This window comes from Pipistrellus hanaki, assembly GCF_964339955.1.
Source record: "Pipistrellus hanaki genome assembly, chromosome: 2".
NCBI lineage: Eukaryota > Metazoa > Chordata > Mammalia > Chiroptera > Vespertilionidae > Pipistrellus > Pipistrellus hanaki.
In genome coordinates this window covers 199,455,801-199,660,416 of record NC_140504.1, presented here as the reverse complement: position 1 = coordinate 199,660,416, position 204,616 = coordinate 199,455,801, and the positions used below count along the sequence as shown (strand labels likewise).

The following is a 204,616-nucleotide window of genomic DNA, read 5'->3' as shown; positions in this document are numbered from 1 at the left end:
GCCCGGGCGCCCGAAGGACGGGTGCATGAGGTTCTCGGTGATGTAGGCCACCAGCAGGCAGATGACCACCAGCATGACGCAGATGGAGCCGCCCACGGCGGTCATGGCCACCACGATGTCGCGCATGCCGCCCGGCTCCGCCACGAACTCCACGCACTCGGGGGGCGGGATGTCATCGATGCCGCGCTGGCTGTGCACGGGCAGCGGCTGCAGGCACAGGCGGTAGCGCACGCCCTCGTGCACCTCGGGCAGCAGGTAGTCGCGGCAGGAGGTGCCGAGCAGCACGCGCTCGCAGGGGAAGCGCGTGTAGGCGCCGCGCCACGAGCACTCGAGCAGCAGGGAGCGCAGGCGGCGCGCGCGGCCGGGCGGCAGGCGCCACTGCACCAGCACGCTGCGGTTGCGCAGGACGCTGGCGCGCAGCATGCCGCCGGCCGAGGTGTGCGCCTTGCAGCCGGGCTCCTCGCAGCGGAAGCCGCGCATCGCGGTGCGGAAGCACAGGCGCGCCGCGCCGCTCGCCTCGGGGTCCTCGGGCAGCAGCTTGTAGGGGCACCAGGGCGCGTCGGCCGGCGGCTCCCAGCTCGCGGGCGTCGGGGTGTCCGCGGCGCAGGGCGGCGGCCCGCGGGCGGCCAGCAGCAGCAGCAGCAGCGGCAGCATCGGCGGCGGCAGCGACCCGGAGCGCATCCTGCCTGCGGCGGGGCTGGCGCGGCGGCGGGGCTGGCGCAGCTGCGGACTCCGGCTCCTCGCGGGGACGCGGGCTCGCGGGCGCGGGCGGAGGGTCACGCGGGCTGCGCCGCCGCCGCCGCCGCTCCCCGCGCTCGCCCCCCGCGCGGCGTGCCCCCCGCCGCCGCCGCCGCCGCCCCCGCCCGCTCCCTGCGCCCCGTGCGCGCTCGGACCCGGCGCGGCGGCGGCGGCGGCGGCGGCGGGGGGGCCGCCCCACGCTCCGCCCCCTTAACCCTCGCGAGGCCGTGGACCTGGAGGGGAGGCGCGCGGGGGAGGCGGGCGCGCGCCCCGGGGTCTCCCGGCCCCGGCCGCGCGGGTGTGGCCGGCTCCGCGCGCGTCCGCCGGTCCCTCCGCCTCCGGCCGTGTGAGCGCCCCTGGGCCCGCGCCCCCCAGGCCCTGGCCGCTCCATCTCATCTCTGCCTCCACCTCCTGGTGCTCCAGACCCACCGCCCTCCAGGGCTGAGGGCACGGGGCGGACCGGAGTGGACAGAGGGGCCCTCGGAGGCTGTAGTGCTGTCACTGGTTCCCAGCTCTGCACAGCCACGGGGCATCCACTCACCCATGGAGCACCCCACCCCACCCAGCCTCACTGGTTCCTGGTCATTTTCTTTCTTTTAAAAAAATATGTTTTATTGATTTTTTTTTTTTTTTTTTTTTTTTTTTTTTTTTTTTTTTTTTTTTTTTACAGAGAGGAAGCGAGAGGGATAGAGTCAGAAACATCCATCAGCTGCCTCCTGTACGCCCCCCACTGGGGATGTGCCTGCAACCGAGGTCCATACCCCTGATGAGAATTGAACCTGGGACCTTCCAGTCCACAGCCAAACCAGCCAGGGCGTTCCTGGTTATTTTCAAAAAGTCCAGGTCAGCAGATCTCAAGGCCTCAGAGCCTGAAGCCAAGGGTCAGACCCACCACTCCTCCCTGCTCCGCCCAGCACCCAGCATGCCTCCTTACCCGGCCTGGAGGGCCCTGACCCCAAAACCAGGCCTCTGCGGCTTGTGGGGACCTTCAGCACCTGGCTGGGGGGGTGAAGGCTGGGAGAGAGGCCCTCCCCGGCCCAGGCCCGGCTCCTCCTTCCTCAAGCAGAGAGGGCCCAGGGCTTGGACCCCTGCCCCAGCTTTTTAAAAAATATATCTTATTGATTTTTTTACAGAGAGGAAGAGAGAGGGATAGAAACATCTGTGAGAGAGAATCATCCATCACCTGCCCGCAACCAAGGTACATGCCCTTGACCGGAATCCGTCCTGGGACCCTTCAGTCCACAGGCCGATGCTCTATCCACTGAGTCAAACCGGTTTTGGCTGCCCCAGCTTTGTCGGGAGCCAGGGCGCTCCCCACAGGGAAGCAGACAGTGATGGTGATCTATGGGGGGCCCCATAAGCCCACCTGGAACCCCGCGAAACGCGGGTCAGCTTGCTCACACCGGCTGCAGTGGGAGCCCGGGACAAGGGCAGGGGCTCTGCCTGCGGGGAGGGGCGCCGTGGGCAGGGGGGCAGGTGGCAGTGCAGTGCGGGGAGGGGGTGCGGGACCGGGTGAGGAGAGGGGCCCCCATGCTCTCCGTGCCTTAGAGATGCGCGTGGAAGTCTGCGGCAGCTCCTGGAGGGCGGACGCGCTTTCTCCCCGCGTTTTGCGATCACAAGCCGCGCCCAGCCCTGGAACACAGGCTTCCTGCAGACACCCAAAGGCGCCGGGCCAGGGTCGCCCCATCAGCATCCCTGGGTTCAGGGAGCCTCCGGCCAGGGACCCGCGGCGCGCAGTTGCGGCGGGCGGTGACCCGCCACCTCCTGGCCGCGGGGAGTAAGTTCCCTTCGGGCCCTCTTCCCTTTCAGCCATGCCCTGGGGTTTTGGACAAGAACTTTCCATTTTAAATCGCTTTAGGCCCTTTTCCTGCCCTTGGATCGTCTTCTCTCTCTTTTTTTAAATATATATTTTATTGATTAGAGAGGAAAGGAGAGGGAGAGAGTCAGAAACATCGATGAGAGAGAAACATCCATCATCCGCCTCCTGCACACACCTCACTGGGGATGTGCCCGCAACCAGGGTACATGCCCTTGACCGGAATCGAACCTGGGACCCTTCAGTCCGCAGGCCGACGCTCTATCCCACATGTGTCAAACACAAGGCCCGTGGGCCAAATCCGGCCGGCCAGGCCTTGCAATGTGGCCCGCACCGCGCTGTCATCACTGCACTCCGCTGTCAGTTTATGACATTGTCAGTTTATGACTGTTCAGTAAACCATTCGGCCCGCGATTTAGGCTGGATTTTAGATTTTGGCCCCTTCTCTGATTGAGTTCGACACCCCTACTCCACTGAGCCAAACCAGTTAGTGCTCTTCTCTTTCTTTTTTTTTCCCACAGAGAAGAAAGGAGAGGGACAGAGAGTTAGAAACATAGATGAGAGAGAAACATCAATCAGCTGCCTCCTGCACACCCCCCACTGGGGATGTGCCTGCAATGAATATATATGTTTTTGACCAGAATTGAACCTGGGACCCTTCAGTCCGCAGCCCGAAACTCTATCCACTGAGCCACACCGGTTAGTGTTCTTCTCTTTCTTATCCAGGCGTTGCCTCAGCCTTTTGTAAGTTGCAGAGTTCGTTTCTGGCCTCCGGCTTTGCCTGTAACTGGTCCAGCGGGACAAACACGCTTCACCTGGGGCTTTGTCCTTCCTGGACGTGGGGTTCAGATGTTTAGGAAGTCTCCCGGTCCTGAGGCCAAAGAGCAAATATCCTTCGGGCCCCCAGGACTTAAGTGGTTTGTTTTATTTATTTATCTACAATATTTACTCTGGACCTCAGTTTTGGTCAACTCAGGTCTCAGAGATATGTATGTCTGCACAGAGAGGTCTGGCTGGCAGTCTGAACTCCCCGCTCCAGGGCCTGGCCTTGGACCTTGGGGAGTGTGTGTGTGTGTGTGTGTGTGTGTGTGTGTGTGTGAGTGGGGGGGGGGTTTCCCACACCGTGCCCAGCCGCATGGCCCTGGGTGGGCACACGTCTCAGCCCGCCTTCTCAGGGTCCTTATCTGTGAGTCGCGATCGACACCACCACCTGGCTGGCCTGGCTGAGTAAGGAGAGCCTGGGAAAACACACGTGCCCAGGACTCAGTAAGCGCTGCACAGTGATGATGTTTATTTGAGAGAATTACAGGCAGAATAGACTGAAAAGAGGGGGTTCGCTGGAAATCTGTGCTCTGTGGTTGGGGCAAACAGGCTCCCTCCCCACTCTGCTTTCAGAAGGGAGCCTGGCAGACCGGCACCCTAGGAGGGACAAGGGGGGCTCAGAATAAACATTCAGCAGAGGAGGATCCAGCCCTGGACCACCTCTGCCTCAGAGAAGACCCCTCCTCCGTCTTGTTTAAGACACTTTCATTGGAAGCTTTTCTGACACTGTCAGTGGGCTTGATCCTCCCAACACAGTGTCTCGCTCTCGGATTTCCGCGGGGAAAGAAGGCTCACCAGACGTTTGAGGAAAGCTGTCACTGGAAGTGGACAGTCCAGAGCAAAGGGAGAGAAGGAACCGGGTTGGAAGAGTCAACGCCGAGAGCAGGAGGAAGGCTTAGAAGAATCTATAATTAAACTAAAACGAGGGAAATGCCCGCAGGAAGAACATTGTGTGTGTGAGGAAAGGAGTCAGGGAAAGTGGACATGAGCTCAGAAAGGGAAGAAATGGGAGCCCGAGGTGTTTTCGTACCATCCAGCAACTCTCCAGCGCTCAGCAGACCCTGGCCAGTGTCCTACAACTTAAAACATCTGTAGGCCCTGGTGGGGTAGCTCAGTGGGTTAGAGCGTCATCCCAATACTCCAAGGTTGTGGGGTTCACCTCTGGTCAGGTCACATACTAGAATCAACCAACGAAGCATAACTAAACGTAACATCCTCTCCCTCTCCCTTCCTCTTTGAAATCAATAAAATATATATATATATATATATATTTAAAAAAACACTCCTAAGTAGATGGACATGAGCCTCTGGGATGAAAAAGACAACTGTGTGTATAGATCCATGGGAGTAGAAAGGTCCACATCGAAGTGTATCATTGTGACACTTGACAACACAGGATAAAGATCTTACACGCTTTCTCAGAGAACAAACATATCCCATACAAATCGCCAGGAATCAGAATGGCTTTGGAGTTTTCAACTGCCCACCTGGGAACTGAAAAAAAACAAACAAACAAAAAACCTATGACTTCAAAATATCTTGAAGGAAAAGTATTTCCCACCTGGAATTCTATACCCTGCCAAATGATCAATCAGAGTGAGAGTAGAATAAACACACTTCAGATATGGACTCTTCCCAGGAAGCTATTAGAGGGCTAACCAAGTAGGGGGTCAGCACAGGTTCCAGGTAACGGACTCCTGCACCGGGGAGAGGCAGAGCCAGCAGGATGAGTAGAGAAAGATGACAGTATCGATGGCTAGGAAGCCATCAGTCTGGACTGGAACAGGAGGCCCGGGGCTCTGGCAGAGAGGTCTCCAGGAATTAAATAGAATGTGTCTGAGCCTTTGGAAAATGTTGTCAATAGGCATGTGGCAAAGATGTTAGAGCCTTGGGGGGAAATTAGGTATGAGTTAGTAAAATTCTAGGCATAAGAAGAAGACTAGGGCCGAAGCCGGTTTGGCTCAGTGGTAGAGCGTCGGTCTGCGAACTGAGGGGTCCTGGGTTCAATTCCGGGCAAGGGCACATCCCCGTGTGTGTGTGTGTGTGTGTGTGTGGAAGCTGGTCGATGTTTCTCTCTCATCGACGTTTCTAGCTCTCCCTTCCTCTCTGTAAAAAAATCAATAAAATAAAAAAAAGGAAAAGAAAAATTACTAGGTATTAACTCAAAAGAAAAAAAAATACTGTGAAAGAACAGAGGCAGAGTTTTATGCAATAACAGGTGGCACAGCAGCAAGCACCAGACCGGTGATGTAATCCTAATGGGAGGGAGGTCACGTGGCCATAGGGAGGGGGAGGTGGCAGGGTTGTTTGGAGATAAAGTTCTCACTGACATCTGGAAGTCCACAGAAATGTCTAAACACATAAAAGACCAGCAGCCCCTGGTTTAGAAACATGTAGGTTCTGGCCTAACCAGTTTGGCTCAATAGATAGAGCGTCGACCTGCGGACTCAAGGGTCGCGGGTTCAATTCCGGTCAAGGGCATGTACCTTGGTTGCGGGTGCATACCCAGTAGGGAGTTTGCAAGAGGCAGCTGATCGATGATTCTCTCTCATTGATGTTTTTAACTCTCTATCCCTCTCCCTTCCTCTCTGTAAAAAATCAATAAAATATATATTTTAAAAATGCTGCAGACAGACGCCCAGGCATCCGCAGCCTCCGTCTCCCTGTAACGGAACGCGTCTCCTTACCGTGGAGCGCCACGTAGGGTTGGGCAAAGACGGCCCGCCCATCCGTGACGCACTTCCGGCTCAACCCCCGCCCCCGGGGCGGAAGAGCTTGACCCCTGTTTCGCGCGCCCCCCTGGTGCCCAGTTCGTCCCCGCGCGTGCTCGGCCCTCGGTGACCCCGGCCCCTTCCCGTTCGGGCGCACGCCCCCTGTCCCCGGCGAGGCGACAGCTCCCTGAGGCCACCGCAGTCCTCTGACGTGCGTCCCACGCTGTCCAACGCAAACGCGCCCACGTCCGCGGCGGTGCAGAGCCAAGCTCGAGCCCCAGCTCTTCCCCGGGGAAGCAGGCCTCCTCCCATCGTTGCGGGACCTGGGGCCCGTCTCTCACCCCGCCCGCCGGCTCGCCCGCTCACCCGCAGAGCCCCCTGCAGCCGCTGTCGTCAGCGCCGCCGCGGGGCCTCCTGGGAGTTGTGGTTCGGGCCCGCCCCCTCTCCCGGCGCCCGCGGGCTGTGGACTACAACTCCCGGCAGGCCCTGCGGCGGCCCCAGGAGCCCGAGCGCCGGGGGCTTCGGCAGCCTCGGCCGGTGGGCGCGGGCGCAGCGTCGCGGCGGCCCGGCTGGCCGGTGCTGAGGCGCCGAGGGGCCGCGGGCCGGCCGGCGCTGACACACTCTGGCTCCTCAGGTCCCCGAGCTCCCGCCGCGGGACGCAAACTTGCGGGCAAGTGGAGGGGTCGGCAGCGGCGGCACTGCGGCCGGGCCGGGGTCAGTCACCGCGGGGCCCGGCGACTTCCCGGGGAAGGAGATGGAATGACAGGGGGCGCGGCGGCCGGGCGGCGGCGAGGCGGTCAGCCTCGGGGTGGCGCCGGCCCTGCCCTGACCGCCGCCGGCCCGGCGCCCCGCTGCCCCCGCTGCCCCCGCGGGCGGACGCCGGCGGCCGGGGCGCAGCGCGGGGCCGGGGCGTCTGCAGGGCCGGGGGCCGCCCTCTGGCTCCGCTCCCCGCGGCCGCGACCAGCGACCCCGCGGGGCGGGCGGCAGGCTCGGGGCGCTGACCCGGGCAGGGCTGTAGACGGCGGCTCCGGAGCAGCCAGGCCGCCCCGCCTCTGGTGCCCTCCGCCGCCGCCGGGCGGGCGCCGAGCGCGGGGCGGGCGCCGGGTCCCCGCGCAGCCCGGCTGCAGCCCGCAGGCTCGCGGGGGGCGCGGCGGGCAGCGGGGGCCCGGCCCGGTGAGCTCCTGCCGGGCTTGCTGCTGGCCCTTTAGTCGTTCGGTCCGGGGCCATGTCCGAAGGTGATGCTCTGAGTGCGTGTGTGTTAGGTAGGGGCCAGGGGAGAAGGCGCTGATCGATCCTCCTGCCTCCCCCCTGAGTCCAGAGCCAATTGGAGAAACCAGCCAAGGTGTCAGGCGCCCGGCGGGCACCAGCGGGCGGGGGTCAGGCCACCTAAGCGGGTGGAAGCCCTGGCGAACCCGGGCCTTCCTGGCGTCCCCCTCCTGCCATTCCTCTGTGGCCTGAGTATCAGCACCCCAACCGCCACCAGCTGCAGGCTCCCCCCCGGGGGGTGACCACCTGCCCTTCCTTTGGGCTAAGCCCCGCAGGGTCAGGTCTGGGGTCCCCAGCTCTGTCCCAGGGCCCCCTCTCACTCCCCCCCTCCCCAGCGTGTCCCCGCGGAGGCGGCCAGGGCGGCCACATGACAGGTGCCTGTTGATCCTCCACCCGGGGCGGGGTTGATTCCAGCAGCAGCAGCAGGCTCTGGGGGTGCAGGGAGGGGAGTGCTGCCTCTGTCTGCCCAGCTCCTGGGCAAATGGGACAACTTTTTTTTTTTTTAAATGTGATTTAATCTCAATAGCTTTTAAGTTCTTTCCCAATAAAAGGTTCACAAATAGAGGAACACCTCCCTTGACGTGGTCCCCGCACCCCATTTGTAAAGAGCTCTGCCCCCCACAGGCGGGCAGCTGACAGCAGACCCAGGCCACCTTGTTTGGTTGCGGTAAATGCTGCAAATGTGAAACCACCTTTTAAATACACACACACACACACACACACACACACATTTCAGAGAGGAAGGGAGAGGGAGACACAGATAGAAACATCATTGATGAGAGAGAATCATGGATCAGATGCCTCCTGCACGTCCCCCACTGGGGATGGAGATCACAACCCCAGCCTGTGTCCTGACCGGGATGTAACCATGATCTCCTGGTTCGTAGGTCAGTGCTCCCCACTGAGCCAGGCCGGTAGGTCTGAAACCACCTTTTAATCCGTTTTTCTCCAGACGTGCCGGCTGGCCGCCTGTTTGCTTGGCTGTGGTCTGTGTCGGTGATCGCTCCCGGTTTCCAACAGGACATCTTGGCGGCTGCGTTTCTGGTAAAGAAAGAAAAGGAAGTGGCTTCTGGGTGGGTTCCCTTCCTGGCCCCTACCTGCTCCTGACCCTGGTCCGTTCCCCACTCGCCACCCCCTGCGCACACACACCCTGGTGGGACCTCCTGAGGTGGGGGGTGAACTTTGACCCCACGACCTGGTGTCATGCACTGGGCTCCAGGGAGGATGGCGATGGAGACGAGGCAGGGAAGGGGGTGGAGAAAGGTGGTGGAGAGGCCTGGGAAGCCACTGCTCCCCTCACAAGGGGCCGGAGGCCAGGGGGCCCATCACGGTGGCAAATGTGGAGGAGCGGGCAGCGGGCAGGCGTTGCGGATGCCTTGCTCAGGCTCCGGGTGATGCCACGCTGAAGCGAGGGCAGACCCCAAGCCCCCGGGATGGGGCGTGGAGGGTGGTGACAGGAAGGGGCTCAGACCGGGGGTGCCCCAGAACAGGACGTGCTCGGTCCTCCACCGTCCTCCCCAAGGCGTGTTGGTCTGGGCAAGAGAGGTGAAGGTGGGGGCCCGTGCCCCGGCCTGGGAGTGGGCTGGTGGGCTCCCGAGAGGGTCAGCCCTGGGAGGCGGTGGTTTTCTGGCCGGGGCTGGAGAACGGACTGTCCGGCTGAGCTAAAAATACCAGGTGTGAAGTCAGGTCCTGGCCGGAGGCGCCGTAACCCTACCCTGCGGCCCCCATGCCGCCATTCAGCAGCCGAGGGAGGCTCGGCCCTGACTTCACAGATCCCGCCAGGCACCCCGCCCCACTCGCCATCCTGTGCCCACCCTGGAGGGCAGGGCCCTGCTCAGGGGCCCCTGCCCCACGGCTTGTTGGAGATGCTCCTGCAGCACTGCCAGGGCCCGGAGGCCAGAGGCCAGGCCGGTGTGGTGGCCGGCTCCCAGGCTCAGGCTGGACCCACAGGGCATGGGTGTTGGCTCTTGGGTCCTTTCTTGCCTGAGTTCTTTTTTATTAATGTTGTTATTATTTAAAATAAACTTTTATTGATTTTAGAGAGGAAGGGAGAAGGAGAGAGATAGAAACATCAGTGATGAGAGAGAATCGTGGGTCAGCTGCCTCCTGCATTGGGGATCGGTCCCCCAACATGGGCCTGTGCCCTGACCAGAATCAACCCTGGGACCCTTCAGTCCCCAGGTGGATGCTCTCAGGAGCAGCCATGGCAATTGTGTGAGTGCTTTACCTCGGTGTGGGGCCAGTTTCTGGGCCTGCAGTTGGGGGGCCCCTGCACGCAGGGGTCGTCAGTTGGGCCCACGTGTCCACACTTGTCTGTAGCGGTGAAAGAGGCCGCTCTGGCCAGCTGCAGCTCAGCAGGTGCGTCAGGGCGGGGCGGGTGTGTGAGCGCTGCAGCCTGGGGCGGGGGGATGGGGGGGGAAGGGATGGGGCCTGTGCCCTCAGGGACAGCGACATCACTGCCCACAGCCCACCCCAGGCTGGTGCTGCTCCGCCTGAGTCAGACCCACGTGGCAGCTCTGACGGGAGGCCCCTGGGGCCACACGTGGGTGGCCTGCCATGCCTGACTGCTGAGGTGGCAGCCCCAGGACCCTCCCCCTCCCTGGGGCTTGCTGGCACCATTCAGAGCATTCTCAGGGATCATTCTTGATGTGGGCTCTTTCTCACGGCAGGCCTGGGGGCTGAGCTGGTGGCTGGAGCCCGTGGTGGCCACTGGCCTGGGGCTGAGCTCCTGGCTGGAGCCCGCAGTGGCCTCAGGCCTGGGGCTCATCTTGTGGAGACAGCAGAGGGGAGGGCAGGACAGGCAGCAGAAGGGGGCGTGGCCCAGGGGGGTGAGCCGCTGGCCAATCAGCAGAGAGTGGGGTTTCTGGGGAAAGGCTTCTGATTAGCCATTGGTCCTCGTTTTCAAAACATCCGCCTGTCTGGGGAAGCCCCAGAGGTCCGGCAGGGGCCGACGGACCCTCAGGCTGGGCTGGGATCAAGGGCCTGCCCACCTGTGCTGGGTGCCCTCTCAGAGTGGGCGGGGTAGAGGGTGGGCTCGGGTGCCCTTGGGGTGTGGGCCCTGCTGCTGGCTGGAGTAGGAGTCAGCAGGAAGCCTGGCCACTGCCTCTCCTCGCTGCCCGTCTTCGGTCTCAGCCGGACAGGCGTTCCCTGCGCTGGCCAGGCCTGGGGTGCCGAGTGTCGGGCTGGGGGTGACGCAGGGCCAGGACTGGGAGCGGGGCCTGGGTGGAGGGGGATTGGCCTTTCTCCCTGGGCTGGCCTCAGTGCCCAGTGACTGCACCTTGGCTGCCCCCAGCCCTGCCCCGGGGTGCCCCACCACGCCTTCTCCCTGCAGAGTCCTGACCCTCCGTGAGGTCCCGGAAACGGAGGGGGACTGCCTTGCCTCCCAGCAGTCCTTCCGCCTCTCCCGGAGCTTTCTCTCTCCACTCTTCCAGGCCTTCCTGTTGCGCAGGAGACTCTATGCAGAGCATTTGGTGGGGCACAGGCACAGTGAGCCCAGCTTCCAGGTGAGCAGGCATGTGTTTCCAGGTCAGGAAGTAGCACCTGGCTGGACCCGGGGCCCCAGGGCCGCTTCTGCTGCTGCCCCCGCCCCTTCCCCCAAAGCCTGGGCCTGCTTTCCGGTCGGCATTTCTGTAGATGGGCTGTGGGGTTTGGCGGGTGGTGGCCCGGCCAGTGTGTTGCCTGTTCTGTGGGGTGTCTGCTCTGTTCGGCGCCCTCTCCACGGGGCAGGGAGAAGCCCTTTGTGGGACGCGCTGACGCACTCAGGTTCGGCCCTGGTGTCTCAGGAGCAGCCGTTCTGAGCGGTAGCCGTCCCCCCATCAATCACTGCACGTCTGTTTTCTGCCGTCAGCATCGCTGTCAGACCTTTCACTGCTGCCGGGAGCCACGTCCACTCACCCGTAAGCACCCAGCACTGGACCTTCTCGTGGGCACTTGCTGAGGGCCTTCCCTGCCAGGTGTGTCCCTGGTCGCAGGGATCCACGTCCTGATCGCAGGGTCACCACAGCTGGAGGGACCTTCAGAGAGGTGCCCGTGCCCCCCGGGATGTGCCACCCCCACCTAAGGCTGCTCTCCCCAGCGGCCCCACCCCTCCGTGGGCTCCAGGCGCCTGTAGTTCCCAGCCCCCTCCCTCCCGGCTGGGTGCCTCTCCTACCTTCCCTGCAGCTCACTGTGGCCTGAGGGTGCCCTCTGCCTGCAGGTCCCAGAGCAGCGCCCCCACCATGGACCCAGACCCCCAGGCTGGCGTGCAGGTGGGCATGCGCGTGGTGCGGGGCGTGGACTGGAAGTGGGGCCAGCAGGACGGCGGCGAGGGTGGCGTGGGCACGGTGGTGGAGCTCGGCCGCCACGGCAGCCCCTCAACCCCCGACCGCACCGTGGTGGTGCAGTGGGACCACGGCACCCGTACCAACTACCGCGCCGGCTACCAGGGCGCGCACGACCTGCTGCTCTACGACAACGCCCAGATCGGTGCGTGCGCGGGGCGGGCGGGGGGCGGGGCGCGCCCACCCCCCCTGACCCTGCCCCGCCCCCAGGCGTGAGGCACCCCAACATCATCTGTGACTGCTGCAAGAAGCACGGGCTGCGCGGCATGCGCTGGAAGTGCCGCGTCTGCGCGGACTACGACCTGTGCACGCAGTGCTACCTCAACAACAAGCACGACCTGGCCCACGCCTTCGAGCGCTACGAGACCGCCCACGCCCGCCCGTGAGTCCGCGCCCCGCCCCCTGCCTCCTACAGGACGGCCCTCACCCGCAGGACCGGGCGCTCTGCGGCTCCCCCAGAGGCAGGGCTTCCCCGCCATTTCCCTGAAGCGGGGCAGAGTAATGGTCACTCCCTCCTGCTGGGGAAGGCGACCGTGTCCACTGAGCAGGTGGTGCCATGGTCCTGGTGCCACCCCAGAGCCAGGTGTGGCTCCCGTGTCGCCATGGCGGCACTGAGGTGGCCTGTGCTGGCCCTGTAGCCAGCATCCTTCGTGGAAGTCCTGGGCGTGGCAGTGGGCAGCGTACGCTGGGCCAGCCCCTGGGCACAGGGGCAGGAGCTGGGTCTGGCCAGGAGCCTCCTTGGCTGTGGTGGTGGGCGGGAGGGGGGAGGATTAGGCTGGGGACAAGGCTGCTGGGGTTCCTGAGCCAGAGGCAGAGCAGGCTCAGCTGTCTGGGTGCCTGTGTTCTCTTCCTCCATTGTCTGTGCTGGCCGTCCCTGGACAGGGCCTGCGCCAAGCTCGGGGGCAGGCCATGCTGTGAGGGGGCCTGGGTGCATCGGGCAGGGCCCCCTGGAGGAACACGGTCAGCAGCTCCAGGCCGAGTGTGGAGGCCCAGAACTAACTGCTGGGCCAGCCGTCCGGGCCCTGGGCGCCGGGAGCGAGCTGGGCTGGACAGAGGCCGGTGCCTTCACACCGCCATCCGCATGGCCCAGGACACGCTCTCTTGCAGGGTCACCCTGAGTCCCCGCCAGGGCCTCCCACGGATCCCATTGAGGGGCATCTTCCAGGGGGCAAAGGTGGTGCGGGGCCCCGACTGGGAGTGGGGCTCACAGGACGGTGAGTGGGGGCCCCGGGGGAGGTGGGGCTGGGCTGGTCCTGGCTATGGCTGTGCCTCATGGCACGCGCTTAGCTGCTGGTGGGGCATGTCTCTCCAGGAGGGGAAGGGAAGCCAGGCCGAGTGGTGGACATCCGTGGCTGGGACGTGGAGACAGGCCGGAGCGTGGCCAGCGTGACGTGGGCCGATGGCACCACCAATGTGTACCGCGTGGGGCACAAGGGCAAGGTGGACCTCAAGTGTGTGGGCGAGGCGGCCGGCGGCTTCTACTACAAGGAGCACCTCCCGCGGCTGGGTAAGGCTGCCGGCCGCATCCCGCCTGGCTGCACCTGCTGGGCTGGCGGGGGCCTCTGGGGGAGGGCCCCGGGGTGGGGGTGCTGCCTGAGCTGGGCCTGCGCCTGCCTCCAGGCAAGCCCGCAGAGCTGCAGCGCCGGGTGAGTGCTGACGGCCAGCCCTTCCAGCCCGGGGACAAGGTCACGTGTCTGCTGGACACCGACGTCCTGAGGGAGATGCAGGAAGGCCATGGCGGCTGGAACCCCAGGATGGCAGAGGTGAGCTGCCCCGCCCATCGGCCCTGTGCCCTCCCCTCCCCACCTCCCCCGGACCCCCAGCCACAGCCTCCACGACCCGCCACAGTTTATCGGACAGACGGGCACCGTGCACCGCATCACGGACCGTGGGGACGTGCGTGTGCAGTTCAGCCACGAGACCCGCTGGACCTTCCACCCGGGGGCTCTCACCAAGGTGCATGGGGGGCGGGGCGAGCCCTGTCCGTTCTCTGTGCCCTCCGAGGACCTGCTCGTCCCTGAGGAGGAGGAGAGGGCCTGGGGGTCCAGGTGTGAAGGGACGTAGGAGGGCAGGGCAGAGCCAGGAAGCCACTACAGCGCTATGGGCAGGAGGCCACGTGGTTGCTTTACTTTCTCAGGTGCTCCCGTGGGTGCTGTGGGGGAGCACGTGGGATGGTGATGGGTGCGGGAAGGCCCTTAGGACAGATGCTTGGCCCCCGGTGGGGGCTGGGAAGGGGCGTCTGGGAAGCAGGATTCCCAGCTGGGATCGAGGCTGAGGGAGGTCGATGGGCAGCTGGGAGGGGTCCCTCCACGGATGGGGTCCTGGGAAGGAGTGGGTGCCGAGGAGGGTGTGTGTGGTGTCATGAGACAGTTTGTAGAGCGAGTCCCGTGCAGGTGAGGGCACAATTGGGGGGAACTGGGGGTGGGGAGTGGGCCCTGATCTGTCTCCCTGCTGTTCTGGCCCTGCCCCTGGTTATGGCCAGCTGCCTGCTCCCCATCTGAGCTGGTCTCAGTCTGGTCTCTTCAGCTGCCACCCCCGGGCACAGGGGCTGAGCTGTCCAGGGCCACCCTGGTCACCAGGGGTCTTGTCCAGCCAGACCCTTTGGTTGTGTTTCTGGTCAGTTTAGGGTTGAGTTCAGGCCGATCTGTCCTGTGGAGCTTGATGGGGTACCTCCTGCTCCACGACCCTGGGCAGCCACAGGGCCGGGCCCCTCATCGGCCTCTCTCTCACTCAGCACAACTCCTTCTGGGTGGGCGACGTGGTGCGGGTCATGGACGACCTGGACACGGTGAAGCGGCTGCAGGCCGGGCACGGCGAGTGGACCGATGACATGGCGCCTGTGAGACCCCCATCCCTCCCCGCCTTCGCTGCTCCTCCCTCAGCCCTGGGGCCCAGCCTGTGATCTCCCTCTTCTCAGGCCCTGGGCCAAGTTGGGAAGGTGGTGAAGGTGTTCGGAGACGGGAGCCTGCGAGTGGCGGTCGGTGGTCAGCTGTGGACCTTCAGCCCCTCTTGCCTGCTGGCCTATCGGCCTGAGGAGGACGCCAACCTGGACGTGGCTGAGCGCGCCCGGGAGAACAAAAGTGCGGGACCCAGCAGCGGCCGCCGGGGGGGGGGGGCTCCCAGGGCCCCTGCCTGACCTCCCCCGCCCCCCCCCAGGCTCCTTGAGTGTGGTCCTGGATAAACTTCGAGCCCAGAAGAGCGACCTGGAGCACCCAGGGCGGCTGGTGGTGGAGGCGGCCCTGGGCAACGTGGCCCGGGCTCTGGACCTGCTGCGGAGGCACCCTGAGCAGGCACGCTCCTGAGGCCCACCCTCGTCCCAGGCTTGGCCCGCCCCGGGGGGTGGGGGCCGGGAACTGACCAGCAGTGCTCCCAGCAGGTGGACACCAAGAACCAGGGCAGGACGGCCCTGCAGGTGGCTGCCTACCTGGGCCAGGTGGAGCTGCTGCGTCTGCTGCTGCAGGCCCGGGCGGGCGTGGACCTGGCCGACGAGGAGGGCAACACGGCTCTGCACTACGCGGCCCTGGGGTGAGCCTGGCGGCTCGGTGGGGGCTGGGCCTGCAGTGCTGCCAGTGGGCACAGCACCCTGCCGCCTCCTCTCCCACCAGGAACCAGCCCGAGGCCGCCCGCCTGCTCCTGGCTGCGGGGTGCCAGGCCAATGCCCTGAACAGCACCCGGAGCACCGCGCTGCATGTGGCTGTGCAGAGGGGCTTCCTGGAGGTGGTGAGGGCCCTGTGCGAGCTGGGCTGCGACGTCAACCTGCCAGTGAGTGCGGGCCTGTCCTTCCCCGGGCTCACGGAGCCCTGCTGCCGCTGACCACTGCCCCCCGACAGGACGCCCAGGCCAACACGCCCCTGCACTACGCCATCTCCGCGGGCGCCGGCGCCAGCGGCATCGTGGAGGTGCTCACCGAGGTGCCGGGCATCGACGTCACCGCCACCAACAGCCAGGGCTTCACCTTGCTGCACCACGCGGCCCTCAAGGGCCACGCGCTGTGAGTTGGGGCGGGCACAGCCCGAGCAGCTCCTGCCACGCTGCTGGGCACCGGGAGCCCCCTCCACCAGACCCCTCCCTGCCCCACAGAGCTGTCAGGAGGATCCTGGCCTGGGCACGGCAGCTGGTGGACGCCAAGAAGGAGGATGGCTTCACGGCGGTGCACCTGGCCGCCCTCAACAACCACCGGGAGGTGGCCCAGATCCTCATCCAAGAGGTGAGGACAGCCCGCTGCCCCAGGGGGGAGTCGGGGCCCTCGGGCCCCAGGCTGAGCCCGTGCCCCCCTTCCCAGGGCCGCTGTGATGTGAACGTCCGAAACCGGAAGCTCCAGTCCCCGCTGCACCTGGCCGTGCAGCAGGCCCACGTGGGGCTGGTGCCGCTGCTGGTGGACGCGGGCTGCAGCGTCAACGCTGAGGACGAGGAGGGGGACACGGCTCTGCACCTGGCCCTGCGGCGGCACCAGCTGCAGCCCCTGGTGGCCGACGGGCCCCGGGGGGCCCCGGGGACTCTGCAGCTGCTGTCCAGGGTGAGCAGGTGGGGCTGGGGCTGGAGAGGTGGCCGAGCACCCGGCTGCAGGTCCCAGGCAGGCCCCGAGTGACCGCCCACTCCCTCGGAGGGTGCTTCCTGGGAGCCAGGCCCTTGAGGGTTGGGTAGCCCCCAGGTCAGCCGTTGGCAGGTGTCTCTGTCCCTGTCACCTAGTGTGGCCAGCATCCCTGCATTCTTTGCCCCTGAGCAGCCTGGGAAAGGGGGTGGGTGTCTCAGCATTCATCCCTTCCCTCAGGGGCTTTTCCCGCCACCTCCCCTCTGCCCTGCATGGGGCAGCTGGTGCTCCCCCTGAGGTCTGCCAGCCTTATGGCCTCTGCCCCCAGCTGCAGGCCTCGGGTCTCCCTGCCAGCGCAGAACTGACGGTGGGCGCCGCCATCGCTTGCTTCCTGGCGCTGGAGGGCGCGGACGTGAACTACACCAACCACCGCGGCCGCTCCCCGCTGGACTTGGCTGTGGAGGGCCGAGTCCTCAAGGCCGTCCAGGGCTGTGCCCAGCGCTTCCGGTGAGCCGGTGGGGCGTGGCGGGCGTGGCAGGGGCGGCACCCCAGCGGCCCTGTCAAGCCCCCCTCCTCCACCTGCAGGGAGCGGCAGGCGGGCGGGGGCGCGGCCCCAGACCCCAGGCTGGTGCTCAGCACCCCCAGCACCACGTCCAACCTGCACGCGGCCCTGCCTGCGGGGCCGGAGGCGGCCGAATGCCTGGTGTGCTCTGAGCTGGCGCTGCTGGTGCTGTTCTCGCCGTGCCAGCACCGCACGGTTTGCGAGGGTGAGTGCGGGGCGCGGGGGTGGGAGCAGGAGGAGGAGGAGGAGCAGGAGTGCGGCCCCACCCAACAGCGCCCCTCCCCCGCAGAATGCGCGCGCAGGATGAAGAAGTGCATCAGGTGCCAGGTGCCCATCAGCAAGAAGCTGCTGCCAGGTGGGTCGGCTCGGGCGGAGGAGCTGACTGGATTGCCCTCCTCTCCCCCTCCCTCCCCCGCAACCGGCTCTAACCCCATGGCCGCGCCTAATCCCGCCCTAGACGGCACGGAGGTGGCCGGCACGGCCCCCGCGCCCGGTCCACCGCGGCAGCTGGTGGAGGAGCTGCAGAGCCGCTACCGGCAGATGGAGGAGCGCATCACCTGCCCCATCTGCATCGACAGCCACATCCGCCTCGTGTTCCAGTGCGGCCACGGCGCCTGCGCGCCCTGCGGCGCTGCGCTCAGCGCCTGCCCCATCTGCCGCCAGCCCATCCGCGACCGCATCCAGATCTTCGTATAGCCGCGCCCTGCCGTCCACCGTCCACCATCCACCGCCGCCGCGAGCCCCCGCCCGCCCGTGTTTTATAAAAAGATTCACGAACTTCGCCGCCTGGTGCCTGTCTGGGGGGGCGCGGGCGGTCCCGGTTCTTCCCGGACAGAAACCAGCGGTCCCGCCCGCGCCGCCTGGCCCCTCCGCCCGCGCCCAGCTGTGGCCGCGCTTCTGCCAGAGTCCCGCCCCGTGTCCGCCGTCCCGGCTCCGGGCCCAGAAGCCAGCCCCGGGCAGAGGTCTTCCAGGCCCGGCTGCCTCCTGCGACCCCCGGCCCCTCCCTCCCTCCCTCCCTATCTCCCGGGCGGGCCCTGGGGACGGGCGTGGGCCTCGCGGAAGCTTCTGGCTGAGTTCCGGCGGGATTAGGGCAGGGAGGGGGAGGGGGGAGAGGGGCCATAAGGTCCGGGAAGAGGAGCGGGCGCGGGACGGGAGGGCACTTTGTCGGGCGAACATTTAGCCACGCGGAGGGGGCGCAGCTCCAGCCGGGCCGGCGGCAGCGCTTTCCAAGAACCACCCGCCGCTCCCCCGGAGCCTGGCGGCTGCTGCCAGGCCCTTGGCGCTGACCCCGCTGGCCCGCGCGCCTGTCACTCTGGGCTCCAGGCCAGGCCCGGACCCTCGGCCTCGTCTGGCCCAATCCTCCCCCCATTCTGCCACCGACAGCCCCTCCGTCTCCCAGCCTCTCCTCCTTGTCTACGTCCCCCGGCCCATCCCCCCGCCCCCGGCCCATGGCACCCTTGCCAGCACCCTGCCTGGCCGGCCTCACCCGGCTCACCCTGAAGGCCCCGTCGAGTTTTCCGGTCTCAAGACCGCGTCTCCCACCCCCCACCCAGGACCCTCCGAACGGGGCCCTGCGCCTGGCTCCGCTGGATGAGAGCCCAATGGGGGGTTCCTGGTTCCCCAGCCCCTGACCCCGGGCGCCGAACCCCGTCTCCATGGGGTACCCCGGCAGGCTGCTTCCAGCTCCCGGGGGCTCTGCACCCCCCCTCCTGGCGCCACCCCCAGGCACCACCCGCCTCTCCCCCCTCGGCGCCGGACTCACTGCCACGTCCCTCCCGCCTGTCCCCGCCCCTCGCGCGGGGACCCTGCCTGGCCCCCGCCGGCGGCCGTGTCCTGGGCCGGCCCGGCGGAGGTTCCCCTCCAGGTCTCATCCGGTGTCCAGGGGGGCGGGGGGTCCCATTGGGGAAAAAGCCTCCGGTCACTCAGCCCCGACCCTTTGGGTCCCAACTGCCCGTCCCTGTCCCTGCCTTCTGCCGAGCCCCCGGCGCCGGTCCCTTCCTGACCGCCGGCACCTCCCCGCGTCCCCCCCACAGCTCCCCCGCCCCGGCGGCCCTGCCGACCCCGGCCACCGGCCGGCAGGCTGGCGGGGTCCGGCGCCAGCGGCGGGACGGCCAGCTGGTTCCCTTCAGGGCGGCCGCCCCCGCCTCCGCCCCCGCCCCGGGCTGTAACCCGAGCCGCCTGGGCGCCTCCCCCGGCTCCTCGCGCGCCTGCGGCCCCGCAGCCCCCGCGCCCGCAGCCCCCGCAGCAAGTCCGCCGGCGCCATGGCCCGCGGGGCCCGCGTCCCCTGGGCGGCGTCGGGGCCGCGCGCTCTGGCCGGCTGGCGGGGGGCCGCGCTGGGCGCGCTGTGCCTGCTGCCCGCGCTCCTGCTGCTGGCCCGGCCCGGGGCCCCGCCGGCCGCCCGGCCCGCCGCGCAGGTGAGTCCCCCCGGCGCCCGCGGGTGGGGGGCAGCACCCTCCAGCCCTGCCCACGCCGGCCGGCCGGTCCTCTCACCCTCTCCCTTCGGCTGCAGGGGCGCGTGGGGTGGGAACAGGCAGCGCTCCCACCGCCTCCGCCCCGTCTCTTCCCCGAGTTTGGGATCGGGCGCCGCGGCCGCCTCCTCAGGGCACTCGCTTTCCTTGAAGGAAGACGCCGCGACCCTCCCCGCCGGTGCCCGCGGCTCCCCGGGGCCCGGCCCGCCGCCCGCCCCGGCGCCCCGCAGACGCCGCTACACGCTGACGCCCGCCCGGCTGCGCTGGGACCACTTCAACCTCACGTACAGGTGCGGCCCGGGCCTGGAGGGGGGCCTGGCGGCAGCCCCGTCCACCCCTGACCCTGACCCCGCCCCCGCCCCAGGATCCTCTCCTTTCCGCGGAACCTGCTGAGCCCCAGCGAGACCCGGCGCGGCCTGGCCGCCGCCTTCCGCATGTGGAGCGACGTGTCCCCCTTCAGCTTCCGCGAGGTGGGCCCCGAGCAGCCCAGCGACCTGCGGATCGGTGAGCGCCGCGCCCCCGCCCCGGCCCCCCAGCCTCTGCCCCGCGCTCCCCCGCCCCGTGCTCCCCCACGCCGCCCCTCAGCCCGCGCTCCGCAGGCTTCTACCCCGCCAACCACACGGACTGCCTGGTGTCCGCGCTGCACCACTGCTTCGACGGCCCCACGGGCGAGCTGGCCCACGCCTTCTTCCCCCCGCACGGCGGCATCCACTTCGACGACAGCGAGTACTGGATCCTGGGCCCCACGCGCTACAGCTGGAAGAAAGGTGACGGCCCGGGGGACCCTCCGCGCCCCGGGTCCCGGCGGAGGGCTGGGGGCGGGGCTGGGACTTGGGGTGAGGCAGGCAGGGAGGGGGCGGCTGAGGCCACAGGCCTGAGTCCCAGGAGCCCCTCATCCCGCGCCGAGTGGAGCTGCATTCCCGGTGAGCTCACCGCCCGTCGGGAACCTCTTATCGGCCCGAGGCCGCGGCCTGCAGAGGCGGCGCTGGAGGGGGCGGGCGGGCGGCCGGGCCCGCGCTGACCGCGGGGCCCACAGGCGTGTGGCTGACGGACCTGGTTCACGTGGCGGCGCACGAGATCGGCCACGCGCTGGGCCTGATGCACTCGCAGCACGGCCGCGCGCTCATGCACCTCAACGCCACGCTGCGCGGCTGGAAGGCGCTGTCGCAGGACGAGCTGTGGGGGCTGCACCGGCTCTACGGTGGGTGCCTGCGGGGCGGGGGGCGGGGGGCGGCGCCGGGGCAGGCGCTGAGGCCGGGCCGCCCCCCTCCAGGCTGCCTGGACCGGCTGTTCGTGTGCGCGTCCTGGGCGCGGAGGGGCTTCTGCGACGCCCGCCGGAGGCTCATGAAGAGGCTGTGCCCCAGCAGCTGCGACTTCTGTTACGGTGGGTGTGGCGGTCCCGGCGGCGGGGCGGGGCGGGGCGGGGCGCTGGCCGGCCCCTCCCTCCTGACCTCCCTCCCTCCCTCTCTCCCGCACAGAGTTCCCCTTCCCCACGGTGGCCGCCACCCTGCCGCCCCCCAGGACCAAAACCCGCCTGGTGTCGGAGGGCAGGAACGTGACCTTCCGTTGCGGCCAGAAGATCCTGCACAAGAAAGGCAAAGTGCAGTGAGTGACCGCCCGGGGCGAGGGCGCCGGGGTGAGCGGGGGCGGCCGGGGTTCCCCACTCAGCGCCCCGCCCCCGCCCCCCGCAGCTGGTACAAGGACCAGGAGCCGCTGGAGTCCTCCTACCCCGGGTACCTGGCGCTGGGCGAGGCGCACCTGAGCATCATCGCCAACGCCATCAACGAGGGCACCTACACCTGCGTGGTGCGCCGGCGGCAGCGCGTGCTCAGCACCTACTCCTGGCGCGTGCGCGTGCGGCCCTGAGCCCTGATAAAGGCTTTCTCCCCGAGTCTCCGCGCCCTTTCTTGGGGGGCGGGGCCGTGCGGACCGAACCCCGCGGGATTTGGGGAGCACCGACACCCCGGCCCAGACACCCCGGCCCAGTCGTTAGAGCAGGAGCTGGAGGCAGGGAGAGGCAGGTGGGGCGGGGCTTGGGGCCAGCGCAGGAAGGACAGACAGCGCTTCCATTTCACCGCATCTTTAAGGTGTGACCACCTCCTACGTACGAAAGGCTGTGTGCCCAGCTGTGGGCACTGAGCTAAGGGTGCCCTGCACGAGGGCAGGAGGCGCCCACACAGGAGCCTCAAGACTGAAATCACAGCCAGGATCTGACAGCACGTGTGTGAGACTGTGTGTGTGTGCCCTCTGCACTGGCTCCCCCTCCTGTGGCAAGGGTGACAAATCTGAAAAAAGAGCCTTTTCTTCCACAAGGAAATAAGATTTAATTCTACAAATTTACAAGCCAAGACGAAACGCGGAAAACGGGGCCAGCAGTCGCCTTGAGGCTACTTCCCCACTGCGTCCTCTGGGCAGGACCCGGCCTGGCCCACAGGCTGCCTCACAGCCGCCCCGCTCCTGCCCCTGGTCCCGCTGTCGGTCGGGGTCCACTCTGAACCTCAGAACTTGAGGCTGAAGCCAGGGCCTGCGGCCGAGGCCCCCTGGTTGGTGGTGGTGAGATGGAAGCCCGTCTCCTTCAGATCGTCGTCACCCTGGGGAGCAAGCAGCACCGTGGGGCGGGGCTGGCGAACCCCGGGACCCCCTCCCCCCGCCCCGTTCCCTGCCACACAGCCCTCACCAGCTGGCCAGGCCGGCGAACCCCGGGACCCCCTCCCCCCGCCCCGTTCCCTGCTGGGTGGGCGAACCCCGGGACACCCCGCCCTGCCCCCCGCCCACACGGCCCTCACCAGCTGGCTGTAGCCGAGGCCGCCCTCGGGGGGTCTCGGGCTGGTGCCACGCTTCACCCTCTGCTGCTCGCTCTTGGCGGGCCACGTGGGGAACATGGAGGGGTCGATGGGGAGGGGCGTCTCTCGGAAGTACTCGTGCTTGAGGCCGTCCTCTGCGCTGACCCTCCGCCCGGGAAAGTAGGTCAGGAACCTGGAGAACAGGCACGTGAGCCCGGGAGGGGCTGGGGAAGGCGCCCCGCCCCCCGCCCCCGGCCCCACAGGGCTCACTTGTTCATGAGGTCAAAGCCCTGGTCGGAGAGCAGCGCCCCGAAGCGCTTGCGCAGGTTGTTGTAGGGGTACTCGGTGAAGGTCATCTTCTTCACGGCCGGCAGCTCGTTGTAGCCGGGCCAGATCTTCTCACTGGGCGTCCCCAGGTCCTAGAGAGGGCGTCTCAGAACGGCCGTGCCGGCAGCACCCCCCGCCCCCGCCCCGCATGCGCCCTGACACCCCACCCACACACACACACACAGCGCCCTGACCCCCTGGGCGTCCCCAGGTCCTAGAGAGGGCGTCTCAGAACGGCTGTGCCGGCAGCACCCACCCCACCCCACCCCGCCCCGCACACGCCCCGACACCCTGCCCACACACACACAGCGCCCTGACCCCCTGGGCGTCCCCAGGTCCGAGAAAGGGCGTCTCAGAACGGCCGTGCCGGCAGCACCCCGCCCCCCCTCCCCCGCCCGGCGCCCTGACCCCCTGACCCACCTTGAACACTTTGTTGATCTGGTCGATCTCGGACTTCCCGGGGAACAGGGGCTTCTGTGTCAGCAGCTCCCCGAAGATGCAGCCCACGGACCACATGTCCACGGCCGTGGAGTACTCCTGGGGACGGGACACGCTCAGGGGCCAGCGGGACCCGGGGCGGGGGGGGGGGGGGACGGCACCAGCCCAGCACGTACCTTGGCCCCCAGCAGCAGCTCCGGGGCGCGGTACCACAGGGTGACGACCACGGGGGTGTAGGCCTTCAGCGGGGACCCGTACTCGCGGGCCAGCCCGAAGTCCCCCACCTGCAAGGACAGCGGGGCGGCCGTGGGCGCCGGGGGCTGCGGGTGCCAGGAGCTGCGGCTCACAGGGAGCTGAGCTCGCCGGGGGCCGCGGGCGCTGGGGACTGTGGGCGCCGGGGGCTGTGGGTTAGGTGCCGGGGGCCGCGGGCGCCGGGCGCTGTGGGTGCTGGGGGCTGTGGGCGCCGGGGGCTGTGGGTTGGGGGCCGGGGGCTGTGGGTTGGGCGCCGGGGGCTGTGGGTTGGGCGTCAGGGGCTGTGGGTGCCGGGGGCTGTGGGTTGGGTGCCAGGGTTTGCGGGCGCCGGGCGCTGTGGGTTGGGTGCCGGGGGCCGCGGGCGCCAGGGTTGCAGGTGCCGGGCGCTGTGGGCGCCGGGGGCTGTGGGTTGGGTGCCGGGGGCCGCGGGCGCCGGGGTTGCGGGTGCTGGGCGCTGTGGGCTGGGTGCCGGGGGCTGTGGGTTGGGCGCCGGGGGCCGCGGCTCACAGGGAGCTGAGCTCGCCGGGGGCCGCGGGCGCCGGGGGCTGTGGGCTGTGGGCGCCGGGCGCTGTGGGTTGGGTGCCGGGAGCGGCGCTCACCTTGAGGATGCCGGCGTGACTCAGCAGCAGGTTGGAGGTCTTGAGGTCGCGGTGCAGGATCCAGTTGTCGTGCAGGTGCTTCACGCCGCACAACAGCTGGATCATGAGAGTCTTCACCTCGCCCGGCAGGAACGGCTGCTTCATGGTCTCCATCAGGCTCTTGAGGTCGTGCTCCACGTAGTTCATCACGATGTAGATCTTGTCCATGTTGCTGCCCACGACGATCTCCTAGGGCCGAGGTCGCAGACTCATCAGTCCACGGAGCCCCACATCCACAGCACAACGGCTGAGATCCCTTGTGCGCAGAAAACCGACGTCTGCGTGTGGGCCATGGAGCTCCAATCGCACTGAACGTGCACGCCCCCACGTGGTACTTTTTGGGAGAGCCACACTCAGGGCCAAAGAGCCGCACGTGGCTCTCGAGCCTCAGTTTGCTGACCACGGCCTAGGAAACGAGACCAGGCTGGTGGCCCCTGCGCCCCTGACCTGACCGCCAGCTGCCCCGAAAGCTGAACCCCAGGGCTGGCCCTAGGTGAGGGCTGGAGCTGCTGGGAGGGCGGGCGGGGAGCGCCCACAGGCACGGCGGCCGCCTACCCGGACAGTGACGATGTTGGGGTGCTGCGCCTTGAGGATGGTGTTGATCTCCCTCAGCGACGTGATGGGGAAGCCCTCCTTCTCCTTCTCCATCTTCAGCCGCTTCAGAGCCACAATCTCATCTGAAAACAGCGCAGATGGCGCTGACGCCTGCCCAGGCTCAGGTGGTGCTTTAACAGCAGCTCACACGTGTGGGCGCCAGGAAGGCCCCGCTGTGCCCACGGAACACGCGCACATGCCAGACCAGTCTCCTCGGCACCTGCCGGGACCCTGGCACAGAGCTGACCCCGACACCCCACCTCAAGCATTCACCAGAGACTCGGCTCAGACACTCTCTGCCCTTCCGAGACCCGGCCAATACTGGGCCCGGCAACGCCCACACCGTCACTCAAGGCTGGTGCACCCTCCCCTGTGGAGCCGTCACCTGCTGTCACCACCAAACAGGACAGTCTCCCGGCCAGGCCACCCTAGGGTTCAGCTGCTCCGAGTGTCACCTGGGAGTCATGCCCAGTGCAGGCCGGGCAAGGGGCACTCCCGGGATCGCAGGGACTGTGTATCCATGACCCTGAAGCTGAAGGCCAGGGGCCCAGGCGCACCTCCCAGCTCCTGCCCGTGGCCCCACCTCCCTCAGAGCAGCATGGAGGCCGCCTGGGCTGTGCAGGGCAACCCCCTCCCTGCCCGTCTCCCCTGCCCCTTGGGGCCACGAGAGCCTCCCCACCTGTCTTCTTGTCCTTGGCTCTGTACACCACCCCGTAGGTGCCCTCCTCAATCCTGTTCAGGCACTGGAACTCCTCCACACTGCGACAGCCCTGCAGGAGGCACCGGCGTGAGGAGTGGCAGCCGTGGGGCAGACACCCGACACGGGGGGAAGGGAGTCGGGGGTTGGGGGAAGGGGACAGGAGCACGGGCCCCCACCAGCCCCATCTCCCCTGCACGGGCTCCGCTGGGTCGGAGAAGCCCCCTTGGGTGCAGGCTGGCGCTGTCCTGTCACGTGTGGCCAGGCCACGGCTCAGAAGCCCCTCAGCAGAGCTGCCAAGGAAGCTGGGCTGGCCGACGGCCCAGAGAACCCCGCCACCCCCAGGCCCCAAGCGGCGAGGCCTCAGTGGTGTTGCCTCTCGTCCCCCTGGGGACCGGCTCCTCCCGTGGAGCCCCCATTACTGGTATTTCCCCACAGAAGTGCACGCTGCCTCCTGCCATGGCCCCACCATCCCTGCACACACTGGGCAAGGCCCTGGCAGGTGACCGTGGAGCCAGCCTCACCCACTGCCTGCCTCCACACGGCCCTGGCTCTGGGCGGAGCCTGGCAACGGTGCTGTGGACAAGCCAGACCACGACCAGAGCACAAAGGAGGCACTCAGGACCACCCCCACCCGGCCCTGGCTCTGCTCCCCGCCCCCCTGGCCCTCATGACCAGCAAAGGGGCCGGCGTGGGCGCCTGACCTGCAGGGCGGGCAGGTACTTGGGCAGCTCCTGCTTGAGCTCGATGGGCGACAGGGCTGGGGAGTTGGGCACAAACTCGCCTTCCGTCAGCGCAGTGCTGTGGGGGGTGCCCTCGCCCACCTCTTCTTCCCCTTCTTCACTGTCCCCAGAATCTCGGTCAAATCGTGACTCTGGAACTGCCAAGTATAACGATCATGGAACCAGGAATAAGCCCGTCACGGCCCCTTCCTGGTCTGGACACACACACACACACACACACACACACACCAAGAAGCCACATGGCAGCTGCCTGGGTGCCTGCCACACGAGAGCTGATTCCCTGGACTGAGGGCACCTGGGCCTTGGGGCCTGCCAGCTGGGCCACGGCCACTGTGAGCCACTGACTAGATGCTGTGCTCTGAGGAGGCACCCTTGGAACTTACCAGGCCCACGGGCTCAGCTTAGCTGCCTGCAGGCCAAGCTGGCCCCTGTGGCCTTGCTGTCAGCCCTGAGCTGTTCCCCTTGCTCCCCCACGCTGAGGCCGGGCCGGGCTGGCAGTGCCCGCGTCCTGCTGTCCAGCCCAGCGGCACTCTGCTAGCACTGTCCCTACAGGCAGTGTGGGCTGCGTGTGGGCCCAGGTCTCAGCAGGCAGCCCCGCCCTGGGACAAGGCCAGGACAGGAGTGCCCGTGGCTGCTGGGGCCCGCCTGCCTCGGAGAAGGGTTACTGAACAGAGCGCCATGCTCAGGCTCACAGCTTTGAGACGTCTTCCCTGCGAGTAGGGACGGAGGAGGAGGAGGAACGGCAGCGGGGAGGCCTCTTACCCACGAGGATGTGGTTCTCGGCCTCTCGCTCTTCGTCGTCGCTCATCTCGTCCTCACTCACCTCCTCTGCAAGAGAGCAGCGTGCACCGTGTCCCCGGGAGTGCCACCGCAGGCTCGGGCTGCTCCTCCGGGGGCCTCAGTACGTCCCACACAACAACATGTTTTCAATTTGCAAGTTTAAGAAAAAATCAGACTTCGCCCTGGCCGGTGGATGGAGCATCAGCCGCGGACTGAAGAGTCCTGGGTTCGATTCTGGTCAAGGGCACATAAGTTGGTTTCAGGCTGCTCCCTGGCCCAGGGCGGCATGCAGGAGGCAACCAACTAATGTGTTTCTCTCACATCAATGTTTCTCTCTTCTGCTCTCCCTAGAAATCAATGGAAAAATATCCTTGGGGGAGGATTAACAAAAAAATGGGAGTTTAAAAAACTAATTAGCCAAGGCCGGTTTGGCTTGGTGGATAGAGCGGTTTGACTCGGTGGACAGAGCATCGGCCTGCGGACTAAAAGGTTGCAGGTTCAATTCCGGTCAGGGACATGTACCTTGGTTGTGGGCACATCCCCAGTGGGGGGTGTGCAAGAGACAGCTGATCGATGTTTCTCTCTCATCGATGTTTCTAACTCTCTATCCCTCTCTCTTCCTCTCTGTAAAAAAAATCAATAAAATATATTAAAAAAACAAAACAAAAAACTAATTAGACTTCTAATTATTTTTCTTCATTCCCAGAACTCTATCCAAATACACGATTGTGTGCCCTGGCCGAGTGGTCAGTGGTTAGAGCACTGTCCCCATACACCAAGGTTACAGGCTCGAACCCGTCATGACACATGAAAGAATAAGCATAAATAAGAGGAACATCAACTTGAAGTTCTTCTCTCAAATGAATAATAAGTAAGTTCTATATAATAAAAGCCCAATATGTAAATTGACTGAATAGCAGAACAACTGGTAGAACAACTGGTAGCTATGACCCACCCTAACCACCAGGGGGCAAACGCTCAACACAGGAGCTGTGGCTAGCCCGCAGGCCCAGGCCAGCCAAAGCAGGTGCCAGAGGCCCCCCCTCCCTTGCCCCACAGATCAGCCCTGATCGCTGGCTGGCCTAGGGACCCTGCCTGTGCATGAATTTCGTGGACCGGGCCTCTGGCAATGGGTTACAAAGCCACACCTCCGTGCCCTGCGCTCACCTGCTGACTGTCCAGACACGTCCTCAGAGTTGCTCCCAGTCTCCTCTTCCTCTTCCTCCTCCTCTTCCTCCTCCTCCTCCTCCGATTCTTCACTGCTGCTCCCTTCCTCCTCCTCCTCCTCCTCCTCCTCTTCCTCCTCCTCGGAACCCGAGCCTGACTCCGCTGTGGGCAGACGGCAGCGTGAGCGGGGCCTCCTGGGCAGCGGCCCCGGCTCGGCAGGAGCGCGGCTACCTGAGGAGGACTCGGCGGAGCTGGTCTTCCGCTCGTTGTCGCTGATGTCTTGTAGGTCCAGCAGCAGGTCTCCTCGCTCTTCCATCTTCTCTTCTTTCACTTTCGAAGCAAACCACCAAGGTGAGTTCAGGAAATGTTTTAAATTCCCAGCAAAGCCCTCCTCCAGAGGCACAGCAGGCACCGCCGCCTCACCTGGCTTCCGGCCGTCTCCCAGCTCGAACCGCTCCCGCGGCGGCCGCGGCGGGCTGCGGCTCCAGTGGCTGGCCTTCCCCTTGTCGCCGTAGTCCTCTCGCATCGCCCGGTGATGTGCAGACACTGCACCAGCACGGACAGGGACCGCGTGGGCAGCTCCTCCCCACCAGGCCCTCCCTGCCCGCTTCATCCCGCTCCCCTGCCGAGGGGACGGCCCACGAGTGCCCAGGGCAGACACCACCACAGCACACACCCAGGGCAGAGGCCAGGAAGCCAAGGAAAGAAAGGTCTGACCTGGAGGCCAGGAGCCGCCCCCGAGATCCAGGTCCCCCCCCATCAGAAAGGGCTCAGGCCTGTGCTCGGCCGCCTGTGGGCAGCAGGGGCCCAGGACACGGACACACTGTCACGCGCCAGGCGTGTGGGGCCCTGGGGTCAGCTCCCCGCACGTGGGACACGGCCTCTGCCCCCCGCGGGCACACCTTCCCGCCGGGCCTCCCGCTCCTTGCGCCGCTCCTCCGCCCGCCGCTCCCGCTCCTTCTGCTCCCGCTGCTCCTTCTGCTGCTCCCGCAGCTTGCGCTCGCGCTCCCGCTTCCTCTCCAGCTGCTCCAGGCGGTCCCTGCAACAGGCACAGGCCGGTTCTTCCCCGAAAGGTGGTGCTTCACCCGCACCCCGCGTCTGCCCGATGTGTAAGCTGCCTTTGAAGCTGTTCAATCCGTGGAGAGCGTCTGAAAAGCAGAGCCTGAGCAAGCACATCCTGAAGAGGCTCCCGAAGCACAGCCCAGCGAAGAGCTGGGACAAGGAGGCGGGCCCACTAGGAACAAACCCTCTGGGTTCTGGAAGGTTCCACGTTCCCCGTCACCCGGTCTAAGACGCCCCAAGACTCTGCCAAGCATGTACCACAGCCCTGGCTACATCCCCCCGCACACGAGGTGTGTCCCCGAGGTGACAGGGTGACGGGGGGAGCAGGGAAGCTGCTTCCAGGCGAGGGGCCACTGGAGTACGGAAACACAGTGACCAAAACCGTGTGGGGCTGAGCCGTGAGGGCCAAACAGTGCGCCCTCATCACATGGATTCCTACAGCTCTAGGAAATCCCAACACACGGAACGCCGACTCATCTTTATAAACACGAACCATCCGACACCCACAAATACGAGCCCAAAGCAAAACACGGCGAGGACAGCTGAGGCCCGTGGCCGCCAGCCCTGGACCACGCTGCCCCGGCCCCCGCGCTGGACCAGGGACCGGGCTCCTGGTGTCTGGGCCCCGCCCAGTTCGAGGTAAAGCTGAGGTAGGATTTACATGTAACTCAACCACTGAACCCACACTTTCACAAATTTATGAAATTGTGCAGCCATCACGTCACCACCACCCCAGGCCCCCCACACCGTCTGCTCGGCTCCCCCGGGCCTCTCCCTGCTGCTGCTCTGCCCTCGTTTCCGAGGCGGACGCTCTGGGACTGAGTGGACACCGTCCTGTCCCGACATCAGAGCCTAAAGCTAGAGCTGCCCCCGCGGCAGCTCCAGCCTCGCCCGTGGTTCTGACACGGCTTTGTTTCCGCTGAGAACAGGTTCTATTTTTCAATAATTTCTTTGGGCCACAGGTTATTCAGAAATGGCTGTTGGATTTCCAAACATTTGGGGACTTCCCTTCATTGCTGACTTCCACCTTAATTTCTGCGTGGTGCGAGGGCACTCTGTATGATTTCACTTCTCCCAAGTCCCCAGTCTGTTGTGCAGCCTCGCAGACAACCTGCCAGAAAACGTCCCGTGAGCTCTGGGAGTGATGTCTTCAGCAGCTGTGGGTGGGATGCTGAGCACGTTAGATTGGGCTGGTTGGCAGTATTTTCCAAAACTCCATGACCTCGATTTTCTCTCCTTGTCCTATGATGAGCAGACATTTCCAATGGTGCCCAGCTGCTGTCGGCTTTATGCCTCTGGGCTCACAGGTGCGTGAGATTCACCGGTCCCACCTCTGCCCTGATGGACGTGGGCAGCGTGCTGTCTGAAGCCCTCTGCGCAGCCCTGTTCTTGGCCTCTGTCCCGTCATCAGAAAGCCACTCCAGCTCTCCGAGGTGCTGTCTGCCTTTCGCCAGCCTTTACCTTCAACCAGTGTTTGCCTCTGACCCTAAGGCGTTTCTCACAGACAGCATGTAGTTGGGCCTCACTTTTCTGACAATCTCTCCGTTGTCCAGGGAAAGAGACCTTCTCCCCGTGAACAGAATCACGGACCTGGCTAGACTGGTTTTCCACTCCTCATTTCCTCTACGTCTTCTTTTGGTTCCTCTGCTCCCCTGCCTTGCACTTAAGGGCCTCCAGCCCCACTGTGATTCTGCTCTTCCTCCTCGCGCCTGTGAGGGCTCTCAGTGCAGCTCTGAGGTCATCGCTAAGTCCATTCCCGGGAAACAGGCCCCTCCTCTGCTCCTCGGGCAGCCTGTGCTGTCACATGCTGCACTGACAAGCGTCTGGGTTCACTTGTTCTACAATTGCATCTTCTGCAGGAGAGCAGGCGAGAATTAACGGCTCACCGGTTCCTTTCCGTTAACCCACTCTCACCGCCCCCAGAGCTTGTCTTTTCTCCCGTGGACTCGATGCCGAACAGGGTCACTTCCATTCGGCCGAAGGTCTCCGAGTCTCTCTTGTACGGCAGGTCCTGCTGAAGTGGGGTCCACGTCTACGGGCACCTGTAGGACAGCGTTCTGTGGGACACAGTCCCTGCTGAGTTCTGTGAGAGCACGCAGGCCGCGCCTCTGGCCTCCAGCCACCCGGGACCGCAGCTCTGCTGTGGAGACCGCGTCTCTCCTGCTGCCTCAAGACCTCCCACCGGCTCTCGCCAGATGGACTCGTCTTTCTGTGCTTGGGGGTTCGCTGTCTTTTTGGAAATCTAGATGATTCTCACCAAATCTGGAAGTGTTCAGGGTTGTGTGCAAACCATCTCGCCCTCCACTCCCCGCGGCGTCACCTGGACCGTTCTGCGGCTCCCGAGGCTCCGCCCCTCGGAGCTCGCTGCTCGCCATTCCGCCGTCCCCTCCTGCTTCCTCTCTCTGAAGCCAACCTGGCTACATCTGGACAGTTTCTACTGGCGCGTTCTTCCTTAACAGGAGTCGTGCTTTCTGACCTCCGTGTCATCTCAAACATTCTGTTGAGAGTAGACATTTCAGATGATGTTGTAGCAACTCTGGCCCCTAACTTGTCCTCTCAGTTGTCGCTTTCGTTTAAACCTGTGGCCTCGGTCTCCCTTGCAATGTAGCCGCCGCTGCTGTTGTCCATGTTCCTTCTATTTTTAAGCCTGGCGCCCGGGGTCTGCACACACTGGACAACCAGCACGGCGCAGCCAACACGATGCTTCACATGCTGCCCGCGCACCGACCCTGAGGGCCGCGCCGCCTCGCAGTGGCCTCCCCCAGACCTTCACCTCCGGCCTCAGCTTCCCCTCAGCCAAGCTCTTCGCACACACCTCAGCCGGGCTGCGAGCCCACCCCCACTTCCTTCCTCACGCAGGCGCCTCCCAGCGCTCTGGAAAGGACCTCCATGCAGGGGCCAGTCCACACCCCCATCTCCTGGGCCCTGGCCTGTCACGCCCCATGTGGCACAAGCCTGTTCTAGGTGCTGCTTCCCTGCTTGGATGGCACGCTGACAGCCCTCACAGCCCATTCATTACCTCTCTCTCCGGGAATGCTCTCGTGCCATCTCCCGCCGCTTCTGCCTCTCCCACTCCCGGCGAGCTTTGTCCTGCTCTTCTCGGTGCCGCTTCCGGCGCTCATGCTCTCTCTCCTTCTCCTTCACTCTGGCATGCTTGCCTAACGAGAGAGAGAGAGAGAGAGAGAGAGAGGGGGGGGGGGAAGGAAGGGGGGAGGGAGAGAGAAAGGGGGGTGCAGGAAGAGAGAGGAGGGAGAGGGGAAGACAGAGGAGAGGGAGGAGGGAGGGAGAAACGGGGAGAAAGGGGGGGAGGGAGGGAGAGAGTAGAGGGGGAAAGAGAGGGAAAAGGGAAGAGGAAGGAAGATGGGGAGAGACAAAGAGGGGGAGAGACAGAGAGAGGAGAAAAAGAACGGTTACATGAAGAAACATAACTTGCTAATACTTATGTGGAAATATAAAGCAAGGAAAAAATAACTAATGATTGGGATTAATTAATACAGTGGAACCTGGTTTCTTGAACTTATTCATTCAATCATTCATTCTGGAAGGCTGCTTGAAAACCCAATCATTTTTTCCCATTAGAAATCATGTAAATTTAATTAATTCGTTCCAGGCCCCCAAATGATTCCGTTTTAACCTTTCTTATATGCAATACATGTCTATTGTACTGTTTATCTATAAAAAATCTAAAAACAAGGATGTAAAATGTAAATAAAAATTTAACAAAAAGGAAAGAAAATGTACAGTAAAAAAAAAGCATAACAACTGCCAAAACCGGTTTGGCTCAGTGGATAGAGCGTCCGCCTGCAGACTGAAGGGTCCCAGGTTCGATTCCGGTCAAGGGCCTGTACCTTGGTTGCAGGCACATCCCCAGTAGGGGGTGTGCAGGAGGCAAGTGATCGATGACTCTCTCATCGATGTTTCTAACTATCTCTCTCCCTTCCTCTCTGTAAAAAAATCAATAAAATATATATTTGAAAAAAAAATTAACAACTATAAGCAGCAGCATAAGCAAAAAGCCACACAAATGTTCACAGCACAATATCCTAGATGATAACAGTGGTAAACTAACCCATGTTCACAGACTCTCTCCTCTGTCACCTGGGAGACCACACAGGCTCACATGAAAGGGCTGTCAGGTTGAGAAGCGAATAATTTGAGATGAGAGACATTGGAGAAACAAGGTTCCACTGTATTGTTAACATTTTCTGTATTGAATAAACTACGATTAGACTGTATTACTTCCACAGTTTAAGAAGTCGCCATTCACAAAGCACAGAGTTACAAAACCCTCCTCAGCTGCACGTGAAGAGTGAGCCCCAAGCCCTGCCCGGCCGCCCTCCTCGGCCCTCGGCAGCTCCCGGTGTTGGTGACAGCAAAGCCCTTGTCTGGGCTTTTTAAGCCCGGAGCCTCAGCTTCAGCCATTCAGCACTGGACAGCGTGGTTTCCCCTACACTGCAAATTAAGACGGTTTTATATGTAGACTACCACGAAGCAATGTCCTGCCAGGAAAAAGAACGGCCACGGGGAAGAGAAATAGCCACTCAGAACGATTCACAGCAAACTTGTGATTTAGCCAGAATTTCACTTTCTCTTCTTCTCTTCCCACTGTCCTGAGCAGGAGGCAGACTCCCGCGAACAGACACCAGAGAAAACGAGTGCTCTTACCGCCTTCTGCCGAGTGACTGCGATGCCTGCGCTTCTCTTTCCTCTTCTCGTCCTTCCTGTGGTGGGCCTTCTCCTTCCGGGACATCTGCTGCGGCGGCTTGATGGCCAAGGAGTCATCCTCCTCGCCTCTGCAACGAGCGGACACAGCGCGTCACGCGGGCCTCGCAGAGCCTCCCACAGAAGGCAGAGACCAGACGGTCGATAAAGTGGAATAGGAACCGTCATTTAAAGATTACGTTAACGAAGACTCTTATGTCAAGACTTCAACTGAACGGACTCCTCCGAGAAGTGAGAACTCCCTGTGGCACAGGACAAAAGCCTGAGGAAACGCTGGCGGGTGATGGACAAGTTCCTTCTCTGACTGTGGAAGCAGACTCCACGCGAGTAAAACTGCCACATTGCGTGTTTTAAATATGTGCAGTTCATTTTGTCATTTATACCCCAACAAAGCTGCTTTTTAAAAAGACCCCAGTTTTAATCAAACCAAAAGTCATGGAACAGTATCTTCAACCACCTAATGACCACAGTCTGGGGAGAAGTCACAGCCTTTGCCTTTCTACCTTCTTTCCTGGCGTGTTGCCTCCAATCACCAGAGGGATCAGAGAAGGACCCGGCGAGGAGTGGCCCAGGAGCGGGAGCAGCAGCGGGAGAACACGCCGGGGACGTTCTCCCCACCCGCCGCTGCTCCTGCCCTGCACGCCTCAGGCAGCGCCTGCCGGTGTGAACGCAGAGAAGCACCCAGCCTCCCGCAGGAAAGGGGTGCGGCAGCGGACACCACCTAGAGCCCGTTTCCACGGCGAACTCAGGTCCCTGAGAAGGCCCCAGCCCAGCGGGCGGCTGTGCACCGCGCCTGAGCTCACCTGTCCTCCATGGAGTCCTCCCTCCGGTAGGGCGAGTTCCTGATGGTGATCTCCATGCGGTGGTCCCTCAGCTCCCCCTCCTCAAGGGAATCCCGCTTGGAGTCCCGGTCATCAGACTGCGGAGCGAGGAGAGCGCCGTGTCCCTCACAGGCAAGGGCGGCCGGTGCGTGACAGTCCGCCTGCCGCCAGCCCCAGCCCACCTCCCACAACACACTCGGACCTGAACTTCACTTACAAGTACCACTCAGGTTTTATACTCAAAACACAGAGACTCCCGCTCAAGCCCCAAGACATGAAAACCACGACTCTCTGTAGCCCAGAGCCCGCGGGGAGCGTTTAAAACGGGCGCATGAGACGGGGCATCGCCTCTGTGTCAGGGACCCGGCTGCTCAGGGCCCATCGGGCCGCAGGGCGCAGGAAGCACTGGGTCCGCGCAGAGCCCGATGCCCCTCCGCACCCCGGGGTTTGAGGATGTTACTGTGCAAACCCGGGAAGCCGCCAAGCACGGGGAGTGAGGGCCAGGCAACCCGCCCTGCTGCCCGGGGAGGGGTCAGCGGTGCGGATTAAGGGGGAGAAAAGCCAGTCCCATCGCGCGGGCGATCTCGGGGGGACTCTCCTGCGCGTGGCCCCTCCACACACAGCCTAGCGGGTTACGCTCTGCCCTCCACGCAGCGGGTCTGAGCTTGTTAATTCCAGGGAGAGGCGGCTCACCTGCGACATTTGGAAGGACAAAGCGTCACCGCGGGAGCGCTGTTCTAGTGGAGAAACGAGGGCACAGGCATTAAACCTCCTCGGAGGAAACCCCGGACTTAAAAAACATGGCTTACGTTTTTTAAGCGCTTGATCTCTGCCTTCTCCTCCTGCTCCTTCCGTCGCTTCTTCTCCTGGAGAATCTCATCTAAGGTCTTCACTTTCCAAGAGTCCTTTTCATCACCCATTGGAGTGAAGCCACTGCCGGCGGAGGGGAGCCGTCAGGCCCGGCGCGGGGCCCGCGGAACGCCCGCCGGCGGCGCCTTCCCGCCAACCCGGCTCCCGGGTCCGGGTGCGGGTCCGGGTCCGGCGGAGCGGCCCGCGGGCCTCCCGGTGCAGGACGGGCCCTGGGCGAGCGCGGCTCCCGCCCCCGGACGGCGGCCTGCGGCTCCGCGGACCCCCGCGCTGCCCGGGGAGGGTCCGCGGGGTCGGACCCGGGAGCGTGATGCCCTCGCTGCCGCGATCGCGAGGCCACGCGGGCGGGCCGAGTGAGCGGGGACGTCGCCCGCCCGGCTCGAGAGCTCGGCAGCGGCCGCTACTCACCCCTGCGCCGCCGCCGCTGCCGGTCCGGAGCCTGAGAAACTGCGCCCGGCGCGCGCCCCGAGCGTCGCTACTTCCGGCGTCGGCGCGGGGTGATGACGTCGGGGGAAAAACAGAACAGCCGGTTCCGGCCGGAAAGAGGGCTCTTGTGCGTCACTTCCGGCGTCGGCGCGGGATGATGACACGGGCGGCGGAGTGGCGCCCCCTGGCGGGCTCTTGCCCTGCCCGCGGCTGGGCTGGGCGTGGACCGGGCCCCCGCTGGGCGGTCAGTGGTTGGAGGGAAGAGCTCTGCAGGCGGGGGTTGGTGGGAGGGTGGTCACGGGTTGGATTCGGGGCAGGTGCAGTGTTTCCCTCTCTCCCTCTCTTCAAAAAGCATTTTAAAAAAGGACGGCGGGGGGTTGGGGGGGCGCGGACAGCCCTGGTCGGTTTGACTCCGTGGGTAGAGCATCGGCCTATGGATCAGAGTCCCAGGTTCAATTTCGGTGAAGGGCACATATGGAGTTGCTGGCTCAATCTCCAGTGTGGGGTGTGCGGGAGGAAGCCCATCATTAATGTTTCTCTCTCTCCTCCCTTCCTCTAGGAAATATGTGTGTGTGTGTGTGTGTGTGTTTGTGTGTGTGTATAAAAGCCTAAGAGACCATGAAGACCAGCCGCTGATGCACACTGACCACCAGGGAGGTGCTCAATGCAGGAGTGCCCCCTGGTGGTCAGTATGCTCCCACAGCCAACTTCCCATGGCTGGCCAACCTCTTGTGGTCCCTCCCCCTCCATTAGCCAGCACTTATCAGCCCCAATAGGGAGTGGGTAAGACCGGCCCTATGGGAGCCAATTGCTGACCAGGCCAAGGGTCCTCACCCGTGCACGAATTCATGCACCAGGCCTCTAGTTCACCTATATACAAAGGGGGCAGGACGGCCTGTGTAGCTCAGTGGCTGAACATCAAGCTAAGAAGGAGGTCACGGTTCCGTTCCTCATCAGGGGGCGTGCAGGAGGCAGCTTATCATGGATGTTTTTCTCTCTCCTCCCTTCCCCTCTGAAAATAAAAAAATACTTTTGGGGGGGGGGCAGGAAATGGGGGACATCTAGAACACTCAACAATTTTAAAAAAAAGAAAGCAAAGCCAGCAGAGTGCTGTGCCCAGGCCATGGCCCCAAGCCCCACCGCTGCTTCGAGTCGCCTGCGGGGGCTTTGCAAGTCCCGAATTGGGGTTATTTTCTCTCTCAGAAGGAAATGTTTAGCTTCTGTACCTGGCAGCTATTTCGCTTCCTGAGTTCTTGGTGACAGGAAGCCATTTTTTCACTCTGCTCGCACTGCAAACTGGCGCCTGCAGCAAGATGCCACCCTTGGCCATGGGCAGCCTGGACTCGCAGTAACCACGCAGACGGCAAGGACGGAGCCTTTATTTCACTCTGCAGAACGAGTGTGGCTGCGGGGGCGGCTCCATGAAGACAAAGGACAGGGGGCACCACAGAGTGAACATGTTACCACAGGTGGATGGACAGCGATTCGACTACAACCATTTCCGTTTGGGACCATGAACACTGAAACAGGCGACGTACAGAGCACTGTGGGCTCCTGGGCCGGACTCCACAGCTCATTTGGCAGAAAACAGAGGACTGGCCCTGACGTGGGTGTTATTTTAGTTAATGCTCGTTCCCAGTGTGGGAAAACTTGACCAGCCCTCCCAGCGTGGAGCCCACACACCCTGGATGGGTCCAGACTCAACTCAGACAGCAGTGAACGGTCTCCAAACAGCAGAGCTGCGAATGGCAGCTTTCCTCAGATGAAGACGGTGGGGGGTGGGGGAGACAAAACCCAGACAAACATAAGACTTTGCCAGTTAGAACAGTCTGTAACCCAATTTGGACATCTGGGCTTGGGTCCTGGGGCCATCACTCAGAATCGGAGCCAGCCGCATGAAGGTTTTCTGTGCTGGCTGCCAGGGGAGCAGCTGACCCGTCTGCTCTTGGCTCCTCACCCGTTCTGGAAACAGACGCCTCAGACTAAGAGAGCGGAGGGGTCCCCACGCACGGACATGCTCTGGGAGAGAACGTTGGTCAAAGGCAAAAGCAGAGAAGAGGATTCCATCTGGGAGGGTACTTCCAAGCCTGAGGAAGCACATCAGCTGGACAGACGTAAAGAGCCGGCTCTGGGCCCACCACCGCGGGCCGGGCTGCGTGACCGTCTGCAGGAAGCAGACGCCGCTGGCTTTGGGAGAAGCGCCGCGTGCGTGGCCCGGCACAGCTCCTCGGGGGAGCGTTCTTGGGGCAGCACATTTTTTCCTGTTTACTGTTCATCGTGTTTATTTCTTTCTCAAATTAGAGACACATTTCGGGTTGTGCAAGGATGTTCTCAGCTCCCCAAGGCAGACAACGCTCACGCTGCTGTGCAGGAATGATGACTGTTGGACGTTAAAAACACGAGGCTTTCTATGCAGTTCAGTGGTGGACGCTTTGAAAGCCAGAGATCTGGACGCGTCTCGGTGTGGCTGGGCGTGAGCCAGCGACGGGCGGGCCCGGTCCCAGGGTTTACAAAGGCACAGACAACCGGACACGGGCGAGGCCGATGGGCCACGACTCCCAGGTCACCGCTGGTGCGCACACATGAGACCGTGCAGCGAGGACACTAAAAAGGAGACCCAGTCCGTGAAAAGCATCGCGTCTGCAGTCACTCCAAAGGCCGAGCGCGGCTGCGGCTGACCCCCGGCAGCGCCCGGAACGGAGGCTGAGGCCCGGAGGCCCGGAGGCCGGGAGGCCCGGAGGCCCGAGGCCCGAGGCCCGGAGGCCCGAGGCCCGGAGGCCCGGAGGCCCGAGGCCCGGAGGCCCGAGGCCCGGAGGCCCGAGGCCCGAGGCCCGGAGGCCCGGAGGCCTGGAGGCCCGAGGCCCGAGGCCGGGAGGCCCGAGGCCGGGAGGCCCGAGGCCCGGAGGCCCGAGGCCCGGAGGCCCGGAGGCCCAGAGGCCCGGAGGCCTGGAGGCCCGAGGCCCGGAGGCCCGGGGGCCCGGAGGCCCGGGGGCCCGGAGGGATGCCAGCCCGAGGGAGGGCACGCTGGCCACGGCCCCGACCAGAGGAGTCTCCAAAGCAGCTTTGCAGGAAGTTGCCTCATTTACCAGTAATTTAAGAAAATCTTCATTTTGTTTGTGGTCCAAAACCCAGAAATTAAAAACGGGCGGAAAGCCACCGGAGAGTGGAGGGCGGGGCCCGTCAGTCCCTGCCGATCCTGGGGCGGGAGGCCACGTCTGCTGATGGCAGGGTCTGCGGGGAGCCCTCCTCTGTGCCCGTCCCGCCTGGCTGGGCTCTGAGGGGGCAGGGGCCGGGAAGCAGTGCTTTCACGCTGGTCCTCACAGACCCTCGGCCGCCGGCGGGGAGGCCTCCTTGGCTGGTTTTCCGGGAGCAGAGGAGGAGGGGGGACAGAGCCCTGGGAGGTCGCAGAGGCGTCCGGTGAGGCAGAGCTGTCCTCGGACGCTGTCAGCCCGCAGAACGGCCGAGCGGTGTAAAGGCCGCGGTGGCTTCACCTTAGGGCAGGCGTCTTCAAGTCGGCAGGACTTCACGCGACGTGATTATTGCTCTGTTTCCTAGAGGCCGGGCCTCCCGGAGGCTCTGTTCCATTTCCCATTAGAAACGCCGCGAACCAGGGGCCTGAACAGCAGGAGCGAGACGGGGCGGGGAGCAAGGGCCTCCCGTTCCTTTTCTAGGGAATTCAGTCCTAGAATTCAGGGCCAGACCTCTCACCAGGAGGGCTCTTCTGCCCAGCCCAGGCTCAGCACGCTGGTCGAAGGCGCGGAGGAGCCAAAGACTGCCTGCAGCGGAGCGTCCCCATCAGAAACCCACAGGTTGGGAGTCGCAGCCCAACTCAGACACAAACACGCGTGGTCCGTGGTCACCTCTGGGCACACAGAGCGTTGGTGCCCGTGTTTCCTTTTCACAAAACTATCATCTGCTCCACACACAGAACCGCACTGCCAACACCGCAACCTTTCCCGCCTCCCCGCCCGCCCGCCCGCCCGGAGGGATGCCCCACAGGCCCGGCTCCCGGCCGAGCAGCAGGGACCCCTCTCTGTGCCGTGTCCCCTCCCCACTCCCTGCCAGGCCCCATGGCATGGACTTCCCTGGCCTCTGTGCCCAGGCCCCGGGCATGGTGGCCTCTGCTGGCTGGTGTGGGCTGAGATCTCTCCTTCAGCACCAGCAGGGGGCGCTCACAGTGGTCCCCTCTGTGGGGGTGTCGCCCACAGAGGAATTGCCGGGCCTGCTGCAGGGAGAGCTGGGTGCCCAGTGAGGGCCAGGCAGAGGCCGGCGGGTCCCAGCCCTCCGCGTCTGGCCTGGGGCTGCTGGGGCAGTTTTCACATTCCATGGCGATGGCTCAGCGGCAGCTGGCTCTGGTCAGCCCCGGGGAGCCCACGTCGGGGGTCCCCATATTCCGCTGGTTTAGACTGCAGCCCTGAAAGGGCAGGAACGGCCGCACACGCACCTCCCTGCCCAGCTGACGGGGGTCGTGCACCTCGGCCCCGGCGCTCAGTGGTGCGGCCGGGGGTCCTTGGGTACCAGTGGCTCGGTGCCGTCCTCCGGCGTCCAGCTGGCAGAGGCCAGGCTCTGCATGGCCTCCCGCTGGTGCTGCCGGGCCTTGTTGTAGAGCAGCACGCCCGCCATCACCAGGACGGTGCCCACGGCCGACAAGCTGGTGATTTTGTTGCCAAAAACGATAATGCTGAGCCAGACGGACAGGGCGTGCTTCACGGTGCTGGCGACGCTGCAAGACAGAGGAGTGGTGTGTGTGTGTGTGTGTGTGTGTGTGTGCACGTGGCTCCAGCCCGGTGACTGCTGAGCACGGACTGTCCTCGCTGAGCCAGATTACAACCAGCGGAGAGGACAGCTGCCCCGCGTGGCAGCATACACGCCCAGGGACACCGAGGCCATGACAGGGGCGGTGCCATCAGCCCGCCGTTGCCTTCACGCTGGGACAGTCCCGAGGTGACAGCTCGGCCGCTACAGGAGAGCAGCCGATGCACGCCATGTGACGTGACCAAGCTGCCCACCACGGCTGGAGTTTCTGGCTCATTCTTTTCTATTTGTCACTGAGATTGTGCTTTCATGAAACTCATTCTATGTAATAAAAGGCTAATATGCAAATCACCCCCTTGGGAGTTTGCTCGCTATGATGTGCGCTAACCACCAGGGGGCGTACGGAACATGGCGGGGGACCAGCAGCCGTGGGAAAGAGGAGCGGGGAACCTGATGGGCCTGATTGCCGGACAGGCCTAGGGACCCTACCCGTGCACGAATTTTGTGCCTCAGGCCTCTAGTCCAGTTGTAACAGTGAAAACCAGCTAGCCAGACTTTAACCCTCCAGGTTCCCAGAGCCCGTGTCACGCGTGGTATTCGCATGCAGTGGGTGGAAGTAGGTCAAAGCAGGAATTCAGGTTTTCATTGAGCTCATGCATTTCCGGTTCACAGCCACCAGGGCCCACAGCACCCGCCGGGGACAGGGTCCTGCGGGCAGGTGAGCCGCTGACCAGCTGCTCCAGGCACCACAGGCTCACCCTGGCAACCTCCCTAAAAACCCTCCAGCCCAGCTGGGCGGGGCCAGTGGTTAGCACTGACCCAGGAACCAAGAGGACATGGTTTGATTCCGGGTCAGGGCACATGCCCAGGTTGCAGGCTGGATCCCCAATGGGGGACGTGCAGGAGGCAGATGATCCATGATTGTCTCTCATCATTGATGTTCTCTCTCCCCCCCTCCCTTCCTCTCTGACATCAATAAAATATATTTTTAAAACAAAAGCTCTTCACATACTTCACGCATGTGCTTCAAATGGCACCAGAGGCAGCGGCCCGGCCTCCGTGCCCCGGGACTCGGCCGGCACCCCAGCCCTGGCCCTTGCAGAGCTTCTGTGAAAACGCAAGCCCCGGCTGCTGCACACACCTCCCGCCGTCCTACCTGAAGGTCACGGGGGAGATCCTGCCCATGAGGGCGTAGGCCGTGACGCTCTGCAGGTGGAACAGCACGCCGTCCAGCAGCAGCAGCAGCAGCACGTCCTGCGTGTAGCTGAAGCTCCTCCCGCTCCGCCCGAGCACCGGCAGGTCCTGTGCGGAGCAGAGCGGCGCCACGCCCGTCAGGCCGTGCCCGTCACCAAAGGACCTCGCCCCCGATGCCCAGCCACGGGGCGGGCGAGCCGAGGCTGAGGGGCTGTGACCCCTGCCTTCTGGGCGGCGACCACAGAGCCCTCGGTCGCGGGGGACCGCAGCCCGGCCACAGGGAGGCCCCTCCCCACCGGGATGGCGACGAGAGCCAGAGCACACGCTGGCGAGGCGGGCAGAGGGGGGCTGCCGGGCATGCTGGTGGGAACGCAGCCAAAGGGTGCAGCTGCCGAGTCTGGCTGCTCCTCGAACGTGTAAACGCAGAGCCCCCTGCGGGAGGCTCGGCTGCCAGGGCACCGGCCTGGGCTCCGAGGGCTTCCACCCACTACATGTGAATACCACGCCCAGGTTTCGGCCGTCCCCAGTGTGGAGCAGGCAGGAGGCCGCCGATCCATGTTCCTTTCACATCGCTGCTTCTCTCTCCCCCTCTCCCTCTCTCTCTCAAACCAATTTTTAAAACATTAAAAAAAAAAAAAGAAATGAAACTAAATCAATCTAAAAACCGTCACAGGAGAAGCTCAGGAAACCCCCACCGCTGCAGCTGGGCCTCGGAGACCAGCGCCAGGCCTGGCCCCACCTCTGTCCACCTCCTGGGGCCACGGCGGGCACTGCGCCCTCAGCAGAGCGGGCCCCCCCCCTGCTCCCAACGCGCTGAGACCAGGGCCAGCGCCCAGGGTGCACACTCACCATGAAGAAGACCCAGGCGGGCACCAGCATGGCCACGGCGGCGGCGCTCGTGTAGAACTGCAGCTCGGCCGCCCTGCGGGCACAGCACGCCTGAGCCCGGGCCCACGGGAGCCGAGGAAGCACCGAGCTGAGCAGGCGACAGGCTCCAGGGGGACAGGAGGGTCCCGGGAGAACAGGAGGGGCCGGGGGGACAGGAGGCCCCGGGGGACAGGAGGGTCCGGGGGGGCAGGAGGGCCTAGGGGGGGCAGGGGGGTCCGGGGGACAGGAGGGTCCGGGGGACAGGAGGATCCGGGGGGGCAGGAGGGTCCGGGGGGGCAGGGGGGTCCGGGGGACAGGAGGGTCCGGGGGACAGGAGGGTCCGGGGGGGCAGGGGGGTCCGGGGGGCAGGAGGGTCCGGGGGACAGGAGGGTCCGGGGGGGCAGGGGGGTCCGGGGGGGCAGGAGGGTCCGGGGGGGCAGGGGGGTCTGGGGGACAGGAGGGTCCGGGGGACAGGAGGGTCCGGGGGACAGGAGGATCCGGGGGACAGGAGGGTCCGGGGGGACAGGAGGGTCCCGGGAGACAGGAGGGTCCGGGGGACAGGAGGGTCCGGGGGGGCAGGGGGGTCCGGGGGGGCAGGAGGGTCCGGGGGACAGGAGGGTCCGGGGGGACAGGAGGGTCCCGGGAGAACAGGAGGGTCCGGGGGACAGGAGGCTCCAGGGGGACAGTAGGGTCTCGGGAGAACAGGAGGGTCCGGGGGGGCAGGGGGGTCCGGGGGGGCAGGAGGGTCCGGGGGACAGGAGGGTCCGGGGGGACAGGAGGGTCCGGGGGGGCAGGAGGGTCCGGGGGACAGGAGGCTCCAGGGGGACAGGAGGGTCCCGGGAGAACAGGAGGGTCCGGAGGGACAGGAGGCCCTGGGGGACAGGAGGGTCCGGGGGGGCAGGAGGGTCCGGGGGGACAGGAGGGTCCGGGGGGACAGGAGGGTCCCGGGAGAACAGGAGGGTCCGGGGGACAGGAGGCTCCAGGGGGACAGGAGGGTCCCGGGAGAACAGGAGGGTCCGGGGGACAGGAGGGTCCGGGGGACAGGAGGGTCCCGGGAGACAGGAGGGTCCGGGGGACAGGAGGGTCCGGGGGACAGGAGGGTCCGGGGGGGCAGGAGGATCCGGGGGACAGGAGGGTCCGGGGGGCAGGAGGGTCCGGGGGGGCAGGAGGGTCCGGGGGACAGGAGGGTCTGGGGGGCCAGGAGGGGCCTGGGGGCCAGGAGGGGCCGGGGGGCCAGGAGGGGCCGGGGGGACAGGAGGACTGTGCCCTGAGTCACCGCCAGGCCGTGGGAGGACAGGTGGCCAGTTCGGCCTCCAGGGGCAGCAGGCTCTCCTCCCGGCCCTCGCGGCCACTTTAGAGCCCCCCGCACCTGGGGAGCGGCAGATCTGGCACCGGCCGGCCTGGACGCGGTGACACTTACGAGAACCGGTACTTGTCCCCGCTGAGCAGCTTCTTTGAGAAAACGTTCTGCAAACTGGAGCAAAGGGGGGAAGCGGTTACCGTCCACGGGATGTGGGGAACAAAATGGACGAGCGCCTGCAGCCTTCCCCAGGCGAGTGGAGCTATGGGCCTGCGGCCACCCAGCTCAGCTCCCCAATAAGAGCCCCCCTAAACCAGCACCGCCGCGGGCCGGCACCCAGGAACGGAACAGGAGCTCAGGCTCACGAACTCCGGAGGGGACAGTCACATGGGAAACCACACACACACACCGCACGCACGCACGCACGTGCACACGCACACACACGCACACTCGGCCAAAGAGAAAGCCAGGCGTGTCCATCCGGGAAGGAAGTGCGTGTTCTGATTCAGGGAAAACCTGGCGAGGACAGGCGCTCTCAGTGCGGACAGGAACGCTCACGGCCAGGCCTGGAACCAGAACAATGGCTCTGGAGACACTGACAACCCAGACCGGAGTCAGGCACAGCCGTGGGCTCTGCTCCCTTCAGGAAATGGGGGGAGGTGAGGAGGACGGCCAGCAGGGCTCAGTGGCTGAGCGTCGACCTGGGAACCAGGAGGTCACGGTTCCATGGTTCCATTCCCCGTCAGGGCACATGTGGGGCATGCAGGAGGCAGCCGGTCAGTGATTCTCATCAGTGATGTTCATTTCTCTCCCTCTCTCTTCCTCTCTGACATCAATAAAAACATATCATTAAAGAAAAAAAAAGTAATTGGAGGGAGGTTCCTGGAAAAAGACACCTCCTGTGACTTAAAAGGCTGGGGGTGGAGGCCGCAGAACGGAGGCTGCGGGGTGTGTGATGAAAGAGGTGGTCGGTCGGTCGGTCGGTCAGTCAGTAGTGCTTCTGGGAGCCACAGAGGCAGGGCCCCGCCTCCGAGGGTTGGAGGTGGAATTAACGGTGTTCACTTTCTTAGCAGGATTCTTCAAAACCTCAAACCGCACTTTGGTGGTGACAGCAACCCTGACCCCTACCCCCGACCCCTGTGGTGGTGTTTCCTCCTCTCTCAGCAAAAGGACAAGCTGGACAAGAGCTGGTGCTGAGCTGCTGGGCTGACTGCGGGGCGGCCTCACCAGCACTCACGCGGTGAGACTCCAGACGCGGCCACACGGCAGCCGGACGCGGCGCGGCCTCGGGGACCGGGCTCCCTGCACCCGGCACGTGGCAGCCCGCCGTGGCATGAACGTTCTGAAGCACCAGGCCCTGAACCACCACGCTCCAGCTCGTTCTCGGAGGAAAAGGGACCTCACTGAGGAAGAGGCGGCACCAGACGCACCGGCCAGGCTTTGGGCCGTGGGAGGAACTGAGCTGCTCTGACTGATGCTCCGTCACCAGTGAGGAGTGAGCAGCCCCCGGCACCCGGGGTCCCCAGCTCCGTCCCACGCTCCCCGGACTCACCAGTCCATGATGTTGGTGGACAGTGCGGCAGAGAAGCCCAGGATGTTGAAGCTCATCTCAGTGGCTGTGCACAGGGCCAGGCCTCCCATGACAGGGACCAGGGAGAGGTTGACCAGCAGGCCTGAGAGGAGGACCGGCTGTGACCCTGGCTATGGCCCCGAAGCCCGGCTGGACCCCAGCTGTGACCCCGGAGCCTGGATGTGACCATGACTGTGACCCTGGCTGTGACCCTGGCTGTGACCCCGGAGCCCGGCTGTGACCCCGGCTGTGACCTGGGGGCCCGGCTGTGACCATGTGTGGCCCCGACGCTCCTCTGGAAGCCATGCTGCTTCCTGCTTTCCCAGGAGAGCCGGCCCCGCCTTCATCCAGAGCCGGCGCCTGGTCTCTGTGCTGGAGGGAGGCCGAGGCGCAAGAGCCCGCCCCCTCAATGCCAGGCCCTGGGTGACCCCCAGGCTCCACAATCCTCACCGGCAAACAGGAGAGGAAGGGAGACGGGCTCCAGGGATTCTATTAAAAGGAGAAACGGGGGGGGAGGGCCTCAATGTCTGACTCCCAGAGGTTTATTCCTTTTCTTTCTGCGCCTGAACCCCGGCGTGAAGGAGAGATAGTCCTCAGTATGGGAGGACCACGCCCACGAGCAGGGACCTCAGGCTCCGCTGCTGCCGTCAGGGCAGCGTGGGCGAGGGCCGGGCCCTTCCTGCTCAGCAGAGGCGGCGGCGCAGCCTCAGATCACGGCCACGGCCTCGGCCCCGGGCCCCGCTGCCCGGAGCACAGCTCAGATACCCCAGGCAGTGCTGCCGGCCAGCAAGCCCACGGCCTGAGAACCCCCGGCCGCGGCCTCATCCCCGGGCCCTGTGCCCTCTGCCCGGGACTCTGCTGAGGACGGCGCGTGAAGCCGAGGGCCGGGACCCGGGACGCTGTGCGCTGCCCTCCTTCAGGACGCCGCGTGCCTTCTGCTAATTCCACCCAGACCTCCTCTCCGTCCTCGGAGCCGCTGCAGCAGGCGGGCGGGGCGCTCACCCGTGTACTCCCCCAGGATCATGCGGGACATGATCACGGTGAAGACGGGGGCGGAGCTCTTCACTGTCTCGGCGAACGACACCGCCACGTTCTTGAGGCTGACCAGGCCCAGCACCACCGTGGCGAACCTGGGGAGAAGCGGAGGGCGGTCGGACGGGCGAGTCCCGGTGGCTCTCGGCCACACCGCCCCGCACGCTCCGCTGGGTCCGGCTCAGGAGGCGCCGCGCCTGCAGGGACCGCGGTGGCTGGAGCGCGGGCCCCGCAGGAGGCCCCTCACCCTGACCCACGACTGACCCAGTGCGGCCGCTCCAGGCAGGACCGCTGGGCACCGAGGCCCACGGCCAGGGCCAGTGCTGCCCCGAAACGCAGGCCTGAGAGTCTGCACGGAACTCACCTGACCACAAGGTGCCGTCACTCGGCTGGCCGCTCGCTCTCAGTGACGGGAAAGGCATTTTATTTTATTTTGTTTGTTCTGTTAAACCTGTCGTTATTAATTTTTTTGAGAGAGAGAGAGAGGAAGGGAGAGGGATAGGAAGATAGAACCATCCATGAGAGAGTAACACCACTGATCGGCTGCCTCCTGCACACTCCCCACAGGGGCTGGAGCCCGCAACCTGGGCCTGTGCCCTGACCAGATCGGAGAGGAGGCCTCTTGGTTCCTGGGTTGATCTCAACCGCTGAGCTACACCAGCCAGATGGTAAAGGCTTTTATTTTAGTTATTTTATTTTTTAAATATCTTTACGTTTAATCCTCACCTGAGGATATTTCCCATTGATTTTCAGGGAGACTAGAAAAGAGAAGGGAAAACAGAGAGAAGCACATCGATTGGTTGCCTCCTGCCCACGCCCTGACCAGGTGCCCTTGACAGGAATCCAAACCGGACCCTTTGGTTCACAGGCTGAAGCTCTACCCACTGAGCCACACTGGGAGGGAGGGAAGGCATTTCACATAACACCCCGCACCGGACGCCGGCCTCACCTCATGAGGCCCACAAACAGCATGGTCATGAGGAAGTTGGGCGGGTAGGTGAGCCGGACCTTGTGCTGGTGCAGGCAGCAGGGCACGAAGATCTTCAGGCAGCCGATGCACGTGGTGGACAGCATCTGCACGGCGCCTGGGGAGGGGTGATGAGTTGCAGCCGGGGCCCCGCCCATCCACCTGTGCCCTCACCCAGTCCTGTGCCCACCCTCACCCGGCCGTGCCGCCCTCACCCAGCCCCGTGCCCGCCCTCACCCGGCCCCGTGCCCACCCTCACCCGGCCCCGTGCCCGCCCTCACCCGGCCGTGCCCGCCCTCACCCGGCTCCATGCCCGCCCTCACCCGGCCGTGCCCGCCCTCACCCGGCCGTGCCCGCCCTCACCCGGCTCCATGCCCGCCCTCACCCGGCCGTGCCCGCCCTCACCCGGCCGTGCCCGCCCTCACCCAACATGCTGGGCTCGCCCTCCAGCAGCGAGAGGATGTACTTGTTGAGGAAGAGGGTGCAGAAGCTGAGGAAGAACCAGAGCGTGAGGTAGAGCAGCGCCCGCGAGCTCCACACGCCCAGGTCGGCCTCGATGACCGTGGTCTCGGTGATGGTGACGGTGAGCACGCCCTCCTCGGTGGTGCTGGCGCTCTTGGCCAAGAGAATCCTCTCACTCCGGGGGCCGAGCAGGGAGCCCCAGCCGAGGGCCGGCTTCCCCCGCGGCGGCTCCTGGGGGCAGGGGGCCGGCTCCGCGGGCTTGGCCGGCGCCGCCATGGTGTCCCCGCGGCGTCCTTAGGTGGAAGGACCCACGCCGTGCCCTGGGGTCCGCGGCCGCCTCGTCTGGACAGCGGGCTCGGGGCTCCTGCGGCCGTGTCCGCCCCCACAAGCTTTCATCTCAGGCGAACCTGCAAGCAGGGGTGCGCTCATGTCCAGATCCCGTGTCCCCCAAACCCAACCTCCAACAGCCCGCCCGCCTCAAGGCCCAAGCCCTGGCCCAGCTCCAAGCCCAGCTGTCCAGGCCCAGACCCAGCCCGGCTCTGCACCCAGCTGCTCAGGCCCAGGCCCAGCCCGGTTCTGAGATCATCTACTCAGGCTCAGACCCAGGCCCAGGCCCAGACCCGGCTCCGAGCCCGGCTGCTCAGGCCCAGGCCCAGCCCGGCTCCGAGCCCAGCTGCTCAGGCCCAGGCCCAGCCCGGCTCCGAGCCCGGCTGCTCAGGCCCAGGCCCAGCCCGGCTCCGAGCCCGGCTGCTCAGGCCCAGGCCCAGCCCGGCTCCGAGCCCGGCCGCTCAGGCCCAGGCCCAGCCCGGCTCCAAGCCCGGCTGCTCAGGCAGGATCCGGAGTCTCCCTGCCCATGGCTCCGGGACCCCTGGCCCTGGAGACCCGCCGGCTACTGCTCTGCGGCCGCCCAGCTGGGCCCAGGCCTGGCCGGCAAGTCCTGACTTGGAGGCCCGGACAGCACTGGGGGGGGGGGGGAGAGGGGGTACACAGAGGGGGGGAGGGGGGGCACAGGCCCTTCCTCCCTCCCTCACACAACAAGCTGCAGTTACACTCCGTGTCCGGAACTCGGGCAGGGAGGCGGGCAGAGGGCGGTGGCCGCACGTCTCGGTACGTCTGACCAGCCCGCGCCTCACAACCCGCACCCGCCCTGCTCCCCAAACTGTGGGCGCCTCCCCCAACCCGGTGCCTCGCTGACCAGGGCCCACAGCCTCGGGCTGCATGCCCCTCCTCCACGTACGGCAGCCGTCGGTTCCCGAGGGGCCCAGCACATGACGGGCCCAGTCACACCGGACCACACCGGACCGGACCGGACCGGACCCGCCTTTCCATGCCCGCGAGCAGAGCCAGGCCCAGCGAGCCCAGACGGCCTCACCCCGACACTCTCCGTGACACTGGAGCCCCACAAACAGCCCGCCCCCTCTGGCCCCCGGGACCGGTCTTCCCGGCAGCGAGGGGACAGCACCGAGTCTGCACGGCTCCCGCCCTCGTCCAGGCGCCTGGAGGACCGCGAGGCTCCGACGTCTCTCAGCCGAGCGTGGACGCCACTCGGGTCCTCGCTCCTCAGCGGCCCAGAGAGCCTCCCGCCGCCGCGTTTTCCTCGGGTAAACCGCCGGCGGGCCGAGGCGAGGAGCCCGCGGAGGGGGGACCCTCCAGGGCCCAAACCAGGAGGAACTTAGCGCAGAGCCGCCCGCTGAGATGGCGAGATCAGAGAGGTGGCCCCGCCGTGACCCGCCCCCCGACAAGAGACCAGAACCTTCTGTGGGCGACTGAACAGCCTCGGGCTCCTGGCCACCCTCCACCCCACGCAGCGGAGGGCAGGAGCAGACGGGGGGAGGAGGGAGGGCCGTCTGTGGGTGCAGCCCCTGGAGACACCGGAGTAAGCTCAGCAGAAAGGCCCTGGCACTCCCCACAGGAGGCGCAGACCCGGCTCCCAGGGATCTGGGCAGGGGGGGCGGGGAGCGCGCGGCTTCGGGCCACACCCCACAACGGCTGCCAAGCCCCAGCAGAGGCCCCCCAGCCCCCCACCCCGACCCCACCTGCCAAGGGCTGGCACAGGTGAGGCCTGAGGGCCTCTGCCGATGAAGATCAAAGATCCCAGCTCACCCACGGAGGGCCCAGTGGGGAGGAACCGCTGGAGCTCAGGGAGGGACAGAGCCAAGGACGCAGGCCCCTCCGCTCCGAGGGGGCCAGGCCACGGTGGGGGGGGAGGGGGGGAGGGGGGGGGAGGGCAGAGGCCACAGAAACGCCCGGGACGGAGGCGGGGCGTCTGGAGGTGAAACAGCCGCTGAGACGAACCTGGGTGCTCTGGGCGGACCATCTCCAGGACGTCCCCAGTTATGGGGGGGGGGGGGGGCACTCTGCCCTCAGAGCATGGCCGCGGTCACCGGCGGTCCCAGCAGAGACACCAGCAGGAGACAGGCCTCCCACTGACTGATCTGATGCCGTCGCCAGAAAAACCTGGGTCTGCTGTGGCCGAGCCGAGCCGGAGGGGACCGGGGACACGGTCCCGCAGCCCCTGTGGGGTCCCCACAGGGCCAGAGGCCGGAGAGGGACCGGAGTCCAGAGCCGGAGGGGACCCGGGACGCGGTCCCGCAGCCGCTGTGGGGTCCCCGCAGGGCCAGAGGCCGGAGAGGGACCGGAGTCCAGAGCCGGAGGGGACCCGGGACGCGGTCCTGCAGCCCCTGTGGGGTCCCCGCAGGGCCAGAGGCCGGAGAGGGACCGGAGTCCAGAGCTGGAGGGGACCGGGGACGCGGTCCTGCAGCCCCTGTGGGGTCCCCACAGGGCCAGAGGCCGGAGTGGGCGCCACGGCAACGCAACGAGCACCGCAGGGAAAGAGCCTCAGAATCACTCGTCCTGAGTGAATACGGCAGAAACCCGCGGAGACACAGGAGGAAACGGCGGGACATGGGGGGGCGGTCCCGATGCCCCGCCAGAACGCCCAGGTCTGAGCTTCAGGGTCCCGGGTTCGATTCCGGTCAAGGGCACGTACCTCAGCTGCAGGCTCCTCCCCTGGTCAGGGCACGTGCAGGAGGCAACCAATCGATGTGTCTCTCTGACCTCAATGTTTCTCTCTGTCTCTCCTTCTCTCTCCCACTCTCCCTAAAAATCAATGGAGACATGTCCTCGGGTGAGGATTAACAAAAGTATCACCACAGATGCTGAAACTGCCAGATGGAAACCCTATATAACAACAGGCCAACATGCACACTGTCTGAACAGACTCCGGACTAGACTGGGAGTTCAGCCAGGGGGCGGGGCTGGCCAGCCCACCGCCCTGACCCGATCAGCCCCCCGATCAGCCCCTCATTCTGATCAGGAGACCAGACCACACGGATTCGTGCACCGGGCCTCCAGTTGAGAAATAACAAGAATGTTTAGTCTCAAAGTACAGCCCTGCCAGGTGGACACAGAGTACACAGGAGAGAGAGATAAGGACGCTTCCCTCCGGGGGAGCTGGGAGGAGGGCTGCCCAGGAGAACTGGGACTGGACTTCCTGGTCACAGGACACGCTGTGCAGAGGCAGACAGAGACCACAGGGGCCCTGGCTGGGCGGCCCAACCGGCTGGAGCTCGTCCTGCACCCAGAGGTGCCGGCTCCTTCTCAGTGCGAGCGTGTACCCGGCCTGCGGGTCCCACAATCTCCGGTGCTCGGAGAGCGGTCACCCGGCCCAGAAAATAAATAAGTTGGATCCTGACACCCAGGGAGACACAGGAGGCCCCCGTGGAACGCCCCGTGTGGACCCGCAGGGCAGGCCAGGGGCACCTCCATGCCAGCCCCAGGGGCATCGCCCAGGCAGGGAGGCCTGAAGGAATGGCCACCAGCCCCGTGAAGACTCCGTTCCTCAGAACACAGCACAGCCCCAGCGTGACAGGACTCACCCACAGACAGCGCCACGGGAAACGCGGCGAACACGGTGCCACAGGAGGATCTCTAAGTGGCCAATAAGCACAAGAAATGATGTTTAGCTGGGCCAGGTGGTTCAGTGGTTGAGCATCAACCCAGGAACCAAGAGGTCATGGTTCGATTCCCGGGTTACGGGCTCGACCCCCAATATGAGGTGTGCAGGAGGCAGCCGGTCCGTGATTCTCTCTCATCATTGATGTTTCTCCCTCCCTCTCCCTTCCTCTCTGACATCAATAAAAACATTAAAAAGAAAGAAAGGGTGTGTAGCGCTGGCCAGGTAGCTCAGTTGGTTAGAGCGCCAAACCTTTAAGCCTTGGCTGCAGGTTCAATCCCTGGTCAGGGCACATACAAGCAGCAGCCAATGACTGTTTAAATAAATGGGACAACAAATCGATGCTTCTCTCCCCCTTCTCTAACCAATAAATGTTTAAAAATCATACATTCAAGGTTGACATGAGGTAAACGTCTGCAGACCTTACAAACCAGCAGCTCCAGTGAGAGACACAGGTCCTCCTCCCTCACCGCCAAACCCAGCTGTGTGCGGGGAGCGCGAGCGTGTGCACGGCGGGGCTTTCACACAACCCAACACTGGACAGCAAGAAGGAGGAATAACTAAGGAACACACGGGAACACACACACACACACACACACACGCGCGCGCACACACACACGCGGAGCTGAGTGGACGGTGGGTGATCAGTGACATCAGGGTTATCATGGGCAATCAGCCTGGAGCATTTAAATCTCGAACAGAATGAGACAGGCCTCGGGGACACAGCGACGCCCTCCGGTGGGCGCTGTGCTGGGTGACACGCGGAAGGCAGGGAGGAGCGGGGTCAGGGCCCTACTTACCGGTGCTGCCGCCCTCCCGGCTGCCTCCCGGCTGCCTCCCGGCTCCTGCCGCCAGCTCTTCCTCAGCCCACGTGACTGGCGTCTCTCAGGAAGGAACGGTCCCCGCCCTGCAAGGCAGAAGCAACCTTAGCTGACAGGGAAAAGGGACTTTAAGATTCGACAGCCGCCCTGGCCAGGGCGGCTCAGCGAACAGAGCAGCGGCCTGCGGACTGAAGGGTCCTGGGTTCGATTCCCGGTCAAGGACACTTGCTGGGGTGGCGGGCTCGATCCCCAGTAGGGGGTGTGCAGGAGGCAGCCAATCCATGATTCCCTCTCATCATGGATATTTCTAGCTGAAATCAATAAAATATACTAAAACACAAACAAAAAGCCAGCCTGACTCACTGAGCCTGCCTGGGAACCTGGTGGAGTGTGCTGGACCTGGGGCACCTGAGCGCTGGCCACCCCACCCAGGTCCCAGTGACAAAGGTCAGAATTCCCTCCCTCCCGGGCGACAGCACAAATGACAGGGACTGAACACAGGCCGTTGCCCAGCGAGGAGCGGTGGTGAGGAGGCGGTGCTAGGCCAGGGTGGGCGGCTCTTCGCCTTCCTCCTCCTGGACCCACCCTCGGAGGCGCCCAGGCAGGACGGGGAGGGAAGAGGGCCACTGGAACGGGACACTGCCCGGAACCCTTCGGTGCCGTCTGCATGACATTCAGGGGCTGCACCCAATGAGGTGGCCTCGGGGCCCAGCCTCCACTGAGCCTGCAGGGAGGGGGGCTCGAACCCGGACGGCTGCCCGCAAACTCTGCCCGCTGCGGTGCAGGAAGTGGGCCTCTGGGAACGCGTCCTAAACAGACTGCCCCATGCAGGCCCACGCCGGCCCACTGAGCATCCCAAACAGCTCCGCTTCCCAGCCGGAACCCTGGGCGCCACCCAGGAAGGCACTTGAGGAAACCCTGGCAGGCTGGCACAGGCCGCCCACGGTTCTGGCTGAGGACACCGGCCACAGGGGAGGGAGGCAGGCCATGGCGCTCTGTCCCCGCGGCTCCGATTGAAAAGGCACAGCCGGTTCCCAACCGGCACACGTCACCAACTCTGTGGGGAGGTGGGAGCGAGATATGCTGATTTTCCCCCACTTCCCTCCCTTTTCCAAGGTCTAGATTGAAAACGGGTTTCTTTAACGTAAGAACCCCTGACCGGTGTGGCTCAGTGGAGAGCGTGGGCCTTCAGACTGAAGGGTCCCGGGTTCGATTCCGGTCAAGGGTATGTACCTTGGTTGTGACACATCCCCAGTAGAAGCTGTGCTGGAGGCAGCTGATGGATGTTTCTCACTCTGTATCCCTGTCCTTTCCTCTCTGTAAAAAATCAATAAAAAAAAAAAAAATTTTAAGTAAAAACCTTTCCATTCCCTCTGATTGGCCCGCGTGGTGCCGTCTGATACCGTTGGGCCCTGCTCTCTGCTGTTCCCGCAGGTTTAAGTATTTTGGGTAAAGTAAGATGCTTCCATTTAAAAAACCGCAAACCTTAGCAAACTCCGCCCCCAAACAGGGTTTTATTTCCTGGCGCAGCGGCCAGGGGGCCAGAGCCTCCTGCGCCGGCAGAGGACTGGGGTCACCTGGGAACCCCAAAGCCCAACCCAGCAGAAGGTCGCCCGGCAGGATGTCAACCATTATTTTTCATTTTCTAAAATTTTGGGGGAAAACAAACAAACAAAAAAAAACCCACCGCCACGGGTTCGTGGGCGATCGTGCCCTCCGGGGCCCGGAGCGGAGGCGGCGCCTGCCCCTGCCCCCGGGCCGTGCCCGCCTCCGGGCCCCGGGTTAAAGCGCGATTCCGTGCTCGCTTCGGCAGCACATATACTAAAATTGGAACGATACAGAGAAGATTAGCATGGCCCCTGCGCAAGGATGACACGCAAATTCGTGAAGCGTTCCATATTTAAAAAAAAATAAAAATAAAATAAAAAAATAAAAAAATAAAATAAAATAAAGCGCGATTCCCCCCGCCCGGCCCCGCCCGTGTCCGCCGCCGGCCTGGGCTCCCCCCGACCCCGCGGGGCGCCCTCCGCCTCCGGAGCCCGGCACCCCGGAGCCGGCCGTGGTTTCGGGTGGTGCCGGCTCCTCCGCGAGGTGAGGGCACACGGAGCGGAGCGGGGCGGGATGGAGGGTCCGGGCGGGCGGGGAGGGGTCACCCGGGGCGGGAAGGGGTCACCCGGGCGGGAGGGGTCACCCCGGGAGGGGTCCCCGGGGCGGGAGGAGCGCGGAGGCCGGCGGGGCGCGGGGGGAGGACGGGGCCCGAGGGCGCGCACCGGAGCCGCGTGGCCGGCCGTGCCACGCGGCGCCCGCGTCCCTCACACGCACCGGAGACACGCCCCGCAGGACGGGGTTCGGACCGGCTCCCAGCGCGGCCCGGAGCTCCTGGGCCGGGGCGCCGTCCAGGGCGCGGGCGGCGCCATCACCGGAAAGCAGCCGAGCCCGCCCCGGGAAGGCCGCCCCGCCCCGGCGCCGGAGGAGGAGGCTCCGCCCGCCGCGGGTCCGGGCCGCCGCCCACCGGCCGGAGCGGCGCGATGACTGGCGCCGGGCCTCGGCCGCGGGGGCCGCAGTCGCGCACCGGGAGCCCCGGGCCCGTACCCTCCACCCGCCGCGGGGCCGGAGGCCGGAGGCGGGGCCCGGGCTCCCGGAGGCGGCGGGGCGGGGCCCGCGAGGCCTGTCACGCGGCTGCGCGGCGTCTCCCGTCAGGGCTCCGGGCCTTGGGGGCGCGGACCCGGGGCCTTGGGGGCTCGGACCCGGGGCCTTGGGGGCTCGGACCCGGGGCGGGCGGGCGGAGCCTCTGCGGGCGCCGAGGAGGCCCGGAGCCGGCCGGCGGAACGGGCCCGGGCGCGGCCTTCCGGGAAGGCAGGCGGCGGCGGACCCGTGGCGGCCCGGGCTCTCTTCCGGACCGGAAGTGACGCGCCGGAAGTGACACCAGGGAGGTCACGGCCCGGCCCGGCCCGCACCCCCGGCCCCCGCGGGGTCCGCCCGGGAGAGCGAGGCGCCGTCCGCGCGGCCCGGGCCCCACGGAGAGCGCAGGAGCGAAGCGCGGTCCCAACGGCGGGAACGTTCCCCCGCGTTTCCCGCGATCACGGCCCCGGAGTGAGAGGGGCGGCTGGCGGCTGGGACTCGCCAGGGGGACGCCAGGCGGGCGGGCGCGACTCGTCCCCCACCTGCCTGGGTGCACAGGGGGCTCCCCCGAAGGGCAACCTCGCCGGTGATTTAACGGGCAGAGCGGACACCGGGCGGGGGGCGGACACCGGAGGGACACGTGGTGGGTCCTGGTGAAATATAGCGGCAATGTTTGAATTTTAACCCTTCTAAACATGGAGGGGGAAGCTATTTACCTCAGCTTTCAGGTGGAGACCTGGAGGCTAAGGCAATTTTTCCCTTGCCTGGGACCAGGACCACAGGAGATTAATTCCCACTGACTCAGTGACCTTCAGAGATAGAAACTGTAGATAACCTCTGAGCTCTGCTTCTATGTTATAGGCTATTGCAGGATAGGGCCACATTCCAATGTCCAGCAGGATGTGACTAGCTATGACTCTTCCGGCTGACCCCAGTCTTCAGAATGTTGTCTTTAGGATTGAGAATTTAGAACAAAGGAAAATTCCTGTGGTTTGAACCTTTAAAAGGAACTGCCTACTCTCGCAGCTGTCCTGGCCAGATATTTCAATAAATCCTTGCCTGCTTTTTTTAATTAATCATCAGCCTCCTATGGTCTTATTTTGAACCCAGGATTCGACCCCACAACACTGGCTCCGCCCAGTGCTCTGTGCCATGTCTGTGGTGCCTACTGATCCTGGCAAAGCCTTGCCGCCCACCCACCGAGGGCTCAGGGAAAGGAGCAGGGGAGCAAGGCAGATGCTCCGAGTTCCAGCCACCCACGGGAGCTGGTGGGGATCGAGGGGCCCCTGAGGGGGGGTGCAGAGCAGGTCCTGTCAGCAGGCTCCGTACCACTACTGCTGCTCCTCCCCGTGGGACAGGCGGCCACGCCCACAGCCCCTGCCCCAGGGCAAGGCTGACGAGAGCTCTCGGGGAGAGGACCCAGCCCACCTCCCTCGGGGACTTGGATCCAAATAAAGTTGTCACTGAACCCAACTCTTTAAAGAAGTCTGTTTATTGAAAGGATCTGAAAATAGTAATAAGGCTTTCAACAACATTTAATAAATTTTCAGGATATTAACAATATGAAACATTAAGAATTTACTTCAAAAACCCATAGCTTTCTAGACCATCCCATCATGCTGCCTCAGGGCGGGGGCAGCGCTGGCGCTCCATCTACACAGTGACCGCAGACCAGCCCCGTGGGTGGGCAGGTGGCAGTGAGAGCCCTCCTCTGTGTGCAACACCAGGCCGAGTGCCAGCACCACTGAGACCAGATGCTGAGGAGCCGCAGCAGGGACAAGAGTAGGCACAGCACTCAGTCAACACACGTCCACACAGGCACGGAGGGCAGTGACGGTGCCCAGGCTGCCGACCGGCCAGAGACCCGGCTGAGGTGGCCACACGTGTGGCTCTGGACGCCTCATTAGCACAAGACTGGGGTGTGCGTCCCTGCAGTGGGAGGTCACTGCCCACCGTGGCCCTGGCGAGAGGCCCAGGGTGCTGAGCCCTTCCGTTCTCCGAGGGGAGCAGATGGAAACCCCTCAGAGAGCCACGTTCCTCACCACGGACTCCCTGAGGGCGTGTGCTGAGGGAGGGGCCAAGGCCACAGGCAAACCCAGCCTCGGGTACAGCCACGGACTCCACAGGTCTGGGTCCCGCACGGCCAACACGCCCAGCCAGCGGGCCGAGGCGGGCGGTGCTGGAATGATGGGGTGTCCTTGTACCCCAGGACCCGCATGAAGCATCAGCACTCCCCTCCACTCACTCGCTTGTCCCAATCTTCTAAAGAGTCCCCTGCGTGGCGACCACGACAGAGGTCCCACATACATCACAGAGAACACAGGGCGAGCCTCCCGCCGGGGCCTTGTGGACCAGCCTGAGTCAGACTGCCCGCGGGGTGGGGCCGAGCGCCCCTGGCCGCCACCAGGCTCCCGGGTGACACTCTCTGTGGCCCCGTCACACCGAAGCCGGGGAGGAGAGGGACCCCCCACCCCAGCCTGTGCCCACCTCCCAAGTGCTCTTCACACGGCCCGGGGCCGGGGAGGTGCAGGGTGAGGCAGGGCGAGGGGAATGTGGGGAAGGAAGACGGGCTGTGAGACGTGTATTTCCACACCAAAGGGAGGCCTGCGATCTGACCCCTCACTGGGACAGGCTGACCCACGCTCCCTGACGGGACGAGAGCCCGTGCAGCTTGTGGGATGGCCTGCTGTCGCTCGCTTGGCTTCTATAGAAATGCAAAAAGGTGAGACTTGCAATGTGAGAAACGGCTGGTCTGCTGACAGAGGCAGGTGCTGGGCGCCTGCTCGGCCACAGACAGGATGACATGGCACCTGACGCCGGCAGGGACCATGCAGCGGGAGGCTAGCCCTCCTCCTCGCCCTCCTCCTCGCCCTCCTCGTCCGTGAAGTGGGCCTGCCGCTTGCGCACGTTCCAGTGCAGACACTGGGCCAGGCTCTCGAACCAGTCGCTCACGGGGTCCCGCACGCAGATGGAGGGCAGCGGGTAGCACGAGGTAGTGATGCTGATGCTGGAGACAAGGTCGCGTGCGTGAGCCCAGGGCCAGCAGCACCTGCCGCCCGCCCAGAGGACCCCCTCCGGAGGGCGGGGCCCGTTCTGTCGGCGAGGAGCCATTTCAGACCTGGCTCTCCCGCCTGCAGGGTCCCCGGGTACTGCTGTCTGTCCTGGGACAGAGCCATGGGCCCCCTCAGCACCCCCCTCAGGAGGGGAGGACAGAGACAGAGGGGACGGGTGCAGCCACGTATGAGCAGCTCCACCCTCCCGGCAGGGACGGCAGCACCCAGGGCCACACAGCTACCGAGTGTGACAGGCTGCGACAGGCATGGTCCCATGTGACACGTGAGCCCAGGACCCCCAGGGCCCCCACGCCATCCTGGCAGGAGGAGGGCAGAAGGCACGCCCTCACTCCGCACCCACCTGTCTCCATGACGGATCTCCTGCCTCTTCCGTCCGTCAAAGGACACCCACACGGTGTTCCTCGCTTCCGGGGACAACATGATCTGCAGGGCCAAGCAGACAGGCGTGAGCTTGTGTGTGCCAGCTGACGCCTCAGACCCCTGCTTTGGAGGCGGCACCAACCGGGCCCTGGAGGCCCACAGCACTCTTAGAGGCCAAGGCCAGCCCCGGCGAAGGTGCTGTCCCGCCGACACCAGCCCTGGGACAGGACAGACGTCCACCCAGGCCCAGGTCACCGCCCTCCACCCTAGGCTGGAACCCAGGGCCAGGCCTCTGCTCAGCTCACTGACCCACCCTGTCGCCCTCACCTGGGCCACTCCCCGTGTCCACCAAGGCGGGCAGGCCCCCTCCATGGGGACAGCACCCACACCCGCCCCCGCCGCAGCGTGAGCCCAACGGGCAATGAGGACGGGAGAAGGCCCTTTCCGCACAGAAAAGGGGGACCCCAGCGGGGGAACCGGGTCACAGTGGGGTGCCGGGGCATGAGGCCGCTCAGAAGCCCCTGGCGACCACCTGGCCGGGAGAGGGTGTGAGGGCTCTGACCTTGAGCTCGACTCCTGCGGGGACCACGATGGGCCGGAATGACAGCGAGTGGGGACAGATGGGCGTGATCATGATGGCCGGCACGTTGGGGTGGATCATGGAGGCTCCGGCCGCCACCGCGTACGCCGTGCTGCCCGTCGGGGTGGAGACGATCACGCCTGAGGAACAGCCGCGGGTCACGCTCCCTGCCCACCCGCACGGCACCCGATGCCCACCACAGCCGCCACGTACCGTCGCCCTGCACCGTGGTGATGAGGTGCCCGTCCAGGTAGACGTCCACGTTGGACAGGTAGGAGGAGGGGCCTCGGTCAATCACCACTTCGTTCAGGACCTGGGGGCCGAGGCGGCTCACTGAGGCGGAGCAGCGCCCGGGGGTCTGTCCCGCAGGCCGGTGCCGCTCCTGGGCCGTCTGGAAGGCCCTGAGGGGGGACTCCCCTTGGGGTCCAACCAAAGCCCCCCACCCCTCCCCGAGGCCGGAAGACGCTGAGGACCAGCTGAGGGACGTGTCCACAGACCTGGTACTGCATGACCTGCTTCCCGGCCTCCGTGTCCCAGTCCGAGGCCAGCACCCCATTCTCAGTGACCCCGTTAGGGAGGGCCATCTTCTTCCCTCTGAGCTCCTTCACGACCTTGACCTTCAGCCGGCTCCGGAGAATAATAGCTGCGTTCCCTAGGGACCCGGGCGGGTCACACCCATAGGAAGCAGAAACCCCTCTCCACCAGGGACCCCCTTTTCTCCCCCCAAAGCGAGAGCAACACGTCTGTTTTTTGTGAAAATCCACCCACTGCCACTCAGCACGCCGTGTCCTCAACCCGCGACCTGCTCCCATTTTTCGATGTTAGGAAAAGCGTCTGAGCCAATCAGACGCAGAAATCGCTGAACCTTGGAGGGGGGGGGGGGGGGACGGGGGGAGGAGGGAGGAAGGGGAAGGGATCCTGGTGAGGGGAGGAGACGGGAGCACCAAGCACAGAGCACAGGTGAGTGTCCAGCTGAGGAGCTGGGCACGGAGCTGCCCCCTTTGTGGACAGCATCACCCCACAGACTCAGGGAGCGGGGAGGGGGTCTCTGACTTGAAATACCACGGTTCCCTGAACACCTTTAAAATCCCAAACCGGGAGAAGGCAAGGCCGGGCTCAGACTGCTTGCGGTTCCAGAACATTCCGACTCACCCTGTATCACCTGAGTCACTTGGGTCTGAAAGTTCTCGAAGTTGAAGGGCGTCAGGAAGCCCAGTGAGCCCAGGTGGAATGCCATGACGGGGGGCACGCTGCCCTGAAGGCGAAGAAGTGGTCACCCAGCTGACCCTCCACCCACGTCCCCGTGTCAGCGGGCCTCACGCACCCCAGGGCCAGGGCCTACGGGGCCGGCCTGGGTGAAGTGGCCCCTGAGGTGAGCAGGGCCAGGCCTGACCTTCTGACCCCTGGTGGGCCGTGCAGGGTGGACCTCCCCTCTGGGATCACCCCGGGATCCGAACCCCCGTCACCCCACCACGGCCCTCCCCCAGTTCAAGGCACCACAGAGCGGGCACTGGCCGCCCGGGCGGGAGGCGGAGCGGCGGCCGCGGCTCACCTGGAAGAGCGAGGAGGCGTAGAGCAGCGTGCCGTCGCCGCCCAGGCAGATGATGAAGTCGATCTGGTTGGAGATGTCGTCGTAGTCTGGAAGGCAGGAGAGCCGTCAGCGGGAGGCGGGAGGCCGGCTCCCGGGCTCTGCGCAGGCGGGCGCTCACCTTCCCGGAAGGTGCAGAACTTCCTCTTCACGGGCCCGAAGCTGTCGTCCCCCGCGATGGCAGGGTCTTCCAGAACCTTCTTCTCCACGTACACGATCATGTTGTTCTCCTGGGGACAGCGGGTGCGTCAGCCCAGAGGCCCGGCGGCCGGCGGAGACCAATTCCCCTGCGGCTGCGAATCCCCTCCCTGCCCACGGCCACGGTGAAGGAGCTCCTGCCTCCGCCCTGGACGCTGTGCCCGCCGCCGAGGGGGCCTGGGGTGGCGGGGGCCGCGGGCGGGGAGGGCTGTGGGCGGCGGGCAGCAGGGCCTGCGGGCGGCGGGGCCTACGGGCGGCGGGGGCTGCGGGCAGGGGAGGGCTGCGGGCGGGGGAGGGCTGCAGGCGGGCAGCAGGGCCTGCGGGCGGCGGGGGCTGCGGGCGGGGGAGGGCTGCGGGCGGGGGAGGGCTGCGGGCGGGGGAGGGCTGCGGGCGGGGGAGGGCTGCAGGCGGGCAGCAGGGCCTGCGGGCGGCGGGGCCTACGGGCGGCGGGGGCTGCGGGCAGGGGAGGGCTGCAGGCGGCAAGGGCTCGGGCCGCGGGCTCACCTCCATCAGGTATGCACAAAGCTCCTTGAAGGGATGCAGCAGGCTGGCGTCCCGGACCTTCTTGATGACAAGGACGCTCTTGGGGGACTTGTTCCACGTCAGCCGCTGCCGGGCGGGGTCCTGGATGTGCCTGCGGGAGGAGCTCTCGCTGGGGCCACGCCACAGGCGCCCGCAGCCCCGAGGGGCCGGCCTCCCTCGTCCAGCCCACCCCGAAGGCAGGCGCTGGCTGGGAAGCTGTCTCCCAGGCACCTGCTGCCTGAAGCGCCCGCGTGCACCTGGCTGGTCCTGACCTCCCCGCGGGGACCTGACCTCTCAGTCCCGCCGCCCTGGCAGCTCCTGGAGCCACCGCACCGGCAGCACTGCTCCAGGACAGACAGCGGCGCCCTTTGTGGGATGCCCTCACCGACCCCTCACCCTCGCCCCCCTCCATGGCCAGGCAGGACGCCAGGCCTCCCACAGACACCCACCCACCCAGAGGCCATGCAGAGCCGCCGGGCCCAGGCTTCCTGCCAACTGGTTCATGGGGTGCAGCCCACAGCACACCTCCGGTGAGCAACTCAGATTACCCTCAACCTTTACAGCAAAACCCGACTGAAAGCCGGTCACAGGACCTGGGGCCAGTGACACTCCGTGATAATCGCGGTACACACACGACTACACGCCTGTGCGACAGGACGCACAGCACCCAGGAACCCGCTGTCACTGGACCTGGTGGTGGTGAGTGTCAGGCCGGCTCTCTGCTGACCCCTGACCCCTGACCCCTGCGAGGGGTCGGTGGTGAGGGGATGTGCGTGGGGGGAAGGGGGACAGGTGGGAAATCTATGTACCTCTCCCTCCATTTTGCTGTAAACCTAAAGCTGCTCTAATAGTTTTTTTTAATGTTTTTATTGATTTCTGAGAAACAGCTGGCTGCCTCCTGCACGCCCTGCTGGGCCGAGTCTGGACTGGCACGTGCCTGACGGGACCCACAGGCCACTCCGAGCACAGGATGGCGCTCACCGGCTGCGCTCCGGCCGCCTCCTGGGCCACATGCCTCCTGGGCCAGCGGCCATGCAGGCGCCAGGCCCTCAGCTGCCCCAGAGCGAGGAACAGCACTGCGAGCGTGACCTCCTCAAACAGGTCAACTCACGTTTTCAAAAAAGCCAACGTCTTGCATTTTAGGAACCAATAAAGGAGAAACATTCGCCCCACCACATGTGTGCGTGTGAAATACGGCCTTTTCTTCCTGAACTTTAATTAAAGATAAAACCAAATCCAAGGGAAAGCTGGGCGTACATGCCCGTTCGCCTCACGTTCTCAAAGGTCCTGGAGCCCCCCACACAGCGACCCCCGGACCCAGCAGGCCCGCACTCACATGATGGTCTGGGGGTTCTGCAGCACACAGGCCTTTGGTCCGAAGGTGGTCACGGGGCAGGGCCCGTGCAGGGAGCGGGTCCTCCTGTGGAGAGAGCAGAGCGGTGCAGCCTCTCGGGAGCGTTCCGCCCAGTGACGGCTCTGTCCCTGGGCCCCGGGGGACCGCCCTGGCCGCGGCGCTCACCGGAGAGCACACGCTGTCCAGGCAGCACGGCCTCTGGAGACACCGGGGCACACCTGGCCCAGCCTCAGAACCAGGACACACCCGGAGCAGGCCTGACCTCGGGCCGCCTGGAACCTGAGCTGTGCAGGTGCCTGTGGGACCAGCCCTCCCCTGCGCCTGGGCCGAGGCTGCAGGAAACCATCCCTGGGAACCGAGAGCCACGTGCCAACGGGCACCCCCTCGGGCCATCCTGTCAACAAGGACGACGCTCCTGAGCGCCCCACTTCCCTGAGCTGAGAGGTGACTGAGGCACAGGCCCCTGGCCGAGCACGGGGCCAGCACGTCCGGGGTGCTCGGTGCCCTCCTCCCTCGGCCGGGGGGGCCAGTGCCCGCCCCACCAGACGCCTCGCGTGGCCGGGCAGGGGGGATCCCCCACACCAGCCGCCAAGGACCCCGCAGGCCCTTCCACAGGCAGCCACAGGGAGCCGGCCACGTGCTCTCGTCGCTGACTGCCGAGCTCAGGGCTCCACGGCCGCCTCCCCGCACAGAACAGGCTCCTCCTGGGCAGCCGCCCCTGCGGCCTCGGGGACAGAGCCTGGAAACGGGTCTGCAGTGGATTGTGAGCCGGTGTTTAGCTGGGACGGGCCTTCTCACTCCCTGGCTGACACCCACAGGCCGACACGCCCCGGCCGCTGCCAGGCTCCGTCCTCTGCACAGAAAGGGTGCCTGACGCACGCCCAGAGCCAAGCCCAGAGCCGGCTGCGGGAGCCACGTGGCCTGGGTGCGGAGGGTCAACAAAACCGGAGGAAGGCACCTGAAAGAAGCTGCCTGGCCGAGGCTCCGCTGCCTCCCAACGCGGCGAGAACTTTCTACCCAGAAAACCCTGGGGCACCTGTCGCCGTGCGCTCCTCCGCCTCACCTGGCGCTCCTCCCAGGATGCCCCTGGCCTGCAGGCGCCCCCTGCTCCAGAGGCACAGTCACTCTGGCAGCTTCTCCAGGGCCAGGGTGTTTACTGTCCCAGGTGTCCTCACCTCGCCCTGCCCGCTGGTCGCACCCGCTCTGCACGCGGTTACTCAAGGTCTTGTGCAAGAGCCGCGCGGCTGGCCTCGGGGAGGGGAGAGGGGACACGCGTCCAACAGACGTGTGGGCTGTGGCCCCGCCAGCCCAGCCAGGAGCGGGGCCTGGGCCACACACCTCCGTGGGCACAGGCGTGGGCGCTGTGTGCCGAGGGCCCCGTACCTGAACTCCTTGGTGCTCGCCAGGGCGGGCGCGGCGGACAGGCTGCGGGACTTGGCGCGGCCCCGGATGGGGATGGGGTGGCCCAGCGCCGGGTCCTCGTCCCCGTGGCAGGCGGCACAGCGGTAGGAGGCCGTGTCCGCGCTCAGCCCCCGGCGCGCGCTGACCTTCTCCGGCTCCATCTCCATGGTCGATGAACCAGGGCTTCGGTCAGAACGCGGATCCCTGATTTAACAAAACAAAGCGCGTGAGGACTCCGCAGCCCTTTCAGTGAGCCCGGGGTCCAAGGGCAGGAAGAGAGCCCACGCGCCCAGCGGGCACAGCGGCCGGAGAAGCCGGCGAGGTAAACGCCTCTCCGTCCAGAAAAGCTGAGCGAGCGCGACTCAGAGCGGCGGCGGCTGGACGCTCCGTCCCGGAACGGCCCGGACGGACGTGTGACCACAGACCTCTCCTCACCACCGGGCACAGCTCGGCGTGGACACGGTGCCCACGGCCCGCAAAGAAGGCTCCGAAGCTCCGTGTCCACAGGAAACACAGCCGTGCGCCCGGGCAGGGCCGGGGGCGGGGAGGCTGAGCTCACACCACTCACAGGGCGGGAGCCAAGGAAGCCTGATAAGGCGGAGAGTGATTTTCTAAGAAAATTCCCGACTGATGAGAGAGGGCAGGAGGGAAGGAGCAAACACTGACCTCCCCGGGGGGAGGGGGAGGCCGGGGCCGGGCGTGGCCCTGAAGGTGTCCTCCCGGACGTGGACGTCAGGAGGAGCAGAGGACAGGCCGGCGGAGGACGACCCAGGCCGGGTGGCCCGGCCTCCACAGGAGCGGGCGGCCAGGCCAGGCCACGCCATTCCTCTCCCAGGAGGCAGGGCTGGCACGGAGGGGCGGGGTGGGCGGGAGAAGTGGAGGGTTCTGGGCAAGCCTGGGCCTCCAGGGGAGGTCAAAGGTGACGGGGTCCCTGGAGGCACCTCACCCCGGGCACTGCAAGGGGACCTTGTGGGGACTTCTGCGACACGGACTGGCTGCCTGCGGTGTGGAGCGTCACAATGCTCCGTCACTCACCCCCCAGCAGAAAGGCTGCCAAGTCCATGCAGAAAAGACAGGCCAGAGGAAACAGAGAGGGAAGGACAGCCACGCTCAGGACTGGAGGGGACACTTACCTCCGTCCCCCCACACTCCCGGGCCCTCCCAAACCCACAGCAAACCAGCGCTTTCTGAGAAAGGACACTGAGCCTGAGCCATCGCTGCGGCAACGCTGCCCGAGCCGCGTGTGGTCCCGACACGAGACGGACAGACAGGCCAGGGACAGAGGGACGAAGGGACGAAGGGACCGTCCGCTCTGCACGCTGGCAGCCCCCGCACTCACCCGCACAGGAAGGCTCAGCTGCCGTGGCTTTGGCGAAGGTTTTTAAACAGAACACGCCAAGCACCAGCGCTACAAGAACCGACCTCATCACAATGGAAGCCACTACCCTTCCCAGGACGGTTAACAAAGTGAGCGTCACGTGGTGGCGACAGAAAACATCTGCTAAGCACACACGTGACAAGGACTGTACCCGAACACGGACAGACCAACTCTGTCAACAGGCCGACGAGAACGCGGCAGCCTGGCTGAAGTTTCTTAAAACGTCTCACCCCTGCCAGGCTACAGCCGCCCCGGGGAGCCCGAGCGACACAGACTGCGCACCCTGGCACCCACACCGCCTGCTCCGGCCTTCGCCCGGCACCGCCATGGGAGCCTGCGCCCCCTCCCCCACGTCCCGCTCCGCACAGCGCCGGGCGGTCCCGGCCGACAACCGAAGCTACTGACCTGGTTCTGCTCAGGCTCTCGGGCCCAAAGGTCCCCCTGAGCCCCACGTGCTGCTGCCAGGGGATGGCGCTCAGGGGACGGCCGGCTCAGCCTGCGGTGCGCACTCCACCAGCCTGGGTGCCGCCCAGGGTGCGGTGGGCAGACACAGGCCTGAACCCGGCAGCTCCCCTGAGGAGCCAAAAGGTCCCCGAGCCCCACGTGCTGCTGCCTCGGAGAGCAAGTCGACAGCCCGCAGCACGGAGAGGGCCCAGCAGCCATGCTCCAACAGGAAATGACCAGAACAGGGACAGTGATGTGGGAGCCCCAGGGAAGGTGACAGCCCAGGAGAAGCACCTGGGGCAGAAACGGGACACGGCAGGCATGCAAACGCCACGGCAGACCACTCACCTGCTGCCGTCCGTCCCCTCCCAGCGAAGCAGAACCAGGAGCAGGGACGCCCCGCCAGGTCGGCCAGGTCGCACAGCTGGCATCGGGGCCAACACCCCAGGCCCTGCTCGCCCACAGCAGACACAGAGGGAGGCCAACAGAGGCCCACGCCTGAGCCGGCCAAGGGCTCCGGGAGGCCACGACCCCGCAGACTCAGCTCGCGGCCCCTGGGAACAAGGCCTGCCTGTCCCCCACCCCCACCCCCACCAGACCCTGCGGCGCACAGGCAGGGCCCCCGCTGCTGGGAGCTGAGCCGGGAGGGCAGCCTCAGAGCCCGAGGAGAGGGAAGCTGGTAAATGACAACGGACACGCTGGGCCTGTGGTCACCGAGCCGCTGCCCCAGCCGGCAGAGGCCGTAACCCTAGAGCCAGGAAGGAACGGAAACACCGCGGGGAGGGAGAGACGGAGGAGGAAAGGCGAGGGGATGGCCACGCCGCTGAGATCTTCACCGTGATGGTGACCACCTGCAATCACGGGGTTCCTGGGCATGTGATTTGTGTCATGGGCAGCAGTCACAGGTAACTCACTCGAGGTAATTATCACTTAAATGGATGAGGGAGCTGGAGTCTGTAACCCGTGCTCAGAGCTGAAGTCACGCACACGCAGCAGTGCACAGAGTGAGAGGGCGGGCTCCTGCGGGCAAAGGACACTACCCACCGCCTGCCCAACAGGCAACGCAGGGTCTCCCAGCGGCACTCCCTGCCCCCCCCCAACCCACAGCCGCGGCCGGTCCCAGAGAGCCCGGACACAAGCCCTAGAGCTACGCCTGCAGGTGGCGCTGCCTCCGCTTCTGCTTGCGCTTCAGGAACTAGGACTCACACCAACTCTCAGGTCACACTCCGTGCTGCCCAGAGCAGCCTTACTCTACAGTAGGGGTGTCGAACTCAATCAGAGAAGGGGCCAAAATCTAAAATCCAGCCTAAATCGCGGGCCGAATGGTTTACTGAACAGTCATAAACTGACAATGTCATAAACTGACAGCAGAGTGCAGTGATGACAGCGCGGTGCGGGCCACATTGCAAGGCCTGGCGGGCTGGATTTGGCCCGCGGGCCTTGTGTTTGACACATGTGCTCTACAGCAATACATGTTTAAAAAGGATAACCCACCGCCAACAGGTTTGTTCTGGGAATGCAAGGTTGGCTCAATCCATGCAATGCAACACATTAGCAAGGCAAGAAGGAAAAATCACCTGATGACATCAACTGATGCACAAAACTCAGTACCCATTTATGACAAAAGTTCTGTGATGAGGAACGGGGAGGAGCTTGATGCACACCATCTACGGAGCCGACAGCTGACACCTAACTCAGCGGTGAGTAAGGGAATGTCTCCTGACGGCGTCTGCTCCCACCCCTCTGCCCGACAGAGTCCCACGCCGAAGTCCTGGCCGGCACAGCAGGCAAAGCAGACAGAGGAGGAAGTAAAAGGCGTCACTGACCATCACTTTAAAAATAGGGAGATGTGCCGGGACCGGTTTGGCTCAATGGATAGAGCGTCGGCTTGGGGACCGAAGGGCCCCGGGTTCGATTCCGGTCAAGGGCATGTACCTTCGTTGCGGGCATATCCCCAGTAGGGGGTGTGCAAGAGGCAGATGATCGATGACTCTCTCTCATCGATGTTTCTAACTCTCTATCTCTCTCCCTTCCTCTCTGTACAAAAATCAATAAAATATATTAAAAAAATAAAAAAATAGGGAGATGTGCCCAGCCGGCGTGGCTCAGAGGCTGAGCATCGACCTATGAACCAGGAGGTCATGGTTCAATTCCCAGCCAGGGCACCTGCCTAGGTTTCAGACACGAGCACCAGGGTGGGCGTGCAGGAGGCAGCCAATCGATTCTCTCTCATCACTGATGTTTCTTTCTCTCTGAAATCAATAATAAAAATATGTTTAAAAAACAATGAGGCGCAAACATAACCAACCCGTAGAGAGCCCTGGCCGGTCGCTCGGCGGGGTTCAGTGCCACCCGGCACACCAAGGCTGCGGGTTCAATCTCTGGTCAGGGCACACACAAGAGGCAACAAATGAAAGCAGAAATAAGTACGACGACAAATCGCTCTCCCTCCTTCCTGCCTCTCTCTAAAATAAATAATTAAAAATAAAACACCACGAGGAGGCTAGTATGCTGAGAACAAGAGAAACACGAACGAGAGAAACGGCAGATGCTCCTGGGCTGGGCGGTAAGGCGCCCCACCCCAGAGGGCCCGGTCCGCTCTATGAAGTCCAGAAGGGACTCCGTGGACACGAGGAGCTGCTTCCGGGAGAGCCAGGAGGACGGCGCTGAACGCCCGCACTGCCGGACAGAGCAGGAGGCTCGCTCTCCGGTCTCTCTGCGGGCCGGGCCGCGGCGGCGCAGTGGTCCGCACGCACACGCAGAGGCTGCGGTGTGAGTCCCGGTCGGGGCTTGTGCTGGGCTGCGGGCTGGGTCCCCGGCTCGATCCCAGCTCCCGGCGTGCAGGAGGGGCTGACAGATGTTTCGCTCTCACAGAGATGTTTCTCTCCCCCCAACTCTTCCCTCCCTCCTCTCTCTCAAACCCATCTGAAAACACACAGAAGACTTACTCTACGGGAACAGGCCAGGCCAGGCGTGTGGGAAGGCAGACGGTCGCGGAGAGCAGAGCCCAGCGGCAGGCCAGCGCCCCTCCGCCAACGGCCCCGGCACAAAAGGCCCTCCGCCCCGACTCCCAGAACCCACCTCTGCCCGGGGGTCCGTCAGTCCCGCCGCGTACCCGCAGCGGCAACTGGAAACTGCAAGAAAGCGGGACGTCTCTGACTCAGGGCGAGAGAACTGTTTACTCGTGATATAAAAAGCACAGCCCATAAAAGGCAAGAAAGCAGATAAACTGGATTTCACTCCAACAGAAACGTGTTCGGTGGAAGACCCGTTCAAGGACTGAAAACAGGCTCCAGATGGAGAGACAGCCAGCAGACAGCCGCGTGGACCGGGCTCCGGGCGTGGACCGGGCTCCGGGCACGAATAACTCGCAGACACAACGTGAGCTCCACGCGGAGGCGGCGGCAGGCAGGGAGGGGAGCACACCGAGGGGCTGTCCACGCCAGTGAGCCCACGAGAGGCCTCACTGCCACGAGGAGTCAAGACCACAGGAGGGGGCCACGCACCCACCAGAAGCGCCGAAGCAGGGGAAGCCAGAGAGGGCGCGAGCCGTCCCGAGCAGGGGAGGGGCCGGCGGGAGGGAGCGAGCAGGCCTCTGGAAGACTGTCTGGCAGTTTCTCATAAAAACTAACGGACAGCTAAAACCGGTGTGGCTCAATGGTTAGAGCATCGGCTTGGGGACTGAAGGGACCCGGGTTCGATTCCGGTCAAGGGCATGTACCTTGGTTGCGGGCATATCCCCAGTAGGGGGTGTGCAGGAGGCAGCTGATCGATGACTCTCTCTCATTGATGTTTCTAACTCTCTCTCTCTCTTCCTCTCTGTACAAAATCAATAAAATATATTAAAACAAACAAACAAACAAAAAACCCTAACAGACAGCTGAAACCGGTGTGGCGCAATGGTTAGAGCGTCGGCCTGCAGACTGAAGGGTCCCAGGTTCTATTCTGGTCAAGGGCATATACATTGGTTGTGGGCACATTCCCGATAGGGGGTGTGCAGGAGGCAGCTGATCGATGTCTCTCTCTCATCGATGTTCTCTATCCCTCTCCCTTCCTCTCTGTAAAAAATCAATAAAATATATTAAAAACAAACAAAACCCTAACTGACAGCCCAGCTCGGCAGCCACTGGGCATCCATCGCAGAGAGAACTGTCCAGACAAAGCCCACAGGCCCGGCACAGCCGGCCGGGGGACTGGCGGGCAGAGGTTTGGGTTTGACTCCCGGCAGGGTGGGCACACCGAGGTCTGCTGAGATGGACCTCAGAGGAAGCAGCACGCGAGGGCCAAGCCAGCCTCCAGGGCCACCGTCTGAAGGACCTGCTGCCCCGCGATCACTGAAGGGGGGTGGTGCGGAGCCAGGGAGGGGCCGGTGGGCTGGGAAGGGCGGACAGGGTGCGGTGAGCAGTCACACCCTGTACACACAGCCAACACGCAGCCACACGGGGTAAAACTGGTGGCCACTGCCAGGGCGGGGCCGTGTAGGCAGCCTTCCCATGTCCACTTCCTGGCGCTCCCATGACTGTGCAACCGTGTGGGAGGCAGCCCTGGGCGCGGGCTAGGAACACATACTTCTCTCCGTCCCATCTCCACCGCTTCCTGGGAATTGTATCTCGAAACAGCTGATAAAAAATGGTGAGCCAAGCCCACAACACGCAGATGTACTTACAAACTGTCTATTTTATCACGCACACGAGGCCCAGGCAAGGAACTGGTGCAAGGCTCGGCCCTCGCAGCCCCGGCTTTGTCCGGATGGTCGTTCCGCTGTCCAGCGGTTTGGTCAATTTGCATATTACCCTTTTATTATTATTATTATTTTATTATTATAGATTATCTAGAAGCTGTTAACAGTTACTTGCAAAGACTAATTTGATGGCCAGGCAATAAACTATTTTATAAAATGATCATACTGAATTTTTTTCTCAGGATGCACATTTAACTCCAGTCTGTTTGGAGTGTTAACTGTTCTAAAAAGGTGAAATCCTAACTGCCCAAGTTCAGAAAGCAGGAACCTAATTTTAACAAACAATCCGTGTGTGTGTGTGTGGGGGGGGGGGGGGGGGGGTGTTTGATTAGAAAGCTGTACTGGAGCACAGTAACAGAGAATTCAAAGGTAAAGTGGTGAGGAGACACCCTGAGGTGCAGTGAGTAAATGTGTAAAAATTCACACACACACACACACACACACACACACACACACGAACCTAAATCGTGATTCCAGGGTGAGTTTCCCACATGTGTCTGTTGCCTGGCTCAGTGGCTGAGCTTTGACCTACGAACCAGGAGGTCCCAGTTCGGTTCCCAGTCAGGGCACAGGCCCAGGCTGTGGGCTCGATCCCCAGTGTGGACATGATTCTCTCTCATCACTGATGTTTCTCTCTCCCCCGCTTCCTCTCCGAAATCAATTAAAACAACAAAAACATACTTGTTGAAACTGAATGAACAAGGAAACTTTATCTGGTCACAGAGACGGGAAGCTGTTCAGCCTCACTAGTTGGTACTGAGTGGGGGGGTCTTTTCTTCTCCCCCAGTAACTAACAACGAGTAATGCCCAATGCCAGCAGGCGTGGTGAGGCCGGCGCGCACCAAGACCCTTTAGGAAGTTCTACTGAGGCAAGAGCCGGCCTTCACCCACACCTCCCTGCATCAGGGACCTGAAGGAGGCACCCTCCGGGGCAGCCCCGCCCACGTGGTCCCTCTGCAGGGAGCGGGCACCCAGGCAACCTTCCCCGTTGTCTCCGATACTGCCATCACCCCTCCTGGTGCATGGAGCCCAGAGAATGGCAAGGAGGGGAGTCGGTACCCATGGGCAGCCACCACCAGCAGGGACCAGCTGCCTGCACTGGCCCAGCACCCAGGACCCAAGACCCTCAGGGTGCCGGCAGGGCAGGTGGCCGGCCTCCAGGTCCCTCTGGCTGCAGAGAAGCGGTGATTTCAGGTAATAAGGACACAGGCCACCGGGGGGTGTGGCTCAGTGGTTGAGTGATGACCTATGAACCCAAGGTCAGGGCCGGGTTGGATCCTCATGGGGGGCGTGCAGGAGGCAGCCAATCAATGATACCCTCCATCACTGACGTTTCTGTGCCTCTCTCCCTCCCCCCTCCTCTCCGAAATCAATAAAAATGTTTAACAAACAACACCACAAGCCATCAACACCCGCCCGCCTCTGCACTCTGCAGGTTACACCCCCTTTTCCCAGACGCTGGGCTCCGCAGAGCCGCCTCTTTCCTGCGTAACGAGGGCACCGCCCCCCCCACGCGTCCACCCCCAGGACCCCCGGGAATGCTGCGTGGCCGGCCGGGGCCCCTGTGGCCGGGGGGCCCTGGGCCGTCGCCTGCCAATCGCACGCGGTTTCGTGCTGGTAACACAAACCCAGGGGAAGTTCCAAGAACAAGAGCCAGCGCCGCCGCGAGGGCCCGCCTCCCAGCGCAGCCACCGGGAGCGCCGGCTCGGACTCCGGCCCCGGCGGCGGCGGCGGCGGCAAAGGTGACGGCGGGGCGGGGGGCGGGGGCAGAGGTCAGCCGCCCGGCGGGAGCCGATCCCGGGAAGCGGCCAGAAGGGCGGCGCGCTCCCCCAGCCCCTCCCCGAGGGCGCGGCGAGGAGGCGCGGCCGCCCGGCGCCGGGACCGGTTATTCCGGAGGAGCCCGGAGGCGCGGCCTCCCGCAGGGCCCGGGGCGGCGCCCGGGGCGAATGCCTCAGGGACTGCCCGCTGCCCCTCGGCGTCCCGCCCGGCAGTGCCCGTGGGCCGTGGGCCGAGGTCCGGGGCCGGGAGACCCCGCTTTGCGTTCCCGGACCCACCGGCGGCGGCGGCGCCTCCGGCGTCCACACCCCCGGCCCTGCGGCCCCAGGCGGCGCGGGCGGGGCCGGGGCGGCGCGCACTCACCGTTCGCGGCCGCGGGCGCCTGCGGGGCCGTCCCCTCGCCCGGCTCCGTCCGCGGACTCCGCTGCCCCGCAGCGGCTCGTCGTCGCTACCCGGTCCCCGGCGCCGCGGCCGCATCCCACCCCATGGCTCCGGGGACCGCGGCGCCGGCCCAACAAGCAGCACTGCCTCCGCGCAGCCAGTGCGCACGCGTGCCGGCCCCGCGCATGCGCCGCGCTTTACCCAGCGCGCCCACTGGCCCCGCCCCCACCGCGCCCACTGCCCCGCCCCTCCCGCTCATTAGCCCCGCCTCGCGCCCACTGGCCCCGCCCCACCACGGCCCCGCCCCGCCCCCCTCGCAGGTGGGGCGCTGTCCTTGGACACCAGCCCCGCAGGTGGCCGCTCGCTGACCCTCCGCAGAGTGACACTGGAGGGTAAAAAGCCGGGACAGCCCTGACGGGTTTGGCTCGGTGGATAGAGCGTCGGCCTGCGGACCGAAGGGTCCCAGGTTCGATTCCCCTCAACGGCATGCACCTGGGTTGCGAGCACATCCCCAGTAGGAGGTGTGCAGGAGACAGCTGGTCTATGTTTCTCTCTCATCGATGTTTCTAGCTCTCTATCCCTCTTCCTTCCTCTCTGTAAAAAAATCAACAAAATATATATATATATATATATATATATATATATATATATATATATATATATATAAAAAAAAAAAAAAAAAAAAAAAAAAAGCTGGGACAATCCCTTGGCAAGTAGAATGGGGAGACTGAGGCAGAGAGCTGGACAAACCCTGCAATTTACCGGCAGATGCAGGTCACCTCTCGGAAGGTAACATCTAGGTCTCGGCTGTATATCAGCTCTAGGCCCAGAAGAGCAGCAAAGCCAGGTGGGCACAGGACCCGCTGCCATGACTGATGGCCCTGCCCTGCCCTGTCACCAACCCGTTAGCAAAGACGTGACCCTGAACGGTGCCCCTGGAAACTGATGAATATCCTGCAGAGCCCCTCCCCTGAGACCTTCCCAAGACTCCCATCTGCAAGAGAAATAAACACCCTCAAGCATGCACTCTGCCTCCGGCGGGCACACCCACACCCCCACTCCTTCCTCCCGCAGGTACGCACCTTCTAAGGGTCCTCAGGAAACATGCACCCCGGGCAGTAATGGGCAGTGGCAGCTCTTCCTGGACTAACCCCCCTGAGCTGTTGCCACGGCCCTCTGTCCTCTGACTTCCCAGTGAGCTGAGCAGAAGCCTACGCCTCCTATTGCTGCTTCTTCGAAGTACTTCCTTGTTTCCCTGTCCCCAACTTTAATAAACACACTCACAATCCCTCCCCAACTTTAAAAACACTCACAGTCCCCTTGACTGCTGTGAAATCTTTCCTGCACAAAGTCAAGAACCCACACGCTACCAGCCAGCTCTTGGCACACCCACACCAAGCCAGGCCACCGTCTGGTGACAGGAGGATGATCCCTGGTCCCCACTCACACTTAAGGGTGCCGCCCACCCCTTGACCCCAGCCCACCTCACTTCTGTTCACCAAAACCCAGGCAGGCTGACTACAGGTCCCCGTGGGTGATGACACTTCTGACTGAGGATTCCATGATGACCAGCTGGGACTTTTCTTAGAAAGAACATGTTTGGGCAGCCAGAGCTCAGGGTAAAGACCTGTGACAGCACTGCGTCCTGAGGCTGCCAGCGCAGGCGAGGGAGCCAGGCCACAAGGCCCATCTCATAGGCTCTGGTGGAGCTGCTGCCCCCGGGCTCTTCCACGGCTTCCTGAATTGAAAGTTAGCACCTGGTGCATTCAGGGATCCTGTCCCCACAGTGTGCCAGGGACACGTCAGGGATACGCTGCTGCAGGTCCCCGCAGGAGGCGAACGGTACTCTGTGACCTGCCTGGCTCCCCAAGTGCCAGCCATCACTCCTCCTCTACGCGGACTCCCAACAGGGAGCACCCTGACCCCATGCAGCCACCTGGACCCAGGTTTCCCCAGCCCCCCTACCGGCTGCTGTCCGTCTTCTCCGGCTGGGACTCCTGGCCCCAAGTCCACGGAACACCGCTGGTCATGGGAAAGGACATGCTTCACGGCTGTCCTGGGGCCACTGGGCAGTGGGGTCACCGGGGTGAGTGGAAAGGGGGACAAGAATAGGGGAAACAGGAGGGTATTTCTCAAGTTGTGTAACTTCCCCATCAAGTTGTTTTGAGAACCAACCACTCTGCTTCCCCAAAGTCCCCACCCAACGCCCCCACTGGAGATCCCCGTGGTGTTGCGTTTTGGGATAGACTGAGACCAGGGCTGGACCTGGCTTTGGCCCTGCCAGGCGCCGGGCCTGGCCTCCCGGGAACCTTCCCGAGCAGGGCAGTTTGCAGAGAAGGCACCATCGCGTGAGTCCAGGCGGCGTCTCTCACCAAGGTGACAAGGCAGACGCCCTTCCTGTGTCCCCTTCTCTGAAAGGAACTTGTGCAGGTGCAAGCCTGTAACCACGGCAATTCCCCCACCCCCCACCCCCACCCCTAGCAGAAACGCTTCCTCATTTCAGATAACAGCTGCCTCTCCCCTGGGTGCCTGACTGGCAATCACGCCATCTCAGGGCCACGCTGGGAGGGGTGCAGGGAGGGGTGCCTCGGGGCGTCTGGAAGATCCTTCGAGGTCACGTCCCGTGGGCCGAATCCAGAGGCTGGTCAGGCTGTGGTGGGAGGGAGGGGCTGGCGGCAGCACGTGGTGCAGGTGGGGTGGCGTTGGAGCCCAGTTTTGCTGAGCTTTGTGTATTCGGGGTCTCCTCTGAGGGGCTCAGGGGTCCAGAAAAGCAGAGTCTTTCTACTCTCCCTGTTGCCAGAGCTGCAGACGACCTTAACAAAGAACAGTATTTGTTTCTTGGTGTTCTTTTTCTTAAACGTGGCTCTATATTGTTTAAGCTTCACCCCCCCAAAACCTGGACCCACGCTTTTTTAAAAAAATGTATTTTTATTGATTTCAGAGAGGGAGAGAAAGAGATAGCAACATCAATGATGAGAATCACTGATCGGCTGCCTCCTGCACACCCCGTACTGGGGTCTAGCTCGAAACCGCAACCAGAGCATGTGCCCTGCCCAGGAATGGAAACGTGGCCTCCTGGTTCATAGGTCGAGGCTCAACCACGGAGCCATGCTGGCGGGCCTGGACACACTTTTCTTTTCTTTTTTAATATATTTTATTGATTTTTTACAGAGAGGAAGGGAGAGAGAGAGCTAGAAACGTCAATGAGAAACATCGACCAGCTGCCTCCTGCACACCCCCCACCCCCCACCGGGGATGTGCCCGCAACGAATGTACATGCCCTTGAGGGGAATCGAACCTGGGACCTTTCAGTCTGCAGACCGACGCTATACCACTGAGCCAAACCTGTTTCAGCCTGGACCCACTTTTCTGAGTGTTGAATGACGAGGGACAGCAGGGCAGGTGGTGGTGGTGAGGCAGGAGCTTGCACCACGGGGGTGGGGGTGGGGTTGGAGCAGGATGGAGCTGCTGCCCAAAGCTGGACTCAGTGAGGGGGCACCCTGGGTTTTGGGTGCAGTCAGGGGTGCACCAGGCTCCCGGATGCAGGGAGTGGAAGGGGTGCTCCTCTTGGGGCCCTGCTCCCAGCTCTGGGACGTTGGCCTCGCTGTGCCTGGTGGGGTGAGTGCCAGGGTGAGCAGAGGCTGCCCGGCACCGAAGGGGAAGTGCAGGAGCCGGGGAGCCGGGGAGGGTGGGAGGCTCCCCGAGGAGGGGGCCCTGGCTCCTGGAGGTCCTCATTGATCCCTCTGGCCTCCAGCCAGCAGACAGAGGAAGGGCCGGCCTCCTGCCTGGCCGCGCCTCACCCCCCAGAGGCCTGGCCAGGGGAGTCCACTGGGCCCCTGAGGGCTCCTGAGGGCTGGCTGGCTCCAGGGCGTGTGGGAGGGCAGCACCTGTCCCCGCGGACCTCCCAGTGCCAGGCTCACCATTCAGCAGGAACAAGACTTCCCGGGGCAGCCCCCTCCCCAGGTGCTGGAGTGAGGAAGAGCAGCAGAGGATGGGGGCAGAGCGCACAGCAGGCACGGCACCCCTTTGTCCCCCAACTCCAGGTGGCAGCCTGGGTGGGAGTGGAAGCCCCGAAGGCCGAGTGCCTAGCCCGCCTGCTCACTCCCGCCCCGGGACTCTGACCTCTTCCAAGTCCTCTAAAGCAGGTGGTTTCCCAGGAATCTGAGGCGGCGAGTGCCTGCCCGGGTCCCACGGTGAGGACCCCAAGGGGCAGGGTTTGGCCTGGGCTCTGGGAAGACTGAGGACACAGGGAGGGGGAGGGGTGATGGTCAGGGGGACTGGAGACTTTAAGGGGGGACCTAGGCAGGGGGCGGAGCTTGGAGGAGGAGCTGTCTGTCCCCAGAGCACATGCCGGTGGGCCACAGGGCTGGTGGAGGTCAGCACGGGGCTGGTGGAGGTCAGCACGGGGCTGGTGGAGGTCAGCACGGAGGCGCGGGTCCAGGCAACTCTGGACAGGACACCATCGGCTCCTCCTCTGTGGTGAGCGCCAGGCCCTGCTCGGTGCTGGGGGGTGTGTGTGTGTGGTAGATGCGGACCCCAGCACCAACATGGTGGTTACTGTGGCGGCTGGGGTCCCTCCGGCCTCCGGGGGGTCAGGGAGCGCCTGGCGCAGCTGAAGGCAGTGCGGGTGTTAATTTGCACAGAACAGACTTTGGGAGCAGCTGGGAGTGCACCCGGCGGGCAGAGGAGGGTGCGTGGGTGACACCCACACCCCAGGTAACTCCAGGGCCTGCTCCCCCACATGGTGCCTCCTCAGACGGGCAGTCTCCCCTCTGGAGAACGTGCCGCCCTTTGAGCTCGAGAATGGCCGGTGACCTCTAACCTCACGCAGTGGCCCGTCCCTGTGCATGGGCAGGAGCAGGTGGGCCTGCACCCACTCACAGGCTCTGGGGGGCGTTTGATATTTGGTCTCCATCAGAGGTGGCGGCCCTGGGGCAGGTGCCCGAGGGCTCAGGGCGGAGCGCACGCCCAGCTGCAGTGCTGGAGCCGCCTGGGGATGGAATCTGGGTGGGGACAGGTGGCCGGAGTGGCCAGGGTGCGGTCGGAGGGCCGGGTGTGTGTGTGTGTGTGTGTGTGTGTGTGTGTGTGTGTGTTAGGGTTATGGGAAAGCACGGCAGAGGCCAGCATAGACCGCCCACAGGGAGAAGCAGCAGCCACACGGAGGTCCCTCACGCCAAACTGCTTTATTACAGCTTAAATAACAGTACAGTTGAGTACAAGGCCTACCTCGCGTCCAGCTTCCTTGCAGTACACGGACTGAAATTAAATACAAAAGGGAGGGCAGGTGCAGGCGGTGTACAGAGGTGTCGCTAGGAGGGCTCCGCTCCCGCTCCCCCCAGCCCCAGCCCACACGTCCCCGTGGCCATCTGTGCAGGAGCCGCAGCCAGCCGGCCGGGAAGCTCTGCTGCGGCCTCCGGAGAGCGGGGCGGGCCAGCACACCGCCCCGCACCTGCCGGTGCTGCTGCTGCTGCTGCTGCTGCGGGCACTCGGGCTCGGACGCCTGCCGGACCGGCTGGGGGACACCGGAAGTCTGTTAGAAAATGACCTGCCTCCGGTGCAGAGGCTGGTTCCGTGGGAAACGGGCCATGAGTTTACAGAGACGGCAGGGTCTCCGTTCCCTGCCCCACCCCACCCCAATCCAACAGCAATCATTTGGAACAGGACTTGGTGGTTTTTAAAGAAATAAAGAAAATAGTGCCTTATCCTGCTACTCAAGCGTGTCTTAGAGCTGCTTACTGTACTGCTTCCGGTGCGTGCAGAGTAGCAACGATAGTGGCGAGAGCCGTCAATGGTTACAACTTGAAAGAGGTTATTTCGTAAAGAAAGAGAACACCTACGGACTGAGCGGAACGCACACCGAGCATTCCTACAGCATGCGCGTCTAAGAGTTATCCCCGATGCGGCAAACGATCCAATTGTTTAACATTTAACTTAGAAAGTCTGAGATCATTATTTTCAAAACATTGATTTTTACATTGTTTCATACACAAAGAATTGACTGACTATCCAAGCACAGGACGGGCACCTCTCTTGAACACAGAGGTTATGACGGCGGGGCGGGGCACGGGGTAGTGTTAGGCTATTATTATAAACTCCCCCCAACTTCACAGGAACCCAGGGTGAGGGAGGAACCGGAGGGAGAGGCAGAGGACGCGGGAGAAAGGTGCCTGATTGGACTCTGCTGGTCACCACGCTCGGGTCTGCTCTTTCTGTGCCATGTCTGCGCAACAACCATGTGACACTAGACAAAAGAAATTTAAAACAGGGACTAAATTTACATAATTAACAACTTCAGAGAGACGCGCTAGACCCTCTCCCTCTGTTTAACTACTAAACACAAAGGTATTTTAAAAGGAAACATGAATGGTTTCAAATCCTGTTACAAACACGACCTGGAATTTGGAGCCGATGACAAGATCCAGTCCTCGACCTGCCCTGCAGGAGCGTCACAGACGGCGGGGCCACGGACCGGAGTCCGAACCCACGAGCGGCCAGGTGTGTCTGCCTCGCGATACACTGAGCTACTGTGTGTGAACATCCTGCCTAGCTTCCTTCTAACTTCATTCCAGACAAAGGCAAACAAAGACAATGGTCCCGGAGGAGGCACGACTCGTCGAGCTCACAGCAGTTCTTCTCTCGTGGATTGTGCTCTTGGTTCAGCAGGAAGTGAAGGAAAAGATCTTGCCCTTTGGAGTCCGGAGGGGAGGGCGCCGTTAGTAGGGAGGATTGGAAATGCTATCACTGCAACGCTTCGGGTGGAATGGTCTTCCAGTCACCGCGCCGCCCGCTGCTGGAAGCAGAGGTGAGAGGTGAGCGAGCGCGGAGCGTGCTGCCGAGTGAGCGAGTGAGAGGACGGCAAGCACCAGTGTGTGTGGAATCCCAAGAACAAAGCCAACTGACTGACAAAATAAAGAGCGTTTCCTGCCATCTTGGACCCTGCGGAGGCTGCTGGGAACAGGGCTTCTATAAAAAAGCTGTGTCCAAGGCCATTTTTGACGGCTATCAGCGGGGTCTCCAGAATCAGAGAGCACACAGCTCCCCTTTTTATTAAAAAATATATTTTTATTGGTTTCATTTTAAAAAAAATATATTTTTATTGACTTCAGAGAGGAAGGGAGAGGGGGAGAGAGAGAAGCATCCATCGGTTGCCTCTTCCATGCCCCACACTGGGGACTGAGCTCGCAACCTGGGCCCTGATTGGGAATTGAACTGTGACCTCTTGGTTCATAGGTCAATGCTCAACCACTGAGCAACACTGGCCAGGCTCTTCTTAAAGGTGAGGAATTCTCTCTGGCTTATGCGTACAAAGCAGAGAACAACACAGTGACTCCTGGGGGGCAAAGAGCAAACCAGAGCCGCCTGAGGAACGGGGACTCATGCCCGTGGAAGGGGGGCGGTTCTCGCTGAGGCCGCTGCACACAGAACCTGGGCAATGCTGGGCCCATCGAGGATTTAAACTTATTGGAAAGTAAACTAACAAAATGGAAAAAGGAATAAAAGAAACAGACTCCCCGAGACAGAGAACAGAACAGACAGCTGTCAGGGAGAGAGGCTGGGGGGTTGGTGAAAAGGGGGAAGGGAAAGTACAGGGAAATGACCTCAGAGACACAGACAGCAGTGTGGAGGCCATCAGAGGGAGGGGGCTGGGGGAGGAGGGGGGAGAGGGATGAGTGGTGATGGAAGGGGACTTGACCTTGGGTGGTGAACACACAGTGCAGTACACAGGGGATGGGTGCACCCTAGAGCTGTGCACCTGGAACCTATACAATGTTAGTACCTGTTGTCACCATAATAAATACATTTAAAAAAATATCAACAGAGCCCTGGCCAGTTTGGCTCAGTAGATAGGAAAGCCCGCGGGCTGAAGAGTCCCGGGTTCAATTCTGGTCAGGGGCATGGACCCCAGGTGCAGGCTCGATCCCCAGTCCTGGTCGGGGCCCCATATGGGGAGGCAATCCATCGATGTGTCTCTCATATGGATGCCCCCCCACCTCTCCTCCCTTCCACTCCAAAAAAAAAAGAAAAAATTATGGAAAAGTATCCTTAGGTAAGGATTAACAACACAGAAGACACTAAAAAAAAGAGAAGTAAAGAGAAGCAGGGCCTTTCAGTTCAGACCCGTCGCCACTCAGCTTGCAGTCAAGGCTGACCTCCCCACACCCATCCACCCCCCCAGAGCCCAGAAACCACGAGCCACCACCTCCCCGAGTTACCTGCCGGTGTTAGTTCCAGATCTTGAGGAAGCTGTCCCAGGACCCCGTGGCCACGGCCATGCCGTCGTCAGTCACGCCCAGGCAGCTGACGCGGTTGTCATGCCCGGCCAAGACACCTGAGAGCAAGCAGGGCACAGTCACTCCAGGCCCGCGTCCCCCCAGGCAGCCAAGCAATGCCGCTGCGCGGGGGAGCTGAGGGGCTCACCTGGGGCAGGAAGCAGGCCCTCCAGAAGCGGAAGCCGAGGCGAGACCCCAAACCACCAGGGGTCACGAGCCCTTCTCCCACCCTCCCAAGCCCTGACGAACACAGCCGGCAACTCTGAAATGAGTCCGCTGCCAGAGGCCGCACGGAGTCGGGGCGTTCTCATCACCCGTCCTGGGCGTGTGGATGCACCTGGGCCACGCACCAGCCTCTGCTGTGTGCATCCCACTCTTCGGGCACCCCGTTCCTGCCCACTGGGGATACCGGGCACTGCACAAGTGGGTGGGAAAGCAACTGGTGTGTGCGGGGGCTCCAGGCCTGCCAAGCCGGCTCCTGGCTGCCTGTGCCTGTCCCTGTCCCTCTGCCAGCCACGCCATGCGCCTGGCAGGTGCACTCAGGCCGGCCCAGCACACCGGGCTTATCTGAGGAGCCACGTCCATATTGAAAGATGGCCCGAGTGCCGGGCCCCACAGACGGCCCGCGTCACCCACCTGCCCGGTCGGCTTTGAGGGCGTCCCAGACGTTGCAGTTGAAGTCGTCGTACCCGGCGAGGAGGAGGCGCCCGCTCTTGGAGAAGGAGACGGAGGTGATCCCGCAGATGATGTTGTCGTGGGAGTAAGTCATGAGCTCCTGATCCGCACGGAGGTCAAACAGCCTGCAGGTGGCGTCATCCGAGCCAGTGGCAAACGCATTGCCGTTTGGAAAGAACTGGAAAGAGAAAGCAAATAGGAGTGTGCAAAGGCACAAACCATAAATACTGGAAGTGCCACTGCCCATGGGCAGGACAACGCAGTGCCCACGTCAGCAAGGGCTGCGTGCTGACAGAGCCGGGGCCACAGCACAGGGGTCCAGGGAGCACACGGCCGGGCCTGAGGGCTGTGCCCCTGAGCCACAGGAGTGTCCAGGAAGCTGCAGGGTGGGCATCACCGAGGCCGTGTTTCTCTCAGTCACCGGCAGTCAGGAGCCCCAGGCAGAAGGCAGGGAAAGGATCCACAACCACTACACGCCTGCACAGCTCCCCTCAAGGCCAGGCCCTCAGGTCGGGATGTGGAAAAGGGAAACCCCGCCCCCCAGAGGCTGCAGGCTGGGTGAATTACTGTACCCTGTGCACCCCCCTTCCCCCCAGGAAGCCCAGGGCTGGGGGCCAGCCAAGCACAGAATTAGCTGGCCCCAAGGATAGACCACACCACTTCTAGATTTTCCACAGGAGTTTTTGGTAAATTGGGTTGTATTGGCAGAGAAAACAGAGGATGTCTAGTCCTAGAAACATTTACAATTGAACGAGAATGCTGTGTGCACAGAACTAATCTAACCGTGACGCTGGCAAAGGACCCTGCCGCGGCCGCCACTCACACAGATGGCGTTGATGTCGGACTCGTGGCCGGTGAACGTTTGCCGGCACATCCCTTCTCGCACGTCCCACAGTTTGGCTGAAGCGTCGCACGCCCCAGACACAAACAGTCTGGTGTCGGGAGCGAGAGAAAGGCTCATGACGTCGCCGGTGTGTCCGGTGAAGGTGGTTGTCTGCTGGCCCGTCTCGATGTCCCACAGAGCACTGCAGCAGGAGACACCACAGAGCACCCACGTTCTCAGGCGGCCCATGACCAGTGTCCTTCCCACCCAGGACCAAGCACACCTGTGCGCTTTGATTAGGACAGATCAGATGGGGTCTCTCTCACATGCCTCTGGTCAAATGTACATGACGTGGCTGGGAGCCACGGTGAACACACTCCACCCGCCGCTCCCAGCCAGGCCGCGGGGAAAGGAGCAGGCACTTCCCTCATCCCGGAGGTGCCATGTCTATGGAGAGGCTGCAAATCGGCAAAGCATACTGAAAGTGGTCCTCTGTCACTGCCTCTGGGGCTGAAGCCTCATGGCCGTTTCACATGACAGACACCCTCACTCATGGCCAGTGTGGATCAGCAGTTAGAGCATTGGCCCGCACACAGAAGGGTCATGGGTTCCATTCCCAGCCAAGGGCACATATCTAAGTTGGAGGTTCAATCCCCAGCCCCCATCAGGCACTTGCAGAGGCAACCAATTAATGTGAGACACATTGATGTCTCTCTCTCTCTCTCTCTCTCTCTCTCTCAGCCCCCTCCCTCCCTCTATTCCACTCGCTCTAGAAATCAATGAAAAAAACATCAAGCGAGTATAAAACAAAACAAAAAAGGACCTCTGTCCTCCTACCCAGAGCTGGGGTGGCCGAGCCCTGTGAAAAGGGCAGGCGGGGCTCAGGCACTCACCAGGTGGTGTCTCCAGAGCTGGTCACGATCTGATTGTCATCCAGGAAGCGGCAGCAGGACAGGTAACCTGGAAAACAGACCCAGACAATGACCCAAATCTGCAGGAGCCGCTCTCTATGATTGCGTTAATAGAAAGGCAGAATGGGGAAGACCCTGCCTGCTGGCCCCACTGCCCGTGTGCACACTGCTGGGTGGGCCCGGGCAGGGCTAGGGTGGTCAGGAACCCTCGGACGAAGGAGGCTGAGGCACTGTGCCCACAGGGCACTGGAGCTACCACACATGGGCACACGCTCTCCTCTGGTGCCCATGCCTCCTTCCCCTCTTGTCATGACAGGAGTGAGGACAGATCCCCGCCTGCTCCTCACTGGCTCACTCATCCACTCAACGCACAGGAGACCTGGTGCCTGGAGTGTGCCCCTGCCCCGGGACACATCCATGAACAGAAGGTCACTTCTTGCCCCCTGGAGCCCTTCCAGCGTGGGGAGAGAGGTCGGACAGGTGTCAGGGCAGAGCAGGGAGCAGGTCCGTTTGCTACGGACGCAGCTGTAGCAGACGAGTCGGAGTAGAAATGGTTGTATGGCCTGAGGTGCAAGCTGGCCCTCGGCACAGAGGTTGGAACACAGGATACCTGCCGAGACACCCCACATTTTTAAAAATAGGTTTTAGCCCGGCCGGCATGGCTCAGTGGTTGAATGTTGACTTATGAACTAGGAGGTCACAGTTGGATTCCCAGTCAGAGCACAGGCCTGGGGTACGGGCTCGATCCCTGGTGGGGGACGTGCAGGAGGCAGCCGATTGATGATGTTTCTCTCCCATCATTGATGTTTCCATCTCTCTCTCTTTCCGAAATCAATTAAAACTTATACATATATATATATATATATACACGTCTGTGTGTGTGTGTGTGTGTGTGTGTGTGTGTGTATCCTTTTTTTTTAAACACATTTTTATTGATTTCAAAGAGGAAGGAAGGGAGAAACATCACTGAAGAAGCAGGATGCGGGAGAGAAGACAGAGCCCGGCCCGGAGGGCTCACTCAGCAGCCCTGCTCCTCGCTGAGGGGCGGAGAGCACGCCACCTTTAGGGAGGAGCAGCGAGCACCAAAGGTCAGCGTCGGAGAACACATGGAAGAGCAGGTGCTCTTGGCACGGTGAGCAATGTGCCATGTGTCCTGGGCTGTTACACATGCAGGTGCAACGCCGACAGGAACGTCACTGAGAGCAGGAAACGGCCTGTGCGGCTGCCAGGGCATGCATGTCCCGTGAGCTGACACAAGTCACCCCCGGCAGACCAGCAGAAATCACAGACATACTTTGTAACCCCTGGACGAGCCACTCAGAGTCACGGAGAGGTAACCAAACCGCCCACAGAGCAGGGCAGCCAGGGGGCAGGTAAGTGATGGAGCCGCATCCCCTCCACTAATGTCACGAGAAACCGGACTCAACAGCTTGGAAACGGCTGAGACCTTGAGAACGACACGACACACTGCCTACAGGGGGCGCTATCAACACACGGGCACAGTCAAGTGGGAAGGAGATGGGTGGGGAGCCTCCTGCAGATGTCAGCGCAGGAGCAGGAAGGCTGGGCTGCCACGGGGAAGCAGACGCCTGGACAAGGAGGAGCGCCGCATCCAGACAAGAGGGTCCGTTCATCAGAAAGAGACCAGACCCGTGCCTGTGCGCTCTGCTAACGGCTCAAAACGGGTGAGGCAACAAGTGCCCAAGCTGAAGGGAGACACAGCACATCCCTTGTCAGGTCCTCCCGCCCTCTCGGACTGGGCAGTGCGTCTGCTCTCACACACGGAGCAGCCGACTCTGCGGCGGGCGTGTGGCCTCGCAGTGAGTCTCCTTCCAGCCGGCAGAGAGCACTTTACCCCGAGAGGACAGCTGTTCTCGAACATCGGGCATTGGAAGGACGCAGGACAGGCTCTCTTCGGCTGGAAGGAAGGCAACGGGCCACCTGGCTGGCGTCAGAGCAGGACTAGCTGCTCCGTGCCTTACCACCCTCTCCTGGGTTGCGCCTGAGGCAGGTGAGCCTCATGAGAAGTCGTTTTCAGGATTGAGAAGCAGCTGCCTCCAGGTAAAACCCTAGGACGGGGCCCCTCCAAAAACACTCCCCTGTCGCAGCCACTGTCACCAGTGAACGAACACGGAGAGCTGCTCGGCTCCAACACCTCCCAGACTGCGGCTCCGCACTCGAGCCCACTGATGCCAGGGCCAGTGCACGCACACACGTGTGTGCTCACACACACAGGCACCTTCAGATCGCAAACCCTGGTGGAAGGTGCTCAGGATGGAAGACAGTGGCCTAAGTAACCCTGAAAAGCAGACGCCACAGGGACTGAGACCCACGTTTTCTTCCTGGTAAGGGCATCCAAGGCCTGTCTTTACTTTTATTTCCAGAGTATTCTACCATTAATGCAGTCCCGTGAGATCATTCCTGAGCAGGGCGAGAACGCTGGCCAGCTGTGAGGTCACGGGAGAGAACGCGTACCTGTGTGTCCGGCCAGCTCACGGCTCACACGGACATTCCCCTCGCGAGTTTTCAGGTTGTAAATGGAGCAGATGTTATCCAGGCCTCCGCAGGCCACGTAGTTGCCAGAAGGGGCGTACGCACAGGTCATGACCCACGAGGAACGCAGAGGGATGGCGTGGACCTGGACGACAGAACACAGACGCAAACATGCTCAAGTTCAAAATCTAGCTACTGAAATTACTTTGAAAATAATTTGCAGGTGTGACCAGTCAGATAAAGCAGTAACTTAATTAGAAACCTTGTATTATGTAACAACTCAACCTATCATTTTATTAAAGTTGCAAGGGATGACTAGATAGGCACTCAGTAACAATACAGCCTCCTAATTGAAATTAGGTATCGAAAGGAGAGACTGTTTCTTTACTATTGTATTTTAAGGCTTACTGGCTAGCAATAATTCACTTAAGTCTTAAAAAAAAAAAAAAAAAAAAAAAAGCCACTGGCTGGTCAAAATGGCTAATTCATGAATAAGCAAAGCTTTCTCCTGAAGTCCGGGACTGGCCCATTGTGGCTGCGCCAGCCCTGAGGGCAGCTGCGCCAGGCTGTGCTCACGTGCAGACAGCGCCCCCGAAGCTCAGCTAAGTGGGTCCCTTTCAGCACGCGGGACAGTGACAGCACTGCGTCATTCCATGTGACACCCCCGGGTTACTCTTTAAGAGCTTAATTTACACTTCGAGATATAAAGCCACTCAGATGATCTCTCATAAAAAGTAATAACTAAATGAAAAGCTAGATGTATGCATTTCTAAGTAAGACATGAAATCTCCGACTGAGCTAAAACCGGAATTCCGACTCCCACCTGCTGTGAGACAAGGACAACCACAGCAGAGCTGCGCTGGGCAGCGGGGGACTAGCAACACGTGGCAGCCACGGCCTCGGCTCCTAGCGGCCGGGAACTCCACACCAAGCCCAATCCCGCACCCCCGCCTGCCCGCCTCCCCGCCCCGCCCCGCCCCGGGGGAGGGCGTGCATTCCTACCTTGTTGGTGGTGTAGCTGTCCCAGATGATGAGCTTGCCGTCCTGGGAGGCACTGACGAGAAGCCTGCAGGGAAGACAAACGCAAGCACGTCAGCCACAGCCACAGCCACACACGGCTGTGGTGTCGCCTCTCGTGTGCATCAAAGCGGCTGTGCTGGAGACGAGCCCAAAGGAAAGTCCCATCGTCAGACCAACACAGAGCGTGATGAGAATGCCCCACAGACAGCAGCTGGGACAGCGCCTGGCTTCTCGGGGGACTAGACCCCAGCCACGTGCTGGGTCAACTAAGACTGTGGCCACTTAGCACTGCTTCCGTCTGTCCAATGTGAGACATACAGTCTTTCAAGAACCAAGGTGGTAGGAGACATGTAGTGTGCAACGTTCTATTCTATTCTAGTGCACGGGGAACAAGCTTTCAGAGACTCCCAATTTCTGAGGCATTTCCCAGACGGAGCGACACTGGGTCCAGCCTGGGAGGCCCTGAGGCTCGCTCACATCCCACCCGCTGTGCCAAGTGAAGGCAGGCCCCGGGGCCCAGCCTGGTCCCACAGCAGAAACTACCAACCGTCACGCACCTTTTCCTTTTGTCTCGCTCTGGGCAAGTGTGATCAGCTGGGGTCTGTGGCTGCAAGGTGCCATGCCTGTCTCTACAGAACGAGGACAGGACAGCGCAGGGCAGCGTGACCAAGGGGCGAGGGTCAGCGGAGAGGAAGCAGGGCCCGCGGCTACTCAGCAGACAGCTCAGGACCTGCCCTTCCAGGGATGGCCACGGCTCCACCCACAGCCCTACACGGACGGGTCAGTGCGACAAGTCATGACAGAAAGAGTTCCACCAGGTGCTCCGGTTAATGATGCGGATTTTTTTTAATTGATGGAGATACACTTCCTGAACCGATCATAACCTGGAGGTAAAACTTCGGTCTCTCTGGAAATCTGGACACTTTTCACCAAAACACACGATCTGAGGCGGCAGGTACAAGAAGTCGCCACGGAGTCCCAGGGACAACGCCGGCCTCGGCTGCGTGCTGCAGACTCCTCCAGGACGGAGCCGAGCGCCCTCCGCTCCCAAAGCACTTTCTTCAATCAAGTCCTTGCATCCCGGTGGCCACACACACCTCGGGCATGAAACCTGTGGGTTAACAGCGGCCGCTCTGCGCCCGGTGCCCGCCCTGCAGGCTCAGCCGTGGACGAGCCCTGAGGGAGGGGCCGGCGTAGCGCCTCCCCTCCAGAGGGTCACCTTCAGGAAGGTCTCGCTCAGAGCTTAGCATCTGCTGACTCGCCCCATTAGAGGAACATGAGCTAATGCCCACTGATCCTCCAGAAGGTGAGAGGAGACACCCCGTAATCCCAGTGGGGGAACCGCTGCAGACCGGGTGGTCACTCGCCTCCCGGCACAGCCTGGCGCCCAGCAGCAGCAGCCAGTCACCGGGAGGCACCAGCCACGCCAAAGCAGAGGAAGGAGGAGCGGGAAGAAGGCCCCGCCTCCCAGCCCAGGCCTCAGGCCCTTCAATTCTAACAAGGCTTCAGGTGACTGAGAGAGACTCTGAAATGTTATAAAAAATAGAACTTAAGCATAAACGTATTTTACTAATGATGTTGATAAGCACGGTACTAATGAAGATGTGACGCCCACCCACCGACGCACACATGCCCGCACAGCCCTCGCTGTGAGTCTCCCAGCAGTGAGTGTCTGACATCACACAGACTAACGCGTGTTCACAGCCTGCAGCCGAGCCAGGAGAACACCCTGCACGATGACCGCTTACAAAGGCAGAAGGTGCGAAGGGGACGTGAGCCAATGCAGTCCACTCTGAGAACACGGCTGGGTTTTCTCTGAGACGCGCTGCACAGCACAGCTCCTTCTAGTGTCACCTCTGTTCTTTGGTTTATCACTGTAAACTAGGGCCCCACATACTTAAGGTGTTAAGAGCTGTAACTGTCCAGTTTAAAAAGCAGCTACAGCCAAGCTGGCGTGGCTCAGAGCATCAACCTATGAACCAGGAGGTCAGGGTTCGATTCCTGGTCAGGGCACAGGCCCGGGTTGTGAGCTCCATCCCCAGTGTGGGGCGTGCAGGAGGCAGCCGGCCAATGATTCTCTCTCATTATTGATGTTCCTCTCTCTCTTCCTCTTTTATTGATTTTATTGAAATCAATAAATATATATACATATAAAAAATAAAGAGCAGCCAGGCCCTGCCAAGAAAGAGAACCAGAGTAACTCAACACCCCTACCCCTTGGGTCCCCGCTCTTTAGGGGTGGCCACACCCTGAACTCCATGTGCGTTGTCCCAGCCCTGCTGCTCTTCCTCAGACCCGACCCCCAGCTTTCACAGCACAACCCCAGTTGGAACCCCCAGGCCGAGCGTAAGGCCTCACACGTGGTGATCGGACCCTCGATGATCTGGCCCTACCTGCCTTCCTGCTTCACCTGAGCCCCTGCCTCCTGCCCACTGCTCTGGCCACAGAGGAAGGAACAGCTGCCTGCAGCCTGGTGCAGCTCCCACCCCCCTCAGGCACAGGGTGGGGCCCCAAGCAGGGCCCTAGGTGGGAGCGGCTGCAGGAGCACACCGTGGAGGGTGTGAGGCTGGAGCGCGGGATGTGTGTGTGTGTGTGTGTGTGTGTGTGTGTGTGTGTGGCCTGGCTACCAACGCCCCGTCTGAGCAGGACAGGACAGAGGCTCCCATGGATGAGGAGAGCCCCAGAGACCACGTTCTGTTTGGTCACCGGCTACTTTTAGTACAAGTCTAAGGTGGGTTGACTAGTAAGGGCATTTTCCTTTCTTCTTCCTTTTTCATTCTTTCTGATTAGCAGTATCACTGAAATGGCCTAAATTATCGTTCATTTACATTTGGAATTGCATGGGACACTGCACAAAGTAAAGATAGAATAGGTTGTTTTGAAGCTGTTTACACTCTAAAGCAGACAATTTCACAAAGAGAAAACCAAGCTGAAAGTTACTAATAAACATTAAAAGACAAAAACTACTCAAAGACAGGCACTGAGGTCCATGTTGGTGTCTGAAAGCGCGTGTCAGTCACAGAGCCCCGGCAGCTCCCTCCGCTGTCGGGGGGAAAGCAGCCTCTATCAGAGGAGGCTGAGCACACCGCGTCTCGATGCTGCAGGGACCCCGGGCGATGGAGGAGCGCAGCCGCCAGAGGACGAGGGGTCTGAATTCGGGGCCGGGTTTGAAGGGGAAACAATGAGTGACGGGGGGAGTTCCCTGGCTGGTGGGGCAGAAGGGCCAGGGGAGAGATGGGGCAGCAGCTGGGACTGCATTCTTGCTGTGGGGTGTGGCTCCGGGAGAAACCAGCAGCAAACGCGGACACAGCACTTGGGACCCACTGTTCTAAGGCTCCACACACTTTACCCTGTGCCAGGGCACTGAAACCCCGGGTGCCAGGGCACTGAAACCCCGGGTGCCAGGGCACTGAAACCCCGGGTGCCAGGGCACTGATACCCCAGGTGCCCGCGGAGAAACCATGAGGAACAGGCTGGAAAGATGAGCCACGGAAGAGAGGTTAGGCGACTTTCCCAGGTCACACACACACTGGGCCTGGATCCGGCAGAAACACAATGAGGGAGAGGAAGACCCAGCGGACAGGAACGGACGAGGGCGGGCAGAAACGGGCCTGGGCAGGAGGCCGTGCGGCCTGGGCGTGTGCACTGTGACCCACACCCGGCCTGCCCCGACCCTGATGCCACTTCCTGGCTTTCCTTTACAAACCACGACCAATCAACCCAGAACGTCCCTGTGCCTCAGGCCGACCCGCTCAGGCCACTCACCTGGAGTCGGTGCCCCAGTGCATGGCGTAGATTTTGGCCAGGTGCCCCCGCAATGTCCTCCTGGTGCGCATCTGGATCCTTCCCACAGGGTCAATGTTGTTTGTGATCTGAAAGCAAATGTCCCGTGAGATCCCTCTCCGCCACCCACCGCTGGGCCCAGCCCCCTCACCCAGCCCCTCCTGCTGGGATTTCTCCTGTGTGCAGGCGCCGAGTTCCCTTTCACGAGGCTGAGGCCCAGGCTCCACCTGAGGTGGAGAACACGTTTCTGCACTTCAAACCCACAGCGGGCACCATGCTCGGGGCTGGGCACACGGACACCTCCCTTTTCTCTCCCCGTCTCACCAACTGTGCACCGAGGCCAGGTCCTTCCACCTCCCACAGCCTGATGGGCCCACTCCCAACCCCACGGCCCAGCGCTCAGGCTGGGCACTGACCCACTCGGGATTACTGCTGCTCTGGCCCAGAACTGTACACGCAAACCTGCCGGTTCCCTCCGGCAGGAAAGCCTGGCGTTCACCATTTGGGTGGACAAATGGAGTAAGTGAATCACATTAATGGGTCTAAAACTGTACAGTCTACAGTGCATCTCAGAATTCAGAAGCAGGTAATTCAATGTAGTACAATTTTTCCTTAACTTATTGTTTAACCCCAATTAAAGTGCATCCCCTAAAGCAGTGTTTTCCAAAGTGTGGTCCGCGTACCCCCAGGGGGGCGGGAAGTCTGGTGGGGGTACGCGTTGCACCGGAGTTTGGTGGGGATATGCACTGCACCGTGCTTAGCTGCGCCTAATTCTAGGTTCTCATGAGTACGAGGGGTACTCAGCGTTACGAAAATTATAGAAGGGGTGCGCATATGTCAAAAGTTTGAAAAACACTGCCCTAAACCATTAAAACACTGTAAAATATTAATCATTCTCAAGAGAAATCGGATTTTTCTTCTACATTTTATTCTTTGGGCAAAAATATTAAATTTTCTAATGAGGTGAAATTCACCACTTTAAGTATTTCATCCAGTGGTCCTTAGCATGCTGACAGTGCTGTGTGACCCCTCTCCCTAGTTCCAGAACATTCCCACCGCCCACGTCCAGTAAGCACTCACTCGTGGGCCCCTCCAGCCCCTGGCGGCCCTGATCTCCTCCAGGCCATGACTGCCTATCCGGAATGGCCCTGTCAGTGGAGCCTGGCAGCGGCCTGGCCCGTCAGCCCCGCCCCCGGTCCCGGGCTCCTCCGGTGCGCCAGCGTCCACACTGCGCCCCTCCCTGCGCTGGGTCCCGCCCCGCTGTGTGCCCACCTTCGGGGGGCGCGGACACGGGTGGTTCCCCGCCCGCGCCGGGGGAGTGCTGGAGAGCTGGGCGGGCGCTGTCTCCGCACCAGCGCTCAGTGCCGGTGTCTGGAGAGCACGGATGAAGTTAAACTTGGAGAACCGGCCAAACTGAACCGGACGATGACTATTTCACAACGCTGACCTCTACCCCGTAAGGACCTATTTAAGGCTTAAGAGGGATTTATTTTTCATCCTAAAAACACCACGTCCCACACCGAGCACAAACACTGTGAGTGAACGCTCCCAGCAATGGGTCCCCCCCTCACTGCACCTGCCTCAGAGCAGAGCTCGGCCCCGAGGTCCCGGAGGGAGGCCTGGTTCTCACCTGAGAGAGAGTTGCGTCTGCACAAGCTTTCCTGGCATCCTAGAGAGAACAGTGGGGAGGAGGTTAGTCGAGGCCCAGACTCGTCCCCTCCCAGGCCCTCCGCCCAGTTCAGAGCCTCGTGCAGGGCCGGGAGGAGCGGAATGTGACGGGTGGAGGCGCCTCCACCGGCCTGTGCTGCAGCCCCACGTGCAGGGCAGGTGGACTGTCAGCAGAGCAGCCTGTGCCCAGACCACACTCCATACGGGGTAAGAACACGGTGCCTTCCAGGCCCAGACCATCACACACCTGTGACCCTGGTGATGCAGGCCACCCTGGGAGGACCCAGGGGAGGCTGGTGGCACTGGAGAACCGCAGGACCGGGGCCACCTCTGTCCTCCGGCCGAAGGCTTGCACCTCCACAGCCCTGCATCTCCACGGCCCCGCACCTCACAGCCCCACACACACTCCTACCTCTGCCTTTTAACAAACCGCCCGGAGCTGTGGGGCCCGAGGACTGTGGGAAGCACTGTACGCCCAGCCCGAGCCCTCTCTTCTGGGCTGTGCTAACGGGAACTGTCGCCAGACTGAGGCTATGGGACGCGCTGAGGGCCTGGCGGCTTCTGGCTGTGCCCCTGCCTAGGAAATGACCCGGGAAGCACTACACAGGGACACACTGAAGCTCATAAAAATGCGTCATTGTCCCTGAGTGGTCAAAGTTACTAGAAGATAAAATCTTGAAATCTCTAATTAGTGTATAAATTTTACAAAAAAATCATACATTAAGAAGGAAAACGAGACGATAGCTTTAAAAGGATCAAAACTTGAATGTAGGAATAATTTCCAAGAAAACTATGACAGCATGTCAGGGGCGGTCTCTGCAGCTGCTGGTAGTCAGAGGCCCTTGCGTCTTTGGGGTCACGCCCGCCGGCCTGGTCTGGTGGAGACGTGCCCGGGGAGGGGTGGGGAGAGTGCTCCTAGTGTGAAGGCCTCGTCTGCTTGGGATGAGACGTCACTGAGACGGCATCCACTTTTCTTGGCCCTTAAGTCAGAGGAGTCGTCCAAGCTGCTGACCGGTCAGTCCTCCTCTTCTTGGCCTCTGCCCAGCACCACGGGCCTGTCCCACCGCGAGGGCTGCTACCTACAGGGGCAGGGCCGCTCCCAAGTCTGCCCCTCACACAGCACCACGTGGGCAGTGTGGCAGGGCCGCATCCCTCTGAGGCTGCACTTCCTCCCAAGCGCCGTCAGAAAGCACGAGTGGTCCTCTGGGGCCTCTCACCCAAAGACCAGCGGAGAAAGCACCAGCCCTCCCCCTGCTGCCATTTCCTGCTCCCTCTGCCCCGCGTCCTTTGAAAACCTGTATTTCCTGGGCAATCAGGGGGAAAGTGTGCCTTTTCCATCTTAAAAGGAAGCCTTCCCTCCCACCCGAGGGGGAAGAGGTGCCCCACCTCTGTCGTCCCCGTGCTGAGCCCAGAAACGGGCAGAGCACCAGCGTGGGAGCCGGGAGCCTCAGGAGCCGTGGCACGTGCACACGGTGGTGCCCATTTGTGGGAGACACACTGAGTGCTCGAGACGTGGTGTGAAAAGAGGGGGTAGAGTACTGGAATACGAAGTGCATGTTGAAGTGGTATTTTAGGTATGTTGGTCATTCAGTTTCTTACACACGAATGCCACCTGTTCCTTTTTATGTGTGTAAACTCCGTGTGCGGCCAGCAGCCTGCGCCCACAATGCCACGGGGCCTGACCCACGGGAAGAGATGAGTGCTGACTTCCAGCCTTTGTTCTTCAAAGACGATGTCTGTCCTCACGCAGCACCACCGCGCTGCATCTGAACCGGTGTGAGCCCAGCACTGGTGAGCCATTCCCAGGGGCCGGGAAAACGACTGCTTCCTCCCGGAGCGGACAGACATCCCACGGGTCACGGGAGCAGAGCCGCGTCCGCGCTCCCCGAGCTGCAGCAGGGCTCTGGGCGGAGGCTGACCGGCACAGGACGCCCGTTTCCCTGCGGCTGCAGATCTCAGGGAACCCGCTGCCTGCTCGCAAGGTCATGAGGAGACGGCTAAGTAACGTCACCGCTGGGCTTCCCGGGCAGGATGGCCATTTGGAAGGACATGGTGAGTGAGGCGCCCCCGTTCCAGGGCTCGGGAAACTGTCAGGCACCTGTTGAGAAGTGACGCTCTGGCGGTGGCTAGAGTCTACAGGTGACCCCGAAACGTCCGAGATGCCCCTTCGTCAGTGGACAAGCATCTCGCTGCAGACGCTGAGGACAAGTCTTTTCTGTTAAGTCCACATCCTTTCTCTCTCTCTTCCGATCACCGGTCTGAGAACAGGAACGCTGACTTGCAGTCAATGCTTCTCTAGAAAGCATTCTTCAGAAGCACTGCCTCCGACCTGGAGGAGCAGCCACACCCGAGCCTCGCCCTGTTCCCTCGCTGGGCTCCGGGCGGCCTGCACGCGGGGCGGCCTGCGTGCTCAGAAGCCAGGCTGCACACGCTGCTCTGCCTCCAGGGGGAGGCCTCTGCTCCAACAGAAAAGCTGTCCATGCCAATGACCTTCCCAAGGGAACACTCTTTTCAAAACTGAAAACAAGCCAGGCACACCTGAAATACCTCGTATTGTTGTTAATACCCTTATTTTTAAAGAAGTTTCCCGCCCTCAACAGTCACAAGGGAGAGAGGCCAACATCACACTCTACAGTGACCAAAAGAATATCGGGGGGGGAGGGGGGGGGGATGGCACAAAGCTAATTCCAAGGTTAAAAACAAATGTGCAGAGAGATGTTTATAAATGCTGTGGAGACATTTTTACATACGAAATAATGATGCACTAGGAAACAAAACCCCCAAATAACGGACGAGGCCAAATAATGGGTGTCATTAATTAAGACTCAACCTCAGGCCTGACCTCTGGGGTCACCCTGTAACTCATCCCTCCGACACCAGGTAACATCTGGCCAGACCCGCCCTGGGCTGGGTGATGAGTAAACGAACACGTGTGCGACTACGTACTCGGATTTGGTTTTTCAGCTGCTCGGCCTCCTGCCGCAGCTGGTCGAGCTCGCTCATCTTCGGGCCGGAGTGCTCTGCGGTGCCGCCTCAGGGAATCAGATCTGAAAGGGAACACAGCACAGAACGTTCACCCACAGCCGGGCCAGCTGGCTCGGGTGGCTGGAGCTCACCTGGACCCCCAACGGTTTCAGATCCATCCCCGGGCAGGGTGCATGCGTGAGGCAGCTGATCTTTGTGTCTCTCTCACACTGATGTTTCTCTCTCTCTCAAAATCAATGAAAACATTATCTTTAGGTGAGGATTTTAAAAAATTGATTTAAAGTTAATAAACAATAAATAAGTAGTCCTAACCTGTGTGGCTCAGTGGATAGAGCATTGGCTTGTGGACTCAAGGGTCCCAGGTTCAATTCTGGTCAAGGGCATGTACCTTGGTTGTGGGCACATCCCCAGTAGGAAGCTGATTGATGTTTCTCTCTCATCGATGTTTCTAACTCTATCCCTCTCCCTTACTCTCTGTAAAAAAAAAACATCAATAATATATATATATTTTTAAAAAATGATTAAGTAGCCGAAACTGGTTTGGCTCAGTGGTAGAGCATCGGTCTGCAGACTGAAGGGTCCCAGGTTCGATTCTGGTTGGGGGCATGTACGTTGGTTGCGGGCACATCCCCGGAAGAGGGTGTGCAAGAGGCAGCTGGTCGATGTTTCTCTCTCATCGACATTTCTAGCTCTCTATCTCTCTCCCTTCCTCTCTGTAAAAAATCAATAAAATATATATTTTTTAAAAAATGACTAAGTAATGAAGCAGACAAGAAAAGGAAATTGAAATTTTGAGAGCAATTATAAATCAGAGACTAACATTCATCAGAACTTATAAAATGCCCCCCAAGGGCTGGGTTAGTAAAATACTGTCTCTTTCACTCACTGGCTCTGCACAATGACGATGTCTAACAAATCACTACTCAACAGATGGTGGTGGCGAACAAAGAAAAACCTGTCCCCATGCAGCCTCTTCCAGAAGGATCGGGGTCTCAGTAGAGACAAGAAGCTGAAACAGGCATGAGATTAGGATGGCTCTCCCATGAAACCAGGGCAGGAGGCAGGGCTCAGTGGCACCTGATCACCCGTTGCTGGGAGCCACATCAGTGATCCTGACCCTATGACTGCCCCCATGACTGCCCACACGGCCATTCTGAAGGACCTGTGTGGGTGTGGGGCCCAGCAGGCCTCTGGTTCGGGAACATGCTCTCCAAACCGGGCCCTGGATCCCCGCAGACCAAGGCCCAACCCCACAGCCCTGCAGCTCAGGCCAACCAGGCACAGTACCCACGGGCGGGTAGGCCCAGCAGAGGGCAGGGCCATGCCAACGGCGTCTTAGAAATATTTCTGATCAAACGGCTGCTTCAAAGGCGCCAGTGAAGGGCGTCGCAGGAGCCTGGTCAGCGCAGAGCACCTCTGGCCCTGCGGCCACGCTGCAGACACGTGTCCACCGACACGGGAGCTCCCTCGCCTTGCACGCTGCACTCTGAGGACGGCCATTTGTGAACGCTGACGTATGAAGCAGTGACAGTGCCAAGAGAACAGGACACAGTTTTACAACGAAAGGCCGTGATGTCCTCGCAGGACGCCTGTGCTCCCCGCCAGCCGGGCACCTCCCAGCTCTCCCCTGCGGGACAGGCCACGTCTGTGCAGAGAGCTCTGCAGAGCGGGCTTTCAATCCAACCGCCCCTCACCCGACCGCCCTCCCATCTGACAGCCACGCTCAGTCTGTACAGAAGCCCGAGGTTGACCTGGCGGGTAACTGCCACTGGCGCCTGAGGCACACAGAGAAAAGGTCAGCTTCAGTCAACAAACAACTTCTGACCCCAATTCAAACACTGAAACAGGAGGTAATTTTCAAACTGAGGACTAAAAACAAGCTCCTCAGGATCTAGGTAGAAGGAAGTACCTTCTTAGATGCTGAGGTCTTCAAGTAAAGACCCAACTTGTTAAAAAAAAGTTTTTACTGATTTCAGAGAGGAAGGGAGAGGGAGAGAGCAATAGAAACATCAATGATGAAAGAGCATCATGGACCAGCTGCCTCCTGCACGCCCCACACTGGGGACCAAGCCTGCAACCTGGGCAGCTGCAGCAAATCAAATCATGACCTCCTGAGTCACACCAGCCAGGCAAGACCCAACTCCTTTTTTTTTTTTTTTTTTTTTTTTTAAGGACCAAACTTCTAACAGGTGGGATAACTCCTGAGATCTTAAACTTAAATGCCTCCTGTAATTAGATGTTCTTTTGTACATGATAATCACCACTGCGCAACATGAAGGCAGAGAAATGACAGCTCCGTTTAGCTGTCACCTCGGCAAACCTCAGGAGCAAATGCTGACACCGCGGATTGGAACCTCAGCCACAGCACGGGGACAAGCAGACAGCCTCACCGAGCAGCCTGGGTCCGGCTACTGCCTTTGGACCACAGCCCGTTACAGTCAGCCCCCACAGCGGAGTCTCAGTTAAGGTAGGTGTTAAAACATTTAAAATCACTCTCTCTTCTCCATGTCACAGCTCTATTTCCTAAAACCGAACCTGGAAAAGAACGGACTTTCACAAAGGAAGCGCCCGGCACGCCCGCCCGGGGGCACTGCCCAGGCCACCGTGCTGGGCGCACTGACAGCCCCGGCCCCAGAGGGTGAGCGTGGAGAGGTGGACACCACGCCATCCCAGGCCTTGGGCAGGCGCTGCCGCCAGGCACCGCATCCCACAGAGGCTCCCCATTCCCACCACCTAGCCCCGCAGGAAAGAAACCACACAGCACAGGGCGTGAAGGTGAGGCCCTCTCTGTCCATGAACAGGACACATCTATGCTAAGGTACGCAACCTCATTCTTTTTTTAAAAATATTTTTTACTGATTTTTTTATAGAGAGGAGAAGAGAGCTAGAGAGCTAGAAACATCGATCAGCTGCCTGCTGCACACCCCCTACTGGGGATGTGCCCGCAACCAAGGTACATTCCCTTGACCAGAATCGAACCCTGGACCCTTCAGTCCACAGGCTGATGCTCTATCCACTGAGCCAAACCGGTTTTGGCTAAGCAACCTGTTCTACAGACACAAGGGAATGTTACTAGCGATCATTTTTGAAGAAAGACACAGGCATAGGGGCAGCCTTTATTCTCACGTTCTCTCTTACATATCTATTTCCTCTTCAAAAAAGTTACGCTAATCAGGGCCCAGGAACCAAGAAGACTCACAGGGCCCTAACCGGTGTTTCTCTCATCGATGTTTCTGGCTCTCTCCCTCTCCCTTCCTCTCTGTAAAAAATCAATAAAATACATTTTAAAAAGAAAAAAAAGACTCCCACGGTCTCCTACTTTCGGTGAAAGGGCCAGTGGAGCTCCTCACCAGGGAGCGCCAGCAGGCCGCCGAGAACAGCCCTGCAGACGGCAGGACCCAGGGTGATGCCACGTGACCACAGCTAGTTTAAAAGAACAAAACAGGCGTCGTTTTAAAAAATGTGAAGGGTGACTACCACGTTCATTAGCGTCAGTGGCTGTAGCTTCCCCTCCGTTTCCAATATTGGCTGTGCAGCTTATACTAAACCAACCACTGAGCCACGTTCACAAGTTCTACTTACGTTTGCTGGTTTTGCTTTTCTCTTCGCTGCCCTGAGTCCCCCAAAGCCTCTGGTCCCCGAGGCTGGGCGTCTTCTCCCCTCCTGGTCACAGTCCCCGCTAAGCCCCGGCCAAGCTGACTCAGCGCGCTGCCTCTAATCCACTAAGACAGACCTGCCGGAGGCCCTCTGCCCCTCGCCACCCACACCTGCCACTGGCCTTGATTTAGAACTTCTGTTTTGGAAGAAATTTAAGTGACTGAAAGCAAGCAGGTTGAAGTCTGCCCCTACATTAAGTTATATGCAACATCTTTGTAAATCAGTGTTAGTGTGATTTTTTATTCAAATATTTCCCATGTGGAATAATGTGACGGGTGTCGCTCAGTGGTTACAGCATCAGCCTGCTCACCAAAGGTCTCAGGTTCAATTCCTGGTCAAGAGCCCGACCTGGTTTGCAGGTTCAATCCCCCACCCCAGTGGGGACCCACCCAGAGGCATCCGTCTCTCACATCCAAGTTTCTCTTGCCTTCTTTCCCCCTCCCTCCTTTCCTTCCACTCTCTTAAAAAAATGAATGAAAATACCTATATTTGAACATCAAGTACATCTTAAAAATCGATCATCAGTGAGGATGAATGTAAAAACCGCAGCCCTGTGCTCCGGGTGCTCTCCCCCCGCTCCCCCCCATTCCTTCCCCAGGCTCCTCTCACAGGGCCTGCAGGTCTCGGGAGGACATGTCGGTGGCACGCGCATGTCACTCACTGCCAGGGACACTAAATGCAAGTCTGTTAACGTCAAAAATCAGAGTCCAGCTCCGGGACTTCCGCACACAGGGAAAGTGACCTCACCACATCCCGTGTTTTACTCTGTTTCCGGGGAAACCGTAAAGGCCTCTGCACCACAGCGGAGGGGAAATTAAGTGAGACAATGGGCACGTGTGAGTCAGCTGCCAGGAGCAGACGAAGCAGCGCCCTCTCAACAGGGCAGCACACACACGCGCGCACGCGCGGGGTTCACAGGAGGGCTGCGCCACATCCACAGCGTCGCCTCTGAAATGCTGACAGAGCCAAGGGTCACACACACGGGCAGGGGTTCGGGGACTTGCTCCCCCACACCTCACCTCAGAGGCAAAGCTACATTTTGATACAGGAGTTTGCAGGAGGAATTTCAACCAACTTCATTAACTTTTCTGTTTTTCTTTCATTTCCAAACTCAAGTTAGTCTCCAAAATGCAGAGAGCAAGTCCCCAAGGGCACCAGGCAGCCCAGCCCCTCCGCTCCATGGCCCTAGCGTCACTGAAAGTGACGGGGCAGCGGGCACAGAGGTTCCCGTCTGTCCGGAGAGAGTGGGGTGGCGTGCAGTGCAGACCTCCGTCCAACATGACTGAGCCACAGCCTCTCCTGGCCTTCAAGGTTACGACGACACGTTTAAAAACCGATGGGTCTGAAATCCGCTTGAAAACTACCAAGAGGAAAACGGGCGAGGGCTCATGCCAAACCAGACTGGCAGCCTGCCAGGTGGCTCAGCTGCTTGGAGCGTCTCCCGATGTGCCCAGGCTGCGGGCTCCATCCCTGGTCCAGGCACAGAGACGTGAACCAGGGAACGCATAAGTAAGTGGGACAACGAATCAATGTCTCTCCTCTCCCTCAAATCAATGGAAATAAACAGATTAAAAGGAAACAAAGGACCGCGCTGAGGTGACTGCTCCGCCTGGTAAGGGAGCGCCCGGCAGGACTGGTTAACTTTTGTGTTTCAACTTCCCAACACGACCGTCCTGAAGTGTTATGAGACTCCAGAGCCTGACTCCGGCCCAGACGTGCAGACTCTGCGAGAGCAGCACGTGGCGGGAGCTGAGGACGGAGGAGGTGCTGCGGTGCTCGGCGTCCCAGCGGGACCAAGGCCTCACTGTGGGATGTGCTGTCAGAAGCTCCAAGACTGAGAGGAAGGAGACTGAACAAAAACTGGCCAACTTCTGTAAATGCTGGGGCTGGGTGGTTACCTAAGGTTGTTTTTACCTGTATTTGAACATTCCAATACATTTTAAAAATCAATAATTCTTGTCATTACTCGGCTACATTATAAGCAAATATTAAATTTGCTGTAAGTCTACTGGTTTTAAAAGTGTGAGGCAGGCTGTGTCGTGTGTGACACTGTTCTGTGATGTAGCCAGCTCTGAGGATGCAATCCCAGTAATTCCCAATTGTCTGAACAAATGAACGGCTGAACTTGGAGGCTTAATGCCCATGTGTCAAAAGCGATAAAAACTGGTATTAAGTGTGGATGACACCGGACCACTAAGTCGCCTTCAGATCAGAAACACGCGATCGAACAGTCAATGAAATGGAAAGGAAACGGTCACTCGCTCTTCCTGGTAACTGGGCATGATGAGGACTAAGAGGGAGCCAGGCTCTCACGGGCCCTGGCTGAACACACCAGCAACCCTGCCGTGTGGCCTGTGTGTACATGGTCCGCCCTCGATATCTGAGGTTCTCACGAGATTTTCCTGTTTCTCAGCTTCCTGGTGCAAATTGCCAAGGAGAGCTCAGCGCTGCCTGTGCGGCCTGCTGGGGAGAGTGCACCCGGAGCCTTCCCTCACCTCTCACCCAGCTGCCAGCCAGGCCAGCGCTTCCCCAGCGCCCTCAGCTCTCCATCGGGACACACAGTGACACCTCTCGGCTCCGCGCTCGGACCTCTGTGGGCCCAGCTGACCTCCGTGTACACCTTTAAACAAAGCTGCTTGTGCTTTTCAAATCAGAACGAGAGAAGTTGGGAGAAATGAATGACCCCTTTATCTAGATCTCGAGCTTCCGTCTCTGCCCCCCCTCCCGCCCCCAAAGGCTTTTGAAGAAAACCCCCTCCTCACGATCAAACTGCCTGAAAACCAACTTCGGGCTCAAAAAGAGAGACGGGAAAAACTAGGCTGCTTTTTTAAAAACCTAAAGAACTTAATGTTGTGCTTTAGTGAATTAATTCCATCAAACTTACCGTAGCTCAGAAGTGCTTCTGGCCTGCTCTCCGGTTCATGTACAGCTGTCTGCAGAGAGAGAAAGCTGTTAGACAAGCACTGCCCGTGGGGCGGGGAGCGAGCTTCCCGTGGGAGGGCATGGGTACTGCCCTCCCTGCCCGCACTGCCCACCCAAGCCCCTTCCCCAGGCCGTTCACCGAGCTAACGTTTACTTCTCCAGCGCGGGGGGGGGGGGGGGGGGGGGGGGGGGGATCCCATCTCTGTTTCTCTGTCTTTGTTGTTCTTAATCCTCACCCCAGCATATTTTCCGTTGGTTTTTAGAGTGGAGGAGAGGGAAAGACAGAAACACTGATGTCACATCCGCTGGCTGCCTCCCAACCAAGGTATATGCCGCCCTCAACTAGAACTGAACCAAAGACCCTTCAGCCCAAGGGCCAATGCTCTACCCACTGAGCCAAACCAGCATGGGACCAATTTCTCTGTTTTAAACCCTTAGAAACGCCTCAGGGAAAATACCCTGAGTAAACAAAAAGCCGCTGGAGGGAAAGGGTGTTTTGAGTCTCACTGGGGTTCCAAAAGCTTCTCAGAGAAACCTCACCCATAGCTCCCCTGCCTCAGGTCCGTCTGATTCTAAAGCCACAGGCCAGGTATTGCCTCAGTGCGGCCAGGCCCCTGGGAGCCGGGACGTCCCGGTGCCCCGCTGCCTGGAGCCCCGCCTGGCCGGGGTCCGGGACGAGGTCTGGAGGACCAGCAGGCACGAGGCAGCCAGGGTGGAAGTATGTTAATTCTAGATTTCTGCTGAAATATCCGCTTGTTCTTTCAAAACGTTAAATGTTTCTGTGATCTCTCCCCATTACACTGTGGAACGAGCACTGTGCCTGCTTCACGGGTCACCCCCACCCGTGGGTTAATCAGGGAGACACCGGTGGTCTGCCAGGTCCGAAAAGCTGAGGCCACGGGATTCACTCACTGCCCTGAGCCCACAGCCCACAGCCCACGCGCACACTGCTGGTGTGGAGCCAGGAGCATCAGACAGTGAACTAGGCCCCAATTGAACTGCGAATTCTAAGGCATTTATTTATCTAGCAAAATCATTTTATTTTGGAATGAAGCTGCTTGTATTACACTTTTTTTTCCTGGCAGAGAAAGTGGGTATGGAAATAAAACAGGCTGGTGGTTCCTCAAGACGTTGGCCAGACTTTCCATGGCCCAGCCATCCACCCAACAGGCCTGCACACAGGCACTAGAGGGGGACCCCTGTGCTCAGGGCAGCCCACGGCGTCCACAGTGCGGAACCGGTAAGCACGCGGCACCCCACGGGGAAGGTTCCACAGCCACGAGGAGCCGAGCAGACACACCACCGCGCGGGCGGTCCCTGAAAACACGCGCTCCGTGGAGAAGCCAGCACATGCGTGACTGCATCTGCGGGAACTAGCCCGACAGCAGCTCCACCGACGGGGCCGTGGCCGCCAGAGGCTGCGGCAGGCGAGACCCGGAGCAGCTCGATGGTCAGAGCCTCTGGGTGACAGGATGTTCCGGAACCAGGGAGAGGTGGTGGCTGCACAGCCCTGGGGCTGTCACTGAACTGCTCACTTTAGAATGCTGAGTGCTATGGCGCATGAATGTTATGTCAAAAGAGGGGAGGAGCAGGGAAAGGGCCATTAAAGACAGTTCAAAACGATGAACACCATGGCGTGGAGGCAGAAGGTGGAGGCCACAGAAATTAGCGAGGCTCAGTGCCCGGACCCTCTGAGGGAGCTCTCTGCACGCACACCCCGTGGCACTGAAGGGTCACGGTCAAAGCAGGGACTCACTCAGCTCGGCAGTCAGCCGGACTGCGCCTGTGGGATGCTCAGCGGCACCCACTCGCCCGCTGGACCAGCCCACAGTGGCCCCAGCGCCGATGGATGTCCTCGGAGACCCGGGTGGGAGCTGCTCACTAGGGGATTGCGACAATGATCCCAACCTCCAAGCACACCCCTCCGTGTGCCGCATGGAGAGGCCGCAGGAATGAGAAAACGAGTCCTCGTTTGCTAATTCAAAGGCCAGAGTGCCTGGGCTCCAGACAGGACGCAGAGTCCGTGGCCTGGTCTTTGGAAGAAGGACCAGGGAGCCACCCCAGCCCGGAGCAGTCCTGCCCTCCAGCTGTGGGGCTGGTCAGGTGGGGGTACGCTGCTCCAAACCCCTCAGCCTCTCAGCCAGGCCTCACAGTCCCGATCTGGAAAGGGTGTGGAGACGTTTGGGGGAAACTGAATGGCTGTGACTGTGAACTTGGACCAGGCACGGCGGGGTCAGTGAAGTTCTGGGGAGGCGCCCGGCGGCGATGTGAAAGACGGCCTTGTTCTGGGGAGCTGGCTGGAGCCATAAAGAAAAGGAAAGACAGCTGCATCGATGAAATGCTTCGCCAGATGCACAGAGCAGTGGGCAACGACACAGATCGCCAGCTCCTGGGGCGGCACTGAGTGCCCTGACCTGCTGCTTCACCTTTCCACAGCTTCACAGTATTCAAAAGTAAGAGCTGGGGAAGGGAACAGCCAGGTCACTAAAGGGCAAGTGTAACCCTTTAAAACGTGCCTGTGAAGTTACCAAGCAAAGAAGGGTGAGCTACGGTCACGGGCAGAGGGCGAGCCGCACGGCCGAGGAGGCCTTGCCTTCCCCGGTGCTGGTGCAGGCGGAAAGGCTTCCAGTGGCAGGGACAGTGACCCCGCTGCACTCTCCCTGCGGGGCTCCTCTCCGGAAGGAATGGACACCATTCGTCCTTCACTGCCACATCCGCTTCGCTTCCGTCCCGTACGCGCTCCTGGTCCTTCCCGGAGGCCGGCGTGGCCTGCCTTCCCGGAGGGCCCCTCTCCGGCCGCTCTCCCAGGTCCCTGCTCGTGGCTCTGTGCCCTGCCTGCCTGCTGGAATGCAGGTGCTCTTCCTCCAGTTTCTAAAGGCGGGAGCTTAGGCTGGTGAGACCTTTTGTTTTCTGTAGTGAGCGCTTCATTCTATAAATTTCCCTCTAAGTATTGCTATGTCCCACAAATGTTTTGTTTTCACTTTCTTTCAAATGAAAATATTTTTGAATTTCCCTTCTGCTGTCATCTGTGACTTGTTTAATTTCCAAACACGTGGGGCTTTCCTATGATTGAGAGCGGAGGCCCATGGCAGCCCCGGGCGCTGTACAGCGCTGAGCTGCTCGTGCCTGGCGGCTCCGTCCAGCTCGGCGCCCCTGACAACCGAGCACGTTCTGTGCGTCTCATCACTTCCTGTGGAGACCAGCAAGGGGCAACAGAACCGGGGCAGCCTCGGCGCCCAGGCCTGCACCTCTCCACGGGCAGTCGCTGGCACGGAGGGCTCAGTCCATCTGGTCTTGTGCTGACCGGTGCCTGCGTGTTGAATCCTCAGAGCACTCCAGGCTCCAAACGCTCCAACAGGAAGCTGCCGCGACCTTCGAGATGCAGAACTTCCTCCATGCCTGGCCCAAGGGCGTGGACCCCTCACACCCGTCGCAAGCTGGAAGCCAGGCCAGAAAGGACATCGCTCTTCCGCTCCGAATCCATCCACAGGAAGACGGAAACCACGCCCCTTTATTTGGGCAGAAGGTGAGCCCGTCCAGGGGCGCGGACAGAGAAGGATCCACAGAAGCGGTGTCTGGGCCATGCTGTGCACACAGTCTGTGCCCTCTGCAGGCCGAGGGCAGGGGCCCCGTAGCCTCAGAAAGTTGCTGGGAAGCCTGTCTCCGGTGGGCTCCCACGGACTCCCATGGACCATCTTCGGGGGGGCACTCTGGGGGTCACAGGGGACCCACCTATAGGACACTGCCCGCAGGATCACACCTTCCCGAGACACGGAGAGCTGGTGTCTGCCCTCTCCCAGCAGGACGAGCCCAGCTCCTGGAGCAGGTGCACCGGCCCATGAGGGACCCTCACTGCTGAGGGGTTGTTTGTATAATATCCTGTACGTTGCTGTGTTTGTTAAAAAAATGTTAAGGTACTTCACTGTGGTTTTCATACAGGACACTGTGAATCTTTTATGTGACCTTTCAGGGAAAGGCCGTGTTAGGGATTTTTTAAAGTTTGCAGAAAACTAAGCAATATGCCCTGAAAAGACCCCAACTCTCCCCACAGGTTTGCCCAAGGGAAGAGCTCCAATTCTGCAGCAACAGTACCTTCGCCGTCAAGCACCCGAGTAACAACGGAGAGGAACCCCACCCGAACCCTTCCACGGGAGCACGGAGGACAGCAAGGCGCTCAGAGCTCTAACCCCACGGCAGCGCGGGCACCGCGGGGCCCCAGGACAGTCAGACCCCAAAGTTCCCGCTCAGAAGGAATGGAGATGCAGGAGGGTTAAGAATGGCGGGATCTAATTCCAAAAAGGAATTCTCTCCTCAGAGCTACAAGTGTATGCGTGTATGCCAGCACGAAGATACAGGAAGCCTGGGGAGCTGCTGGAGCAACGGTCGCCAACCGGTGTCCGCGGCACTGGCGGTCGGGAGGCCGACGGTGGCGACCGCGGTGCTGAGGCCTCCCCGAGCGCGGAGCGAGGAGGACACCACCGGGCCTCGGGAGACGGCTTCTCTCGGACCCTTCCCGGTCCTCCCCGGGCTGCTCGCTCCAGCTCCACGCCGGGCCCGTGCTCTCCTGCGGCACCATTTCCCGGCAGAGTCACACCGGAAGGTCCGGTCTCAGCCCTAAGCCAGCCATTTTCAACTGGCATCTCACAGTCACTTTAAAAACAAGCAGTCCTTGTTAGGACAGGGCCACTGGCCTCTCTCCCCTAGACTGACAAAAAAAAAAGACAACAGCTAACACAACAGCAGCCCCGGGCGGCTGACTCAGTGGTTAGAGCGCCAGCCCGGGGACTGAAGGGTCGCAGGTTCAATTCCCGGTCAGGGATGAGAGGGAAGCAGCCCCCTTCCTCCCTCCTCTTCTCTCCCCTCCCGACACCCACCTGGATGATGGCAACACCTCAGTCCACTGGACCCAGGTCAGCCACACCTCATCCCCCCGCTCCTCCCTCAGCTCCCACTGGTTTGGGGACCCTCTTCCTTCGTTCTCCCTTCTGTTAGTCCCTTCCCTGACCGCACTCCAACCCCTAGTGCTAACATGGCAGTGCTCCAAGGGCACACCCCATTGCATTCACAGGCCCTCCGGCCCAAACCCACTAATGGCTGCTTAAACACCCTCCTCAGAGCAGACTCACGGAGCCCCTTCCCAGCACACACCCTCAATCCTATCCCCACCCTTCATCCTGCAACCTCCGCCCCACTTCCTTCCAGCTCTCCCCCACCCTACCTAGCCTACCACTTACCTTCTTCCCCAGCCATCTCTCCCCCTCCCGCCCCGTCTCATACATCTCTACCCGATTTATCTTCCTGAACGACAGCTCTGACAGGTGACGCCTCCGCTCAGGACGGAAATACCCTTGCAGCACAGCCCCAACCTGGCCTCATTTAAAGCCCCTCCACCTTTCCCACCTCACTCCCAGGACTCTGATTCATGAAGTCGGGAGGGACACACACACACACACACAAACATTCACAAACACACTCTCACACACACACCTTAAACAAATACACACACTAATTCTCATTCATCTCCCGCCCCCCCCCCCCGCCCCCCTCCAGGTAACTTGGGTGCTCTCTGCCAGATCTGGTCCAAGATCCTGACCACTGTCTTGGAGAAATCCTAGAAACACGAATGTATTTTTGCCTTGAAGACTTTAAGACAACTTTAAAAAGGAAATATTCTCCCACAGTCGAGAAAAAGGACATACTTCCAAAACGTATAAACCAAAGGCACGAGTACCACATCCCCATAAAAACCAGAACAGAAGCCTCGCACTGAACGTGTTCCTACAGCGCCTATGTACACGCGCTGGGATTGCAACGGGCACCGAGAAGCAGCAAGTGTAACAGCCGGTGCCGAGGCCATCAGACCTGCAGGCTCCTCACGGCCAAGGTCGGCTGAGGTCCGCGCCGTCGCTCCGGAGCCAGCAGGAAGTGTCACTTCCAGGGAGGCCGTGCGGAGCCGCCAGAGCCCTGCACGCAAAGGACAAGGTCTAAGCTGTTGATAAAACACTTCACAATGAAATGGCCTTGGCGCCGTCACCCGGTCCCTCACAAGATACACAGCCGAGGACGTGCCAGGCACTGGCATGGGGACTCCGCAGTCAACAAGATGGACTCCTGCCGTCAGAGAACGCCACTTTCCAGCCAAGGAAGGCAAACGCACTTAGTCCTGACACCAGGTGCCACCCCGCGCTAAAGGAAAACAGAACCGGGTGAGGGTAGCAGGGGTGCGGGTCTTTTACAAAAGGTGTCAGAGGCGTGGTGACACCTAAGCAGAGTCCGAGGAGAGGGACAAGAGGTGCAAAGTCCGAGACACGATACTGAACTGCTGACCTACTTAACCTAAACACTGATAAATCCTGCCACTCCTTACCTCTGGGCGTGACAGGAAGTAGACAAATGAACTTTATTTTCTCCATTCCAGGATGTTTAGTCCTACTGCTATCTATACTGCTCGCTCTCTCTCTCTTAAAATATATTTTTATTGATTTCATAGAGAGTGAGAGAAACATCCATGATGAGAAAGAATCATGGTTTGGCTGCCTCCTGCACACCCCCTACCAGGGATAGAGCCCACAACCGGGGCATGAGCCCTGACCGGGAATCGAACCCTGACCTCCTAGTTCATAGGCCGACCTCAACCCCTGAGCAACACGGGCCAGGCTATACCTCTCTTAAATGAAACTCTGTTGGTACAAAAAGCTCAATAGTAAAAAACAAAAATGAAGGGGGCGGGTGCACAGGAAAGAAGGCAAAGCAGGAGAAACACCACAAATCTGTTTTAAGGAGGATCTATACATTTCCTTTTGGTCTCAGACTTTCCTTCCTAATTAATCTGTAAGTAAGAAATATTCAAGTAAGATAAAATTCCTTGATCAAAGAATCATTAGTCATGGGAAGTCACTGAGCTTATTGAATATTAGAAAACCAGGCTAAGTTTCATTTAAGTTATTGATTAGGGATGATTAAAAAGCAAATGAAACAAACACCCCCTCCATAGTAGGAATAATAAACACAAGGTCACTGTGTTAGGTACACCATGTCCAAGAAAACAGTGGCACAGTGAAGACATTCAAGATCAGTTTACATAGCTTATTCTAATTTTTAATTGTTTCACATATTTTCACTGAACAAGCTATCTAATTATCTTTTTGCCAATGAAAAACCTTAAAGAAAAAAAAGAAATTTGCTATCAGTAACTACATCTTTGGGGAAATGGTTAATTCTAGAAATAAAAGTTAACCGCCCCCCCAACACCTCTTCTCCCCAAAAACTGATCTAGTTAAGTCTCTTCTGTTTGCCAAGAAGACAAAGCCCCCCCCTGGGAAGTAGAGATCTGACAGGTCCAAGGGCAGGAAGTAGAGCTGATAGACCCAAGGACAGGAAGTAGAGAGAGATCCCACAGGTCCAAGGACAGGAAGTGGAGAGATCCGACAGGTCCAAGGGCAGGAAGTAGAGCTGATGATAGATCCAAGGACAGGAAGTAGAGAGAGATCTGACAAGTCCAGCGACAGGATGTAGAGAGAGATCCACAGGTCCAAGGACAGGAAGTAAAGAGAGCTGATAGATCCAAGGACAGGAAGTGGAGAGATCTGACAGGTCCAAGGGCAGGAAGTACATAGGTCCTAGGAGATATGCAACTGGAACTGAGAAAAAAGGAAACGGCCATCAGAAACCAGCCAGGATTGGCTCTGGTTTTCTGGGTGCGCTTTCTCTATCCTTCTACTACCCCCTCTCTTAATCAACCATTGTGTACATGGTCCAAAACCACTTATAATTCCACATCCTAGCTACCATCCAATGTCAGCGGTGACTCTGTTTCTAAAGAGTCCTCTGCACCAGCTCACTGGCTTGCTGTCCTGCCAGGTGGCCCATCAGCTGTGGCACAGAGGAGAGGAGACTGTGGGGAGGTCCTACCTACCACAGGGACCACAGGCAGACTCCCTAGAAGAGAAGGGTAGGCCAAGTGATGACTAGAATCTTTAGTATAGCAACAAACTTCTCCTTTTAAGTGACATAAGCATTTATGTCTTCACTGCAGTACCATTTAATTACGGAAAAGATAAACCATAAAGTATCATACATGAACCTAAACATATACAGTTGACCCTTTTAAAAAATATTTTTTTCTTATTGATTTTTTACAGAGTGGAAGGGAGAGGGATAGAGAGCTAGAAACATCGATGAAAGAGAAACATTGATGAGCTGCCTCCTGCACACCCCCTACCGGGGATGTGCCCGCAACCAATGTACATGCCCTTGACTGGAATCGAACCTTTCAGTCCACAGACCGATGCTCTAGCCACTGAGCCAAACCGGTTTCGGCTACAGTTGATCCTTGAATATCACAGATTTGAACTATGTGGGTGGGTCCACTTATATGCAGATTTTCCCTAACTGACCCATGCAGTTCAAACCTGTAGTGTTCAAGGGTCAATTCAGTGATTAGAAATCTGCATATGTGGAGAAGTAGTTATATATGTGAATTTTCTTCTTTTAAAAATAATACATATTTTGTTTATTTCAGAGAAGAAGGGAGAGGGAGAGAGAAACATCAATGAAAGAGAATCACTGATCACCTGTCTCCTACACACCCACCCTGGGGATGGAGCCTGTAACCAGGCATGTGCCCTGACCAGGAATGGAGAACCATGACCTCCTGGTTCACAGGTCGATGCTCAACCACTGAGCACACCAGCCAGGCTATATGAATGTTCAACTGCGCAGGAGGCTGGCACCTAAGTGACAAGTTGTTCAAGGGTTAACTGTAAATCAAGTAAAACTTATGCCCAGCAGATACGTGTGGCCCTAAAAAAAAAAAAAAACACACACCACAGAGAACTACAGCATCTCTTAATGTTTTTCCGTTGAAAGTATTCACGGTTGGGGGTGGGGCATATGTAGGGAGGGGTTTGGGATGGGAATGAGGGGATAAGGACAATTATGTGAGACCATAATCAATTAAAAAAAAAATCAGAAAAGAAAGAAAGTATTCAGGGTTATCTGCACTGTCTTATCCACTTATTGTGTCCAAAACAGGAGAAGAGGCCATGGCCAGAACCAGACCCAATGAAGGAGCCACTTGGTATGTGACAGGTCATCTGTCACAGCCGTCAGCAGACACTCAGGGGCTGCTCCCTGCAGGCCGCTCTGATTGAGGTGCTCGGATGATACGTTTCCTTTCCCCACAGAAGCCGCATTACAAATGTGGGGGGCCCTGTCGTCGGTTCCTCCGGTTTGCCCTCTAGTGACAGACTGAGCTTCCATTCCTGGAAAGGGAACGCTCCCTCCTTCCGCCCTCCCAGATGCTTCCAGGGAACATGCAGCCACCAGGCTGCCGTGACCAGCTCAGGACTGTGAGCACTAAAACTGCACCGCGACACTGCAGCAACTCACAAGACACAGATATTTTAAAATTGACACAAGCACAGCAAAGCCCAACAGATGACAGGCTCCAAGGGAGCAACTAGCTCCAGGTGGATCTCAGTTCTAACAGCAGATGGCGCTGCGCCCTTTCCCTTGACATCACATCCTCACAAAGCTGGGTTGACAGAAAATGAAGGCAGGGGCCCAGTCTGATTCTGTAGTCTGAGAAGCTGTACAGCCCATTAGTTAGCAACAGTGACTCATTTAAGAATAGAATTAAAAGTATCCTTCAATTTATGGGTATTATTTTTTTTTTTTCAAACGGCTAAGCTTTTAGGACATAAATACTCAAGTTGTTTGGACTTCAAGACTGAGGAAATGAAACTCTAGGTATTTGTTTTGGCCTGGAGCATCGTGAAAATGCCAGGGAGACCAGAGAGGCCAAAACTGAGAATCAGCATTGCGCCTGAGCTCTGGAAGGGGACAGAGGGAGCCCACCCGCAGAGCTGACCCCTCTCTGCCCCTCTTTAGGTTGGGGTAGAAACCTGGACAACACATTCTCCAAGAACAGGAACTGACTCCCTCACCTTCATGTTCTCGGAACAAACCAAATGCAAGAGGAGCTCAGGCACTTCCCAGGAAAGGCAGCTCTGCCCGCGGCCCGAGGACAGGCCCGAGGTCCCGGGGCCGTGGGGAAGGCAGCAAGGACAGGCTCCCGGAGTGCGGCTGAAGGGAGCGGTGCGCACAGGAAAAGGCGCAGAGCCTGAGGGACGTGGACTGGACCCCCGAAGGAGTGCGAGGACACACTTCTGTGGCGTCCCGCCCACATGCAAAGCCGACGCTAACCTGAGGAGCGCACAGACCCACGTGAGGGCGGTCTCCGCGATCAGGGCCCGCACATGCACACAGAGCAGCTCAAGAGCGGCCAATCCGATTGAAGAACAAACATGACCTCTAGCCCTGACAGGTGTGGCTCAGTGGATAGAGGGGTCGGCCTGAGGTTTGAAGGGTCCCAGGTTTGATTCCTGTCAAGGACCTGTACCTTGGTTGCAGGCACATCCCCAGTAGGAGGTGTGCAGGAGGCAGCTGATCCATGTTTCTCTCTCATTGATGTTTTTAACTCTCTATTCCTCTCCCTTCCTCTCTGTAAAAAATCAATAAAACACATATTTAAAAAACACACACAACATGACCTCTAAGTGCAACCATGGGTCTGGACAGAAGGAACCCCTGCAAAGGACTGTGGGGACAGCAATAACATGTGGAATAGAAAACAGCCGGCATCCGTGTTAAATGTGCTGATCTGATAACTGCACCGTGGTCACATGAAACATGCCCGAGCTCTCCAAAAGTACAAACCAAACCGAGGGGTCCAGTGGTGAAGGGGAAACAGATGTGCATTTTGCAATCCACCTCCTGACATTTGCGTTGTTTAAAGTAAAGGTGGCCTTGCCTTATGACGGCAGCCGGCAATCATGAAGGGCGACCGGGAAGGAGGGGCAGCTCCTTGGCCTCGTGCCTGCGGGCCCCAGGCCCTCGTTCCTGGACGCACCTCTGAGCTGCCCCTTCAGGCAGGAGCAGGACCTCAGCGAGGGGGGCTGGCCCTGGTGGTGGCCTGTCCCCTGCGAGCCTCCGCAGGTCTGGGGGACAGGGGCATGAGACTAGGACAGCAGTCTGAGCGGAGGTGGCCACGGGCAGTGCCACCCACTAGCTTCTCATTATATGAGCCACATGCCCAGCCTCCTGAGCTCCTCCTCTCTGGGGTCAAGCACCTCGTTTTTATGGAAGTTGAATCAACCGGCCAGCAGAAAGCTAAAGACAACGAGGAGAGCTCAGCAGAGTGAGCGGGAATCACCCCACGGAGAGCATGGAAATACCACGGTGAGGGGGTGGGGTGGGGAGAAATCCTGCTGCTGGGGACCAAGTCCATACAGACCTCCTCGGCACCACGGGGGAGCCTGCGGGAACATGGGAGGGGGCCAGGCCCACGGCATGGTCTCCCTGAGGCACTGCTCTCTGCGCGGTCCTGTGCACCGCGGGTGCTGGGCAGCACCCCTGGCCTCTACCCACAAGATGCCAGTAGCACCCCAAGTTTTAACCACCCCAAATGTCTTCAGACACTGCCCAACGTCCCCCTGAGAACTCAGTCGCTTCCCTGCAGCCCGTCGGCAGTCAGCACGGGCTATGCTCACAGGCAGGCGAGGAGCAGTGCCTTGGACGGGGAGGAAGTAGCGCCAGAGACACACAGACAGATGACAAACGCCCAGCCATGTATATTGTGCAACGACTGACGGCCAACTTCAGTAACAGTCCAGGTAATTTCGCTGTTGGAGCCTTACCCCCTCGGAGCACCCGGGGACAGTGCCCACCGCAGCAAACGCCCAGACACTGCCGAGATGCACTGAATCTGTACGGAAGCGCCTCGAAAGAGCCCCAAATGCCTTTCTATGGCTAAACCCCTGGTGATTGAGTCCCCGCACCTTTCACGCATCACTCTCCTGTAACAAAAGAGAATTTAAAATGAACCCGAAGTTCATCCTCCTTGTCCTCAGCAGCTGCTGTCGCTCAGTGTGTGTGAGCACGGAGTGAGGACACAGCACTTCCAGGAAAACAAGACACAGAGCCCGTTTTCTGCGAAGCCGTGTTGCAGTGAGGAGAAGGGCGGGTGTGGATCCCAGCCCCGAGGCCTGGGCCTGCTTGTCTGCTGGGGCGGGGTCAGAGCTCACAGCAGGGGGGGCCACTTTCCGTAGAGGCCAGACAGCAAAGGTTTCAGGGTTGCAGGCAACTACACATTCCACTGCTGACTGCCGCCCCAAGCAGCCAGATGAGCCATGAAGGAATGAGAGGCTGTGCTGACAAAACATCTGCGGACAAAGACTCAAAACCACACAACTCTCCCGTCACAAAAAGGGATTCTTCTTTTGGTTTGTTTTCCAACAATTTTTAAACGTAAAAACTACTCTTTGCTGTAGTCTGCCAACCCTGGCATCAGTCCAGTCCCTGGCACAGAGCCAGTGGGTGACCCGCAGCCGGTCACCACCTCAAAAGCCACAGGATGACAGCAAACCCGTCCTGGATACCTGGGCAGCTACTACGGGGCCAGCAGTGACCTCCCCAACTCTGACACCAGCTGTCTCCTCCTGCCGCCAATTCGGCCCCAAACCGCTCGGTTTGCAGTGGCTTCTGAGGATGACGAGTATGTTCACCAGACACTCAGCGCGTCTAACTGCGGAAACGAAGACCTTGTGCTTTAAATCCAACGAGGTGATCTTGGCGATCAATTCTGAAGACTCCATCACACAGGTGTCCCAATCCACTTACACTGAGGCACATCCTACCCTCCCAACCATGTTCACCAGAGGACACATTCCAGCTTCCCTCTGCTCTGCATCCAGAGGCCCAGGTGGGGCTGGAGTGTCTCCTGCACGGGACCCGTCTTCACAGGCGGCCCTGGCTCCACCGCCTCTGCCAGGTTGCAAGAGTGCTGCCAACTAACATTTCTGAGAAGTACTGTGATTTTAAAAAGCCAGGTTGTAGAGAATCCAAGATGGCTGCTCGGGTAGGCAACTAGCCGCAGCCGCACACAACAATTTTAATAAAATACAACTAAAATATAAAATGGACATTACCCAGAACTACAGGAAAGTCGACTGACTGGAAATCCTACAACAAGAAGCAAGGAGAAAACCAGAAGGAGGCGCGGAGGAGCTGTAAAAGCCCAAGGTACGGAGACACGCGGCGCGCGGAGAGGACGGAGCCGGAGAGGAGGGAGGCCGAGTGCCTGGCGGGCGTTCCCTAGCGGAAACTCCGACTGTGCTGGGCCCCTGACTGCTCTGAACCCCCGTTCTGGGCCAGACCCCGGGGACTCAGGCTCAGCCATAGGGAGCTGGGCTGTAAGTCGGAACCCCGGGGAAGCGGAGAAAGGAGGTCCCGGAGGCGCGCACACTGCCCCCAGAGAAGGGCCGGCCGGCTGTGCCGCGGGATTGCCCTGACGGGAAGGAGACTGGGGCTCCAGACTGCTGTGAACGCCACCTCCAACTCCACTTCCAACTGAACTGAACCCCAATACCGGGCTCATTGTGGGAGAGCATAGACTGTTTGGCAGCAGGCGAAAACCGAGGGCACCTTTCTCTCAGAGGCGCCGGCAGCGAGCACTGAAGGACCCGCATAGGGCGGGGCTGACGGAAGCCAAAGCTGCAGGCTCCACCCTGAAACCCCGTCCCATCTGTAACTGCGAAATGCGACAACAAAATAGATCACGAACGAAAGAAATGGAGGACAAAAAGCGTCTGGATATAGAGTTCAAATCTACGCTTATAAGGTTTTTCAAGAATTTCCTAGAAAAGATGGATAAGGCCTATGAGGATATGAAAAGAGATCAACTAGAATTAATAAGGAGTCAACAAGAAATGATACGGGATCAACAAGAAATAAAGAATACATTGTCTGAAATAAAAAATATTCTACAGAGTCCTAAAAACAGAAGGGAAGATCGCAAGAATCAAGTCAAAGATTTGGAACATAAAGAGCCAGAAGACACTCCTCCACAGAAGCTAGAAGGCAAGAGAATCCAGAAAATTGAAGATAATTTAAGAAACCTCTGGGACAACTTCAAGCGAACCAACATCAGAATTATGGGGGTTCCAGAAGATGAGAGAGAGCAAGATATTGAAAACATACTGAAAGAAATAGTGACAGAAAACTTCCCCCACCTGGTGAAAGAATTTGACTTACAAGTCCAGGAAGCGCACAGAACTCCAAACAAAAGGAATCCAAAGAGGACCACACCGAGACACATCATTATTAAAATTCCAAGAGCAAAAGATAAAGAGAGAATATTAAAAGAAGCAAGAGCAAAGAAGGTAGTAACTTATAAAGGAGCACCTATACGATTGTCAGCTGACTTCTCAACAGAAACCATGCAGGCCAGAAGGGAATGGCAAGAAATATACAAGGTGATGAATAGCAAGAACCTACAGCCAAAAATAAGCTACCCAGCAAAGCTATCACTCAGAATCGAAGGCCAGATAAAGAGCTTCACTAATAAAAAAAAGCTAAAGGAGTTCACCACCACCAAACCAGAATTATATGAATTGCTGAAGGGGGTTCTTTCAGAAGAGAAAGTAAACAAAGATAAAAATTATGAACAACAAATACGTAATTATCAACAAGTGAATCTAAAAACCAAGGAAATTAAAAAAATCTGATGAACAATATTAACTGTTGAATATAATAGAATCAGAGGTATGGAAGGGGAGTGAACTGACGATTCTTGGGGAAAAGGGGAGAGGGGGGCGTGGGAATAGACTGAACATAAACTGTGCACCTATGGATGAGGACAATGGGGAGAGGGGAAAGGGCAGAGGGTGGGGTGGGAACCTGGTGGAGGAGAGCAATGGTGGGGGGGGGCGGGGGAAGGAACATCTGTAATAATATGAAAAATAAAAACTTATTTAAAAAAAAAAAAATAAAATAAATAAATAAATAAATAAAAAGCCAGGTTGTAGTTGTTATGTCGGCAATAATAGCACCCATGGCATCCATTTTTTTTTTAATCTTTTTTTTTTTCTTGGCATCCATTCTTTTTCTTTAAAAAAATATTTTTTATTTGATTTTTTTACAGAGAGGAAGGGAGAGGAATAGAGAGTTAGAAACATTGATGAGAGAGAAACATCGATCAGCTGCCTGCTGCACACCTCCCACTGGGGATGTGCCTGCAACCAAGGTACATGCCCTTGACTGGAATCGAACCTGGGACCCTTCAGTCCCCAGGCTGATGTTCTATCCACTGAGCCAAACCAGCTAGGGCTTGGCATCCATTCTTATACAAAAAACTAGTGAAATGGCTCAAGTGAAAAAAAAAAAAAAATGCATAGAAGATGCTATGAAACACCATCAGAAAAAATCTTTTACCTCAAAGGCAAATTTAGTCAATTATACCTCAATAAAAAAAAATAAAGGCAAATAAATTACAACTATGAAATTTTTAGAACATGCTCATCTCAGTCATGTTAACTTTGAGAGAACATCTAATACTTTTAAGTATAAATAATTTGCTTTTATATTTCTTACAAAATGAAAATATGTTTTTCCTAATTATCATGATCTTGGCCAATTTCCTACCAAAAAGTATAAAGAAAAATTATATCTTACTACATATTCCTTCTCCCAGAATATCCGTGTCCCAGTGAGTAGGGGCATATATTTCTTCTATACTCTATTTGACACCTAGATGCATATCTTTTCACAAATTAAATTATACCTTCTTCCCCAAACTTACACATATTCCACCCCCTACCCCCCCCCCCCCATTACTGCGCTGAGGGCATCCCCTCAAGACAACAAAGAGCCCCTTATAAACGGGCACCAGCTGCACGGTACTCCATGAGCACCTTACTTAACCATATTTGGATGGGTCACAGTTCAGAGGAAATAAGAAAGACAAAGGTCTATGCCTCACGGAGCTTAAATTCTACTGACTACAGACAAGCTTTTGCTTTCATAACAAAATTTCTAATGAATACTGTTTTTGATACTTTGTTTGTATAACTAATTTTGTGGCTAAGTATTCTTATTTTCTTCCCTTTGGATAAATTCCTAAAAATAAAGTTGCTTAAATAATTCACCTTAGAAATGCTCTAATACTAAGGACTAATCCTTGATCACATACTATATAACTCTAATATTTTCTCCAATTTGCTAGCCTTTGACTTTAGTTCAAAGGTCCTCTACCAGGTGTCTTGGCTATAGATCTGCTGAGTCTAAAGCAGATAATCTTTATGGCCTAGAGCCTCAGTGTCTTGCTCAGTAACTTCCCCCCACACCCTCTTCAAAGGTTATAAACTATTCCCCCCACACACACCCTCCTCAAAGGTTATATAATACGCCAAAACTGGTTTGGCTCAGTGGATAGAGCGTCGGCCTGCGGACTGAAGGGTCCTGGGTTTGATTCTGGTCAAGGGCATGTACCTTGGTTGCGGGCACATCCCCAGAGGGGTTGTGCAAGAGGCAGCTGATCGATGATTCTCTCTCATCGATGTTTCTAACTCTCTGTCCCTTTCTCTTCCTCTCTGTAAAAAATCAATAAAAATATAAAAAAAGAAAGAGCAGAGCGTGCCTGCCCGCCTCCCAGACACGCAAACCCTGGCCACTGAGGGGCTCCAAAGACAACAGCAAGACCGACAAAACTAGCCAAAACCAAGATGCTTACGTCGTGAGAGACAGGGTCACAAGAACAGGGCCAAGGATAAACGAAGCTCTGGGGACTGCAGTGGGTTGAATAGTGTCCCCTGAAAATTCTTATCCACCTGGAACATGGAAATGTGACTTCCTTTGGAAAAAGGGTCTTTGCAGGTGTAACCAGTTAACTTAGAAGGAGGTCACGCTGGGTCAGGGTGGGTCCCAATCCAGTGACTCTGCTGTCCCTACCGAATGCAGAGGGGAAGGCCACGTGATGCGACAGGAGGCCCAGCCTCCGGCACTGAGAAGAGGTCCTGCTGGTTAGCCACTCGGCTTCTGGTCACTTGTTACGGCATCCACAGGAAACAGGGAACACCTCAGAGCCCAGCAGAAACAGCCCTGAGGGCCTCACACAGGACCACAAACACCGGAACCACAGGCTGGGTGGCCGGGTGGCTGGGAAGCGGAGGAGACGGGGAAGCAGGCTGCAGGGGTGCACAGTGGCACCAGAGCCAACCTGTCAGTTCTTTTTTTTTTTTTTTTTTTTTTTTTTTTTTCTGTGATGATTTTTTTTTTAATTTTTTTTTTTTAAATAAGTTTTTATTTTTCATATTATTACAAATGTTCCTTCCCCCGCCCCCCCCCACCATTGCTCTCCTCCACCAGGTTCCCACCCCACCCTCTGCCCTTTCCCCTCTCCCCATTGTCCTCATCCATAGGTGCACAGTTTATGTTCAGTCTCTTCTCATGCCCCCCTCTCCCCTTTTCCCCAAGAATCGTCAGTTCACTCCCCTTCCATACCTCTGATTCTATTATATTCAACAGTTAATATTGTTCATCAGATTTTTTTAATTTCCTTGGTTTTTAGATTCACTTGTTGATAATTACGTATTTGTTGTTCATAATTTTTATCTTTGTTTACTTTCTCTTCTGAAAGAACCCCCTTCAGCAATTCATATAATTCTGGTTTGGTGGTGATGAACTCCTTTAGCTTTTTTTTATTAGTGAAGCTCTTTATCTGGCCTTCGATTCTGAGTGATAGTTTTGCTGGGTAGCTTATTTTTGGCTGTAGGTTCTTGCTATTCATCACCTTGAATATTTCTTGCCATTCCCTTCTGGCCTGCATGGTTTCTGTTGAGAAGTCAGCTGACAATCGTATAGGTGCTCCTTTATAAGTTACTACCTTCTTTGCTCTTGCTTCTTTTAATATTCTCTCTTTATCTTTTGCTCTTGGAATTTTAATAATGATGTGTCTCGGTGTGGTCCTCTTTGGATTCCTTTTGTTTGGAGTTCTGTGCGCTTCCTGGACTTGTAAGTCAAATTCTTTCACCAGGTGGGGGAAGTTTTCTGTCACTATTTCTTTCAGTATGTTTTCGATATCTTGCTCTCTCTCATCTTCTGGAACCCCCATAATTCTGATGTTGGTTCGCTTGAAGTTGTCCCAGAGGTTTCTGACATTATCTTCAATTTTCTGGATTCTCTTGCCTTCTAGCTTCTGTGGAGGAGTGTCTTCTGGCTCTTTATGTTCCAAATCTTTGACTTGATTCTTGCGATCTTCCCTTCTGTTTTTAGGACTCTGTAGAATATTTTTTATTTCAGACAATGTATTCTTTATTTCTTGTTGATCCCTTATCATTTCTTGTTGACTCCTTATTAATTCTAGTTGATCTCTTTTCATATCCTCATAGGCCTTATCCATCTTTTCTAGGAAATTCTTGAAAAACCTTATAAGCGTAGACTTGAACTCTATATCCAGACGCTTTTTGTCCTCCATTTCTTTCGTTCGTGATCTATTTTGTTGTCGCATTTCGCAGTTACAGATGGGACGGGGTTTCAGGGTGGAGCCTGCAGCTTTGGCTTCCGTCAGCCCCGCCCTATGCGGGTCCTTCCGTGCTCGCTGCCGGCGCCTCTGAGAGAAAGGTGCCCTCGGTTTTCGCCTGCTGCCAAACAGTCTATGCTCTCCCACAATGAGCCCGGTATTGGGGTTCAGTTCAGTTGGAAGTGGAGTTGGAGGTGGCGTTCACAGCAGTCTGGAGCCCCAGTCTCCTTCCCGTCAGGGCAATCCCGCGGCACAGCCGGCTGGCCCTTCTCTGCGCGCAGTGTGCTCGCCTCTGGGACCTCCTTTCTCCGCTACCCCGGGGTTCCGACTTACAGCCCAGCTCCCTATGACTGAGCCTGAGTCCCCGAGGTCTGGCCCAAAACTGGGGTTCAGAGCAGTCAGGGGCCCAGCACAGTCGGAGTTTCCGCTAGGGAACGCCCGCCAGGCACTCGGCCTCCCTCCTCTCCGGCTCCGTCCTCTCCGCGCGCCGCGTCTCCGTACCTTGGGCTTTTCCAGCTCCTCCGCGCTTCCTTCTGGTTTTCTCCTTGCTTCTTGTTGTGGGATTTCCAGTCAGTCGACTTTCCTGTAGTTCTGGGTAATGTCCATTTTATATTTTAGTTGTATTTTATTAAAATTGTTGTGTGCGGCTGCGGCTAGGTGCCTACCCGAGCAGCCATCTTGGATTCTCCCAACCTGTCAGTTCTTGCACACACTCAGCCTGAGGTTAAGCATTTTACGGGCACCCTCTCTCGTAACCCTCACCACTACCGAGATGAGAAAACCAGGCTAGGGGCTTTACATCACGTGCTCCAGGCCTCAAAGCCGAGCGCTGGCAGAACAGGAAGGCCAGCCTGTGGGCATGGCCGACGACGGCAAGGGCAGCACTCTGTGCACAGTGTAGCCACTTAGCTTAGAAGGAGGTCATGATGGTCAGGGTGGGTCCCCATCCAGTGATCTGGTGTCCCTACCGAATGGAGATGGGTTATGTCTATACCACGGAACAAAGTAGGAAAACTAGAACGGAAAACCCTGTAAATACAGTGTGCTCCCCAACGTGGGGGATATTTTCTGCACACACGTACTCAAACGATACAAAAGACAAAAGGAAACTCAGAATCCTATGTGGTTACTTCCTGAAAAAGGAAATTACACATTTTCCCCTTACTTTTATATTCCTAATTTTCTAAAACACTTTTATTACTAAAATGCAAAAGCTGAAGATAAAAACAGAGACAACAGTTGTATTGAAAAGGACATCTTTCTAAAACCACGTTGGTGTCTCAGGAGGTACAGGAACAAGGGCCTCACAGAATGAGAACAAGACAGACGGAGGGACTGGGGCAGTGGAAGAGCGCCTGTCCAGGGAGTTCAATTGGGGGAGGGGGGTAAGTTATATAAGCCCGGGCCGGTGTGCGGGCGGAAGAGGCCCCTGAGGAGGAAGGACAGGTGGAACGTTGGTAGGTATGTTCTGCGCAGAAGACAACTCCTGTAACAGAGGGAGCAGGCAGGTGCAGACAGAGTGGAGACGGAAGGGGAGGGAGAGGCCAGCTGATGCTAGAAGGTCACCTGTGTGATAATTAAGAGCACAAGCTCTGGAGGCAAACAACTCAAGTTCAAACATGGGTTCCACGATTCCTGACTGTGACCTCGCTAATTACCTAATCTTCCTGCCAGTTAGCCTCTGTGAAAGGGGGCTAGCCAAGGTACCTGCCTCCGAGCTGATGTGTGCGCCCCACAGGAAACTCACAACGTTCTCCCCAAGGTGCCCGGCACAGCAAGCACCTCACCCACACCAGCTAACAGCACTGGGACAACGGGCCGAAGTGCAGGTTCATCTAACGCCACGGGAACGCAGGCTAGCGGGCCCCGGTGTGAACGGACCACTTCCCACAGGCAAACCTCGAAGTGCTCTCCCAACTCTACACACGGCCTCCCCGAGGGGAGCAGCATCAGCTCCAGGCACAGCCCTGCCTGGGCCTTCTCTCTGCCCGGAACTGCTCCCTGGCTCACTCTCCTCCCTCCTGCCCTCTGCTCCAGTGCTCCCAGCACCCTTTTCAAATGAAGCCCCACCGTCTCCACGGCCCACTGGCCTCCTTTCCGCACTGCCTGGCCCACCAGCTGAGCGCTGACACTCCTCCCAGCAGGGCAGGCGGGGGTCGTGGCGTCCCCAGCTGCGCCCTGGCACAGCCGAGCCTGGAAGAAGCGCTGTACTGAAGGTACCCCTGCCCCTTCATAGGATCCTTTCTCTGAGCAACTGACAAAGCTCAGGCTGTCCCACGCGAGAGCAGGCAGAACAGAGACTCTTTCGAAGGCACGTGCCCTGCCCTGCACCCCTTTCCTTCCCAGCCTTCCTGCGCCCCACTGTGGATTGGCCGCCCTGGGGAACCATGACCACCACACTCCTCAGCCTGCTCTGACTCTCAGCCACACTTGCTACCCTGACCATTCTCTCCCCAACACCCCGGAAGCCTCTCTGCCTGTGGGCTCTGGCCTACGCTCGGGTATCCGTCCAACCTCTGATTCCGCTTCATGAGCTTCTCTTCCTCTGCCCTTCCGCTGCTGCCTTCTCAGGCTACACCAATAGGTCTCCGACCTTTAGAGACTCGGGTTCCTCTCCCAGGAAAGGCACCGTCCTGCAGCTCTAAAGCTGCCCGGGGGAGGGGAGCCGCACTGCACAGAGCGCATCTCCAGCTGTGGGGCCGGTCCCTGCAGGCACCCTGGCGAGGCCTCGACGTGCCCTCACGTCAACTACCACGTTCTCCAATCAGAGCCACTCAGATGGCTTGGTCTCGGGCCTTTACCTTAACTGCTGAGGACCCTGGGCTTTTGTTCACAGGCTTTATCTCTGGATACCACTACATCAGGAATGGAGGGACATTCTAAAATTGCCTAATAAGCCTGTTACAAGTTACCATACAGGACAATTTTACAAAATAACGAGAAAAAGAATTGGGTGAGAAGAGCAGCAATACTACGTCAGCCCACTCTGCCGGCCTCCGGAGGAGAGCAGAACCCACTTCTGCTTCTGCGTGTGGCCTGTCACTCATGTTCTGGTTGAAGTACACGAGGAAAATGCAGCCTCACGGACAGGGAGTCGGAAAAGGCAGGCGCATTTCACAGTGGATGTTCTCCCTGGACACTACATCAAACTCCGCAGCGCTATGTCCCCAGCGGCAGTCCTGCCTGAACCTAACCATGTCACTTCTTCGCTCGGCTACTCGGCACGCTGTGGGCCCTCATTCTGGTGCTCTCGACGATCTTCACCTGCTTGTGAGTGAGCGGCATCACACACAGGCAACTTGGGAAATACCAGTTCCCTTGGCTAAGCGGATCTTCCAAATGTAGACACATTTCATTATGTAATGTTAAAGAAAGCCTTTCGTTGCCATTCCCACCTACCTCCTAAGAAAGCTCGTAAGCTCCCAGGAGCAGAATCATGCTTTCCAAAATCCTCATTTCCATTGGAAAGCTCCAATTTCAGCACGCGAACAACAGTTAGTCATTCTCTGTGAGGACCTGGTGGCTTTGTTCTTTTTCAAGAAAATACCTGCCAGTGCCTCTGCAAACAGCCATCACCTTGTCAGCTGTCCCTCCACTCTGAGCCGGGCACACGCGCGGCTCCAGACTCCGCTGCTTCAGTGCTTCCTTCGGGCCCACTTCCCACTCCATCTCCCAGGCAGGCAGGAGGACGGACTCGCTGCCGTTAATTCCAAGAATTCTGACTACTTCATCAGGACACGGAACATTTTTTTGCCACAAGTTCCTGGCGGTGAAGAATCCTACGACTACAGTAACTGCTGTGCCTGGTTTGACAGCAGCCTAAAGAACAGCCCTTTCACTCACAGCTGTGCTCCTCCCATCGACACAATCACCATCCTAATGTGACTCTGAGAGGACTGGGACCCCCTGCACCCCTGCGGCCCCCAGGCATGCACCCACCACACTCTGAGACTTCTTGCTCTAAGCAGTGATTCCTCCCAAGAGGTCAATCACCACCCGAATAGACAACTCCTCCACCACATGGCTCCTCCAGAGCACCACACTCCAGCGTCCAATCAGATTCCACAACTACCTGCTGTGCGTCCTGCCTCCGGGGCTGGGCCACTGCAGTGAAGCAAGGCCTGTCCTCATGGAGCTCAGAAGTGGCAGCGAGAGCAAGCTAAGGGCTGGGAAGCAGGGTAGATGGTGGAGATGAATGAGATGAGGCTGCCCCAGGAGGCTGTCTGTCCACAAGATCCTCGGGAGAACTCGGCAGGGGGAGGAGGAGCAAGTGTAAGGACGGATGCACCCGGATGCATGGGGTGGGACCGCCTCCTCAGTCATCTCCCCTCCAAATGCAAAACAGCCACCGATGCCCAGGACAGAACCCTGGGGTCATTACTCCTCCCTCACCTTCCATTCTGCCACCAGCTGTGCCCGGCAGAGACCCTTCCTCTCCACACCCGCACGGCATGGGCCACGCTCCGGTACCACGTGGTGGTCCTGATCAGGCCAATCTCCTCCTTCAAACCCTCGTCAGGCCTCAGAGCGAGCGAGAGAGCCCTCAGGAAGGCTCTGATCTGTCACACCACGCCCTCTCCCCCGAGAACTCCCCCTGAGCTCTCCTCCGCTCGATGAACGGCGCTCTGCCCATCACCCCCTGCACACTGCTCTGGGTGCCGGAGAGGGTCACCCTGCACGCTGCTCTGGGTGCCGGAGAGGGTCACCCCTCACACTGCTCTGGGTGCCGGACAGGATCACCCTGCACACTGCACACTGCACACTGCTCTGGGTGCCGGAGAGGGTCACCCCTCACACTGCTCTGGGTGCCGGAGAGGGTCACCCTGCAAGCTGCTCTGGGTGCCGGAGAGGGTCACCCTGCACACTGCTCTGGGTGCTGGAGAGGGTCACCCTGCACACTGCACACTGCTCTGGGTGCCGGAGAGAGTCACCCCTCACACTGCTCTGGGTGCTGGAGAGGGTCACCCTGCAAGCTGCTCTGGGTGCCGGAGAGAGTCACCCCTCACACTGCTCTGGGTGCTGGAGAGGGTCACCCTGCACACTACTCTGGGTGCCAGAGAGGGTCACTCTGCACACTGCTCTGGGTGCCAGAGAGGGTCACCCTGCACACTGCTCTGGTTGTCAGACAGGATCACCCCTCACACTGCTCTGGTTGTCAGACAGGATCACCCCTCACACTGCTCTGGCTGCCGGAGAGGATCACCCTGCACACTGCACACTGCTCTGGCTGCCGGAGAGGATCACCCCTCACACTGCTCTGGGTGCCGGACAGGATCACCCCTCACACTGCTCTGGGTGCCGGACAGGATCACCCTGCACACTGCACACTGCACACTGCTCTGGCTGCCGGAGGGAAGGGGGAAGGGAACCAACCGGCTGCTGCATGAAAACACTCAGACCATCTCCTCATCCTCAGCCTGAAACACTCCTTCCTCCTGCCTTCTTCCCCCCACCCCACCCCCCGCCTCCCCACCTGCCAGACAGGCTCCAGCGGAGTGGCCATCAGGCCTCAGCTCTTCTCCTAGGTCAGCGCTGAGCCAAGCCAGGTGAGCTGCCTGTGACCCACGGCCTTGCCCTTCCTCCTGCCGGCGTGTCCGGCTCCCATCGAACAAGCTCAGTAAGGCCTGGGCGCCGCCCCTTCTATGGCAGTTATAGCCTCAGCAGTGAGCAGAGAAAGTGCTGAGCAACCTTGTTTTTAAAGCTTCATTGTTGGAAGTTTTGCATATATCCTCTTTTCCCCTCCTTTACCCCTTCCAGCCCACCCTGCTGAATAAGCATTTCTTAAACAAACTTCCAGTCACGGTATTGAGAATACATGAACAATATTTTGTTATCTTGTCACTAGTTGTCAAGTGAAGAAATGCTAAGAAAATTACAATAGCCAAGATTGGAAGCAGCCCAAGTGCATTAGATGAGTGGATTAAAAGCTGTGGTACATTCACACAGTGGACTACTACTCGGTCATAAAAATGAAGGAAATCGTACCCTTTTCGACAGCTTGGATGAGCTTGGAAAGTATTATGCTAAGTAAGCCAGTCAGAGAAAGACAAGTACCATATGATTTCATGTATATGTGGAATCTAATGAACAAAATAAACTAACAAAACAGAAACAGACTCATAGAGACAGAGAACAGACTGACAGCCGTCAGAGGTTTGGGGGCTAGGTGACAAAAGTGAAGGAATTAAGCAAAAAACAACTCACAAAGACAAACATTGGCGACGACCAGAGGAAAAGCGGTAGCGGAGGAGAGGGTAAAGGGGGAATGAATGGTGATGGAGGAAGACTTAGGGCAGTAAAAAGAAAGATGCATAAAAGTTTGTAAAATCAAAAAAAATTCAGCATCATACAGGGGGAAGTGAAATCAGTAAAAATAAATAATTTTACTAATTTTCAAAATGAATTAGAGGATCAAGATTATCTTAAGAATGTAAAGAAAGCCTTTCAAGCACTAGTTGCTTTGGCTCAGAGGATAAAGCGTCAGCCTGCAAACTTAAAGGGTCCCAGGTTCAATTTCCTGTCAGGACACATGCCTGGGTTGTGTGCTCCATCCCCAGTAGGGGGCGTGCAGGAGGCAGCCGATCAATGATCCTCTCTCACCACTGATGTTTCTCCCTCTCCCTTCCACTCTGAAATCAATAAAAATACATGTTTAAAAAAACACATACAAAATGCAATGTGGCTGTGCAAGAAAGAAAGAGAGAAAGAGAGACAGAGACAGAGAGACAGGAAGGAAAGGAAAGAAGGGGAGGGAAGGAAGGAAGAGAGGGAGGGAACCTTTCAGACAAGATGTGAGCAAAGACGGGGAGAAAGGGAGGCCACGAAGAGAAGGTTTGCACAGCTGCCGTATATATCCACCCGTGAAATAACACTCCGCTGGAGCCCTCAGGAAGAAAGAACACAGTCTCCCAGGAAGCTGTCTTCTCACAGCAGCAGCTCCATTACCACAGTGAAAGCTGGACAGGGCACCGTGGACCGGGCACGGTCTGAGTGCTCACACATGACGCCCACCCAGGAAGGAGGTGCCAGTATGCCGACTGACAGAGGAGGAGACAAAGATGTCTTTTAAAAACACATCCAAACCAGCAAGTTACAGAACTGGGTACTAACGCAGGCTCTCTCAGGCCTTGCAGAAACGAGTGGATCTCTCCCTCCCTAGAATTCAGAATGATTTAGAAACCTAATGGAGAGGCTTTGTACTCTCTTGTCTAATTAGGAAGTGTAGTTTATTAACTACAGTGTCTATAATCCTCACTGGGAATACATTTTATAATTGCTACAGGACTGAGACAGGAGACACATAGATACACATAAACACACAATTACCCAGAAGTAAACAAGAATATGTTCAACCAATGCCCTTAGTATTCCAGTCCTGACAGGTTAAAGCACCATTAGGCTTGGAGCAGCTAATTATTAAACCATAATAACCTTTTATCAAAGGCAATATAGGTTTAGCTGGATAATATCTTTTTTTAATTTTATTGATTTTTTACAGAGAGGAAGGGAAAAGGATAGAAAGCTAGAAACATCGATGAGAGAGAAACATCAATCAGCTGCGCCTCCTGCACACCCCCCACTGGGGATGTGCCTGCAACCAAGGTACATGCCTTTGACAGGAATCGAACCTGGGACCCTTCAGTCTGCAGGCCGATGCTCTATCCACTGAGCCAAACCGGTTTTGGCTGGATAATATCTCTTTTTGTTAAGCCTCACCTGAGAATATGCTTCTTTTTTTTATTATTGATTTTAAAGAGCGAGGAAGGGAGAGAAACATCGATGTAAGAGAAACACAGATCAGTTACCTCCCCTGCCTAGGAATCGAACCTGCAACCTTTCTGGCACAAGAACAATGCTCCAACCAACCGAAGCACCCCACCAGGGGTGAATATCTTTTTAAAAATATATATATTTTATTGCGTTTTTACAGAGAGGGAGAGAGGGATAGAGTTAGAAACATTGATTAGCTGCCTCTTGCATACCCCCTACTAGGGATGTGCCCGCAACTAGAGTACATGCCCTTGACCGGAATCGAACCTGGGACCTTTCAGTCTGCAGGCCAATGCTCTATCCACTGAGCCACACCGGTTTCAACTGGATAATATCTTAAGAATTATCTTAGCCTGGCCGCGTATCTCAGTGGTTGAGTGTCACCCTCTGAACCAGAGGTCACTTCGATTCCTGGGTAGGGCATATACCCAGGTTGCAGGCTCAATCTCCCTCTTCCTTCCTCTCTGAAATCAATGAATAAAAACACTAAAAAACAGAAGAGAATTGCCTCAGCCCTGGCTGGGGAGTTCAGTGGTTTGGAGCGTCCTCCCAATGCACCAAACTTTCAGTTTCAACCCCCAGGTCAGGGCACAATCAGGAATCAACCAATGAATGCATAAATGGGTGGAACAACAAATCAAGGTTTCTCAAATAAACAAATTAATTAAATAAGAATTGCTTTAGCCGAAACCGGTTTGGCTCAGCGGTGGAGCGTCGGTCTGCGAACTGAAGGGTCCCAGGTTCGATTCTGGTCAGGGGCATGTACATTGGTTGTGAGCACATCCCCAGTAGGGGGTGTGCAAGAGGCAGCTGGTCGGTCTTTCTCTCTCATCGACGTTTCTAGCTCTCTAGCTCTCTCCCTTCCTCTCTGTAAAAAATCAATAAAAATATATTTTTTTAAAAAAAAAAAAAGTAAACCTGAACTCGGAATTTACACCAGGGCTAAAAAATTCTACAACCTTGGGCTCAATGCCTTACCAGACTTACACTAAATAGGGGTTTCAGAATAATAGGGCATGCCATATGGGCAAGCCCAGATAATAAAATTGAGACTATCTATTACCAATCCACTAATGCTAAAAGCCAGAGAGTGTACCCAGTAAGAATTTAATCCAATTCAGAGACCCACAGGAGCCAAACCCTTTGGCCAGAGAAAAACAATCCGATGAAGAAACTGTATAAATGCCGATGCTGCACACTAAGTAAAATCAGCGTCGGTCACTAAAGTATTAGCTGCAGAGCCAACTATAGTGGGTAAGTCCAAGATAGTCTGAAGACCTTCCCCAAGATACTGGAGAAAATACAACTTTTCCAATCAAATCAGTGAGTAAAAGATAAAGTGACTAGGCATGAAAAAGATTTCCTTGAAGAGGTTTTATTTCTTAAAAATTTCCATCCATATTCTACAGCCTTTGGCAATCTTTTGAATCTCTTCGGAGATTAATTAAATCTGAGGAAACTTACTTCCAACTCCCATCAAAATCAGAAATAATTCAAGATATGAAACCAAGAGAAATATTTATTAAGGAGTCGTTCAAGTTCATTCTGTTCAGTACTTGTCTGCTGTAAACTCAGATATCGTACAAGAGGGATGGTTTTGGTCTGGTGGCTGTGTTCATTGAAGAAAGTGTCAATTCTGAGGCAGAAGTGCAGACTGAACAATTTCCTCTGCAGGCACACTTTTTGTTTTTGCTTTTTTTGTTTTGTTAATCCTCACCCGAGGTTATTTTTTTTTAATGTTTTCATATATATATATATATATATATATATATATATATATTTTATTGACTTCAGAGAGGAAGGGAGAGGGAGAGAAACATCACTGGCAAGAATCATGCATCGTATGCCCCTGACTGGGGATCGAGCCCACGACCCAGGCATGTGCCTGACCTGGAACCAAACCGGGACCTTCTGGCTCACAGGTCACTGTCCAACTACTGAGCCACAGCCCGAGGATATATGTACCACTGGTTTTAAAAGGAAGTGGGAAGGAGGGGAAGAGAGACAGAGAGACATGCGAGAGACACAGAGATTGGTTGCCTCCCGCAGGTGCCCGTCAGGGCCAGGGATCAAAACCTGAAATTCAGCCCATGCCCCTGACCAGCAATTGAACCTGAGACCCTTCCGTGGGTGGGCCAATGCTCTAACCACTGAGCCCGAAGTCAGGGCTCTGGGCACACGTGTCTGCGTAAACCAGGTGTCACACAGAGGGATGACTGTCCATGGCTGTGCGGACCATCCCAGCGGATGACATGGCGCCTGAGCGCAGGGAGGACTGCGAGTGAGCCAGGCAGGTCACACCTTGCTTTCCTAACTCTCACCTTCTAAGAAAGAGGTGGCAGCAAAGGCGGTGAAACCAGCAGCACTAAGGGTGCGAGGCTCAAAGGACAGGGGCCTGGCTGCCGAGCGGGGTGGCCTCACCCGCCCAGCGACCCCCACTCGGGCAGCTCTATGTGTTCCCGTGAAATCCAGCCAGGCGGCCACCAGCTCCGGGGGAGGTCTCACACGATCTCCATGTCGGTGGCACCGGCTCCGTCCCCCGGCCACAAGTAAGGAAGCAAAAAGGGAAGTGCCTGTCCGCTTCGGCTTTAGCAGTAAGCACCATCCGGAAGGACCCGGAATAGACCCTATCGATCTTACTGAAATTCAAACAAAAACCTTCCTTTCCGATAAAGAACCCTCCGCCCCCATCCCCACCCCCCAAAAAGGCGACAGCTTCCAATTAGGAAACAGAGTCTTACAGAAATCGGATCGAGGAGAATGCTCTGAAGACCTTATCCAGGACCTGGAATGTCCCACAAAGCAATTAATCCTAAAAAATAACGGGCGTATCTTCTTAGTTAACAGTCATCTCAGAAGAGACTCCGGAGGACCAAATCTTTGGGATCAGGCTACCGGGTAGATAGCAAAGTGAGAAACACAAAAACCCCCAAACCACAGCCACAGGCGCCCCCCCGCCCCGCGCCCCGCGGTCCTCTGGGGGCGGCCGGTCCGGCCGGGGCTCGGCCTCCGCGGGGGGCCGGCCGGCAGCCCCTCCCCCACAGCGCCCGCGGCCGGCCAGGCCCGCCGGGCAGCGGGGCACCGGCCCCCGGGCTCCGCTCCCGCCCCGGCGCCCGGCCCGCGCGGCGGCCCCACACCCGGCGCGGAGGGTCCGGGCGCGCGCGGCGCGGACAAAGGCGGCGGCGGCCGCGCCATCTTGTCGCGGGGCCTGGACGCCCGGCCATTCATCAGGGCGCGGGGCCGCGGGGACCCCGGCCAGCCCCGCGCTCGGTCCCCTCCCGGCCCGCCTGCCGCCGCCGCCCCGCACGCAGGCCCCGCGCCGCGCGAGGCAGGAGGCGGCGAGGACGGGCTCGCCACGGGCTGCCCCCGCTTCCCGGTGGACGGGCCGACCGACAGCCCGGCCGCACAGCCCCCGCGGCCCCGCGGCCCCGCCTCACCCATCGCCCCGCACCGCGCCGTCACCGAACCCGGTCCGGCCCGGAGCCGCCGGAAGAGGCGTCCGGTGCCCACGTCCCCGCGGCCGGCGCCCACACCCACCGCAACCCGCCGCCGCCTTTGTTCTCCGGCCCCGCGGGAGCCCGGTGCCGCCCGGCCCGGCCCGGCCCGGCCCAGGCCCCGCCCAGAACCCCGACGGGACCCCGCACCCACCCCGGACCCCGACCGCCGGACGCCGGGACCCAGGGGCCCAGCACCCGGACCGCGAGCCCGGACCCCGCTCCCCCGACCCGAACCCCGGCCTGGAGCCCAGACCCCGGCCCCGCAGGCCACCTCCGGCCCCGGGACCCCGGATACGGGCCCCCGCCCCGACCCGGCCGCCGCCCGCAGGCCCCCGCCCCCGCCCCACGGACCCGCCCGGGCGCGGCAGGAAGAGCGGCCGCGGCGGGTGGGGGCGGGGGGCCTGCGGGCGGCGGCCGGGCGCCGCGGGGAGGCCCGGGTCCGGCCGCGGGGCAGGGGCAGCGGCAGCGGGGCCGGGGCCGGGGCCGGGGCCGGGGCCGGGGCCGGGGCCAGGCCGGGCGGGGGCCGCCGCGCTCACCTCGGCGCTCGTCCCGCCGGCTGCGCCCGCGCCGCGCCTCAGCCTCGGCCGCCGCTCCGGGAGGGTCACGCTCGAGCCGCCCCGCGGGCGCTGCGGCAGGTGCGCGGCGAGGTCCGGTCCGTCCCCGGGCGGCTGCTCCTCTCCGCGCCCGCGCCCGCCGCCGCCGCCTCCGTCCGCCCTCAGACGCCTCCAGCCATCGATGGGCGCGGCGGCCCCTGTCCGCAGCCCCGGGAAACCCCACGGCCGCGTCACCGCGCACGCCGCGCGCACGCACGGCCCGGCCTCTTCCCTGGCGCGCGCACGCACGCACGCGAGCTTCCTCCTGCCCGGCCGGCGCGCGAGGCAATTAAAGGGGCCGCGCCCGCCCCGACCGCCTGGGGTGCGGGCCGCAGGGCGGGGGTCTGGTCCCGCCTCGCCCCGCCCCGCCCCAACACCCGAACCCCCAACCGCACAGGCGCCCGCAGCACCCTGCCCCGCATGCGCCCAGCCCCGGCCGCCCTCAGCCCGTGGGTCCCAGGAGCTGGCCGAGGTCGGCCTCCCGGGCCCCGGGCCGGGGCCGGGGCGGGGGCCGGCGGGAGCGGCCACCTGGGGGCCAGGGCGGTCGGCCTGGACTGGCGCTGAGAGTCAGCGGGCGGCCGGGGTGGGCATGGCCCTGCGGCCCGGAGCCACCGCCGCCACCCCCGTCCTCGGCTGGTTCCTGGCTCCCGGTTCCAGCGATGCCCGCCACCCGCCTCTGCACCGCGAGGCCTGCAGCCCGGCCCCATCACCACCTCCAGGCCTCAGCCCCGCCACCCCTGCCCGCCGGGCTTCAGCCCCTGCGAGCGGCCCAGCGCCCAGCGGGGCCCTCACCCAGGCCACAGCCTCCGGCCGTCACCCCACTCCCCGCCTGTCTCCGGGCCTGTGTCTGGGTGGCCCTGCCGTCCAGCCTGGAGCCTGGACCTTCCCACCCAATAGGGGAGGCTCTCCAGGTGCCGGCCGCCCCCTGGGCCTTCCCTTCTGCTCGCCCACCAACCCCTCCATCTTGTAGCCCTTCCTGGGCTCCTGGCTCAGGACCTCCAGGCTTGTCCCAGGCCTTCCCTGCTCCAGCCCTAAAGTCAGCCATTTCCCCCAAGGAACCCTGATTCCTCCTGGTGCTTCAGGGCCGGATTGGGGCTCCGGGAGTGCTCGGTGCTCCTGGGGTGTCATTGCCTGTGGTCCCTGCCGGTGGACAGAACTGGGGAGCACATGTGTACACACACACACACACACACACACACACCCCACCCCCAGGTAGCCAACTTCCCATGGCCTCCGACACCCTGCTCCCACCCCCACAGGGGCTCCACAGAGCCTCCGGGGTCCCCACCCCTGCAGAGGGGCTCACCTCCTCAGCCTAGCAAGAACCGAACCAACTGATCACTCCTCTGGGTAAAGCTGGCAGTTCCTATGCCCCCCCAAACCTGCAGGTGCCTCTGCCCTCCCATCGCCACCCCCAAACCTGCAGGTCCCTGTGCCCTCTGAGCGGTGGGTCCTCTCGGCTCCCTGCACACGGAGGCCACCACGCTTAGCAGAAGGGATGGCAGAGGAGGAGGAGGGAGCAAGTGGGAATGTGGGTGGAGGCCACCAGGCCGGGGAGCCAGAGGGGTGCGGGGTCTGTGAGGACAGAAGGAGGCCTGGGGGGACCCTCAGAACCCTCACCCAAGGGCCGTGCTGGGTACCAGGCTGCAGCCTGCCTGCATCAGGGGCTCTTAGAGGCCCGCCGGCCCAGGCTCTCCTGCCCCCACCATTTTCCCCGTCAGCTCTTCCCAGTTGCACCAGGGCTGCAGGGCAGGGACCCTGGACCACTGCCCACCCCGGGGGTTCCAGGGTTTCGGGGGCGGCCCCAGCACCCCAGCTCATCTGTAGGTCGGCCAGGTGTGGCAGCACCTTCCCTGGACGTGCCCTGTGGCCTCGGACGGAAGTCCTCCTTCGTGCGTTTCTGGACGGGGGTGAGGGGCAAAGGTGAGGGACGGAGCAGGGGCCCAGGTCCCTGTTCCCAGATCCCTCCCTGTGCAGCCAGGCCCTCAGCCTTCCCTGCTGTGCCCTGAGGGCCCAGGCACCCCTTCCCGCACCAGTTCCCAGGCTCAAGGCCTCTGGCTCTGGGGCACGTGGCTGGGGTGTGGTCAGCTCTCAGGAACCCACAGGACCTCAGGGTCTGAAGGCCACGTGTGGGGGCCCGTGCTCTCCCTGCCCTTCCCCTCCCTCCCGCCCAGGCCTCCTGCAGTTTGGCCCCAGCTGCTGCCCGGCCCCGCCTCCACGGGGCGCCCCGCCTCCACGGGGCGTACACCCAGGCCCTGGTGGATGGGGGTGAGCCCCCGCCCGGCGGCAGGAACCCAGGCTCCTGATTGCCCGCCTCAGGCCCTTCCTCGGGAGACGTACGTGGCTGAGAGACCAGCCTGTGGCCCCGAGCCCACGGCTGCACTGGCCGGCAAGGTCCCACCCAGGGCCAGGCCGACCGGCAGCTGCAGGGCGGAGCAGGGCCCCGGGCGGGGCGGGGCGGGGGGGGGGGGGGGCCTGCTCGGGTGCCGGGCTGAGAGCCAGGCCTTCACAGAAAACCTGGGGGGCCCAAATGCATAATTCAGACGCCCCCCCACCCCCACCCCATCTGCTCCTCAGCGGGACTCGGCCTAACAGGGAACTGGGTCTCTTCAAACGTCAATTACTCCAGCAATCTGTGCACAGAAGCAGGACACCCGCCTCCCTGGGCGCTCGGCCCGGCTTTAAAGGGTCTGGGAGCCGAGGGGGCTCCTGCAGGGTCTGTGGGTCCCGCGGGGCCAGGTCTGGCTCCGCCACGTGGGGCCTGGCGCTGCTGCCAGTAAGTGAGGCAGGAGACTGACCTGCCTGGAGCCCCAGAGGACCAGGGAGGAGGGAGAGGGAGGAGGGAGAGGGAGCGAATGTAGGTGATCCAGACGCGATAATTAGTCCCTCGGCTTCCAGGCACAGGGTCTGGTGACAAACGGGGTCAGGATGGCGTAGCTGAGCCCCGGGTGCAGCAGGCAGCGAGGGAGCGAGGGGAGCCCTGTGGGCGCTGGTGGGGAGCTGATGGGGGCTGGTGGTCTCAGAGCCCACGGAGGGGTCCAGGCAGGGTCCAAGATGGGTGTGGCCAGCAAGGTTGGGCATCAAGGCCCAGGAGGCTGGTGTGCCGGGCGGACGGCCTGGCCAGCCCTGGGGACGATGCTGGCATTGCCTCTGCTGCCAGCGCCCCGAAGGACCCCTGTCCCTCCCCCCTGTTCCCCCTCCCCCGCCGCAGAAGCAGCCCCTCTCCCCGCTTCCTGTCCCAAGTCCCACCCATGCCTCTTGTGACCTGACCTCAGAGCCTGGCACCCTCCTGGTCACCCCCTTTGCTCAGGAGCCGGACATCCCTCATGATGGAGAGGCGAGGCCGGCCCCATCGATGGGTTTGGGAGCTGCAGACACACGTGCACGAGGGCGCCTTGGGCTGAGAGCACCAGCCTCTCTGACAGAGGAGGACACAGCCTCAAGCGGGAGGCGCGGTCAGGCCCTCGGGCTGCAAGCGGCAGGAGCTTAAAGCAGCTGACCCGGGAAGGAGTCCGTGCGCGGTTGTTGGGAATCAGGCGTGGCTGGATCCAGGCGTTCCCTGAGGCCATGTGGCTTCCCGCTTGGCTCTGCTCCCAGCCCCTCCCATGGTGCTTCCTCTTCTCTCTCTCTCTGCCTGGCGGGTGGTGGCTGCCTCCTGTCACCCCCTGCCTGGAAGCCACGGGCCCCAGAGGCTCCGGAGTGGCCCGTGTGGACCCAGGAGGCCGGACTCCGTGCGGTCCTGGCGGCGGGGGATGGAGGAGCCAGAGGAGGGCCCTCCCGGGACACCCCGGCTCCCACAGCTAAATGCGGTCCCCAGGCTGCAGGGCGGGGTAGCGAGGCCGACCCCTCTGCCTGTTGGCTAAAAGCAGGACCATGGCAGCACAGGCCCAGGCTCCTGGCTCCTCCGGGCCCGCCCTGCCTCTGGCCTCTGGGCCCTAAACCGGATGCTGGGTCAGAGCCTGGAGGGACAGGGCTGGGCAGGCTCCAGCCTGCGCCCTGCACTCTGCCCCAACCCTTACCACAGCCTGGGGGCATCCCGAGTGCCCAGAGACAGCCAGTGCTCCCACCACCCAGCCCCATTTCCTGTCCGCAGGCGGCTCCTTGGCAGGGAGGCCACAATGGTTCCTGTGCTTCCCGCAGCTGCCTGCAGGCCGGAGAGCCCCAGCCCAGCCTAGTGCGGCTCTGCCCGAGGCACATCCTGGGCCTGGGCTGGGCCTGGGCCTGGGCCTGGGCGGCTGGGCCCCTGGAAGTGCATGCAGACACTCAGAGGCCTGGGGGGGGGTGGGGGGGGGGGCGGGGGGCGGGCAGGAAAGGGCACACACAGACACTCTCACCAATGCACCAGAGAAATGAGGGGCCAGGCAAGCTGGAGGAGAGAGGCAGCCACTGTGCAGGCCAGGCCTTGGGCTCTGAGCCCTGGAGACCCCTCTGGTGCCCGGCCCTGCTGCTCCCAAGCCTCCTGTCCGCAGGTTCCCTGTTTCCCACGGCCAGTACCTGCCAGGAGCACAGCGTGCACCTGTGGCACCAGCGGGCAAGGGGCCTCGCAGGCCCCCTGAGCCCTCTCAGGCCCCCCAGGACAGTGACAGCTCAAGGACAGACTCGGGGCGGCCCTGGAACTGCCCTCCCACCCCAGGAAGCGGCCCGAGGTCTCCTGATGCGAAGACCCCACAGGGGCCGTGTCCAGCCCGCAGCCCCGGGCAGAGCAGCCTTCCCTGAGGGCAGGGGAGCAGCGTCCATAGGGCAGGGGCACGGGGGCGGGGCCATCTCACACCCCCAGGTCACATCTGTCTGGCCACACCCACCACTGGTGTTGTCACATGGCGCCCCGGCCCTGGGCGTCCCGAAGGAACGGCCCTTTCCTCTGAGCCTTCATCCCGGGTGCTCTCCCAACTGCCAGACCCGCAGGGACTGTCACCTCCAACAGGAAGACCCAGCTGCCCGGCCAGCGCGGCTCAGTGGTTGGGCGTTGACCTATGGACCAGGGGGTCACGCTTTGATTCCCGGTTAGGGCACACACCTGGGTTGTGAGCTCAGTCCCCAGTGTGGGGCGAGCAGGAGGCAGGCAATCAACGATCCTCTCCCATCATTGATGTTCCTCTCTCCCTCTCCCTTCCTCTCTGAAATCAATCTGTATATACGATATATAAACCTTCACTCCTGGTTTAAAAAGGAGTTTCTGTCCCTCACCTCCACCCCAGTGCTCCTCCCCCACGCGCCCCTAGCAAGGTGGTTTACCTGCCACCGGCTGACGAACACGTGAGCTGTTCTACCTTTCGGCCACTGTGATTAGAGCTGCTATGAACTGCCGAAACCGGTGTGGCTCAGTGGATAGAGCGTCGGTCTGCGGACTGAAAGGTCCCAGGTTCGATTCCTGTCAAGGGCATGTACGTTGGTTGCGGGCACATCCCCGGTAGGGGTGTGCAAGAGGCAGCTGGTCCATGTCTCTCTCTCATCGACATTTCTGGCTCTCTATCCCTCTTCCTTCCTCTCTGTAGAAAAATCAATAAAATATTATATATTAAAAAAAAAAAAAGAAAAAAAGAAAAAGAACTGCTATGAACTATGCTGTGCCAGCAAGGCCAGGGGTGACCCTGAAGGGCAGGGTGTGTGTGATAAGGATTAGAAAAGACAGACAAGAGAATAAAGCTGGGGCTAGGCGGGACGCTGCTCTCTCTCTCTCTCTCTCTCTCTCTTTTAATATATATATTTTATTGACTTTCTTCAGAGAGGAAGGGAGAGGGACAAAAAGTTAGAAACATCAATGAGAGAGAAACATCGATCAGCTGCCTCTTGCACCCCCCGCCCCCCACTGGGAATGTGCCCGCAACCAAGGTACATGCCCTTGACCGGAATCGAACCCGGGACCCTTCAGTCCACAGGCCGACGCTCTATCCACTGAGCCACATCGGTTTTGGCGGGACGCTGCTCTCTGATGAAGAGACAGCGCCAGCGAATGCAAGCTGCGTCTTTATTTTACAGCCAGATTCCAGGAGGCAAAAGAAGGGCGCGGTGAAGTTCTCCCGAGTTTTCAATCCGCTCCGTTACGTGCATCTGAACTCTATCGAGCCCACATCACTCAGCCTCCTGGGACCACAGGTTCGGACCTTAAGGGCAGCTTACAACCACAGCCTTTGACTGTAATTGTGCTGGGACTTGCACATGGCTTTGCCACGAGAGGATCGTGTTCTGTCATCAGTCCGGGGCTTGAACCTGTCTGAACGCTGTAGCCGCCCTCCACAATGAACGTCTGTTTTCCGTCCTTTTGAGCATGTGTTCAGGGGTGGGATGGTGGGGTCTTTGGACAGCTCTGACCTCAGGAACTGCCGCACCGTCTTCCACGGCAGTCCTGCTGGTTTACCCCCCAGCAGCCACACACGGGTCTGATGGCTCCCAGTTCTTACCAGCACTTATTACTGTCTGCCTTTTAAAACAATATTTTAGCCAAAACTGGTTTGGCTCAGTGGATAGAGCGTCGGCCTGCGGACTGAAAGGTCCCAGGTTCGATTCCGGTCAAGGGTATTTACCTTGGTTGTGGGCACATCCCCAGTAGGGGGTGTGCAAGAGGCAGCTGATCGATGATTCTCTATCATCGATGTTTCTAACTCTCTATCTCGCTCTCTTCCTCTCTGTAAAAAAACCAATAAAATATATTTTTAAAAATATATAAAAATAAAAAAATATATTTTATTTCAGAGAGGAAGGGAGAGATAGAAACATCAATGATGGGAGAGAATCATTGATCGGCTGCTTCTTCTACCTGCCCCCCACCCCCACCCCGGCCCACTGGGGCTCAAGCTCACACCCCAGGCACATGCCCTGACTGGGAATCGGGAATCGAACCTGGACCTCCTGGCTCAGCCACTGAGACACGCTGATGAGGCTGAGTTTGTTTTTGATTGTGGTGGTTGTGGGGCTGTGAGGGCTCTTGCGTATTCGGGGCACTAGACCGGTGTCAGATACGTGATTTGCAAACACTTTTCTCCTGTTCTGCCCGTTGTTTTTCCCTCTCCATTGATAGTGTCCTTGGGCACAGACCTTTAATTCGGAGGAAGTCCCATTTACCTCTTTTTCGTTTCTGTGTTGCGTATGGATTCGGTGTTACAGCTAAAGAGCCGTTGTCAGATCTAATTCTGTGGAGACATGCTCCTTTATTTTCTCCTGAGTTTTATAGCCTCCGGTCTTACCTCTGGGTCTCCGGTCCATTTTCAGTTACATCTGTGTGGGGTGCGCAGTGCGCGCCCCCCCCCCCCCCCCCGTTTAATCAGGAAGCGTCGGGCCTCCAGCCGCGTTCTCTTTCGAGGCCGTTTGGCTGTTCAGGGCCCCTCGAGATTCCCCGGGATGTAGAAAACCAGCCGGAGCACTCACACTCCAGAGCTTCTTCTCCATCCTCTGAGAATTCGCTTCCCCGGCAATCGCTGTCAGTTGGGTTCAAATAAACTCATAAAAACTCCCACCTGGCTGGTGTGGCTCCGTGAGGGGGCGGGTTTGAGGTACAAACAGGAGGGAACCTCTCTCTCTCAAATCAATAAACGTATCTTTGGGTGAGGACTAAAAGTAAAAATAAATAAAGATTATCTAGAGACTTGAACATTTTTCTTTTTTGGGGGGGAGATTTTTTATTGATGGATTGATTTTTAGAGAGAAAGGAAAGGGTGGGGGGAGGAGAGACGGAAACAGACAGACATGATGCTTGTCCCACTCACTGGGCCATCGCTGGCTGATTCCCGCAGGCAGCCTGCCAGGGGAGCCAGAGCTGCCCTGGCCTGCGGGGTGATGCTCTAACCAGCTGGCTACCCAGCCAGGGCCGAGGCACGGATGTTTTCTAGGTCCACATCACTGAGGCACGTCTTGGGGTGGCTGGTTCTGAACCCCCACAGGGTCACGGGGCCAGGGCTGCAGGGACCAGCACGAGGTCCAGGGCTGGACGGAGGGGCACGCGTAACGGGGCCAGGAGGCAGGACAGGGCTAGGCCTGGAGTGCTGGGCCTGGGGGTGCCTCGGAAGGAAGAAGGAGGGGCCCCTCCTGTCCCTCACCTCCGCCCCCGTGCTCCTCCCCCAGGCGCCCCTCGCCAAGCCCCTACTCACCCACAGGCTGCCACCTTCCACCCAGAGCCTTCCTAGCACCGGGCCGGGTTTTGTCTGCAGAGCAGAGACCGCCTCCCCCCGGCACAGCCTGGAGGGGCTCTGGGCACAGTGGCTGTGCTGGCTGCTGGTGGCACAGGTGTTGCAAGGGGTCGCACTCCTGGGGTCTCGCTCCTGGAGGCCCCGAGTCCCATCCCTCGGAGGTCCCTTACTTCCGCTGAACCCCAGGAACACTTCAGCCCGGGGTCTCCTCCTCCCCTCCCCCACCCCCGGGCAAGGCAGGTGACCGGGACCCTCTGCCTCCTGAGCCGCCTTCCTCTGCCCTTTGCCCCGTCCGGACTGCAGCCTGTCAGGACCTCGGGCAGCTCAGCACTTCCACCCACCTTCCACCTTCGGAAGTGGAGGAAGTGGAGGTGGGTGCCAGGGGGCTGAGGGGGCGCCTGGGTTCTGGTGTGGGCGGGGGTGGGGTGGGGAACAGCTATGGGAGGGTCCCTGGGTCCCTCCTGTGCTCCCTGCCCCTCTGCCCTAGGCCACCAGGGAGTCAGGTGGGGGCCACAGCAAGTGCTGGGGGTTGGAGAAGACAGCAAATCCCCAGGCCCCAGTGCACCCTGCAGCGTGCCCGTCCCCAGTCCCGGGGTTCGGTCCCGCAGGGCCTCCACAGGGACCTCCCTCTGGCCCTCAGCTCCCTGTGCTCCTCCACAGGGACCTCCCTCTGGCCCTCAGCTCCCTGTGCTCCGGTCGGAGGGCTGTTTGCCTGGGATCCTGCCCCTGAGGCCCAGCCCGCCCCGGGGAGATGATGCAAGGTGTGCTGGGAGGAGCAATCCCAAGCAGGCAGGAGGGGGCCGAGGGCCCCGAGAGGGTGCGGCTGGAAGGGGCGGTTTCGGAGCCAGAGGCTCTGCGGGCAGGAGGCCTGCAGGGGAAGGACGAGGTGGGCTGGAACCCCAGGCAGCCGGTGCTGGTGGAGCTCAAAGCACACTGGTCCCTCCAGGGTGGCTGGGCCTGCGGGCAGAGTGTTTTCAAAACCAGTGGTTGGGGCCCAAGGGTGCTGCCTGGAGCCAGGCCGGCAGCTCTCTGACGTCAGCCTGGGACTGTCTGTGTCTGCTATTCTCTGGGCTCACCTGCCCAGGGTCCCCCTGGGGCGGCTGAGCCTGCCAGGTCAGACTTCTGAGTGGCCCCATGGCCTCCGGCAGCCCCTGGGGCTGTGGCCTGGGTTGGGGTGGTGTCAGATCTGAGGCCTGGGCCATGGTGCCCGCCTCTGCCTCCTGGCCCTGCCCACCACGGGCCCGGGGTGCTGCCCGAGGCCAGGCCCTGCGCACAGGCAGGACAGCCCTCCAGGCTCCTGCCCCTGGGCCGCGGGGCAGGCAGGCCTGAGGCTCTGGATGCATTTGGGATCTCAGCTTCCGTACACAGGACCTGCTGTGCCACATTCACAGGAGATCCAGGAAGGCAAGGAAGAGCCACCGGGACATTAAGCCTTAAGCCGGAGCCCGCGGGGGAGCAAGGGGCCAGGGCCCGGGCCGGCGGCGGGGTCTCAGCGCGCCCGGCGGGGCCCCTGCAGCGCAGCCGCCGAAGGCAGCCGGCCGGGTCCTGCCCCCACCGGTCCGCACAGCGGGGTCGCCCCGGGGCTTCTCTGCGGGCCAGTGGCTCCCGCTCCGGGTCCTCGGGGCGGTGGGGCCGAGCGCGGCTCGGAGGGCGGGGCTCGGAGCCGAGGCCCGGGCGGTGGACTCCGGACGGAAGCCCCGCCCAGCTCCGTCCGCGGGCGGCCGAGCTCCCGCCGCAGACCGGAACTGCGGGCCCCGCCCCGCCCCGCCCCGCCCCGCCCCGCCCCGCCGGCCTCCCGCGGCCCGCGAGCGCCGCCTGGTGCCCACGCGCGGAGTGGCCGCCCGGCGCCGCTTCCGGGTTAGGGTTGATTGACGGGGCGGTGCCAACAGACGGAGGGGGGGGGCAGAGAGAGAGGGGGCGGAGTCTACGAGCGTGGGGCGGGGCCAATGGGAGGAGAGGGTGTGGCCGATAGGGAGAGGGGCGGGGTCTAGCGAGCGTGGGGGCGGGGCCGAGAGCCGTGCAAAACCTGAGACCTAATGACAGGGGATGACAGGGCAGGACCCTACGATGGGCCGGGGCAGGGGCAGGGGCAGGGGCAGGGGCAGGTCAGGGGCAGGGCCAAGGGGCAGGTCAGGGGCAGGGGCAGGTCAGGGGCAGGTCAGGGGAAGGATCAGGTCAGGGTCAGGTGTCGGTGAAGGTGGGCCCAGGGAGGAGGGCGGGTGTGGGTGAGGACACCCGCCTTTGCCTCTGCAGACGGATGGCGGAGCTTGGCCGGCTCTGGAGGCCCCCCCACCTCCAGCTGAGCCGGGAGCCCCTCTCCTGCCTTCGGACTGTGCGCTCTGGGCTCTCAGGCCTGCTCTCTGGGCCTCCTGCTCGCAGCCGCAGGTCCTGGAATCTCTTAGACGCCACAGCCACGTGAGCCAAGTCCCTATAATAATAAAAAAAAATCTGGTGGCCCTGGCCGGTGTGGCTCAGTGGATAGAGGGTGCTTCAAGTCCCTGGGCTGTGCACGCGGGAGTGGTCAGGAGGGTACACGTTAGAGGGCGTGTTCTTTGGTAGTTGTTAATCCTCACCCCGGGATAAATTTTTTACTGATTTTTATAGAGAGAGTGGGAGGGAAGGAGGAGAGGGTGAGAGAGAGAGAGACACCCATGTGAGATTGTGAGACACAGCGTTTGGTTGCCTTCCAAATGGGCCCCTAGAGCCTTCCAGGCCTGGGATCGAGCCTGCTCCCCAGGTGCATGCCCTTGACTGGAAATGGAACCTAAGACCCTTTGGTCCTCAGGCCGTCGCTCTAACCACTCAGCACACCAGCCAGGGCTACGTGGTTGTTTTTTTTTAATCAATAATAATAATAATAATAAAAAAGATTGTTGTCTTGGCTGGTATGGCTCAGTTGGTTGGGCCTTGTCTGGTGCACTAAATGTCACTGGTTCGATTCCTGGTCAGGGCACATGCCCAGGTTGCAGGTGTGACCCCCAGCAGGGGGTGTGCAGGAGGCAGCCAATCGACGTTATGCTCCTGCATGGACCTTTCTCTTTCTCCCTCTCCCTTCCTTGCTCTCTGAAAAGAAAATAAAAATATCGTGGCATGTAACTACGTTCAGTGTCCCTTCCCTTTGTGGGGTAATGTTTTATGGAAACGTCACCACGGAACCGATGAGCAGGTGAGAAAGTCCTGCACAGCGAGATCTAGACGCATGGAGCTGGACCAACGTCCGGGCCCAGGCCCCGCTGGAGTGAGGTGATGTGGCCCCACGTGTCTTCTCCTCGCCCACACCCCTGCCCCTGCGTCCCTGCCCTGGCGCCCACAGGCAGTGTGTGGACATGTGGATGTGGAGTTCTGATTCCTGTGGTTTGGGGTTCTCACAGGAGTGAGGGGGGCATCCTCTCAGCACGGGGACTGGCTCCCAGCCCTGCCCACCCGGGACCTGCGCCCGCCACGGCCGTCCTGTCCCGTCAGCACAAATCCTGTGGCCTCAGCAGCTGGCCTGGCCTCGGCGGGAAGCTGGAGGCTGGAGCCAGCGTGGGGAGCATGGGGGAAGGGAAGACGGGGCCTGGCTCACCTGCTCAGACTCATCAGGCGGCTCCAGGCTGGGGCAGGTGTGTGTGCGTGTGCGTGCGCGCACGTGTGTGCGTGTGTAGTGCGTGTGTGTGTGTGTGCATGGGTGTGCATGTGAGACTCTGGGGACCACACACCAGGTGGGAGGGGGACAGTGAGGGGAACTAAGGGGGCTGTCCGGGGCTCTCCCTGGGGGCAGGGGCTGGAGGGGGTGGAAGGACCCCCCTTCACAGGTCTCGTGCTCATTTGAGGGGGGACAGGGGCCGGGGGACAGGGCTGAGGCACTGGGAGGCGGGCGGGCGGGTGCCTGTGTCTCAGGCTGAGCCTGTGTGTGCAGGTGTGTGTGCAGCTGTGACAGCTCGTCACCGAGTAGCCTGGCTCCTGGCTCCCTCGGGAGCCGGCTCTGCAGCTCTGTGTGGAAAGGAGGTCAGGTTTCACGAAAAGCCCAGAATAGCCCCGTGAGCCCGGAGGAGACCTGGCCTGGCCTCCCGGTGGCCGGTCTGGCCCCGGTCCTGTGTCCTGGCCCTTCCCCCGGCCACAGGAGGCAGCCTCCGGGGCGGGGGCCTCAGCCCTGCTGCACACGCGCGGGAGGGAGGGAATGGGGGAGCGGGAGAGGCCTGCCTGCCCTCCCCATGTTTACAGCACCTGCCAGGCGCTGGCACTGCCCAGGTGTAGGCCCTCCAGGCACGAGGGGGATGCTGACCGGGGTGGACACCCAACAGGAACCCTCACAAATAGGTGACAACAGCCACTGTGAGGGTCCTGCCTCGGCGGGGGAGGCCTTGGCTGGGACCCAGGGCCTGAGGGGGGCTCCAGGCTGAGGGGATGCCCCGGGCCGAGGAGAGCCAGGACGGGGCCAGGCAGGGAAGGGCCAAGCCCGTCCCGAAATAGGCAGCAGGACCTCCTGGCCATAAAAGGATCTGGACCCTGGGCCCCAGGGACCCCAGGCAGCCAGGCCAGATAAACGGGCCACCTCGGCCTGTGCTCCGCCGCCGCCGCCGCCGCCCTGTGACCCGCACAGCGTCCTCCGGGCCGGCCGCAGACGTGGTGGGGCCGTCGGGCAGAGTCAGGGCTGCTGGGCGGGGAGCGGGCTGGGGCAGTGCTGGGGGCAGTGATGGACGGAGCCCCCGGGCGCAGGGACGGTGGGATCTGATGGAGGAAGAAGCCAGTGAGGCTGGGAGAGGGCAGTCGGGGGCCCAGACCGAGCCACCCTTTCGGAAAGCCGCCATGGGGGTGGCAGGCCGGCGGGGCCGGGACCGGCGCGGCCATCAACCACGTCTGTGTGCGGCCGGAATCCCCTTTCCTTCCTCCCCAGCCTCCGCCCTGGCCAGGCTCCTCCCCACGCCAGTCCAGGTGCCCTTCACCGGGTCTCACTGTGCCCCTGCTGTGGCCCCGCTGCAGCCCCTGCTCCCGCAGGTGCTGACCTGTGCGCTGGCCCCACCCAGGGCCTCCCCCAAGCTGCCTGGAGCCACGCCCATCTCTCCAGACCCACCACTTCCCCCCTTGTCCGGGAGCTGCTCTGGGCTGGGGCGTCCTTTTTATGTTAATGGTTTATTATTTTTTTAATCCTCACCTGAGGATATTTTCCACTGGTTCCTAGGGAGAGTGGAAGGGAGAGGGAAAGACAGAAACACATCAATTGGTTGCCTCCCGCACGAGCCCTGACCAGGGCCGGGGAGGAGCCTCCCATTACGGCACGTGCCCTTGACCGGAATTGAACCTGGGGACCCTTTGGTCAGCAGGCTGATGCTCTATCCACTGAGCCACACTGGCCAGGGCTGGGCCTCCTTTCTAAACCACACACTCTGAGGGGAGTCTGTGTCCTGGGGCCTCAAACCTCCCAGGACGGAGGGGCAGAGGCCCCGTGAAGCTGGCGGCGTGTCCCCCGTCCCCGCAGACGGAGCGCCTGACCCCCGAGCAGGTCAAGGAGTATAAGGGCATCTTCGAGATGTTCGACGAGGAAGGCAACAGGCAGGTGAGGACGGCCGAGCTGGAGCGGCTCATGAGCCTGCTGGGCATCAGCCCCACCAAGAGCAAAGCTGGCCTCCATGGCCAAGGACGTTGACCGCGACAGTGAGGCGGGCGGGGCCGGGGCAGGCCTGGGCGGCTGTGAGGGGGGCGGGTGGCCCCCCCGGGCCCTCACCCCGCTCCCCGCAGACAAAGGCTTCTTCAACTGCGACGGCTTCCTGGCCCTGATGGGCGTCTACTGGGAGAAGGCGCAGAACCAGGAGGGCGAGCTGAGGGCCGCCTTCCAGGTCTTCGACAAGGAGGGCAGGGGCTACATCGACTGGGACACGCTCAAGTAGGCCGGGCCGGGAGGGGCGCTGCCTGCGGCTGCCACTCAGCCAGGGTTCGGGGCGGGGGGGGGGGGGGGGGGGGGGCCCTCCCGCGGCTGCCACTCATCGCCGGGTTCGAGGGGCCCTGCCCCGCCACTCATCGCCGGGTTCGAGGGGCCCTGCCCCGCCACTCATCGCCGGGTTCGGGGCCCGCAGGTACACGCTCACGAACGCGGGCGAGCCCCTCAATGAGGCGGAGGCCGGGCAGATGATGAAGGAGGCCGACAAGGACGGGGACGGCACCATCGACTACGAGGGTGAGGGGGGCGGTGGGGCCTGGCAGCCCGCGGCCGGGCAGGCGGGTGCTGACCTGTCCCTCTGCCGCCAGGGTTCGTGGCCGTGATGACCGGAGAGTCCTTCGTGCTGGTGCAGTAGGAGCCGCCGCCGGGCCTGGGGAGGCTGACTGACCGGGAGCCCCAGCCCCAGCCCAGCCCACCCCCCTCACCTGCCCCGCCCACCCCAGCAAGTAGCCAATAAACGTGCCCCCAGGACTCCTGTGGCCCCGCCCCCGCCTGGCTTGGCTCAGATGTGGGTCAGGAAAGGGGAGGGGTTCTCCAGAGGCACCCAGGCTGTGACACCTGACCCCACCCACAGCCACAGCCACAGCAGAGGTGAGGCTGGGTGCAGGGCGGGCCCAAGCACTCAGCCTGTCCCCCTGGGGGGCGGTGGCGGCCGAGAGCCCCTCCCGAAGCGAGCCCTTTCCTGCAGGCAGAGGCCACTTAGATACAAAGTTTATTCTCTCCAAAAAGCCGCGGAGGCTCAGACCTGCGGGACTCCCTGTGGGCAGAGGGCCTGCTGGGCCTGGGCCAGGGGCTGGGGCCGGATGTAGCAACCTGTGTGTGTGTGTGTGTGTGTGTGTGTGTGTGTCTGTCTGTCTGTCTGTCTGCCTGGAGTTGCATAGCAACGGGGCCAGGGCTGCAGCAATGTGCTGGACGGCAGGCCTTCCCGGGGGAAGGATGGGGAGGGGGCTGGGGTCTCCCGGGAGCACAGGGTGGCTGGTGGCGTTGGGAGACCTTCCCCACCCCCTCAGAGACACCAGGGTGAAGGCTGGGGGTGCTGGGCTTGGAGGCTCCGCTCCCCCGCCCTCCGGGGGTCCCGGGGCCCGAGGCTGCGGGGAGGGGCAGAGGCTACGGAGGCGGCGGCTCCTCCTGTCCGGGTTTGGCCATCCTCACAGCCTCGTCGTAGGAGGGGGGCAGCTCCAGGGTGTAGACGGGGCTGTAGGCGGGCGGGGTCATGGCGTCCAGGTCCAGCTCCGGGAAGGGCAGGGGCAGCTGCATGCCCAGCGGGTGCTGCACGGAGCTGTAGGCTGCAGGGAGCAGAGGTCTGTGGGCTGGGCCGGCTCTCCAGAGGGCGGGGGCCGGGAGGGTGTGTGTGCGGCACTCACAGGTCACGGTGCTGTGCGCCGGGCTGTCGCCGTCCCCGGGGAAGAGGGCCAGGTCGCAGGCCGGAGGCGCCGAGGGCAGGGGCCGGGCGCGGGCCCGCTTGCGGAGGCAGCAGAAGCGCACGCAGCTGGCCGTGACCCCGCACAGCAGCAGCAGCAGGACGGCGAGCAGGACGAGCCTGGGCGGGGAGCGAGACCACCTACCGCTGGACGCGCCCGCCACCACCCGCTCCCCATGCCCAGCCAGGGAGGCGGGAATGTTGGGGGGGGGGAGAGGGAACCACAGCCTGGCCAGGGTGGCTCAGTGGTTGGGCATCAACCTATGAACCAGGAGGTCCAGATCCCCAGTATGGGGCAAGCAGGAGGCAGCTGATCTGTGATTCTCATCATTAACGTTTCTCTCGCTCTCCCTTCCTCTCGTCAATAAAAGTGTTTTAAAAAGCATTTAAGAAATCTATCATTAAACACACACACACAGAGACCGCCCTCCAGGCCAGCCCCTCCTTCCCGCGGGAGCAGGCCGGGGCGCTGGGCCTGTGTCCGGCTGCCTGGCCGCCTCCGGGCTGCGCGGCAGCCTTGGGCTCGCTCCCAGGACACGCTGTCCCTGCCGCGGCGCGATCCGGTGCCCGGGCCAGGGGCCTCCCCGGGAGGGCGGGGAGCGGGACGCGGGCGAGCGGGCAGGAAGGGGCAGTCCGCGCGGAGCCGGGGGTCCGGGGCGGGCGGGCCCGGGGGAGAGCGCCCCGGGGCGGGGGGGGGCGCTGGGCGGGGGGCTGTCAGCCTCGGGGCGGCGGGGCCGGGCGCTGGGCCCGGGACCGTGGGGCGATCGGGCCGGGCTCCGGCCTCACTCACCCCACGTGCCACAGGCTGCTCCAGCGGGCGGGCGGCGGGCACCTGCGGGCGGGCACGGGCAGGGCGGTTAGCGCGCCCAGCCTCCCCGCCGCCCCCGCCCCGCCCCCCGCCCGCACTTACTGGTCCGAGGGCTCACAGCCGCCGGCCGCGGAACCGGGCGTCACCTGCGGGGACAGGGGAGCTGGGCTCGGCGCGCCGCCCGCAGACACGCCCCGGAGCCCGTCGGGCGCCCGGACCCACCTGAGGCAGCGGCAGCAGCGGCAGCAGCAGCCGCAGGAGCCCGCGCGCGGCCGGCGCCCCGGAGAGCATGCTGGGCGGGCGCGGAGCTCAGGCCCGGCCGCCGCTATATGAGGCCCCGCCCCGCGCAGGCCCCGCCCCCAGCTCCACCAGGGTCCCGTAACCACGCCCCGGCTCCGGCCCTAAGGGACCGCCCTCGGCCGTTCTTGCCCTCCTGGACCGTCTGGCATCCTGTGGCCGCAGGGCTTGGGGTGGCCTCAGGGGCTGGGGGTGGCCTCAGGGGTTGGGGGAGGCCTTGCCTTCGGCCTGTCCTGCCACTGGGCTGGGAAGTTGAGGCCAGCGGGGTGGCACCCAGGACAGTGAAGCCGGGCTTGGCACAGCGCACAGCGCCGGCAGAGCATGATGCCGGCGTGGGGGAGGCCCTCGGGAGTCCGGCTGGGCTCTGGGCCTGCTGTGTCCTGCGGGCGACCGTCTTCTGGGGGCGCTCTGTCTGAAGGCCAGGCTCAGTCTGGGCCTGGAGGGCCGCCGTCCAGTCGGCTGGGGAAGGCCAGATCATTCCTTCCAGGAGGTCCCCCTACCTCTCACCCCCCCGCCAGGTGCCGCCCCTCAGCCTCACCGTGCCCCCTACTCCCCCATCCGGTGACCAAGCTCCGCCGGGCAGGGCCGTCCACGCCGCACTCAGCTCACGCTCCACGGGCGTCCCTCCCGCTGCAGTGCAGTGTGGCCCCCTTGGGCAGGTCTCGCCGGGCTCCCTCCGGCCAGGACCTGCCAGGCACCTGCCCCTTGATCTCTGACCTCTGCCGCTGTCCCAAAGCTGTCCTGCACCCCGGCTGCAATGCAGCCTCCAGGGCCCCCCCAGCCAGGCTGCCCCCCCTCCAGCCTCACTGCCTTCCAGGCCCCTTGGGGTCAGACAGGACCTTGGCACTGAGTCCCAGGCCCAGCAGGAGGCCCCACCAGGCTCAGGAGGGGGCCTGCCCCTCTCGCGGGCACCCTAGGAGGAGGCGGGAACGCCCCTGCAGGGAGAACCTTCTGGGGCTGGGCTGGGCCTGCAGGTCCCCGGCTTCCCCTGTGGCTGCCCCCAAGGAGGAGGCAGCTGGGGCTCCAGCTGGTTAGCCCGTGACGGGTAGGGAGAAGCCTGGCTGTGCCCACTGGACAGGAGTCCTGCATAGTCCGGCCACTGTCTCAGGCTTGAGTGAGGGGGCAGGGTTAGGGTGAGGGTGAGAGTGAGGGTGAGGGAGGGGGCCGGGTTAGGGTGAGGGTGAGGGTGAGGGAGGGGGCAGGGTTAGGGTGAGGGTGAGGGAGGGGGCAGGGTTACAGTGAGGGTCAGAGTGAGGGAGGTGCCTGGCGCCCTGAGCCTCTGACCGGGAAGGCTGCAGTGCCCTCCTGGTGCCTGGCACCATTGGGAGCTGCAGGCACATCCTGGGCCAGGGCTGGGGGCGGCTTCCATTCTGCAGGGCAGTGGTCCCGGAGGCTGCGTCTGAACCCAGTTCAGAAAAGGGAACCAAGTCATAAGTTTGGCTCCCGGCCTGGCTGGGGGGCTCACACATTAGCTCCGCCCTGCTTGGGGTTATCTGAGATCTGGATGTGGTGAGGAGCAGAGGGGGCTAAGCTACCCCCCATCCCACCCCAGCCCTGCCCTGCCACTTGTCCCCCAAGTGCTCCAGGCACCACCCTCCAGAGCTCAGGACTGCCCCCCTCACACTGTGCTCGTGTGAATCGCTGTCCCCTGCACACAGACCTGCACATGGGTCACACGGAGGGTTTATTGACAGACCTGCCTCCCACTGGGCAGGTGTGGGCCGGGCTGGGGGCTGGGAGCTGAGGGCTCAGGCAGGAGCAGGAGCTGGCCGTGGGCGGGACCAAGTGGGCTGCAGGGAGCAGCTGTGCTGTGGGGCTGGGGCCCCGACATGGGGTCACACAGGGCTGCCCAGCAGAAATGCCAGTCCCAGGCCCATGGGAGGTCTGGTCTGGACCACAGATGGGGGCTGCAAGGGTGGGCAGGAGGGTCCAGGGGCCCTGCAGAGGCCCTGCGGCCTCAGGGCCCGGCCAGCACCTGGGCCAAGAAGAAGACCTTGTAGGTCTCCTTCACGTCCCCCCGGAGCTGCAGCAGGGCGGACGTCATGAGCGGGTGGTCCGGCTGGAATGAGAGGGGGAGGGGGACAAACAGCCAGCTGAGGCCTGTCCACCAGCTCCCCCGTCTGCCTCCCTCGCCCAGGCTGCCCTGCAGCCCCCTGGCTCCCACGGCCAGAGCACCTACATCGAAGTCGGCGGGCGGCACCCAGGAGATGTTGAGGGTCCGGGTCTGGCCGCGCTCCACGGAGCCCTTGGAGGGCTCGATGGTAAAGCCCTTGTGCTGCAGGGCGGCCAGGCTGTCCAGGCTGAACTCCACTGTCTGCGGGAGCGGAACGGAGCTGCTGGGCCGGCGGGTGGGTGAGGGTGCGGGCAAGGGCGAGGGCACCCAGCTCCGCCCGCCCTCCCAGCCTGACCAGCAGGGCGGGGTCAGGGCTGGGCTGCCCAGCAGGGGGACTGGCGCAAGGCAGGTCACCTTCTTGGCAGACAGCTGAGTGGTCCTGATGCAGCCCACCTGCAGCTCGCGGGTGGCAGGGGGCGGCGGCGTGTCCGTGTCCAGCTGAAGGTAGTCCAGCGTCACCAGGATGGGCTTCAGCTCCTCTGGTTCTGGCGTTGGCGGGGGCGCTGGTTGGGGCCGGTGGGGGTGCAGGGGGGGCTGGGGCAGAGGGAGGCCCTCCCCAGTACAGGGCTCCCCGTGGGGTGGGGGGGACCTCAGAGGCTCACCCTCCCTGCGCTCTGGACTGGAGGAGGGGATGGTTGTCAGCGACTCCACGGGCACGTCCAGGGGGTCCCCGCCCTCCACGAACATCATGTGCTCGCGGGCCGCGCCCCGCAGCAGCATGTCCTGGGACACTTTCTAGGTGACAGAGCACAGCGCCGCTCGCCGGTGCGGCCGGGGGGCAGGCCACTAGTCCTCCCCCACCTCCCAGGCTGGGGGCCCGGCTCAGGCCCCCCTTCCACGGGCGGCAGCGCGGGCGGCGGCACCTTGTCGAAGAGCAGGACCTGCAGGCGGTCCGAGAAGTACAGACTCTCGTGGTCGGGGCTGAAGGTCACGGTGAAGTCCTGCGTGGCGCCCGGGTCCAGGATGCCCGCCACCGGGACCACGCTGAACACGCTCTGCCCGTTGTGGTTCTGCGTGCCTGCGGGGGCGTGACTGTCACAAGCCCCGCCCACAGTCCTCTCCCCTCCTCACCGGGCCCCTCCCCATCAGGCCCCGCCCCCGGCCCTGCAGACTCCGCCCATAGCCTCATCAGGCCCCGCCCCGCCCCAGGCCCCGCCCCCAGCTGCTCACCTACGATCTGGGTCCTATGGGCCCTGGAGGTGAGGAACCGTGGCAGCCGCTGCAGCTCTTCCTGGCGGGAGCTGGACAGGCTGGCCAGGCGCACGGAGAACTGGATGGGCAGCGAGGAGTTGTTCTGCAGCTGCAGGGACCGGGCCTGTGAGCGCCCCCAGACCGTGCCCCCCTGGGCAGTGCCCCCAGGCCGTGCCCCCAGGCAGGCCCCCAGCAGGGCCTTTGGGTGTCCTGGTTGGAGGCTGTGGAGGGAGGGCTGCCTGCCGGTGGGGGGCTCCCTGACCCTGGGGTGCCCCCCCCACAGCCTGGGCAGGGCAGGGCGGGCACCTTGAAGATGGAGGAGACGGACTCCCTGGCGATTACGTAGCCCATGTTTAGCACGTCCCCCGCGATGGAGCAGGTGATCATGGAGGCCACGCCGGTGCCCACGAGGGTCAGCGTGAGGGTGCCCCTCTTGGTGATGATGTCCAGCGTCTCCTGGGCCTGCGGACATGGGCCCCTCAGTGCGGACACGGGCCCTCAGAGCAGACACGGGCCCCTCAGGGCGACACGGGCCCCTCAGCGCGGACATGGGCCCCTCAGGGTGACACGGGCCCCTCAGCGCGGACATAGGCCCCTCAGGGCGACACGGGCCCCTTAGCGCGGACATGGGCCCCTCAGCGCGGACATGGGCCCCTCAGCGCGGACACCACGTCCCTCAGCACGGACACCACGTCTCTCAGCATGGACATCACATCCCTCAGCGCGGACAGGGGCCCCTTAGCGCGGGGCGGACACGGGCCCCTCGGGGTGGACACGGGCCCCTCAGGGTGGACACGGGCCCCTCAGCGCAGGGCGGACACTGGCCAGGACCCTGGCGGAGCTCCGTCTCAGAGCGGCAGGCGGCCTGTGCTGGAGCCGAGACTGCTCTGCCCGCCCGGTAAAGCAGGGGCCCACGGGCACAGGGGGCTGGGCGGGCAGGGGCATGGGGTGTGGAGGGCGGCGATGGCGGCCAGGACTCACCAGGGTGCTCTCGAGGGGAGCGAAGGACAGCACCAGGTCCTGGGTCTCCCCGGCAGGCAGCATGTCCATGGGGTTCAGCAGGTGGAAGGGGCCGTTGGGATTTAGGACAGAGAAGTCCAGCTGAGGGCCGGAGTCAAGGGTGGCCAGAGGTGGGCGCAGTCCCCCCCGGAGCCCCCCCTCCGCAGGCCCGCCCTGAGCTGGACAAGGATACGGACATGTCCTCGGAGGAGATGTTCTGGATGGACACCTTCTTGGATACCCGGTGACCTGAAACGGGGTCGTGGGGGCAGGTGGGTACGGGGCCGGGTTCCGGTGGAGGCGGGGGGGGGGGCTGGGCCCCACGAGGACTCACCTACAGCCACGTCGCCGAAGTTGGAGATGGTGTTGCCTTTGTCTGATGCCACGATGATGGACGGAGCCACCGCCGGGCACCACAGCTCCAGGAACAGGGTGTTGTGGGGGCTGCGGGTAGGTGGGCGGGTGCTGATGGCCCTGTGCCCGGCCCTGGCCCCACCCCCACTCCCACCCCTGGACCTCGCCCTGGCCCCACCCCCTCACCCTGGCCCTGGCCCCACCCTCTCACCCTGGCCCTCGCCCTGGCCCCACCCCCTCGCCCTGGCCCCACCCCCTCGCCCTGGCCCCACCCCCTCGCCCTGGCCCTGTGCCCTGGGTGTGGGCTGGGAGCAGAGGAGGAAGAGGGACCTCTAACCCGCCACCCGCCCAGGCCGAGCTGCACCTGAAGCTCAGGGGCTCCGTGCCCTTCTGGTCCTGGATGTCGCCACTGGCCACGACGCAGGGGACCACGATCCTGTCAAACCGGCCCCGGAACGTCCTGGCCAGCGTGGCCCGGGCCGCCTGGTACTCCTCGGGGCTGGAACGAGGCGGCCACCGTGCCTGCACCCGTGCCCCACGCCCCTGCCCCCCTCCCCGCACGGGGCACCTGCTCGTCAGGCTCGGGCCACGGGGGCACATGGGCTGTGCCAGTGCCGGCCGGCCAGCTGACTGCCCACCTCCCGGACCCCTCGTCCCGCTCAGGCGCCTGGCTAGGGAGCGGGTTCTGGCGCCCAGGCTGGCGGGTGAGCCCGGCCCTCCGAGCTCTCTGGGGCTCCCTCTATCCGGGCGGGCGGACACATGCCAGGAGGGGTGCCGGGGCCGAGGCAGGGCCTAGACGTCCAGCGTGGGAGTCCGTGGAGAGTCTGACGGGCAGCACGGGGCCTGGCAGGGGCCTGGGGGGAGGGGGGGCGCGGGCTCACGCCCACCTGAACTTGAGCTCCTGCTGCTTGGGTGGGTGGGAGGGCTGGGCCGAGTCCTGGGCCGGATGCTCCTGGCTCAGATGCTCCCGGCTGTGCATGCGCAGCAGGGACATGGACAGCTGCTGCCGGTCCCTCCGGGGGTTGGCCTTCTCCCTGTGCGACTGGGAGGCGAGAGGCGGCTGAGGGCAGCCCCAGCCTCCAGGCTGCCAGTGCTGGTACCCGGTGGGGTGGGGGATGGGTGTGTGGGGAGCGGCAGCCCTCACCCTAAGTGGCTCCCTCAGGAAGATGGGAGGGGCTGGAGTGAGCAGTGGGCAGAGCCCCGTCCTGAGCACCCCCGGCCAGCACCTGGGGCCGAGGCACCAGTGGGCACAGAGCCGCCGGGTGGGGTCTGAGTGGCGCTCAGAACACAAACAGCACCGGGAGCGCCGTCCAGGTCCAGCCAGAGCCCTCGGCAGGGTCCTCCTCGCCCTGCAGGTCGAGGAGGCCTGGCCCTGCGCTGGGCCCTGGGGCCACTCTCAGCAGCACCCCCTCCCGTGGACCCGGCTCCTCTGCTGTGTCCAGTCCTCCCTTTGCTCAGACCGGGCGGGAGGCCCCACCTGCTCCAGAGCCACCTCTGGGGTCCCCCCTCGGGGGGTGCTTTCTTGGGAGGATGGGGGGCCTCCCAGGGACAAGTCAGCCCTCCCGCCAGGGGTCTTGAGGGCGGGGAACGTTCTGGAGCCTTGTCCCCACCTCAGGGTGGCCGCGCCCCACTTTGACACCCCTGTCTTTGCCCTGGGCCTGGAAGGCTTGCTGGCGGATCACCTCGGTGGACAGCACGGGCCGGAAGGCCACCTGGACCAGGCGTCTCTGGGGAGAGGGTCGAGGGCAGAGCCGCCCTGATGGCACCCTGCCCGCCCCGGCGCCCGCCGCCCGCCCCAGCGCCCGCTGCCCCAGCTCCCTGCCCCCCCCCCCAGGTCCTGCGAGCTCCCTGGTGAGCCCCCATCTCCCTGGGGGCTCAGGGTGGCATGCCCCCTCCGGGAAGCCCTCCCTGACCACTCCTCCTGGGAGGCAGGGGGCTGCTGGGCGGTCCCAAGCCCACTCTGCCATGTGGGTCGGACCCACCCGCCCTGATGAGGACGAGGAAGGAAACTGTTCTCAGCCCTGAGATGTGGGGCGAGTTCCTGCCCCCGACCGCCCACGACCAGCACAGCGGCTCCCACAGCTCAGCGGCTCCCTGGGCCGTGATGCAAAGGCGGTCGACCACGTTGGGGGGGGATGAGAGAGAGAAAGGGAGAGACAGGAGAGAGGGGGAGACAGGGAGAGAAGGGGAGACAGGGAGAGAAGGGGAGACAGGGAGAGAGGGGGAGACAGGAGAGAGAGGGGGAGACAGGAGAGAGAGGGGGAGACAGTGAGAGAGGGGGAGACAGGGAAAGAAGGGGAGACAGGGAGAGAGGGGGAGACAGGGAGAGAAGGGGAGACAGGGAGAGAAGGGGAGAAAGGGAGAGAGGGGGAGACAGGGAGAGAAGGGGAGACAGGGAGAGAAGGGGAGACAGGGAGAGAAGGGGAGAAAGGGAGAGAGGGGGAGACAGGGAGAGAGGGGGAGACAGGGAGAGAGGGGGAGACGGGGAGAGAAGGGGAGACAGGGAGAGAGGGGGAGACAGGAGAGAGAGGGGGAGACACTGAGAGAAGGGGAGACGGGGAGAGAGGGGGAGACAGGGAGAGAAGGGGAGACAGGGAGAGAGGGGGAGACAGGAGAGAGAGGGGGAGACGGGGAGAGAGGGGGAGACAGTGAGAGAAGGGGAGACAGGGAGGGGAAAGAAAAAGAGGAGGAGAAGGGAAAGAGCGGGGAGAAGGGGGAGGAGAGGAGGGGGGAGGAGAGGAGGGAGGCGGAGCGGTGTCCTGTAATACCCCAGGCTTGCCATCCCTAAGCGTATTGTACCGTTAATGCCATGAGTTTACATAACCCTCCTTTCTGGAACCCGGGGGGCCCTGCACCCCCACCTCCATGTGCCCTTCACGCAGTCCTCTCAGCAGCCCCACCTTTCTGAGGTCAGAAAGTAACTCAGAGAGGCTGTGAGGACCTGGGGGGGGGGGCCTGGAGCAGCCCAGTAGACAGGCAGACACTTGTGCTCCTGGAGACCAGGCCTCTGACCCCCCCTGGCTGCCCGGCCCGAGCCCAGCCCAAGCCTGGGGGACAGCGTGGCGGAACGAAGCCACACGTCAGTCACGGGGACTGGACCCCCAGGCGGGGCCGGCGTCTTCCTGGCTGAGCTCACGGCCACGGCGGCCCCTGAGCTGCCCGGGCTGCAGGGCCGAGCTGACCCCACACCGGCCGTGTCAGGGGGCATAGCCGGGCCGTGGTGCCCCCCAGGCCCACACCCACCTTTCCCGGCAGCACAGTGCCCACCGAGGGCGAGATGGTGATGGGCGAGTCGGGGGGCAGCAGGAACTGGAAGGCCGTGGGCCCCACGGGGCAGGTGTCCTCGGAGCCGATGCGTGGCACCGAGTGCGTCAGCGAGTTCATGCTCAGGTGCGAGTTGATGACGTACAGCGAGGCCACCGACATGTCGTACAGGGCCGTGGCCGCGAACTTCACCTGGTAGTGGGACAGCTGCAGGGGCGGGTGCACGGCCACCGCCCGGCACGTCATCTTGAAGCACCTGGGGCGGCCAGGCGCTCGGGGTCAGCGAGCGCCGGCTCGGGGTCGGTCCCTCCACACCGGCCTGGATGGCTCTGAGCCGGCGGCTCGGCGCGGGGCACCCAGGAGGGACGCAGGGCCACCGGCTGGCACGGCCCCGACGTCCACTCCATGCATGTGGAGGCTGTGGGGCAGCTCTGCCCGTCCCCGCCCACCCCCGGCCTCCGCCTGTGCTCCCCTCAGCTCGGGCCTCGCGGGCGGGTTCCTGTCTGCCCGACCGGGGACTGAGCCCCTCCGTGGCATTTCTGGAAGAAGCTCTCACAGCGGAGCACGTGGCCAGGGCTCTGTGCACATGTTAACGGACAGTTAAAACGTCAGCCGCTGGTCACTAAGGAGCCGCTGCCGGCTTATCTGGTTCCATGTTTATTATCGTTAAGTAAGACAGAGAGAGCGCTCCGTGGTGTGAGCACAGGAGCCTGGCGGCAGGCCTGCACTCGGGGTTTTAGCCCGGAGCTCCGTCCGCACCTCCTCAGCCCAGAGCCACAGCCGGCCCGGCTTCCACCCAATGCCCGTGCCAGGGTGGTGCTGCCCGCCACCCCCATGGCCTCCACTCCCCCCGAGGCACTCATTCGGGCATGGGCAGCTGGGAGTGGGGTGAGGCGTCAGAGCCACGTGTGACATGCCCTCCTCTCAGGAAGGGACGGATGTGTGGTCTCATGCCTCCCGCGGGAACAGGTGCCCCCCCCTACCCCCGCGCCTCTTACCCCGTGAATGCCTTTCTTTAGCCACGAGCTCACATGCAGCACGTCTACCGGCAGGATTTGGGTCTCCGCCTCTGGCAACGCACTCAGGCCCTCCATCATGCCCACATGTGCACTCACACACAGCACACACACACATATTCACCAACATGTGATCACACTAACATGTTACACGGACCCACATATATGCACACACTCACACATGCCCACCACACACATGTACACGCACTCACATGAACTCACACACGTGTCTACTCTCCCCTGCACACAGGTACACCAAACACTCATACGCATGTCCACACACACACACACACACCTACCCTCAGGGGTCTGTGCCAGGTCTGAGGAGCCCCTGTCGGCCCCTCACCGCCCCTGCCCCGCCCCGACTCACCGGTTGATCTCCGACTTGCAGACGAGCTCGAAGTTGTACTCCTTGGCCTTCATGGGCTGGAAGATCAGGTCGAGCTCCACGGTCTCCAGGGGCAGGATCGTCCCGAAGCCGTCGTTGGGCTGGATGTCCACAAACTGCCCAGCATCACGGCAACAAGAGAACACACACACACGTCATGAGAGTGCGGGGCACGCGTGGGGGCTGGCGCAGCAGTGTGTGATGTGCACGTCGATGTATATGTTAGTGTGTGAGCACGTATGTGTGCCTGTGAGCACATGTGTGTGCTATCAGTGGACAATGAGGTCTACAGAGGGGCAGCTCCAGGAGGGGACGGGCAGCCAGGAGGGGCCTCGTCTTGGCTGCCCTGCGGACCAGGCAGGCCAGAGCTGGGCAGGAAAGGGGCAGCGGGTCTGGAGCCTGTGGGTGCAGTGGCCAGAGAAGGAGAGAGGCAAGGGTGAAGGAAGGCGGGCTGAGGCAGCGACAGGGCAGGAGGGATGGAGAGAGGGATGAAGAGAGAGACGGAGAGAGAGCCGGGCAGAGTGGGAGGGAGGCGGGAGCGGGAGGCGGCTTGGACTTCCATCAGCAGTCACCTGACCTGGGCCCCAAGCTTCCTGACTCAGCCCCGCCCCCACGCCTCCCTGCCCACATGACGCACCTTGGGGACCCCGACGAACCCAAACTCCTGGGGCAGGAGGGACAGGTTGCAGACGCTGATCTGGGTCCGGATGGCCTCGTAGATGGTGCAGTAGCCAAAGTCCACCTCCAGGGGGCAGATCTCCAGGTCAGAGGTGGTGACGGTGGCGTGGACGGTGAACTCCACGGGCTTGACCTGACAGGCAAAGCGCCAGCGCATCCCTCATGCTGAACCCCTTTAGGAACCCCTCTCTGCCATCCAACCTGCCAGGGCGTGGATGCAGCTGTAACCGAGGTGCCAATGGGAGACGTGGACTGAGCACACGTGGCACAAATGTGTGCGTGTCCTGAGTGTGAGGTCAGCGTGGGTGTGAGTGTGAGCAGGTGTGTGAGGTGTCAGCCTGGGGAGCCCCTTGCCCCGCTGACCACACACACCCGCTTCCTGCACCTCCCCTGCAGGATTGTCCCGAAGCCATCATTGGCCTGGTGACGGGGAACCCGCAGGAGGCCCAGCTCCCAGAGCACCCCGGCTCCCCAAACACCGGCTTTCCCGGGAGGCCCCCCAGACCTGGTCAGCCACGCGGATTGTCAGCGGGGCCTCCAGGATCCGGCTCTCCCTGTCGAAATACTTGCCGGCGTCCTCGGGGAGAGAGTGTCTGCAAGAGACCAAGCCACTGGCATCAGGTCTTCTCGCTTGTATTTCGGGGAACGACAGTGACACTGACCTGAGTGGTGCACACGCACGCACACACATGCACGCAGACACACATACACACACACTTGCACACACACACACACACACACACGTGTATAATTGATTCCAGAGAGGAAGGGGGAGGGAGAGGGAGAGAGAAACAACAATTAGCTGCCGCCTGCACGCCCCGACACCTGGGCCCGTGTCATGACTGAGAATAGAACTCGGGACCCTTCAGTGGGCAGGCTGATTTATTTTTTATGTAAATATTTCTATTTAAAAAAACCTGAGTGGTGCTTTTCAACCCTGCAATTAGCTCTGGCTGGGGAGCTCCGCTGGTTAGGGCAGTGGTCAGCAAACCTCGGCTTGAGAGCCACATGCGGCTCTTTGGCCCCTTGAGTGAGGCTTGGCATTAGAACCATTTCTTCAAAACAGACTCGCCCAGGCCGAAAACCGACGTCAGTGCACAGGCCACGGAGTTCCAATCGCACTGAATGTGCGTACACGCACGTGTTTTGTGGAAGAGCCACACTCAAGGGGCCAAAGAGCAGCATGTGGCTCGTGAGCCGAGGTTTGCTGACCACTGGGTTAGAGCATTGTCCCGAACACGGAGGTTGCAGGTTTGAGCCCGGTCAGGGCAGGGACAGGAAGCAGCCGGTGAGGGCAGCAGTAAGTGGACAGCAGCGCTCTCTGCCCTGCCCTCTCTGAGATAAACAGGCCACGGGAGAGCCACGGCTGCAGGAAGCACAGGGCATGGGGAGCTACAGGGCACCGCCCTGCTCTCCGCCAGGACCCCCCGCCCTGCCCCGCGCTCACCGGGGCAGGAACTTGAGCTGCACCGAGTAGGACGACAGGGCCTGGATGTAGCCTGTCTCGGGCAGGAGCTCCATGTGGCCCCGGAGCTCCTTGCACACCTCGAACTTCAGGCGCAGGGCTGCCTTCGACCTGCGGCCGGGGGGCGGGAGGGAGCCGGACCTGGGGTTCACTGCCTGCGGGGCCTGCCGGCTCTCACCACCCAGCCTGGCGCTCGGGCTCCCCCATGCCAAGCTGCGCCTTGACCTCACTGCCAGGGTCTGCCCACCCGAAGTCAGGTGAGAGGTCTCGTGAACGAGAACACCACGACCAGGGCACAGCCCTCGCAGGTTCTCAGGACCCTGAGGCTTCCCGGGAGGGCCCTGCAAGCAGGCGCTGGTGCCAGGCCTGGAGGCGTTGGGGTGACAGGGGACCCTGTCTGACCAGCCTCTGCCCCCTCCTGCCCAGGCACAGGCTCTGCGGGACGCTCCAGCTCCTGGGGGCCAGGCCATGGCCCGTGGCTGCAGCTCCGTGAAGTTCTGTCCCTGCTCCCAGCTCCCAGCTCAGGTCCAGCCAGAGGACCCAGCATGCCCACCCCACCCTGCGGCCTGCTCCCCGTCACGGCTGGTCCCTGCTCTCCAGGCTCCCTTCCTCGGCTCCCCCACAGGCCTCACAGCTGCAGGAGAAGGACTGACCCGGTGGCTGGGACCTGGGACTCTGGCCGGGGACCCCTGGGCCCTGGAAGAGCTCCCAGAAGCGCCTCAGGCTTCTCCCGACCCAGCCGGCCGAGCCCATGGCGCGCTCACCGCGTGTGGACCTGGATGGTGTCCTGATACAGCCGGTCGAACATGCAGATCTTCAGGTCCACGATGGACTTGGGCACCCAGACCGGCACGTCGACCGCCACCCCAGTGACGTGGAAGTACAGCTGGGGGGGAGGGGGACGGAGGTCAGCACTGGCCACGCAGGGACAGGGACTTCAAAACGTGTGACTCAGAGAAGTCTCTCTACTGTGAGAATTCCCAATCAGCCTGCCCAGCGGGGCTCAGGGGCTGAGTGTCGACCTCTGAACCAGGAGGTCAGGGTTCGATTCCCGGTCGGGGCACAGGCCTGGGTCTAGGGTTCGATCCCCACCATGGGGCGTGCAGGAGGCAGCGAGTCCATGATTCTCTCTTGTCATTGATGATTCTCTCTCCCTCCCTCCCTTCCTCTCTGACAGCACGGTGAGAGGGTGTGGGAGGGCCTGGGAGAGGCACAGCACACGGCAGTAAGCAGGGGCCTAACGGAGCCGGGAGCTGGGAGCCGGGAGCCGCCTGCAGAGAGGAGGGCCAACAGGAGAAGGGCAGGGAGGGGAGGGGGATGGGAATCATGGCCAGCAGATCTGCTCATCGTCTGCAGTCAACCTCACCTCTCACCACAAACAAAACTTCAACAAATTAAAAAAGAGAGCCAGTGCACGTGTATCATCTGAAAAGAATTCCAGATGCAAATGATAAAAAGGGAAAAAATTTCAACTACTTGGAAATTAAAAAAGACATTTATAGCGATTTAGAGCAAAGGCTGTGTGCACGAACACACGTGTGTGCACACGTTTATGCACTGTATGGACACTCATGCACACGTGGACACATACATGTGACCGTGTGCCCACAGACGTGTGTCCATATGTATATGGACACACATATATGCGGAACAAACCCATGTGGACACATGTGGACGTATGCTCGTGGGCATGTGTGTGGACACGTGTCATTGTTGGCTCTGGGTGCCTGAGCGCGGAGGCGTGCCATGTGGCGGGGGAAGGGCGCCAGGAGGTGTGCAGGTGAGGACACTCACCGTCGGGCACTGCTGGTTCTTGAAGGTGACCTGGAAGTGGCTCTGCACAGTGCCGGGCGTGACCGGGGAGAAGATGACGGGCACTTTGATGGAGCTGAAGGGGCCGATGTAGCCCTCTGTGACCTGACGAGATGGTGCGGCTCAGGTCCCTGCTCCATGGCGCCCCCAGGCCTCCTGCGGTGTGTCCCGAGGGCATGTCCCCGAGGGCGGTGGGGGCAGCGCCACAAAGCCTGCTAGGCCTGGTCCTGCCCCCCACCCTGACATGCTCCCCCAGCCCAGCACTGCTCTCCTCGATGACTGCAGGCCTTGCACGCACTCACACACGTGCACACGCGTGCGCACACACACGCACACACAATCGCACACAAGCACACACGCTGCCACAGCTCAGCAGGCTCAGCACCCACCACCCGGCCTCGCTGCCCTTGCTCTGCCGGACCCGCTTGGGACGGAGCCGGCGGACAGCAATGCCCAGAGGCTGCCCCCACGGCCGTGACGGCTGGGCCCGGGAGGCCGCTGCCGGGACAGCACGCAGCCCGGGAGGCCTCACTCACCTCCCCCAGCATGATCTCCATCTGGTCCTCGGTGGAGAACATGTTCAGAATGGTGACCACATCCTCTGACTCTGGAAGAGGAGGCGCTTCGAGGTGAGGACTGGCCACGCAGAGGGAAGCTGTGCCCACCCCGAGACACGGCCTCCGACCCTTCCCGCTGACCCAGGGGCCCAGGAGCTGGTGCTGGGGGGAGACCCTCCCTGCTCTGCATCCCCTGCTGCTCTGAGCATGGGGGCACCTTAGGACAGGAAGCGGGGCACCTGGGAGAGGAAGGGTGGCATCTGGGACAGGAAGCAGGGCACCTGGAACAGGAAGGGGGCGGGGAGCTCTGCCCAAAGCCCTGGTGAGGGAGAGGGGGCACAGCAGTCTGAGAGGAGAGAGCACCCAGCCAGCCTTTGGGGTTCACTCCAAGCAGAAGGGGGGACAAGGACTTGGGAGGTTTTGTGTTGAGATGAGCAAACAGCAGGGTGTGTGTTGAGGAGCATGGCCGGCGAGAGGGACCTAGTGAGGGGAGGGCGGGCTGCGGGCTACGGCCGGGGCAGGGGCAGGGGCTGGGGCCTGGGTGCTGCCCAGGGCCCAGACGGGGCAGTGGCTCCCTGTGCCGAAGGACCCCCCCATGCCTGCCGTTGCTGGGTGACTGGGTGACCGGGTGACCTGTGGGGGGGAGGGATGGCTGAGCCAGAAGAATTGGGAAGGGAGGCAGGAGCTGCTCTGCAGGGTCAGGGGTCTGCCTGCTGGGTCATCCCCCTCAGCGCAGGGCTGGGCCGGGCCAGCTGCCCTGTCCATGTGCTCTCTGCTCCGAGCCTGGGCCTGGGGCTGTGCCTCCAGCGACCCCACCAGGGCCCCAGGCCTCCCCTCTGTCTCCTCCCCCCTCTGTCTGGCTGCGCCCCAGGCCGGCACCTCATGTCCCGTTCGGACCTTCCCGAGGGGAGGAGGCGGCTAAGCCATGTCCGCCCTTCGCCGCCACTTCCTGTGCCAGAGGGAGCCCTTTCCGTCCCACTGGCCGCACCACAGGGCCTCCGGGCGGCTCCTCCGAGGGGGCCGCCGTGCTGCCCGCTCACCTGGCTGCTCTGTGGTCCTGCCCCCTCTTCGCCACCCCCCGTGCCCGCACACGGCCACCCCCCACACATGCCCACACCATGCACATTGCCGTGCCCTCACCTGGGCTGCGCATCTGGTCCTGCTCCGTCAGGTAGGGCTCGTGGCCGACCACCCGCTGGTCAGAGTCGGTGGGGAGGACCTTCTCCAACATGCTCCGCTCATCGTAGGTGAACACGCTGCTCTACGGAGAGAGCACACTGTGCTGGCGTGTGCACCGCCTCGCCCCACACAGGAGCTCGGCCCAGCCTGAGCTGGCGTGTGCACCGCCTCACCTCACAAGGGAGCCCCACCGGCCTGGGCGGGTGCTGCTGGCTCCTGCCATCTGATGGTTCGGCTAGTGCCAACTCCAGCCCCCAAGGCTGGTCCTGGCTCCTCCTCGGAGCCCACAGGTGCTGGTGCCCGCCCTGGAGCCACTGTGTGCTCCTCCCGCCCCCTGCCACCCCCTCCATACCCCCTTCCCTGCGTCCAGCTCAGGCTGTGAGGCTCCTCTCCTGGCCCGGCCCCACCCCTGCTTCCCGCCCCGAGCTCACTGCTCCGCCCGCTCCGCTGTGCATGCAGCGGGGAGACAGTGCCCGCAGCGGCTCCGGGGCCACAGGGCCACAGACAGAGGGCACCGCTTGGGGAGCTGCTGCCAGGTAGGCAGATGCCCCTCAGAGAGCGCAGAGCTGGCACCTGAGCACCCCGAGGGCCGGCACGTGCCCACCCAGCTAGCCTGGCCTGTGCCCTCCTCACCCACCATCCCAGGCCCTGCTGGGCGGGGATCACGCCCCAGGCCTCCCACCTCTGTCCCCAGCCGCCCCACCACTGCCTGGACCCCCCCACTCCCCCTGCTGGAGACTCCACGGAGACGTGGCCCCTGGAGGACAGAGCTGCATGGGCTCACGCTGCCACCGCCTTTTGTCTTTGTCACTCCTCACACGAGGGTGTTTCTCCCGCTGGTTTCTTACAAAGAGCGAAGGGACAGGGGAGAGAAGCATCAAGGTGAAACACCGATCGGCTGCCTCCCACACCCGCCCAACCGGGGCCGGGTCCAACTGCAACCCAGGCCCCTGCCCTGGGCCGGAGCCGGGCCGGGGCCTGTCCGTGCCCTCGGCCGGAGCCGGAGCCGGGCAGGGGCCTGTCTGCGGGGGCCGGCATGGTGCTTCTCAGAGGAAAGTGTCACAAACTCGGACGAGTGTCTTAAAAGGCCGTTTCCCTCCCCCATCTGCACCCACCACGCGACAGGGAGCTGGGTGCGGGGAGCTGTCTGTGGCACCCATGGGGGCCCATCTGCACAGCCCTGTGGGCGGGGAGGCCCCACCGGACTCGGAGGCGCATGTGGAGGCCGGGCTCTGAGGCTGGGGCCACTGCAGTGCTGCCACCTGCTGGAGCGGCACTGGCCCTGCGACCCTCATCCTTCACTGCTTCCAGGGGCATCTCCTGTTCAGAGCAGGACGCCTGCCCCCCGCTGCACTGGGCAGGGGCACTCACCACTTGCATAACCGATGGGCTCATCTCCAGCTCGCAGGGCTCGGACGCCAGCTGCACCCGGAACCCAGTGCCCAGGGCCCCGACATTGGACAGCGTGACCACCCGGGACGCCGTCTCGCCCACCACGTAGCTGCCGAAGTTGATGAGCTCCTTGTCCAGGGACAGCTGCCGAGAGACCAGGGGAGGGTGACTGGGCCAGGCAGCAGCCCGTGCAGAACCCACCTTTCGTCCACAGCCTGGGGGAGCAGCCCTGGGGGAGCAGCCCTGGGGGAGCAGCTCTGAGGGGAGCAGCCTGGGGGAGCAGCCCTGTGGGGGGAGCAGCCCTGGGGGAGCAGGCTGGCGGGGGAGGCGGGAGTGGCAAAACGGGTGAAACGGGTCCAAGGTGAGAGAAAGACCAGGCAAGCACAGGGGACACTAAATGGGGAGCCCCAGGGCTGGTGACTAAGTGGGAGGCCCCCAGGGCTGGTGACTAAGAGGGGGGGCAGGGCTGCAGAGCGGACGGCCAGAGGGCTCCCCAACCCTGGGGAGTGTGTCTTAGGGGAGGGGGGTGCGACGGAGACCCACGTGTCCCCTCTGTGCCCCCCCCCTCCAGGGCCCCCCGCCCAGCCGGACGCACCGAGCACTTCTTGATGGAGCACTTCAGCGGGACGGAGAACCGGCCTGTCTGCGCCAGGAACCAGATGTGTCCCTCCAGGTCCTTCTCCACCTGAGGACCGAGCGGCAGCGTGTGCCTCCGTGACGGCCGCGCACAGCCGGGCCCTGAGGGCGTTACGGCCAGGGGGCCCCCAGCAGACCCCGACCCAGAGGGCAGGGCTTGCCCGGAGGAACGAGATCGGCATGTTTGGGAACTAATGGGGCAGCGGGCCTGCGGGAGCCGACGGGGCCGAGCCCGGAGCTGAGGAGCCGAGGACCGGCAGCGCCCGCCTCACCCTCGCCCAGAACCGGACTCACCATGGGCTTGAAGGTGACCAGCACTTCACAGGACATGCCGGCCGACATGGGGCCGGGGGGGTCGAAGCTGCGGGCAGACACAGGCAGGTCCCGATTCATCTCCCCGCACGGGACCGCACGCAGCACCCACAGGACCGCACGCAGCACCCACGGGACCGCACGCAGCACCCACGGGAACGCACGCAGCACCCATAGGACGGCACGCAGCACCCACGGGGACGGCATGCAGAGCTTAGCTCCCTGAGGGCGGTCCCTGCGGGGACCGTGCCCTCCTGCCTGCCCAGGACTGGCACACAGGGTGCCCCAGCGTGAGCGGGTAGGTGGGTGGGTGGAGGAGGGAGAAAAGCCCCAGGGGACCACAGCCTCCGCTGGCCCCGGGTGAGGGCGATGCCAGACAGGGAGCCCCATGGCAGGGAAATTTCCAGAAACAGGGCTGCAGCTGCCCCGGGGATGTGCTGGCACCCTGGCCTGGGTCTCGGTGAGAAAGGTCTCCCTAGAGGCTGGATGCAGCCTGTCCTGGGTGGGGTCTGACCGAGGGGCCCTGGGCAGCGGGTCCAGCCCTCTCTCCCCCCGGGAGGACAGGCCCCGGGAGGCTGAGCAGAGGCTGGGGCAGCAGGACGTGGCAGACAGGAGCCGCGGCGTGGGGTCAGCGCCCACAGGGTCCGGCCCAGGAGGGAATGAGGCCGTTTGGAGGAGGACTCGGAGCTGAGCTTTGAGGAACGAGGAGCGTGAGTGGGGGCCTCAGGGAGAGCGTGGCAGCCGCTACGCAAGGCACAGAGGGGGGCTGAGCATGGGGCCCGGTGGCTCCGGGGGAGCAGCTGTCCCAGATCGGAGCCCGGAGCCCTGGGGGGTCTGAGACCATGCAGGGCGGGGGCTGGGGGGTGGGAGGGGTAGAGGTGGAGAGGGGGAGACAGGGGGGACGGGGAGGGAGGCGGGAGCCGGGGCCTGAGGGCAGGCCCTCCGCCCTCACAGGATGCTGACGAAGTCCCGCAGGTGCTCGTCCACGCCCTCCAGCTTGCAGTAGTTGATGGTGTAGGTGGCGTTGATGAGCGTCATCTTCTTCTTGTACACTTTGCCGATGTCGAAGTCCTAGGGGCACTGCGGTTACCCTCGCCGGGAGGCCGAGCTGGCCGGCGTGGGGAGGCCCCCCCCCCACGGCTGCCCCTCTGTGGCCCTGGAGCAGGGTGAGGTGCAGGGCTCGCATGAGCCAGCTTCCGGGGCCCTGGGGGATTCTGGGGGGGGCTGGACAGTGTGGGCCCAGGCTGGGTACGTCCTGGCACCCGCAGCCCCTCCCCCGCAGAGATGGACCAGGCCTGTCCTTTCCCTTCTCAACAGGACACTCAGAAGCCACGCCCCTCGAAGGCGGGCTGAGCCGGTTACGCCTGCTCCAGCCCCTGGCGCCTTCCTCTCCCCAGGTCACCCCTGCACCCGGCCCTGGGGCCCTCCCTTCAGTGGGTCACCCCTCCCTCGGCGGGTCACCCCTGCACGGGGCCCCGGGTGCCCCCCTTGGCCGGTCACCCCTGCACCCTCCCCCCAGCGGGTACCCCGCCCCCGACAGGTCACCTTGAAGTGGATGAGCTTGGGCTTGCTGTTGAAGGGGCAGCCCTTGAACTCGCGGCCGGAGACCACCTGCTTGTGAATGATGCCGCCCCGCAGCTGCTCCATGGTGCGGGCCAGGATGTCCTTCTCCATCTTGGTCCCCCGCACCGGCTTCCAGTCCACGTCCTCCTTGGGCCCCTGGGGGTCACAGGGACAGAGCCTGGGCCGGGGGTCACTGGGGAGCCCGGCGTGAGCCAGGCAGGCGCCCCACTTCAGAGGGAGAGAGGACGAAACCGCCAGGGTCCCGGCAGGTCTGGGGAGAGAGCGGCAAAGCGGCGGTTCCTTCACCAAACTCCCCTCCGGGCCTCCCGCCTCAGGAGCCAGGCCAGCCCCAGGATGGCCTTCTGGAAAGTTCTGTGTGTCCCAGCCGAGGAGCTAGCTGTCCTGCTGCCCTCGTTGCCCAGGCCGGCCACCACCTCCCTGGGCCTGGCTCCTGTCCGGGCCTATCAGCCCAGCATCCCCGGGACTGGAGAGGCTTTGCCTTCCCAGCCACGGCACGCATCTGCGTGTGGCCTGGCCGTGGCCACTGGAGCGGGGACAGAGCCACGGCGGTGGCCACAGTCCTGGGAGCGCACTGGGCGGCCCATCCAGTGGCGCCTGCTCCTCAGGGTCAGGAGGCTAGGGCTCGGCAAGAGCACATTCCTTGAAAATGGCGTTCAAGGGGCAGTCTAAGCTCATGCCTTTTCCGGAAATCCTCTCCCGAAGACGAAGCGGGACAAAGTGGGGATCGTCCCACAGCGAGCCCTGACCGCGTCCCCGTGGCCCCCAGAGGCCGGGGAGGTCCGGGTCCCGGCGTGACCTTCGCCCAGGAGGCCGGCCAGGGGGCCGGGGGGTAAGCAGGGGCACGGGGGCGGGAAGGGGATGAAGGATGCAGCCTGTGTCCGGCCGGGAGCACCTCACGCCGCAGAGCAGGTACCTGCTGGGACTCGTAGCCCTTGTTCCAGAGCCCGGCGATCTCGGGCTCCGCCAGCGTCTGGTGATCCCAGCTGGGGCTCCGCAGGGTCCGGGGGTCGCCCTGCATGGACTCACTGGAGGTGGACTTTATCAGTCGGGTGTGCTCCAGGGGGGAGCTGTCGTCCTCCTCCTGAGGGGGAGACGGGCCGGTGTAGGGACGGGACCAGTGGCAGCGAGGACACGGGGTCAGGGCCTGGCGCTTCCCGTTCCGGCAACCAGAGCCCCGTCCGCCCAGTGTTCCCACGTAAAGGGGCGTGTGCGTCCACACTGCTCTGTGCACCCCCCCCCCCGACACCCACGGAGCAGGCTCTCCCTGGTAGCTGTGCCCGACCGGCCCGACCATGAGCTGCCGGCATCTCTGGTTTTCCCGGAAGCGCCGGGTGGTAACGGGACGGAGCCGGGGCTCCGAGCCAGACAGGATGTCAGACAGAGGTCAGGGCGCAGACAGAGGGCCGGGCGGCTCGGGAGGGGAGGAGGGCAGGTGCTGGAGACCCAGTTGGGCCTGGGAAACAGGAAAAGACCGGAAATGCCTGAGGGTGCTGCTGGCAGCGGGTGGGGTCAGCCAGTGACCTGACCTTCAGGTGCTGGGGTCACAGCAGTCATAGCGCAGAATCGAAAGTGCCCGCCAGGCTCAGGCGGGCTCCTGCCTCCCGGCCCCACCGGAGGGGCAGAGACAGCCCCGGTCGGGGTACGGGGGGGAACGGAGAGGAAAGCGCCATCTCTGGCCCCGCTGATAACCTGCCTGTGGGGGAACAGGCACCGGCCGGCCCTGGCCCGGGACTGACCTTCCGTCTTGACCTGTAAACTGGGGAGGGGAGCGGCCTGACCCGAAGCTCCCGTGGCTGCTGAGTGCCGGTCCTGGGTCCCGCCCCTCACCCCTGAGCGTCGCCCAGACAGGCCGGCCCCCAGGTGGACACACGTGGCCGCCGCCCACCTGCCATGACCCAGAGCCGCTCCGAGGGGACCACGGGGGCCGAAGGGGCAGGAATCCTCGGCCTGGTTCACGCAGGGAGGCCACCCCGTGTCCCCAGGGCCCTGTGCCCGCGGGGCTCACCGCCAGGCCCACGGCTTGGGGCGTCCGCCCCTCGCTGAGGTCGGCCAGGTACTCCCAGGTCTTGGCCCGCAGGGAGGGCAGGGCGGGGGCCTCGGCGGGCGGGGATGGCGGCCACCGCCTCCTGCTCTCCTCGGCCTCCTCCTTCAGGAGCCGGCTCACGATCTCGTGCTTCCGGAGTGTCTGCTCCTCTTCGAAGGCGCTGGGGACGGCGGCGGCTCAGAGAGGGCCTGGGGCTGGCCTCCCGCCCTCCTGAGCACAGGCCCCGCCGGCGTCCAGGCCTGGCCCCGCTCCGGGGAGCCCAGGCCTCGAACCTCTGCCTGGTCCGGCCCCACAGCACACAGGGCCTCAGCCCTCGCGAGCTTCCTGCGGCAACCGGGGTGCCCCACGGAGTACCCACACAGGAGGCAGCCGCAGGCCTGAGCTCCTCGCTCTCGCTCTCTCTCTCTAGCTGCTCCTCCTGCCCCCTCCCCCCTCCTGCCAGACGAAGGGACTGGCGGGGGGTGGGGGTGGGGCAGAGCTGCTCCGGGCCCACCAGGAAGGGGTGATGCTCAGGCACCTGGGCAGATGCTAGCAGCTGTGGGGAGGGGGGAGGGGGACAGGCTGGAGGGGCGGGCAGAAGCCTGGGCCTGAGCGAGCACTCCCGCAGGGCGCTGGGTGGGCGGCTCCTGGGGCCACCTCTCGGGCCGGTGCCTGGGAGCTGTGGGGGGACCCGGCAGGGCGCAGGGGCTGTCTCGGGGTGAATGACAGCATGCCGAGCTCTGGTCTGGGGGGGCCGGAGAGGGATGCCCTGGAAGCTGAGAACTGAAGGGACAGGGGTGGGGGTGGGGGGGGCAGGGAGGGCAGGCTGGTGCCGGGAGCAGCACCTGGGAACCAGGCAGGAAGCTGAGGGCAGTGCCCGGCACAGGGCACAGGGTAGTGGGGGAGGGACCTGGGCAGGGGGTGGAGGGAGGGCTTGGCAGGACTGAGGCGGGCTGGGGCAGAAGCAGAGGCCCCTCTCACCACCACCCCCCCCCCCCCACCAGGCTGGCCCCTCCGGCCTCACCGTTTCTGGGCCTCCAGCTCCTGGCGCCGGCGATGGTGGTACAGCTGCTTGAAGGCATCGCCGCCGTGGGCCTGGATCACCTGCTTCTCCGCCTGGGCCCTCTGCGCGGCCTGCCTGGCCTTGGCCTGGCCCCACGCCTGGAACTTCCGCAGCGTTTCCTTGGGAGCAGAGCACACGGAGGGCACAGCGTTCGCAGGGCACGCACACCTGCACACACCCGTGCACATGCACACGGAGCCCCCTCCTGCAGACCGGGTCCATACGGTGTGTGCCTGCCCGCCCGCCCGCCTCCCCGCCTCCCCGGATGCTCGCTCCTGCCTCTGACTGTCACCGAGGCCGACCCCTCCCCCCACTTCCCCTGGCCTAACGGCACCTCCTGAGCCCGGGTCCCTTCCTCCAGGGAGCCCCGACACTGGAACCCGTCACGGCCCCCCGCAGGCCAGGCCGTGGGGGCGGCCACGCTGCTGTCCTCTGGCCGACCTGGGTCTGATCAGGAGGCTGGCCGGATGCCGGGTGTGTCCCCAGGGAGCACGGAGTCCTGAGCGGACGTGGGGGCATTCGGGGGGCCGGGCAGGAGGGGGGGCACTCTGGGGGGCCGGGGCAAGAGGGGGTGAGGCTGGAAGGCGGGAGCAGGAGGCCCTACCCGGTTGGCGGTGATGCTGTGCTTCAGGGCCAGCACGGCATCCATGCGCCTCTGCACGTGCTCCATGGCCGCCCGCTCCCGCTGCCGCTCCTGCTCCTGCACCCTGGGGGCGGGGCGGCCGGTGACCGCCAGCCGCGGAGGGCGGAGGGGAGCCCATGGGAGGGGGGCGGGGACGGGGCCTGCCCTGGACACTCGGGCAAGCAGCCCGCAGCAACGCGCACACGCGTTCCCGCTGGATGAGGATGACGAGACTCGGCGACAAAGGGAGGCCGGCCACCACACCCAGATTCCCCCCGCCCGCCCGCCTGCCTGCCCGACCCCCTGCCCGCCCGCCTGCCCGCCCGCCCCCTGCCTTCCGCCCGCGGAGGAGGCACCTGCCCAGCGATGCCTTCAGGAACATGACCGCCACCCGGTGGTTCTTCCGGGCGTCCTCCACCAGCTTCTGGTGCCGCAGCCCGTGCTCCTTCTGCAGGAGCGTGGACCGCCTGCGGGACACATGCACGGCTCGCCCGCACCCGCCCCGCCGGACGGGACGCAGGTCCGAGAGCCCGGGGAGCCCGGGTCCGGCTGAGGAAGCCCGACACCAGGACCAGGTGGGTGAGGACCTGGGACTTAGACCACATGTGGGCGGCAGAGAGGTGTGGCCTGGGGTTGGTTTTTAGAGAGTGTGGGCCCCTGATGGAGACAGAGCTGCTGAGTGAAGAGGGGGTTCACACACACACACACACACACTCACACACTCACACATTCACACACACACACACGCACTCACACATACGCACTCACACACACACATGCACACTCATACATACACACTCACACACACACACACGCACTCACACATACGCACTCACACACTCACACACTCACACATTCACACACACGCACTCACACATACGCACTCACACACACACATGCACACTCATACATACACACTCACACACACACACACGCACTCACACACTCACACATTCACACACACACACGCACTCACACATACGCACTCACACACACACACATGCACACTCATACATACACACTCACACACACACACGCACTCACACATACGCACTCACACACACACTCACTCACACACACACACACGCACTCACACACACACACACACACACACACTCACTCACACACTCACACATACGCACTCACACACACACTCACACATACGCACTCACACACACACTCACTCACACATATGCACTCACACATATGCACTCACACATACGCACTCACACATACGCACTCACACTCACACACACACATACTCTCACACACACTCACACACACACTCTCACAAACACACACATGCACTCACACAGCACTCTCTCACACACGCACACTCACACACACATGCATTCTCTCTCACACACACACGTGTGCATGCACAGGGGCCAAGGAGGTCACGCATCCTCCAGGTGGGGTGGGGGCCCCTGGCTGGGACACACCTGCTCTCCCTCCTCACAGCCAGGGCGGGGCCTCGGGAGGCGGGGAGCTGACGGGAGGGGTCTGGGGGGACATGGACGTGAGCTTGGTGGGAGGGACTCGGGCAGGGCCAGGCCCACCTGACCCGTAGCAGCCGGTTCCGCTCCGATTTGCCCCAGGCCTCCTTCTCCTTGGAGAGCTGCTGGGCCGCCTGCACCAGCAGGCTCCTCCTCCCGGCCTCCAGCAGGGAGGGGTGGTACAGGGCGCTCCTGCAGGAGGAGGGCTGTGTGGGGCGGCCGCCGGCCAGCAGGGGCGCCCACTCACTCGTCTCCCTCAGCCAGGCCGGGACTGTCCCTCCGGGTCTCCGGCTCCCAGAGGAGGCGCGGGCACGTGGCCGGAAGCGGCTCCCACTGCACCGCACGGCAAAGGGGAGGACAGAGCCGCCTCAGAGCCGGTCCCGGGCCCCCGTCCCACTGAGACCCCAGCCCCACTCCCCGTATCCCCCATCCCACTGAGACCCCAGCCCCGCTCCCCGTATCCCCCATCCCACTGAGACCCCAGCCCCGCTCCCCGTATCCCCCATCCCACTGAGACCCCAGCCCCGCTCCCCGTATCCCCCATCCCACTGAGACCCCAGCCCCGCTCCCCGTATCCCCCATCCCACTGAGACCCCAGCCCCGCTCCCCGTATCCCCCATCCCCACTGAGACCCCAGCCCCATTCCCCGTATCCCCCATCCCCACTGAGACCCCAGCCCCACTCCCCGTGGGCCCCATCCCCACTGAGACCCCAGCCCCACTCCCCGTGGGCCCCATCCCCACTGAGACCCCAGCCCCGCTCCCCGTATCCCCCATCCCCACTGAGACCCCAGCCCCGCTCCCCGTGGCCCTGCTCCTCGGGGGGGCCGTCCTGCCGCCAGCCCTCAGAGCGGCGCCCACAGGCTGGGCAGGACCTGGACACTCGGAATGTCAGCCGCTGAGCGTGGCAGGGCCGCTCTTCCCCGCGCTCCGGCCGACCCAGAGCACAGCCCTGGCCTCAGACCGGCCCCGCGGCGGGGTGGGGACAAGGGGGAGGGATGGGGCAGGGTGGGCGGCCGGGACCCCCGAGTGGCCTCTCCCCTGGGCAAGCCCAGCCCCGAGGGCTGCCCCTCTCCGCCCAGTGCTCCTTCCAGTCTCTGGGGTCCCAGCCGGGCGTCCCCTCCTCGGGGAGCCCTGCCGTGTCCCCCTGCTCCCGATGACCCCCGGCTGGGCCTCCTGGCCACCGGCTTCCTGCCCTGTGAGTCCATCGGTCGCCGCTTCTCTCCCGGCTTTGCTGTCCATCCCCATTCACCAGTGATTTAGAGAGAGTGGAAGGAGGGCGAAGAGGCAGAGAGACATCGACACAAGAGACACGTCGACACGTGCCTCCTGCACACGCCCTGACCAGGGCCAGGGCCCAAGCCTGCCCCCGAGGTCCGTGCCCTGTACCAGAATCGAGCTGGGACCCTTCCCTCTGAGGGCCGGCACTCTGTCCACTGAGCCACCCTAGCCAGGCCATGTCACTGACTGGCGGCTTGTCTGCCCCAGGGCCCCGGACGTACGTGTGGCCGGCCTCTCCCTCCGCCGTGGCCCTGGGCTTCCCCCTCTGCTGCCGGGTGAGGTGGTCTATCCGCAGGCGGGTGGCATGCAGCTCCCCTCTGCAATGGGGGGCGGAGCCTGTCACGGTCTGGGGCGCGGCCTGGCCTCCTCCCGGCACCGCCACTGCCTCCAGAGGGGCCAGGCCAGTGCGTGCCGCATGCCCAGGGTCTCGGTGCTGCATCCGCCCGGGCTGCTCCCGTTTCCGGAAAGCCCCGCCAGGAGCCCGTGTGACCTGCGCCCACAGGGGTGACCTGGAGTGGGAAGGGCCATGGGGCACAGGGCACAGGCCTCGGACCGCCGGACAGCACGCCGACGGGCTGCCGAGCCCGGCTCCAGCGCCGCTCTGTGGCGTGCAGGTCGCCTCCGCTAACACGCCAAACCCCGGGCACCAGCTCTCACACTGAGACATGGAGCCCGCCCCACAAGGGGCCAGGGGTCTCGGTTTTCTCAGGGGAAGCAGGGACTGAGGTCGCACAGAGGAACACCGTGTGGCCAAAGCCGGTGTGGCTCAGTGGCTAGAGCGCCAGCCCGCGGACCGGACGTCCCGGGTTCCATTCTGGTCCAGAGCACAGGCCCAGGCTGCAGGCTCCTCTCGGCCCAGGCCCGGGCTGGGATGTGTGCAGGGGGCAACCCGTCACGGGCCGCTCTCACATGGACGTTTCTCTCTCTCCCCCTCCCTCTCCCTCCCTCCACGCCTGCGGGAATGTCCGCAGAGGCTCACAGACAGGAGGCTGGAGCCTCGGCAGGAAGCACCAGACAGGACACCCGACCGGGACGAGCAGCCGGGGCCGAGGGCGGGGACGGCCGTGAGAGCGTCTCCAATGTTCATGCGGTTGAGACGTGTCCCCATGGGCGCTGGGGAACACACAGGGGGGACACAGGGTGGGGACATGGGGTGGGGACATGCGGGGGGAACATGGGGTGGGGACACCTGGTGGGGACACGCGGTGGAGACACGTGTGGGGGGGACATGTGAGAGGGACACAGGGTGGGGACACGTGTGAGGGGGACATGTGGGGAGGACACGGGGTGGGGACACGTGGTGGGGGACACGGGGTGGGGACACAAGGTGGGGGACACGCAGTGGGGACACAGGGGACATGCGGTGGGGGACACACGGGGGACACGCGGTGGGGGACACGCAGTGGGGACACACGGTGGGGACACGGGGGGGGCATGCGGGGGGGACACGTGGTGGGGACACGGGGTGGTGGCCCCGGCTCTGCTGCTAAGCTGGGGGCGGCCGGGGGCAGGGAGGCTGAGCCCGCAGGATGCAGGGCAGGATGGGGTGGCCGCGGCCCAGCCCGGCCCACAGGACCCCGCCTGCCCCCCTCCACCCCCCGCCCGCCGGGCTCACCGCGTCCTCTGCAGCTGCAGGTCCTTCTCTCTGTGCTGCTGGTCCCGGTGGCTCAGGTCCCCGCGCAGCTGCCATATCTGGGCCCGGACGGGGACGGGCCTCCGCTCCCCGGCCTCGGCCTTCGGCCCTGCCCCGGTGCTGACGCAGACGGCACCGCTCGGACGCAGCCCAGGCCTGACCCCCCCCTCCCCGCCTGAGGGCCGGGGTGCCCCCCCCAGCACCTACCGGCTCCCCAAGCAAACGCCACCCTCAGCCCCCGGAGGCAGGGGCTCCACCTCGAACTCGGGGCCCTCCAGGTCATCTCGCTCTGGAAATTGGGGTGAGAGTCAAGATGGAGAAAAGCAGATGCGGACGTTCGAGTCGGAAGTTCTGGGACAAATTTGGACAAAGCTCAACCCGGACACCGTGGTGATGGTTCTCAAAGAGTGTTCCCAGGAACCCAGGGGGCACCCTGAACCCCTGGGGGTGGGATCTGCAGAGTCAGGACCGTTTCCATAACAACACCACACACATCGGTCTTCCCCACGCTTTGTGTTGCTGTTGTTCGTCCATTGATTTTAGAGAGCGGAGGGAGGGGGGGGACAGAAACATCCATGTGGAGAGACACATGGATGGACTGCCTTCCACACGCTTCACACCAGGGCCGGAGGGGGGGGGGTGGACCCGGGACCGAGAGCCCCGGCCAGGCCCCTCCCCGCCGCCCGTTTGCAGCAGGTGTGGGGCCCAGCTGCCTCCGCTCACCACGCTCCCGTGGCTCGTCAGCGGTGTTATTCTGAGTGGATGACAAGCGCCGTGCTCTCAGCCCTAGTTTTTAGCAGGAGCTAAGGAGGTCCTAACCGGCCTCAGCAGAAGCCCTGGGCGGGGCTTGGCGGGCGGGGGCTCTGACAGGAGCAGCAGGGAGTGGTCGCAGGGTCCGGGCAGAGCGTGGAGAGGTCTCCGCTTCTTCCAGAAGCTCCACAGACTGACGGGGAGGGAACTGGCTGGGGGGGGGGGGGCGCGGCGGGGTCAGGGAGGGTCAGCCAGCTCAGCGCCCAGCGGGCCGGCGGGGGGTAGACCAAGAACCCATGTTCTTCCTGGGGCCCGGCAGTGCCCCCGACTTCAGCCCATCAGAAAAACAACGTAAAAGTCTCCAGAGAAAAACAAAACAAAACCAACAACCACAGAAACATCTTGGCCACACCCAGGCCTGGGGTAGAAGGGCCTGGGGTTTCTCCGTGAAGGCGTCGGAATCGGAAACTCGGACGCCTGCCCCTTTCAAAACTCGCAGACGCAGCTTCTCTCTGTTTCGACTGAAGACAGAATAACATGAGCTCCCTCTTGGAAAGAAAAAACCGCGTTCAGGAGACTCACATCTGGCCTGGCTGTGGGCTCGGCCCGGCCTGCACCCCGAGGGCCAAGGCTCGACCCCGCCCCAGGTGGGGGCACGCATGTGAGAGGCAAGCAATCCACGTGTCTCTCTCTGTCTCCTCTCCCTCCCTTCCAGTCTCTCTAAAAATCAATGGGAAAAATGTCCTCAGGTGAGGATTAACAGGAAGAAAGAGGACGCCCTCAGAAAAGAACCACAGGACGGAAGGGGCGGTGTCTGCGGCCGCTGGGGCCTCCTCACCGTCCTCCACGCGCGGGGCGTCCAGAGCCTCCACCTCGGGGGACAAGCTGGCAGCGCTCGCCATCGCGGGGCCGGCGTCGGCTGCAAAACACGTCCCAGAACACAGATGCGCACGAGGGCAGGTTTCTAAGCGTGACCTCGAGTTGAATTTCCTAAGAACTAACAACTTCTTTCCTGTAAGAAGACGTTAAGAAGGTGAAGAAGAAAAAAAATAAAATAAAATAACAGCAGGTTATTTAAAAAGAAGAAGAAGATGTAGAGGACCCCGGCTAGTGTTGCTCAGTGGCTAGAGCATAGGCCTGCAGACCGAAGGGTCCCGGATTCGATTCTGGTCAAGGGCATGTTGTGGGCACATCCCCGGTAGGAATGTGCAGGAGGCAGCTGATTGGTTTCTCATCGATGTTTCTAACTCTCTCCCTCTCCCTTCCTCTCTGTAAAAAATCAATAAAATATATATTTTTTACAAAGAGTTCCTAAACTTCAACAAGACAGTCCAAATACCCGCATGGCTCCGTGGCTGATCATTGACCTATGAACCAGGAGGTCAGGGTTCGATTCTGGTCAAGGGCACATGCCCGGGGTGCGGGCTACATCCCCAATGTGGGGCGTGCAGGAGGCAGCCGGTCCATGATTCTGTCACCACTGATGTTTCTCCCTCTCTCACCCTCTCTCTTCCTCTTTGAAATCATTAAAAATTAAAAAAAAATAAAAGTGTACTTTCCAAGAAAAGAACCCTGCTAGCAAAAATAACTAATAAAATATAATAAAACACGAAGAGAGTAAAAGCTGAAGACAAGCATCTCACCAAACTGGACTAAAAACCAGTCACACACAAAAAAATTTAAAAGTCACAAACAGGCTGCGCTGGGTGGGAAGTGTAACCAGGCCGCCGGGCGTGTTGCTTAGAAACGGACCCAACGCTTCAGGCAAAGGTCAGCCAGGGGTCACTCCGTCCGGCGGGGAGCGGCTCCCGGTGTCAGGGCTCTGGGTTCCCAGCCGCTGCGGAAACGATCCCAACTTTTGGGGTCAACTTGCAACTTTTCCGGAAACTCGGGTCGCTCAGGAATCAGCAAAAGTGCACCGAGCCCCTGACGCAGCTGTGTGCCTGAGGGGAGCGGCCAGGCCCTGAGGGGGGGACAGGCCCTGAGGGGGGAACAGGCCCTGAGGGGGCGGACAGGCCCTGAGGGGGGGACAGGCCCTGAGGGGGGAACAGGCCCTGAGGGGGGGACAGGCCCTGAGGGGGCAGACAGGCCCTGAGGGGGGAACAGGCCCTGAGGGGGCGGACAGGCCCTGAGGGGGGACAGGCCCTGAGGGGGGTGGACAGGCCCTGAGGGGGGTGGACAGGCCCTGAGGGGGGGAACAGGCCCTGAGGGGGGTGGACAGGCCCTGAGGGGGGACAGGCCCTGAGGGGACAGGACAGGCCCTGAGGGGAGCAGAAAGGCCCTGAGGGGGCGGACAGGCCCTGAGGGGGGACAGGCCCTGAGGGGACAGGACAGGCCCTGAGGGGAGCAGAAAGGCCCTGAGGGGGCGGACAGGCCCTGAGGGGGGGAACAGGCCCTGAGGGGGCGGACAGGCCCTCAGGGGGGTGGACAGGACAGGCCCTGAGGGGGCGGACAGGCCCTGAGGGGGGGACAGGACAGGCCCTGAGGGGGCGGACAGGCCCTGAGGGGGCGAACAGGCCCTGAGGGGGCGAACAGGCCCTGAGGGGGCGGACAGGCCCTGAGGGGGGAACAGGCCCTGAGGGGGCGGACAGGCCCTGAGGGGGCGGACAGGCCCTGAGGGGGCGGACAGGCCCTGAGGGGGCGGACAGGCCCTCAGGGGGGTGGACAGGACAGGCCCTGAGGGGGCGGACAGGCCCTGAGGGGGGGACAGGACAGGCCCTGAGGGGGCGAACAGGCCCTGAGGGGGCGGACAGGCCCTGAGGGGGGCGGACAGGCCATCAGGGGGGTGGACAGGACAGGCCCTGAGGGGGCGGACAGGCCCTGAGGGGGCGAACAGGCCCTGAGGGGGCGGACAGGCCCTGAGGGGGGCGAACAGGCCCTGAGGGGGGCGGACAGGCGGGGCGCCCCCAGCAGGTGTGCAGACCCGGTGGGGTGACCCCTGCCCTTCACCCGCCCAGACGCCGGGTCCCGCCCTGACGGTCTGAGCTCCGCCCCCCGCACGGCGACCCCACGCCCAGCCCGAGCCCGCCCGAGGGGACCGGCCCGGCCCCGCCACCGCCCGGAGGCGCCGGGCCTCAGGCTCCGGGCAACGGACCCCTCCGGGCCGCCCGCCTGAGTGCGGGGAGCGGATCCGGCGGAGACACCCGACGGAGGCGCCTCACCGCGGTCCCGCCTCCGTCTTCTCCCCGCGGCGGACCGGCCCGGCTCTCCCCGCGGGCCCGGCTCTCCCCGCGGCGGTTTGGAGCGGCGGCTCTGGCAACGGGCGGCTCCACCGGGACGGGGAGGGGGGCGCCCAGAGCCCCCGCTCGCCCGGCGATGGCTCCGCCCAATGGCAGCGCCCCCCCCCTCCCCGCCCGGCGGTGGTTCGGTCCAGCGGGGGGTGGGGGTGGCAGGTTGGGTGGTGGCGCCCCGCCCCCTGCGCCCCGCCCCCTGCAGCTCAGTGCATAGAGCCTCCGCCTGAGGACTAAAGGGCCTGGAGTTCAATTCCCGGTCAGGGCACAGGCCTGGCTTGCGGGCTTGATCCCCAGGGTGGGGCGTGCAGGAGGCAGCCGATCCATGCTTCCCTCTCACCATGGATGTTTCTGTCTCCCTCTCCCTTCCTCTTTGAAATCAATCTATATACAGTATATAAGAGCCCAAGCGACTGTTACAACGGAATGACTGCAACAACCCAAACGATGTGTTGACCAGTCGCTATGGCATGCATTGACCACCAGAGGGCAGGAGCTGTCCTCTGGTAGTCAGTGCGCGCCCCACCTCCAGCTGCCAGCAGGCCCAATTCCTGCACCAGACCTCCAGTAAAAACATATTAAACACACACACACACACACACACACACACACACAGGAACAGTGCGTGAAACCGGTTTGGCTCAGTGGCTAGGGTGTCCGCCTGAGGACTGAAAAGTCCCAGGTTTGATTCCGGTCAAGGGCACATACTTTGGTCGTGGGCCCATCCCCAGTGGGGGCTATGCAGGAGGCAGCTGATCAATGTTTCTAATTTCCTATCCTCCTCCCTTCCTCTCTGTAAAAAAACCAATAAAACACATTAAGAAAAAAAAAAAAAAAAAGACTGCATTCCTAGAGCTGCAGGGAGCTGACTTATCTAGACAGAAGGCCCCACCTCTGATCCCTGATTCGTCCATCCTCATGCAAATGAAGACTCTAAATCCTCCAAGTTTGATTGGTCCAAAAGATGCTGTCCTGATTGGTCAGAGTGAAGCCGCTCTGATTGGTAGGTGAAGATGCTGGAGGGCGGTGTTATGGTGCACAGCTCTGATTGGATGGGGAGAGCCTCAGGGCTATCGGTTGAATAGGATTCTGGGAACTCCTTTATAAGGGCCTGGCTCAGCTGGCAAGACTGCAGACAGGCCTAAAGTGGTCTTGCTCAGTGGGTAGAGCATTGGCTCATGGACTGAAGGGTCGCAGGTTCGATCCCAGTCAAGGGCACATGCCTGAATTGTGGGCTTGATCCCCAGGGTTGTGCAGGAGGAAGCCAATTAATGAGGCTCTCTCATCATGGATGTTTCTGTCTGTCTCTCCCTCTCCCTTTCTGACATCAATAAAAATGTATTTTTAAAAAGAGTGCAGATGGGTCGTTTAGGGCAGGTTTCTCAGCGAAGGAAATGACTGCCTGAGAGGCCCCAGTGAAGTGGCTGCTAGGCTTGCTTCAAAAACACTCTTTTTGCCTGAGGGTAGTTTGCCTCTCTGTTTACTAATGAGTTTGCCGACCACTGCCTTAGGGAAAAACACTTAAAAACCATTTTAATAATGTCCTAATGTCGTTAACCTGAAGTCAGAGCTTCTGGGTAAGGGTAACGCCTGATGCAGCTGTCTGCAAACTCATTAGTCAACAGAGCGGCAATCCAACAGCTCTTTGGCCCCTTGAGTGTGGCTCTTCCACAACAGACCACGGACCTGAGGCTCCGGTGCCACAGAAGGCCGCACGCAAATGAAGAGAGGCTGGAAAAGAGTTAATCTGGGACATGGGGGGCCCGGGAGCCCCCCTCCAGGGGGAGGAAGAGGAAGAGGAGGAAGAGGAGGATGTTTCCTCCCTTGACGGACAGCCCTCTGGTCAGGAATTGCTCACTTGCGTGGGACGTTCTCTTTCACATGGAAGAATTCAAACTGCCCGGAAAACGCTGACAGGAGGATGGGCTCTGGTTCTCCCCGTGAGCTGCGCAGTTGCACTCGGGCATCCGGTTAATCGTGGGGAAAAGAACGCTCCCAGCGCCAAGGACCTGGTTCTGGGGCGCGGGTGTGTGTGCGTGTGTGTATTTGTGTGTGTGTGTGTGTGTGTGTGTGTGTGTGTGTGTGTCTGATGACTAAAAACGGCATCAGCGCTGAGCCCGTATCCTGTGTGTGTGTGTGTGAGTTTGTGTGTGAGTTTGCGAGCGGCTGCTCTCCGGCTGCGGAAAGCGTTCCACATCCATCCTCCCTGCCAGCCCCTGCTCTCCCCGAGCGAGCGAGCGGTTCCGTCTGAGAGTCACAGGCTGGCGATGACACCGCCGCCCGCGTCCTGTTCGGTCCACGTCCCCGGGAAGGAACAGCCGCCTCCCTCCCCTCCGGCTCCCGTGAGTCACCTCGGCCGCCCGCCCGGGGCGCGTCCTGCTGCCCGGATGGACGCGGGCCAGCCCCCCGCCCGCCCGCCCGCCGCCCGGCCTTGGCACCAGCCTCCCTGCGCTGCGAGCTCCTGGCAACACGCGGAACCAAAGGAACCGTGCAGGAGGGGCTGCTGCTGAGGGCGCGGGACCGGGCAGAGCTGCAGACCGAGTGTGTGTGTGTGTGTGTGTGTGTGAGTGTGTGAGTGAGGGTGAGTGAGTGAGTGTGTGTGAGTGAGTGTGAGTGTGTGTGTGAGTGTGTGTGTGAGTGTGAGAGTGTGTGTGAGTGTGTGTGTGAGTGTGTGAGTGAGGGTGAGTGAGTGAGTGTGTTTGTGTGAGTGTGTGAGTGTGTGTGAGTGTGTGTGTGTGTGAGTGTGTGTGTGAGTGAGTGTGTGTGAGTGTGAGTGTGTGTGTGAGTGTGTGTATGTATGAGTGTGAGTGTGTGTCTGAGTGTCTGAGTGTGAGTGTGTGTGAGTGTGTGTGAGTGTGTGTGAGTGTGTGTGTTAGTGTGTGAGTGTGTGTGTGTGAGTGTGTGTGTGTGAGAGTGTGAGTGTGTGAGTGTGTGTGTGAGTGAGTGTGAGTGTGAGTGTGTGTGAGTGTGTGAGTGTGAGTGTGTGTGAGTGTGTGTGAGTGTCTGAGTGTTGTGTATGAGTGTGTGTGTGTCTGAGAGTGTGTGTATGTGTGAGAGTGTGTCTAAGTGTGTGTGTGTGTGAGTGTGTGTGAGTGTGAGTGTGTGTGTGAGAGTGTGAGTGTGTGTGAGTGAGTGTGTGTGTGCGTGTGCGTGCGTGTGTGTGTGAGTGTGAGTGTGTGTATCTGAGTGTCTGAGTGTGAGTGTGAGTGTGTGTGTGTGTGAATGTGAGTGTGAGTGTGTGTATCTGAGTGTCTGAGTGTGAGTGTGAGTGTGTGTGTGTGAGTTTGTGTGTGTGTGTGTCTGAGTGTGTGTGTGTCTGAGTGAGTGTGAGTGTGTGTGTGTGTGAGTGTGTGTGTGTGTGTATCTGAGTGTCTGAGTGTGAGTGTGAGTGTGTGTGTGTGTGTGTGTGTGGAGGCTTTCCCGCTGCCCCTGGGGCACTGCTGTCCACAGTGTGGTCACCACAGGGGCTCAGGAAGCGCTTGCCATACTTCCCGGGCCCGGTGCATGCTGGTCCGGCTCAGGGCCACAGAGGAGCGGGATGCCTGCCTGCACTGGACACAGACCCCAGGGCTCCTGGGTGTCCTGCCTGGCGGACAGCCCCTCCGGCTGGCCATTTGGGACGAGTTACGGAGTCACCTGGTCGGATACGCGCCCAGTCCGATCTGAGGGGAGGAAGCTGTCTGCCTCGGGGGCCGCGGGCACGAGGGGCACGAACTGGACCTGGCAGCCCTGGCCGGTGCGGCTCAGTTGGTAGAGCATCAGCCTGCTGACCACAGGGTCCCAGGTTTGGTTCCGGCACATACCTCAGTGGCAGGCTCCTCCCCAGCCCGGGCCCTGGCCTTTGTGCAGGAGGCAATCCATCCACGAGTCTTCTCTCATATCCATGTTTCTCTCTCTCTCTCCCTCTCTCTTCCTCTCTCTCTAAAATCAATGGGAAAATATCCTCAGGGGAGGATGAGAAAAATAAAAAATAAAATAAAGAGATGGCCACGCTAGGGGGAGTGCAGGTGCCTGGCCAGGGCCGGAACATGGGACAGGGCGGGGAGCGGGGACTGAGGGCACTCGGCACACTGGGAGGACCCAGAGCTTCGTTGTCATTGGTGCTCCGTGGTCGGGGACCAGGCCCCCGGTCCGGGCGGTCCCCCCTGCCAAGACCAGGGTGGGGGTCCGGCACAGGCCTGGCCTGAAGCAGCCCCCCGGCCGACAGAGACCTGCTCGCTGTTTTGAAAGTTTCACCAAAGTCGCACCTGGAGGGTGGGGTCTCGAGTAGGAGCAGGGACTCCGAGGGCCCGGGGAAGGGGTGGCACAGGCGCCTGCCGGTTGGACGGTTTTCCGGGAACACGGCCGTTACCCTGAGTCAGGAAGCACGTTCTCCGAGTCGCCGTCGCCTCCCGGGCTTGCGAAGCCAGGACGCCCGCTGCCCCTCTCACGACCGCCCTTTGCGAACGAATCAACGAAGCCGGTCTGGCTGGTGTTGCTCAGTGGTTTGGCATCCGCCCCTGCACCGAGAGGGGGCCAGTTCCATTCTCTGTCACAACACACACCTGTGTCTCCAGCTCAGTCCCCAGTGGGGGGCCTGAGGGGCGGGGGGGGGGGGCAGCTATCGATGCTGATGCTTCTCTCTCAGCAATGTTTCTATCTCTCCCACTCCTTTCCTCTCTCTCTCTCTCTCTCTCTCTCTCTCAAATCAATTTAAAAAACAAAAAACAGGAGAAGACACTTGTGAGGCCGCACAGCCAGGTGGGAGCAGAGCTGGGGCAGGGCCACCCTGACCCCAGCGAAGGGAGGTGTTTTCCTTCGGGGAGTGGGCCTGCGGGGTCAGGGAGGGCCCAGGGCCGGAGCCTGCTCTCCAGGCTGTGCGGAGGCCCGGGTGGTCCGTTTCCTCCCGGAGCGAGTCTGGGTGGAGCTGGTGCTGGTGGCATGAGGCTGGCTCAGAAGCGCCTCGAACGCCCTGGAGAAGGAACTGGGAGAAGCCCGTTCTCCAAATCCCAGCGGGAGCTGCTCGGGAGCCGCCCGGTGCCCGGTGCCGGAGCAGCCCGTATGGCCCAGGGAAGAGGGGGGCCTTTGGATTTTGGGGTCCTCAGCATCCCTGGTGTTCGGGGAGGGAGGCTGCTGCTGAGAGTCTGTGGTCTGCAGGGCGATTCTTATTTTTAAAATATGTCTTTATTAATTTCAGGGAGAAAGGGGGAGAGAGAGAGAGAGAGAGAGAGAGAGAGAGATCGATGGTGAGAGAGAATCACTGTGTAGTCGGCTGCCTCCTGCACGCCCCACACTGGGGATGGAGCCCACCACCCGGGCCTGTGCCCTGACAGGAATCAGACCGTGGCCTCCTGGTTCACAGGACGACGCTCCACCTCTGAGCACTGCCGGCCAGGCAGCGGGGGCTTCCTGGCCTCTCTCTCTGCGCGGGTTTTGAAGGGGGTTGCCTCCGGGCTGGAGGGGGAGGAGTCGGTTTGATGCCAGGTGTGCCCCGGCCCTGCAGCTGGGCTCACAGCCCCTCCTTTCCATACCGAGCAGGTCCCGGGGCCTGGCCGAGTAGCTCAGTCGATCAGAGAGCATCACCCGGATGCGCCAAGGTCGCGAGTTTGATCCCTGGTCAGGGCACATACAATAACCAACCAAAGAATGCATAAATAAACGAAACAACCAACCTCTCTCTCCCTCTTTCTCTCTCTCAATTGTCTTAAAAAAAATAAGTAAATAAAATAAAGACTGAGAAGGTCCCGGTGCTGACAGCCTGGGAGACGCTGGGACCAGGGCAGAGACCGACCGTCCGTTCGTCCGCACGGGGCCCAGAGCTCAGGACGGAAAGGCAGGAGGAAGTGCCTGTGTGGCCCCGGCTGCCAATCACACCTCTGCGCTGGCTTTGGAGACTCTGCACCCGCGTGTTCCTGCACCTATTAATCGCCTAGTGTATGCCGGAGGCGTGGACACAGGCGACACCCTGACGAAGCGGGCGGACAGGGTCCCTTCTCGGGCGGGGTGGACGCCCATGATCCTCGGGGAAGGGAGCCGGGCCGCGCTCCGGCCCTGTGTTTTGTTTTTCGTGAATTAATTCCTCGACTCCCAGCAAACCCAGGCCGTTGGACCCGTGGGGACGTGGCTGCAGGCACACACTCCATGCGCTGCCCGTGGGCGCCTTGAGCCCAGACTTCTGGCCGGAAGGACCCAGGTCAGCGAGGGCGGGAGGAACCCCGAGGGAGGCCCGTCGCTGAGACCCGGCCGGCGTTCCTGGGGACCGTGTCCGGCTCGGGGGGAAGAGAGCTGGGCCCAGCCCTCCTCCCGGTCCTGGCACTCAGGGTCGGGGTGCCTGTGTCCGGCGGCACAGCCCACCCACACCCCTCCACCTGCCCAGGTCCCCCGCCCGTACTCGTGTCCCAGGAGCAGCTCGCGGCACTGGTGGCAGACGTCGCATCCGGACGTGAATAGAGCCCTGAAGTTGGGGATCAGCTTTTTTTTTTTTTTTTTTCCAGAGTCTGCTGCAGAATTTTCTGTTCAAAGGAACTAAAATAGGAAGCTGTGCGGGCTTGGCTTCTCAGCGTGTGGGGGGCGGGAGGGTGGATGCTACTGTGTCTGGGCCCAGCCGTCCTCGGGCTCCTGGAGGGTGTGATCGGATGGGGCCTGACGGCCTGGCAGAGGTCGCCCCGGCTGTGGCCTGAGTGGCTGTGGCCCCAGAACCCCGGCCCTGGGAGCGGCGAGCCCCACCCTCGGCCGGGGTGGGCAGAGCTGTGCCCGGGGTTACCGCTCTGGCCCTGTGTTGACAGGTTTTTAAAAATATATATACTTTTGTTGAAACCGGTTTGGCTCAATGGATAGAGCGTCAGCTTGGGGACTGAAAGGTCCAGGGTTCGATTTCGGTAAAGGGCACGTACTTTGGTTGCGGGCATGTCCCCAGTAGGGGGTGTGCAAGAGGCAGCTGATTGATGACTCTCTCATCGATATTTCAAACGCTCTATCTCTCACCCTTCCTCTCTGTAAAAAAACAATAAAATATATATTAAAAATATATATATATATATATATATATATATATATATATATATATACTTTTATTGATTGCAGAGCAGAAGGGAGAGGATGAGAGAGAGAGAGAGAGAGAGAGAGAGAGAGAGAGAGAGAGAGAAACATCCATGATGAGAGAGAATCCTGGACCAGCTGCCTCCTCACACCCCACACTGGCGATCCAGCCCACAACCCGGCCTGTGCCAGGAGCGGGAATCCAACCCAGGACCCACCCATGACCTCCGGACTCCTAGGTGGGCGCTCAGCCCAGAGCAGACAGTGTGGAGGGTTCTGGAAGGAGGTGCTGGTGGGTCTCCCCCAGGGACGCCGGCACCCCCACCCCACCCCCGCATCGCCCCAATCGGCTTCTCTGGCCCCACCAACAGCCCCGCAAACTGGCCCACTCCGCCCCATCCGTCCGAAGGGCCCTGACCCGCCCGGAGGCCGCCTCCCCGGGCCGTGCGCGGAGGACCCGGTGCGCCGCCGCCCGGAGGGACGGCCGCGGCGGGACCCCTGGCGGGTCCGGGGGGAGGACGGGGCGCGGGGCGGTGCTGGCAGCTGCGGGGCGGATCCGGGCGGGAGGAGCCGGCGGATCGGGGCGGGCGGGGCGCCGGGGTGCGGGGAGGCTCCGCTCCGGCTCCTCCCGCCCCGCGCCGCTCGTCCTCCTCCCCCGCCCGCCTGTGCGCCCGCCGCCGCCGCGGAGCAACTTCGCGACCTGCCGGCCCCGCGCCCCGCGCGCCCCGCACCCCGAGCCATGGCCGCGCTGGCCCGGCTGCTGCCGCCGCTGCTCCTGCTCTGCGCGCCCCGGCCCCGCGGCTCCAGGTGAGCGCCGAGCGCGGCGGGACCGAGCTTCTCCCCGGGTCTGCCCCCCGAATGCGCCCCGTCCCACCCCGTCCCACCTGCACCCGAGTCCGCCCCGGGTCCCTGCCCCCGCCCCGTCCCCGGGCCGGACCCCTCTCCCCGATCCCGCCCGCGAGGCGCTGTCCGCCGTCCGGTGCTGAACTGGGGCGGGCGGCGGGCGCGGGGGAGCGGCGCCCACTGCTGCCCGGAGCCCCCCGGAGCCCCCCGGAGCCCGGAGCCCGGAGCCCGGAGCCCGGCACTCGGCGGGTCCCGGCCCGAGGTGCCCTTCCAAGCGCCGGCTGCGCGCTCTGCGGGCGAAGGGAAGGAGGATCCGGGAGCGGGAGGCGCTGCCCCCCTCCCTGTGCGCTGGGCTCCCTGGTCCCGGTCCCGGGCAGGTCTGGCCCTGGACAGGTCTGGCACAGGAGGGCCGCCTCAGGGCTGCCTGGGAGAGAGGGGGTCCGGGGTCTCCTCTCGGGGCCATTGCAAAGGCGCCCCCTGACCTCTGGGTGTGCAGGTGGGAGCCCGCCAGGCGCCCCTGCGGGGTGGGGGGGAGGGATGAGCGCCCCCTGCTCTCCGTGGGGACCTGAATTGGGCACCAGCCGCCCAGCGGCCTGAGCCGGGGCCTGGCCACCTCCCGTGGGAGCGGAGGGCCTTCTGGTGAGAGGGCCCTGCAGAGGAACCGGAGCAAAAACAGACACCCCGCCCCCCCCCCCCGGCTGGGTGCTCAGTGGTTAGAGCGTCAGCCAAAGCTGAACGGTTGCGGGTTCAAGGGCAGGTACCTGGGTGGCAGGCTCGATGCCCGGCCCTGGTCGGGGAGTGGGCGGGAGGCAGCCGATCGCTGTGTCTCTCCCATGTTGATGTTTCTCTGTCTCGCCCCCTCCATTCCCTCTTTGTAAAAACCATGGAAAAAATATCCTTAGGGGAGGATTAATAACAACAACAACAAAAATACACAAAAACCCCAGACAATCCCCACCATCCCCACCACCTGTATCTGGGGTGTCGCAGTCAGTCCGCTGATGTCAAAGGATGGAGAGCCGTGCGGCCGACCGCCAGCCTGTGCTGCTGCGAGCTCTCGGGCAGCCCGTCCTGGAGGGCGGGGGGCGCTGGATTGGTCAGAGCTTCCTTGTCGATGGCGTGGAGGCCTGGGCCTGGCAGTGCTGGCCGCGGTGCCCCGGTCCCGGGCAGGGCTGTGCCGTCCTCATCCCGGGGAGCTGTGCCCTTCATCGGCCCCGTGGACCTTCCTGCTCCCGCTGCCTCCTGCCCAGACCAGTGTGGGGCAGGGGGAGGTGCCCCGATCAGCTGGCGACCCAGGCCCACGGCCACGGCCACGGCCTCTGAAACCCAAGGCTCTCTGAGCCCTAACATCTCGGCCCAAGTGTGACCCCAAAACTCCTCTGGCGGGAAAGCCTGTCTCGCTTGGACGAGGGGTTCGTTTGCTGACACTGTCCTGTTTCAGGGCGTTTGTCCGTGTCCCGCTGGGGAGCTCTCCAGCCCCCAGGCCTGCACGGGCGCCCTCCACCCTGCTGGAGCCTGACACACTCTGAACTCCGACCCGCCTGGCCCCTGGGCGTGGCGAGCACGGGCCACCTCCCGACGGTCCCTTCCACCAGCTCCCTGTCCCGTCCCCCCTCCCCCACCCCGGAGCAGAGGACTGCGCCCCTCGGGGTCCGGGTCTTCACCCCGCTGCGGGGGGCACAGCGGGGCTCACAGGGTGCCTGGTGCCGGTGCAGGCTGCCCGGCGTGGCCCAGGCCGGGGGGCACCCTGTGGGGAGGGAAGCAGGAGCTGCAGCATCGGGGTAGGGGGCGGTCAGAGCCAGGCCTCCCCCGAGTCCGACCGTCACTCCGCGTGGGCTCTGCTCTGCCAGCTGCGCGCCGAGTGGGTGGCCTTCCTGCTGCCGGCACCTCGTCTCCCTGGAGAAGCCGCGCCCGGCTCCTGCCTCCGGCTCACCGTGCCGAGCGCTCCTGGCGGCTCGCTTTGCCTTGGTAACTGCCGTGCCGGCGGGCGTTGCTCTAAAAACAGAGCCGCCAGGGCCCCGTGGGCTGTGTGTGCGGTGGGGGGCGGGGTCCCGGGGGAGGACCGTGCACCCACCTTCCCTTCTGTCCCCTCGGGCACGGGGCAGGCGGGAGGGGGCGAGGTCTACGGGCACCTAGGGTGCGGGGGGGGGGCGCGCAGGGGCCGCTCCGCCCAGAGGTGAGCCAGGCCCAGGCCCCCGCACGTCTGCTCTTCTCCCCGGGGAGGGGGGGAAGGGGGGAGACCCTGCCCAAGGCCCAGTAGGGTCCCGGGCCGTCATGGGCCAGCAGCTCCCTCCCAAAATGCTGTCAGTCACCACAGTCACCTCCACGCTGAGCTTCCTGAAGGTGCCCCCCTCCTGCCCCCCAGAACCCGGACTAGAATGTAGCACGCCCTTCTGGCGTCTGGACCGCCGCACCCTGCACAGCCAGTGGGCACCGGCGCCCTCCGGGTGGGAAGTGATCTCAGGGGGACCCTGTCCCCTAAGCACCCCCCTCCCTGCCCCCCGAGGTCGCAGGGGCCGAGCCATCTCCTGGCCTCCGGCTGCTTCCGGGCTGACTTCCCGGTGGGGCCGCCCCTGGGGCTGACGGGGCTGGTCCTCGCCCCGTGGGGTGGGGTGGGGTGGGTGGGAGCAGTGTGTCCCCTGGCCCGCAGCCCGAGGCCCGGAAGGACGGCGTCTCCTGCCGGCCTGGTTCCGGCTGCGCTGCCGCTGGTGGCAGCTGGGCTGGTCCAAAAATAACGGCTCTTCCCATTCCTCCGAGTGACCTTCAGCGTGGCCTCCCGGGCCCTCCAAACCGGCTTCCCGGGGGGACGCCTCTGATCCTTTTGATCCTTCGCTACAAAGCACCCCCCCCCCCCGCCCCCATCCTGGGCCGGCCGTCACCAAGGGGGGCCCAGCCAGGGCACAGGCTGAGGGTCTGTCAGAGTCATCAGCTAAGAAGCTCCTGGTTCAAGGTCAACCTTCCTCAAAGGCCTCCAGTGAGACAGACCAGGGGCCTCCAGAACCCAGGTGGCCCCGTGGTGTTGCCCCCTCCCCCCCAGCACAGGGGGCGGGGCCCGGCGGCTGCCCCTGAGGCTGAGGTGGAGGCTGGGCTGCACACTCAGCCCTGTAACCTCAGCCCCGCCCGCTGCTGCTCTAGAGACGCCAGGCCCTGGTGGCCCCGGGCCGGCCAGGCCCCCTCTGTCTCCGTGGGTCCCGTCTGCTCCCCTCCTGGGGGAAGGGGAGGGGAGGAGACAGGCTCCGAGGAAGCACTGGTCCGGGGAGCACGGAGCCCTGGGCTGCAGCGGCCACGTGAGGCACCTCACGTGGGCTGGGCAGGCGGCCGCACACGGGGCCTCGGCGTGGCTGCAGGACGGGCACTGGGGAGCCGGAGCCGGGGGCCGGCCACCGATGACAAGGAAATGGTCCCTGAGGGAGCAGGATGCGGGGAGCTGGGGGCCCCCCAGGTGGCTGGCAGGGTGGTGGGAGCCCAGAGGGACGGAGGCTATAGGAGCAGCGTGGGCACCTGGGCAGGCGGCCACACTGCCTTCTGCGGGCGGGTCCGCCTCCAGGCACAGGGAGCCCCGGGCACAGGGACCCCCGGTCTCAGGGCTCCGGGTCCCGATCTTGGTCTCTCGTGTCTCCCTCACGGGCACAGGCCAGGCCTGGGCCCCAAGGTGACCTTGTCGGGATAGAAGTGCTTCAGAGACTAACAGGAGAGTTATTCATAAAAATGTATACATTCGCCAAAACCGGTGTGGCTCAGTGGATAGAGCGTCGGCCTGCGGACTGAAGGGTCCCAGGTTCGATTCCGGTCACAGGCATGTACCTTGGTTGTGGGCACATCCCCAGTAGAGGGTGTGCAAGAGGCAGCTGATCGATGATTCTCTCTCATCGATGTTTCTAACTCTCTATCCCTCTCTCTTCCTCTCTATAAAAAATCAATAAAGTATATTTTAAAAATGTATATATTCATAAATATAAACACACATGTAATTATACTTAAAGGTTTCAGAGAGGAAGGGAGAGGGACGAAGAAACATCCATGAGAGAAAGGAGCTGGGCTGCCTCCTGCATGCCCCCGGCTGGGGATGGAGCCTGAAACCCGGGCATGGGCCGAGACTGGGAATTGAACCCTGACCTCCTAGTTCATAGGTGAAAGCTCAGCCGCTGAGCCACGCGGGCGGGGGAGAGTCATTCTTGGATGCCCCCCCGCCCCCCCTCGGTCATGTCATTCCGGGTTCTGCCTCCCCACGGCGGCCCCTGGCGGCCGGGTGTGGGTGTGAGCGTTGCTGGGGCTGCTAGAAGGAGTGACCACAGACTTGGGGGCCTGGTCCCCTCCCAGTTCTGGGGGCCAAGTCGCAGTCCAGGCGTGGGCAGGCTGCTTGCTTCCGAGGCCGCGGGGAGCATCCACACGGAGCCCCTCCCAGCTCCCGGGGCCCGGGCCTGGGCTGCGCTGGGCCTGGGCGGTCAGGCCCCCCTGCCCCTCCCGGTGTCTCTTCTCCCCAAGCCAGTGTGGCCTCATCTTAACCCTTTACTGTGCGAAGACCCCACCTCCGAATAAGTCCCACTCGGAGGTCGGGGTGCATGAGTTTTGGGGCCACTGCTCACCCTGGGGCAGGTGAGCGGAAGGAAGGTGGGCGGAGAGTTGCTGGGGAGCCCCGTGGTTCGGGCTGTCGGCGGGCGTGGGCCTCAAGGTGCCCGCCAGGCGCGTGGCACGCGTCGGGGCTGCCGGGGTGTCGCCGGGGTTTCCCTGCAGCCAGGAGGCGGGCCCCCCGCTCCTCCGGGGTCAGGCTCAGCTCCGGAAGCACAAGGCACGTTGGGGGCTCCGGGGCCAGAGGTCAGGAGGCGGCGGCAGCCTCCCCAGGGGCTCCGGGCCTGGCCTGAGGCGGGTGGGGACCTCAGCTGCGCCCCCGCCCCCGGCCCTCAGCCTCCGGTCCTGCGTCCTTTCTCCGAGTTCCTCCTGCTGGACGCGTCCTCCTCGGGCCCTTGTCGGGGTCCCCTGAGGCCTGTCAGATGGGAGGCCCTGATGTGGGCTCTGGGGCTGGCTGCCCTCCGGGGCCGCTGGTGAGGGGGCCGGGGGGCTCCTCCCTGACCAGGCCACGCCGGAGGGGCAGGCGCTGAGCAGAGGCCCGTGGACCAATGGAGCCGCCCGGCTCGGCACCTCTCTGTCCCCGTCCCTGGCAGGGCTCCCAGCCCTCGGGCTCTCAGCAGGCGCACCCCATCCCCTCCCCGTGCACCGCCGTGACCCCGGCCTCCGTTTCCAGGGCGATGAATGACATCGGGGACTACGTGGGCTCCAACCTGGAGATCTCCTGGCTGCCCAACCTGGACCACCTGATGGAGGGCTACGCCCGCAACTTCCGGCCGTGCATCGGAGGTGGGCGGGCGGGGACCCCTGGCCCAGGCTGGCTCCCCTGAGGGGGCTTTGCACCCTGAGCACCGGCCCCCCAGGGACACCGCTGGGAAGGTGGATCCCCTAGGCCTCCTGGAGACTGGTGCTGACACGGCTCCTCCTGCAGCCGCTGGCCACAGCCTGCTGCCTGGGCTCTCCTGGCCTGGGTCCGTGTGCACGTGTCTGTATGCATGTGTGCGCACACATGTGTGTGTGCATGGGTGCGCACATGCTTGCATGTGTGTGTGTGTGTGTGTGTGGTGTGCGTGGGCGTGTGTGTGTGCTTGTGCAGGGCCTGGCCTCAGCCCACCACGCCTTCCCCGCAGGGCCCCCCGTGAACGTGGCGCTTGCCATCGAGGTCGCCAGCATCGACCACATCTCGGAGGTGAACATGGTAGGTGTGCCCGCCTCTGCCCGCCTCTGCCTGCCTGCGCCCGCCTGCTTCTGGGACCAGTTGGGCGCCCAGGCCGGCGGCTGACGACAGGCCTCCCTCCGCCCAGGAGTACACCATGACCGTGTTCCTGCACCAGAGCTGGCGGGACAGCCGGCTGTCCTACAACCACACCAACGAGACGCTGGGGCTGGACAGCCGCTTCGTGGACCGGCTGTGGCTCCCCGACACCTTCATCGTCAACGCCAAGTCCGCCTGGTTCCACGACGTGACCGTGGAGAACAAGCTCATCCGGCTGCAGCCGGACGGCGTCATCCTGTACAGCATCCGGTGAGCCGCCGGCGCCGGGAGCCGGGCTGGGGGCGCTACACCCTCCGCCAGCAGCCTCTGCTCGGCACCCGGCGACGGCGGGGGCTGCCAGAGGCACCGACAGTTCAGCTTCTGGCCAACAGGGCCACCACCTTTTTTTTTTTTTTTTTTTTTTTAATATATTTTATTGAATTTTTACAGAGAGGAAGAGAGAGCGATAGTCAGAAACATCGATGAGAGAGAAACATCAACCAGCTGCCTCCTACACACCCCACACTGGTGATGTGCCCACAACCGAGGTACATGCCCTTGACCGGAATCGAACCCGGGACCCCTCAGTATGCAGACCGATGCTCCATCCACTGAGCCAAACCAGTTTTGGCAGCCACCACTTAAAAAAAAAAAAATTCACATGGCATGAGATCAGTGGTTCTCAACCTTCCCAATGCCGCAGCCCTTTAATGCAGCTCCTCACGCTGTGGTGACCCCCAGCCATAACACTATTTCCGTTGCCACGTCATAGCTGTAATTTTGCTACTGTTATGAACCGTCACGTAAATATCTGTGTTTTCCGATGGACTTGGGCGACCCTGCTAGCGGCTCCCAACCTGTGGGTGGGACTGCAAAATGACAGTTAAGAAGTAGCAACGGGAATGATGTGTGGTTGGGGGTCACCACAGCATGAGGAGTTGTATTAAAGAGTCACGGCATTAGAAAGGTTGAGAACCACTGCATAAGAAGAACCCTTTACAAAGGAACAATTCAGCCCTGGCCGGTGTGCTCAGTGGAGAGTGTCGGCCTGTGGACCGAAGGGTCCCGGGTTCGATTCCGATCAAGGGCAGGTACCTCGGTTGTAGGCTCCTCCCCGGCGCAGGCCCTGGTCAGGGCTCCTGCAGGAGGCGACGGATCGATGTGTCTCTCTCACATCGATGCTTTTCTCCGCCTCTCCCTCTCTCCTCCACACCCCCTACAATCAGTGGGAAAATACCCTCGGGTGAGGATTAAAACAAACAGTTCAGGGACACAGGTGCCACCATACTGTGCCATCTTCGCCTCTGTCTAGCTCCAGGACATGTCATGCCCCCAAAAGGAGACCCCGAGCCCGTGATGTGGTGGCTCCCCGCCCCACCCCCCAGCACCCCGAAAGCCACCAGCCTCTGTCTGGGGACCTGCCCCGCGGCACACACTTTGTACAGACGTGCCTCACACCGGGACGCCAATGTCTGCTGCCTGCTTCGCGCGTCCAAGTGGCGTCTCTGAGGCGCAGCCACGTCGGAACTCGGATCACGGCTCCATTCCTCTCCATTCCCCGGGGCTCCTGGGAGGGGCCCTCAGGCGGGCACAGGGCCTCTGCTCCATTGGGGTGCCCCCGCTTCTGCGTCCCCTCGTCCATCCATGGACGCCGGCTGTGGGCGGCACTGCTGCGCACGTGCCTGTTCGTGCCGTGGAACATGTGTTTTCGGACACACGCCTTTTTAACATGGAATTAATTGCCAACATTTTGAAAATCAGGAACTTTTTTAAAAATTTACATAGGAATCTAAATTATCTAAATTCACTTGGAAAACCAGGCCGCTGGGCCACGGACAGCATTTTTTTTTTTTTTTTTTAAGTTGGAGAGCCACTGGGTTAGAGTTTTAATTTAATTTAATTTAAAATATATATTTTATTGATTTTTTACAGAGAGGAAGGGAGAGGGATAGAGAACTAGAAACATCGATGAGAGAGAAACATCCATCAGCTGCCTCCTGCACACCCCCCACTGGGGATGTGCCCACAACCAAGGTGCATGCCCTTGACCGAAATCGAACCCAGGACCTTTCCAGTTCTTTGGCTCTATCCACTGAGCCAAACCAGTTAGGGCCACGGACAGCATTTTGAAGGATGAAGAAAGTGAATGAAATTTAGTCCTTCATTCCTTTAAAAAAAATTTTTTTTTTTTAAATTGATTTCAGAGAGGAAGGAAGAGGGAGAGAGAGATTGAAACTTCAATGATGAGAGAGAATCATTGACTGGCTGCCTCCGGCATGCCCCCCACTGGGGATCAAGCCCAAAACTCAGGCCTGTGCCCTGACCGGGAATCAAACCACGGCCCCTTTCGTCCAGAGGCCGACGCTCTGCCCACTGAGCCACACCGGCCGGGGCCCGTCCTTCACTCTTAAAGGAAGACCCACCCATTCTCTGTCCACCCAGGAGCCACCCAAGCCCACGGGTGAGGCCGGGGCTCCTGGGAGGGGCCCTCAGGTGGGCATAGGCCTCTGCCCGTGGGGTCGGGGAGCTGCTGGCCTCCAGGGCCCGCCTCCCCCTGGACCCCTGCCCTGTCGTCCGCACAGAATCACGGCCACGGTGGCCTGCGACATGGACCTGGCCAAGTACCCCATGGACGAGCAGGAGTGCACGCTGCACCTGGAGAGCTGTGAGTGCCCGCCGCTCCGGGCAGCACCCCGTCTCCGGGACCTCGCTGGGGGCGGGCAGGGGCCTCGGTGGGCTGGCCCTCCCTGTGCAGCTGGCCCGGGAGGCGTGGACCTGCGTGCCAGGCCGCCTGGGGAGGGGGACCTGGGCTCATGCCACCTCCTCCGGCCCCTCCGGCCACCGAGGCCGCCCTGGCCCCGTGCCTGTGCTCCCAGCTCCCCTGGGCGGCAGGGTCTCCGGCTGTGGGCGGGGGGGGGGGCTGGGCCCGGGCCCGCCACCGCCCACGCGGGCTCTCCCGCAGACGGCTACTCGGCCGAAGACATCATATACTACTGGTCGGAGAACCAGGAGCAGATCCACGGGCTGGACAAGCTGCAGCTGGCGCAGTTCACCATCACCAGCTACCGCTTCGCCACGGAGCTCATGAACTTCAAGTCGGGTAATGGGGCCTCCGGCCTCTTCCCGGGAGCCCGGCTCTCGGCTCCCTGGGCGTTCGGCAGAGGCCCCGCCGGCCGCTGGGGGGCAGGGCGGGCCTGGGCCAGCGTTCCTCCGTCTCACTCCTCAGTCCTTGGCCACTTCCCGGGAGTAGCAACGCATTGAGTGTGGGGGCCCCCTGAGGGGTGCAGGGTGCCCCCAGGAGCCCCAGGATGCAGGGGCCGGGGGGCTGCCTCTCATGGGGGCCTGTGAGTCCAGCCCGTTCTTTCCCTGAGCTCAGCCGTGAAGGGCAGGGCCAGGAGGGGAGGTCCCTCTGGGAGATCTTGCCATTCTCCCCTCCCCCGCTCCTCCCTCTGGGTGGCCAGGCTGTGGGGGGTGGGGTGAAGGTAGGGGGCTGGGGTCTCCCTTTCTTCTGAGGCTCGCAGGGGCCGAGGGCCATGGTAGGGGTGGGGCAGGGGCAGGATGGTGCTGGGTATTGATGGCTCCCTCCCCCCTTCCTTCCCTTCCCTCTCCCCTCTACCCCCCTCCCCCGCAGCCGGCCAGTTCCCCCGGCTCAGCCTGTACTTCCACCTGCGGAGGAACCGGGGCGTCTACATCATCCAGTCCTACATGCCCTCCGTGCTGCTGGTCGCCATGTCCTGGGTGTCCTTCTGGATCAGCCAGGCGGCCGTGCCCGCCAGGGTGTCTCTAGGTACCAGCCCGGCTGCCCGCCCGGGGAGCTGGGGGACGGGACGGGCAGGAGCCGGGAGCAGGACCGGGACCCCGTCAGCCACGAGCCCAGGCCCAGCCCCGGCCCCCCGAGCCGGCCGCCCTCGGGGCAGCGGGATCACCACCCCCGCCTCCCGCAGGCATCACCACGGTGCTGACCATGACCACCCTGATGGTCAGCGCCCGCTCCTCCCTCCCGCGGGCCTCGGCCATCAAGGCGCTGGACGTGTACTTCTGGATCTGCTACGTGTTCGTCTTCGCCGCGCTGGTGGAGTACGCCTTCGCCCACTTCAACGCCGACTACCGGAAGAAGCAGAAGGCCAAGGTCAAGGTCACGGAGCGGAGGGCAGAGGTGAGGGCCAAGGTCAAAGTCACAGAGCGGAGGGCAGAGGTGAGGGCCAAGGTCAAAGTCACAGGGCAGGGGGGCCCAGAGGTGAGGGCCAAGGTCAAGGTCACGGAGCAGAGGGCAGAGGTGAGGCCCAAGGCCACGAAGCGGAGGGCAGAGGTGAGGCCAAGGTCAAGGTCACAGAGCGGAGGGCAGAGGTGGGGCCGGGGTGTGCTGGTTCCCTGGAGCTCAGGACCAAGGACAGCACCTTTCCTGTGCCTGCCAGACCCGCTACCGCCTGCTCCTGCCGCTCCCCCTGGGTCCCGGAGCTGCGGGCCAGGGTGGGGTCCCGCGTGGCCGCCTTGGCCACCTCAGTCCGGGCTGCGGGCTCAGCTGCCTCTCCCCCGGCAGGTGGACATGAAGCACGCCATCGTGCTGTTCTCACTCTCGGCCGCCGGCGTCTCCCGGGAGCTGGCCGTGTCCCGGCGGCCGGGCCCCCTGCCCGGGGGCCTCCTGGGCTCCTACCGGCCGGTGGAGGTGGAGGTGGGGGCGGCCGAGCGGCCGGGGGGCCTCCGCGCCCTCCTCAGGCCCATCGACGCGGACACCATCGACATCTACGCCCGCGCTGTCTTCCCCGCCGCCTTCGCCGCCGTCAACATCGTGTACTGGGCGGCCTACGCCCTGTGAGGCCGCCGCCCGCCCCAGCCTCTGGACTGGAGGCCACGACAGGGAGGGACACTGAGGGACACCGCGGCCCCCAAGCCTCTGCCAGCTCACCACCCGGAACACCACCCTGCGCCCCCCCGCCCTCCCCGCCTGCAGACGCCAGCCCAGCTCCTCGTCCCAGCAGCAGGGCCGCCTGACGGGAGGCTGAGCCCGTGGGGACCACGCCCTGGACTTGGAAAATGCCCCCCACTCCCAGGCTGTCCGTCCGGAGGATTGAACGGAGAGAGGAGGCAGCTGGGCGTGGGGTGCTCGCTGCCTTGGGGGGGGTGGGCGCAGGGAGCCTCTGGTGCAGCATGAAATAAAGAGAAGCCTCCGGCCATGGCCTCTCTCCCAGCCGCCCGCAGTGCCGCCCCGGGCGCCCGAGGGCCCTCCTCTGGCCGTGGCTCTGCGGGCACCGGGCGGAGGGACTCGAAGACAGACATGGAGCCCCAGAGGCTGAGCCACGTGGCCACGTCCGGACTGTCGGTGGGAGGGCAGAGCTTGGGGGGGGGGGGTCCAGGAGTCACGGTGGCTCCCCTGTCTCGGTCCCACGGCCTTGGTGCCCAGCGGTGCCTTCTTGGAGGAGGAGATGGGGGGCAGAGGCCATTGGTCCCCACAGACCCCGGCCCCTTCCCAGCTCCACTGCCTCTGGGGCGTGGGGACAAGGTCACAGCTCAGCACTGTGGCCGCGGGGGACCCGGCCGGCAGCTCTGAGAGGGTCCGATGTCCGCTGCTGCCCCCGGGCGGGAGGGAGCCGGAGTGCAATCAGAGGGCAGCCTGCGGGCGGCTCTCCTTGAGGCCGGAGGCTGGCTCTGTGGGCAGGGTCGCCAGCTGCAGGTCCCACTGTGCCAGGGGGCCCTCCCGGGGAGGCAGCTCACCTCCTGCCACCTCCGGGGGTGCTTGCTGGGCCATCACCTCTCCCTGGCACTGCCCCCCGTGTTCCCGGCCGTGCGGGAGAATCCGGGGTCGCTCCCCCACAGGCAGGGCGGCCACGGAGGTCCAGGCGCTCCCCCAGCTGCTCCCCCAAACGCCGCTCCTGCCGGGGGCAGAGGTGGGCGCTGCCCCCCCACCTCCAAACCACAGACGGGGCTCACCCCCTCACCTCCAGCCCAGCTCTAGGCTCCTCCCCCTAAAGATCCGTCCTGGCACCTGCTGCCCCTTTGCCACCTGCTCCCTGGCCCAGGCTGTCTCTCTCCTGGCGGGGGGTGAGGGGGTGGGGGGAGAGAGGCTGAGAGCCGGGTCTCTGGCTGCAGCGTGAGCAGAGCTGGGAGCCGGCAGAGAGAGCAGGTGGCCGAGCTCAGCGGAGCTGGATCTGGGTCAGCCGGGCTCCGGGCCACCTCCGGACCGCAGGGGGTGCTGTCCCAGCCCCGCCAGCCCCGCGGGCAGACGGACAGGCGGACAGACCGACGGGGACAGAGCTGTCCGAGAGCAGCAGCCCCCTCTCCCTGCCCCACTCAGCACCCCCCGGTCTGGGGGACCCCGGCCGGGCAGGTCACCGCTCCCCTTCTTCCTGGGAGTTCCCAGGGCGGCACGCTGGAGGTACCGGCTGGGTCCACACGGCGGACCCCCCTCCTCCCGGCACCCGGGTCCTGCCGGGCCTCCGAGGACGGACAGGGAGCTGCGGGGCCCCCTGGTGCTGAGGTCGGCGGCCACTCCAGCGGCTGCCAGGATGCCGCCCGCCCCACGCCCCTCGCCCACGCCACGCCCTCGCCCGCCCCCTGGCAGGCAGGCTGCCTCCCGGAGCCGCCGGCCCACGGGGAGCTATTTACAGCCGCTCTGAGCCGCCGCCAGTGCCCACGCAGCTTCAGCTTTGCCGGATCCGCACAGCAGCCCCCTCCCCCGCCGGCCCGCAGGCGGCTATTTCTGCCGTGTTTACCGGGAAAAGAGCCGGGAAGAGGCTTTTAAACGGAGTTCTATTCTGGTGACGGAGCCGAGGAAGGCTGGGCGGGCGGAGGGGAGCTGGCAGCTGAGGGGGCGGCTGGGGAGCAGGGCGGCTGGCCGGGTGGGTGGGGGGTGACAGCTGAGGGGCTGGCCGGGTGGGTGGGGGGTGACAGCTGAGGGGCTGGCCAGGTGGGTGGGGTGGTGGCGGCTCCCCAGGCACCCCCATTCTGCAGCGCTTATCTTTGGGAGCCGGTGTCCTTGTCTGTGTCCCTGGTGGAGTCCGGAATGCACAGGATCAACAGACTCTTTTTAAAAATATATATATATATTTTTATTGATTTCAGAGAGGAAGGGAGAGGGAGAGATAAAAACATCGATGAGAGACGAAACTGGTGTGGCTCAGTGGATAGAGCATCGGCCTGTGGACTGAAAGGTCCTGGGTTCGATTCTGGTCAAGGGCTTGTACCTTGGTTGTAGGCACATCCCCAGTGGGGGGTGTGCAGGAAGCAGCTGATGGATGTTTCCCTCTCATCGATGTTTCTAACTCTCTCTCCCTCTCCCTTCCTCTCTGTAAAAAATCAATAAAATATATTTAAAACACACACACACACACATACACACACACGCACACATCGATGAGAATCTCCTATTGGTTGCCTCCTGCACGCCCCACAGTGGGAATGGAGCCCACAATCCGGGCACGTGCCCTGACTGGGAATTGAACCGTGACCTCCTGGTTCATAGGTTGATGCTCACCACGGAGCCACGTGGCTGGGCTCACTGTGGACTCCTGATGCTCCCCTGGGACAGCTTTCCCCCAAAGCCGGGAGGGGGGGTCAGGGACCACACCCAGCTTCCCCCTCTCACCTGGAGCCGAGGAGGGACAGCCCCGACCCCCCTCTCCAAGCCAGGCAGGTACACAGCTCCTGGGTCCCTCAGAGCCGCGTCTGAGCGGAGGACGGGTATGGCGGGGGTTGTGTGTGTGTGTGGCGGGGGGGGGGGGGTGCCAGCGCCCTGGGGCTGCCGTCTGCTCTCCCCGGGTCTCAGCCCAGAGTCCACGCCCGGCTGCGGGCAGGCACTTCCTTCTGAGGAGAGCAGGCCCAGGGCCCCCCGCCACCTCCACCCCCACCCCCTGCCGGCACCCCACTAGCTCCTCCACCGCCTGCACTTCAGGGCGTCCTCAGCGCGGAGTGCACCGCCGGCTCTGCGTCCAGAGTCACGTGGCCTTGTCCTCTGCGTGTCCTCGCCACGTGTGACCTCGTTTTAACTAATCACAGCGGCAGAGGCCCTGTTTCCAAACACGGCCTCGTTCTGAGGTTCGGCGTGAACATGGATTTTGGGGGACACTGTTAACCTTGTCCAAGGGCGCCTGTATATGTGTGCCTGTGTGTGCACCTGTGCCTGAGCACATACATGCGTGTATAGGTGCCCGAGTGTGTGTACACACGTGTGTGCATACGCGTGCATGCATGTCTGTGTTGCATGTGTGCAGGCATGCATGTGTGAGTGTGCAACGTGAGGTCTCAAAGGTCACTCAGAGCCTGTGGTGGACTTCGCTCTGCAGCCAGCCACGCCCCCGCCCCCAGCCCTGCCCTGACGGGCTCATCTGGGAGGCACACTGTTTTCCGGGTTCTCTCCCTAAAGTGGAGCCGCCGAAGTGGCGCCTGATTCCCAGGGACAGGAGCCCCTTAAGTCTCACTCGGGTGCCTTCTGTCGCCTCCTTTCTAGAAGGCGCCCCAGCCCCCCTCTACGCACCCTGCCCAGCAGCCCTCACAGGGGGAGGCCTTGAGATCCTCCTGCTCTCCCTGCACCCGCCCTGAGTCCTCTACAAGCAACGCCGGGCGCTGGGCCACCGTCTGTCTGTGAGCGGAAGGCAGAGGAGACGGGGACTGGGCTCAGCGAGGTGGCGGCTCAGGCCCCGAACCCAGAGCTCACTCCCCATGGGGACAGGCCCGGCTCAGCTGGCTCTGCCACTGCGTCTGCCGTGAGGCCTCAGTCAGCGGTGATCCTGTCCATCTTCATCTGGCAAAGGAGCGTGCACCCACAAAAGAGCATGCACCCACAAAGGAGCGTGTGCAATGGCCACGGCGTTGCCATGGTGACTGAGGTTTGGGGTTCTGTCTCCAGGCGTACCAGGCCAGTTGGGTTTAAATAGACTCCAGGCAGCAGGGGAAGGGAAAGTGGGCCAGGCCCCAGCTCCCAGCACCTCCTGCCTCGGTCTCCCCGGTGGGGGGGCGGGGGAGAGGAGGCTCTGACCCAGCGGCTCCCAGGCCCAGGAGAGTGACACGGCCGGGGCTGGTCAGCAGGAGAGATGAGCAGCTTGTCCCCAGGGGCCAGCCAGAGCTGCCGGTCCCGTGGGGTCCAGCCCTGGCTTTGCCAACCCTGTGACCCTGGATAAGGCACGGGGCACCCCGGACCCTCAGTCTCCTCTGGATCATGGTGCGGGAATGCCACATCCCCGAGGTGCCAGAGGTCCCCGAGGTCTCTGGGGGCAAGCGGGCAGGGCCCCTTCCCAGGCTGGCATGGGGGCTGCGTCAGGAACGTGGCACGGTCAGAGCCCAGCCATGCCCTCAGCTGCACCCACCAAGTGGGAACCACTGGGGTCCCTTCCTCCTGCCACGTCCCTCCTGCGCCCTCTACTGGGGACACGCAGCACTGCGCTCTGGAGCAGGAGATGCCAGCAGCTGCCCCACTACCGTGAGGGGTGAAATACCAGCCCTGCAGGATACAGACCTCCCTGCGGGGGACCCGCCACAGCCACGGGGAGTCAATAGCGACTCTGGAGCTGAGAGGCGCTGATTAGTCACCGGCACACGGGTGCCCGCAGACACGTCTGTATAGATGCACACATGCAGACAACTGAGAAACACACAGAGCCACACCCGGGCCCCAAAGCCTGCAGAGATGGGGCGCCCCTCCGCCCCCTCCTGGGCTGGACCTCGCACAGCAAGACAGAGATGGAGCCACCTTTGTTGAGAATTCCCAGGGCCATGACCCCGGCTCCCCACCCTCCTGAAGGCGGCCCACGAGGACCCAGGGCCGGCCAACACTTCTCAGCCTCACCTGCGCCTCACCTGCTGCCCGCCCGCTCCCTGCGGCCACAGGACCTTTGCACAGGCCAGCCCCTACGTGCCCTGTTCTCCCTGCTCCCCGCTCCGCATCCTCAGGTCCCACAGCGCCCTCTCTGGTGGGGCCTGGTCAGACCTGACCTGTCCAGCTGCCACGTCTGTGTGACTCTGTGTGTGGCCTCTGTGTGACCGGGTGTGCCGGGCCATGAGGGAACAGCCACGTCTGGGGGCTTCCCGCTGCACCCTGGCACAGCGTGGGGCCCCGGTCGGCCTCAGTGAGCACCCGTCGGATGAACGAGGGAACAAGGGCAGTGAGTGCCATCACCTGAGGGGGTTTCTCCAAGATCCCGTGATCTGTGATGAGGAAGGCAAGCGTCAGCCGCCCATCCCTCCACGGCTTCGTGGGCCAGGCACCTGCTAGCAGGTGTCCTGGGCTCTTCCTGTGCCCGGCTGAGCTCTGCGCGCCCCCCCCCCCCCCCCCGCCAGATCAGCTCACGCCGCCAGCATGACCAGAACCCCAGCTCCCGGCTCCACCAGGGCCACGCCCACAGCCAGCCCTTCCTGGGCACGGGTGCCCTCTGTGAGCTGCCATGAGGGTGGTGTGGCGGGCGGGGGTGGGGAGGTTCTGGGAAGGGCCTGGGAGGACAGCGACCCACACCCACAGGAGGCTTCGGTCTGAGTCTCACTGAGCACACCCTCCCCCCAGCAGGAAAGTATCATCGTTAAGAATGTTATTGATGCCCTGACCGGTGTGGCTCAGTGGATAGAGCGTCAGCCTGAGGACTCAAGGGATCCAGGTTTGATTCCGGTCAAGGCATGTACCCTGGTTGCGGGCACATCCCCAGTAGGGGGTGTGCAGGAGGCAGCTGATCGATGTTTTTCTCTCATCGATGTTTCTAGCTCTCTATCTCTCTCCCTTCCTCTCTGTAAAAAGTCAAAAAATATATTTAAGAAAAAAAAGAATGTTTATTGAAGAAAATCAGAGGGTGCAGCTGGGGGTTGGGGGTTGGGGGTTGGAGGTTGGGGGGGGGGAACTCGGTGGAAGGCCATGTGGCCCCACTCTGCCCTCTGCCAGCCTGGCCACCCTCCTCCACCCCTCGGCCCGCACCTGGCGGGAAAGCCACCACCCTGCATTGCCCTCCAGTCCCGGAAGGCGGGGACGGAGGGCTGGTGGCCTCCCGGGAGTGTCAGGGGGAGGCAGGTCGGGCGGGAAGGGCCCGTCTCTGCCCACCC

General features: G+C 62.2%; 12 protein-coding genes and 1 long non-coding RNA gene across 31 annotated transcripts in view; 5 read left to right on the top strand and 8 right to left on the bottom strand.

Annotated features, from left to right (window-relative positions):
• FNDC10 (fibronectin type III domain containing 10) overlaps positions 1-867 on the bottom strand; it is a 2,164-nt gene extending 1,297 nt beyond the window's left edge. Inside the window, exon 1 of the mRNA XM_084872837.1 lies at positions 1-867. This exon is cut by the window's left edge and continues 1,297 nt beyond it. Coding sequence (XP_084728963.1) covers positions 1-681 — 681 coding nt within the window. The 5' untranslated portion in view covers positions 682-867.
• Positions 868-6,563: 5,696 nt separating this feature from the next.
• MIB2 (MIB E3 ubiquitin protein ligase 2) lies at positions 6,564-17,542 on the top strand. 3 transcript variants are annotated; one of them, XM_084873188.1, is made up of 22 exons: positions 6,564-6,801; positions 8,306-8,397; positions 10,785-10,856; positions 11,201-11,306; positions 11,549-11,817; positions 11,883-12,054; positions 12,780-12,886; positions 12,985-13,179; positions 13,293-13,435; positions 13,521-13,628; positions 14,407-14,511; positions 14,590-14,752; positions 14,829-14,962; positions 15,046-15,197; positions 15,278-15,434; positions 15,503-15,663; positions 15,753-15,879; positions 15,955-16,188; positions 16,532-16,710; positions 16,789-16,970; positions 17,055-17,120; positions 17,223-17,542. In XM_084873188.1, exons 5-22 carry the CDS (start codon positions 11,571-11,573, stop codon positions 17,459-17,461), a joined length of 2,871 nt encoding a protein of 956 aa, XP_084729314.1. In that variant the 5' UTR covers positions 6,564-6,801; positions 8,306-8,397; positions 10,785-10,856; positions 11,201-11,306; positions 11,549-11,570; the 3' UTR covers positions 17,462-17,542. The 3 variants fall into 3 exon arrangements, with proteins under 3 accessions (XP_084729314.1, XP_084729315.1, XP_084729316.1); XM_084873189.1 differs by having other exon boundaries at positions 6,565-6,801; positions 15,049-15,197; XM_084873190.1 differs by lacking the exon at positions 13,521-13,628 and having other exon boundaries at positions 6,565-6,801; positions 15,049-15,197.
• Positions 17,543-17,671: 129 nt separating this feature from the next.
• Positions 17,672-21,199, top strand: MMP23B (matrix metallopeptidase 23B). Of its 4 annotated transcripts, XM_084873201.1 has the most exons (8): positions 17,866-19,179; positions 19,387-19,523; positions 19,598-19,737; positions 19,833-20,000; positions 20,270-20,434; positions 20,507-20,617; positions 20,712-20,838; positions 20,925-21,199. In XM_084873201.1, the coding sequence occupies exons 1-8, from the start codon at positions 19,027-19,029 to the stop codon at positions 21,097-21,099; spliced, it is 1,176 nt and encodes a 391-aa protein (XP_084729327.1). In that variant the 5' UTR covers positions 17,866-19,026; the 3' UTR covers positions 21,100-21,199. The 4 variants fall into 4 exon arrangements, with proteins under 4 accessions (XP_084729328.1, XP_084729326.1, XP_084729329.1 ...); XM_084873202.1 differs by having other exon boundaries at positions 17,672-19,179; positions 20,270-20,617; positions 20,712-20,828; XM_084873200.1 differs by having other exon boundaries at positions 17,855-19,179; positions 20,270-20,617.
• Positions 21,200-21,532: 333 nt separating this feature from the next.
• On the bottom strand, positions 21,533-35,658 carry CDK11B (cyclin dependent kinase 11B). 6 transcript variants are annotated; one of them, XM_084873191.1, is made up of 21 exons: positions 35,533-35,658; positions 35,067-35,190; positions 34,951-34,989; positions 34,240-34,355; positions 33,380-33,507; positions 31,734-31,872; positions 31,035-31,211; positions 28,555-28,691; positions 28,076-28,198; positions 27,884-27,982; positions 27,653-27,814; positions 26,468-26,533; positions 25,667-25,842; positions 24,945-25,035; positions 24,227-24,348; positions 23,633-23,860; positions 22,958-23,065; positions 22,764-22,880; positions 22,287-22,435; positions 22,020-22,209; positions 21,533-21,824 (listed from the first exon to the last, which is right to left on the bottom strand). In XM_084873191.1, exons 2-21 carry the CDS (start codon positions 35,175-35,177, stop codon positions 21,732-21,734), a joined length of 2,571 nt encoding a protein of 856 aa, XP_084729317.1. In that variant the 5' UTR covers positions 35,178-35,190; positions 35,533-35,658; the 3' UTR covers positions 21,533-21,731. The 6 variants fall into 6 exon arrangements, with proteins under 6 accessions (XP_084729317.1, XP_084729320.1, XP_084729318.1 ...); XM_084873194.1 differs by lacking the exon at positions 31,035-31,211; XM_084873192.1 differs by lacking the exon at positions 34,951-34,989.
• Positions 35,659-36,913: 1,255 nt separating this feature from the next.
• Positions 36,914-55,378, bottom strand: SLC35E2B (solute carrier family 35 member E2B). 4 transcript variants are annotated; one of them, XM_084873206.1, is made up of 11 exons: positions 54,161-54,265; positions 52,453-52,559; positions 51,576-51,627; positions 47,661-48,104; positions 47,218-47,353; positions 46,239-46,366; positions 45,219-45,339; positions 43,787-43,840; positions 42,349-42,421; positions 41,462-41,607; positions 36,914-40,273 (listed from the first exon to the last, which is right to left on the bottom strand). In XM_084873206.1, the coding sequence occupies exons 4-11, from the start codon at positions 47,971-47,973 to the stop codon at positions 40,039-40,041; spliced, it is 1,206 nt and encodes a 401-aa protein (XP_084729332.1). In that variant the 5' UTR covers positions 47,974-48,104; positions 51,576-51,627; positions 52,453-52,559; positions 54,161-54,265; the 3' UTR covers positions 36,914-40,038. The 4 variants fall into 4 exon arrangements, with proteins under 4 accessions (XP_084729332.1, XP_084729330.1, XP_084729331.1 ...); XM_084873204.1 differs by lacking the exons at positions 51,576-51,627; positions 54,161-54,265 and adding an exon at positions 54,796-55,378; XM_084873205.1 differs by lacking the exon at positions 51,576-51,627.
• Positions 55,379-56,571: 1,193 nt separating this feature from the next.
• Positions 56,572-74,983, bottom strand: NADK (NAD kinase). 2 transcript variants are annotated; one of them, XM_084873198.1, is made up of 12 exons: positions 74,858-74,983; positions 64,155-64,376; positions 62,754-62,837; positions 61,400-61,529; positions 60,819-60,927; positions 60,662-60,747; positions 60,262-60,364; positions 59,607-59,761; positions 59,323-59,422; positions 59,092-59,249; positions 58,510-58,592; positions 56,572-58,102 (listed from the first exon to the last, which is right to left on the bottom strand). In XM_084873198.1, exons 1-12 carry the CDS (start codon positions 74,932-74,934, stop codon positions 57,937-57,939), a joined length of 1,473 nt encoding a protein of 490 aa, XP_084729324.1. In that variant the 5' UTR covers positions 74,935-74,983; the 3' UTR covers positions 56,572-57,936. The 2 variants fall into 2 exon arrangements, with proteins under 2 accessions (XP_084729324.1, XP_084729325.1); XM_084873199.1 differs by lacking the exon at positions 74,858-74,983 and adding an exon at positions 72,875-73,071.
• A 3,073-nt stretch (positions 74,984-78,056) lies between these two features.
• On the bottom strand, positions 78,057-133,133 carry GNB1 (G protein subunit beta 1). 3 transcript variants are annotated; one of them, XM_084873483.1, is made up of 12 exons: positions 133,110-133,133; positions 102,062-102,110; positions 95,482-95,582; positions 92,498-92,536; positions 90,850-90,956; positions 87,067-87,130; positions 86,047-86,209; positions 83,554-83,620; positions 82,661-82,862; positions 81,799-82,015; positions 81,106-81,221; positions 78,057-79,679 (listed from the first exon to the last, which is right to left on the bottom strand). In XM_084873483.1, exons 3-11 carry the CDS (start codon positions 95,536-95,538, stop codon positions 81,115-81,117), a joined length of 1,023 nt encoding a protein of 340 aa, XP_084729609.1. In that variant the 5' UTR covers positions 95,539-95,582; positions 102,062-102,110; positions 133,110-133,133; the 3' UTR covers positions 78,057-79,679; positions 81,106-81,114. The 3 variants fall into 3 exon arrangements, with proteins under 3 accessions (XP_084729609.1, XP_084729608.1, XP_084729607.1); XM_084873482.1 differs by lacking the exon at positions 133,110-133,133 and adding an exon at positions 132,261-132,511 and having other exon boundaries at positions 78,057-79,682; XM_084873481.1 differs by lacking the exon at positions 133,110-133,133 and adding an exon at positions 132,261-132,510.
• Positions 108,132-119,155, top strand: LOC311617183. The gene is made up of 3 exons (XR_014794080.1): positions 108,132-109,595; positions 109,629-114,989; positions 116,960-119,155. It is a non-coding gene; the product is annotated as an uncharacterized lncRNA (long non-coding RNA).
• Positions 130,450-146,822, top strand: CALML6 (calmodulin like 6; the record flags this gene model as incomplete). The annotated part of the gene is given in 6 exon segments (XM_084871335.1): positions 130,450-130,508; positions 145,817-146,036; positions 146,038-146,074; positions 146,159-146,303; positions 146,494-146,594; positions 146,666-146,822. Coding segments are annotated over 6 exon segments (609 nt in total). The 3' UTR covers positions 146,713-146,822.
• Positions 146,823-147,051: 229 nt separating this feature from the next.
• On the bottom strand, positions 147,052-148,929 carry TMEM52 (transmembrane protein 52). Its single transcript, XM_084871929.1, has 5 exons — positions 148,808-148,929; positions 148,688-148,731; positions 148,568-148,609; positions 147,722-147,897; positions 147,052-147,643 (listed from the first exon to the last, which is right to left on the bottom strand). Exons 1-5 carry the CDS (start codon positions 148,874-148,876, stop codon positions 147,465-147,467), a joined length of 510 nt encoding a protein of 169 aa, XP_084728055.1. The 5' UTR covers positions 148,877-148,929; the 3' UTR covers positions 147,052-147,464.
• Positions 148,930-150,550: 1,621 nt separating this feature from the next.
• On the bottom strand, positions 150,551-173,669 carry LOC311616107 (cilia- and flagella-associated protein 74-like; the record flags this gene model as incomplete). Its single annotated transcript, XM_084871334.1, has 34 exons — positions 150,551-150,941; positions 151,062-151,196; positions 151,350-151,480; positions 151,598-151,730; positions 151,859-152,013; positions 152,166-152,295; positions 152,493-152,648; positions 153,168-153,287; positions 153,379-153,434; positions 153,520-153,629; positions 153,904-154,038; positions 154,427-154,581; positions 155,150-155,266; positions 156,783-157,059; positions 158,190-158,323; positions 158,845-159,018; positions 159,391-159,478; positions 160,333-160,461; positions 161,115-161,236; positions 162,145-162,267; positions 162,699-162,769; positions 163,860-163,980; positions 165,270-165,434; positions 165,886-165,975; positions 166,221-166,287; positions 167,191-167,309; positions 167,784-167,957; positions 168,736-168,903; positions 169,828-170,026; positions 170,870-171,027; positions 171,513-171,615; positions 171,887-171,997; positions 173,090-173,218; positions 173,653-173,669. The coding sequence occupies 34 exons, from the start codon at positions 173,667-173,669 to the stop codon at positions 150,840-150,842; spliced, it is 4,374 nt and encodes a 1,457-aa protein (XP_084727460.1). The 3' UTR covers positions 150,551-150,839.
• Positions 173,670-174,519: 850 nt separating this feature from the next.
• On the bottom strand, positions 174,520-189,402 carry LOC311618352 (uncharacterized protein). 2 transcript variants are annotated; one of them, XM_084875845.1, is made up of 5 exons: positions 188,541-189,402; positions 177,528-177,701; positions 176,147-176,228; positions 175,922-176,059; positions 174,520-174,796 (listed from the first exon to the last, which is right to left on the bottom strand). In XM_084875845.1, exons 1-5 carry the CDS (start codon positions 188,662-188,664, stop codon positions 174,646-174,648), a joined length of 669 nt encoding a protein of 222 aa, XP_084731971.1. In that variant the 5' UTR covers positions 188,665-189,402; the 3' UTR covers positions 174,520-174,645. The 2 variants fall into 2 exon arrangements, with proteins under 2 accessions (XP_084731971.1, XP_084731972.1); XM_084875846.1 differs by having other exon boundaries at positions 188,750-189,402.
• Positions 187,524-198,435, top strand: GABRD (gamma-aminobutyric acid type A receptor subunit delta). Of its 2 annotated transcripts, none has more exons than XM_084875822.1 (9): positions 187,524-187,743; positions 193,022-193,134; positions 193,476-193,543; positions 193,650-193,870; positions 196,183-196,265; positions 196,563-196,700; positions 197,232-197,387; positions 197,545-197,756; positions 198,141-198,435. In XM_084875822.1, exons 1-9 carry the CDS (start codon positions 187,676-187,678, stop codon positions 198,414-198,416), a joined length of 1,335 nt encoding a protein of 444 aa, XP_084731948.1. In that variant the 5' UTR covers positions 187,524-187,675; the 3' UTR covers positions 198,417-198,435. The 2 variants fall into 2 exon arrangements, with proteins under 2 accessions (XP_084731948.1, XP_084731949.1); XM_084875823.1 differs by lacking the exon at positions 187,524-187,743 and adding an exon at positions 189,619-189,747.
• The last annotated feature ends 6,181 nt before the right edge of the window (positions 198,436-204,616 follow it).

What these genes read in the sequence shown, in the direction of transcription:
- GABRD (XM_084875822.1), top strand. Translation starts at nt 187,676, where the DNA reads ATGGCCGCGCTGGCCCGGCTGCTGCCGCCGCTGCTCCTGCTCTGCGCG. An exon ending in ACATCTCGGAGGTGAACATG is followed by an intron (nt 193,544 to 193,649) that starts GTAGGTGTGCCC and finishes CCCTCCGCCCAG; the next exon opens with GAGTACACCATGACCGTGTT. An exon ending in GCTCATGAACTTCAAGTCGG is followed by an intron (nt 196,701 to 197,231) that starts GTAATGGGGCCT and finishes CCTCCCCCGCAG; the next exon opens with CCGGCCAGTTCCCCCGGCTC.
- TMEM52 (XM_084871929.1), bottom strand. Translation starts at nt 148,876, where the DNA reads ATGCTCTCCGGGGCGCCGGCCGCGCGCGGGCTCCTGCGGCTGCTGCTG. An exon ending in CGCTGCTGCCGCTGCCTCAG is followed by an intron (nt 148,732 to 148,807) that starts GTGGGTCCGGGC and finishes CTGTCCCCGCAG; the next exon opens with GTGACGCCCGGTTCCGCGGC. An exon ending in AGCAGCCTGTGGCACGTGGG is followed by an intron (nt 147,898 to 148,567) that starts GTGAGTGAGGCC and finishes CTCCCCGCCCAG; the next exon opens with GCTCGTCCTGCTCGCCGTCC.
- GNB1 (XM_084873483.1), bottom strand. Translation starts at nt 95,538, where the DNA reads ATGAGCGAGCTCGACCAGCTGCGGCAGGAGGCCGAGCAGCTGAAAAAC. An exon ending in ACAGCTACACCACCAACAAG is followed by an intron (nt 86,210 to 87,066) that starts GTAGGAATGCAC and finishes TCTGTCGTCCAG; the next exon opens with GTCCACGCCATCCCTCTGCG. An exon ending in CCTCAAAGCCGACCGGGCAG is followed by an intron (nt 81,222 to 81,798) that starts GTGGGTGACGCG and finishes GCTTGCTCTCAG; the next exon opens with GTGTCTTGGCCGGGCATGAC.
- LOC311618352 (XM_084875845.1), bottom strand. Translation starts at nt 188,664, where the DNA reads ATGGTTTTTACAAAGAGGGAATGGAGGGGGCGAGACAGAGAAACATCA. An exon ending in GGCGTTTGCTTGGGGAGCCG is followed by an intron (nt 176,060 to 176,146) that starts GTAGGTGCTGGG and finishes CGTCTGCGTCAG; the next exon opens with CACCGGGGCAGGGCCGAAGG. An exon ending in CTGCAGCTGCAGAGGACGCG is followed by an intron (nt 174,797 to 175,921) that starts GTGAGCCCGGCG and finishes CTGTGGGCGCAG; the next exon opens with GTCACACGGGCTCCTGGCGG.
- NADK (XM_084873198.1), bottom strand. Translation starts at nt 74,934, where the DNA reads ATGTCCTTTCCCATGACCAGCGGTGTTCCGTGGACTTGGGGCCAGGAG. An exon ending in AGTGACTCAGGTGATACAGG is followed by an intron (nt 59,762 to 60,261) that starts GTGAGTCGGAAT and finishes CCGGGTCCCTAG; the next exon opens with GGAACGCAGCTATTATTCTC. An exon ending in AGCAGGTCATGCAGTACCAG is followed by an intron (nt 59,423 to 59,606) that starts GTCTGTGGACAC and finishes CTCGGCCCCCAG; the next exon opens with GTCCTGAACGAAGTGGTGAT.
- MMP23B (XM_084873200.1), top strand. Translation starts at nt 19,027, where the DNA reads ATGGCCCGCGGGGCCCGCGTCCCCTGGGCGGCGTCGGGGCCGCGCGCT. An exon ending in GCGCTACAGCTGGAAGAAAG is followed by an intron (nt 20,001 to 20,269) that starts GTGACGGCCCGG and finishes CGGGGCCCACAG; the next exon opens with GCGTGTGGCTGACGGACCTG. An exon ending in CAGCTGCGACTTCTGTTACG is followed by an intron (nt 20,618 to 20,711) that starts GTGGGTGTGGCG and finishes TCTCCCGCACAG; the next exon opens with AGTTCCCCTTCCCCACGGTG.
- MIB2 (XM_084873188.1), top strand. Translation starts at nt 11,571, where the DNA reads ATGGACCCAGACCCCCAGGCTGGCGTGCAGGTGGGCATGCGCGTGGTG. An exon ending in CTGCACTACGCGGCCCTGGG is followed by an intron (nt 15,198 to 15,277) that starts GTGAGCCTGGCG and finishes CTCTCCCACCAG; the next exon opens with GAACCAGCCCGAGGCCGCCC. An exon ending in GGCTGTGCCCAGCGCTTCCG is followed by an intron (nt 16,711 to 16,788) that starts GTGAGCCGGTGG and finishes CTCCACCTGCAG; the next exon opens with GGAGCGGCAGGCGGGCGGGG.
- CDK11B (XM_084873191.1), bottom strand. Translation starts at nt 35,177, where the DNA reads ATGGGTGATGAAAAGGACTCTTGGAAAGTGAAGACCTTAGATGAGATT. An exon ending in GGAGCCGCAGAACGGTCCAG is followed by an intron (nt 28,692 to 31,034) that starts GTGACGCCGCGG and finishes TGCCTGTTGCAG; the next exon opens with GGACCGCCTGGAGCAGCTGG. An exon ending in GGGAGACGGCCGGAAGCCAG is followed by an intron (nt 27,983 to 28,075) that starts GTGAGGCGGCGG and finishes TTGCTTCGAAAG; the next exon opens with TGAAAGAAGAGAAGATGGAA.
- SLC35E2B (XM_084873204.1), bottom strand. Translation starts at nt 47,973, where the DNA reads ATGGCGGCGCCGGCCAAGCCCGCGGAGCCGGCCCCCTGCCCCCAGGAG. An exon ending in CTGTTTGTGGGCCTCATGAG is followed by an intron (nt 46,367 to 47,217) that starts GTGAGGCCGGCG and finishes GCTTCTCCCCAG; the next exon opens with GTTCGCCACGGTGGTGCTGG. An exon ending in GATCCTGGGGGAGTACACGG is followed by an intron (nt 45,340 to 46,238) that starts GTGAGCGCCCCG and finishes TCCTCCTCTCAG; the next exon opens with GCCTGCTGGTCAACCTCTCC.